The following is a 255,490-nucleotide window of genomic DNA, read 5'->3' on the forward strand; positions in this document are numbered from 1 at the left end:
AACTTACTTTGTGATCAGTTGGTATTCTTTGACTGCAAGCAAGACACACCAACTCTGAAAAACTGAAGAAAAAAAAAAAAAAGAATTTTAATAGGAATCTAGGTATTTTCATAAGCCAAAAATAACAAATTAAACTGGCTCACAATAGGTAGAAATTATTGCTGCTTTAATGATGCCTGTTAGGGAGATGCAAACTTTTTCTTACAAGCCAAAAAAAGAGATATTTTACGTTTGTGAGCCATTTTTAATTGGATGATAATGGCCTTACAATGTTGTGCTGTTTTCTGTCATTATGACTGTTTTGCATTGTTGTTAGCCATTTGATTTCTCTTACAACTGCTTACTTCCATATTTTTCATCTGCTCTTGACAATTCTTACTGCTCTGATTATTTATTGCTGTACAAAAAATTACCCCAAATTTTAGTACTGTAAAACAGCTATTTTATATACTCACAGAATCTGTGGAGCATTAAGATTTAGAAAGGACAAAGGAAGGTCTATTTGTGTTTGTCCAGTGACATTTGGGCATTTAATTAACAGCTGAGGGCTTGAGCTGACAACACACGTAGGGTCTGAACTCATCTGAGGCATTTCATTCACACTACCACGGTGGACAGCTTCCTGATGGTTGATAAGCTGGACCCTTAGTTTGGCTTTCAGTTATCATACAGTGTTTGTGGCCTCTCGGTGGGTCAGAGCTTTCCTACAATATAGTACATAGGTTCCAAGGGACAGAGATTTGTAGAAATTGTATTTTCTGTTCTAACATAGACTCATAGGTTATAGTATTTTATTTCTGCTATATTCTATATGCATGAGGCATTTACAAAGACCCATCCAGTTTTAAGAGAAGAGAAAATATACCCTGTGAGAATAGCAAGTTTCTGAAACAACATGTGAGATTGGAACTGTGCGCTTTGTTGGGAAACATAGTTTACCAAAGTCCACCATCTTGTTACAACAACTCATGTTGGATTGGAGGTTGGTCCCAAAGCAGCATCTAAATCTGAGACATGGTTTTGGAGCATGTGGAACCAGGTTGCACACGCAACCTGCACAGGTTGCATGTGGAAGCTGGAAGAGCCATGAAAAGAGCATTAGTGACAGACTAAGAAGAGACTGCTAGTAAAGGCCTAATTGCTCTCAGAGGCCTATTGATGAGTGCTTAATGAAGGATAAATAAATGTCATTGGAAGCTAGAGAGCCTTGTTAATAGAGTAAAAGAAATCTGGGGACATTATGGACTAAAATAACATGGAAAGAGAAAATTCACTTAAGAAACTGTTGAACTAAGTAAGGAGATTTCTAGGAAGAGAGTTGACGATATGACCTACAGTCTCCTTGCTGTCTATAGTAAAATGTGAGAGAGTAGAAAGGAGCTGAAATAAGAACAATATAATATAAAGTCTCATAGGTTTTCTCAGTTTAAAAATAAAATATTTTTAGACCCAGCTTTCCAGATAGCAAATGTTTCTAAAATTAAGAAATGGCTTGAGACAGTAGTTGAATATGGCAACAAACAAATAGTTCTGTAAATGGAGTTAGAGCCTTGAAAGTAAAACACTTTGTCAAGACTTCTGAAAAACATAGTCAACCTCAGAGACATATTCAAAAACTGGAGCCCCTCTAAGTGTGTTTAGGTCATTTCTCACATACCTTTTCTAAATAACAGAGCTTCCTTGCATCTTAAGAGCCGTGTCTTATAAAAGATTTACAGGGAATCAAAGTATTCAATAGCTTCTTTAGATCAAGTTTGTGGGCCTGTTTCTTATCTACTGGAGTAAATTATAAATTGACTCATAAGAAATTTGAAAAAGTTTACCATTATATGACCCAGCAATTCCGTTTCTAGGCATATACCCTAAGGAAATCAAAATTGAAAAAGGCACAGGTACCCCCAGTGTTCATTGCAGCACTATTTGCAATAGCTAGAACATGGAAGCAACCTAGATGTCCATCAACAGATGAATAGATAAAGAAACTGTGGTACATATACACAATGGACTATTACTCAGCCACAAAAAGGAACACATTTGAGTCAGTTCTAATGAGGTGATGAATTTTAGGGCCTATTATACAGAGCAAAGTAAGTCAGAAAGAGAAAAAGAAGTATCTTATACTATTGCATATATATGGAATCTAGAAAGGTGATACTGATAAAATTATTTGCAGGGCAGCAATGGAAACACAGATAAAAAGAACATACTTAATGACCCAGGGGATGGGAAGAATGAGAGGTTGGGATGTATGGAGAGAGTAATATGGAAATTTACATTACCATATGTAAAATAGAGAGCCAAAGGGCATTTGTTGTATGACTCAGGGAACTCAAACTGGGGCTCTGTAAAATCCTAGAAGGGTGGGATGGGAAGGAAGATGGGAAGGAGGTTCAAGAAGGAGGGGACATATATGTACCTATGGCTGATTCATGTTGATGTTTGGCACAAACCAACACAATTCTGTAAAGCAATTATTCTTCAATTAAAAAATAATTTTAAAAAAAAGGAAGAAACTTGAAAAATTTTAAGTTTAAGAAATTGTATCAGGTAGAACTGAAAGAAGACAGAGTACAACGTGAAAAAGAAGATTTGAATCTCTGACCTTGGGTAGTAAGAATGGTGAGAAAAGTACTGAGCTATAAACACAAGCTTTTTTTTTTTTTTTTTCTTTTCTGAAGAGGGGGAATAATTTAGATGGCAACATCAAATAAGAATGGTGGGGAATCATTCCCAGGTAGGAGAATTGTGAGCTAATTAATGGCTGGTAATTAATTAATGCTCAACCTTCCCCAGTAGCTCAACTGGGAGGTGAAATTTTACCACCATATGACCCAGCAATTTCATTTCTAGCCATATACCCTAAGGAAATCAGGAGGCCCTGGTTTGATTCCTGTTTTGGGATGAGCCCATGGAGAAGGGATAGACTACCCACTTCAGTATTCTTGAGCTTCGCTGGTGGCTCAGATGGTAAAGAATCCTCCTGCAATATGGGAGGCCTGGGTTCAGTCCCTGGGTTGGAAAGATCCCCAGGCTGAGGGCATGGCAGCCCACTCCAGTATTCTTTTCTAGAGAATCCCTGTGGACAGAGAAACCTGGTGGGCTACAGCTCATGGGGTCACAGAGCTGGACATGACTGAGTGACTAAGTACTACACAGCAAAGCACATTATATTCTCATCTGAATTTCAGAATTGCTATGTACAGTGGCTCAGCTGGTAAAGGATCTTCCTGCCAATGCAGGAGACACAAGGGGTGGGTTCAGTTCCTGGGTCGGGAAGATCCCGGAGAAAGAAATGACAACCCACTCCAGCATTCTTGCCTAGAAAATGCCAGGCACAGAGGAGCCTGGTGGGCTACAGTCCATGGGATCCCAAAGAGTTAGGCATGACTGACTGCACATGCACACAATCATTAATATTTCTGGATAAGTACTGCTTTTCTTCTTCTGGGACAGGACTATCTAGAGCAATTATACAGTTTGTCTCCCTCATTATATATTGAGTGTATAAGAGTCATTTAATTTGTCTCTAATTAACAAGTGTATTAGTATTTCCTAAAGAAAGAAAACCAATTTATTGAGAGAAAATAAGTGAGAGAAGGAGAAAAAGAGAGTTAAGGCACTCAGATATCAATAATAATAGCAACAACACACGGAAAGCTATACCCAAATGAATGCAGAGTCCCAGAGAAGACCAAGGAGAGATAAGAAAGTTTTAAGTGAACAATACAAAGAAATAGAGAAAACACTAGAATGGGAAAGACTAGAGATCTCTTCAAGAAAATTAGAGTTACCAAGGGAACATTTTTGGCAAAGATGGTTACAACAAAGGAGAAAAACAGCAGGGACCCAACAGAAGCATAGGAGATTAAGAAGAGATGGCAAGAATACATAGAAGAACTATGTAAGAAAGGTCCTAACGACCCAGATAACCACAATGGTGTGGTCACTCACATGAAGCCAGACATCTTGGAATGTGAAGTCAAGTGGGCATGAGGAAGCATTACTACAAAGCTAGTGTAGGTGACAAAATTCCACTTGAGCTATTTCAAATCCTAAAAGATGATGCTGTTAAAGTGCTGAACTCAATATGCCAGCAAATGTGGAAAACTCAGCAGTGGCCACAGGACTGGAAAAGGTCAGTTTTCATTTCAATCCCAAAGAAAGGCAATGCCAAAGAATGCTCAAACTACTGCACAATTGTGCTCATTTGGTATGCTAGCAAGGTAACGCTCAAATCCTTCAAGCTAGGCTTCAACAGTATGTGAACTAAAAACTTCCAGATGTACAAGCTGGATTTAGAAAAGGCATAGGAACCAGAGATGAAAACGCCAACATCTGCTGGATCATAGAAAAAGAAATGGAATTAAAACAAAAATCTGCTTCTGCTCCATTGACTACATTAAAGCCTTTGACTGTGTGGATCACAACAAACTGGAAAATTCTTAAAGAGATGAGAATACCTGACCACCTTATCTGCCTCATAAAAAATCTGTATGCAGGTCAAGAAGCAACAGTTAGAGCCGGACATGGAAAGACGGACTGGTTCCAAATTGGGAAAGGAGTACGTCAAGCCTGTATATTGTCACCCTGCTTAGTTAACTTATATGCAGAGCACATCATGCAAAATGCTGGACTGGATGAAGCACAAGCTAGAATCAAGATTGCAAGTAGAAATAGAACAACCTCAGATATGCAGACGATACCACACTAAAGGCAGAAAGTGAAGAGGAAATAAAGAGCATTTTGATGAAGGTGAAAGAGGAGAGTGAAAAAGCTGACTTAAAACTCAACATTCAAAAAACAAAGATCATGGGGTCTGGTCCCATCACTTCATAGCAAAAAAATGGGGGAAAAGTGGAAACAGTAACATTTCATTTCCTTGGGCTCTAAAATCCTTGTGGACAGAGACTGCAGTCATGAAGTTAAAAGACACTTGCTCCTTGGAAGAAAAGCTATGACAAAGCAGAGGCATCTCTTTGCCAACAAAGGTCCAAATAGTCGAAGTTGTGGTTTTTCCAGTAGTCATGACGGATGTGAGAGTTGGACCATATGTAAGGCTGAGCACTGAAGAATTGATGCTTTCGAACTGTGGTACTGGAGAAGACTCTTGAGAGTCCCTTGGATGGCAAGGAGATCAACTTTAAATACTCATTGGAGGGATTGATGCTGAAGCTGAAACTCCAATACTTTGGCCACCTGATGCAAACAGCTGATTCATTGGGAAAGACCCTGATCCTGGGAAAGATTGAGGGCAAGAGGAGAAGGGAGCAACAGAGGATGGGATTGTTGGATGGCATCACTGACTCAGTGGAGATGAATTTGAGCAAACTCAGGGAAATAGCGAAGGGCAGTGAAGCCTGGTGTGCTGCAGTTTATGGGATCTCAAAGAATTGGACATGATTTAGCTACTGAACAATAAAAGGCAACAATAATAAAAAATGTTGAAGAAGATACAGTGAAACTGGCACCCTTATATGTGAGTGGTGGGAGTGAAAGATGGTTCAGTACTATGGAGAGTAGTTTGATGAGCCCTCAAAAGTTAAACATAAAATTACCATAAGATCCACCAATTCCACACCTACATGTATATTAAGAAGAATTCAAAACCGGTATTCAAACAGGTACCTGTGCATGTATGTTCATTGTAGAATTATTTATGATGGTCACAAGGTGAATATACTACAAGCTGTGGTATATTTACATACAACGGAGTATTACTCAGGTATTGAAAACAAAAAATGAACTGTTAGAGGTTACAACTCTAGATGATGAACCTAGAAAACATTAAGTGAAAGAAGCCACCTACAAAATGACAGAGAATGTATGGCTTATTTTGTCAGGAATACTCAGAAGAAGTAAATCCACAAAGACAGAATGCACTTTGCAAATTGCGAGGGGCAGGGGAAGTAGGGACCAGAGAATAACTACTTAACAAGTAAGAAATTTCCTTTTGAAATGATGAAAATATTTTGCAACTAGATGGAATTAGAGTTTGTGTAACAGTGTTCACACACTAAATGTCACTGACATCAACTTTAAAATAGTTTATTTTATATGATGTGAACTTCACCTCTACTTAATTTCAAGATAACTAAAAGCACTAAATATATTAAGTATTCAGTTACATGGAAAACTATTCCAGCATAAACTATGTATACAAAGTCAAGGAACTAAGGGCAAAAGGGAAAATTTATTGAAATTCATTTACAGAAATGGAGAAATATGTCTAAAAATATTATACATGCCTAAATATTAATTTAAATAAGTGAAAACTTCCAATTAAAAATGGGCAAAACATAAGAACTGAGAGAGAATAAGAAAGGATATAATGATCATTTTGAATTTTGCAAAAAATGATTAAACTCAAGATTTAAAGGGGGAATATAAATAAAATCTTTGACAATATGTTGCTTTTTAAACTTTTCAGAAATGCAAAGATAAAACTTGATGTTACACAGACTCAGCAAGAGTATGGAGAATAGGAACTTTCTCCTTTTTGGTGAACCTCTATGTCCTTACCTTTTCTCTGTATTCTACTGCCACTGAAGTCAGTTTGCCAGTGATAGAGAAGAAACAGTAGCATCCCATATCTAGAATTGAAGATTTTAATTTTCCCCCAACATATAGTTCTCCACAGTATAGACATTCTCTATAGAATGTGATACTCTCTAGATTTTACCTTCAGGTGCCTGGCAACTAATAAAACTATCTTTGATGTTTACCACTCTTTCTGGATACTGGTATTTTTTATCCTTTCTTTTCATAGTTGTAGTTATATTAAAAAACTAAAAATTCTTGATATAATCAGTTGTAAATTTTTATATAATAATTTCTTATTAATATATATTGCAAATATTTAGTTCCCTTGCTTTATTACCTTATATTTTATAAATAATTTTAATATTTTAATTTAAAATTTATATATAATATTTAATTTGTACTTAAATTTTTTCTTAGGAATCTTCTGTGTAATAACCACAAAATAAAACTCCTTCACAATAATTTATGCATGGGAAGGACAGAGGTTGAATAAACTATTAGAGTGTGTAAATATCTTGAAAATGTAAGACAAATATAAAGTCTTTGTGAGAATTCATTGTTTACATGAGACAATAATGCATATAATTTATAATATAAAGATATGCATCATAAATATAATACAATAATTATGTATTACTACTATATCTGTCATGTATGTGCATTATTAATGCATGCAATCATTATATATATATAATTTGTAACCTGTAAATATACATTTATTTATTTGTTTATTATGTTTAAATTTAGAAATATAATTCATCTTAACTAGAAGGTTTATCTACTTCTACCTTAAAAATTAAAAATTTTTCAAAATATGCTATATAAAATGGGTATTTTGTTAATAGCTAATTTTCTGTCAAAATGAACTTTTAAGGTTTATATTAACTTAATAAAATAATAACATTGAGACAGCTGTAATAAGGCTAAATAAATTAAATAGTACCACTATCAAATATTTATAGTAATGTTAAATTAGTGAATAAAGAAATTATATATTATCATTTTAGAAAATGTAGAGAATCTAAAGAATCCTTCCATCCAGAAGTAATCATCATTTATGTAGTGGCATAAATAATTTCTTCTATTCAGTTAAAAACACATAGTTTAATCTGAATAAAATCTGAAATATAATTTTTCACATCCAATAACTATATCTTGATATGAATTTGAGCATAAATATTTGTCTGAAGTTGTCAAACTAAGATCAGTCATATCAAACAACACAGAGTTTATATGTTTAAAACTTTTTTCTAGCAAGATAAGAATATATAAATACATTCATGATAACACCTAAATATAATATACACAACATTTCCTGATAATATTAAATTTTTCATGTTCATCACTATTTTTATAATGAAATAGTTGAATGGAGGAAATTGCCTTTTAGCTGTAATAGCATAATTGACTTTCTGTAGGCTTTCAATATTTATTCATGAGGTATCTGAGAACAGCTGGTGGGAGGGGAAAGAGTTTTTAAATACAAGTTGCATATTTTACTTTAGAAGAATTAGCTATCCATATGCATGCACATTTCTTATTCAAATGTTTACTTGTATAGACAAAATATTGTCAGGGTAAGCAGAAATATGAAAACATTGATTTAAAAGTATTTTTATTTTTCTGGAAAAAATAGCAAGTAACAGGTTTTTTTTTTAATTTCAGATAAATAATAATGGCAATAGTATATAATGCTATATATGTATCTCTTACTTCCAAAATGCTCTGAATTTGAAAGCTGCAAAATGCTTATTCAGAAGTAAATATGTAAGGTAAGCATAGCTATTGATTTTATCCTTCCAGAAAGAACATTAGTGTCTGAAAGTTTGGGCTTGATGTGTTAGGGAACAGAGTACTGCGTAGATCTGTCTCTTTCCTCACGAGTCCCCCTTTTTCTCCTTCTGCTCATCTTTATCTCCCTCCTCCCTCTCCTCTTCCTCATGTAACTCTGTGAACCTCTCTGGGTGTCCCTTACTGTGGAGAATCTTTTCACCATTAACCTAGAAGTTTTATTATCAGTGCTGTATGGTAGAAGTCTCAAGGCTACTGGAAGAATAAGACTGAAATCCAGAGGCAGGAGACTTAAGCCCAAAACCTGAGAACACCAGAGAACTCCTGACTACAGGGAACATTAAGTAATAAGAGATCATCCAAAAGCCTCCACACCTACACTGAAACCAACCACCACCCAAGAGCCAATAAGTTCCAGAGCAAGACATACCATGCAAATTCTCCAGCAACGCAGGAACATAGCCCTGAGCATCAACATACAGGCTGCCCAAAGTCACACCAAATACATAAACCCATCTCAAAACTCACTACTGGACACTCCATTGCACGCCAGAGAAAAGAAATCCAGCTCCATGCACCAGAACACCGACACAAGCTTCCCTAACCAGGAAATCTTGACAAGCCAATCGTCCAACCCCACCCACTGGGAGAAACCTCCACAATAAAAAGGAACCACAGACCATCAGAATACAGAAAGGCCACCCCAAACAAAGTAATCTAAATAAGATGAAAAGGCAGAGAAATACCCAGCAGGTAAAGGAAAATGAAAAATGCCCACCAAGCCAAACAAAAGAGGAGGGGATAGGGAATCTACCTGAAAAAGAATTTAGAATAATGATAATAAAAATGATCCAAAATCTTGAAAACAAAATGGAGTTACAGATAAATAGCCTGGAGACAAGGATTGAGAAGACACAAGAAATGTTTAACAAGGACTTAGAAGAAATAAAAAAGAGTCAATTAAAAATGAATAATACAATAAATGAGATCAAAAACACTCTGGAGGGAACCAACAGTAGAATAGAGGAGGCAGAAGATAGGATAAGTGAGGTAGAAGATAAAATGGTGGAAACAAATGAAGCAGAGAGGAAAAAAGAATCAAAAGAAATGAGGACAACCTCAGGGACCTCTGGGACAATGTGAAATGTCCCAACATTCAAATCATAGGAGTCCCAGAAGAAGACAAAAAGAAAGGCCATGAGAAAATACTCGAGGAGATAATAGCTGAAAACGTCCCTAAAATGGGGAAGGAAATAGTCACACAGGTCCAAGAAACCCAGAGAGTCCCAAACAGGATAAACCCAAAGCGAAACACCCCAAGACACATGTTAATCAAATTAACAAAGGTCAAACACAAAGAACAAATATTAAAAGCAGCAAGGGAGAAACAACAAATAACACACAAGGGGATTCGCATAAGGATAACAGCTAATCTATCAATAGAAACTCTTCAGGTCAGAAGGGAATGGCAGGACATACTTAAAGTAATGAAAGAGAATAACCTACAACCCAGATTACTGTACCCAGGAAGGATCTCGTTCAGATATGAAGGAGAATTCAAAAGCTTTACAGACAAGCAAAAGCTGAGAGAATTCAGCACCACCAAACCAGCTCTTCAATAAATGCTAAAGGGTCTTCTCCTTGGCTGATTAAAGTCCTATTAATAAGAAGGGTGTGGTACATGAAAAGATGCTCAACCTCAACATCACTCATTATCAGAGAAATGCAAATCAAAACCACAATGAGGTACCATTACATGCCAGTCAGGATGGCTGCTATCCAAAAGTCTACAAGCAGCAAATGCTGGAGAGGGTGTGGAGAAAAGGGAACCCGCGTACACTGTTGGTGGGAATGCAAACTAGTATAGCCGCTATGGAGAACAGTGTGGAGATTCCTTAAAAAACTGAAAAGAGAACTGCCATATGACCCAGCAATACCACTTCTGGGCATACACACCGAGGAAACCAGATCTGAAAGAGACACGTGCACCCCAATGTTCATTGCAGCACTGTTTATAATAGCCAGGACATGGAAGCAACCTAGATGCCCATCAGCAGATAAATGGACAAAAAAGCTGTGGTACATATACACCATGGAATATTACTCAGCCATTAAAAAGAATACATTTGTATCAGTTCTAATGAAATGGATGAAACTGGAGCCCATTATACAGAGTGAAGTAAGCCAGAAAGATAAACACCAATACAGTATACTAACGCATATATATGGAACTTAAAAATATGGTAACGATAGCCCTATATGCAAGACAGAAAAAGAGACACAGAGGTATAGAACAGACTTTTGGACTCTATGGGAGAAAGTGACGGTGGGATGATCTGAGAGAACAGCATCAAAACATATTATCAAGTGTGAAACACATCGCCAGTCCAGGTTGGATGCATGAGACAAGTGCTCAGGGCTGGTGCACTGGGAAGACCCAGAGGGATGGGATGGGGAGGGAGGTGGGAGGGGGGATCGGGATGGGGAACACATGTAAATCCATGGCTGATTCATGTCAATGTATGGCAAAAACCACTACAGTATTGTAAAATAATTAGCCTCCAACTAATAAATGAAAAAAAAAAAAAAGAAAACTGGATATTCTAAATACATGGAAACTTTTAATTTGGATTAAAATGTTCTTAAAGCTTACATTAAATAAAGAACATGGTGTATCAGTTCAAAAAATTAAAAAAAAATAAAAAATAAAACATTTTTATGATGTTCTTGTGCAAGTTACTTTTCATTAAACACTTATGTTCCTCCATGTGTAAAAGAGTATACCATTATTACCACCTTATCTCATAGTTGTGTGATGTCAGTGAACTGATGTGAATTCAGGCCAAATTGATGCTGGTTTTATATAGACTTATTTTCCTTTTATGGTCTCCTACAATCTGAGATTGATATTATACATTATATATGAACTTAATAATTCTTTCTTAATCAGTTGTAATTAATCATTTAACAATAAGCATTAATTATTCTTTAAGATATTAATAAGTTAACTAATTTAATTATTGAATAATTGCTATTATTATTAAATATTAATATTTTAAATTTGAACAATAATTGATTGTTAATTATTACTTATTAATAACTGTTTAAATTAGTTTATAATATACATAAAATGCTATTATTACTAATTATTATCCTTAAATATTTATTTCTTTAATTAATTAGTAAAACACCTGATTAATAATTTGATTAATTTTTGTTTATCCAGTTAATTACTTGATTAACAGATTAAAATTTCAATAAACTCAGTAATTAGTAGATTATCCCATTATTTGGTCAATAATTTCATTAATAATTTGATTACACAGTTAATTATCTTATTGATAATGTTATGATTTATTTCATTATTAATTTAATTGTTTTATTAACAATTTGATTAATAATTTAATCAAATGATTTGATTGATAATTGATTACCAGGTTAGTTATTTAATTAATAATTAATAAATAAATTTATTTACAATTTTATTATTTTATTACCAGTTAATTACTTGATTAAAAATTGTATTGAAATTTTTATTAATTATTTGATTATGCAGCTAATTATATGATTGATAATTTGATTAAGAATTTAATTAATTATTTGATTATCAACCTAATTATTTGATTAATAACTTAATAATTTGATGATTCAGATATTAACTTGAAAAAGTTTGATTAATAATGTAATTAGTAATCTGATCATTTGAGTATCCAGTTCACTATTTTATTAATAATTTGGTTAATATTTTAATTAATAATTTTATTAATTATTTGTGTATTCAGTTAATTAATTAATAACTCAATGATTTATTATTGAGTTAATTATTGAAATAATAAGATGATTGATAATTTGATTATATATTAATCATTGATTAGCTAATTATTTGAATAATCATTAATTAATAATTAATTTTATTTGTTGACTATTACTTATGTATTATTTTCCACTAAAACCCATCTATCATTAATCAATAATTAATTATATTCAATTATTTATTAATTATTAATGACCTATTATCAATATCATTAATTATTGGACATAATCATTATTATCAAATACTACTTTTAAATTATTACTTATTAAGAATAATTATATAATGAAAAGTTTTATTGCATTTTTAAATTATTAAGATAATTAGTTAATTTAATTATCAGTTAATTATTTATTCAATTATTTATTTTGTTAATGATTCATTTATTAAAGGAATTTTAATTATTTATTAATGAGTTAAATTAATGATTAAAATTAATAGTAAATATTTAAGTAAATTTAATTAACCATTTAATTAACACTTTAAAATATTATTTAATAGTTTAATAAATTTTATTATTTTAACCAATAATTTTAAAATCTAATTATTTTATTATAATTAATAATATTAATAAATATTATTATAGCTAATAATATTAATAATATTTCTGATAATTATATAATTATTGCTTATTATATACAATATATATTATATGTATTTCATGTGTATTAATTATTATGTGTCATTATTTATTATATTATATAAATATATCAATTAATACTTAATTAAAATTATAAGTTATAACATAATTATTTGGTGAAAATATTATAATATATCATTTTATATTATTATGTATATTATTATATCTCATTATATATATTAAGCAATATATAAAATTTTATAAGCAAATACAAGTATAAGCTTATTCTTATAAGTATATATATATACTATAATACTATAATAATTTTACCTGTATAATTATTACTATAACTATTATACATTATATATATAATGTAATATATTTATTATTTTATATAAGTATAAATTGATATTATATAAAGATAAAAAAATATATTTTATAAATATGTATTTTAAATACTTATAAATATTGATATATTTATAAATTATATGTATATTATTAATGTAAATATATTATAAATATATATTTATATATTATATTTACATATATATTGATTTATAATATTGTTATTATAAGTATATTATTATAAATAAAGTATTAATATATCATACTATATAAATATAAACTTATTTTACAAATTATTTAAATTTTAAAGATTTGTATAATATAAATGTATGTTATATATAAATATATAAATTTATTTTATATAAAATATAAATGTTTTATGAATATATATTATTCATAAATATTATTTATTATAATTTATTGTATTACTTATTTATAAATTCAAATATATTAAATTTATATTGTATAAATGTATATTATATCAATATAGAAATTTCAATTATATAATATATAAATCTCAATGATATAGATATATCAATACATAGTATACATATATTATATATATGTATATATATACGTATATATGTGTGTATTTGTATAATAATATATAATATAATATATGTATATTATATAATGTATAGCTATAATGTAATATATATAATATTATCTGTTATATTTTATTATTATATGATTGCTTCTGTATGGTAGGATTCTTTAGATTTTCTACATTTTCTAAAATAACAATATATCTTTTCTTTATTCACTAATGTATCATTACTATAAATATTTGTTGGTGGTATTATTTATCTTATTTAGCCTTATTACAGCTGTCTCAGTGTTATTATTTTATTAAGTTAGTATAAACCTTAAAAGTTCATTTTGACAGAAAGTTAGCTATTAATTAAATACCCATTTTATATAGCATATTTTGAAAATTTTTTTCATTTTTAATATAGAAGTAGATGAACCTTCTAGTTATGATGAATTATATATCTAAATTTAAACATAATCAATAAATAAATGTATATTTACAAGTTACAAACTACATATACATAATGATTTCATGCATTAATAATGCACATACATGATACATATAGTAGCAATACATAATTATGGTATTATATTTATGATGCATATCTTTACATTATAAATTATATGCATTATTGTCTCATGTTAACAATGAATTGTCACAAAGACTTTATATTTGTCTTACATTTTCAAGTATTTTCACACCCTAATAGTTTATTCAATCTCTGTCCTTCTCATGCATAAATTATGATGGAGTTTTATTGAAATTCATTTACAGAAAGGGAGAAATATGTCTAAAATATTATACATGCCTAAACATTAATTTAAATAAGAGAAAACTTCCAATTAAAAATGGGCAAAACACAAGAACAGAGAATAGAAAAGGATATAATGATCATTTTGAATTTTGCAAAAATGATTAAACTCAAGATTTAAATGGGGAATATAAATAGAATCTTTGATAATATGTTACTTTTTAAACTTTAGACAGGTATTCTTGCCTGGAGAATACCAGGACGAAGGAGCTTGATGGGCTGCCGTCTGTGGGGTCGCACAGAGTCAGACATGACTTAAGCGACTTAGTAGCAGCATGTACAGATGTGAGCTGTTTTTGTTCAGCCACTCAATTGTATCCAACTCTGTGACCCCATGAACAGCAGCATACCAGGTTTCTCTGTCCTTCACTATCTCCCAGATTTGCCCGAACTCATGTCCATTGAGTCGGTGTTGCCGTCCAACCATCTCCTTCTCTGTCACCCGCTTCTCCTCCTGCCCTCAATCTTTCTGAGCATCAGGGTCTTTTCTAATGAGTCAGTTCTTCGCATCGGGTGGCCAAAGTATTGGAGCTTCAGCTTGAGCATCAGTCCTTCCAATGAATATTTAGGGTTGATTTGTTTTAGGACTGACTGGTTTGATCTCCTTGCTGTCCAAGGGACTCTCAAGAGTCTTCTCCAGCACCAGTTTGAAAACATTACAGCCCAACTCACATCTGTACATGATTACTGGAAAAACCATAGCTTTGACTATAGGGACCAAGAGAAAGGAGCAGGGACCCCACAAGAGACTGAGCCAGACTTGCCTGTGAGTGGGAGTCTCTGGCAGAGACACGGGTCAACAGTGGCCTGTTGTGGGACCAGGGTCGCTAGGAGCAGCAGTCCTGGGAGTCATGGCCTGCTGGCCTAAGTCCTTTTGGAGGAGAGCCTATAGCCTTCCAAAGACTGCAAACTGTAGGACTGGCCTCCCTGAGGCCAAACCACAGGGAGGGAGCACAGCCTCACACACCAGTAGAAAATTGCATTAAACATCTGCTGAGCATAGCCCTGCCCTCCAGAACAAGACTTAGTTTTCCCCACAGAGAATTCCTCCCATTAGGAAGCTTGCACAAGCCTCTTATCCTCATCCATCAGAAGGCTGCTGCTGCTGCTAAGTTGCTTCAGTCGTGTCCAACTCTGTGCGACCCCATAGTCGGAGCCCACCAGGCTCCCCCGTCCCTGGGATTCTCCAGGCAAGAACACTGGAGTGGGTTGCCATTTCCTTCTCCAATTCATGAAAGTGAAAAGTGAAAGTGAAGTCGCTCAGTCGTGTCTGACTCGTAGCGACCACATGGACTGCAGCCTGCCAGGCTCCTCTGTCCATGGGATTTTCCAGGCAAGAGCACTGGAGTGGGTTGCCATTGCCTTCTTCATCAGAGGGCAGACAGAATGAAAACCACAACCATGGATATGAGAATTGGACCAGAAAGAAGGCTGAACGCTGAAGAATTGATTCTTTTGAATTGTGGAGTTGGAGAAAACTCTTGGGATTCCCTTGGACTGCATGGAGATCAAACCAGTCAGTCCTAAAAGAGATCAACACTGAAGATTCATTGGAAGAACTGATGCTGAAGTTGAAGCTCCAATACTTTGGCCATCTGATGCAAACAATCAACTCATTGGAAAAAAGCCCTGATTCTGGGAAAGACTGAGGGCAGGGGGAGAAGGGGGTGACAGAGAATGAGATGGTTGGATGGCATCATTGACTAAACGGACATGAGTCTGAGCAAACCTAGGAGATAGCAAAGGATAGGGAAGCCTGATGTAAATGAAACCTTTGAGTGATTGTCTTTTTTTTTTTTTTTGTAAATATCATTAAAATGTTCACAATTTCTTCTACTGAGAAATTTTATTACATCTGAATTTTCTTACTCTTCCAACTCACTTCTTTGTTTACCTCTTTGCTTGAAGTTACTTGAAGGATTTTTCTTTTCTATTCCTTTCCTGTAACAACCAAATTTTACTAGAATATTTCTTAATGTTAGACATTTTATGTAGACTTTCCAGGTATGTGTCATTGTACTTATTCAATATGGGGTTTCAAACCTTTAATTTTTATTTCATAAACATTTGGGAAGTTTTAGCCCTGATCTGATTATTTGCTTCCCCTCCTCTTTGCTCTGCTGTTCCTAAAATATGGAAGTTGGATATATACTTTGCTTGTCTTCAATGTTTTCATCTTTATTTAATTTCTTTCTTTAATTCTTTATTATACAGTAAATGTATCATTTTTTTCTATTTTTTAATGCATAATCTATGTGTGTACTTATTTTTATGTCGTCTCTAGTATACACTTATTTTTTATTTTGAACATTCTATGGTATTCAGCTTCATTGCTGTTCCTTTTCTTATTTGTGTGCATAATTACTTTTCTGAACTTTTAGATAGAAGGCATAAGAATCTTTTTTCTAATTTCATAATTTTAGAACTTCCTCTTCTTAAAAAGTTTTAAATATATGTGGCTAGGTTTCTTGGGTCTTCCTTGCCCTGTTCCCTTCCCCACTTTATCTGGATCTTCTTTTTCCTTTGTTTCTATTGTCCCATTGTGTTAGACATTTGGGACCTATGTTTAACAATTTTTTCCTCAAAGATGCTTTCTCCTGAAAACCAGGAGAAATCTTATTTTCTAACTTACAGCCTGGTTAGTTCTGAGAATTCATAAGGCACAAACTACTTTTTTCTGCTTCAAATCTCATCACAGCACTTTATTCCTACTTGCTGTTGGAATGTTAACTGCTTCCAGTTTTCAAGTCAGCTCACTGAGATTTTGAGGGAATGGTGATTATCCTGAAAACAATAGGTCTCTTGGATATTACAACAGTTCCTGCCACTTCCTGGTGTACAAACACTGATTTCATGTAGATTCTGTAGTTGGTGGTGACTTATCTCCTTCCACTCATGCTTTTTGTGTTACATGAGAATGTTTTCTACCTAATATTATCATATGCATTTTCCATGAGTTTTCAGTTTTATTCTGGCTTGTCTGTCCTACTTTCTTGTTTGATTTTATTGGAGGGAGGATTTAAACAATTTCAGAAACTATGCTGCCACTCACACTTTCTAGCTTTAAATTCTATTTCCAAGATACTGTTAAAGGACCTCCATCTTTGCTCTTGATGTACCTATAGTCCAAATAAGTTCTTGCATCAAGGTCACTATGTTATCTTTTTTGTGTATATTCATTGCTTGTGCTTGTTTTTAATCGTTCAGTCATGTCTGACTCTTTGCGACCCTGTGAACTGTTGCCCACCAGGCTCCTCTGTCCATGGGATTCTCCAGGTCAGAATACTGGAGTGGGTTGTTGTGCCCTTCTCCAGGGGATATTCTCAACCCAGGGATCAAACTCAGGTCTCCCTCATTGCAGGCGGATTCCTTACCATCCGAGCCACCAGGGAAGCCCTTACTTAGTGATAATTTGTTGAATAACATCTGAAACTCGGGTTTTTTCCTAAGTGCTAGTGGAATAAAGAAATAATTTATCATACCTATCCTTGCTCTCAAGTTTAGGGTATGGAATATGGATTAGAAATATTAACAAAGATTTTTAATTCAACATGTTAAATACACCTAGGTTCTTTACACCTTGCCTGACAAGTAACTCCTTTTCTTTTTTCAGAACTTGTGGCAGACACCTTCTCCTTCATGAAAAAATCTTTGCAATCCTTTCTTCTCACACCTCATCACCACCAACTCAAAAGGCACACTCTCCCATTGAGGTCTCTATTCACTATTTCTTTTCTTTAGAGAGAGAAAACGACCTGTGTAAATGCAATATACCTGTCTTTCCTCCCTTTTAGATTTTAGATTTCCTAAAAACAGTGCTTATGAATATCTCCAACACAATAAAATGGGTGACACATAGCTGTTGATAATATCCACTGGATGAATGATTTTAATAGATAAAAGTATTTTAATGAAAAAAAAAGTTTTACAGAGAAAGTACATTTGATCTGGGTCTTGAAATCTTGTTTAATCAATAGGTGTTTGGCAGTGGGGGATTTTTTTCCTTATAACCATTATCTTTCTTCAGAGGTAGGTTGTTTTATTTATTAACTCAAGCTAAAATTCATTACAAATGAATCTTTTCTATGGACTGTTTTCCCAGTAAATTAAATAACGTTCTAAAGCAACTGTTAAGTGATACACCCATGCTAACTTTTAAAGTTCAAAATTCAGTGAAGCTATGAATATAGTATTAACAGAAGTTTAACATATTTGTGGGAATATGCAGTTGATTCTATTACTGAGATAATGTCACAATGAGCAGCTACAGTAATTTCACACTAACACAAAAACTCCCTTTTAAGCTCTCAATTTCCTGAGTCCTTTTTGGTTTTTAAAGACTAAGACCATTTTTTTCCACAAGTGGCTCAAATTCATTATGTTTTTTCTTCACAAAATCTCTAAAGGGCTGCTCTTCTTCCCTTTAGATTTTCTCTTAATATTGACCAGTAGCTTCTCATTCTTTCTTTTTAAACATGAAAAATCATTTTTAAAATCTTTTGCCTTGGCACCCAACTAGCTCAGTCAGCAGAGCATGAGACTCAAAGTCTTGTGCCTTATACTTTCATATATTGAATATATTGAATCATTTTCTGCAAAGATCACTCCATAAGAACATTTTCCTTTTCACTCAAAAGCTTGCCTAAATAGCTATTTTTCTTTATAAACTGTTACTAATTCAATATGTCTACTGTGTTTTACACAAAGGTGAGTCATAACTTTTGAGTATTAAAAAGCCTATAATGATTAATTTAGAATGGATTTGTAAGTCCGTGGCTCTATAATTCTATAACCTTTTACTGAACTTGGAAAGCTTATCAGAATCAGATATAAAGTCTTTTTAAACTATACTCACATCATTATCACTTAATCCTCCTTCACCAACCCACACATATTCAAAATTATGCTCTTCTGTATAGAATCAAAAGCCAAAAATATTGCTAAAAGTTGTTTTTATCCCTCATCAAACCCGGACACAAAAACACTGAGGACTGTGGTATAGGGTAGACTTCCAAGAGTTGGAGGTTTCCACTTTGACTTACACATAATCTTTGAATTATGTAAGCATTTCTTGTGTACATGTATTTTCTTGCATTTGCATAGCAATCATGGGATCCCTTCTGTCCCCTAAAATTAAACTCACTACAAAGCATAACAAGAAAGAAAAGCCCATAAGGTATTTTGGAAATACCTTTTTATATGTTTATCCAAATATGTTTAAATAAATGTTTTATATGTCTATCTAAAGAGTCATAAACATAAAAATAAGGTAAATAATAGCTATGATGAACTTTTTATGCATAGTTTATTAAAAATTATTCTTAGTCATTGAATGCATTATCTAACTTAAAGTTATATAAACTATATCAGTTGAATTTTTAAAAGTTTTCTTTTTTTACCAAAGATATTGCTAAAATTCATAAAATTTAATTAAGCAGCTAAATGTCATAAAACTAGTAAATGACAGTAAAATATTTGAATTCTTTCTAGTTTATTACACAGCTCTTTCCACAATAACACACTATTTGCATAATTCTATGAGCAATTCAATCACTGAAGAAATTTAAACTTTTCAAGTCCCAAATTCCTAAAATGAAGTAAAACCTGCTTCATTTTGATTGGTTCAACATTTGTCCAAGATGTTCATTAGTGCATTCTTATTTTAAGAGATTTAGTTGAAAATAAGACCTTAATTTTTTCCTTGGGGATGATATTATTACCATTAAAGTTTCAGGTGTACAACATTATAATTTGACACCTGTATGCACTACAAACTGATCACCCCACAAGTTGAGTTACCATCCATTATCATGCAGTTGGCTCTCTTTACTCATTTTTCTGGACCCCCAACTTTCTCTTCCTCTGATAAACACTAGTCTGATATCTGTTTCTATGCATCTGTTTTTGTTTTACCTTTTTTTTTAAATTTTATATATGAATAAAATCAGGCATATTTGTTTTTCTCTGACATATCACATAGCATAATATTGGATTGGCAAAAAAGTTCATTTGGGTTTTTCTCTAAGATACTACAGAAATCCAAATGAACTGTTTGGCAAATCCAATACTTTCAAGAGATATCCATGTTCCAAATGGAAGAATCTCAGGGATTTTTTAATGACTGAGTAGTATCCCATTGTGTATATACACCTCATCTTATTTATTCATTCGTCCTTCAGTGTATAGGCTGTTTACTTCCATATATTGGCAATTGTAAATAATGCAGCAATAAATACAAGGGTGCATATATATTTTCAAATTGGTGTTTTCATATTCTTCAGATAAATGCCTAGGATAGAGTAACTAGGTCATATGATAGTTCTTAATTTTTTAAGCAATCTCCATACTGTTTTCCATAGTGACATCATCAGGTTTTAGTAGCAAATGGATAAGGGTGCCCTTTTCTCCACATTTTATCCAACATTTGTTATTTATTGTCTTTTTAATAACAACCATTCTGAGCTCCTGAACTGATTCTATCACATGTGAGGTGATATTTCATGGTGCTTTCGATTTGCATTTCCCTAGTAATTAGGGATGTTGAACATTCTTTCATGTGCCTCTTGGCTACCCATATGTCCTTTCTTGGAAAAATAACTCTTTAGGACCTCAGCCCACTTTTAAGTGGGTTGTGTCTTTTTTCTGGTGTCATATGAGTTCTTTTTATATTTTAGATATTAACCCTGTATTGAATATATGATCTGTAAATATCTTCTCACATTCTGTAAAATACCTTTTGTTTTGAGATGTTTTCCTTCACTATTCAGAATTTTTTAGCTTGATGTAGTCCCATTTGTTTATTATTGCTTTGTTTCCATTGTCTTTGGAGTCAGATCCACATAAGCATCACTAACAATGAATATCAGTGAAATCAAAACATGTTTTCTTTTAGGAATTTAATGGTTTCAGGTCTTACATGCAAGTCTTTGTTTGTTTGTTTTTAATTTTTTGGAAGCACCACATGCCATGTGGGATCTTAGTTTGCTGACTGGGGATCAAACATAAGTCTCCTGAAGTGGAAGCATGGAGTCATAATCACTGGACTGCCAGGGAAAATCCCCACATTCAAGTCTTTATCTCTTTTTGAGTTAATTTTCGTGTGTGGCATAAGAGAGTTGTCTAGGTTCATTATTTTGCATGTGACTATCCAGTTTTTCCAACATCATTTACTGAAAAGACTCTTGTTTTTCCACTGTATGAGCTTTACTTATTTGTCATAAATTCAGTTCAGTTGCTCAGTTGTGTCCGACTCTTTGAGACCCCATGGACTGCAGTACACCAGGCTTCCCTGTCCATCACCAACTCCCTAAGCTTGCTCAAATTCATGTCCATCAAATCAGTGATGCCATCCAACCATCTCATCCTCTGTCATCCTCTTCTCCTCCTGCATTCAATCTTTCCCTGCTTCAGGGTCTTTTCCAACCAGTTGACTCTTTCCATCAGGTGGCCAAAATATTGGAGTTTCAGCTTCAACATCAGTTCTTCCAGTAAACATTCAGGACTGATTTTCCTTAGGATTGACAGGTTTGTCATAAATTAATCAACCAAATACATGTAGACTTATTTCTGAACTCTCTATTTTGTCCCATTCATCCGTGTATCTGTGTATATGTCAATTTTTGATTGCTATAGATTTGTAGTATAGTTGAAAATTAGGGAGCTTAATGGCCCCAGCTTTGTACTTATTTCTCAAGAATGTTTTGACTATTTGTGATCTTTTGTGATTCCATAAACAATTTAGAATCATCTGTTCAATTTTTGTGAAATATGTCCTCGAAATATTTATAGTGACTGCATTGAATCTTCAAATTGCTTTGGAAGGTATGGACATTTTAACAATAATGAATTATTTCATTTCATGAACACAGAATATCTTTTAATTTATTTGTGTCTTATTCAATTTTTTTCACTAGTGTTTGAAAAATTTTTGGTATCAGATCTTTCACTACCTTGATTACATTTGACACAATTGTAAATGTATTATTTTCTTAATTTCTCTTTATGGTAGTTTGTTATAGGTACAGAGAAAAACAAAACAGATTCTGTATATTTAATTTTGTGAGTTTTAATTAATCTTTTCCTATTTTAATGCTTTTTAATTCCCTTTTCTTATCCAATTGATGTAATAGGACTTCCAATACTATTAGCAAACTGAGTCCAACAATTGCATATGGATGAAATACATCTCATAGCATTGCATATGGAATGAAAATGATTACAGTGGACATCCTTATCTTGTTCCTGACTTTAGAGAAAAATCTTTTAGCTTTTAACTGTTGAAGATGGTGGTAGCTATGGAATTGTCATATATGGCCTTTATTTTATTGAAGCATATTCCTTCAAAGGAATATGGTTTTTGAAGTTTTTATCATAAATGGTTGTTTGATCTTGTCAAATGCTTTTCCCACACCTATTGAGATGACCATATGATTTTTATCTTTTATTTTGTTGCTGTGTTGTTTCACTTTGATTGATTTGCAGATGTAGAACCATCTTTGCATCCCAAAACAAATTGCACTTTAAAATGGTGCATGATTCATTTATGTATTGTTGGATTCAGTTTGCTAATTCTTCATTGAATATTTTTGCAAATGTTTATCAGGTTTCTTTTCTTGAGATATCATTGTCTGGTTTTGAGACCAGCATAATGTTTTCTTCATAAATTGAGTTTGGAAGATTTTCCTCCTCTTCGGTTTTTTTGAAAAGCTCAAGAAAATACATACAAAATCTTTTTTTTTTTTTTTTGGTATATTTTATAGAATTTGCCAGTGAGGTCTTCTGGTCCTGAAGTTTTTCTTGTTGGGAAATTTTAGATTACTTTTTCAATCTCTTTTTGAGTAAGTGGCCTATATAAATTTTCCTTTTCTTCATGAGTTAGTTTTGAAAGAGTGTATATTTGTAGGAATTTAGAATTCCATTTAGTCTAGGTTGTACAATTTCCATAGTGCATAATTATTTTAATAATTTCTCATTATCCTTTGCACTTCTGTGGTATCAATTGTAACTTCTTTTTTATTTCTGATTTTATTTATTTGAATTTCCTTTTTTCTTTAGTTAGTCTGGCTAAAGGTTTGTTGATTTTTGATTATATTTTTAAAGAACCAAATCTCAGTTACATCAAACCTTTCTATTTTCTTTTTTCAGTCTTTATTTCCACTCTCATTTTTACTCTCATTTTATTCCTCTTTCCTACTTTTTTTTATTTAAACTAATTCTGAACTTTGTTTGTCTTCTTTCTAGTTTCTTTAGGTGTAAGATTACTTTATTTACTTGGAATCTTTTTATTTCTTTCTTGAAGCAGGCCTGCATTACTAACGACTTCCCTCCTAGAACTACTTTTGCTGTGTTACATAAAATTTGGTATGCCATATTTCTGTTTTAATTCATCTGTAGGAAAGTTTTGATTTCTCCTTTGATTTCTTTGATGACCCCTTTGTTGTGCAGTCACATCTTGTTTAATTTCCACATACTTGTGAATTTTCCTATTTTTTTCCTTTGATTGTTTTCTAGTTTCATACTATTTTGGTCAGAGAAGACACTTGATATTATTTTAAAATTCTTGAATTTTTTTGAGATTTGTTTTGTTAACTAATATGTATTCTTCTTGGAGAATTTTCTATATGCCCTTGAAAAGAACGTGTATTCTGCTACTTTTAAATAAAATGTTCTGTAGTTTCCTGGTGGCTCAGATGGTAAAGAATCTGCCCACAATGTGGGAGGCACAGGTTTGGTCCCTGGGTCAGGAAGATCCCCCTGGAGAAGGGAAGAGCAACCCATTCCAGGATTCTTACTGGAGAATTCCATGGACAGAGGAGCCTGGCAGGCTACAGCCCACTGGGTTGCAAAAAGTTGGACATAGCTGAGTGACTAACACTTTGCTACATCTATTAGTCAGGGTGATTTAGCATATTATTTAACCTAATGACTGCTTATTCATTATCTGTCTGGATGATACATCCAGTAATGTAGGTGCTCTTTACTATTATTGTATTGTTTTCAATTTCTTGCATTAAATCCATTAATATTTGCATTAAATCCATTAATATCTTGGCATTCCTCTGTTGGATGCATAAATGTTTATAAATGTCATATCTTCTTGCTGGATTGAGCCCCTTATCATATTTTTAATATCTTTTTTCCTATTGTTATAGCTTTTGTTTTAAAGTCTGTTTTGTCTGACTACTTCAGCTTTCTTTTCATTTCCATTTACTTAATTTTTTTCCATTATTTCACCTTCAGTGTGTGTGTATCCTTTCTTCTGAAGTGAGTTCTTGTGGGCAATATATTGACAGAATTGTTTATCCATTCAACCACTCTATGCTTTTTGGTTGGCAAATTTTGTACATCTATATTTATAGTAATTTTTACCAGGTATAAATATAAATGTACAAAATTTGTCAACACCTATCACCATTTTTATTTCTTTTTCCATTTATTTTTATTAGTTGGAGGCTAATTACAATATTGTAGTGGTTTTTGTCATACACTGACATGAATCAGCCATGGGTTTACATGTATTCCACATCCCGATCCCCCCTCCCACCTCCCTCTCCACCCGATCCCTCTGGGTCTTCCCAGTGCACCAGGCCCGAGCACTTGTCTCATGCATCCAACCTGGGCTGGTGATCTGTTTCACCCTAGATAATATACATGTTTCAATGCTGTTCTCTCTAAACATCCCACCCTCGCCTTCTCCCACAGAGTCCAAAAGTCTGTTCTGTACATCTGTGTCTCTTTTTCTGTTTTACATATAGGGTTATAATGAGATGGATGAAACTGGAGCCCATTATACAGAGTGAGGTAAGCCAGAAAGATAAAGACCAATACAGTATACTATTACCATTTTTAAATTGTCTTCTGCCTATTTTTGTTATTCCTCTCTGTTCCTTTCCTCTATTTCTCTCTTCTCTTGTGTTTTTTAATGCCAAGTTTAGATTCCTTTCACTTTTTTTTTTTTGGTATTTACTATAAGATTTTTTTATTGTGGTTTCTGTGAGATTCACATTTAATATTCTATATTAGTAGTAGTTTAAGTTGGTAGCACATTCCAAAGCTATATTTTTTATTCATCCTCCATCATGTTTTATGTTTGCAAAGGCATACTTCAACATCTTTTTATTTTACACATCTTTGTAATTTAACTTTACTACTGTTTTCTTATAATCTTCATGCTTACTTTATAAGTGATCTAATCCACTATCTTTATTATATATTTGCCTTTTCCAGTGAGATTTTTACTTTTGTATTTTTTTTATTAGAAATTAGTTCAGCTTAAAGAACTCCCTTTAACATATCTTGTAGGGTTAGTTTAGTGATTACACACTTCTTTAGGTTTTGTACATCTGGGAACCTCTTTACAGCCCATTCAATTCTGAATGATAACTTTGTTAAGTAAAGAATTCTTGGCTGATTCTTTTTTCTTTCAGCTTTTTTAATAAATCATGTTGCTCCCTTCTGGCCTGTAAATTTTCTGCTGAAAAGTTTTCTGAAAACTTTATGGGGTTTTCCTTATACATAACAATTTATTCTTCACTTACTGCTGTTCAGAGTCCCTCTTAATTACTACTTTAATTATAATATGTCTTGGAGTATATCTCTTTGGCTTCATCTTACTTGGAATTCTCTGGGTTTCCTCAACCTGGATTCCTATGTCTTTCTCAAGATTAGGAAAGGTTTCCATCATGAATTCTTGAAATAATTTTTTTAGTTCTTTATTTCTCTCTTATTCTCTGGGACCCCTACAATATGAATGTTATTAGTATTTTGGTTGATGTCCCAAAGGTCTGTTAAGTTGTTTTGCTTTTTAAATTTAAAAAAAAAATTATTACTCTGTCTGAGTTATTTCCATTGTTTTGTCTTCCAGATCATGATTTGTTTTTCTCCCTCATCCAGTCTGATGTTGAACCCATGTAATGTATTTCTTAGTTGAGTTAAAACTTTGTTTGGTGCTTTCTTTAAAAAAAAAAATTAATTTAATTATTTTAATTGTAGGCTAATTACTTTATAATATTGTGCTGGTTTTTGCCATACATTGACATGAATCAGCCACGGGTGTACATGTGTTCCCCCCATCCTGAACACCACTCCCACCTCCCTTCCCAGCCCATCCCTCTGGGTTGTCCCAGTGCACTGGCTTTGAGTACTCTGTTTCATGCATCACACATGGACTGGTCATCTATTTCACATATGGTATATACATTTTTCAATGTTATTCTTCCAAATCATCCCACCCTCTCCTTCTCCCACAGAGTCCAAAAGTCTGTTCTTTATATCTGTGTCTCTTTTGCTGTCTTGCATATAGGGTCATTGTTACCATCTTTCTAAATTCCATATATATGTGTTAATATACTGTATTGGTGTTTTTCTTTCTGACTTACTTCACTCTGTATAATAGGCTCCAGTTTCATCCACCTCATTAGAACTGACTCAGATGCATGCCTTTTTATAGCTGAGTAATATTCCATTGTGTATATATACCACAGCTTCCTTATCCGTTTGTCTGTCGATGGACATCTAGGTTGCTTCCATGTTCTATCTATTGTAAACAGTGCTATAACGAACAATGGGGTACACATATCTCTTTCAAATTCTGGTTTCCTTAGCATATATGCCCAGCAATGGGATTGCTGGGTGGTATGGCAGTTCTATTTCCAGTTTTTTAAGTAATCTCCACACTGTTCTCCATAGTGGCTGTACTAGTTTGCATTCCTACCAACAGTGTAAGAGGTTTTCCTTTTCTCCACACCCTCTCCAGCATTTATTGTTTGTACACTTTTTGATGGCAGCTATTCTGACCAGCATGAGATGGTACCTCATTGTGGTTTCCATTTGTATTTCTCTGATAATGAGTGAGGTTGAGCATCTTTTCATGTGTTTGTTAGCCATCTGTATGTCTTCTTTGGAGAAATGACTGTTTAGTTCTTTGGCCCATTTTTTTATTGGGTTGTTTATTTTTTTGGTATTGAGTTGCATGAGCTACTTGTAGCTGGAGATTAATTCTTTTTTTTTTTTTTTGGAGATTAATTCTTTGTAAGTTGTTTCATTTGCTATTATTTTCTCCCATTATGAAGGCTGCCTTCTCACCTTGCTTACAGTTTGTTTCATTGTGCAAAAGCTTTTAAGTTTATTTAGGTCCCATTTGTTTATTTTTGCTTTTATTTACATTATTCTGGGAGGTGAGTCATAGAGGATCTTGCTGTGATTTATGAAAAGAGTGTTTTGCCTATGTTTTCCTCTAGGAGTTTTATAGTCTCTGGTCTTACATTTAGATATTTAATTCATTTTGAGTTTATTTTTGTGTATGGTGTTAGAAAGTGTTCTATTTTCATTCTTTTACAGGTGATTGACCAGTTTTCCCAACACCACTTGTTAAAGAGTTTGTTTTTTCTCCATTGTATATTTTTGTCTCTTTTGTCAAAGATAAGGTGTCCATTGGTGCGTGGATTTATCTCTGGGCCTTCTATTTTGTTCCATTGATCTATATTTCTGTCTTTGTTCCAGTACCATACTGTCTTGATGACTGTAGCTTTGTAGTATCGCCTGAAGTCAGTTAGGTTGATTCCTCCAGTTCTGTTCTTCTTTCTCAAGATTCATTTGGCTATTCGAGGTTTTTTGTGTTTCCATACAAATTGTGAAATTATTTGTTCTAGTTCTGTGAAGAATACCGTTGGTAGCTTGATAGGGATTGCATTGAATCTATAGATTGTTTGGGGTAGTATTCTCATTTTCACTATATTGATTCTTCTGATCCATAAGCATAGCATATTTCTCTATCTATTTGTGTCATCATTGATTTGTTTCATCAGTGTTTTATAGTTTTCTATATATAGGTCTTTTGCCTCTTTATGTAAATTTATTCCTAAGTATTTTATTCTTTTCATTGCAGTGGTGAATAGTGTTGGGGTCCTTTAATGGACCGGAACCTTGTGGTGCGGCGTCGACGATAAGAAAGTGAAAGAGAGAAAGAGAGAGAGAGAGAGACAAAAAAGACCCGGGGACCTAAGCTCTGATGGAGCAAAGGTGCTTTAATGATTTTTCTATGAGTATATATAGGCTGCAGTACAAGAAACTTCTTTCAGGAATGATAGAGATCAGAAAACCAAATGTACAGCAACCGTTACCAAGGGAACAAGGGGTAACGTTAGTCACAAGGTCAGGAGACAATCTATATCTCAAGTAAGGGGAAGGAGATTAAGCTGTTTTGTCCTAAGGAGAATGTTTACTAAAGGAGACTCATGCTTGCCTCACACAATGACCTCAGTCCCTGGGAGCAGCGTGCTGTTCCGCTTGAAGAGGGACAAAGGACTCATGAGAGACAGCACGTAGGAATCCTCCCGTCAAACATTCCCTGACAAATAGGATTGTTCTTTAATTTCTCTTTCTGTTTTCTCATTGCTAGTGTATAGAAATGCAGGGGATTTCTGTGTATTAATTTGATATCCTGCAACTTTACCATATTCATTGATTAGCTCTAGTAATTTTCTGGTGGTGTGTTTAAGGTTTTCTATATAGTGGATCATGCCATCTGCAAACAGTGAGAGTTCTATTTCTTCTTTTCCAATCGGGATTCCCTTTATTTCTTCTTATTCTTTGATTGTTGTGGCTAAAAATTCCAAAACTATGTTGAATAGTAGTGGTAAGAGTGGGCACCCTTGTCTTGTTCCTGACTTTAGAGGAAATTCTTTCAATTTTTTGCCATTGAGGATAATGTTTGCTGTGGGCTTATCATATATGACTTTTATTATGTTGAGGTATGTTCCTTCTTTGCCTGCTTTCTGGAGAGTTTTTATTGTAAATGGTTGTTGAATTTTTTCAAAGGCTTTCTCTGCATCTATTGAGATAATCTTATGGTTTTTATCTTTCAATTTGTTAATGTGGTGTATCACATTGATTGATTTGTGAAAATTGAAGACTCCTTGCATCCCTGGCACAAAGCCCACTTGGTCATGATGTATGATCTTTTCAATATGTTGTTGGATTCTGTTTGCTAGAATTTTGTTGAGGATTTCTGCATCTATGTTAATCAGTGATATTGGCCTGTAGTTTTTGTTTTTTGTGGCATCTTTGTCTGGTTTTGGTATTAGGGTGATGGTGACCTCATAGAATGGGTTTGGGAGTTTACCTTCCTCTGCAATTTTATGGCAGAGTTTGAGTAGGATAGGTCTTAGCTGTTCTCTAAATTTTTGGTAGATTTCACCTATGAAGTCATCTGGTCCTTGACTGTTGTTTGCTGGAAGATTTTTTATTACAATTTCTATTTCTATCCTTGTGATGGGTCTGTTAAGATTTTCTACTTTTTCCTGGCTCAATTTTGGAAGGTTATACTTTTCCATGAATTTCATCCATTTCTTCCAATTGCCCATTTTATTAGCATATAGTTGCCGATACCACTCTCATATAATCCTTTGTACTTCTGTGCTGTCTGTTGTGATTTCTCCATTTTCATTTCTAATTTTGCTGGTTGGATTCTTCTCCCTCTTTTTCTTGATGAGTCTGGCTAATGGTTTGTCAATTTCATTTATCTTCTCAAAGAACTACCTTTTAGTTTTGCTGATATTTGCTATAGTCCCCTTTGTTTCTGTTTCACTTATTTCACTCTGATTTTCATGATGTCTTTCCTTCTACTAACTTTGGGGTTCTTCATTTCTCCTTTTTCTAGTTGACGTGGATGTAAAGTTAGGCTATTTATTTGATTTTTCTCTTGCTTCTTGAGAAAAGCTTGTATTCCTATGAACCATCCTCTTAGCACTGCTTTTACTGAATCCCATACATTTGGGTTGTCATGTTTATATTTTCATTTGATTCTATGCATATTTTTATTTCCTTTTTTAATGCTTCCATGATCTGTTGATTATTCAGAAGCATGTTGTTTAGGCTCCTTCAGTTCAGTTTAGTCATTCAGTCGCGTCTGATTCTTTATGACCCCATGTACTGCAGCACGACAGGCTTCCCTGTCCAGCACAAACCCCCAGAGCTTACTCAAACTCATGTCCAGACTCGGTGATGCCAAACAACCATCTCATCCTCTGTCATCCCCTTCTCCTCCTCCCTTCAATCTTTCCCAGCATCAGGGTCTTATCAATGGGTCAGCTCTTCACATCAGGTGGCCAAAGTATTGGAGTCTCAGATTCACCATCAGTCCTTCCAATAAATATTCAGGACTGATATCCTTTAGGATGGACTGGATGGATCTTCTTTCAGTCCAAGAGACTCTCAAGAGTCTTCTCCAACACCACAGTTCGAAAGCATTGATTCTTCCATACACAGTTTTCATTATACTCCAACTTTCACATCCATAAGTGACTACTGGAAAAAAAGCCACAGCTTTGACTAGACAGACCTTTGTTGGAAAAGAAATGTCTCTGCTTTTTAATATGATGTCTAGGTTATTCAAAAATTTTCTTTCAAGGAGCAAGCATCTTTTAATTTCATGACTACAGTCAATATCTGCAGTGATTTTGGAGCCCCCCAAAATAAAGTATGTCACTGTTTCCATTGTTTCCTGCATCTATTTGCCATGAAGTGAGGGGACCAGATATCATGATCTTAGTTTTCTGAATGTTGAGTTTTAAGCCAGTTTTTTTCACTCTCCACTTTTACTTTCATAAAGATGCTCTATAGTTCTTCTTTGCTTTCTGCCATAAGGGTGGTGTCATCTTCCTATGTGAGGTTATTGATATTTCTCCCAGCAATCTTGAGTCCAGCTTGTGCTTCATCCAGCCCAGTATTTTGAATTATGTACTCTGCATGTAAGTTAAATAAGCAGGGTGACATTACACAGTCTTGACACACTCTTTTCCTGATTTGGAAACTGTCTGTTGTTCCATAGCCAGTTCTAACTGTTGCTTCTTGACCTGCACACAGATTTCTCAGGAGGCAGGTCAGGTGACCTGGTATTTCATCTCTTTAAAAATTTTCCACAGTTTCCTGTGATCATCCAGTCAAAGGCTTTGGCATAGTCACTAAAGCAGAAGTAGTTGTTTTTCTGGAAATCTTTTGCTTTTTTGATGATCCAATGGATATTGGCAATTTGATCTCTGGTTTCTCTGCATTTTCTAAACCAGCTTTAACATTTGGAAGCTCATGATTCATGTACTATTAAAGCCTGGCTTGGAGAATTTTGAGCATTACTTTGCTAGCGTATGAGATGAGTGCAATTGTGTGGTAGTTTGAGCCTTCTCTGGCATTGCCTCTCTTTGGGATTGGAATGAAAATTGACTTTTTCCAGTCCTGTGGCCATTGCTGAGTTTTCCATATTTGCTGGCATCTTGAGTACAGCACTTAACAGCATCATCTTTTAGGATTTGAAATAGCTCAGCTGGAACTCCATCGCCTCGACTACCTTTGTTCATAGTGAAGCTTTCTAAGGCCCACTTGACTTCAGATTCCAGAATATCTGGCTCTAGGTGAGTGATCACAGCATCGTGGTTATCTGGATCATTAAGCTTTCTTTCTTTCTTTTTTTTGTATAGTTCTGTGTATTCTTGCCCCCGCTTCTTACTGTCTTCTCATTCTGTTGCTGCTACTGCTGCTGCCGCTAAGTCGCTTCAGTCGTATCTGACTCTGTGCAACCCCACAGATGGCAGCCCACCAGGCTCCACTGTCCCTGGGATTCTCCAGGCAAGAACACTGGAGTGGGTTGCCATTTCCTTCTCCAATGCATGAAAGTGAAAAGTGAAAATGAAGTCCCTCACAGTCGTGTCCGACTCTTCACAACCCCATGAACTGCAGCCTACCAGGCTCCTCCGTCCTTCGGATTTTCCAGGCAAGAGTACTGGAGTGGGGTGCCAGTGCCTTCTCCCTCCCATTCTGTTAGGTCCATAAAATTCCTGTCCTTTATTGTGCCCATCTTTTAATGAAATGTTCCCTTGGTATATCTAGTTTTCTTGAAGAGATCTCTAGTCTTTCCAATAATATTGTTTTCCTCTATTTCTTTGCATTGATCACTGAGGATGGCTTTCTTATCTCTCCTTGCTATTCTTTGGAACTCTGCATTCAGATGGATATATTTTTCTTTTTCTCCCTTGCCTCTCACTTCTCTTCTTTTCTCAGCTATTTGTAAGGCCTCCTCAGACAACCATTTTGCTTTTTTGCATTTCTTTTTCTTGGGCTGGCCTTGATCACTGCCTCCTCCTATACAACGAAATTGAGTTCTGTACATAGTTCTCCAGGCACTTGCTCTATCAGATCTAATCCCTTGAATATATTTGTCATTCCACTGTCAGGGATTTGATTTAGGTCATACCTGGATAGTTTAGTGGTTTTCCCTACTTTCTTCAATTTAAGTCTGAATTTTATAATAAGGAGCTCACAATATGAGTCACAGTCAGCTCCTGGTCTTGATTTAGCTGACCGTATAGAGCTCCTTCTTCAGCTGCAAAAAATATAATCAATTGATTTTGGTATTGACTATCTGGTGATGTCCATGTGTAGAGTTGTCTCTTGTGTTGTTGGAAGATGGTGTTTGTTATGACTGGTGCATTTTCATGCCAGAACTCTGTTAGCCTTTGGCCTGCTTCATTTTGCACTCTAAGGACAATCATGCCTGTTACTCTGGCTATCTCTTGACTTCCTACTTTTGCATTCCAGTCCCCTATCATGAAAAGGACATCTTCTTTTGGTGTTAGTTCTAGGAGGTCTTGTAGGTCATCATAGAACCTTTCAACTTCAGTTCTTCAGGATTACTCTTCAGGGCATAGACTTGGATTACTGTGATATTGAATGATTTGCCTTGGAAATGAACAGAAATCATTTTTGAGATTGCACCCAAGTACTGCATTTCAGGCTCTTTTGTTGACTGTGTGGGTTACTCCATTTCTTCTAAGGGGTTCTTGCCCACAGTACTAGATATAATGGTCATCTGAATTATATGCAGAGTACATCATGAGAAATGCTGGACTGGATGAAGCACAAGCTGAAACCAAGATTGCTGGGAAAAATTAATAACCTCAGATATGCAGACAACACCACACTCATGGCAGAAAGAGAACTAAAGAGCCTCTTGATGAAAGTGAAAGAGGAAAAAGGAAAAGGTGGCTTAAAGCTCAACATTCAGAAAACTAAGATCATGGCTTCTGGTCCCATCACTTCATGGCAAATAGATGGGGAAACAGTGGAAACAGTGACAGACTTTATTTTGGGGGGCTTCAAAATCACTGCAGACGGTAATTGCAGCCATGAAATTAAAAGACGCTTACTCCTTGCAAGGAAAGTTATGACCAACTTAGACAGCATATTAAAAAACAGAGACATTACTTTGCCAACAAATGTCTATCTAGTCAAGGCTATGATTTTTCCAGTAGTCATGTATGGATGTGAGAGTTAGACTATAAAGAAAGCTGAGTGCCAAAGAATTGATGCTTTTGAACTGTGGTGTTGGAGAAGACTCTTGAGAGTCCCTTGGACTGCAAGGAGATCCAACCAGTCCATCCTAAAGGAGATCAATCTTGGATGTTCATTGGAAGGACTGATGTTGAAGCTGAAACTCCAATACTTTGGTCACCTGATGCGAAGAGCTGACTCATTTGAAAAGAACCTGATGCTGGCAAAGATTGAAGGTGGGAACAGGGGATGATAGAGGATGAAATGGATGGCATCACCAACACAATGGACATGAGTTTGAGTAGACTCCTGGAGTTGGTGATGGACAGGGAGGTCTGGAATGCTGCAGTCCATGGATCACAAAGAGTTGGACACGCCTGAGCAACTGAACTGAACTGAATTCCAGTCCATTTTAGTTCACTGATTCCTAAAATGTTGATGTTTGCTCTTGCCATCTTCTGTTTGACCACTTCCAATATACCTTGATTCATGGACTAGGTTCCTATGCAATTTGTTCTTTTCAGCATTGGGCTTTACTTCCATCTCAGTCACATCCACAGTTGAGTGTTGTTTTCACTTTGGCTCTGTCTCTTCATTCTTTCTGGATTTATTTCTCCACTCCTCTCCAGTAGCATATTGGGCAGCTACCGACCTGGGGAGTTCATCTTTCAGTGTCATATCTTTTTGCCTTTTTATGCTATTCATGGGGTTCTCAAGTGAAGAATACTGAAGCGGTTTGCCATTCCTTTCTCCAGTGGACCACGTTTTGTCAGAACTCTCTACTATGACCCGTCCATCTTGGGTGGCCCTACATGGCATGGCTCATAGTTTCATTAAGATAGACAAGGCTGTGGTCCGTGTGGTCAGACTGGTTAGTTTTCTGTGATTGGTGTTTTCATTCTGTCTGCCGTCTGATGAATAAGGATAAGAGGCTTCTGGAAACTTCCTGATGGGAGAGACTGTTGGGGAAACTGGGTCTTACTCTGAAGGGGGGGGGGCATACTCAGTAAATATTTAGTCCAATTTTTTTTTTGATGGGTGGGGCTGTGTTCCCTCCTTCTTGTTTGGCCTGAGGCTGAACTGTTGACCCATACCTCCACAGGAGACTCGTGGACACTCACAGGCAAGTTTGACTCAGTCTCTTGTGGGGACACTGCTCCTTTCTCCTGGCTCCTGGTACATGCAAGGTTTTGTTTGTGCTCACCAAGAGTCTGTTTCCCCAGTCCTGTGAAAGATCTGCAGTCAAATCCCACTGGCGCCCTAAGTCAAATTTCCTGGGGGTTCTCAGTCCCTTTATTGGATCCCCAGGTTGGGAAATCTGTTGTGGGTCCTAGAGCTTTCTTAACAGTGTGAGATTTCTTTAGTATAATTGTTCCACAGTTTGTGGGTTGTCTGCTTTGCAGCTCTATGTTGGGTAACGCTGTGTGACCCAGGTCTGCTGCAGCCAGAGTCCCTGTCCCCCCGGCAGGCCACTGATAACCCAAGCCTTTGCAGGAGACAAACACTCAAAGGTAGTTCTGGCTCAGGTGTCTTGGGGGCTGGCCCTTCCCATACAGGATTAGGGGTTGGGATTCCTGATGTGGAGCCTGAATATTTTGGTGGTTAGGAGAAAGATCTAACCCTTGGTGATCCCACTCAGTTGTGGTTCACTGATTGGGCTGTTGCATTTTTCTTGGCAAGAATGTCTCTCTGCCTCTTCTACCCAACTTAATGCTATACTTTCCCCCTTTTGTTGTGGATGCCTTGTTCATTCAGTTTTCAGGTCCCTTTCTGCGTGAATTATTCCATATACCATTGTAGATTTGTTGCATCCATGAGAGGAGGTGAGTTCAGCTTCAACACTGCCATCTTGAACTCTCAAGACTGGGATATTTTTAATGTGGATTGTGCTTTGCTTTCAGAAGTATCTATACTATCAGATGCTCTCAAAACTTTAATATGATTTTGTCATTTAATTTTTTAAGCATTAGAACTTCTTTCATAAGTCATCTAATCATATTGTCACCATTTTTTAATTTAGTAGTTAATGAAAATTGGAAACAGTTTTACTTGGAGAGAGTGATAAAATGCTACAGAAACACATTTGAAGATGAACATTTCTTCTGAAAATAAAACTAGAGATCACTTTTATGCTACTTTTGACTGCCAACCTAAATTTCAAATAGCTTCACAATGTGGAATAATTAGATTACTTAAGGAGAGCAAACACACTAACTTCAGAATTAAGAAGAAATCAGTATATATCCCCATTCTACTGTTGCAGAAGAATGCTTTTTTAAAATTCACATTAGATGTTTGTGAGGCTCTGTGCTATTTTCAGTAAAATGAGGAACCTTCCAGGATTAATAAGGCAATTACCATATCAGACTGTTATATTGCTTTCTTAAAATTATTTAAATTCCCCAAAGTGTTTACATCACAAACCAGGAACTAATACCTTTTTTTGGAATTATCTGTCTTCCTGGAAGTTTAATTGAGCATCAGCTTGAGACCAAATGAGTTACTCAGCAACACATAATTGTCAAGCAGTTAATATATGCCACAACTTTGCCAAACCTCATGGAAGAAGATAATAAATGACATCATAATTCCTGAGCAGGCTGAAGGATGCATTTGGAATTAAATATGATCCTTTTAACACCATGAAACCTATCGAAGGCTCATTTCATATAATATATGGTAGCATGTGAAACAGAGCTTTTAGAAATTTAGAATATATTTTTTAAACACCCTTAGAATTTATAGCATAATTTCTGTAAGATTTCATATCATAGGATCTATGCATGATTTGTGTGGGACCTTTAATTTCACAAGGTCTCTTTTCCACACACAGATTTTTGCCACCATGTTCCAAAGCTGTGATCTACTTAGTGTCTAAAAAAAAAAAAAAGCAACAGTAAGTAGTGATGCTTTCATTATATGGGCAAGTTTGTCCAAAAGTTCTTTCTCTTCCTTTCTTTGGTATCACTTTCCAAAATTATACATATATTTTTTTTTTTTTTTTTGTAAAATTACCTTATTAAAATATTTACCTCTAAGTAGACAGAAAATTTCAGGAAGGCCGGGCCATGTTAAGATCAGCTCAAACTGCACTCTTGTTGTCCTAGCACACTGTCTGGTACATAGTAGAAATTTGGTAAGCAATCTATGAATTGAAATCTGTTTGTTTTGTGAATTCACCTATTAGTCCTAGTTTTACTTTTGAAAACTTTCAAAACAAGTCTCTCTATTGTGGCAACAATTTGAATGAAGGTATTGTGAAAGAAACAGGTGATTTTTTCTCTATATCATGTAGGACTAGGTTTGCCTTTGTCAGAAAAAATAGCAATAGCATACAAGAGACAGAAGGTAATTTCTGTCTCAAGAAGCACCCTGGAAGAGCTCAGTTATGGACTGACAACTGATATCTCATTATTGCATTCTGTGACTCATAAAAACCATCGTGGGAGGTTCTCTTCCTAAATTCTCTTTGTGAACACATTTATTGATACACTTGAGCTAACTTATTTATGTTGTAGACATCAAAAAAGAAGAAAAATGTTCTTTCCTCTTTAGCAGTGCTATACTCACCAAACTTTAAGCAGACATATGGATGACAAGAGCACAATAATATCACCAGGTACCTTGGAGCTGAGTGTGTCCACATGACTAGGTTTTGGCCTCTGAGATATCCATGAAGACGACAGGTGCCGATTCTGTGGATTTTCATAAAAAGTAACTTTCTTCTAATTTTCTTTCCTTCTTCTTGCTAGCTAGAATGACAACATGAAGGTTGGAGTTGAAGCAGCTTTTGGGGCATCTATGGTCACTTAACAAAAGAGGTCTGAATGTCTGATTAATAAGAAAGAAGATGCTTGGTTCCACAGAGCACACCAGCCCTGGGACCAACATCTCCAGGATCTGCCATGAGAAAAAATAATAATGATAATAATTTGTGTTTGATTTACAGAACTATTCTCTTGCAACCAAAATCTAATCCAAACCAATAAATTACCTTGTTTCTTCATATCTCATCCCAGGATGGTTAAGCCTTTACCATTTCTGTAAGTGTCTCATTTCCTTTGAATATGTATGTTCATACCAAAACCTGAAGACAGATGTTAATTCTAGCATTCTTTGTAGCCAGTAAAATGTACTTATAACTTTGGAAAATGGTGCACTGACTGGAAACTGTCAGGCTAAAGACTAAAGGAACTGTACGTAAACACTGTACTCAAACCGAGAAACTTGTTTCTCATGGTGGTACAGGTTAACAATTCAATAACTGCTTTACATGTAAATGGGAATTGAACAAGTAAGCAAATTGATATGGATGATGGGAGTCAGAGAGGAAAATTATAGATGAGAAAATTTCTCTAAGATTAGAGTAAACCCTGTTTTTTCCATTTACATGGTACATGATCCATCCCTAATGTGGTTTATATAATGATGTATTTGATATTGTTCTCATTGAGATTTTAACCCCTTCGCCATGCTTTTTACAGCAAGCTGTAGGTATTTATCAGAAGCACTAGTTTAAATATCTTGTAGTTTCTACTTCCTTTCCTGCCTTAAAAACAAAATTTCTCCAAAGAAAAACTCTCACTAAGAAATCTCTAATCACATCCCTTCTCTGTTCAAATGGTCTTTTGTTGTCATTTAGTCAGAGTTGTGTCTGACTCTTTTGCGACACCATGGACTGTAGCCCGCCAGGCTCCTCTGTCCATGGGATTTTCCAGGTAAGAATACTGGAGTGGGTTGCCATTTCCTTCTCTAGGGAATCTTCCCTGCCAAGTTATCAAACTTGTGCCTCTTGCTTTGGCAGGCAGATTCCTTACCATTGAACCACTAGGGAAGCCCTCAAATATTCTTATGGGATGCAAAATCCTTACTCTTCAGAACTGTCCCTGTTTCAAATCAAATGTGTACTTATGGTTTGTCATATTTCTGCATGACCCCTGCATCTTTCAAAATTCCCAAATACATCTTTAACCTTCCCCCTTTTCCCACCATCATAATCTCTATTTTAGCTACATTTTTCACAGACTAGTCACCTATTGTTCCGTCATCACTCCTATTTAAGGCTAAAACTAAATGCCACACATTCCATGAAGATGCATCTATTCTGTTCTTTCCAGCGAGAACTGATCATCCTGTTCTCTGAATTCATAAAGTCATTTAGCTGTTTCTTAAGAAATGCATTTCATTCTACTTGGCAGCATAAATGTGTGTATACAAATATGTCTGGACATGTATTTGCTGTATTCAGTTGCCATTTATCCTGATAATTCATTTCAAGTTTCATCACTTTCGTTACATAAGCAAGAACTGTGCTTCCCCTACCAACTAATAAGAGGTACTTATGAAAAGAAGAAAGATTATGCTTTTATGATTATATAATTGTACTACAAACACCAGTTGTATATATTACCCTAAGAAAAATTTCCTGAACTTTGTGAAAATTCAAGCTGAAATGATAAAAAATTTTTACCACATTATCAAAAACAATTTTCCAAATTTTTAAACTACTGTGTGTATATACTAGAATTTGTCACCCTATAAACTTATGTGTCTATTTCCCTTTTGTCCCCAATTTAAGGCTTTCAAGGTGGCACTGGTGATAAAGAATCTTGCTGCCAATGCAGGAGACACAAGAGATGCAAGTTCAATCCCTGGGTCGAGAAGATCCAGTACAGTAGGCAATGGCAACCCACTCCAGTACTCTTGCCTGGAAAATCCCATGGGCAGAGGAGCCTGGCAGGCTACAGTCCACAGGGCTACAAAGAGTCAGACATGACTGGGTGACTGAGCACACACATACCCAAATTCATATTATATTTGTTGAGCCAGATACAGGTGTTTTACCTGTGAATAGCACAGCTATGGTCCTTGGCCTTCTAGAGTTTGCTGTCTTTGAGGGTGTAAAGGGTGTACTAAATAAGCAATTACAATATCCTAAATTTTTGGTTAAGGAAGTCCTGAAGGTTGGTTCTATGAGACTGGGTATGGAAGGCACATAACCCAAGCTCCAGAGGTCAAGAAAAGCTTCCTGGAGAATGTGTTTAAGATATGATCCCAGAACATTCCCATACACTGATGCAAATGAGAATGATCTATCAAGGTACTAGAAAGAAGTTCAAAGTAATAACTTAATGTGTAATGAGAGGAAATAGAAATGAAAGTAGTGGGAAATGTAACCAGGGGTCAATGAACAATTTCAAGAAGACTAACACAAAGTTCCAACAAATTAAAACCCTATCATGTGATTTTTGTTGTTTGCTTTTATAAAAACATTGTGTTTGTTAATATATTTTTCTACAAATTTTCTTAGGTTAACTGTTTACTTAATTACTAAACCTTTAATAGAATGACATTTTCTTCCTTTAAAAGAGGAAGGAAGGGAGTCATTATTTTCCTAGTATTATGATTATTCATATCATCTCAAGTATAGATTGATTCATAATAATTATAAAAGTACTTCATCATAATTTATTGTTGTTTTTGTTCAGTCATCCAGTCATGTCCAACTCTTTGCAACCCCATGGGCTGCAGCACACCAGGCCTTCCTGTCCCTCACCATCTCCCAAAGTTTGCCCAGGCTCATGTCCATTTCATCGATGATGTCATCCAGCCATTTTTATCCTCTGATGCCCTCTTCTCCTTCTGTCCTCAACCTTTCCCAGCATCAGGGACTTTTCCAATAAATTGGTTGTTCGTATCATATGACCAAAATACTGTCACTTCAGCTTTAGCATCGGTCCTCCCAGCTAGTATTCAGGTTTGATTTCCCTTAAGATTGACTAGTTTGATCTCCTTGCTGTCCAAGGGACCCTCAGGAGTCTTCTCCAGCACCACAGTTCAAAGGCGTCAGTTCTTTGGCATTCTGCCTTCTTTATGGTCCAGCTCTCACAACTGTATATGACCACTGGGAAGACCATTACCATGAAGTAATGGGGCCGGATACCATGTTCTTAGTTTATTTAATATTTAGACTGAAGCCAACTCTTTCACTCTCCTCCTTCACCTCACCAAGAGGCTCTTTAGTTCCAGCAAGTGTTCAGGTTTGATTTCCCTTAATATTGACTGATTTGATCTCCTTGCTGTCCAAGGGACCCTCAGGAGTCTTCTCCAGCACCACAGTTCAAAGCCATCAGTTCTTTGGTGTTCTCCCTTCTTTATGGCCCAGCTCTCACAACTGTACATGACCACTAGGAAGACCATAGCCTTGACTACATAGACCCTTGTCAGCAGAGCAGTGTCTCTGAAAAGCAGAGCTTTTCAGCACACTGTCTAGGTTTGTCAGAGTTTTCCTGCCAAGAAGCAATCATTTTGTGATTTCATGGCTACAGTCACCATCCACTGTGATTTTAGAGCCCAAGAAGAGGAAATCTGTCACTACTTTCACTTTTTCCTCTTCCATTTGCCATGAAGTAATGGGGCCAGATACCATGTTCTTAGTTTATTTAATATAAAGAGGCTCTTTAGTTCGTCTTCATTTTCTGCCATTAGAGTGGTATCATCCACATAGCTGAGGTAGTTGATGTTTCTCTGCCTATCTTGATTCTGGCTTGTAACTCATCCAGCTCAGCATTTCTCATGATATACTCAGCATATAGGTTAAACAAACAGGGTGACAGCAGACAGCCCTGTCATACTCCTTTCTCAATCTTGAACCAAGGTTGTTGGTTGTCCCACACAGGATTCTAACTATTGCTTCTCAACCTGCATACAGGTTTCTCAGGAGCCAGGGAATAGTCTGGTATTCCCATATCTTTAAGAGTTTTCCACAGTTTATTATGAGTCACACCGTCAAAGGCTTTAGCATAGCTGATGAAAGAGCAGTAGATGTTTTTTTGGAATTCATTTTCTCTATGATCCAGCGAATGTTGGCAATTTGATCTCTGGTTCCTTCTCCTTTTCTAAACCCAGCTTGGACATCTGGAAGTTCTAGGTTTGCCTAATGCTGAAGCCTAGCATGCAAGATTTTAAGCATGACCTTACTAGCAGGGGAGATGAGTGCGATTGTCCAATGGTTGGCACATTCTTTAGTACTAACCTTCCTGGGAATTGGGATAAAGATTGACCTTTTCCAGTACTGTGGCCACTACTGGGTCTTTCAGATTTGCTGACATATGGAATGCAACACCTTGATGGCATCATCCTTTAGGGTTTTGAATAGTTCTACTGAAATTCCATCACATCCACTAGCTTTATTAACAGCAGTGCTTCCTAAGGCCCACTTGCCCTCACACTCCAGAACATCTGGGTCTGGGTGACTGACAACACCATCATAGTAGTCCAGCTCATTAAGATCTTTTTGCACAGTTCTGTGTATTCTTTCAGTCTCTTCTTGATCTCTTCAGCATCTCCTAGGCCTCCACAGTTTCTGTACTTTATTGTGCCCATCTTTTGGTGAAATATTCCCTTGACATCTCCAATTTTCCTGAAGAGATCTCAAGTTTTTCCCCTTCAGTTTTTTCTTCTAGTTTTATGCACTGTTCATTGAAGAAGCCCTGCTTGTCTCTATGCTGTTGTTTGGAACTCTGCATTTAGCTGAATATGCCTTTTCCTTTCTCCCTTGCTTTTCACTTCTTTCTTTACTTATTTGTAAAGCCTCCTCAGCTAGCCCCTTTGCCTTCTTGCTTTACTTTTACTTTTACTTTTACTTTGTTTGCTGTCTCCTGTACAACAATACAGACCTCTGTCCGTAGTTCAGGCACTCTGCTTACTAGATTTAATCCCTTGAATCTATGCACTGCCTCCACTGCATATTCATAGGGGATTTGATTTAAGTCACATCCAGCTGGCCCAGTGGTTTTCCCTGCTTTCTTTAGTTTAAGACTGCATTTTGCTACAAGAAGCTGATGATTTGAGCCACAGTCATCTCCGGGTCTTGTTTTTGCTGACTGTATACAGCTTCTCCATCTTCAACTACAAAGAATGCAATTAATTTGATTTCAGTGTTGACCATTTGGTGATGTTCATATGTAAAGTTGTCTCTTGTGTTGTTGAAAAAGGGTATTTTCTATGACCAGGGTATTGTCTATGCATTCTCTTGGAAGAATTTAGTTAGGCTTTGCCCTGCTTCATTTTGTTCTCCAAGGCCAAACTTGCCTGTTACTCCAGGTATCTCCTGACTTCCTACTTTTACATTCCAATCTTCAGTGACGAATAGAACATCTTTTTGGGTGTTAGTTTTAGGTCTTTGAGGTCTTCTAGGTCTTCACAGAACTCATCAACTTCAGCTTCTTCGGCATTGGTGATAGGGACATAGACTTGAATAACTGTGATATTGAATGGTTTGCCTTGGAAATGAACCCAGATCATTTCTGTCATTTTTGAGGTTGCACTCAAGTACTGCATTTTGGACCCTTTTGTTGATTATAAGGGCTACTCCAATTCTATAGGATCCTTGCTCACAGTAGTAGATATAAGGGTCATCTGAATTAAATTCGCCAATTCCTGTCCATTTTAGTTCACTGATTCCTAAGATGTCAGTGTTTACGCTTATCATCTCCTGCTTGACCATGTCCAATTTCCCTTGATTCATGGGTCTAACATTCAAGGTTCTTATGCAATGCTGTTTTTTTGCAGTATCAGATTTTACTTTCATCACCAGACATATCCACAGCAATAATTGATAATAATCCATAATAATGACTGACTCATGATCATGTGTTCAATGATTTCTAAAACTGAATCTGTGAATTTAATTATGTGCCTAGCAATAATGTCCCTATATGCTCTAATCCACTAAAAGTTGCTAATAATATCACATAGAATATTTTAATTCTTGAGTTGGAGAATGCAAGAGTTTTAATATACTTTGTAACATAGATAATTCAGTGGCTTCCTGATCCCATTCTCCTGCTCATGGCTGTCTTCTGTGTATGTAAATTTGCCTTCTCCTTTTCTTTTATTTTGGGATCTTTTCTTTTTCTTCTTTCTTTTTCTATCATTCTTGCTTTTTTGCATCTTCTTTTCTCTTCATTTTCACAGCACTTGCTAACCTTACTATTTAGGCTAATACTCAATTAATAGGCAACAGTTATTGGGTATCAGCTATGTTCCAGGTATTTTGTATATATTATACCACATAATTATTGCAAATTTCCTATAAAATAATGGTGTGACTAGAATTCCTCAGATGAAGAAAACCATTTCAGGGACACTAAATTGTTTTCTTAAAATTCTCTTGTCTAGTAGGAGAATCAGGAATCACATTCATGGTTCCATTATTCAAAATTTTCTTTTCTCCATCCTTTGATACACAGATCTCTAAAGTACCTTAAAGTCAATGTCAACTGTTAGTTCTAATATTCTAGTTATCAAGGGGAAAACAAACAAAAAAAACTCACACAAGATGGTATGGAAGACTAGAGATAGGGTAATAGATTGCCAAAAGCCATTCAGCGCAAACCCATAAAACTTTCTTCCTTAATCCATGTCCCCAAACACCCCACATACCAGGGAAAGAACCTGTTCAATATTTGGAAAATACAGCAAGAGATGTAACATTTGAGTAGAAACCCTGTAGTAGATTGTTAGTGTCTGCAGGCAAGAGAGTTATCTATCAGTGGAAGCTAACAGTGAGAAACAGTTTTGAAAATAAAGTTGATCTAAATTTAGAAAAGAAAAAGATGGCGTATTCTTTTCATTGCAGCCTAAAACCTCTATTAACATAGGTGAACTTCAGCATGTCTTATAGGACAACACCTGGAGTCTGAGCTCTTCATTAAATTGGACCCAATTCCAAAAGTAGAGATGATCAAAGGACACATTGAAGTGGGAGAAAACTATCTAAGCAGAATATTTCATTTTTAAAGATCTTAAGAGAGTCAGCTAGCACCTTGGCTATTAAGTCTAAAAAGTGGCTTATCTCAGAACTGCAGCATGTTTGAGTAGACTGCCATTGAAGCTACACTCATTTATTTATCCAAGTGTAATTATGAGAGCAGCTGCTACTCATCAGGGACTATTCTAGGTGTTGTGGATATGCAGTGGAGCTTATATTCTACAGGAAAAAATAGTCAGAAATAAATTAGTACATAATATAAGACATTGATTGGCTTCCCAGGTGGCACTAGTGGTAAAGAACCTGCCTACCAATTTGGGAGATGTAAGAGATGTTGGTTCGATCCCTGGGTGGACAAGACCCCTTGGAGAAGGAAAAGGCAGCCCACTCCAGTATTCTTGCCTGGAGATTCCCATGGACAGAGGAGCCTGATCCATAGAGCCACAAATCAGACTAGAATCATCAGACGTGATTGAAGCGACTTAGCAGGCATGCATGTGACATTGATAGGATAGCAAAATCAAACCAGGAGATATAAAGTGAGAGACATAAAGTGCTCCTTGACATACGGTTGTAGGTGAAACCTTTAATAACAAGGTGATATTTGACGATCAACTGGGATTACACAGGGCAGTAAGTTATGAAGATAAGTGACTCAATACCATTCTCACCAGACAACAAAGATGAAAACACTTTAAGGTGAAAGTGTGATATCCAAGAGCACCAAGAAAGCCAGGCTGGCTGGAGAGAGAGAAGGTGGGAGAGGAAATTGGAGGGATGGATGGGGCCAGAATAAGTAGGGGGGTGACCCCTATCGTCAGGAGACAATGATGCTATTGGAGAAATTTCCACCAAAGAGTTGAGACATCCATATTTCTCTTGTTACCCAGTCTCAATCTTCCACCTTCTAGACCCCAAAATGACCCATCAAAATGGATGTATTTCCCTCCTTTCCTGTTATCAGTAGTTCCAACATACAAAATTTGTTATGTGCTTCATATACATTTGTAGGTATGTTACCATTTTTAATTTCAAACATGAGATTTTAAAAAAAAAGTTTGGTGCACTTTATCATGAAACACCTGCTATTAATAATGGAATTCCTAGAGATAAAAATTTTTAAGTACAAAAGATTAGCAAATTTAGTTCCCTTCCACTATAGAAACAAATAACTTAAGTCTGGATCATCTAAAATTAATATCAAATTATATTTCAATAGCAGTTGATATCCCCTATAATGATGGGAGAATGCAGCATATAGTAGTTTCCTTTTATGTTTATTTCACTAAATTTCAATACAAGGCAGCATTGTTTCACTATGTGAATTTTTTTATAATCAATGCCTAACTTGAGAGAGCTCAACATTCAGAAAACAAAGATCATGGCATCCGATCCCATCATTTCATGGCAAATAGATGGAGAAACAGTGAAAACAGTGTCAGACTTTATTTTCCTGGGCTCCAAAATCACTGCAGATGGTGACTGCAGCCATGAAATTAAAAGATGCTTACTCCTTGGAAGGAAAGTTATGACCAACCTAGACAGCATATTAAAAAGCAGAGATGTTGCTTTGCCAACAGAGGTCCCTATAGTCAAGGCTATGGTTTATCCAGTAATCATGTACAGATGTGAGAGTTGGACTATAAAGAAAGCTGAAAAAAAAAAAGAAAGCTGAGCACCAAAGAATTGATGCTTTTGAACTGTGGTGTTGGAGAAGACTTTTGAGAGTCCCTTGAACTGCAAAGAGATCCAAGCAGTCCATCCTAAAGGAAATAAGTCCTGAATATTCATTGGAAGGACTGTTGTTGAAGCTGAAACTCCAATACTTTGGCCACCTGATTCGAAGAGCTGACTCATTTGAAAAGACCCTGATGCTGGGCAAGATTGAAGGCAGGAGGAGAAGGGGACAAGAGAGGATGAGATGTTTGGATGGCATCACTGACTCAATGGACATGAGTTTGGGTAGACTCCAGGAGTTGGTGATGGCCAGGGAGGCCTGCTGTGCTGCGGTCCATGGGGTCGCAAAGAGTTGGACACGACTGAGCGACTGAACTGAACTGAATTTGAGAGAAAGCCTTGCAATCTGTATCTTACTTCTCCGCCCTCTTTGCTCACTGTAGTGGTAAAACTGTATTGCATCTCAGCAATATACCTTCATTATGTTTACTTCCTTCCTGATAAATTATCAGCAGCCAGCAGCCTGATAGCAATGCTGCCCCTCCTTTGACAGACACTGGGAAGCCTGATCCAGGTCTTCCTCATACTCTCCTATTCAAGCGCATGTGTCTGAGCCGAATCCTTGATGTGTCAAAGTGATAGTGTCACTCTCTCGGTCATACTTGACTCTTAGTGACCCCATGGACTGTACCCTCCAGGCTCCTCTGTCCATGGGATTCTCCATTCAAGAATGCTGGGGTGGGTTGCCATGCCCACCTCCAGGAGATCTTCCCAACCCAGGGATCAAACTCAGGTCTCTTATGTCTCCTGGATTGGCAGTCAGGCTCTTTACTACTAGGGCCACTTGTCTGTGAAAACTTAGCAAAAGAAGAAAGTACAATTTATGCATTTAATATTTATGCATCTTAAAATTTGTTATGACACTGAATTCACACCAGGTCATGGTAACTTGAGCAAAAATCAGAAAACATATTTGATATATTCTTAAAACATATATTTTATGTTTCATAGGAAGACAGACTTTCTGCTTAGCAATATAAATGGGTTGTTAGCTTTTAAATTTGGAAATTATATACTCCAAATACAGCCAGTTTTCTTCTAAAGAGCCAATGCTAAGAACTAAGCCATTTTTGTTAAGTTCAATTAAAACACTATTTATTGAGGGTCTACTCTGTGCCAGTGTCCTAGGGGTTTAGGATGGAGAAAAAGAGATGGATCCACTTGCCCTTTGAAGTACACTTTTCAGCAAGGCAATTGCCCCCTCATAAGGCAATGGCATGAATGTTCTAGAATGGTATACAGATAGAAAGGCAACTTCTAGAGTGATTCAGAGCCTTTGCTTTATAAAATGTTTCTAATTATATTTTCTCAGTTCTGCTTCAATTTGGCAAATACTGCCCCATCAATCTTCCACTCTCATCAACAAAGACATTTCTCCAGGTCAGTCTGACCATGTACTAGAAATAGATGTAGCAAATAGAGTCTAATCTGCCAGGAATAGTTTAGAAAATCATCAATAAAAGACAGCAGGTGTCATTAGAGAGTGTCACAATAGCTTTCTAATTTGGTGAATAAAGCATATTAAATATCTGACCCACAGCCTTCACACTGTGTTTTGTGGGGCAAAGGGGTAGTCTTAATCATCTAATCTAAAGTTGGCAGTGCATGTGTGCTAAAAGACTTCAGTCCTGTCTGACTCTTTTTGACCCTATGGACTGTAGCCGCCAAGCTCCTCTGTTCATAGGATTCTCCAGGAAAGAATACTGGAGTGGGTTGCCATGTCCTCCTCCAGGGGATCTTCCTAATCCACAGATTAAACCCACATCTCTTATTTCTCCAGCAGTGGCAGGCAGGTTCTTTAACTCTAGCACCACCTCGGAAACCCTAAAGTTGGCTACTCTGAGCTAATTTGACTGAAGCATTTCTGTTAATGTAGACCTTTACAGTAATCATCCATGTCACACCCCAGAAACAGCCTAGCAGTATTACAAGCAGAAGAGATTTCAGAGGATTTTAAATTCAATCTCATAATCAAAAAGAGGAGACTGAGACCTAGAATGATTATACGATCATCCTGAAGTCCCATACTACTCACTAGCAAGTTCAAATTCTAATCTTTGTGTCTTGCTCTTTTCAGGAACTTATACAATTTTCCTACAGATCTGTTAAAAACTTATCCTAAAATAAAACCCATACTACTGTGAGATATATTTTATATGTAAGCTTGATGCCTAAATTATAATTCTAGAGTGCAACTCTCAGGAAGAGGGACATTTGAAATGCAGAAATAAGGTAGAACTTTATGAGATATTTTTAGGTTTGCATTGGCCAGGATTTGTTTTTGACCACCTATAATAGAGAACTGAAAGGTTTCCCAGGTGGTACAGTGATAAAGAACCTGCCTGTCAATGCTAGGAGACACAAAGAGATGCAAGTTTGATCCCTGGGCCAGGAAGATACCCTGGAAGAGGAAATAGCAACTTGCTCCAGTATTCTAGCCTGGAAAATTCCATGGTAGGTTACAGTCCCTGGGGTCACAAAGAGTTAAACTGAGTGACTGAGCACACAAGTGATTACACTTTGTAAGAGACATCATTTTCCCTACAAAGGTCCATATAGTCAAAGCTACGGATTCTCCAGTGCTCGGGTACTTAGTCTCTCAGTTGTGTCCAACTCTTTCTGACCCCACGGACTGCAGCCCACCAGTCTCCTCTGTCCTTAGGAATTCTCCAAGCAAGAATACTTGAGTGGGTTGCCATGTCTTCCTCCAAGGGATCTTTCCAACCCAGGGATCGAACTCAGGTCTCCTGCATTGCAGGCAGATTCTTTATTCATATACAGATATGAGAGTTGGACAATAAAGAAGGCTGAGTGCCAAAGAACTGATGCTTTTGAATTGTGGGATTGGAGAAGACTGTTGAGAATCCTTTGGACTGCAAGGGGATCCAATCTGTCAATCATAAAGGAAATCAACCTTGAATATTCACTGGAAGGACTGATGCTGAAGCTGAAGCTCCAAAGCCTTGGCCTCCTGATGTAGAGAGCCACAGAGAGCTGACTCATTAGAAAAGATCCTGGTGCTAGGAAACATTGAAGGCAAAAGAAGAAGAGGTTGGCAGAGGATGAGATGGTTAGATAGCATCACTGACTCAGTGGACATGAATTTGAGCAAACTCCGAGAGATAGTGGAGGACAGAGGAGCCTGCTGTACTGTTGTCCATGGAGTTGAAAAGAGTCAGATACAACTTAGGCAGCTGAACAACAATAGAGAACCCAAATAACAATACCTTGATCAGGTGAGGGCCTGTTATTTTCACATAACCAGGGAGTCCAGAAACAGGAAATCTAGTGGCAATCTCATCAGTGTTTTAGATTCAATATTTCTTCCCAAACTTTCTTAGCATGTGGTTTAGTCCTCATAATTATCATCTAATGGCTACAAATTCGTTGTTCCATTGCCAGCACTGAACACTCATTTCCGGCAAGATAAAGTAGAAAATAAAGAGCAAAACTGATCCTACCCTGTCTAAAAGAGACTTCTTAGGAGTTCTGTCTTGACTTTATGTTCTGTTGGTCAGTATTTGATCACTTGAGCATCTTCATCCACAAAAGTCATTGGAAATAACTTTCTCACAGGCTGTTTTGTTTAGGGATATGTAAAAATTTCTAGTGATATGCTGTTGCTAAAGAGAATGATTTATATTTTCATACCTTATGGAATATTTTCCATGGGCTACACTTTTAGTGACAGGTTAATAAATAAATGAAACATACATCACTGTCATGTATGACAATTGGAACAAATTTAAAACATAGGAAAAATAAAGAGGATAATTGAGAAATAAAGTTTCAATTTAAAATAGACTCATAGTAATTGTGAGGGAACACCTCGTTGAAAAGTATGTGAAGGAGTGACCCCAGAAAACCTTTGGGGAGGACAATTCTGTGTAAATTCAGCAAGTGCTACAGTGCATCATGCTTGAGGACTTCAGATGACCAAGGGAAGAACAGAAAATTAAATTTTCTGTTTTATTAGAGCAAAACATAATTTGCTCTACCATAATATGATATATTTATTTCTTAAAAGTCATCTATCTCTTTAAATTATAATTATATATTATAAAGTACACATTTTAAAATGTATGTTTAGTTGGAGAAAAGGAATGATGGATAAAATTTTAAACAGGTAAAAACATTTTATTTCCTTCACTAGGAATTTCAATAATAATTTGTGGCACAAACAATTTGGAGAGTGAAATTGGATTATAGAACACTGCTAAGGTAAGTATAATAGATACAAACTAAAACAATTAGTACTATTAAAGCCATTTGCTGTATTTTTATTAAAATGGAAAATAATATTTGTGAGGTCATTTGAGAGAGAAATTTTAATCCAGATCAATGTACTCATGCAAACCTGATCAGTCTGGTACTCTGAAGACTACAGGGAAGTAAACACTTGTGAAAAATGTCAGGCATTTGCTTGAAGGGCAAGTCCACTGGCATAGGATAATATAATTGTGATTCATGAACAGCTGATAGAAGTGACTGAAATGTTTTAGTTAATCCTAGAGTTTAGAATCTTTTATATTTCTGGAATGCGAAAGTAGGAAGTCAAGAAACACCTGGAGTAACAGGCAAATTTGGCCTTGGAGTACGGAATGAAGCAGGGCAAAGGCTAATAGAGTTTTGCCAAGAGAACGCACTGGTCATAGCAAACACCCTCTTCCAACAACACAAGACAAGACTCTACATATGGACATCACCAGATGGTCAACACCAAAATGACATTGATTATATTCTTTGCAGCCAAAGATGGAGAGCTCTATACAGTCAGCAAAAACAAGACTGGGAGTTGACTGTGGCTCAGATCATGAACTCCTTATTGCCAAATTCAGACTTAAACTGAAGAAAGTAGGGATAACCACTAGACCATTCAGGTATGACCTAAATCAAATCCCTTATGACTATACAGTGGAAGTGAGAAATAGATTTAAGGGACTAGGTCTGATAGAGAGCCTGATGAACTATGGACAGAGGTTCGTGACATTGTACAGGAGACAGGGATCAAGACCATCCCCATGGAGAAGAAATGCAAAAAGGCAAAATGGTTATATGAGGAGGCCTTACAAATAGCTGTGAAAAGAAGAGAAGCGAAAAGCAAAGGAGAAAAGGAAAGATATTCCCATTTGAATGCAGAGTTCCCAAGAATAGCAAGGAGAGATAAGAAAGCCTTCCTCAGTGATCAATGCAAAGAAGTAGAGGAAAACAACAGAATGGGAAAGACTAGAGATCTCTTCAAGAAAATTAGTGATACCAAGGGAATATTTCATGCAAAAATGGGCTCAATAAAGGACAGAAATGGTATGGACCTAACAGAAGCAGAAGATATTAGGAAGAGGTGGCAAAAATACACAGAAGAACTGTACAAAAAAGATCTTCATGACCCGGACAATCACAATGGTGTGATCACTCACCTAGAGACAGACATCCTGGAATGTGAAGTCAAGTAGGCCTTAGAGAGCATCACTATGAACAAAGCTAGTGGATGTGATGGAATTCAAGTTGAGCTATTTCAAATCCTAAAAGATGATGCTGTGAAAGTGCTGCACTCAATATGCCAGCAAATGTGGAAGACTCAGCAGTGGCCACAGGACTGGAAAAGGTCTGTTTTCATTCCAATCCCTAAGAAAGACAATCCCAAATGCTCAAACTACCACACAATTGCACTCATCTCACATGCTAGTAAGATAATGCTCAAAATTCTCCAAGCCAGGCTTCAGCAATACGTGAACCGAGAACTTCCAGATGTTCAAGCTGGTTTTAGAAAAGGCAGAGGAACCAGAGATCAAATTGCCAATATCCGTTAGGTCATCAAAAAAGCAAGAGAGTTCCAGAAAAACATCTATTTCTGCTTTATTGACTACGCCAAAGCCTTTGACAGTGTGGATCAGAATAAACTGTGGAAAATTCTGAAAGAGATGGGAATACCAGACCAGCTGACCTGCCTCTTGAGAAACCTGTATGCAGGTCAGGAAGCAACAGTTAGAACTGGACATGGAACAACAGACTGGTTCCAAATAGGAAAAGGAGTATGTCAAGGCTGTATGTTGTCACCCTGATTATTTAACTTATATGCAGAGTACATCATGAGAAATGCTGGGCTGGAAGAAGCACAAGCTGGAATCAAGATTGCCGGGAGAAATATCAATAACCTCAGATATGCAGATGACACCACCTTTATGGCAGAAAGTGAAGATGAACTAAAGAGCCTCTTGATGAAAGTGAAAGAGGAGAGTGAAAAAGTTGGCTTAAAGCTCAACATTCAGAAAACTAAGATCATGGCATCTGGCCCCATCACCTCATGGGAAATAGATGGGGAGACAGTGGAAACAGTGTCAGACTTTATTTTGGGGGGCTCCAAAATCACTGAAGATGGCGACTGCAGCCATGAAATTAAAAGACGCTTGCTCCTTGGAAGGAAAGTTATGACCAACCTAGATAGCATATTAAGAAGCAGAGACATTACTTTGCCAACAAAGGTCCGTCTAGTCAAGGCTATGGTTTTTCCAGTGGTCATGTATGGATGTGAGAGTTGGACTGTGAAGAAAGCTGAGCACTGAAAAATTGATGCTTTTGAACTGTGGTATTGGAGAAAACTCTTGAGAGTCCCTTGGACTGCAAGGAGATCCAACCAGTCAATCCTAAAGGAGATCAGTCCTGGGTGTTCATTGGAAGGACTGATGTTGAAGCTGAAACTCCAATACTTTGGCCACCTGATGCGAAGAGCTGACTCACTGGAAAATACCCTGATGCTGGGAGGGATTGGGGGCAGGAGAAGGGGACGACAGAGGATGAGATGGCTGGATGGCATCACCGACTCGATGGGCATGGGTTTAAATAAACTCAGTGAGTTTGTGATGGACAGAGAGGCCTGGCATGCTGCGATTCATGGGGTCACAAAGAGTCTTACACGACTGAGCGACTGAACTGAACTGAGGGCTTAGAATAGACTTCCCTGGTGGCTCAGATGGTAAAGTGTCTGCCTACTATGCGGGCAACCTGGGTTCGATCCCTGGGTGGGGAAGATCCTCTGGAGAAGGAAATGGCAACCCACTCCAGTATTCATTCTTGCCTGGAAAATCCCATTGGATGCAAGTCTGAATTAACTAGTGGAAGAAGGAAGTGCTCTTGGGTTAATGTGCAGACTTGTACAGTTCACATAGATAAAAACATTCTGTCAGGATCCCAGGAAAAATCAGTTCACAATTTGACTGTACAGAGGGCAAAAATCATAAGGCTAGAATTAAAGAAAAAAAGCAGTTGGATGTCACTTAGGAGACACTCAATTTACAGATTAAGGCAGACAGAGACCTACTTCTGAAGCATATTTATACAAAGCACATTTAAAATGAGGGCTTCCCAGGTGGCACAGTGGTAAAGAATTGCCCTGCCAATGCAGAAGATGCAAGAGACACAGGTTCGATTCCTGGGTAGGGAAGATCCCCTGACATAGGAAATGGAAACTGACTCCTGTATTCTTTCCTAGAAAATCCCATGGACAGAGGAGCCTGGCTGGCTACACAAAAGGGTTGGATACAAATGAGCACACACACACACGTTTAAAACCAAACCAGACCTTTCTGAGCTGTGCTTGGCACAAGCTTGCCTCTCTCTGGTGTAGAATCTCTTGTAGAAGCAGGAAGAGGCCAGCTTGGACCCAGAATCACAGTCACAGCTGCATGAGGGTGCACAGTGTCCTGAGTTAGTTAATAACAACATCACTAGAGTCTTCTGGAAGAGCTCAATAGGGAGGAACAACCCTCCAAAAATATGGGGCAGGGAGACATGCTCCACTCCCCTGAGATGAGTTTTCCTTTTGTTGACAAAAAAAAGTAATCAGTTTATCTAAGAAAGAAATATAAAATGTTATTCAAGTCAAATTTGAGGACTATGACCTGGGAACAGCATCTCAGAAAGCTCCAAGAATGGTTTTGCCTCTTAGGATTCAAGTCACAGTTACATATGTTTTTTGAGACAGAGGGTTGTATATTTGTGTAACTGACAATTTACACAAACTGGATCTATTAAGATGGAATGTTATCTTTAAAGAATTGTCTTGTTGGTGCTAGAATTTTGCTCTTTATGGTTGAGCAGGTATTTCTACTGATGTGGAAGTTTTGGTCAATGTATAATGCAGAAACATAATGCACAGTGAAGGGAGAGAAGAGGCTAAATGTCAGAGAAAATTTTATGGGTTTTTTTTTTTTTTTGTCTTACCATAGAATATGAATTTTAGTTCACACTTTACTGACAAGCAAACTCATATTCAGGAATGTTGTTCTGGAGTTGTTGCTGTAGTTAACCAAGGGATTCACACTCACTAAAGAACTCTCATCCAAGAGAGAGTGTTTCTGGGACCGCAGGGGATCCTGACACTTTAGGGACAGCGTCTCTCCCCTTCCCCAGCCCCAAGAGATAAAGGAGAGCTAGTTACAACTTTCAGTACAGGCATTTGGGAACAGAATGCCAAAAATATATATTTCAGTTTACTTGACTAGAGGGACAAACCAAGTATAAAAGTGATGAATAAATTAAAATCGACACAAACCCAGAAGAATTCTGAGTTCTTAGAATCTAAAAGATGCTTCTTTTGGCACCGACTCTGGTTTCTTCCCTTTCTGTGATCCTGCTTGGTGTACCAGCAAGGTGATAATCTGGAGACAAGATCTGCGGTGCCTTTCGGTTTCCATCAGTGATTCTCCATGCACCCACATAGTCACACATGTCACAGGCCTGAAACCAGGCAATTTTGTGAACACCTTGGAAGATGTCACATACCTAACTACTGGAATTTCAGCTTTAGTGAAAAAATTAAATGATTTTTTTCCAGTTTAAAATCCTTCAAAAAGTTGAGATGATTGAAAGACTTCTCACATGGTAATTTAGGGAGTAAAGACTATAATCTCTATCTTGTCTATTAAAATGGGAATGACTATCTCTCTTTAAAGGATTTCTATCTCAAAGAAATTATATGTAGTTTTGGTAAGACTGATGCCCAGACCAAATGCCAAAAAAGAAAATGTAAGCAGACCCGAGATAGTATCTCATACTGTTCATACTTAGGAATAGGTTCCATCCAGTGGTTTGCAGCAGGATTCATAGCAAATAATACCAATTCTTCTGGCAATTAAAAGCCTGAACATGATTAACTCATTGAGGATGTACAAAAATGCTGAAATTATGAATAAGGATGAGACACAAAGGTTATATACTTTTACTAAAACTGTGTATGTACATGTATTTTAAACCTGTCTCTTTTTGAAGAAGTTCCTTGAATTCTAATAGTTATGTAGATCATTCTGCCAAACAAGAGCAGAGCTCAATAATACAATTAATCTGTAGATATATGCACACACATACATATAAAAATGTGGGTATGGAAAATTAAAATTAGTCTATGCATTTAGAGTGCAGTTATTCATTTGAATCTGCATTGTGTATTGCAAATAAACAGCAGCAGAAACTAGAATTTAAATGTTATTTATCAGACTATCATTTTTCAACATTATAGGGTTACAATGTAATTACACATTATCCCTAAGTGATCAATGAAATGGAGGAAATGGAGGAAAATGAAAGAATGTGAAAGACTAGAGATCTCTTCCAGAAAATTAGAGATACCAAGGGAATATTTCAAGCAAAGATGGTCACAATAAAGGAAATGTCAATAACCTCAGATATGCAGATAACACCACCCTTATGGATGAAAGCAAAGAAGAACTAAAGAGTCTCTTCATGAAAGTGAAAGAGGAGAATGAAATGGTATGGACCTAATAGAATTAGAAGATATTAAGAAGAGGTGGCAAGAATACACAGAAGAGCTATACAAAAAGGATCTTCATGACCCAGATAACCACAATGGTGTGATCACTCACCTAGAGCCAGATATCCTGGAGTGTGAAGTCACGTGGGCCTTAGGAAGCATCACTATGAACTAGGCTAGAGGAGGGGATGGAATTCCAGCTGAGCTATTTCAAATCCTAAAAGATGATGCTGTGAAAGTGCTGCACTCAATATGCCAGCAAATTTGGAAAACTCAGCAGTGGCCATGGGACTGGAAAAGGTCAGTTTTCATTCCAGTCCCAAAGAATGTTCAAACTACCGCACAATTGCACTCATCTCACATGCTAGCAAAGTAGTGCTCAAAATTCTCCAAGCTAGGCTTCAAATGTACGTGAACCGTGAACTTCCAGATGTTAAAGTTGGATTTAGAAAAGGCAGAGAAACCAGAGATCAAATTGCCAACATCCATTGATCATTGTAAAAATAAGAGAATTCCAGAGAAACATCTAATTCTGCTTCATTGACTATGCCAAAGCCTTTGACTGTGTGGATCATAATAAACTGTGGAAAGTTCAAGAGATGGGAATACCAGACCACCTGACCTGCCTACTGAAAAAAACTGTATGCAGGTCAAGAAGCATCTGTTAGAACTGGACACGGAACAACAGACTGGTTCCAAATATGAAAAGGAGTAGGTCAAGGCTGTATATTGTCACCCTGCTTATTTAACTTATATGCAGAGTACATCATGTGAAATGCTGGGCTGGATGAAGCACCAGCTGGAATCAAGATTGCTGGGAGAAATATCAATAAGCTCAGATATGCAGATGACACCACCTTTATGGCAGAAAGTGAAGAAGAACTAAAGAGCCACTTGATGAAAGTGAAAGAGGAGAGTGGAAAAGCTGGCTTAAAACTCAACTTTCAAAAAATGAAGATCATGGCATACAGTCCCATCACTTCATGACAAATGGGTGGGGAAACAATGGAAACAGTGACAGACTTTATTTTCTTGGGCTCCAAAATCACTGCAGATGGTGACTGCAGCCATGAAATTAAAGACACTTGCTCCTTGGAAGAAAAGTTATGAGAAACCTAGACAGCATATTAAAACACATAGACATTACTTTGCTGACAAATTTGCAAATAATCAAAGCTATGGTTTTTCCAGTGGTCATGTATGGATGTGAGAGTTGAACCATAAAGAACGCTGAGCACTGAAGAATTGATGCTTTTGAACTGTGGTGTTGGAGAAGACTCTTGAGAGCCCCTTGGACTGAAAGGAGATCCAATCAGTCAATCCTAAAGGAAATCAGTCCTGAATATTCATTGGAAGAACTGATGTTGAAGCCGAGACTCCAGTACTTTGGCCACCTGATGTGAAAACCTGACTCATTGGAAAGGACCCTGATGCTGGGAAAGATTGAAGCCAGGAGGAGAAGGGGACAACAGAGGATGAGATGGTCGAATGGCTTTACTGACTCGATGGACATGAGTCTGAGCAAGCTTCAGGGGTTGGTGATGGACAGGGAAGCCTGGCGTGCTGTAGTCCATAGGGTGGCAAAGAGTTGGACACAATTGAATGAACTGACCAAATGCAATTATTATAATTTGAATTTATACAAGTTATACAAATTCTAATTTGTAAAAATTATAATTATTATAAGTTTGGCAGAATGATCTGCATAACTCTTACTATTCAAGGACCTTCAAAAAGAGGCAGATTTAAAATACTTGTACATACACAGTTTTAGTAAAAGTATATAGTGTTTGTGTCTCTTATCCTTATTCACAATTTCAGCATTTTTGTACATCCTCAATAACTTAATTATGTTCCAGGTTTTTAATTGCCAGAAGAATTGCTGCTGTTTGCTATGTATCCTGCTGCAATGTAATCCTAGAAAGATTATGGGCTTCCCTGTTGACCCAGTTGGTAAAGAATCTGCCTGCAACGCAGGAGACCCGGGTTCCATCCCTGGTTCAGGAAGGTCCCCTGAAGAAGGTAATGGCTACCCACTCCAGTATTCTTGCATGAAAAGTTCCATGGACAGAGAAGCCTGGCGGGCTACAGTCCATGGGGTCACAAAGAGTCGGACACGACTGAGCAACTAACACTTTCACTTTCAGAATGATTATAAAAATAATAATAAATTAAAAAGTAGCTTATTTTTATTTTGGTCCTAGAGCTGTATCAGTGGAACTTGCACCGTAGCTTTTAGTTCAAAGCCCTGGAGCCTTGGACATGTTCCTTTTTCCACTATCTTCCCACATGGCTTTCTGGGCTTCCGGTAAAGGTGGTGATGGTACCTTCTCTTCACAGATTCCAGGACTGGGTCAACCAGTCCTGCCAAGGATCCACTTGCTGGGGTTGCTGCCAGGTCTGTTCACCACAGGGGAGACTGTTGCCCTTTGCCCTCAGGTGTCCCTGGCTGAGATCTTTGATGGAAACTGAGTGACTTCCTGATTGACTCTGTCCACTATGCTTCACATACAAATTAGTTTTGACTTCATTTTTGTTTTATTTGTTGCTAATTTCTCTCAATAAGACTTCAGCAGCTTCCTGAAGTGAGCAAATACAGAAGCTTTTCTGGGTTTTTCTCAACCAGTTCAGTTCAGTTGCTCAGCCGTGTCTGACTCTGCGACCCCATGAACCACAACACGCCAGGCCTCCCTGTCCATCACCAACTCCTGGAGTTCACCCAAACCCATGTCCATTGAGTCGATGATGCCATCCAACCATGTCATCCTCTGTCATCCCCTTCTCCTCCTGCCCTCAATCTTTCCCAGCATCAGGGTCTTTTCTAATGAGTCAGCTCTTTGCATCAGGTGGCCAGAGTATTGGAGTTAGTCCTCAATATTTGCATTTCCATCCCATATTCCCTCACCTGGTACATTTCTTTCCCCACACAACTGTGCACCCTATGCTTTCTTTTAGAGCAAGTATCTATTTCAATTGCTTTATTACAATCATGACAGTATAAAATTAATACATTACTTCTAATTGTCCATGATCACGCTTTTATATAAGGTCTATATACATATATCTACAGACTAATGGTATTATTCAGTTCTTCTCAAGAAGGTTAAAATTTTCACCTTTCATGAAAAGGTGCTGGAGATATAAAATATGCCATAAGAACCATGGTTAACACCGCTGTATGGTACATTTGAAAGTTGCTAAGAGAGTTAAGTCCTAGAAGTTCTCATACATGGAAAAAACACATTTCTCCTTTCTTTTTCCTGCTTGTTATCTCTATGAGACTATGGGTGTTGACTAACATTACTATGGTTATCATTTTGCAATATATATAAGTCAAATCATTTTCTGTACACTTTAAATTTATATATAGTGTGTGTGTGTGCTCTGCCTTGTCCAACTTTTTGCATCCAACCCCATGGACTGAAGCCCACCAGACTCCTGCCCACGGAATTTTCCAGGCTAGAATATGGGGGTAGTGGCCATTTCCTTCTCCAAAATTTATGCAATGTTTTTTGTCAATTGTTTCTCAGTGAAACTGAAAGAAAAGAAAATATCCCCATTCCCACCAATAACTGAAGGGTTTATTCTATGTGTTGGCCTTTACAAAATCCCAGATTGCCTAAAATGACCCTAAGGGGCCAAGTGAGAGCCCTTATACTTAAGTATAAAGACTCTGTCAGATATTACAGATACTTTCACAGCTGGTCTCTATATCTTACCATATACTCTATCTTAGAGCAGATGATAATGGTATGAAAAAAAATTATGGAGTGGTAATTATTTCATCAGCACAAAAATGACCGCCTAAACTGAAATTTAACTTTTTTCTAATAGCTTTACTTACTGGTCAATTTGAATCTCGGGTGAATGTTCCTCATCTAGATTGCATATTCTTGAATTGAAGTCATATTAGATGAGCTGAAGGGCAGTTGGATCATTATCATCAAATGGTCTCTTTCTTGGAATAACATGAATATCTAAGTAAAAACTTTACTAATGCTCTTATTTAAAGTTTGTAGTTACAATAGTGTGTGAAAGTGAAAAAGTGACAATAGCTTAACTAAAAAAACAACTGTGTCATCTTGTAAAAAAAGAAGTTTTAAGAAAGTATAATACATTTAGATCTCAGTGCAAAATAAAAATATGTAAGATATATAAATCACATATTATAGAAGGCAATAAAAGTGATTCTACAGGCTTATAACATAATTGTTTAATGGGTCCTTGAACACAATACTATGCTGGTAGCATAAGCCACTTTTTGTAAAAAGCACATATTTAATTTTTTTGATGTTTTATCTATAGAGTATTGTTATAAAAGTTTGCATTGTTTTGAAATTTTGAGAAACCTTGAAAGAAATGACAGTTTCAATAGCTACTCTCAACTGCTCTTAAATTGTGGGATTGGTTAAATCAAGTGAAGTGAACACCATTGAAATGAAGTGAAGTGAAACGAATCATCTTTCCTCAAATAGAGTAGCTGTTCTATGCAAGGTCACTTTTACAAATCTCTGAAAATAGTTGTGTCTCTGACAACAGAGTTTAGATTTCTTTCTTTTATTGCTATCAGGAAGTTTGGTTAATATGCATGAAATAAGGAAGGAGATATTTCAGAATTTCTTTTTCCTTCTGTTTGGACTAGCCATTTAGTATAGGTCTGAGACAGTCTGAAGAATTTAACTGGATCCAGCAGAGAATAGTCTGTCCATCCATCCCTTCATGCTTTTAACACTCACACTGTTCTTTGGAATGATTTGTTACCATGTTTTGCAAATATACTTCTGTATATATCTTGTGTTTGATGGAAAGATGATATTAATACACATAAGGAATTAAAAATAAAGCATAATTTTAAGTATTAGTTCACAGGGTGCAGTCATCTATATTTGTAGTGAAATATTAGAACTATCAAGAGAAACTCAAGGCTGTTCCTTTCCGCTTATGTTTTCCAAAATAGAGAATGCTGAGATAATATACAGAAGCATACTAGGTACAGACTCATCAGTGATAGTGTGGACTCAGCATAGTGTTTCCAGCTCTGAAAGAAAGCATTAAAAATAAATGTGCCAAGGAAAACTGCCTCACCTCTTTGTATTCTTCCTATTTTATTAATATGATAAGACTCGGCCGAAGAATCTGACTCTGGTTTGTAAGAACAAATAAGAACAAGAAAGGAGATCAAAAGTGTCTGACTCAAATAGAATCTCTTTATTTTAAATAGTCAAAATGAGCTTGTGCCCAATAGATGAGAGAAACTATGTGAATTTTGAGCCAAAATATATAATATATACAAAGATGAAGAATCTAAAAAAAGAGTGGATATATGTATACATATAACTGATTCACTTTTCTGTACAGCAGAAACTAACAAAACTTTTAAATCAACTATACTCCAATAAAAAGTTTTATAAGATGATGTTTCAATATTGATTTATTCATTGTAACAGATAATAGAGAAAACTGGGTGAAGGATATATAGGAACTCTGAACCATATACACATCTCTGTAAAACTAAAATTCTTCTGTATTTTAAAAATTTCTTAAAAAGAAATTTGGATCACCATGCTAAAAGAAAGACTGAACTGTCCATTCCCTCTATAAAAAATGTCATAAATTACATTTAATAATCATATTCTTACATAATTCAAAATGAAATGGCAATTATATGTGAAGAGTGTCAGGCAAATAAGTAAGTTATTATGAATATTTCTAGGTTTTGTGATGTTTATGGTACTTATCAGCTTTTTAAATATTTAATTTCTTGTGATTTTTTTTTTTTCTCTCACTTTGAATATTTTGTACCTATATAAGGCCCAGTGGTAAAGAATCCACCTGCAATGCAGGAGATGAGGGTTCAATCCCTGGGTTAGGAAGATCTCCTGGAGAAGGAAACAACAGCCCACTCCAGTATTCTCGCCTCAGTAATCCCGTGAGCGGAAGACCCTGGAAGGTTACAGTCCATGGGTCGCAGTCAGATATGACTTAGTGAGTAAACCACTACTTCTCTTTCTCTTTATGTATGTATATTTGTGAAAATGTCTTCTGTGTAAATGCATAATTTCATGGTGCTTTTATTTGTGAACACATGGAATTAAGCAGTGGTGTCACCAGTAACCAGCTATTTGGATTAAATATAATTCTCAATTCAAAATTGTTCTGAATTTGAATACTGCTTTCATTTTTAATATACTAAAATTTTATGTCTTATAGACATTGTATACATTCTAGTGAGTAGAGAAATGCTGGATAGCTTTTGATCCTTACCTAGGAATCATCATGAATAAATGTATGTAAAAGTAAATTAATTGTTGCCAAGGTTAAACACAAAACTACAATATATATTATCATAATTTAGATAAAACCTTTCCACTACTGTATAAAGCATTCATTTAAATTAGATTTATGTAGACAATGATGAATCTATTTCTTTTCTGTAATCAATTTGGAACTTTTTTTCAGAATCTACTATTTAAATTAAGACTGTCAGGAAATGTTGCCATAGTTACTCTGCATCATATTAGCATAAAATGAAAGAATTTTTGAAAATTTCCCTTCCTATTGCTATTATCACTGCATTATGTGGAAGGCAATTATATCCTTTAGGGTTAATATGCATTTTACTATATCTGTATGGTGCTCATTTATAACCCACTTGTGATGGAACTCAGTATACATTTTACCCTGATGGGAGATGGGATAGGAAAAGAGCGCTACAGAAACTCAGAGGAGAATTTGAACTTGGCCTTCTCTTGTAAAATGGGTATACACTGCTCATTATTCCCCTCTCTGTTGTCTTTAGTTATTTCTGTCCTACCTAGGATTTTCTGTTACTCTAAAGTCATGCATCCAAGAACATTAAATGTACATGCTTCCTGACCAACCCAAAGAGTTCTGTCCTTTGAATTATGTGTAAGTCTTTAATCAATGTTTCAACCCCAGGGATAGATAATATCTGAAAGATCACTGTATACAGCAAATAGCCACGGGTATTTTATGGCTAATACCCACAAATAAAGATGATGACTGGTAGATTCTGTTTTGCTGAGCTTCAGTATAAATTCTGGTCATTTGTGCATTTTGAATACTTACTCTGAAATCACTGAATTTTCATACTTTTTTAACCATATTTATCCATTTACTAAAATGGAGACTTGTAATGAAGACATTGTGCTTTATCCAAACTAAAAACATGATACTTCTCACAAGACTAATGTTATAGATTCACTTGTGCTTGCTTTTTCAAGCTCACGACCAGTCTCCTGCTTTTTACGTGTCGCCCTAACCGGACAGAATGGTTCTCAGAGGTGTGACCCAGAGGTGGAGGTTGGCTTCTGGGAGGAACAGTCCCCTGCAGCCAGAATTGCCATCAGGGGCAGTTCTGACCAGGGCCCTGCTGGTGACATGTGCCCTGTGTTTCTCTATTTTCTCCTCCATGAGAACAGTGTTCCTACATCTCTGTGGCATCAGCTTTTGTGGAGACATGAAGGAACTCACTCAATCCTCTGTGTGTGTGTGTGTGTGTGTGTGTGTGTGTGTGTCGTTGTGTCCACCTCTTTGCAACCTCATACACTGTAGCTCGCCAGGCTCCTCTGTCCATGGAATTTCCCAGGCAAGAATACTGGAGTGGGTTGCCATTTCCTTCTCCAGGGGATCTTCCTGACCCAAGCATCGAACCCATGTCTCCTGCATTGCAGGCAGATGCTTTACTGTCTGAGCTAGGAGGGAAGCCACATGCAATCCCAGAACAATGATAATATAATGTTAACTTGCATGGCAATTTATAATTTCCACGTGCCTGAACACACTGTCCCACTTTACCCTGGAAGCATAGGGAACACATGTTTTCATTATTTCCACTTTTCATGTAGGGGAAACAAAGAAATAGAAGTGAATGACCTGAGAGTATACAGTTGGTAAGTATCTGACCCCAAGGTGATGAAAGATAAAGCCCAAGCTTCCTCTGTAATACATTATGATTCTTGTCCTCAGTCTTCACAGTCAAGTCTAGAAAAATAAATGCTTGTACTATAGGATTCAAAGTAGAATCAAAAAAGTCAGGTCTGTTTTCCTTCTTTCCCCCTGCCTCCCTGACTTTACCTGTTTTTCCCCCATTTAAAAAGGACTATACTTTTATCAGTCATTTTTCTGGGTGAATATTAAGATGCAATATGTATATTCATTCTAGTTTTCTAATTTTGTTTGTTTCAGGTCTTAATCTAACCCTTTGTTATTTTAGGAAAACAATCTATTTGATATTTTAGTTAAAACATCATTTTTTCTTTAAGACAAAAATCTGCTTGCTGACTTCACCTAATATAGGAAAAAGCCAGATTGCCCCCAGAACAGTAGATGTTCAGAAGTCTGACAGGCAATTTCCTGGAATGGCCATCTCTGAGCGGGTGAGCACATGGGATCTGCCAGAGGAAAGCAGCTGAACGGTGGCCGGGAGCAACTGCATTAGAGCAAGCGGCTGAGTTAGTCACCGCCAACGGAAGTTCCCAGAAAATAGGTCTAGGCTTTTAGTGAGTGTTTGTGGTCCATTAATAATTCTACTCAACGCAAACAATTCAGTTTCCAGAAACTAATTTGAAGTTTCTCCACCCAAAACTCACCCACAAAAATATTTACTCTAAGCATTTTGGTGAATTTTGAAATCAGTCTAACTATGATCTGAGTTGCCTTAATATAGCATAATAGTGCAGTTTCTGAGTGTGCGTGTTACCACTAAAACACACCACTGAATTAGTGGTTCTTATCTACCTGTTTATCCATCTTTTTTTTCCCAGTGGCATATAACAGAATTTCACTTTCATTAGTACTAAGTTATTACCAAATTTGCTTCATGGTGTTCCTGGGTCTTATGTGCTTTTTTTACTCAATGGTGTATCAAACCTGAATTGAGGATTATATATGCTCTCATCAACTGTGCAAGAACTCATATTTTTCCATATCCTCCCTAAAATGGGATGATTTGACATTTTAGATTTTTTGAAATATGGAGCATGATCTTCATTATTTAATGTGCATTTCTGAATTCAAGAGGCAGGGAGATTGGGATTGTGATAGTTTGGAAAATTAGGGAAGATGTTCCAAGAAAAGACTAACTGAGCTGACCTCTGAAGGAAGAAAGGGGCTAATTTTTAAAGAGTGAGAATCCTAAGAGTGCATTACAGACTGAGTACACAGTAAAGCCAAGAAGAGTCACTTTGTTAAGATGAGGCTGACAAGATAGGTAGAGACTGGGCAATACGGAAATATTTAGACTTGTGCTCTTTACCCAAGAGCAATGAGAAACAAGGACGAGTTGTAAGCTGAGGGTGTATGTAAGCTGAGCAGTTTGTTTGTTGAATGCCTCATTCTCCTTGTAATGACTAATTAGAACTAGTTTTAGAGGGAGAGGGTAACAGGTCTAAAGCACATCCTAAAGTTATTTTTAAAAACTTTTAATTTTATATTGGAGTATAGCCAATTATCAATGTTGTGATAGCTTTGGGTGGACAGCAAAGGGACTCGGCTACACATATGCATGTATCAATTCTCCCCCAGACTCCCCTTTCCTCCAGGCTGCCGCATAATACTCAGCAGAGGTCTCTGCACTGCGCAGCAGGTCCACGTTGGCTATCCATTCTAAATACAGCAGTGTGTCCTGTTCATCCCAGACTCCCTAACTGTCCCTTCCCCTCATCCTTCTCCCCTGGCAACCACAAGTTCTTTCTCTGAGTCTGAGTCTGCTTCTGTTCTATAAATAAGTTCATTTATGTCATTTTTTTAGATTCCACATATAAGGGATATCATGATATTTCCCCTTCTCCGTCTGACTTACTGAAATCATTTGTGATGAATCAGCATGGCCTCTCCAGGTTCCACTATCACCAAAGCTGCTACAGCTGTGTACTGACACACTCATGTCCCAGACACTGACATGACCTTACACCTTGATCCATGATCACAATTCCATGAATTCCAATCATATTGCTTCCTATTCTACTTACACTTTTGACCCCAATCCAAAGCTCTTTGATCTCATTAAGACTCTCAATTCAATGAATACACTGTTTTTCCCTATTTTTCAAAACTTTTTATCCCCCGTAGGACTTCATATCCCCCACCCAGCAAAGATTCCATGGCCCACCTCTTTAACAGTTCATTGCAAATATCCTTACTTCCCTCATTCCTCTTTCCCTCTCTCATTCAAATCTGGCAACACTAAACTTTGTTAAACCCAACCATCTACATTGTAATTCAGTTAGAGCAGTCCAGTATTGACAGAAACATACCACAAAACTCAGTAGACTCACTTAAAATTTATAAGCAAAAATTAAAAGTGGATGTTCAATAAGCAGAATAATTTACTTTCCTTGTAAATTCATTTTCCTTTCCCTAAAATGATTATTTCACACCATGTCTTAGTTCTCTGCAGTCACTATAGCAAAGCATTGCATACTGTATGGCTTACAAACAACAGGAATGTATTTCTCACCATCCTGGAGGCTGGGAGTTCAAGATGAGCATGGTCAAGTGACAGCCTTCTTGTAGATTCCTGGCTATAGACTCCTTGCTGTAACTCATATGTGGAAGGGGCCAGATTCCCCCTCCCACCTCAGTCTAACTGAAGCCTCAGTACTCATGAGGACACCAGCTTGCTGTCATCTCAATTGAGTGTTCTCTCCCTTGACAGGAAACCTTAGTAAATACATATAATCCTTGTCACTTCAAAACTAGCAAAAACGTGGTCACTTAGGACCTGAGGTGGGAGGCAAATAGAAAGAGTTGAAGAGTGTTACCGATTACAAAGAGTTCTAAAGGATCAAGAGAAAGAGAAGTGAAGAGGAATGCTCAAGAAAATTCAGATGCTCCTGGGATGCTGGTATGATGGAAGATCAGCAGAAAGGAGAGCTTTATGGGAGAAGAGACTTGTGAAGGTACTTTAGAAATCTCTTTAAGAAATGTGGGCACATTGCCTAATATCCGGAAGGAATATTGGCTGAAGGGGTGGCTGACTCAGAAGCTGCAGGATCTACAGCCTACAGGTGCCTCCTACTCTGACCATGTGGAAATGTCAAGATCTATTATCTTACACTAATTTTAGCCACACCACCTTTAAAGTAAAATTAAGTAAACAGTATGATACGAAAAAGGCTGCATTTTATTTGGTACTATAGTATTCTTTTAAGAATATTATTTTAGGTAAAGCAATCTATAAACACATCTCAAAATATTTTTCTAATAGTTATATCTGTGACATCGGCAAATTGTTCCAACATAGTTGATCTGTTGATCTTTTTTTTTTGAAATAAAATGATTTGGATGGCATGTGATTTGCTGGGTAGGGAAGGGAAAGTAATATACAGATTCTCAGTCCCAAAAAAAGAAAAAATTGACACAGCTTTTTGAAATCTGACAGATATTCTAAACTATACTCAAAATGACCAAATAAGCCAGTTTTCATGATCTCTATTATATAGTTGAAGGAATTAGGCTTACAATAGTTAAGGATGAATCAAACTCATAATTACTAAGTGATGAAGACCAATTTTAAGCTCATTTTTATGAGTTTTTTCTCAATGTTCTTTTCTTCTATAATATATTGCTTCTTCATTGAGGCTTATATTATGAACTTGATTATAACCTTTGCTAAGGACCAAATTGCAGCCATCTGAACATCTGGTACTTCTTTTCTCTGGCACTATGGTTTCCTTAAAGAGTTGGTAGCTGGAATACTAATTTCAACTCTGACAATAATTAACCACCAGCAGTGATTTTCATAGTCACATTTTATGAGAGGTTGCTACCAAAATAAAGATATTTGGATTTAAGATTAGTCAGAGCAGCCATTTCACTGTGATATACAAAAAAAGTAAAATATTTTTTATAAGAATAAAAATTTTATTTTCAATTTACTTTTCTTTTTGTGTCTAAAATCATGTTGACATGTATTTGACCTTTTTTTTTTTTTTTTTGAGTTACTTTAGATCAGGATAAGAAATAGATTGTATACTATATAAGTATTTTAGAAACATTAGATAATATAAAAATGTAAAAGAAAACTCTTTTTTCAAAAATTATCTGTCATCTATTTTTCCACCACCCAAAGTCAACATTAATGTGTACAGCATTTTAGTATATTTCCTTGAGTCTCAATGTGTTAATCTTTGCATGCATAAATTCTTTTGACAAATAGATATCGATGTCTCCTCTGTGCCAGACTTTGACCCAGACCCAAGCATTGAGCCTACACAATACACCAGATAAATGAGGTTCCTGTCTTCATTAGGCCAGTCTCCTGCTACCTCTCTTTGTCTCTGCCTCTCTCTCTTCAGTACACACTGACATGAATATGAGCATAGTAATATACCAGAGTATCTTTTTATTTCCTAGAATTATACTTTGGGTATTTCCCTATTTGAGGGCTTGTCTGGTGACTCGGTGGTAAAGAATTTGCCTGCCAGTGCAGGAGATGTGAATTCAGTCCCTGGGTCAGGAATATCCTTTGGAGAAGGAAATGGTGAACTACTCTAGTACGCTTGTCTGGGAAATCCCATGGACAGAAGAGACCGATGGGCTTCGTTCTATGGGTTGCAAAGAGTTGGACACAGCTTAGTGACTAAATGACATTTTCCTATTTTTAAATAATTCTTATGATGTAATCCTAACAGTGGACTGTTCAAACCATAATGGGCCACTCCCCTATCATCACAACTCATAATATTATATTATCAATGTAATGACTAAATTTTTATATCTTTTATTAATTACTTTCTGATCACTAAAGATGCTAACTTTATAAAATCTGAAAAATTCACAAACTGGAACAAAAGTAGTCACCCATTCTACCATCTTTAAATAATCATTGCTTATAATTCAATAAGATTCTATATCTACTGTTAACAGATTTGTCATAGAGCCTTGCGCTATGTTTTTAACCTATGTGCATTGTGCTATGTTTTTAGTTTTAATTGAAATTGTACCAACACTTTTCAAATTTATTCCCTAATTAAAATTCTTTTTAAAAATTCCAGTGGTTTTGAATACACTTCTTAATTAATAATGCCTGAAACTGTGAGTTAAATTTTGCCTATTGAGTCATTTTTTGCATTTTGTTTATTTACAATCTTTTAGCTATTGTGACGGTGAATTTTTTTTCATGATTTTATTAACCAAGGTCAGTTTCTTTTCTCTTCATGTGTATATGCAAATATATATATGTATAATATCTTTTAGAGCTAAATTTTTCAAAAGTTGTATAGACTTCTTAAATGTTGAGCTATGATGTAATACTGAATGTCTTCACTGATGCTTTTTTTTTAATTAACTTTTAATGGAATATGGTTATTTTCCAGGGCGACACTAGTTTACACTGTACAGCTTCATGCACACACACCCCCTCGTTTTTGGATTTCCTTCACATTCGGGTCACCACAGAGCCCTGAGAGGGGGTCCTTGAGTGCGGACAGCTTACATATTGCAGTTGTAAACTCACACATGCAAGCAGAGGTATTGTATAACTTCATTGTCAGCATAAAATATAATTTAGATTTACTTTTAGGTATCTTTATGAAATGAAATTAGTACTATGTGTACAAAATCCTTCATTCAATGTATTCACATAGACCATAACCAACATCAACAACTTACTGTACCAACCTCTGTTCTGCCTTAATGGCTGTTATGTGAATTTGTGTTGGTGCTCCCCTGTTGCCAACCAGCAATAATAATGCACTTGATCCAACCGCTTCTCAATTTTCAAAGGTCTTCCTCCATAAATACCCCATTTTTCTCTTGCATGATCATAGTACTATATTATTTCCATCAACAAATATAAATTATCTTTCTTTAAAAATAATCAACCTACCTCACATGTCTACTTCTCTTTATAACAAAACTTTCTTGAAGAGTTGCTAATGCAAACTGTACTCATTTTGTATATTTTTGTTTTTTCTTGGGCCCTCTTCAAACAGGCAATTTATTTTCCCTATTGTCCTATTAGTACAACTGATGATATCCAAGTTGCCAAATCAACTGCAGTTTCTCAAAGTCTCTATAACTGAGTTATCAGCTGCACTAGATGTAGTTGGTTACCTTATTTTTTATTGAAACAATAATTTCACTACTTCTAAGGGCCATACTCTCTTTTGGTGTTTCACTTTACATATTTGGAAACTCTTTCAGCTGGTTTCTTCTCATTTTCTAGACCTTTGACCTGTTTCAGATCTCAGTCCAAGAAATAATCTTTTTTATAACTGCCTTTATTACCTAAATTTTTTCATTTAAATCTTTAGTCTAAGATTATGTACACATGATAATTAACACCAGATGTGTTTCTCCCAAGTCAAATTTCTTTCATGAACCACAAATCTGTGTATTCAACTGGCCACCCATCTTCTCCACTTGATGAATAATGGGTAACTCAATATTGAATTTCTAAAATCAAACTCCCTTAGCTTCTCATCTGGCTCTGTTTTGATTATGCTAATCATCAAATGCATTTGCCTAGATAAAAAGCTTTGATTCTTTCTCTTACAACAACCAATTCAGTGGCAAATTATATAATCTCTACCTTGAACACCTGTACTGTGAACTAATAAGCAAATATATCAAAGTCACAAGACAAAGGTCCATAATATTGTACAGGAGGCAGCTAATAAATCCATCCCAGAGAAAAAGAGGAGCAAGAAGGTTAAGTAGTTATCTGAGGAGGCTTTACAAATAGCTGAAGAAAGAAGAGAAGTGAAAAGAAAGGAAGAAAGAGAAAGTACACCTAACTAAATGCAGAGTTCCAGAGAACAGTAAGGAGAGACAAGAAGGCCTCCTTCAATGAAATATGCTAAGAAACAGAGGAAAACAACAGAAGCAGAAAGAATACAGATCTCATCAAGAAAACTGGAAATATCGATGGAATATTCATCCAAACATGGGCACAATAAGGGACAGAAACCTTAAAGACCTAATAGAAGCAGAAGAGATCAAGAAGAAATGGAAAGAATACACAGAAGAACTGTACAAAAGAGATCTTAATGACCCAGGTAATCACGATGGTGTGATCATTCACCCAGAGCCAGGCATTCTGGAGTGTGAAGTCAAGTGGGCCTTAGGAAGTACTGCTATCAATAAAGCTCATGGAGGTTATGGAATTCCAGCAGAGCTATTTAAGATCCTAAAAGATGATGCTGTCAAAGTACTGTACTCAATATGTCAGACGATCTGGAAAACTCAGCAGTGGCCAGAGGACAGGAAAACGTCAGTGCTCAAGGTCAATTCCCAAGAAGTGCAGTGCAAAGAAGGTTCAAACCCCCGGACAACTGTACTCATCTCTCAAGCTAACAAAGTTATGCTCAAAATCCTGCATGCTGGCTTCAATATTGTAAATATCTTTGTTACAATTAAATTAAAAAAAAAAAAAAACAGAATCTTGGACATGGAGTTGTTAAACCTTCACTGAGAAGCGTAGATCAGGACTTGTTCACTAGGTTGGCAGCAGAGGGCAGAAAGAAGTATAAAGGGAGGGCTATATATGGATGTGTTCACCTTCATACTTTGATGATAACCATGGATGTGTGTGCATCTCTTGGCTGTGCTATAGGGGTGCACTGTTAAGTAATTCAGTGGAAACATACCTCTTTGCTAATACTTTAATAGTTTAGATCAGATAATGAATCCTCTTAGAAGCACTGTTTTTTGTACTCTGATGCTTTATGTCTCATTTTTAATTGAACATTAAGGGATTATAATATTTTAATCATAACTCTGTCAGTATCTTTATCTAGAGGACTATTGCCATTTTTGTGCTTTTCTGAAATTTTTGTTGCCAAGAAAGGCAGTATTACATATTTTTCCTTCCAGATTGAATTGGTGTAGTGTATTCTTAGTTATCAAAATATTCATAATTTTGGGACTTTGAAATGGTAAATACTCATGATGTGTGAAACAGCATGATACATAACTGTGTGATCTGACTTACATAAAATGGACGCTTAGTTGTCAAAATACACGAATGAGACATAGAAAGATACATCAATGGTAAACTGCTTGTGATTATGAATGGCTGTTTTTTGCCTCTTGTGTTTTTTGGTTTCCTTCTATACACATGTTAACTTTTAAGAAATAAATGTTATTTAAAAACCCTTAAAAAAGAAGATGTGGTGTATACATATAATATTTCATTCGTTTCACGAAGTATTTCCCTTTGCAGCAACATGGATAGACCTAGACAATAAACTTAGTGAAGTAAGTCAGATAGAGAAAGACAAATGCTACATGATATAACTTCCATGTAGAACTTGCTTCCCTGCAGTTCAGCTGGTAAAGAATCTGCCTGCAATGCAAGAGATCCTGGTTCGATTTCCAGGTTGGGAAGATCTGCTGGAGAAGGGACACCCACTCCAGTATTCTTGGGCTTCTCTGGTGCCTCAGCTGGTAAAGAATCTGCTTGCAATGCGGGAGACCTGGGTTCAATTCCTGGGTTGGGAAGTTCCCCTGGAGAAGGGAAAGGCTACCCATTCCAGTATTCTGACCTGGAGAATTCCATGGACTGTACAGTCCATGGGGTTGCAAAGAGTCAGACACAACTGAGCAACTTTCACTTTCACTTTTCATACATAGAACTTAAAACATAAAACAAATACACACACACACACACACACACAAACATATATATATATAAAACAAACTCACAGACAGAAAACAAGCTGATGATTACCAAAGAGGAAAAGTAGGAGGATAAATTAGTGATGTATGATTAACAGGTACAAACCACTATACATACAATAGATAAGTAACAAGGATTTATTGTATAGAAAAGTAAATTATATTTGATGTGTTGTATTGACCTATAATGAAATCCAATCAAGAAAAAAAAAATAATTGAATCACTATGCTAGGCACCTGAAACTAATACTGTAAATCAGCTATTCTTCAATTAAAAAAAAAAAAACTCATATTTATGAATTTCAATAGTTAATGTCTTGTAAAACACATATAATCTACATCATTTTATGCTATAGGACTATTTTTAATTAGAAGCTTGTTTTACAGAACTTTTTAGTGGTTTCAAGTTTTCCTTTACATAGAGTGCAGTGGCTCTATGCAAGTGCTCTTATCCTTTGCTGCCACCTGGTGGTTATAGAAAAAAATGAAGTGAAGTGAAGCTCAGTCGTGTCCACTCTTTGCGACCCCATGAACTGTAGCCTACCAAGATCCTCCGTCCATGGGATTTTCCAGGAAGAGTACTGGAGTGGGTTGCCATTTCCTTCTCCAGGGGATCTTCCCGACCCAGGGATCGAACCCCGGGATTCCTGAATTGTAGGCAGACGCTTTACCATCTGAGCCACCAGGGAAGTCCATAGAAAAAATAATCTAGACAATTTCACTTCCCTAATTTTTTTTAGGTTAACCATCTAGGGGAATTTAGAAAATCAGACTTCTTTTTAAAATTAAATATTAGATCACAATCTTAAGAAATAATTTTTAGAGCAAATAAAATAGTGAGACATACTTTCTTGTGCTAAAATATACATACACACAGATATGTATACATTGTGGACACATACACAAATAATATAGCCCTGTCTATATATAATATATATATACAACCTATATATATATATGATATAACTTATATGTAGAACTTACTACATATAATACACAAACTATCCAAAGCTATACATATCTACAAGGTACATATAAAATCTATATATTTATTTGTAATAGAAATATAGATGTGATATATGGATATATAATATCTTTTTATATATAGCTGTATATATAGGGGCTTCCCGGATGACTCAGCAGGTAAAGAATCCACCTGCAATGCAGGAGATGCAGGAGACACAGGTTTGATCCCTGGGTCAGGAATATTCCCTGGAGGAGGGCGTGGCAACCTGCTCCAGTATTCTTGCAGGAAAAATCCCATGGATAGAGGATCCTGGTGGGCTAGGGTGTATGGCGTCACAAAGAGCTGGACACGACTATAGCCACTGAGCACACCTATATAGAGAGAGACAAAGCTATTTTCTATTCACAATTTACCGAAATTTTCAGTCTCTCTCGGTTTATGAGAAAAAAATTAGGAGCAGGAAAATGAAGAGGGCATTACAGTCTTTACCATGGGATCACTGATGCTCCTGTTCCCATCCTCCAGGGTGAGCTACTGCTGTAACCCAGGAGTTCTTCCGACGCTCTGCTCCCTCTCTTCCTCCCCAGCTGTATTCCTATATATAAGACTCACTGAGAGAGCAAAAAGTTCTTACCATTCCGTATTGTTGTTGATTACTGGCTATGTCGTGTCTGACTCTTTTGAGGCCCCATGGGCTGCAGCCCGCCATGCTCTTCTGTCCATGGGATTTTCCCTGTAAGAATACTGGAGTGTGTTACTATTTCCTTCTCAGGGGATCCTCCCAACCCAGGGATCAAACCTGTGTTTCCTGCATTGGCAGGCGATTCCTTTTCCACTGAGCCACCTGGGAAGTCTATTATTCTGTATAAGAATATACAGAATACTGATGAACCATCAATATCAATACTGGTTATTTTAAAAATTATAAACCAATTTTTCAAGAGAGTGTTGGCTTTAGACAACTTATAATCAGAGTGACTACAGAATTTAGAATCTAAATTGGACAGCTTTGAGTCTGAAAAGTTGAAGTATAAATAATCACACCAAAATAATCAGTTTACTTTGGGGTGTCCAGCTAACTAAAATATACCAACATGCTACCTAACAATATGCTAATTTAAATTGTTACATGCAAAGTGGGCTTCCTGGGCATGTAATCTGTAGTCTCACAGGTCACCATACTCAGAAGGAGCATATTTTTTTTAATTCTTTTCTGTTGCTATTTTGAAATTCTTAATAACTTTTGAACATAGGGCCCAAACTTTCATTTTGTACTGCATCTTGCCAATTATGAAGACAATCTTGGATACAGAATTTTAAAATTACCTCACTCTATCTCATAAGAAAATTTGGCTATCTATATCATATTTCCTCCCTCATCAAAAAAAGTCACACCATTCCAAAATAAAACTTCTACAGACACTTTGTCTAATTCATAAACACACATTAAAAACAAGTTGTGATTTCCTCCACAAGTAAATTACATAGAATAAATATTCCCTTCTTTTGTTCTATATAGTCTTGTTCTATGTACTATGTTTTTTACTCTATATTTCCCCATTATTAACTTAAAACAAATTTTAAAAATATTCTTTAAGTTTAAAAACTTTTAATATACTACCACTTCTCATGCTGTATCATTCTGATAAGCACAGATTTGAGTTACTGTGGTTTAGTTAAATAATGCCAGTTCCCCAATAATGCTGTTCAAATTTAACTTACCATGCTCTGTTCACTGTGAAAAGTAACACAGATTCCTATGCAAAGATCAGATATGCCTAGGCAGGATCAAGATGGTGGAGAGGAAAACCCTTAGCTCATTACCTTTCATGAACACACCAAAACTACACATAGAACAGTTCCCTTTAAGAATGACCTAAAAACTAGCAGAGGACTCTTCCACAACCAAAGATATAAAGCAAAAGACACGTTGACCGTAGCAAAGGGGGAAGAGACTGATCTAATCAGGACCCACACATGCCCCATCCCCCTCAGGAAGCCACTCAGAGGAAGGAGGCTCAGGGATTTTCCCTAAGGAGCAAAGATGCAAGCCCCACATTGGGTACCCAGCCCTGGAGCCTGGCACCAGGAAGGTGACTCCATTACCTGGCTTGTAAGTCAGTAGAGCTTACAGAAGGGATGTGGGAAACCGAGACCCTTCTCTTAAAGCATGCATGCTCTTGCTCCCCAGTCCCAGTGCGAAGGCAGCAGACTATAACGTACCTGCTGTTCTGGCCAGCCTGCCGAGAGACCAGCTGAATGCACTCCCCGGACTACACCAGGCTATGGCTCCTGCCTTCTGCTAATGCGGTAACTGTCAGCACCTGGGAGAAACTGCAGCTGAAGTCATGCTCTCTCTACCCTTCCTGGGCCCAGTCCACTTCTACCAAGGCAGTGGCCCCACTAACACCCTGGAAGAAATCCTGGCCTGTGCAGGGCTCCAGTTCCTATTCCCACCCCCAACCCTGCCAGCTCTTTCCAAAACAAAAAAGCCCCAGCTTGCACTTACTTCAGAGCCAACCCTCTCACCGTGGCCCCTATCACATAAAGCTATGCCTTCAGGACCAAGATAGATCATTGGTTTGCCTCATTTCATAGAGACAGATAAACATTCAAACATAATAAGACAAGAAATAAGTTCTAAATGAAATAACAAGATTAAATTTCAGAAAATAAAAACCTTAATAAAGCAAACATAAACCATCGACCTGAAAAAAAGTTCAAAGAAATGGCCATAAAAACATTGAGTGAATTTGGGAAAAGCATAAAGGAATACAGAGCTGTAATAAAGAATTTTAAAATATATAGATATAGATAGAAAAGCAATCAGAGCTGAAAATAGAATAAACAAAGTGAAAATACACTAGAAGGAATCAACAGAAGTTTAGTGATACAGAAGAAAAATAAATAACCTTGAAGACAGAAGGGGAAAAGTCACCCTATAAAAACAACAAAAACAAACAAAAAAGCTAACAGTATAGTTTAAGGGACCTGTGGAACATCAGACATACTAACACTCACATTATAGTGGGCCTAAATGGAGGAGAGAGAAAGGGCCAGAAAACATATTTGGTGGAAATAATGGCAGAAAACTCCCCTAACTTAAAGAAGGAAACAGGTATCCTGGTCAGGAAGCACAGAGTCCCAAACAAGATGAACCCAATGAGACCTGCACCAATATATATCAGAATTTAAATGATGAAAGTTAAAGATATGGAATTTTAAAGATAGCAAGATGAAAAATGAAAACAGAGAGTCATATACAACAGAATCCTCATAAGACAGGATTCTTAAGCTGATATTTCAGCAGAAGCTTTTCAGGCCCAAAGGGAGTGGCATGATAATATTAACAGTACTGAAAGTTAAAATAAAAGAAAAAAGACAACTCAGCAGGGAATTATTCACAATTGAAGGAGAGATGAAGACTTTTTCAGACAAACAGAAACTAAGATTTCATCACCACTGAACTAGCCTACAAGATATATTAAAATATCTTTAAAGAAAATTTTTAAAAGGCCATAAAAATAAGAAAATATGTTAAGGAAAAAATTTCACTGGTAAAGGCAAATACATAGTATAGATAGTGGACAAACCACTGCAAAAAGCTAGTACAAAGGATGAAACACAAAAATTATAAAAATAAACTATTACTACAATAAATAGTTAAGAGTTACAGATAAAGATTCAATACATTACATCAAAAACATAAAAGTGGGGTGGTTTATATTATGACAAACATGTAGAGCTCTTAGAATGTGTTTGAACTGAATTTCAATCACTGTAAAACAAATATAGTTAAAGATTAGATGTATCTGTATGGAGCTTCCCAGGTGGCTCAAGTGGTAAAGAATCTGCCTGCAATGCAGAAGACCCAGGTTCCATCCCTGGGTCAGGAAGATCCCCTGGAGAAGGAAATGGAGCCCACTCCAGTGTTCTTCCCTGGAGAATCCCAGGGACAGAGGAGGCTGGCAGGCTACAGTCCATGCGGGTCACAAAGAATCAGACAGGACTAAGTGACTAATACACACACACACACACACACGCACACACACACACACACATAAACACAATGATAACTTTAAAAAAAAAAATGATGTACTATAGAACCAAAAAAAAAAAAAATAGAAGCACAAATATACCACCAAAAAATCATCAAGCCACAGTGGAAGAGACTCAGAAGAAAAAGAATAGAAAACAACTATAGTAAAAAGCAGAAAGCAAGTAACAAAATAGCAATAAGTGCATAACTATCAATAATCACTTTAAATGTAGATGGACTAAATACTCAAGTCAAAAGACTTATAGTGGCTGATTGGATAAAAATCAAGACCCACCCATATGCTGCCTATGAGAGACTCACTTAACTAAAGAAACACACAAGCTGAAAATGAAGGGATACAAAAAGATATTCTATGCAAATGAAAATAAAGTTGGGGTAGCAATGTTCATATCAGATAAAATGGACTTTAAGGCAAAGTCCATACCAAAAGACAAGAAGGGCATTATATAATGAAAATAGGTTCAATCCGAGAGGAATGGGTTCAATTCAATTGGAATGGAAGGGCAGCTCAAGGATGGAGAGAAAGGGAAGAAAGAAAAAAGTAGGCAGACCTTCACACAGCCCTGGGATACGGCTACCTCCTATGGGTGAGGCGTAAATGAAGTGGTATGGGGACCCAGGTAAACGCCGAGGAGGTGAAAGCTGATCAAGTAGAAGCAGCAGCAAACCTGTTCTCCGTTTCTCCAAAGAACAAAACTTGGACCAGTAGCCAAGAAAGCAGACTTTGGGCTCAATACAAAGGGATTTTTTAACAGCTATGGTTGTCCCAAAATAGACTAAACCAGCTGTCTGGGAAAAGTAACAGGGTCTGAATCACAGACCCTGTGATTTATTCAGAGGCTGCACAGTGGAGATCTGCCAGAATAAGTCACAATAAGTGGTATGAAAAATGAAAAACACATGATTTCCAAGGTCTCTTCCCTCCCCCAAATTCTGCTCTCTACTTCTAAGTCCTTTGTGCTTGTCCAAATCTGTCTTGTTACTTTATATTCATACTTTATGGATGGCTAAAATTCAGAGTATAGAACCCGCTGATGTCGATAAATGTTGGCTTCTCTGTAGAAGTAAATGAGAAGATGAATGTGAAAATGTCTGATAGAGCACTCAGCAATTGCTGGTTGAGTTTTGCAGTGCTCATTTATTTACTTGGCTGCATCAGGTCAGTCTCAGCATGCGGGCTCTTTCGCTGCGGCGCACGGACTCTCTTGCTGCGGTGCCCAGGCTCGGGAGCCGCAGCACGTGGACTTAGTTGCTCTGAGGCTGGAGCCTGTGGGATCTTAGTTCCCCAACCAGGGATCAGACCCATGTCCCGGTACTGCAAGATGAATTCTTAAACACTGGACCAACAAGGAAGTCCCACCAATTGTTAGTTGAACTTGAATCAGTAAAAAATAAGCAAGTTTAAAAAAAACACTCTGATGCCTTTTGGAAAGGCAGGGCATAGCAAATATCCAACCATCCAAATCTCAATTCTGTTTCCAGCCTTAATGGAGGGTTGAGAAATGAACTTAGATTTGTTTGCAAGAGATAATGTTTGAGGTAACTACCACCAAGCTTTTCCATACCCTGGACAGAGAAAATCCATAGTCCACTCAATAAAGTTACGATGTCTCCCTTAAAGAGTGATCACAGGCTCATTCAGAGAAATGTGGGTAATTCAAGGAGGCCTGTGGAATGTAAGTTAATTTATAGTCTTCCCTTGCATTAGTTTGACCCAGAGGGAAAGAAGATGATTTTGTTATTGACCAATTTAATTTTTGATACTGGCTGTGATTAAAGAATCCACTGGAAATCTAGGTAGAGATATTATTTTAAATGATACTTTTACTTATTACTCAGAAGTTTCATGATCCTTGCCTGCAGTCCCAGCATTATTTATTGGTTAATAAAGACTTTGCTTTATAAAAGAAGCATAAGTGCTAATAAGGAATAATAGTTATATTAATTAAGCACCTTCTATGTAATTTACTTATATTGTCTTTTACAAGATAGATTCTAACATTTCCACTACACAGATTATCACTAAGATTCCATAACTTGTAAATAACTCAAAGCACATTTAAATCCAGGCAAGTTGGTAGGTTCAGAACTGGTCTAGAGATTCCCAGTGAGCTCTTATGGGAGGTGGCTGGCTCCGACTGCAGGCGGCAACATGGTCTTAGACCATGGGGGTAGTTATCATCCTTTGTCATCAGTTTTGGGTTTATCAATAATTCTAGGACAAAAGGAAAAATCCTGTTTGACATAAGATTACATGTTGTCTGGCATCCTTCCTTATATGAAAGTTTTAAACTGTCTTAATATGGTTAGCGTCATCAACCTTTTCCTTATGGCTTATCCTGTCAGCTTCCGTGTAAGGATGATCCATTGTCCCAGAGCTATTTGTTGAGTAGTCTTTTCTTTCCCACTGATTTGTATTACTGCCTTTCAAGCTGCTTTTAACTGATAAACATTTGTTTTTTCTTTTTATAAGAATATGCCTACATTGTCCCCTAAACTTAATTACATACCTGATATGTGGACGTGTCATAGTAAATTGTTCTGGTGAAGTTTCACTGGAGCAGTGACTGTCTTCAGTGTTGCATCCGCAGTGTCTAGTATGGTACCTGGCACAGAGCTAAATATTTGGTGAATGAATGAATGAGTCCTGTTAAATCTACCCAGCTGTGAGTCTGTTCTAAGGTTCCGATTCCACACAACTCAACACGTTTTTTTATATATTTTATTATGACTGATAATATGGCCTTTTCTTTCTTGATAGCTTGGGCTCCCTCTCAACTTATCTGAGACAGACATTTCGAATTATCCCGCATCTCTCCTTTTTACTTGACCTTGACATCTAGTGGGTCACTTCAGTTCATAAATTTTATTTTCTTAAAACTGAAGTATATTTTCCACCCTCACTATATCTGCATTTCAGTTCAGACTTTTTTACTTCATTATCTTTTGAATGTGATGTATGGTATATGCACAAGAATGTGTACAACACATGATCAATTATGACATGATCAATTACACACACACCTAGGAATCCCCCACCTCCCCACGAGAGAAAACCGAGTCTATCTGTTGCCTCTGCTTGGCTGCTGCTCCCGAGGCCACACCCTTGCTGCCACCTAAGGGGTAATCACTGTCCTGAAATTTGGGCTTCTCACCCTCTTGCTTTGGTTTTCTTTTCAAATATAGGCTTATTGCATATATGTTGTTTAGTTACTAAGTTGTGTCTGACTCTTTGCGACCCCATGGACTGCAGCCTGCCAGGCTCCTCTGTCCTTGGGATTCTCCAGGCAAGAACACTGGCGTGGGTTGCCATTTCCTTCTCCAGGGGATCTTCGCAACCCAGGGATCGAACCCTAGCCTCTGGCATTAGCAGGTGGATTCTTTACCTCTTTAACACTGAGCTGCCAGGGAAACCCTAATACATACATATATACAGTCTGAAAAATGCACTATGTAGATTTACTTATTATTGAGTAAGCTTTATGAGAATATAATTTCATATTTAATGAAGTCTGCAACTTGAATTTTTTTAATTCAACATTTATGCTTCTAAGATTCATCCATACCGTTGCGTGTGGCTCTGGTTCATTAAGTTCACTAATTTCACTGGTGAGCACAATGACATTACATTGTGTAATATACCATGATTTGTCTATTTGGCTTTGTTTGGATTGTTTCCAGGTTCTTTGTGTCTCAGACAAGGTTTCTATAAACCTCGTCTATGTCTGTCTCTTGGTCCACACGTGGCCTTTCTCTAGGCCTTGTACCAAAGAGTGGACTTTCTGGGTGAAAGGATATGCAAGTGTTTCACTTTAAAAGATAATGAATTTGATAAGGGATTAAGAGGTACAAACTACCATGTATAAAATAAGCTGCAGAGATATATTGTATGGCACAGGGAAAGATAGCCATTTCTTAATAACCAATATTAAATCACTGTATTGTATACCTGAAGCTAGTAGAATATTGTAAATCAACTGTATTTTAGGAAAAAAGATAATGCCAAATTGCTCTTCAAAGTGATCTTATACCCATGCCAGTAAAGTACAAAAGTTCCATTGATCCACATCCTTTCCTCCACTTGGCATTGTAAGATCTATTAATTTTTCCCTTTTTAGATATAAAATTGTATCACTTTTTGTCTTTTTTCCAGTTTTATTCAGATATAATTGACATACAGCACTGTATAAAGTTAAGGCATACAGCATAATGATTTATGTACATCATAAAATGATTATCATAGTAAGTTCAGTGAACATCCATGATCTCATATAGATTTAAAATTAAAGAAATAGAAACAATTTTTTTTCTTTGGATGAGAACTCTTCAGATTTACTCCCTTACCAACTTTCATATATAACGTACTAGAGCATTAGTCATATTTTTTATGTTGTATATCATGTCCCTAGTACTTACTTACCTTATAACTGGAAGTGTGTAGCATTTGACTACCTTCATCCAAGTCTCCTTTCAACCACCCCCCTGTATCTCTTTTAATTGTAGTTTGAAGTTCCCCAAGAAAGTATTTTGAGATTGTTTCATATGCTTGTTGACCATTCACAATTCCATTTCAGCCAAGTGCCTATTTGTTTTTCGCCCATTTTCCTGTTGGATTATTTGAATTTTCCTCAATAAATCTCTTCACATATCTTTGATCCAAAGTCTTTACAGGTTGTAAGTGTCATCAATATTTTCTCCTAGTGTGTAGCTTGCTTTCTTTCTGGTATCTTTATAAACAGAAGTTTTAATTGTAACGAAGTTGTGTTTATCAATCTTTTCTACTATATTAGAATTTTTAATATTGTTTGAAAAACATCCAGTTGTATACTAACTTTATATTATTATATACTTTCTTTAAATGATTTAAAAGCTCGGACTTTCATATTTAAGATGCACATGGGATTCACTTTTGGGTGCTTCTGTGAAGTAGGGCTCAAATGTAATATTTTCTGTATGGATAAACAATTATCTTGTAACAGCATTTATTTAATTTGAAATATATTCATAGTATATATTTCTGTGGGGGGAAAACATAACAATGTGTGGTATTTAGAAAACATAATACCTAAAGTAATTAGTATATATACAAAATTTTTAAAAGATGTTGGAAAAACATACACTAAAATAACAACAATGATTATCTTTGGCTGGTGGAATAATTGATGAGTTTTGTTTATTTTTTGTTCTATTTACTCTCCAAATTCTCTGTATTTAGCATAAGTTCACAGATTTTTTAAACAGTGAGAAATATAGTAGTGTCAATAGATGATAAGTGTCTATAGATGACCTAACAGAAGCAGAAGATATTAAGAAGAGGTGGCAAGAATACACAGAGGAACTGTACAAGGAAGATCTTCACAGCCTAGATAATCCCGATAATCCTGGTGATCACTCACCTAGAGATAGACATCCTAGAGTGTGAAGTCAAGTGGGCCTTAGGAAGCATCACTAAGAACAAAGCTAGTGGAGGTGATGGGATTCCAGTTGAGCTATTTCACATCCTAAAAGATGATGCTGTGAAAGTGCTGCACTCAATATGCCAGCAAATTTGAAAAACTCAGCAGTGGCCAGTTTCCAGTTGAAAAGGTCAGTTTTCATTCCAATCCCAAAGAAAGGCAATTCCAAAGAATATTCAAACTATCACACAGTTGCACTCATCTCACATGCTAACAAAGTAATGCTCAACATTCTCCAAGCCAGGCTTTGGTAATATGTGAACTCTAAACTTCCAGATGTTCAAGCTGGTTTTAGAAAAGGCAGAGGAACCAGAGATCAAATTGCCAACAATCACTGGATCATCATAAATACAAGTGAGTGCCAGAAAAACATCTATTTCTGCATTATTGGCTACGCCAAAGCCTTTGACTCTGTGGACCACATAAACTGGAAAATTCTGAAAGAGATGGGAATACCAGACCACCTGACCTGCCTCTTGAGAAATCTGTATGCAGGAAGCAACAGTTAGAATTGGGCATGGAACAACAGACCGGTTCCAAATAGGAAAAGGAGTACATGAAGGCTGTATTTTGTCACCCTGCATATTTAACTTATATGCAGAGTACATCATGAGAAACGCTGGGCTGGAAGAAGCACAAGCTGGAATCAAGATTGCTGGGAGAAATATCAATAACCTCAGATATGCAGATACCACCCTTATGGCAGAAAGTGAAGAGGAACTAAAAAGCCTCTTGATGAAAGTGAAAGAGGAGGATGAAAAAGTTGGCTTAACGCTCATCATTCAGAAAACTGAGATCATGGCATCTGGTCCCATCATTTCATGGCAAACAGATGGGGAAACAGTGGAAACAGTGACAGACTTTACTTTTTGGGCTCCAAAATCACTGCAGATGGTGATTGCAGCCTTGAAATTTAAAAGGCACTTACTCCTTGGAAGGAAAGTTATGACCAACCTAGACAGCATGTTAAAAAGCAGAGATATTACTTTGTCAACAAATATCAGTCTAGTCAAGGCTATGGTTTTTCGAGTAGTCATGTATGGATGTGGGAGTTGGACTATAAAGAAAGCTGAGTGCCGAAGAATTGATGCTTTTGAACTGTGGTGTTGGAGAAGACTCTTGAGAGTCCCTTGGACTGCAAGGAGATCCAACCAGTCCATCCTAAAAGAGATCAGTCCTGGGTGTTCATTGGAAGGACTGATGCTGAAACTGAAACACCAATACTTTGGCCACCTCATGCAAAGAGCTGACTCAATTGAAAAGACCCTGATGCTGGGAAAGACTGAGGGCAGGAGCAGAAGGGGACGACAGAGGATGAGATGGCTGGATGGCATCGTGGGCTCAATGGACATGAGTTTGGGTAAACTCCGGGAGTTGGTGATGGACAGGGAGGCCTGGTGCGCTGCAGTCCATGGGGTCGCAAAGAGTTGGACACAACTGAGCACTGAACTGAACTGAACTGAAAAATGACAACTGCAGGGGAATCCCTGTCAGTTCAGTGGTTGGGACTTCTTGCTTCCACTGCACGGGGCAAGGGTTCCAATCCTAGTTGAGAAACTAAAATCCTGCATGCCTTGCAGCACAGCCAAATTTTTTTTTAATTGTTTTTAATGAAAACTACAGCTTTCAACACTGATGAGTTGCTATTAGATCTATCTACACAGATAAGAAAGGGCTAAACTAAACTGTTGATGACCTCTGAAGCCATTACTTGATTAATGCATGGAATCCCAAATCTGAGTCATAACAAAGGTATGTGTTTGTAGCACCAAAATCTAACAATGTGTGTTTGGGAACCAGCAAGAAAATCCAGTCATGGTGATTTAGAAACAGTCTCAGAGATAGGACTGTAATTAAGTTTTAGTTTAGAAAGCAGAAACCTTATCAGTTGTGCCATAACCTCCCTGAAAACAAAAAAATTAAGTGGGGAACTAGGCCACCATGACAGCTTCAGAAAAAAGGAGCTGTTTTCTAAGTCCTTTTACACAAAAGAGGAAAACGAATTAATGAGAATTAATGAATTAAAGAGAATTTACAGTTTTGGACAAAGTTCTAACTAAAAGAGTGTATCATATATAATGTAACCCCCTCATTTAATAAATATGTTTCCCATATTGATAAATACAACACTTGGTGTGGAGGTTTTCCATAACTCAGAAACAAGGAAGAAGCATATGGTAGTAGGGACGCAAGAGGAAGCTCACTGGCTTATATAAGGTCCAAATATGATACGAAATGGTGTGAGAATCCATTTCTTCCACGGAAGCCTTGTGATTTATAATTTGATCAGTTTATTTCCTATTGCCATATGTGAAAGGAAAATCACCTCCACTTTTTTGCCATGAAAAGATGAAAAGAATCAATAAGTGTTTTGTATGTATTCTTGAAGAAGAGTTAGGATTCCTTAAAATAAAAGGTTCTGTCTTTTATATAATAAAAGAGCATGGATTATACTTTAAAACATCATAAAGATACCAGGAAGTATCATAAAAGATATGTTTTACATGTGATTCTATTACAAAATGCTGTTAAAATGTCAGTGATTTGAAGAATCATTTCTTGGATTCAAGATAAGTTCATACCCCAAAAGTTACCTTTCAAGGTCAGTGACATCTACATTTTAGTTCTTTGCAAGAGAATCCAGTTTTTAATTGAAATCTACACATTCTCAAAATTAAATTCTCAAGCTAAATTATGGGAATAGTTGCATTTTAATAGCCAGAAGTTTCCTATAGCCTTCTGTGTGTGTAAATCTTGCACGGTATCACATCTAAGCATCTTAATTTCACCATTGCTGCTTGCCTCCTTCTATTAAATACATCATTGCCTGTGCCACACAAACTGATTTGTTTGTTCCCTGACTCCATAGTCATCACCATTGGCTTCCCTAAGAAAAACCTGTACTCTTTTTCCTTCCTTTTCCTTCCTTCAACCTTAACCTCAAATATACTGCTTCCATGTGAGCATTTGCCTATTAAATAGATTGATTCCTTTTTAGTAATATTTCCCTTGACTAGGATTCCCTTCTAGCCTAGCAGTGGGAGATGATCTATATAGGTGTCTAACCCTTATGGCTCAAGGAGCCAGAAGAACTCCCTGAAAACAGAAAGGAGTTGCCCTGATTATAGATTACATCCTGATTATAGATTACTAGTTAAATCTGCCATCTGGGAAGCCCCAACAGATAAATCACCCAGTGTTAAAAATTGGTTGAGCCAGGACAATAGTTTACGTTTACTTTTAAAACACAGCTGGCCTACTGTTATAGCTTTTTCCAAAGTCAGTGCATTTTTAAAAGCTAAGCATTTCTTAAGCATTTTAAATGAAAAAATCCAAAATAATTATGTTGGAGACATTATGCTGCTGCTAAGTCACGTCAGTCGTGTCCGACTCTGTGCGACCCCATAGATGGCAGCCCACCAGGCTCCCCATCCCTAGGATTCTCCAGGCAAGAATACTGGAGGGGGTTGCCATTTCCTTCTCCAATGCATGAAGGTGAAAAGTGAAAGTGAAGTCATTCAGTCGTGTCCAACTCTTTGCAACCCTATGGACTGCAGCCCACCAGGCTCCTCCGTCCATGGGATTTTCCAGGCAAGAATACTGGAGTGGGTCGCCAGTGCCTTTTCCGGAGACATCATGAGACGAATGTATTCATGTTGTATGAATTTCATTCTTTGTCTTTGTTTTTTTTTTAATCCAAAGAGCAAATTACCGACTATATGTTTTTAATACAAACACTACAGATGAATTTAAAAAAATCAAGCAAGACATCTCCAGCCTTCGTTATGAACTTTTGGAGGACAAGAGACAGGCAACTGAGGAATTAGCCATTCTAATTCATATGCTCAGTGGGAAACTGAACCCCAGCATGCTGAGATGTGAATGACTCAGTAACCTGGAATTACAGCTTTGACTATAGCACCACAGTGGGCAATAATATTTCTAAGTATAAAGTATTTGAAAAACTATGGTGTAAATTTTTAGTATTAACTACCTTTATCATCTTTAAAAGTTAGGTTTTAATTATCTTACTATTTTATCACATGCAATGGTCTTCATTTTAATGGCTTGCTTTGACACTACAAATAATGACATGCCATTGCATTTAAAGGCCCAGTATTAGCTACATTACTGACACTTTTTGTCCATTTTAGAATAAACACTATGTCTTTGCACTACCTGATTGCCTACAAGCGACTGTAAGCTCCTTGGGGACAGGAACCATGTCTTATTCATCTTTATGTCTCCAGGACCTAGTACAGTGCCTGGCACACAGTAGGTGCTCAATAAATGTTGTCAAAACCAACCAAACTGCCAACAAAATACAAATAAAACTTCAAAGGCCATCACTATGTAGCATACCTTCCCTTGTGCAAATGCTGAAGAGGTGTCTTTGTTTTTTTTTTCAATAGAAACTGAAAAAATTTATGAATAGCTATGACTTGGTCAGATTTTCTTAGATTTTTGGCATCACTGATATGCTTAGAACCTTTGAACCCTGAATGAAGAATTTCACAATGAAATGGGTTAACAGAAAATATAATTACATTACATATTTGTTTCATAGAATTGTTCAAAGCAACACATTAAAGGTTTTTCTAAAGCATATGCTGTTTGCTTACTGTCTTAGATTTTCATTTGTTGTTTTTCAGTAATGTGAATTTAGTCAGCAGGGTGGTGAAGTTTCTTTTAAGTTAGGGGGTATGCAGGGTTGTTAGTTATAACCTCCTAATTTCTGCATCTGATGATTTAATGCTAATAAGTCATCAACAACTGACTTCTTATCTTGGCTGTGAGTGCCACTCCGAGTTTTGGAGCAAAGGCCGCGTACCTGGAGAGGCGCGGCCAAGCATCACCAGGGTGCTTCCCTTCCCTTAGAGGCATCTCTTGTCATCATTGCTTTTGCTGAGTAACATCTTTTTTTTTTTTAAACAAGGCATTTCAGTTACACTTGTTACACAGAATAGATTGTGATATGTCTGTATCTGACTTACTATGTAAGTGGGCTGAGCACTGGAAATACTGAGGCTTCTTGACTACTAGGAAAGGGGATACAGGCTGGTAAGCTCCCTCATCTCTTCATAGACAATAAAATATGCAAAGTATTTTTTTTTTAACCAGCTAGGTTTAAATCTTTCATTACCATCCTGATTCTCTTCCATCTGTTCCTCTCAAATCTATGCCAGAATACAAATTATGGTCGTAGCTCAAAGATCATTTTATAGGTTCTAAAAGTCAATTAAATATATAATATTTTAACAGTCACTACATCACACAGAAAGGCTTTCTAGACATGAAGACAAAAATGAACATTAAAGGAACTACATTATTTCTTAATTTCTACTTTTGGAGACTTAATTAAATTAAGAAAAGAACTTTATACATTTTTGCTACCATTGTAGGATATTTCATTAACTTTTGTGCTATGCTAATAGTATTTTGTCTTAAACATTTTTAAAACTTTATGTATTTTATGTTATGCCTCAGAACTGAATAAAATACTGAATTTTTTCATCGCTATATGTTACCATATTTTATATGAAAACAGTAAAGATACGAAGTTTCCATGATAGACAACACTTTGTCTTACATATAGTATTGTTTAGGATTCCAAGTGTGAATATTTTTTATTACAGTTATGGAGCAGAATATTAAGTAATAGTTTGGGGTGTAAAGATGTTGAACGTAAAAGTGTCAAATTCAGCTAGTTTAGGACTCTTAGAGTCTTGAGTGAAGATAAAATTCATGTGAGTCCATACATCTTATATTTTAGTCCTTTTGCAATTCTAGAACTCTCAACATAGGTTGTTTTTCCATTATGTTTGTGTAAAATTAGCATTTTTTTCAGTGTTTATGAATTAATTTATTCAATCAATATTTATTGCATGTTAATAGGTGTTTAATAATGTTCAAGGGAAAAAATCAGTGTAAAAAGCAGACAAAAATCTCCAGTCTCCTGGAGCTTATATTGTAGATTAATCACAGTCTAACATGAAAATAATATATAACAAACATTTATGTCACACAGAAGCAAAAGTTTCCTGCTGGTGGTCTGTTACCTTTGAGTCTCTTCTTGGGTCATCTCCCCAGGGGCTCCGATCTCAGCATCGTGTGTAAAATTAGTATGTTACTGATACTTCACATTTTTCCTCTCTTTATACTTTCTGGGTGAGCTTCAAGAGAAGGATGTGATGCCAAGGCGTGGTAGATGCTATTGCTACTACAGATGCCCCCCTGCCCAGATCCCTTTTAACGGACCAGTGCATGTGTCTCTGAGATCCTGAGTCTTTGCTCCTTAATAGTTCCCAACTATCCTGTTCCCCAGGGAATTGCCATCAGCTGAAAGAAAGCAGCCTCGTCCTGATCTGGTAGTAAACAACCAATTTCCATGAAAGCATGAAGCGCTGTTTTCTTGTGTCAAGGTAGGGCTAACTCTTTTGGTCCGAGTCATGCTTCAGAACTCTGGAAAGGATGTAGGCTTCGGCTAGATTCCAGCTGGGCTTCCCTGGTGGCCCAGATGGTCAAGAATCCACCTGCAATGCGGGAGACCTGGGTTTGATCCCTGGGTTGGGAAGATCCTCTGAAGGAGAGCATGGCACCCCATTTCAGTTTTCTTGCCTGGAGAATCACATGGACAGAGGATCCTGGAGGACTACAGTCCATGGGGTCGCAAAGAACACAGCAGAGACTCCAGCTGAGACCAGGTCTGTTTAGCTTCTTCCCTGTCACCACTTTCAATGGCTGCATAACAGCCCACAAAGTGGATGCACTATTTCCCTTTTTAGTGGATAGTTAGGTCTCTGTTTTAAATAATATCTTGAGTGTGGCTTCTAACCTATTTTTTGTGGTTTTCATAGACTAAATATCCAAAATTGGAATTATGAGTTAAAACTATAGCCACATAATTTGTAGATTTGGATACATATTACTAAGTTGCTTTTGAAAATGGTTTTATTAGTAGTTTAAAGCATCATGGTTGAGCTCATGTTCTCTCTACAGCAAATATAGTGGTATCATTTAAATGTTTTTCTCATTCGAAAGGCAAAAAACTGTATCTCACTTTAATATTAGTGATTACAAGTGAAGGTAACACGCACGGTTGTGTAGCAGCCATCTTTTTTGTGAATTGTCTGTTCATGTTTTTCTTATTGGAATAATTGTATTTCTTTTTAAAATATTTGTAAGAATTGTTTATAAGGATACTAATTACACACATTTATCCCATTTATTTTTATATTTTCAAATTTTGTGATATATGAATTGTCTAATCTTTATTTTTCATATCTGTTTTCTCCTTTGTGGCTTCTCCTATTCCTTTTGTTGTTGTTGATATAAACTTTTTTCTTTGACATCCAGTGGTCGCCCTCCAGCTGCCAGAGTCCCTGCTTCCCTCCCAACCCCTTCTGACACATGTCCTCTGAGAAACAGCCACTGAACTCCCACAGACCAACCCCCCGCCCTGCTCCTCTCCTCATCTCCAAATTCATCTGTTGAAGTCCTAACCCCTAGTACTTCAGAATGTGACTTTTTGGAGAAAGGACCTTTAAAGAGATAATTAAGTTAAAATTAGGTCACTAGGGTAATCCTTTATCCTTCACGACTGGTGTCCTTACTAGAGGAGATTAGAACACAGAGGGAAGATCGAGTGATGACACACAGAAGGTGCAGTGTATGCACCAAGAAGAAAAGTGCCTTGAGGACTGGTTTGGCTCCCTACTGACACCTTGAGTTTGTACTCCTAGCCTGTGAGGTCGTACGGGAAAATAAGTTTCTGTTCTGTAAGCCACTCAGTTTGTGGTACTTTATTATGGTGGCCCTATTTAAGTAATGTACCTTCCAACCCCCTACATTCCATAAAATTCTATACATTTTCTATTTCATCTTCTTCATGGCTTTATTTTTCTATTTACTTCTATAATGTATATGTATTTTTATTGAGTCTAAATTGATATTTTCTCCAAATTGCCACACAGCTAAACCATCTTCAAGCATCGTCATATATTTCCAAACAGAGTTATTTTAGCCTCAGAAAAAAATTGTCCGCAATACCCCGGGACCGAGGTAGAACCGTCTCTGATCTTTCTGTAGGAAATCATTTTTTTTTTTTAAGAAACTCTTCTCAAGGCATTAATTCTTGTTTCACAAACATTTCTGAACTCTCCTTTAGTAGACCACAGAAATCGTTTGTGAACCCTCTCCTCATAGACCATAGAGACCACTTATTCATTTGCAGTATTTCTGCAGGCAGAGTATGATAGGCACAAAGGACGGACTGATGAAAGTCAGTCAAGGAATGTCAGTGCCCAGACCTGGGTCACCACTACAGGCCAGCAGTAGTGTGAGGATCCCTTAGGCCTTTTTGGAGATCTGTGATTTTGAAGGTATTTTCATAATACTAAGATCCTATTTGCCCTTTTCACTGTGTTTACATTTGTACTGATGGTACAAAAGCAAGGGTTAATACTGGTGGTGCTTAAGCCTGGATCAAGGCAAGGGCTTTAAACTGCTGTTGTAGTCATTTTGTCCTTCTTTCCTTTGTTACCGACAGGAAACAAATGCTTCACGTATTAATAAAAATGTCCTTTTGTGAAGCAGTGGAAATAGTTAATTTTAAGTCTCTATGCTGGATTATCTTTTTCAATATTCTGTGGGGTGACATGTGAAGTATGCACAAAGAATTTCTAGTGAATACAGAAGTACATTAGTTGTTTCAAGGAAAAGCACTTGGAAGATTATTTGAGTTGCTGGCTGAATTCACTGATTTTTTTCATGGTACATTTTTTTTTTAAAGCATGACTGACAGGCAAATTATGATTATTTAGACTTGGCTACTTGGCATGCACTTCCTTGTTAATTCAAGAAGGGAAACTATCATTTAAAGGAAAATAATTGACATTTGTTGCCAACGCTTAAAATTCAAACTTTTAAGCACAAATTAGAATTTGTGTCCATCATCTGAGGCTGAAAACTTTCCAACACTTCAAAATTTTTCTGATGGAATCTTTGATGACATATACAACATCCTCAAAAAGTCTGTTTGTTAAATGAAGCCACATTCCACACTGCAACTAACTTTTCAAAAACTACCAGTTGTTGAGTTTGGATCTCATTTTCTTCATATACTTACAGTAACAACAACAAAAACTACATATACCAATAGATGGTATGCAGAAGTAGATCTGGGACTCCCTTGCTTACTCTTCAGGTGGGCAGTCAATAGATTTGCAAACAAAGCCAGTCTTTTTACTTTTATTTTAGAAAAGAATGATTTTTCATTAAAATATATACATGAGTTCATTATTTTTTCAATATTATTTTTAGAAATTTAGTTCTACTTGGTATCAACAGATAATTCATATAAACAAACGTCTTTGGAGTCCTCAACAGTTTATAAGAGCTTTGTAAAGGGGTCCTAGGGCCAAAAGTTCGAGAACTGCTGCTTGTAAACTAACTCCTACGGCGGTGAAACATATTTCTGTGAGGGATCCGTTCCAGGGGCGGTGAAAGAGGTCAGAATCTACCCTTGCTTCAAGTCAGGGCTCCACATACAAAGACTTAGACGAGGCTCAGGGCAGCAGCGGCGTCGTAGCTCTTCAGCGTCTCGGTCTCCCTGGAAACCACTCTTCTGAGGTCTCCTGAACCCCGCCCTCCTTTCCTCTCCGCCTCTCATTGGAGCGGATTCAGTCAGTGGGCGGTCTGGCGGGAGGTGAGCGGGGCTTAATCCCTCCAGAACCCACTCGCAGGAACGTCCTGACGTCACGCAGGACGCCGCTGCCCCGACGCTCCGCCTTTGCATCCCCCACTGAACCCGCAGTAGCTGGCGTTACCCCTCAACGGAGTCGCGAGCATTTTCCCCTGAGGCTTGGGAAACCGCGCTCTTTGACCCACCTTGCCTGGCCCGGCGCTGTCCGCCGCGTCCGTGCCGCCGTCATGGATCTGAATCTAAACCGAGCGGATTATTTGCAGGTAAACCTGAGGGGTTGGGGCCGACGCTGCGCGAGGTGAGCCCCGCTCTAAGAGAGGATTCGATCCTTCCACTGCCGTTTGTTGCGGTCTGTGGGAGCCGAACGGCGAAGGAGCGGGTGTGAGTGGAGCCCTCCAGACGCCGTCCGCACTGGCTTGTCCGCGGGGCAGGTCCACCGCCACTTGGGAAGGAGAACCGCCGCCCCGCCCCGTGTGCCGGCGTCCTCCAGATGCTCCGAGTGTCCTGACGCGATCCCGGATTCCTCCCCAAGGCCCTTCTCCGCCCTTCTGGCTGCAGCTCCCTGTGGGGTTCAAACTCCTGACTCTCCTTCTCTACCCAGTCTCTTGTCCCCAGGGCCAGACACGTATTTCTTACTGTGAGCTGGACCTGGCGACCCGGATCGTAATAAAAGCAATGGTAGCCGTTTACGAGGGTCTAGTTTATTCTCAGAGCTTACCTTTTGTACATATATTTTATTGTTGTTCGTCACTCAGTCGTGTCAGACGTTTTGGGACCCCGTGGACTGCATGCAACACGCCAGGCTTCCCTGTCCTTCACTGTCTCCTGGAGCTTGCTCAAACCCATGTCTGTTGAGTAGGAGATGCCATCCAACCATCTCATCCTCAGTCATCCCCTTCTCCTGCCCTCAGTTTTTCCCAGCATCAGGGTCTTTTCCAGTGAGTAAGCTCTTAGCATCAGGTGGCCAAAGTATTGGAACTTCAGATATATTTTCCTTCACAAAAATTCTCAAAGTCGGTACGTGACGATCAAAGGGATTCAGAGAAGGTAATTTGCATAATAGCCAAACGGATGCGGTTCCTCTGTGAAACAAAGTCTCTGTTACACCACCCTGCCTCTCAGTATTTCAGCCCTAGACTTTCCCTCTTCTCCATCCCCTTTCCCAGTAATCCTCTTTTGGCTAATGGTACAAATGTTTGTCCTGCCACTTGAGACTTATACGGGGTACTTCCCACCTTAATATCTTCCATATACATCTGGTCACCACATTTTGCTGTTTCTATCTCGAAAGTATCTGCTGAATCTGTCACGTTTTCTCCCTCCATCTCTGTTATCCCCAGTTCAGTCCTCATCTCTTGGATAATGGAAATAGCCTCCATCCTCACCTCCCTCCAACCCATCCTTCACAACACTGGCTAGACTGATGTTTCAAAAACACAAATCTAAGTAGACTAGTTTAAACTTTAACACTATTCCATAAAATACAGGATAACAGGATAGATCTGTATGTACAATATGTAAATTCTTTCATGGTCTGTTGTCTCAATTTCTCTCCCTTTGGTCCCATTCTCCTCCCCTAACCATGCCCAACTAGTGACATTTCTCTGCTGAGCAAACCATGCTGTTTTCATCTTCTGTACCTTTTGTAAAATGATCTTCATCATCAGTTAGATTGGATGTCATTGTCATCAGCATGTTGGTGTCTTAGCAGAAATCTTCTCTGTTCCATTTTCAATAATCTATTTCTAAAGATTTTTCATTACAAACTCTTCTTTAACAGCTGTATGAAGTTGTAAAAAAAGGCTTCTAGATATAATTTTTGTGTGTGAAGTACCTTACCAGTAATGTCACATAATTATGTTTGACTCGACAACTTTATAGCGTGAATTTTACTGCTTTTGATTGTTTCCTATATTCTGACTTTTGTGGTATATTTCATTAGAAAATAAGTTCACTGCTGATAACAGTTATTTCATATCACTAATTGCAATTAAAAAACTAACGCTTACTATGATTAGAATCTGCTGGTCCTTTTACTCTTTGAGGTATGACTTTAAATTAGTGTCTCAGAAAACATTCACTAGGCAGTTGATGTGTTTCCTTAGGTGGGGGTGACCTCTCAGAAGACTATGAAGCTACTTCCTGCCTCAAAACATACAGCCACACAAAAGGTAATGTAGAGACACTGATTCCGACATATCTCTCTAGCTCTTGCAGAGGAGAGGTTTATATGCCCTTCTTTATTGGTAAGTTTTTTTTTTTAATTTCAAAGCTAAAGTGGAAATGGATTTCTGTTAATTTGAACAGAGGTTGGAATACCAAGGGACACTTATATACAGTAATTTTCTTGTACATTATAAGTATCATGTACAATCAGTAAGTAGTATTAGCAAACTAGTTGAAAACTATGTTCCATTTTTCTGGGAATAATTTTCCCTGAGTGTACTTGTGCATACCAGATTGTATATATGAAAAAAGAAATATAAAACACAATATGCTGTAGAGAAAATACTTTTAAAAAACTTTGTCATATTTTTAAGAGTAATTTTTTTAAACTTCATATTTAACTAACAATATTGATTATTTTTATAGAAATATTAATCCTGTAATTTCTGTAAGACAATATAATTTCTTAGTAGACTAATGGCATTCTTTAATAGCTGCAAAATAAATGCAGTATTACCATATAATACATTTTATCAAGATAAATCAACAGATTTTTGATTATCATTTCTTGTATTCAGTCTACTAAAGCAACACTTTTCAAACTTTTTGGTCTTAGGACTCATTTATAGTATTTTTAAGATCACTTTATTATTTTGTTTATTTTTTATTGAAATATAGTTGGTGTACAATATTATGTAAGTCACAGGTGTGCAATAAAGTGATTCATAATTTTTAAGCATTATATTCTATCTATAGTTATTATAAAATATTGGCTCTGTTTTCTGTGTTACACTGTATATCCTTGTGCCTAATTTTATACATACTGGTTTGTGTCTCTCAATCCCGACTCCTGTGTTGCCCTTGCTCCTTTCCTGTCCCCACTGGTAACCCCTGGTAGTTTGTTTTCTATATTTGTGACTCTGCTACTTTTTGTTATATTCACTAGTTTGCTGAGTTTTCCAAATTCCACATACAAATGATATATGGTTTGTTTTTCTCTGTCTGACTTATTTCACTTAGCATAATGCCCTTTAAGTCCATCCATGTTGTTGCAAATGGGAAAATTTCATTCTTTTTTATAACTGAGTAGTATTCTTTATCCATTCATCTGTTAATGGGCACTTATGTTGTTTCTATATCTTGGCAATGATAAACAGTGCCATGAACATTGGGGTGCATATATCTTTTTGAATTCATGTTTTTGGTTTTTTTTCAGATATATGCCTAGGAGTGGCATTTCTGGGTCATATAGTAGTTCTGTTTTTAGTTTTTTGAGAAAATTCAATATTGTTTTCTACAGTGACTGCACCAATTTATATTCCCACCAACAGAGTACAAGAGTTCCTTTTCTCCACATCTTTGTCAGCATTTGTTATTTATGTTATTTTTCATGATAGCCATTCTGACAGGTGTGAGGTGATATCTCATTGTGGTTTTGATTTGTATTTCTCTGATGATTAGTGATGTTAAGCATCTTTTCATGTCCCTGTTGGCTATTTGCATTTCCTCTTTGGAAAAATGTTTATTCAGGTCTTCTGCCCATTTTTTAATCAGGTTGTGTTTCTAATATTAAGTTTTATGAGCTGTTTATATATTTTGGATATTAACCCCTTATTACTCATATTATTTGCAAATACTTTCTCCCTTTCGATAGCTGATTTTCTTTTTTTTTCTATGGTTCCCTTTGCTGTGCAAAAGCTTTTATTTAGGTAAATCAACTATATTCAATAAAAATTAAAAAAACTAAAAAAGCTTTCAAAAATATCAAGTAGGTCTGTCACAAACTTATTTTGATAATGTTTTAAAAATTAATCTTACAACATTCTTATGCCCTGGTGATGGGGAAAAAGTCACCTCCTTGCCAAATCCATCTGTATTCTCTCGTTCTCTTTACCTTGTAGGAAACCAGCTACTTCTGTAACTCCCATGGGCTTCTCTTTGGCCCTTTCTTATAATTCTTTAGTGAATATTTTTTTGTAGGGCTGTCTTTACTAGGTTTTCTGATCTCTATTTTTTAAAATTATAATTTATATATTGTGGATCTTGTTTTCCCCATATAAGTTAATAAGGCATAATAACAGTAATTTTAAGATTCTCTTTAATCTGTTACAGGTGGTTGTTGGGGATCATGATGGAGTACTTATGTGCTTTGGCATGAAGAAGGGAGAAGCAGTGGTATGTGTATGTTTTGAATACTCCCAGGTTGAGCTTTTTCTAAAGCACAATGAAAAATGGGTTAAAGGAAGTAGTGATATGAAGTATGAGACTTCAGGCAACATAAGAGTCATTTGCTAGCTGTTTGTAGAACATCTTTGACATTCTAAGGTGATATATTAGTTTTTTTCTGCTGTGTAACAAATTACCTCAAATTTAGGGGCTAACAATGAAACACATTTATTATCTCTCAGAGACAGGAATCCAGTCTCGAGGCCTCATGTGGCTGCAACATACATGTTAGCCAGGCTCAATTTCTTTCTGCAGCTCAGGGTCCTATTCCATGCCCACATGGTTGTTTAAAGAATTGAGTTGTTTATTTCTATTGAACTGAGATCCCCACTTTATTGCTGTCTATAGGCCCAGGCCTGCTTTCATCATGTGAGGCCCCCACACTTCCTGGCCATATGGTCTTCTCACAGGCCCTCTCACAACATGGCAACCTGCTTCTTCAGGCCAATGGGAAAGTCTGTCCAGTCTGCTAAGATAGAGTCTTACATAACAGAGCGCCACCTGGACGTGACCATCGCATCATCTTTACCACTTAATACAGCCTCGTCAAGGAGTGATTATTACATTATCATGTATACAGACTGTAGTTTTAAAGTGATAGGTCTGAGATGTGAACGCTTACCTTCATTATACCTTATATGGAATTTGCAAAAAGATGAAGCTGGTAAAAACTATCAGAAATTCAGTGTTTCCATTATCCATATATTCTTCCAGATACTTTATTCTCTGTGTATAAAGGCATTGAGGGTGAAGGAAGAAACCGATGCCAATAATAAAATAGAAATTAATAATGCAAGTACTTCCAATTAGAGAGATATGAAGTTATACACTCGGGTTTTCAGTAAATTCTGTATTCCTTTGTTTATACTACCAAAATTTGTAAAATTGTAAGGGAACCATGAGAAATTAGTTTTAAAAAGATGATTAAAATACTGGAGGAGGTAGCCATTTCCTTCTCCAGGGGATCTTCCCAACCCAGGAATCAAACCCAGGTCTCCTGCGTTGCAGACAGATTCTTAGCCAGCTGAGTCACCAGGGAAGCCCATAAAAAGATGATTAAAGTGTAAAAACATGTCCATTGGAACCAGATGGGGAATCTCGGTAAAATGCAGATTCTCATTCAGCAGATCTGCAGTTGAGCCTGCATGCTGTGCTGCTGCTTAGTGAGCCCTACTTTGAGTTGCAAGAAGAATTTAGATTTTAATGATGTTATTGAAATATGTGTGGGAATAAACATTATAATGTGTGAAGATATTTAGCCAAAAAATCCACAGGACGATTGAAGTAAGCACATTTGTATCTACAAGTTTTCCTATATAGTAAAACTATAAACTTTTGTAAGTTTAAAATCACCACATTTTTTATGGTAAAGGAAAATATTTACAATAAGTTTGTTTACTTAATTTTTCCCTTAACAATTTTTGCAGACAGTGTTCAAGACTTTACCTGGGCAGAAGATTGCAAGATTGGAACTAGGAGGGGTTCTTAATACACCCCAGGAGAAAATTTTTATTGCTGCAGGATCTGAAATTAGAGGCTTTACAAAGAGAGGAAAACAGTTCCTCTCTTTTGAAACAAACCTCACTGAAAGCATTAAAGCTATGTATGTTTATTCTCTCTTTATTTTTACATGTCCATTTACAATATTTTGGATAGGTGACAAACATCTGATTAAGTATCATATCTTAATATGTTATCTAGGAAATAACTAAAAATACTTTATGAGTCAGAAACTGAATTTGACCTGGAATCAATATATAATCAATTGGTTATGGAAATCTTTTCAAGACATTTATAGTATTTATATTCATTTATGATTCATAACCAAAGTATAAAAGAAGTGAAAAAACTCTCCAGATATTTACATTCAAATAAATATCCTCTTTATGATCACAGGTGATGATAGCTATCTAATGAAAATATATACTAGTATATAATTTTTGTCAAATATTTTACCTCCCCCAATGAAAACTTGATTCATTCTGAGAATTAGAATATAGTTCTGATTATATAAATTTTATTAAATATAATTTTAAATGAACTTATTTCTTTTTTCAAGTTAAAATTCTAATGAAATCATTTTTTTCCACCGTTTATTATTTAGTTTCAGGTAGATTCAGTTTAGATAGCCTCATTCTATTTAGTGTGGTAGTAAGAAAGATATAGAGTAGGAAATGGCAACTCACTCACTCATTCCAGTATTCTTGCCTGGAAAGTTCCATGGACAGAGTAGCCTAGTGGGCTACAGTCCATGGGATTGCAAAGAGTCGGACAGGACTGAATGACTGAGCATGCAAGAAAGGTAACTGTCGAGTTAAAGCTACCTGAGTTGCAATCCAATCTACTGTCTACTGTGCGTTTAGGCAAGTTACTTCACATTTTATTAATATTATTCCTCTTAAAAAGGGATAATTGTATAAACTAGGAATCATTGTTCCTAGTTTATAGAGTTATGAGGATTGAGCTAATATATTTAAGTCACTTAGGACAGTGCTTGGCACATAGCACACATTAAAAAGAAACCTACTTTTTGATATATTAATTGTCTTCAGGTATAGACAGGTAAATTACCGTTATCACGTCTTTGTTTACAGTTTTTCTGAACTCAATTTTTGAGAAGCTCGAGGCCTTAAGAACCTCATTTTCAGCTTTCAAAATCATGGCTATACCAAAAGGCTAGAAATTAAGTATGGGAAATGAAAACAGTGTTCTCTGAGTCTATGATAAAATGATAGTAAACTGTAAATAAATAAACTTTTGTTTTCATCTCTCAGAATAATTCAGGAGTCTCTTATGCTTATTTTTTAAAATGTGGATGTCTTAAATTACTTTTCATACTCTCAGGCACATATCTGGCTCAGACCTTTTTCTCTGTGCAAGTTACATCTATAACCATTATTGTGACTGCAAAGACCAACATTATTACCTTTCTGGGGACAAAATCAATGATGTCATCTGCCTTCCAGTGGAAAGACTCCTTCGTGAAGTACCGGTGTTGGCCTGCCAGGACAGAGTACTCCGAGTTCTACAGGTTACTATTGTTTGCATTTTTATAGTTTTTCATAATTTAGGCATGTAAATATTGATGAACATGTATAATTGAGATAAATTACTTTAGTGACCACTACCACTTTAAATATCTTAAAATTATATCTGAAAATTTTTTTAATGTTTTGACTAACTTTTTTTTTTTTACTTGAAGCAAGTGTGTTGAAATCTTTAGCAAGTTTTTAGAGAGGCATATATGGAAAAAAGGACACTTTTGTCCCCTTCACCCCATACATGATATCTGAGTTAGTTCAATTAGAATGTAGTACCTTTGCTACATTTACTTCCCCGCTTTTATTTTTTTTTTCATCTATCACCCTCAGTTCAGGTCAGTCTCTCAGTCGTGTATGATTCTTTGTGACCCCATGGACTGCAGCACGCCAGGCTTCCCTGTCCATCACCAACTCCCGGAGCTTGCTCAAACTCATGTCCATCAAATCTGATGCCATCCAACCATCTCATCCTCTGGTGTCCCCTTCTCCTCCTGCCTTCAATCTTGCCCAGTGTCAAGGTTTTTTCTAATGAGTCATTTCTTTACATCAGGTGGTCAAAGTACTGGAGTTTCAGTTTTTTGCATCAGTCCTTCCAATGAATATTCAGGACTAATTTCCTTTAGGATAGACTGGTTGGATCTCCTTGCAGTCCAAGGGACTCTCAAGCATCTTCTCCAACACCACAGTTCAAAAGCATCAATTCTTTGGCACTCAGCTTTTTTATAGTCCGACTCTCACATCCATACATGACTACTAGAAAAACCATAGCTTTGACTATACGGACCTTTGTCGACAAAGTAATGTCTTTGCTTTTTAATACACTGTCTAGATTGGTCATAGCTGCAGTCACCATCTGCAGTGATTTTGGAGCCCAAAAAAATAAAGTCAGCGACTGTTTCCACTGTTTCCCCATCTATTTGCCGTGAAGTGATGGGACCGGATGCCATGATATTAGTTTTCTGAATGTTTCTATCACCCTCTCCTTTCCCCGAAAATCAAACTAAAAGAGGAAGTTTGAATGTGCCCCAAGTTAGGGCAGAAGAAAAAGCTTGTTCCTAGAAAGTTTTGATAGGGAAATATACCAGTGTCAAGTTTTCATGCAAAGTACCTAAAGTGAAAATTATTCAAAGTGGAGAATACTTGAAATACTTATTTCCTTGCTCTTTATATATATATATATATATATATATATATATAAAACAAGTCAACATGCAAAGTTGTTAACAAATAAAAGTTAATATTCACAATCTAGTTTTTTTCAATAGTTTTATTCTAGAGTTCTTTATATGAATATTGATATTATCTATGAATCCTTTTATTATCATTATTTTCAATTTGTATTCTGTTTTAGTTTTAAAATACTTGTTCTCCAGACTTTTGAACTCTGTGGGAGAAGGTGAGGGTGGGATGTTTCGAAAGAACAGCATGTATATTATCTGTGGTGAAACAGATCACCAGCCCAGGTGGGATGCATGAGACAAGTGCTTGGGCCTGGTGCACTGGGAAGACCCAGAGGGATCTGGTGGAGAGGGAGGTGGGAGGGGGGATCGGGATGGGGAATACGTGTAAATCTATGGCTGATTCATATCAATGTATGACAAAACCCACTGAAAAAATAAATTAAAAAAAAAAGGAAAAAATAAAATAAAATAAAATACTTGTTCTCCTTCAGGGATCTGATGTGATGTATGAAATTGAAGTTCCTGGCCCACCTACTGTTTTAGCCCTACACAATGGAAATGGCGGTAATCAGGGTTTGATTTTTGACAATCAAATGAGGGAGTGAGTTATGTTATTTAAGTTTAGATGTTTCAGGGTTTTAATCATTTAACTATATATTAAGTGAAAACGGGAAACTGTAAAAAGAACTTGAAATGAAATAGAGAAAGTTGTCTTCTAACTTGCCAGTAGCTAACCGTAATGAGTCACTGAACTTTACTTTTCAGTTTCCTCATCTTAAAATTAGTTAATGAGGAAACCATCTCTTATGGTTATAAAATTCTGTGAATGTATAACTATCTTTCTAAAATAAGTAAATTAATTAAAATCTGTCTTTTCATAATATTTTAAATGAGATTTTTATATGGAATCCAATATATATGAAAGTATTTTAATTTTAAAGGAATAGTGTGAGCTGTGAGACAACCGTAATATGTTGACTTTAATTGTAACTAGGTGACTCTGGAGAAGACCTTTTGTTTGGAACGTCAGATGGAAAACTTGGGCTTATTCAGATCACTACAACCAAACCAATCCACAAGTGGGAAATTCGAAATGAGAAAAAGAGGGGAGGTATGTTTTTTATGTAACTCAGATTCTGAATTTTAGTGATTATTGAATAGAATATCCTGGGAATTCCCTGGCAGTCCAGTGGTTAGGACTTCACGCTTTCACTTCCAAGAGCATGAGTTTGATCCCGGTCGGAGAACTAAGACCCTGCCTGCTGCATGGTGCTCGGCCCCAAACAGGTAGATAACTAGATCAACCTGCATTGCATAGTTCATCCTGCTTTCTTTATTCGTAGGGTAGAGCAGACCTAGCAATTTACAGAGCCACCACATGTTTATTTACTATTTGTGTATTTAGCAGGTCTATCAGTTCTGCTGTAATTTTTAAAGTAAGATGTACTAATGGGGCTTCCCAGGTGGCTCAGTGGTAAAGGTTCTACCTGCCAGCACAGGAAACATGAGAGATACTGATTCAGTCTGCGGATCAGGATGATCCCCTGGAGTAGGATGTGGCGACCCACTCCAGTATTCTTGCCTGGACAGTCCCATGGACAGAGGAGCCTGGTGGGCCACAGTCCAAGGGGTTGGAAAGAGTCAGGCATAAGTCAACTCCTGAGCACACACAGGATATACTAACAGTGATTTGGGATGGGTAGGCTTTTATGGGCTAATGTTTATCTATAACATTAATCTCTGCTCAAATCCAGTTTTCATTGTTTGCTGTAGGGAATTAATTGGAATTTGGGAGTACTTGGTATGAGTCAAAGAAGTACAATGAGATCAGAGAATATTCCTTTTTTTCTAAGGAATTTATACCTTTCTAAGGGGAATTTTTATCTGACTTGGTAAATTTGGATGGCTATTTATAAATACAGCATGAAATCTGATTGATGAGAAAATGTGTTAACAATGCAAAACATTTAAGGGAAAAAGAATGTCTGGGAAGAGGAAAAAATAAAGGCAGAGAACTTGAGGCAGAGGTAAATTCAATTCATTTGAGGAGCAGAAGGAAGACCAGTGTGGCTAAATATGGCATGAAATGAAGTCAGAGGTAGGCTAAGGCCAAGTCATGTAGGTCCTTGGGAGCCTTGTTAAAGGGTTTGAATTTTAGTCTAGGTGCAGTGGGAAGTCATTGGAAAACTGTAAGTGGGAATATGATGTGATCTAATTTACCAAAACTCAAACAAAAACACTCCATAGAGAGTGGATTTGCCTGGAAGCAGGTCGAAATTAGACACAGGGAATTGAATTAGGAAGTTATTGCTATAGTTGTAATTTACTGGTTTTTTTTTCCCCTACTCTGATATATAGATTTTTTTCATTCATAGTTAGTATATTTGACAGCAATATCAGTATTATTACTAATTTATCACTTACCTTTTTTTAAAGGTATTTTGTGTGTTGACAGCTTTGACATTGTGGGTGATGGGGTTAAAGATTTACTTGTTGGAAGAGATGATGGAATGGTGGAAGTATATAGTTTTGATAATGCCAATGAGCCTGTTCTACGATTTGATCATGTAAGTTCATTTTTAAGAAGACTATCTATGTTTATCATTCATCAAACAATTATAGAAATGACTGACATTTTGTGTTTTATTAAACGATTATGTTAAAGTCTTGTGTTTGGCTTAAAATATTGCTGCTTTGATATTATCAAAATCTTGTCTAGACTGCTCTTATGTTTAAATAATAGATATTGCCCTCAAGCTGAACAATAAATTACTTTTTCATTTGATTTCTAAATATTCTATATCTAAAGTATTAAATATTTTACCTTAGTTTCTTTCATGCATAATGTATTATGGTAGTAACATTTATATGTTTGGGTAACATAAATGAGATTGTGTTGTTTTAAAGTAATAAGGTTTGGAGAGTAAACTTTATATTGTTAAGATGATATAAAAAATATCCTTAAACAGAGAGGGTGAAGTAGCAATTTCACTTTTAGTCACCCAAGGTCCACTGTATAAGAAGAAATACTAGATAAGAGTAATTTTTAGCTTACAAATTTTAAGCATAATTAGGCTTCTTTATCCCAAGGTATGGAGTCACATGGAGATGCATTCTCGAATAAACTGAATCTTTCATGTTCATAAAGTGGTGTTCTCCTGTCTGTTCTCCTGTCCAGGGTTTCCCTCTTCTGCCTCACATGTGATGTGTTGTTTAAGAACAACAAAAAGCCACAACTCAGTATCAACTTTTCTTTCTTTGTCTAGTTTCTCTAGTTGTGATAGAAGTTCTCCCAGGACCTCCTTTAATTGCTTGTCAGTAAATATAGATGTTTTGGTGCACAGATAAAGTATAGTATTATATAGATAACATGGGGATAAAAACATTATACAACATATTTTCTAGATATATTTCATATTCATCTTACTTTGGTATAAAAAGTCACCTTGATAATGATGCAAATAATAGTTTAGGCTTAAAAGTACATAATAATCCTGTGTTGGGGATCTCTTGGTTTTTCTCATTAACCCCTGGGAAACTTTCCTATTTAGACCCCAAGTCTCCTCTTTGACTTCTTTTCCAAATGCCAGTAATGACATAGCATATGTCCCCTCTGCCAGGTGTGGCACTAAAAGACAGGAATGTCTTTCAAGTCTTTCTTCTGTTTGATGATAGAGGTACTGCTTTCACATTATGTTAAGGCTGCAAATTTGTTGTCTCATCTTCATTCATGATGTCACTCACTTTGTTGTCTTTCTAATCAGGAGAAGTCCTCTTTTCTGACACAGTCTGGATTGACAGTTGGTTAATCAAAAAAGTTAAGGAGCAGATCATAAAAAGATAATATACGCATACCTTAAACACTGCATTTAAAAATATATTTTTTAATTAATTTATTTTTGGCTGCACTGAGTCTTCGTCGCCATGTGCAGGCTTTCTCCAGTTGCAGTGAGTAGGGCTGCTCTCTAGTTGGGGCGCGTGGGCTTCTCCCTGTGGTGGCTTCCCTGGTTGCAAAGCATGGGCTCTAAGTGTGCAGGCTTCAGTAGTTGTGGCGTGTGGGCTCAGGGATTGTGGCGCAAGGGCTTAGTTGCGCCCGCCACACCATGTGGAGTCCTCCTGGGGCAGGGATCGAACCTGTGTCCCCTGCATTGTCAGGTAGACTCACAGCCACCGGACCACCTGGGGAATCCTAAACATCACATTTTAACTTAAACTTATATATTTACTCACCAATATTTTGCACCATGACCATGGTCTTTTTTTGTGAATTCCCCTAATTAGCATTCTATGTTGTTACTTAGATAAGCCATGTCTATACTGTGTTGCCTAGGATCTCTTGTTTTATGATGTGTGACTGGTTTTACAAAATATAAGTTGAATTAACTAATTCTGCAACTCTAGTCCTTTTATAAAAAGATACTTGAAGTACATAAAGTAAATGAATTTCATTAAAATGTTGTATTGGCAAAAAAATGTAGAAATTACAGTTTTTTAACTTTTTTAACTTTTTCTGAGTACATTAGGTTAAATAAGGTACTTCTAAGTGAGGAGAGAGTAAGTTATAATTAATAGTCACTTGAGGGGGTTTCCCTGTTGCTCCAGTGGTTAAGAATCCGCCTGCTAATGCAGGGGACATGTGTTCAATCCCTGCTCCCGGAAGATGTCACATGCCTCGGAGCAGCTAAGCCCGTGAGCCGCAGCAGCTGAAGCCCGTGTGCCTCCAGCCTGTGCTCCGCAACAAGGGAAGCCACCGCAGGGAGAAGCCCCCGCACGCCTGCAAAGGGTGGCCCCCACTCTCCGCAATTAGAGAAAGCCCACAAGCAGCAATAAAGACCCAGCGCAACCAAAAATAAATAGATAAAAGAAGAGAAGAAAGGGAGGGAGGGAGGATGGGAGGCAGAGAAGAAAGGAAGATGGCTAAAAACAGTAACATAATGAAATAATAAGAACATAGTTCTTATAATATTGGTGATAAGAGAATTTCCTGAACAAGATTAAAAAAAACTTCAGAAGTCAGAAAGCAAAAACTAAAAGTTAAATAATTTAAATATGGTAGTGATGAAAATCTGAAAGTTTAAAAATGTACACAGAATGGATAGTTTTGTATTTTTCAGAATTAACTTTAGCAGGAACATGAACAAACAAGTTCAAAGAATTCTAGTGTATATTAAGTACACTGGGATGCTCATTAAAAATGCACTTACACCAAAGACTTCCCTGGCAGTCCAGTGGTTAGGACTCTATGCTTCTATTGTAGGGGGCATGGGTTCAATCTCTGGTAGGGGAACTAAGGTCCTGCAAGCCATGCAGCCTGGCCAAAGGAAAAAAATGCACTTATGAACCTAACTTTATGCAAATATTTAATCAAGCCTCTGTTACTTGAATCCCTCAGGTAGTTAGCTCAGGAACAGCTAAGATAGTCTGATTTGCGGAATAGCTCAGTGGTTTGCCTTCTACATTTTTGCTGCTAGTGTCCATTCCCTCTACCTTCTCCTTTAGAACAATGGTTTTGGGCTTTGCCTAGTAAGAGTTACCTAGCAGAGCTGCTGGTCAAACCCATTAAAGGGTTGCCAGCCCATTTTTTTTCTTAATGAAAGAGAATAGATTAGAATATATCAGAGTACAATACTTAAGCCTTTTAAGTTATTTCTGTTGTTGTGCAGTATAAAACTTATTGATTACTTTTCAAATAACTTGAAAGCCACTGACCTAGAGTGTTTGTTAAAAACATAGATTCCTGGTTGACTCATCCAAGTAATTATTGTCAGACAAGTTTGGGAAGTATTGCTTTAAAGAGATATAAACTCCTGAAAAACATGGTTTCTATCCATAATAGCAAATTCCCTAAAGGTCCCATGTTAGCTATCATTTTCTTTATTCTAAAAAGCTACTTGGAGAAAACACATGAGAGGTGGTCTGTAGAATTCAGATAATAAACTAAATGTGTTAAGAGTTTTGCTTATGTAATGTTTTTTTAAAAAGAACTTCCTCTTATAAATAAATGATCTTTGCTTATTGATGACTACTGTAGTGGGGTGGTACACACAGGTAGATGAGTCATTCTTAGTCTCCTTTCCTCATATTAAAAACACTGGAATTTCTGGCCACTTGTGCAGGATTTTCACCTTTCAATCTCAGTGTCTTAATAAGTATTCAGTAAAATTATATTGAATGTTGGGAGATAGGAAAATAAGTTTTGTAGCTTATTTAACTTTGTGAAATTTTATTGATGATGTGCTTGATCTTAAATTCATTGTAGGCATTGTCTGAGAGTGTCACATCAATCCAGGGTGGTTGTGTAGGGAAAGACGGCTATGACGAAATCGTGGTATCCACATACTCAGGTAAAGCAAATGGAAATGGTAATAGCTCATTGATTGAATCAATCATAAAAAATATAAATTTGATAAATTGCTTTTAACAAAAATATAAATTTGATAAATTTCTTTTGATTATTTTTTTAAAAAGTTTATTAGTAAGTAACTCTTACCTCTAGCATTAAAAGTTTTATTGGTTAAAAATAAGAAAGAAAGGAGTGTTATTGATTTATAAAATAATTTCTTTATTAATGCTTTTTAAAAGTGTTTAGTATATCTCTAGTATCTTTGAAAATTAAATGATATCCTTTGACTTAAAAATTATTATTTACTGAAATTTAGTTTGTTTTGTTACTATGTACATTTCTTATAAAACTTACTGTCTTCTGAGTTGGTCATTTTTGTATTTTCACAATAGTTATATGAGATTTTAACTTTCCATGAAAGTAATTTTTGAAAGGCAACTCATACCCATCAGCTCCTTTTTGCATCTGCTAGACTATGTTGACTTATTTCATCCTTGAAAACTAAAGTTATAAATTAAGAAAGGATTTCTTTAATTGCAGTATTACAGCATTTCAAGCAAAGCAAAAATGGTATCTGAAATAATTTCTTTATAGTTTGAATATCTTCCAGCTTGATTTCTTTGGTATTTTGTTTTGTTTTGCGTATGCTTTTTTGAAAAAGAATAAGTCCAAAACTAAATGAGGTTGATGTTGGTGGACAAAGGAGCATGTATTTTGTGTTTAACACTGGCAGCACTTAATGGTACATGATTTAATTCATCTCTGCAGGGTGGGTTACAGGTCTGACAACACAGCCTGTTCATAAGGAAAGTGGACCAGGAGAAGAATTAAAAATTAATCAGGAGATGCAGAATAAAATTTCTTCTTTACGGTAATTTTGGACTTTGGTTTGCCTTTTTTTTTTTCATTTCATGAAGTATGTGATTATTGTTTTTTTCTTACTTATTGGTACCATATATTTTACTGGAAGAAATTATATAATTAATTAGTTTATCACCTTTTTAAGTGAAAGTTTATCAGTTTGAGAACATTAGCAATAAGTGCTGACTAATATTTGGAGTTAGAAATACACTTTTTATGTGTTTTTTTCTATGTTGATGTTTTCTTAGATTCTTGATCTAAGAGAAAACAAAACAAAATACAATCTAGATTCTTAGATCAAGAATCTAAGAAAAATCTAAGAATATGTTTTTGCATTTGTCTACTGTAGAGTGTTTTTTTTATAGACATTAGAAAGTAGCCAATATAGATGGCTCTATTCCTCATTAATTCTAATATTCACTGCTATTGTGGACCTTTCTAAATCTATAGCTTTGGCTTATAAGTTTTCTTACTGGAAATGAGTAATGTTGACTCCTTTAGACACAAGGATCACTTTCACGGCCTGTTCAGTTTGACAAGTCCTATGACAAGGGGCTCAAGGAAAATTGCTTCATACAGTGAAGAAGTAGGAGTTGCTGAAACTTTTAATGATTATTCTCCTTACTTCAGCCCTTGCCAACTTCTTGGGGGAGTGAAAACCAATCTTTTTTTGGTGGTAGTTGCTACAGAAGTTTTTGAGGCAACAAATTGCCACAAGTACTAGTTCACTAAAGCCACACCACCAGTTCACCACAAACCTGTTCACCAGAGTCACTAGGAGAGAAAGCTCTAATGTTCTGCAGTAAGGATACCAAGTAGAGTTAATGAATTGCTATCTTATGCCCTCAGTACTATACCTTATATTTATAACTGAGTCAACCCCTTCCTGATTTCATTGGAATGTATGCTTATGAGAAGGTTATGTCTATTTTGTTCATAGAGTCACTCAGTAAATATTTCTTGAGTGAATTAATCTTTTCCTTGGTTAATTGCACAGATCTCTTCCAAGATCCTTCCCAGACTTTCCCCCTAAACTTGGGGTAGCTAAACCTCATATTGTTCTCTCCCAGTTACTATTTGCTTCGTTTGCATTTGGCCTTTCCGTTTAACTGGAGCAACTCAAAGCAGTCACAGTTCAGTCTCCAAGACTTGGTAGAACTTCAGCTGGCTCTTGATTATCGTTGATACTCTGCAGTCTATGTTGTCTGTCTACTCTAATGTTTTTCTGAAAGGTACATGTTTATTGATTTCACACATTTTGTTTCTTCTCATTAAATCTAAGGTATTCTACCCCAGAACAATTAGTTTGTCTTCTGATTAGTACTACATGTAACTGAAACCAGACTCGTGTATATTTACAGCTTGCCTTGATTCTTACAACTCTTTATTAATATTGCTGGTATGGGGCTGAGAAGATATTTTAGTTTTTAGATTATAGATAAATAATATGGAACCAGTTGGTCAGTGATAGGCAAAAATTTTGTTTCTATTTGTGTTATAGTTCAAATGCAACCAATTAAAAAATCCATTTTGCAGAAGTAAATGTCTGTCAAATTTTTGTGAACATTCTAAAGACCTCAAATAGTATATAGGTGACAAAGTTCTATATTTTCCTCTAGGACTGAATTGGAACAGCTGCAGTATAAAGTGCTACAGGAGAGAGAGAAATATCAACAGTCTTCTCAGTCAAGCGAAGCAAAATCAGCAGTACCTTCATTTAGTGTAAATGACAAGTTTACATTAAATAAAGATGATGCCAGCTACAGCCTTATCTTAGAGGTGCAGACAGCGATAGATAATGTCTTAATACAGGTAAGTAAAATGCATAATTACTTTGTTTTATGACTGGATCTATTTTAGTGTCCACTAATTATTTTGGACACTTTTAGTTTTAGACAGTGATTTTAAACGTTTATCTTAATCTTCCATTAGATAATTAAATTATATCTTTACTTTCACCCTATACATATTAAACAAAAGGCCAGTGAACTTAAGTTTCAGAAAGATTCAGGAAGGACATTTAGGATTTTTTTCTTTGGATAGCCTTTAGGAAAATTTTAACAAAGATGTGATTTGTAAAACTTCAGTATTTAATATCCTGAATAGGATCTTTAAGTTCCAAATACTAAAATAAGAGTTTACAGTACAGACTGCTCATTAACTTTCAGTTTCCAGATGGGTCAATAGGCAAAGCAGATGATTTCGAAGGGTGAAACCTAGAGATAATAATCTATGGCACCATTTTTCAATATATTTAATTATTTTTTTTCTTATACTAGAAGATAGAGAGTGGAAAGGGATGATAGTAGGATGAAGGGAAAATAAGAGTAAAGAGGAAGAAGAAGACAAAGTTTGAAAAGATATGGGGGAGAGGGAGGATTGTTAATTAAAACTTACAGGCAGAAATTTCTCTTAAGTAATGTTAGCTCAGGGACTGCTACGCTGAGAAACTCTAGGTGCATCATTTATACAGAGCACAGTGCAAACTCATTGTCCTGGAAGCTACCTCTCCAGAGTAGATTAAAAATCACCCTCTTTCTGTGTTACAGGTGAAATAAAAAATTATAAAAATGGACTGATATAAATAAGCATTGGCTTCCCAGGTGGCACTAGTGGTAAAGAACCCGCCTGCCGGTGCAAGAGATATAAGAGACTCGGGTTCAATCCCTGGGTCGGGAAGATCCTCTGTAGAAGGGCATGGCAACCCACTCCAGGATTCTTGCTTGGAGAATCCCAGGGACAGAGGAGCCTGGCTGGATACAGTCCATGGGGCCGCAAAGAGTCAGACATGACTGAAGCGACTTATCATGCAAGCATGCATAATAAACATGACCATATGTAGCCCATGGTAGCATTTTTAGCACTGACAGAAAGGTCTAAGAAGACTATACTTGAAAAAGAGCAGTGAGAGATTAAATTCTGTAACCTCTGATTAGTCCAAATTAAAAAAATAAGTCATAATATGACATTTATTCATATTATATTTATTTTCTAGAAGTACATATTGTCAAATATAAGTTAAGAGAGTTCATACTCTCATATTTAGAGATTAACATAAACTAGAACCAAAGAGAACTGTAAGAGAAAATATGCATTGGAAAATTTCTAGTTTTCTGCCTGAACCTTTCTTTTTCTTTTAATATTGATTGTAGAGTGATGTTCCAATAGATTTACTTGATGTGGATAAAAATTCTGCTGTTGTCAGCTTTAGCAGCTGTGATTCTGAGGTGAGTAAAAAATATAAAGAATTCTTTAGATGCTTTCATTTTCATTATGCCATTTTGTATAAAACCTGTAAATGGTATTAGGGTCAATGTTCCTTCAATATTTCCTTCCATGACCTTTCCCTCAAAATCTGTTTGTATTCTCTTTCTCTGTATTCAGATAATCCAGAAACTGGAGTGTTCTTTTAAATTCTTTCCTTTTTCTGATCTATTTAATCCAAGTATAGTGGATCCCTCCCTCTTTTCTGCTGGAGATACTGTGCATTCTAAAAGCCCCAGTGGATGCCTGAAATTACAAATAGTACAGAACCCTTGAATGCTGCTGCTGCTGCTGCTAAGTCGCTTCAGTCGTTTCTGACTCTCTGCGACCCCATAGATGGCAGCCTACCAGGCTCCTCTGTCCCTGGGATTCTCCAGGCAAGAATACTGGAGTGGGGTGCCATTGCCTTCTCCGACCCTAGAATAATACTGTGTTTCTTTCAGTATCACTACTTTTGCACTTTGGAGCTATCAAGTAAAACATGGGTTACTTGAACACAACATGTCATCTGATAACAGAGATGGTTACTAAGTGACTAACGGGCAGGTAGCATACACAACATGAATATGCAGGATAAAGGACTGATTCATGTCCCAGATGAGATGGAGTGGGATATTACAAGTTCTCATCACACTACTCAGAATGGTGTGTGATTCTGTAAGCAACACTTACGAGTTGCTTATTTCTGGCATTTTCTGTTTAATATCTTCAGACCGCAGTTGACCATGGGTAACTGAAGCCCCAAAAAGCAAAACCACAGATAAGGGGGAGACTACTGTAGTCACTGATTTCCGTCAGGTCCCCCTCCTGCTCTTCGCTGTCTGCTTTGTTCAATTCCCCTTCCTGTTAACCTTCCAGCTCTCACCACGCTTGCCTGAACTATTCATCCTCCAGTTTCTCTGCCTTCAGTACTGCCTCTCAATCACAGGAGGTGCTGTGCGCCGCCATCCGAGAGGCCTTCCTAAAGCACAAGCATCACTGTGTCATTTCTTTTCTCAAAACCTTTTAAAACCTTTCCTGAGCTGCATGTAAGTCTAGATCTCTCACTGTAGCATAAAAAACTTTCCATAATTCAGCTCTTGATTACAACTCCAACTTAATCTCTCACCAGCTGCTACCTTCCCTCCCATGCACATGATTTCTGCCAAACTGAAGTTCCTAAAATTTCTTCAAAATGCTATATAGTTTCACACATTCCTACAGTTAAACACGATCTGTTCCATCTGCCTGCCTTTCTGCACTTTTTCTTGCTGACTCTTGCTTACCCTTCATTCAGCAGACATTTGTTGAACACTGACTCTGTGCAGAGTGCCTGGGATGAGCCCATATCCAAGCTTTCGGATGCGTTTGCTGCATCATTCCCTTTGCATGGTACTAGCCGACTAGCCGTCTCTGCGCTAGGTGTAGCTTCTGAGGAGTTAGGGTACAGAGAAGGTCTGGAGAAGGCAAGCCAGAGAAGAAAGTGTGACTGGAACTGGCATTAAAAAGAGAAGGGTAAAAAGAATAAAGAACAAAGTTGACAGTTATATTAGGGAATAATTTTCAAAATAATGGCAGAGTAAAACTTTTTTTTGACAAGAGATTTAATAGCAGTTGTCTTGTTATCATATATGCTTTGCCATCCCTGTTTGAGAATAAAATACAAAAGATTAAGACCTCCGTTTTTATGATCATTTAAAAAATCAAGTTAGTATGAACTTCAGATATTTAATTCCTAAGTTACAGTGAAAGATTAGCCTGTTTATATCAGTGCAGGATTCTTTGAGTGTTTTATACTAATTTAAAACCTGTTTTCTAGAATGGTGACTTAAAAAACAAATCTTATAGAGATTTCCAACATATACAAAAGGAGAAAGAATAGCACAACCTCCATGAACTCATCGCTAACTTTAACATACGGCCAGCCTTGTTTTGTGCTCTTTACCCTCTGTCTCCCCGTCCCAAACCTAACTCCAGGCATTTTATCTCTTTTAATTAGTCATTTTATCTGTAAACACTGAAATACATAACATTTGTTTTTAATTACACAAAAGTATATTTATTTTTAAGTTGACTTATCCTCTGTGCTTGCTGAGTTTAAAACATTTGAATTTTCTTTTAAATATTAGCATTCTTTTTATTTCTTCAGGTATTTATTAAAAATAGGGAAATAGTACATGAAAATTGCATACCAAATAGTTCATGTTGTTTTGTCTGATTTTGCAATTTATGTACCCAGATATACTTTTTTTTTTGTTTTTAGTAGCTTATTATTCTATTTCAAGAAGTTATATTACATGGGGTAACCTCTCCAATTTTATTCAGCAAACATTTATTGAATGCCTATGGTCTACTTGACACTGTGCTATTTGCTGGAAATACATAGATGAGATATTTCTAAGTTGTCTGTAAGTATGTGTGAAAATCAAATACGTTCAACACTGAACATTTATGTTTTTTGCCTTTATAACATAAACATTAGGAATTTGCATTATCAGTTAAGTTTTTGGAAGGACAATTAATATTTTAAAATGCTGTGGGAGAGACTCAAGATGGAGAGAGCACTGAGCTATAGATTTGAGTTTGAAGTCCAGTTATTACTCACTGGCTTCAGGAAAGTTACCTAACCCTTCATGCCCGGTTTTCTTCATCTGTTAAAACTTAGCACACAGGGTTGTTGATAGGAATAAGCGTAAAACTCACAGCACAGTGCCACCCAATGACAGGTGCTCAGTAACATGGTAACAGTCATTGTTGTTGATGCTATTGTTATTCTTAGAGACATGGATTCATTCTTCTCACCTTTTGAATTATTCCTAGTCAAATGACAATTTTCTCCTCGCCACTTACCGGTGCCAGGCAAACACCACAAGGCTAGAGCTCAAGGTAAAAATGTTTGAAATTACCTTTACTTGAATGTTCGAACTTTCTTTTTCCTTGGTAAATCTTGCAGCATGTGATATCATGTCTTTGCATTAAATTTCCCCCTGAAACAAGCATTCTGAATAATGTCTATTGAATGACCTGTTTTGGAGAATCTGAAGTTGCTGTGTTGTGCTCTGCTGTGCTTATTTGCTCAGATGTATCCAACTCCTTGCAACCTCATGAACCATGGCCCGCCACGCTCCTCTGACCATGGAATTCTCCAGGCAAGAATCTTGGAGTGGGTTGCCATTCCCTTCTCCAGGGGAATCTTTCCAACCCAGGGACTGAATCCAGGTCTCCTGCATTGCAGGTGGATTCTTTACCTATTTGATTTTAATTCAGCCCAAACCACTGTCACTTCTATTAACACTCAACTAATCACATTCAATAAAATTTTTACCAATCCTAAATTTCCTCTAGTTGGAAATATTTTTTCTAATTTTCTATTATGGAAAGTTTCAAACATACATAAGAGTAATGATTCCTGCTTAAGCAATGATCAGTTCATAACAATCTTATTTATGCTGTCACTATCTGTTCCAAATTATTTTGAAGCAGATACAGGATGTAATTTTTTGGTAAGTATTTCAGTATATATGTTTAAAAGATAAGAACTCTTTTTAAACATAATCACAACAGTGTTATCACACCAAAGAAAAATTAATAATTCCTCAGTGTCATCAAATGTTAAGTGTAGTGGTTTTTGCTTTTAATTTAACATTTGATTCAGTCATAGTCCAAATAAGGTAATTTGGTTACTGAAGTATCTGAGCATTTCCCCTGTATTTTCCTATTTGGATTTTTCTGATTGCATTCTAGTGATGGCATTACTATCTATTCCAGGTAAAATCTTTGAAGTTTCCTTTTGCAATGTACTAGGATAATCACTTTTATAATTAAATACTGTTTGTAGCACACAAATATATTTTATTTATTTAATTTTTAGTGTGAGATTAAAAAATTTTTTTGGTACATTTGTGATCCAAAAATTAAGGACTATATAACTTTTTCCTGGTATTGCTGATGTTCTGAGACTCAAAATAAGATTTTCTTCAAGAGAGATGCTGTTACACAATAACTCTTTCACATCTGGTTAAGGAACTTCCAGTTTCTGCTTGTCTAACAGATTGGCACAGATTTAGAGAAAGCAGTATCATTAGTGATAGGATGAGGAAAAGGACACTGTCAGTCATAGCTGAGAGAAATAATTGTTATAGCCACTTTGGTAAAACAGGCTATAGTCCTACTTGTTGGAATCTATTTCATAGCAATAAAGTCATAGTATTGTATCCACAGATATGTGTATAATTATCTGAAGCATTGTTTGTAGAAGCAGAAAGGTGGAACCAAAGTGAACACTCAGTATTTAATGTTTGAATAAGTAGCTGTTTATCCATTCCATAGAATATTGCACAGCTGCAATAAAGAATCAGTTGATCTATTCCTTTTGTGAGTGATAGTTGCTCAGTCATGCCTGACTCTTTGCAACCCCATGGACTGTAGCCTGCCAGGCTCCTCTGTTCATGGAATTCTCCAGACAAGATTAGTGGAGTGGGTTGCCATTTCCTTCTCCAATTCCTTTTAACATAGAGCAAATTCCATGAAAAACACAAAATACAGATAAAACTTCTCTCTATATATATATACATATTATCTAAATATGAAGAAATATATAAAAAGAATCATAGCTGTCTGATATGATAGGTCATACGATAGGGGGAAGGTTTGGGTGGGATGGGAGGGGGAGGGAGTATTAGGAGAGGCAGAGATAAAGGAAGATGTAGTTATTAGAAATAAAAAAGATGTCTATGATATAAATAGAATTTATTCATGTGAAATTATACATTTATTTTTGTACATCTTCATAGAGAGATATATGAAAAGTTGACTTCATCAAAATAGCAATAATGATCATCTCTAGGTGGTAGGATTTCAGATGACTCATATGTTAATCCTAATTTTTCTTCATTGTTTGGATTTTTAAAATAATGAATATGAAGTATATAATCAGAGAAAACATTATGACTTTTTAAAAATATTATGAACAATTGTGTTCTTTTTTAAAAATTATACTCTGTTTATAGTTATTATAAAATATTGGCTATATTTCCTGTGTTATACTAATTACAACATTCAGAAAACTAAGATCATGGCATCCAGTTCTGTCACTTCATGGCAAATAGATGGGGAAACAGTGGAAACAGTGGCTGACTTTATTTTTTGGGGCTCCACAATCACTGCAGATGGTGAGTGTGGCCATGAAATTAAGACACTTACTCCTTGGAAGGAAAGTTATGACCAACCTAGACAGCATATTAAAAAGCAGAGACATTACTTTGCCAACAAAGGTTCATCTAGTCAAGGCTGTGGTTTCTCCATTAGTCATGTGTGGATGTGAGAGTTGGACTATAAAGAAAGCTGAGCACAGAAGAATTGATGCTTTTGAACTGTGGTGTTGAAGGAGATTCTTGAGAGTCCCTTGGACTGCAAGGAGATCCAGCCAGTCCATCCTAAAGGAGATCAGTCCTGGGTGTTCATTGGAGGGACTGATGTTGAAGCTGAAACTCCAGTACTTTGGACACATGATGCAAAGAGCTGACTCATTTGAAAAGACCCTGATGCTGAGAAAGATTGAGGGCAGGAGGAGAAGGGGACGACAAAGGATGAGTTGGTTGGATGGTATCACCAACTCAGTGGACATGAGTTTGGGTAAACTCCGGGAGTTGATGATGGACAGGGAAGCCTGGCGTGCTGCGGTTCATGGGGTCACAAAGAGTCAGACACGACTGAACCACTGAACTGAACTGAACTGATACTAATTATGAATTTATTGTGGAAAAATTTATGTGCCAGTGTAAGCTTACCCCTTAAAAAGAAGCTCTAAAGATACAGCTTTATCAGATGGATTTTTTATTTTCCTCCTGTATTTTTCTTCTTTAGCCTTTCCTTATGTTTTCTCTCTTTGCATTCAGAGAAATATTTTCAGTGTAACATTTGCAAAAAATTCTTGTTTTAAACTTTTGTTTATATTTTCCATTTAGGTAAAACATTGATTTTTTTTTCCCCCTCACATGCCAGGGAAAGCATGAGTTGATATGTCAATTTGATTAGAGAAGCTGCCTTTGTAATATAAGAGGTTCTACAGTCCGTTTCATGAACTGGAGCAGGGAGGAGCTGAAAGGGGGGGCAGGAGAGAGAAGCTGGACTGCTTTCTAATTCCTCTAAAATTAGGTCTTCACAGTTACATGAATTAGAGTTTTCTATAAGTGTTTTAAATTTTCAGGATATCCAACTAAAAGGTACAATGAGTTTCCTAATCCAAATATGTCATAATTAGATTATGAGTATGCTTCTTTGTTTTCATAGAAAGTCAAGAATTAAGTTATTGGAAACATTTTCTTTTTTTTTTCTGGCAGTAGATTTTTAAAAAAAAATTTTGGCTGCACAGGCTCCTTATTGCAGCATGGTTTCTCTAGTTGCAGAGTGAGGATTTCTCTTGTTGTGGCACACAGGCTCTAGAGAGCTTGGAGTCAGTAGCTGCAGCTCACAGGCTTAGGTCCTCTGTGGCAGGTGGTAGCTTAGTTCCCTGACTAGGGATTGAACCCGTATCTCCTTCATTGGAAGGCAGCTTCTTAACCACTGGACCACTAGGGAAGGTCCCTTTCAATAGATTTTTACAAGAATAGCCATATGCTGTAATACCCCCATTTCTAAGAGAATGAAGTGTTAGTTATTGACTCACTTATCCTCTCAACAAAAATGTCTAAATTTTTACCATTTTTTAATGTGAATCTTATACAGTATACTATACACCTATGTTTTTAGATGTTATAAGGTGGTGTATGAGAATGTTTATCTTTCAGAATGACAAATCTATAAATACTGTGGTAGGGATGACTTCAGCTCCATTCAGTTCAGCCACTCAGTCATGTCTGACTCTTTGTGACCCCATGGACTGCAGCACACCAGGCCTCCATGTCCATCACCAACTCCCAGAGCTTACTCAAACTCACATCCATCTAGTCGGTGATGCCATCCAACCATCTCATCCTCTGTCATCCCCTTCTCCTCCTGCCCTCAATCTTTCCCAGCATCAGGGTCTTTTCTAAGGAGTCAGCTCTTTGCATCATGTGTCCAAAGTATTGGAGTTTCAGGCTTCAGCATCAGTCCTTCCAGTAAACACCCAGGACTGATCTCCTTTAGGATGGACTGGTTGGATCTCCTTGCAGTCCAAGGGACTCTCAAGAGTCTTCTCCAACACCACAGTTCAAAAGCATCAGTTCTTCGGCACTCAACTTTCTTTATAGACCAACTCTCACATCCATACATAACTACTGGAAAAACAACAGCTTGGGCTATATGAACCTTTGTTGACAAAGTAATGTCTCTGCTTTTTAATATTCTGTCTAGGTTGGGCATAGCTTTTCTTCCAAGGAGCAAGCATACCTCCTTTGAGTGTTTAAGTGTCTCCTGTGGAGGTCCAGGTCAGAGGGATGACTTACAGATGGATTAATTTTGCTTTGGATTGCTAAAATCTTTTAAAATTTTCTTTTACTATAGTGGTAAAAAGTTCCTGTTGAATAGAATGTCATTATTTCCATCAGCATGTTACAGAAGAGATTAAGACCTAAGTACTTGATTACTTGTGTTCAACATTTTAAAGATAGCCATTATGTTTCTAGATTGTTCTTATTTTCTTTCCTCTTTTGTGTTGAATCAGATTCGCTCAATTGAAGGCCAGTATGGCACACTTCAAGCATATGTGACTCCGAGAATTCAACCCAAAACATGTCAGGTCCGCCAGTACCATATCAAACCCCTTTCACTCCATCAAAGAACTCACTTTATTGATCATGACAGGTAGGACAAAGGGAAAGTTTATTTTCAGGATATTACCTGATGCATATAAACTTTCTTGTTATTTTAGTAGTATAAATTTTGGTAGCAAATTTGTACTTAAAAAAAAAAATGCTATGTACAGGTTTCCCCCGCTATCTGAAAGTAGGGCATTTTAATGAAACCCTTCATAAGCCAAAATAGCATAAAGCAGAGAAGCTGTTACCTTAGGACAAATCTTGCTAATGGATGCTCTGAATCAATTGCGATAAAGCACAGATGCTCAGAGTTCAGAGCTGTGCCGCCTGGTGCTCAGAAGCTGAGTGTAGGTCCTGGAGGAGGGGCTTGGTGGGGCCTTTCTCGGTGCTGCTGGGGTGCAGGCTACTTCTCTAACAGCTTGCTGCAGAACAGACACTGAGGCTATTTTTGCTTTGTACCTTTTTTTGTAAAGGCAAAAATCCTCTTCAGATTTTTTTTGGTGACTGAAAATAGGTACTCATGTAGGCCTTTCATAAAGTCAAAGTGGCATAAAGTGAGCTTTCAAAGAGTGGGGGATACCTGTATTAATATTTCTAATAGAGATGAGTCTTTGTCTTCTTTTATTGGCTGATTTGAGCTGGGCTCTCCTTGGATAATAGTCTTATATATGTTCCTACATGACATTATGGAAATAATTTAACTCTCTGGGTTTTGGTTTTTTTATATCTGAAAATAAAGTTGGTGTGGAGATCTCAAGAGTTTCTTCTATTCTGTATTCTCTTAAAATTCTTTCTGTACCTTTAATTCGATAAACTTGTGTTTTCTTAACTATCCATTTGATTCATTTTACATTTATTTAATTTACTTTACAACCTTTTATGTGTATGTGTGATTTGCAGGATTAATTCCATATCCTTTCAAAATAGAAGGTGTCATTCCTTAACTTTTCTAGTGGCATGCAGCTAGTGTTTCAAACCCACGTCTGTCTGTCTTTAAAAAGCCCAGTCCTTTGCTTTCACATTATGCTGATTTTTTTTCCTTAAATGTGTAAGTATCTTTGTAGTTTGTATAATAAAAATACTAGATGAACTTATGAAAAATGGAATTGACCTAAGTAAACTGAATTTTTATTTGTAAAGGCACGTTATAATGAAAACAAGCTATTTATGTCATTTAACTGTTAAAGTAGAGGTATAGCAATATGTTTATCTGATGGGTAAGGTTAACCTGAGAAAAATTAAATGGCTGCTTTTATGTTTGTAACTACTATTGAAAAATTCTGTTTTTTAATGTATTAAGTATATATAATACCTTCATGTATTCCCACACAAATATGTGTACTTCTATTACATTGCAGACCCATGAATACGCTGACTTTGACAGGCCAGTTCAGTTTTTCTGAACTTCACTCTTGGGTGGTTTTTTGCATGCCTGAAGTTCCTGAAAAACCTCCAGCAGGAGAATGTGTGACATTTTATTTTCAGAACACCTTCCTGGATACACAACTTGAAAGTACCTACAGGTGAATAAAACTTATTTGTGGTTCACATGTGTTTTTACATAAATGGAACTTCTAAATTTTCATATGTTTTAAGACAGTAATTTGCAAATAATGTAATTTGAAAACTATACTGTTCAAGAGAATCTATTGAAAAGCAAGTGGGATTAATGATTGACTAGCAATAAATATGAAAGATCAATACGTTTTCCATTCTTAACCATGACCAGTTAAAAAATAAATTATTTTTAAAAAATGTTTCAGAGCAACAATAATAAAATATTCATAAAAATCTGTGGGAATGCTCTTTTTTAGAAATATGTAGAACTTCATGAAGAAAATGTTAACATTTTATTGACATAAAAGACTTGATTAAATGGAGTAATATATTCCATGGTTATTAATGTGAAGACATTGTAAACATTCAAGTCCTTCCCAAATTGACTTGAACATTTGTCCTAATTCCATTTTGAATTACAAGAAGAATGACCATTGAGTTTCTTTATGCAAAAATAAGAAATGGCTCAGAATTTGAAATCTTAGAACATGCAGGCTTTTGAAGCTACCACGTTATGATATGAAGGCCATCATCCTCTCATACTCTTCCTCAAACTCACAGTTGCCCTCCTGCCCTCTTCACTGTCCCTCCCTCGCATAGGCTTCCCTACTTTCTATTTCTGGATATAGTGGAGGCCAAAGTTTTCTTCTCCTGTGTTCTTTTTCTGAATGTGTTGGGTAAGGCTGGTTTCTCTGTAATCTGCTTTGACCTTGTACCCTTAAACTTTTTCTTATTCTCTCACAGCTGTAGGTTGGTACTGTCTGTTTGATCTTTTATTTTAATTTTGTTGTTTGGAAGGGAGAGGGCTTCTTATCTTCCCTCTGTCTCTGTCTCTTAAGATTGTTTCCCTGAGCAGTTTACTGAGGTATTGTACTTCCTGCTTTCTAGCTGAGATTTTACCACGCTAAGTTTAGCAAACAGCAGTGAACACATAATTTTACCTTTGGGACCAAGAACACTCCAGAAATCTAATTGGTTTTATTTTTTTATATATTTATTTCCCCAAATCTTGCTTATATAATTGGTTTTAGCATCAGTTCTGAGGGGCTATTTCACTGTACCCTCCAGGGGATCTTATCTGTGTCTTAGCCTGGAATCATGACTCGTGTTTTGGAGTATGACAGCGAACCTCACACTTTAATCATAGTAGACAATTTGACAGGCCCCTGGCATTTTATATATTTTTATAGTAGCACATCTTTGCTTTTTATCGTTCTGTATCCTTAAATATTCTTATCAGTCAAAACTCTGCTTATCTTTGAAGGTCCAACTCAGTAGCTACATTTTTGAAGTTTTCCTGGATGCTCTTCTCTGCTCCCATAGCATTTTATTCTTACCTGTCTTAGATTTTTATTGTTACTTGTTTGAAGTATGTAATAATTTTTATGCAAGCTAGTCTCTAAACCAGATTGTAAGCTTCTGGGCAGAGTTTATTTCTTTATTATTTTTGTTCGTATCCTTACGTGTCTAATACGTGGCTTTGAACATAGTGTTGTTTAGTTGCTAAGTCGTGTTCAATTCCTTTGCAACCCCATGGATTGCACCTGGTCAGTCTCCTCTGTCCATGGGGATTCTCCAGGCAAGAATACTGGAGTGGGTAGCCGTGTCCTCCAGGGAATCTTCCCAACCCAAGGATCTAACCCAGGTCTTCTGCATCGCGGGCGGATTCTTTACCACTGAGCCAGCTGGGAAGCCCCTTGGACATAGTGGTACACTCAATAAGTGTTTTTTGGCTACCTGCTTAAGAAATATATATTAAAGAACTATAGGAGTATATACTTTGGAGACAGACATGCTTAGGTTTGCATCTGGTCTGTGACTCACCAGCTATTCGACCTCAGCTAGGTTACTTTCTGAGTTTCAGTTTCTTTTCTGAGGAATGGAAATAATTGCACTTACTTCACTGAATTGTAATGCTTAAAGGAAGATAAACTGTGTAAGTCATTCTACAGTGCCAGGTACTGTATATGTATTTAATGTGAAATTTCATTAAAGTTGAAGACTAATGGGAAAAATCTCATGATATCTAAAATGTAATTGGGATCAAAATAAGTGTGTATTATTAATCTTTCTAGAAAAAAAGAACTAGCATTTGTCTACAGCTAGCCAGGGGCAACGGAGCCTGGTGGGCTACCACCTATGGGGCTGCACAGTCGGACACGACTAAAGTGACTTAGCAGCAGCAGCAGTCAGTATAGAAAGGCCACATTGAATATGTAAAGATAGTATATATTAATTAGGTCATCATAAAAAGGAACCAAATGTAAGCAGGCTTAACCAAACAAAAGGAATTTATCAGCTTGTATAACTAAGTAGTCTGCTTCAGACACAACTGGATCAGAAGCTTAACTGATCCCTTTACCCCTCTCCATCCTAAGACTTCATCGCTTGTCACTGCTGAACTCTGATTCTGTCTGCTCTTGGTTTTCCTGTGTGGTGCCACGGAGGCCACCAACAACTCCATCCAGCTTTATGTCTTTTCAGCTACCATAACCTTGCTTTTCCACTAGTTCCAATAAAAGCCCCACGATTATCATCATTAAACCATGAACCACTGTGGTCATGAAGCACATGTAAAAGCTTCTTCCCGAAGTCCCAGAAATAGGGTTGAGGCTAATGAAACTATAAGGATTGAGAAGGAGGGGAGAGAGAGGACAAAGGAGTTCCCTAAAGAAAAAGAAGGGTCCTGTGATTATAGATGTTACTCTTAGGTTTGATATTTAAGGATGAAGCATGGAGTCATGCTGTTCATCTATGTGTTACATAAGAACTGATATGAAAGTAAGCAATTCTAAATGTATTTTATATATATAAAGTATTAGCTATTGGAAATTTTATTAGTGAAAATGAATAAAAAAGTTTTAAATGAAGACTTAAATTGTCATATCTTTAGGAGGCATATGTCTAACATCTTTTACTCAGTTTTACAACTATGTTTAGAACTTGAATTACTACAACAGTAATAGGTTACCTGTTTAAATATGCTTTACATTAATAGTGAGATGTGTATATAAAGAAATTTAAAATTAAATGAAGTCTAAACACAAGGTTTTTAGTCACAAAATATGTGTTTACGGGACATATTTATTGGATGTACTTCTTTCTAAAACTATTTCTTTAAAAATATTAATTTTATAGAAAAGGCGAAGGAGTTTTTAAGTCTGACAACATTTCTACTATATCCATCCTAAAAGATGTGCTCTCTAAAGAAGCTACAAAAAGGAAAATTAACCTCAACATATCTTATGGTAAAAGAAAAGCATAAAAAGAATCATTCTTTCTGTTTTGGGGGGGTTGTTGTTAGAATAAGAATGTTCCTGATCAAAGTGACTTATCTCATTGTGCCTGCCTCAACTTCTTCTAGAGATAAATGAAGTATCAGTCAAACACACATTAAAGCTAATCCACCCAAAGCTGGAGTACCAGTTGCTTTTGGCTAAGAAAGTGCAGTTAATTGATGCTTTAAAAGTAAGTATGCCTGCCACGGATTCATGATTATTATTTTATTGTGATCGGATTTCTAAAATGGTAAAGAACTGAAATTTTTATACTTTAAGTCCACTTTACACTGGACTGAATTTTGAAATTAAGGTGCTTTTATTTTTAATTTTAAATAAGGAATTGCAGGTTCATGAGGGAAACACAAACTTTCTGATACCAGAATATCGCTGCATTCTAGAAGAGGCAGATCACCTACAGGAAGAATACAAAAAGCAACCTGCACATCTTGAAAGACTCTATGGTTAGTTGACTATTCTAGCATATCTTGTCATATTCTTTTCTATTGGCTGTTTGCAAAGGATCATATGAGGGAAGCTGGGCGGAAGGAGACAGGGGAAGATCACAGCAGTCATGACTGAGACAGGAACAGCAGTGTACTGCAAAGTATATTTTGTCAAGCTGGTTTTAATGTTTAATATTTTTACTTTAGAATATACAAGTAAACATTAACAAATGAAGTAAATGTAATGCAATTAATTTATATATATGAAGAAACCTGGTTTGATACCTTATGAAACATAATTTAGGCTATATTTCATACAAATAATATTCAGTTTTCATTGCTATTTTGAAATATCAAAATACAGCATTTAATATTTTTATGCAAAACTGAATAAGGGCTATATATGTGTTGTGTCAGTTTATAGTTTAGAACTCATTTTGCTTTGGTGGAAAGAAGTTGAGTGTTTCACAATATATTGAAAAAGCAAGAGCAAGAGGGAGATGTGAGGAGGCAGAGAGAGAGGAAGGAAAGAACAGCTTAAGGAAATTTTTTTCTTCAATCTTTACATAAGACCTGATATGCATAGTATACCTATTTATTTATGCATCTTTATAATCAGGTGGGATATTTAATCCTTACAACAGCGCTGCAAGATAGATGGTACTGTCTCTGTTTTTTTCACATTTTTTAAAACTGAAATCTGAACTTAAGAATTTGCCATATAAGTAGCTAGTGGCAAAGCCTTCATTAGGACCGCCTTGCCCCAAGATGCATGCTTTTTGCACTGTGCCAAGTCATCTATGGAGTCAATTGGTATCATCTGTCCATATTGATCCTTAAGATCTTCCTAATAATTTATTTTATGCCCAAAGACTTGCTCACAAGCTATAACAATAATATCTGATATATTAATATTTGCCATATGGCAAGCACATGATCTTTTATCCTCAAAATAACCTAGAATATGGGTGTTACAGAGCTGCCATCTCTTATCACCAATTTTGCAGTCCAGAAAGTTTTAAAATCAAAAGCATGTAACCAGTTGTTAGGAGAGTTATTAGGCAAATGATTTATATTTTGAAATTTGCCATAAAATCCCCCCCAAATAAATATTTTTTAATGCACCAATCCTTTTAGGTGTGTATGTTAATACAAATTACAGGTGTTGAGAAATTCTCAAGCAATCACTTTCATTAAATAATGTGTGGTTAATCGATTCAATCAATGACAGAAAATTATCTTTTTTCTTTGTAGGCATGATCACTGATCTTTTCATAGATAAGTTCAAGTTTAAAGGCACTAATGTAAAAACCAAAGTGCCTCTTTTACTGGAAATTCTGGACAGTTATGACCAAAATGCACTGATTGCTTTCTTTGATGCTGCATGAAATATAAACAAGGTAAAGTTCCAAAGAATTTGTCTGTTTAAATGAAAATTGTTAAAATAGAATTACAAGCTAACTGTACATACTTTTATTTCAAGTGCTTTTTAATACCATCTAAATATAAATGAAGTATAACTTGTTTTTTGTAGTGCTTTTTTTTTTGACAAATGTAATTTTTTAAGAGAATTTTTATTTTTTTTTTAAATGGAATGATTATAACAGATTTTAATGAATTTTTTTTCAAGTGGCTGTTTTAACTTTCAAATCAAAAAATATTGTTTGGAAAATAGACACATTTAAATTTTTAACAAGCTAACACATATGTATAAACTGCTTTACAGTTTTCAAAATGTATATACATATGTGACCTCGATTGATCTTCACAGTATGTTGATTATTTTGTCAAATCATATAAGAAAACTGATTCTCAGTGAGACTTTGTTTAAGAGGACATGCTGCTATTTCATAAATGTGGGACCCAAGTTCTGGTGCCTCAATTATGTTTTGGTTACTATGTGTGTTGTCAACTAGGTGATATAACCTATAAATTTTTTAATTGAGATTGATTTACAACTGATTTTGCTGTTGCTTGGTAATGTTTTGTGACTCGTATTCAGTTTGTTAAATACTTGGGTTGGCTCAGTGCTTTAAATTGTGGCCAGGGAAATCAGACCTTGCACAGACTGGGGGGGTTTTAATTTGATGTGCTGTAACCAGTAGGGCCATACAAATGTACTGCATATGAATAGTGCAGAAATAGTGCTGGCTTCTTAGATTTTCCCACACTAGTAAATACTAATTTCCTTTTTTATCATATATGGAGGGAAATATAACTTGAGGACTATGGAAGTCATCAATCTTAATTCCTATTTATTCATATTCAGGTGAATATTATACTTAAGATTGTGCTATTTTAAAGTGGCATAAGGATTATAATAGAAAATAAACTATTCTGTGTTTTCAAGAAGGGCACACTTATGAATTTGTTGGAAAACAACAATGCTCCTCAATTATATACCATTATATTTATTAGTTATGTGTAAGCCTTGTATATTAAATGTGAAAATTTGTTAAAGGCACATATTTCTATCAGTTTTATTTTAATAAGGCCATATTGTTTTTCTATATTTAAACAACCTTCATTTCTAAATGGAACACAATTATATCTAGGTCACTGGAATTTCACTCCGTGCTTTTTGTTGGCTGCCATACCTTGGGGGGGAAAAAAAGAGATAAAAATTAATGGCTGTCTAGTTGAATTTCTTGTATATTAGTTTGTCACGTATATCAACAGTAATTCAAGATGGCAGTTTAATTGAATCTTCATGAAGAAAAATAAAAAGGATAAGACTGTGAAGAAGCACGAAAATGGTAAGATGACACTATAGTCATCCACTTGAGTGTCAATTACATAAGCAGCGTGTGAAATGATTTATGCACGTTATTTAATACTAATGATAAGTTATAACATGTAGATATTATCACCCCAGTTAACAGATAGGAAAACTGAGAATCAGAACATTGAGTAACTTGAACAAGACCACCAGGCCAGTATGGCCGAATCCGATTTTATACCTTGAGAAAACAGTCAAGCTAACTGGAGGTCCTAAGGCTAAAGGCCGGGTGGTGGTGGTGTGGTCTTTAAAGTCATGTTTGACTCTGCGACCCCATGGACTAACCCGTCAGGCTCCATGCAAGGCCCACTAATAATCGCTAAACGGCACCCCACTTTGTGCTAGCGGCAGCCCCTACCCTAAGGCAGGAGCCGCTTAGCTGCGGTATTTAAAGCCACCATCAGCATAGGCCCCGCCTCTCCGCCCTGCGCAGGCGTCGTTCCTTCTGCCGCCGTTCGCTGTTTCTTCGCCCCGCTCCGCCCCTGCTCGGCTGCCTTCGCAGCCGCCTTCATTCGCCTGCGACCGCGGCGCCCCGAGTGACGTCACAGGGACCGGCACCTTTCATTGGCCCATTTCAATAGTCGCGGGATACTTGAACTGCAGGAACAGCCGCAGCTCCGGCGGGCTGCTCGCTTCATTTCGGGGGCGTCCTCGTCCCTCCACGCCCGGCAGTTTCTGCGTCCGCCTTTCTCAGTCTCCTCGGTCCTACAAGGTCCCGAGCGGACGGGCAGGCTGGCTCGGGCTGCGGCGGGCGGGTACGGCTGGAGTGTTCCTCGGCTGGCCGGCGGGACGCAGTGCACGCTGCTTGGCGCCGGGCTGATCCCGCTGCGCCCCCGGGAGCAGTGATGTTGGGTAGCTCCGCGCACGGGCCTGCGGCCCGCGAGGCGGGTTCGGCGCTAACATTGCAGCAGACGGCGTTCCAGGAGGACCAGGAGAACGTCAACCCCGAGAAGGCGGCGCCCGCCCAGCAGCCCCGGACCCGGGCTGGGCTGGCGGTACTGAAGGCGGGGAACTCGCGGGGTCCAGCGCCCCAAAGGCCTAAGACGCGACGGGTAAAGCAATGAACGATATCCTCAGGAGGGAGGGCCTAGCGGGGGTTTTGCACGGGTCTAGTCGGCAGAGGAGTGTGGCGAGAAAGCATTCCCTGGGATTTTCGCGGGAGGCCAGGATCTGGAGTCCTTTGATCCCTGGGTTTCTGTAGTGTAGGACGCCACATTACTCCCATTAGTTTCTCTCCCATACTGTCCCTGACAGCGCTATGCGTTCATGCTGCCTCTCCTCTCCATTGGGAGTATTTTTCCATCGATAATGGGATCAAACCGAGCCCCACAACGTTGCGTGTGGTCTTTGCCCGCCTCCGCGCCTTTCTCCTTTAAACCCCAGGCACTATTCCGACCTTCTTCATCTTCCCCATATGGGTAAAGAAACTACCTCTACTTTGGGCAAAGGTATAAAAAATACTTTGCTTTTGGTCAATTCCGCCATCTTACTGATTTGCTCTGTTGCTCCACCCTGGGGTGAAAGAGGAAAACCACTTTTGTTTTTTGCCATCTCTGTTAAATTTGGCATCTTTCGGCCTGCCACTCCAGCCATCTCGTGGCCTAGTTTTGCGTAATTCCATTTGGTGTGACTCTGAAATCTTTGGTGTCACAGGAATGCCTATGACAAATTGAAGCATCTCTTCTTTCTCCAGCTACTCAAATTTCCTTGCCTGAACTTTGCCCCCCAAAGTTTTAATTTTCCTGATAGAGGATTTGGGATTAAACTCAGCAGTATAAGGGGGTGAAAGTAAAATTCCACTTAATAGGCTCAAAGCAGTTAATTATTTCATTTTAGGTTGCACCTCTTAAGGATCTTCCTATAAATGATGAGCATGTCACTGTTCCTCCCTGGAAAGCAAACAGTAAACAGCCTGCATTTACCATTCATGTGGATGAAGCAGAAGAGACTCAAAAAAGGCCAACTGAATCTAAAAAATCAGAAAGTGAAGATGTCTTGGCTTTTAATTCAGCTGTTACTTTACCAGGACCAAGAAAGCCACTGGCACCTCTTGATTACCCAATGGATGGTAGTTTTGGTAAGTTTTAAAGAAAACGTGAATAAATGTAATTATTAAATAGGTTGGATTAATATTTTCCTTTTAAGACGTTTTACCTGAGCCTTACTACATTATGAGTTAGGCGTAATGTAACGAGTTTAGAAAGGGTGTGACTTACCTCAGGCCTCACAGCTAATCTGTGACCTGGTGACCTCCAAGAAGATTCTAATCCTGCGCCCCTTCTGGTACACTGCTAGTCACATCAATTTCATTAGATCCCAAAGACTTAACTGACCCTCGACACATTTGCTTGGTTGGGAGAATATATTTCAGTTAACTTTTTTCGTACCATTTCAGAGAATGCCGTCTGAGGATGCAGCTTTAAATACTGAGATAGCCAGCATCCCTTCCAACTCTAAAACTTTGTTTCTGTGAAACCCGTCTGAGTGATTGTCTGATATCAGAGAAGGACAATTGTCTTCCTGTGAGTCAGAGTAACTGCTATGGACAGCTCTGTCTACAGTTTGTGCTGCTTTACCATCAGGCTATGGGTTCACTGGACAGCTCACTGAATTCACTATCAGTTTTAGTTGTACAAATGAGAGGTATAGCAGAGAACTTTGGAAATACAGTAATTTGTGTATTCTTATTTAAAATTTGCAGCAAATTTTAACCTCAAAGTAAACTTTGAGCTGAAATAATAATGGACGACATTTGTTGCCTCCAAAGATGAATTTACCAATCACCCATAAATTGTACCGTTAATATGTCTGAACTGCCCATGACAAATCTGATTTCCTCTTTAGCACACTTGTTAGCCCTGCTTCCAATAGTTGCCTGGATTATGCTTTGCCATGTTAGACTTTGGGGTCTGCACACTCTCTTATGACAAATCCTAGATATTATCTCACAGTTTGGGTTTTAACCTTGTTCTAACAGAGCCGCTGTCCTCCTGTCATGTGAGATGAATGATGGTTTAACTTAATAACCTGCTCCCCGAATTCCTTTTCCTGTTAATGGTCTATCGATATTTTAATTAAAATCATTCCAAAACTAAGTGGACAGAGGTACTAAAATGAGAGTTAAATCTTATATGTATTTTGTCATAAAAAGCTCTTTTAGTTGGATGAAATAAGCTTATTGGTAGTATGGGACTCCTTACAAGGACAATCATTTTTAGCTCTTAAGTCAAAAACTAAGTGAACTTAACTGTATTTTTGAACAGTCCCAGAGTCTCCACATACTATGGAAATGTCAGTTGTATTGGAAGATGAAAAGCCAGTGAGTGTTAATGAAGTACCAGACTACCATGAGGACATTCACACATACCTTAGGGAAATGGAGGTAACTGCTCCCTGAATCTACTCTTGATACTGCTGTTTATTTACTGTGGGGAGATGAAATTAAGATGATGTTTTTAAATTTTTTAACTGCCAGTTAATTACTCTAATACTATATTTAAGTTTCTGGCATGTAGCTAGTATCTGTTAATGATAGAAGATCTAACTGCAATTTTAACACTCAACAGGTTAAATGTAAGCCTAAAGTGGGTTACATGAAGAAACAGCCAGACATTACTAACAGTATGAGGGCTATCCTCGTGGATTGGTTAGTTGAAGTAGGAGAAGAATATAAACTGCAGAACGAGACCCTGCACTTGGCTGTGAACTACATTGATAGGTTTCTTTCATCCATGTCTGTGTTGAGAGGAAAACTTCAACTTGTGGGCACTGCTGCTATGCTTTTAGCCTCGTAAGTCCAACTTGGTTCATTGGGTTAAAAGTGATAAGTAATATTTTTCTGTGTAGGGAAGAAATGGTGATTTAAAATACATGTATTTGGCAAGTGTGATGTTTTAACATATAACACAAAGCAGGACTCAAAACCACTTGAGGGGTGGTAGTGTAGATGAAACCACAAATTTAGGACATTAATTTTCCTAGATCTGTCTTTCAGGGCACTTGAACCTACAGACTGGCAAGATTTTAATACACTAGGACCAGGTTACAAAGTGTGGTTCCTTCCACAGAAAAGTACCTTCTGTTAAATAAGCAAAATCTTACCTTTTCCCCATTAAGACATGAAAACTAAAATATAAAGCATTTCTTTTTCTAAGGAAATTTCCTACATTTTCAGTTACTTGATGACCTTGCTCCAATCTTGGGAAGTCAGTCTCTCATTTCCTTGGACTTCAGTAGATTATATATCTGGGGCTTTTAATTAGCATTTACCCAATTTCAGCTAAAAATGGTCAAGTATCAGTGGAAACAGCCAATTGGTTTCAGATTCATTCCATTTATTCTGCTTAAGGGATTTCAAGTTGGGATAAACAAGCTTGCTTTTCTTTTAGAAGGACTAATTACTTCTTTCATTGTAGAAAGTTTGAAGAAATATACCCGCCAGAAGTAGCAGAGTTTGTATACATTACAGATGACACTTATACCAAGAAACAAGTTCTGAGGATGGAGCACCTAGTCTTGAAAGTCCTTGCTTTTGACTTAGCTGCACCAACAATAAATCAGTTTCTTACCCAGTACTTTCTGCATCAGCAGCCTGCAAACTGCAAAGTTGAAAGTTTAGCAATGGTAAGTTCTTTTAATTCTGTTGAATGAAGATTCTAAGGTCACAATTGGGCAAGCTCTAGTTTCATTACACAGCCTTGGTCAAGGAATGTAGTGTTCTCGGACAGATTAGTGCTGCAGCACAGGAAAGAAAGCCTATCACTCGCAAAAGATAATATAAATTGAGAAGGCACTGGGAATATGAGAATGGAAAATGAATGGTAGCCAGAAGGGTTGTTCTTAAGGCCAGAGGGAAAACACAGGATGAGAATGAAGCAAAACAATGCAGTAGTGGATATATTTACAGATGTGACTGTGAAAATGTTTTATATGGTTGCTATACAGCCAGTCTTGAAAGACAGGAAAAAATTAGGTCAGAAAGGGAGGATTTGAGGTTTGAATTCCAGAGCTCTTATGATCATAAAGTTATTTACTTTTTCATTCCAGTTTTTGGGAGAGTTAAGTTTGATAGATGCTGACCCATATCTAAAGTATTTGCCATCAGTTATTGCTGCAGCGGCCTTTCATTTAGCCCTCTACACAGTCACAGGACAAAGCTGGGTATGTATTACAACATCTTCACACATCTACCTTGTGATTTTAAATGCCTGTGCCAGATAAGTAACTGTACTAGACAATTGATAGTTGTCTAAATGTACTGAACGAGAAGAGTTGTTCAACCATCTACCCTGTTTAAAGCGTCCTGTCTTACCTTTGTTAGGTAGAAAGCTTAGTTACTACTTGGATTTGAAAGATTACTTAAAGAATTTGGGTGACAGGGCCTGCCACTGGCAGGGAAAATCGTTATTGAAGTCAGCAAAAAGGAGCCTAAGAAAACTGGAAAATGTTCAGTTCAGTCGCTCAGTCATGTCCAACTCCTTGTGACCCCATGGACTGCAGCATGCCAGGCTTCCCTGTCCACCATTGGAGGTGTTAAATACTAAAGTTTAACAAAACTCAAGCTTAATGCCAACTACTAACTTGTGTTTAATGTGTTACAAAAACAAAGTAAAATGGTTTTCTCCTCCGTCCTGCAGCCTGAATCATTAGTACAAAAGACTGGATATACTCTGGAAACTCTAAAGCCTTGTCTCCTGGACCTTCACCAGACCTACCTCAGAGCACCACAGCACGCACAACAGTCAATAAGAGAGAAGTACAAAAATTCAAAGTAAGAATCAACAGCAGTAGATATTACACAAGTTTGCTTTTCCAGGCTATCCTACAGTTCAGAGCTCCTTAATATTTTAACTTTATTATTTAAACAACTGCTCTCTTAGCAGCCATGTGTTCTGAGCTTTCTGTCCTATATTTGAGGGAGAAGAGGGGAGAGGAAGAGGGCATGCATGCATGTTGGGGGACCAGACTGGCTTTGTAAATATTAAATCAAGTAGGCGGAAATTTGTGAGTTCCTGGTATGTGTATAATCCCATGATCTGCTTCACCCAATGAATGTTTACTAAAAATGGATTTTTTTTTCCCTACTTACAGGTATCATGGTGTTTCCCTCCTAAACCCACCAGAGACACTAAAGGTGTATCAGTGAAAAGACTGCCTTTGTTTTCTAAGATGTAAATCACTCAAAGTATATGGTGTACAGATTTTATCTTAGGTTTTAATTTTACAATCATTTCTGAATACAGAAGTTATGGTCCAGTACAAATTATGGCATCTATTACTTTTTAAATGGTTTTAATTTGTATATCTTTTGTACATGTAACTATCTTAGATATTTGGCTAATTTTAAGTGGTTTCTGTTAAAGTATTAATGATGTCAGCTGTCAGGATAATAATTAATAAATTGATTTGGAAAATTTGGTTTGTAAGTCAAATTTAATCTGAAGTAAAAATCTGACTTCAGGATTTCACTCATAAAAATTCATATCGGGACTGGGAAGGCTTCTCCTTCCGACACACAGGTGCTGACATTCACTTCCTTAAAGAACTGGGCCAGCTGTGACTTGGGAATAATCTGAGACTCTTTTAGGCCTGTGTACACACTATGAAAATACTTTTTCATTCGTCAGCTTTTTCATTTGTACACCTGACCTACCAATATGTTATTTAAAACCTGTAGAGTTCTCCAAACATTTAAAGCGTAATGTAAAAAACTGTATAAAGTAGATTTTATGATGGATTTGTGAATAAAATACTCAAGGTTGTTAGCACTGAATAAATACCTTTTTAATAGTTATATACACAAATACACAACTATGTGAGCTTTAATTGGCCGCTCTCTTCTTTTTTCTCTTCTTCACTGGCTTTTTACTTGCTGCTTTCACTTGTGTTGCACTGATGGCCTGTGTTCTGTGAACAAAGTAAATTAATGTCTCAACAGTATTAGTACTATGAGCTGATTCCAAAAATGGTTTGCCAACTTTACTTCCTACACTGCCCCCTACTTTGGTGATCCAAACTTCACTTTTTCCAGTAGGTTGGATGTTTGCCAACTATGGCAGAATACTGTAACCTTAAGGCACCCATGCAGTTGTATAGAGAAACCATAGAAAGAACATCTGAATTGCTAATGAAAAAGGTGTCTGTTTAGAGGTGGGTAAGATGACAATAAAGCCTCTAAAGAGTCTTGAGTACATATTTGAAATAAATCAGAAAATTGTTACCTTATTTTCTTTGGATTCTTATCTGGTTCTAAAATGATCATTTCTTCTTCTTCACTGTCCGAGAGCACTATAGGGGCATCTTTAAGAAAATGTTAGAAGAATCAGATTTCAGATAGAAGAGGCCCAGGTGGCATTTGGCTGAAGGCTCACAGATCTGTTTGGTTCTTCCCTTCCCTGAGTCCCTTCCTTGGAGCTCTGAAAAACCATGTGTGCTGCTTTCACAGAAAAGTTAGGGGGGGAAATCTATATATTTTATAGATACAGTCCATCTTTTATAGAACTAATCTGGAAACAAGTTAATATGCCAACTGAAGTCCTTGTGCTTTCTAAAAGATTTTTCCCAAACTCCTCCAGAAACTGTCAATTTAAATTTCAAAAAACAGCCAGGACATGGAAGCAACCTAGATGCCCATCAGCAGACGAATGGATAAGGAAGCTGTGGTACACAGAAACCATGGAATATTACTCAGCCATTAAAAAGAATTCATTTGAATCAGTTCTAATGAGATGGATGAAACTGGAGCCCATTATACAGAGTGAAGTAAGCCAGAAAGATAAACACCAATACAGTATACTAACGCATATATATGGAATTTAGAAAGACGGTAATGATAACCCAATATGCAAAACAGAAAAAGAGACACAGATGTACAGAACAGACTCTTGGACTCTAGGGGAGAAGGCAAGGGTGGGATGATCTGAGAGAACAGCATTGAAACATGTATATTATCTAGGGTGAAACAGATCGCCAGCCCAGGTTGGATGCATGAGACAAGTGCTTGGGGCTGGTGCACAGGGAAGACCCAGAGAGATGGGATGGGGAGGGAGGCGGGAGGGGGTATCGGGATGGGGAACACATGTGGATCCATGGCTGATTCATGTCAATGTATGGCAAAAACCACTATAATATTGTAAAGTAATTAGCCTCCAACTAATAAAAATAAATGGAAAATAAAATTAAAAATAAATAAATTCCAAAAAACAACATATGAAGAATCCATTTCCGATAAATCCATTTCCGATCCACATAAGAGTTTTCCATTCCTTCCTTTGTTTGTATGTGTGTGCTAAGTTGTGTCGGTCGTGTCTGACTCTTTGCGACCCTACAGACTTGTAGGCTCCTCTGCCCGTGGGATTCTCCAAGCAAGAAAACGAGTGGGTTGCTACTTCCTCCTCCAGCGGATCTTCCCCACCCAGGGATCAAACCCACGTCTCTTAGGTCTCCTGCTTTGGCAGGCAGGCCACCTATATATATAGAGAGAGGCATATATAGTTTACAAAAAAAAAAAAAGTATCAAGCTGAGTAAGGGTCTCAATCAATGGGGAATTTTTTTTTTTTTTGCCTTACAAAAAAAACCCCAGTAGGTTCTCAGTAATATTTATAGGCAATAATCTTCCTTAAAGGCAGGCAGGTATGTGCAACTGTTTTCTCAGTCAGTAACTGAGATTTAGTAACTATCCTTTAGTTTTCTATCAACCTACTTTATGTCTACATAAATAATTCATGATAGAATTTAACTGTCCTTAAAATATCCACAAGTGAGAACCATTTCTATAGTTGTGTTGCTTGCAGGATGTCAGGAACATCTAGGACTACTACTGTTCATGCACATTTAGGATGCTGTGGGTTCTCATACAGCTTGACTGAGCTGTATGCGGCTACTTAACTACATCAATTAAAATCCAGCATTCAGTTACACAAGCCGCATTTCACTGCTCAACACTGGCTTAGGGGCTACTGTGCCGGACAGCGTAGACGGAACATTCCTAACACTGTATTCCTAAGGCTGTATGGACAGCACTCTTCTAATACATGTTATGATACTTCCTTTTTATATTTGAGGCTTCCCAAGTGGCTCAGTGGTGTAAAGAATCTGCCTGCCAATGCAGGAGACGGGTTTGATCCCTGGGATGGGAAAACTGCCTGAAAGAGGAAATGGCAACCCGCTGCAGTATTCTTGCCTGGGAAATCCCACAGACAGAGCCTGGCGGGCTATCGTCCATGGGGTCGTTAAGAGTCAGAGACAACTTGGCAACTGAGCATGCACTAAAAACTATACAAAGGAAAAACAGCATGCACGAATGAGGTTTAAGAAATTTATCCTTTTAAAACTGGCCTGGATATATAATAATAATAAAAAAAAACTTATGCCACTCTCCTCACATATCAAAGAATACCACCATTCTACAAAGATAAGTAAATTCTCAGAAAAGAACTGGAAGTTAATATTGCAGTAAGCCTCAACAGTTTAAATTAACATTTAATCCCTCTAAATAAGTAACTGCTGACGTAAGATTCCTAAGAGAGAAATATATATACACACACACATTACATATAGCCATAAAGTGTCACATACCTTGGCTTCCAATATTAGAGACTTCTACACCTGGGTCCATCTTTACACCATCAAGAATGACAGCTTCATCACTGCCACCTTCATCCTCGTCTTCCTTCTCAGAGTCTTCAAGATGACCCCAGGAGTTTTCAATTCCCTCTCCAATTTGGGCGGTTCCAGGAGTCCACAGCACAGGTTTAGAAACACTTAGCAAGTTAAGAAAACTGAATAACAAATATACTGCTATTTGATGCAGTTTTGAAAACAATTAGAATGAAAGTTCTCTTCTGTTAAGTCTGAAGTTCACCTCAAATTCTTAGAAAAAAAAAATTAACGACTACACTATGGATGGCTGAATAATGAAGAAAAAAATGTGTAACTCAGGTGAAGATTTTATGGATAGAATGGGTGACAAATATTAAGACACACACTGGCTTGGAACATTTCAGTTGTAGTAATAAATTTGGTGAATGAGTCAATTTTAAGAACAATGTAAAATGTTTGACTATGTCACTGAGATTCAAGAATTTTTCCAAAGGAAAATGAAACACTGTAAGTTGTTAAAATATAAAATTTTCTGATTTCTGAGGATAGTTGAAGAGAAGGCAGATGTTACACCATCAATTTACCTCATCACTATCTTGTTTTATAAATGGTTTTTTCTAACTGTTTTCAGAAAACAAATTTCAGTATGCACGCACTTCACACAGCCCTAATCATGCCACAAGTATTATAAACCGTTTTTACTGGGAAAAAAAAAAAAATTCACCCAGTAAAGATACACTTCTGAAGGAGGTTCAGCTTCAGAAATGATTTCTTCTGCTTTCTCTTCTACATCGGAGGTATCAATAGGGGCCTTTTCCATTTTAAATGCTGTAATCCTTTGATTTGCCATAGACTCTGCAAAGCCAAACTTTCCACCTTCTTTCCTATGTGGATTTTTTTAGGGAGTGGGGAGGGAAAGGGAGAATGAGATGGAAGAGAAGACAGGAAGGAAAAAAAAGTTAACTATTTTATCCTTTTGATAGATGAGACATTGGATGAGAAATTATTTGACTAACTTAATCTCACCCATTTATTTGGCCTATCAAGTGAGATAACAGAAAGCTACTATAATTAACCATTTATTAAACCACGTATCAAGCACGTGCTATGTGCTTGAGGTATACTATTCTCCAATCCTCAAACCAGCCCCACCAGGTAGGCAGTAACCTCGCAGGCCACAGCAGACACTGAAGTGCCAAGACATAGCCATCACTTAATGTCACAGAGTAAGAAGAGATGGGGATCAACCCCAGCTTGTGTTCTGTTAATATAAGTTACCAGATTCTCTTTTTTCTAAGAAAATGTTAATTTTTTTTAAAAGAAAATCACTGTGTGGCTTTTCAGTACAGATTACGCTTAAATGGAATGCAATACAATAAACAGTTTGATCAACTTTCAAAAACATTAGTATATTCAACTGCGATTATTACATAAGGAAAGATTTGAGTGTAAAAATTATATGGTTATGCTTGTGTGAGAAAAGTCATTAACAGAAAAATTTATAACAAGACCATTCAATTCTAAAAAAAATTAAACTTACCTAACTTTCTGGTCATTCTCCAAAGCTTTTTGTATTAGCTCTGTAATTTCCGCTACTTTCACACCAGCTATTTTACTACATCTCAAAACCTCAAAAAAAAGACAACAAATCAAAGAGTTTTCTTTAGCAAAACTAAAAACATAAGATTAGTGTTTCTACCTTTGCAATTTAAGCCTTACTTTTTTAAAATTAGAAAATAATAAAATATAAAAATACAAATTAAGACAAGATATAAGAGACTTTTAATTAAGGTAATTGACCCGAAAATTTTTTATGACAAGATAAGATACCGCTGAAAAGGCCACAGATACACTCACTTCCTTTCTGTGAGTGATCACTATCTCTGCTCAAGACAGAGCTGCAAAGTGTCCCCTCAGAAGTTTTTATAAAGCAGATTCCCAGGCCTCAGGAACCAGTGGATCAGGATCTCTGGAAATAACACTTACTGTATACTTAATTTATGCCATACAGTCCAAAGTATCCATATTGATCCTTACATTCTCCTAACAAGAAGGTGCTGACATTAAGATTACTTCCTATTTTACAGATAGAGACTGAAGCACAAAAAGATGAAATAATCTGCTGAAGGTCAGTTAGTATAAGGCAGAGCTGGAATTCCAACCAAGTAGCCTTTGTTCTCCTAACCAGCTGCATCATGCTCTGTGTGGCAATCTATTTTCTAAAAGCCCTGACATGAACCTTATGTGCAGCTGGATTTGAGAATTTCTGCCCACTGTACCCAAATCTCAAAAGTAAAATTTTTACCTAAATCTACTTTACGGCACTTTATAAAAATATAAACCCCTTTCCTCACTGGGAGGAAGAGTATTCCTCTATGTAGAGGGATTAGACTGTGGAGCGCCACCCAGGGGAGGAAGGGAGGAAGAACCCCGTGTAGCCACACGTCAACAGACCATCAGGACAGTCATGAAACCAGAGTCTAACAGTCTAGAATCACAGAAAATACCTGTTGGATTTTAGGCAAAAATCAAGAAAAAGCTTCTAAAAATAATAGACCTATTCTTAATGGAACATTAATCAAAATACTGACTTGATCTTTTAGCAGCATTATCCCACCACTGGACTGGATGGTACAAATCTCTCGATGCTTATTCATGGCAATCACCAGCAAGCCATCCATTACACGTTCTTCTCGTTCACTGGGATCCACCAATAAATATGTTCTGAAATGAATGTTAAGTGTACCTGAACAAATGTGATACTGAGTGCCTGTCAATTTTTTTAAATTGGATAACTGCTTTATAATACTGTGTTGGTTTCTACCATGTATCACCATGTATCACCCATCAGTTCAGTTCAGTTCAGTTGCTCAGCTGTGTCCGACTCTTTGTGACCCCATGAATCGAAGCACGCCAGGCCTCCCTGTCCATCACCAACTCCCAGAGTCTACCCAAACCCATGCCCATCGAGTCAGTGATGCCATCCAGCCACCTCATCCTCCGTCGCCCCCTTCTCCTCCTGCCCCCAATCCCTCCCAGCATAAGGGTCTTTTCCAATGAGTCAGCTCTTCACATGAGGTGGCCAAAGTACTGGAGTTTCAGCTTCAGCATCAGTCCTTCCAATGAACACCCAGGACTGATCTCCTTTAGGATGGACTGGTTGGGTCTCCTTGCAGTCCAAGGGACTCTCAAGAGTCTTCAATACCACAGTTCAAAAGCATCAATTCTTCGGCACAGGTATACCTCTGTCCCCTCCCTCCCACCTCCCACCCCTCCCCTCCCCTCAAGACTGTCACGGAGCACCAGGTCTGAGCTCCCGGGTCCTACAGCAAGTGCCCACTGGCATTCTAGTTTTACATATGGTTATGTATGTGTTTCAAAGCCACTCTCAACTTGTTCCCCCCCTCCTTCCCTGTGTCCACAAGCCTGCTCTCTGTGTCTGCATCTCCACTGCTGCCCTGCAGACAGGTTCATCAGTGCCACCTTTCTAGATCCCATATGTATGTGTTAGTATATGACATTTGTCTTTCTCCTTCTGACTTAGTTCACCCTGTGTAGGCTCTAGGTTCATCCACCTCTTTAGAACTGAGTTAAATGCTTTTCCTTCTTATGACTAATATTCCATTGTGTATATGTACCACAGCCTCTCTATCCGTTCATCTGTCAATAACCGTCCACGCTGCTTCCCTGTCCCAGCGACTGCAAACAGTGCTCTGGTGACACAAGAATATATACCGTCTTTTTCAGTTAAGAGTTTTCTTAGGGTATACATATATATATATATACACGCCCAGTAGTGGGACTGCTGGGTTATGTGGTGGTTTTAGTTCTCATTTTTTAAGGAAATTCCATACTACAGTAGTTGTATCAATTTGCATTCCCACCAACAGTGCAAAAGGGTTCCCTTTTCTCCATACCTTTTCCAGTATTTATTATCTTTAGATTTTTTGATGATGGCCATTCTGACTGGTGTGAGGTGATACCTCATTGTAGCTCTAATTTGCATTTCTCGAGTAATGAGCGATGCTGAGCATCCTTCCATGGGTTTATACACTGTGTGTACAGTAATGAGCGATGCTGAGCATCCTTCCATGGGTTTATACACTGTGTGTACAGTAATGAGCGATGCTGAGCATCCTTCCATGGGTTTATACACTGTGTGTACAGTAATGAGCGATGCTGAGCATCCTTCCATGGGTTCATACACTGTGTGTAATGAGCGATGCTGAGCATCCTTCCATGGGTTTATACACTGTGTGTACAGTAATGAGCGATGCTGAGCATCCTTCCATGGGTTTATACACTGTGTGTACAATAATGAGCAATGCTGAGCATCTTTTTATGTGTTTACATGCCATGTGTATGTCTTCTTTGGAGAAACGTCTGGTTAGATTTTCTGCTGATGTTTTGATTGGGTTGTTTGTTTTTCTGGTATTTAGCTGAATGCTGCTGCTGCTGCTAAGTCACTTCAGTTGTATCCGACTCTGTGCGACCCCATAGACGGCAGCCCACCAGGCTCCTCCGTCCCTGGGATTCTCCAGGCAAGAACACTGGAGTGGGTTGCCATTTCCTTCTCCAATGCATGCAAGTGAAAAGTGAAAGTGAAGTCGCTCAGTCGTGTCTGACTCTTCGAGACCCCGTGGACTGCAGCCCACCAGGCTCCTCCGTCCATGGGATTTTCCAGGCAAGAATACTGGAGTGGGGAGACATTGCCTTCTCCACTGAGCTGAATGAGCCACTTGTAAATTCTGGAAATTAATCATTTGTCAGGTTTGCTACTATTTCTCCCATTCTGTGTCAATTTTAAGATAACGGACATTTTAAAAAGATTTGTTATTGTTCACCCAAGTCATGTCTGACATGAGCTGTAGCCCACCCAGCTCCTCTGTTCATGGGATTTCCCAGGCAAGAGTACTGGAGTGGGTTGCCATTTCCTACTTCAGGGGAATCTTCTCGACCCAGGGACTGAACCCACATCTCCTGCACTGCAGGCACATTCTTTACCACTAATCCACTCCTCCTGCCAATGCAGGGGGCACGGGTTCAATCCCTGGGTCAGGAAGATCACCTGGAGAAGGAAATGGCAACTCACTTCAGTATTGATGCCTGGAAAATCCGATGGACAGAGAAGTACCAATCTAATCACACCATTTTTAAAAGACAGCATTATAATAAAGTGAAGAGAGTGTATGCAGGTCTGAGCCTATGAATTTGGGTCACTTTAACGTGAAGAGACAACAGAATTATTAAAACACTGATTTGGTTAATTTTAAAGCTTCCTTAATATTCTGTACTTTGAAATTCTTCCAGGTTCTGCTTATGGCTCATTAAAAAAATGCAAAATATCTCAGGAATAATTTTTAAGATACTGATTACATATTAAAATAATATGTTAGATATACTATGTAAAATAAACTATATCAAAATTAATTTTACCTGTTTCTTTTTACCCTTTTAATGTGGCTACTAAAATTACACATATGGCTTATGTAGTAATTCTACTGGACAGTGCTATTTCCCTCTAATAAAATTCAATGACTGAAAGATGAAAGCTTTTCTCCAATTTTCAGTTATAAAATTGCTAAAATATTTATACTTTTGTTTCTAAATTAAGTTTTCATTTAAAGGCACCTAAGCACCACTTAAAGGACCTAAGATTTCAGGTTTTCTGTTGTAGGAGGAATTAGCAGTGAGTTGTGAAGAAACTGCTGGAGAGCTGAAGGAACCTAGATTTTTACCCATCTGTGAACCATTTCCCCTCGTGACCTGTTCTTATCCTATAATTATTGCATCTAATATGCTCCTCAAATATACTCCAAAGTCTTCTTCCATTAATCCACAGTAAGTCTCACCCACACTCCAAAATTAGAGCCTAATATCTGTATCTAGGGAAGATACACTAACATGGTGTAGTAAACCCATAAATTTCTAAGTATGCCATGAAAAGAAAAATGTGAAGTCTCTTCGTTAGAGGAGAGTTTATCACTTCTATTGAGGAAACTCTCAGTAATGAGCATTCGTCAACTAACACTCTTACAAAGAAAGAAAAGAACTATAAAGTACTTTAGTATTAAAGGAAGGATTTGTTCATTTGCCTATGGCACATCTGAGTGGAACAAAAAATTTCTAGCTTCATTAATAATTTTGGCCATGACGAGGATGAGACTTACCCTTGCTGGAAGAAGGCAAAACTGACACAAATGGGCATGTGATGGATGCTTAATGGTACAGGATCACGTTCTTCAAGTGTATACTGTTTGAAAATAAGTTTCAATAATTACAGTCACTAAGTTATATACATACAAAAAAATCATCTTGTACATCAAATATTAATGTAAAAGATGAAATCCCTTTAATCCTGAGTATCTAAATAACTTCTTTTGCAATTACCTGTTTGACTTTGCCATTCACCTTCCTTATAACTTTATGTATTTGTCCAAGAGGTTTATTGAGGTATAATTTACACACCATAAAGTCCACTAATTGTTTGTAAATAATCCACTTTCTAGTAAATATATCAGTTCAGTTGCTCATTTGTGTCCGACTCTTTGTGACCCCAGAGACTGCAGCATGCCAGGCCTCCCTGTCCATCACCAACTCACAGAGTTTACCCAAACTCATGTCCATTGAGTCGGTGATGCCATCCAACCATCTCATCCTCTGTCATCCCCTTCCCCTCTCGCCTTCAATCTTTCCCAGCATCAGGGTCTTTTCCAATGAGTCAGTTCTAGCATCAGGTGGCCAAAGTATTGGAGCTTCAGCTTCGACATCATAGTTGTGTAATTATCACCACAATCCAGTGTTTTTTTTAAACATTCTCATTACTCACCTCAAATCCCTTTAACATGTCTGAGGTTGATCACTGTCACTCCCAGCTCAAAGCAACCACTGATTTACTTTGTCTCTAGAAATCTGCCTTTTCTGTGCATTTCATGTAAGTGGAATCAATTTTCCATCTCCTGCATCTACCTCCTTTCAACTGAACCTGTTTCATCTACCTTGAAGTATACATGACTTCAGCAGCTTGGTCCTTTTTGCTGTGAGATAATATTCCACTGTGTAGATATACCACACTTTGCTTTTCCATTCACTAGTTGATGGAACATTTGGAGAGTTTCCAGTTTTTGGCATAGCAAACAATGCTGCTATGAACATTCACATAGAAGTCTTTGAGTGAATGTATACTTTCATTCTCTTTGAGTACACTCTTAGGGATAGAATTGGTGGACTGTATTAAGTTTACACTTAACTTTTTAAGAAACTGCCAAAGTCTTCCAACATGGCTGTACCACCATCAATATCTGTTGAGTATCTTTTTTTAATGAATAATTAATTTACTTAGTTGTGGCTGTGCTGGGTCTTTGTTGCCGCGTGGGCTTTTCAGGGGTTACTCTCTAGTTGCACGGGCTTCTTGCTGTGGCGGCTTCTCTTGCTGCACAGCACAGGTTCCAGGCAAGCAAGCTTCAGCAGCTGCAGCATGTGGGCTCAATAGCTGCAGCTTATCGGCTCCAGAGTGCTGGCTCAGTATTTGTGGCATGGTGGCTCAGGTGCTCCATGGCCTGTTGAGATCTTCCTGGATCAGGGATCGAACCCTGTGTCTCCTGCATCGGCAGGCAGATTCTTTACCACCCAGCCACCAGGGAAGTCCTGTACAGTATTTTTTAATCGGTGTCTTTTTTGCCTACTAATCATACTATACTTTCTTTTTTACTTCCTTATACCAACTCCCTTCCCTAAAGGAACATCTCCATTGTTAACAAAACTTTGTCTACATCTCTGTCCTTCAAGAGTCTGTTCCAACTTAATTCCTAAAAATAGCATCATGAATGACAGCTTAAGAGAATCTGGGCATCTGATGTTTCCTTTTGTAACTTCAAAAATCAAACTATCACCACAGTGCACTTTCAGTATCCTAGCACGTAATTTATATAAACTGAAATTGAGATACTCTGTACACACAAAAAAGGACAATGTAAATAGTCAAAGTCCATGGTTTTCGAAATGTGATCCTTATACCAGCACTATCAGTATCACCTGGGAACGCTGTTAGAAGTACAAAGTCATACATCCTATCCCCATCCTACTCTGAGGATGGAGACTAGCAATACGTTTCAACAATCTTTCCAGGCTTTTCTGATGGCTTCTGCCACAGAATAAGAAAAAGCATCTCCCTGTGAAAATACCGAGAACTGTTTATTTTTCACACACCCCCTAAGGATAAGCCAGCCACTCTATCAAATGCTCAATCCAATCTAGTTCTATTCTAGAACATCAAGATAGCGTGTACTTCCATTGACAAAACTTCTGCATAGGAGATTTAAGAGATTTCAAGGGCGATTATGAGCACATGTAGTTTTTGCCTTGTGAGCAAATTTTAGAACATACCTAATTGCCATTTACAACAAAACTTCATTAAAAACAAGTCGTCCTGCACATCATTCGTTCTTAAGAAGGAAACTGGCTCACACCATGGGAGCTTACCAATGTGACTTCATCTCCTTGGACAGAGACATCAGGCCTTCGGAAGTGACATAAGGCTACAATTGCAGCAATGCTGGCAGCATCGATAATATTTCCATCATGATTTAATAAATGCAGGTCCACGCGTATTTGCCAAACCTGAATGTGAATTTAAAACAAAAATAAATCCTAAATGGTCACAGGCACAGATTTACAAAGAAAGATAACATTGTGTGCAAATTTTTCTCTTGCTGTTAAAACATGCCTTTATTCGTTCCAGTGTACCAGTAAAAATATATTTAGAAAAATCTTAATCCAGACCAACACCTGAAATATCAATAGTTCACCTTTCTATGAGTCATTTGACAACAGTAAAATATATACTCCAACTGAACAGAACCACTCTTATGTTTAGTACTAAGATTTCCCTAACTCCCAAGACTAACGTATTATTCTTTCCTAACAAAAAACTCCAACACTTAGGTTCCTGGACAATATTTATGATAACCTTACAAGTAAAGGAAGTATAATATTCAAGTATGAAATGTGGAAAGATTAAGTGACTTCTCTGAAGCCAAAAAGATGGTTAAAATACCCTAATCAAGAATAAAGTTTTAATACTATTAAGCAGCACAGTATGTTGACAGTAATATTTCCAATGTCAGACTACCAGTGACTCACTATGAAGCCCGTGTAGGTCAATGAACTTATCCAAATGAAGGACTTAATCAGTTCTTTAGTTCTTCATCCATACAGAAGGATAGCATTAACTGCTTCCATCAACTCATAAGAGATATAAGAATATGTAAAAACCACAAGTTCTTTGAATAAGGAATCTGTATACAAATCTAAGCTGTTATTTTCACCAATGTTTTCTGTCCCTCCAAAGAGAGATTCTATAGAAAGTTCTATAGACAGCACTCCGTAACATCTGAAGTGAACCAGAATAAAACTGAATTAACTGAAGCTCTGAGAATGAAACTACTGGTACAGAGATCCACGAATCAGCAGTATTTATCCCAAGATTAAGAACTTGGGGTATATTCCCCACCTTTTCACCAGCAACAACACAGAGAGATTCAGTGTCTATACACTTCGAGTTTCTTAGACATCTTTCCAAGAGGCGATTCAACTTCACCAAGAGATCTGACTGCCTGTGAAAACAGGAATGGGCTAATGTCATGAAATGTAACACCAGGCATTAAATCAATAGCTCATCCCTGTTAGGCTTTCCTCTGGTTAAAGCAGTTTTTTAAAAAAAGATTTAAATACCTGCCAGGTTCAAAAGCTGGGGCAGCCATCTGAGAGAGTTCAAGGTTAAAAAAAAGAATACCTTCTGTTGCCCTATTGAGTTTTGGAGAAACAAGTTCACAGGAAACCTGTCCAAGAACTCTGCAAAAATAAAGTACAAATCTGTTAATTAAAATGTTCAGTACAATATATCCCTATGGTTGAAGTTACATACAAAGTACAGTAGTAGAATATATACAGAAATAAAACATATTGGCATACCCCAAAACATCTCTTATTACAATATTTACTATTCCACAGATTTCTAAGCATCAAGGACAATTACTCCTCTTTTCACAAATATTTAGTGATACAATCGGACATGCAACCTTGGGACACCTTAAGTTTTCATATGGCATAGTTCACCAACATTACTGACCAACATCTCCACAATTTCCAAATGAACATTAAAAATCAAATTCTCATGTCACTCAGTAAAAGGAGGAAAGCAGGTTCTTCTCAATGACAACAAATGTAAGGAACAAATTCAGTGCAATCACTGCTGGCTGTATATATGATTCACAGAGCTCAGAACCGTGTGTGGCTCGTGTTGACAGAAAATATATTCATGATTAAAAATGTAAACTGTAGTTATAAAACTAAAGTCCTACATTAAAGAAAATATACTTGTTTGGGGCAGCTAAACAAAGTACTGTTCAGACTTCTTATCTGCTTTGTAAACTGAGTCAATAAAGTTCTTTTAAATTTCTCCCTATTGAGCTTATGCCTAATTTGAATTCAGTTACCTTGTTTTCCCAAGCTCCACAATGCAGCACCCATAATCTGTTCCAAATGAAATCTTGATGTTCCTATAATCATAGGTTTGTCTGCCATCCAGCCGCTGTAAGTAGAACATTCATTCGTTTATTCCTAATACAAATATCTATTACTCTTTGCTAGGCGGGCCCCACGGAGAAGGCAATGGAGACCCACTCCAGTACTCTTGCCTGGAAAATCTCATGGACGGAGGAGCCTGGTGGGCTGCGGTCCACGGGGTCGCACAGAGTCGGACACGACTGAAGCGACTTAGCAGCAGCAGCAGCAGGCAGGCCCCGGGCTAAGGACTTAGAGGTTAAGTGTGATACTAACTACTCCACATGGGAGAGTGGAAACTAGGTGCCCGGGCACTGACAGTCGCTGGCATGACCCGAGCCTTGAAAAGACCCCACCTGAGCCAAATAATTACTGGGGGTTTGGGGGAGCACCAGCGGCTCCTCCTGGGGTTCCCCGGGCCTACGAGAGCTAAGTCCAAGCATCCAGGCCGGAAGGCTGCGAGCCGCCTGCAACCCAACCGCTGACGCAGCGCTAAATTCCCAGTTTACCTTTTTCTCTTCAATGGCTCGGAGCAGAAAGCGGCGCTCGCAGTTCGATAGCGGCGTCTCCTTCATGCCGTCGAATCAGGAGACCAACAAGTACTGGAATCCGCGGGGAAAACAGAACTCGAACCTCTTCACGCGCGCCCAGCTCGCACCGCGGCGCAGAGGATTGACGTCATCAAAGCGCGGTGCCTGAAGCTGGGAAAGCCGAGGCTTGCGGGGCGTCGCTAGTGCGCAGGCTCAAAGCGAAGTTACGCCGTCCTGACTGAACTCTTCCTGCTAACTGGAGAAGCAAAAGGAGGCGAAATTCAGAGAAAAACGGAAAGACCTTTTTTTTTTTTTTTTTTCATTACAAAGTAAGAGAGAAAAGGACCCTGACAAAACCACCAGTGATAGAAATTAATATCAGTAGAGCACTCTCACACTTTTACACTTCGGTCTTCAGTTCTAGCGGAGTAGACTAGAAGGTATTATTGCTACTTTACAGATGAGGAGGTTGAGATTTGGCTACTAAAAAGCTGCAGAGGCAGAGTTTGCTGCACATTCATTGGAGAAACACTGGAATTGGGGAAACGCCGTAAGTGAAGAGTAGGGGAAGGAAGAAAGTTGAGATGGTGATTAGGGTATTACCGGCTGACGGTGTAACCTCGTAAGCCTTGAAAAGCTGACAAGAATTGAGAATATTCGCAGTTTGTAACTAATCGTGTTATACCTACCAGTGACTGAAACAAAATTTGCTGCTTGTTTTCTTACAGTCTCCCCAGTTATTTTAAGGTCTTCACCTCCTTTTGTAGCAGGCGTAGAGGACTTTTAGTGTGTCCGTCTGCCAACCACTTGCCTTTTGGGGAGAGACAGAGTCAAAAAGTACAGATCTTCCTCCACTTAGAGTAGAGTTATGTGCAGATAAAGTCATGTTAACTCAAAAATATTTTAATACACCTAACCTAAGAATGTCATGGCTTAGCCCAGCCTACCTTAAACTTGCTCAGAACACCTACATTAGCCTACAGTTGTGCAAAGTCATCCAACACAAAGACTACTTTATAATAAGGTGTTAAATATTACGTGTAATTTACTGATATTGTCCTGAATATGAAAAGCAGAATAGATGTATGGGTACAGAACGGTTGTATCAGTTGTTTGGTGGTGGTGTAGTCACTAAGTCGTGTCCAAGTCTTGTGACCCCATGGATAGTAGCCAGCCAAACTCCTCTGTCTGTGAGATTTCCCAGGCAGGAATACTGGAGTGGGTTGCCATTTCCTTTTCCAGGGGATTTTCCTGACCCAGGAATCAAACCCAGGTTTTCCTGCATTGCAGTGGACTCCTGGATGGCTAACGGAGCTGTGGTTGCTACCAGTGTCCAACATAACCATAAAGTATCGGACTGCATATCCATTGCCTGGGAAAAGATCAAAACTCAAAACTCGGAAGTATGGTTTCTACATATTGCTTTCAAACCATGGAAGAATTGAAAGTGGAACCATTGTAGTCCAGGACTGTCTGTAGTTAAAAGCAGGAATTAATTCCACACTGAGCCCAGATTCTGACTCTGCCTTTTAATTGTTCTGTGACGTTCGCCAATGTAGCCTATATATTTCACTTTTACTCATCTGCAAAATAGCAATGATAAACTTATTGATTATGAGAAAAACAGGTTAGCACATGTCAAATGCTTAGAACAGGGCCTGGCTTGGTGTTGGGCACTAGTATTCACATATTATTGTTTTATTTGCTTTAGTAATAGGCAATGTAACTCCTACACAGGCTCCATTCCACTTTTGTCTCCTCTCAAGTGTGTTTTCCTAACAGTGATACATTATAGTCTCAATTTATACCTCTTGTAATAGGTGTACTCAATAATTACTTCTATTACTTGTGGAGCTTCTTATGTCCTAAGAATGATTCAAGAGCTGGCATAAGCAGGGTGGACAAACTCCTGACCCTTAAAAAACTGTATATTCTCTTTGGAGGAGATTAACAATTAAAACATACACAAATAAAACAGTTTCACATACTAAATGTTATCTGAGGAGTCTATTTAATAGGGCTAGCTGCTGGAAGAGGTCACTATGTAGAGGTGACATCTGAGTTAAGTAAATCATTCATGATTAGAAGGATCAGCCAGAATATCATCTGCAGGAGAGGAAAAGTCTTTCAAGAAGAAGGACCCATGTGAACCAAGACTGAGGTAAGCAAGATCTTGACACTGTCCGGAGACAGAAATTGTGAAGAAGGGAATTGAACAGATCTTATATCTACACATTCAGACAGCTGACTGATTTTTTAAAAGGGGCAAGGCAATTGCAGGATATAGGTCACTTAAGTTCTTTAACAACACAATTCATGTTTATAGCTTTGCAACAGAACTCCTAGCTACTAAGTTTATCATTTAAATCTTTGGGTTCTTTTAGTGGGCATTTGTTAATTTCTCTTTCCTGTCAGAAAGAATATAGGCCTTTATTGAAATAGTCTGTCCTTTCCTGGAAAACAGCTTGGTGGTAGAAAAAGAATGGACTTTGACTTCAGATAAACTTGAGATCAAAGGGACTCTAGGTGAATTAAATAATACTTCTGAGCTTCAGCCTCTGTGTCTTTAGGTTGGAAATAATTGCTTTGTGTTAAGTGGTCTGAATAAAAGCCTCTGACATGTTTTTTGATGTAATAGCTATTCAAATTGTTAGTTTTCTTCCTTTTTTGATTTGTCAAGGCTTTGCATGAACCTGCCCCAATGCACCATGTCTGATCGCTATTCTGAGATTGCTGCTTGATTGCTTTGCCTGTGCTCGCCTACCTCTCCCCTTTGCACCTTCCACTTTTATATCATTTCCATCATTCCTTCCTTCTTTACTATCTCAGGATTGTAATTTTAGCACTTCAGCATTTGCCTTTTATTGGGGTTAATCCAAAGGTGCATAATCCATTTCCACTCCCATCTACATACCATCATAAAATATATTTACTTCATAACCTTGTTTTTAGTAAGAAATTTTTGAACTGCCCAAGGAATATTTGTTTGCTTTCAGGGGGGAAATTTTTTTGTAATTTGAGAAGAGATTCAGATAATGTTGTACATTCTGCTCCTTAAAAAGAATCAGTTTGAGTCAGTATTTTGACCTAGATGATCCGTCTAAATATAACCTGGTTTTCAACAAAATCTTTCAGTATAGAACTTCTCTCCTCTTTATTGGACATCTGTTGCTTTGTCTGATCAGCATTCTTCTGTTTCTTGGTAAAATGCCTTTTCCTGACCCTACATGATTCTGGTGTTATTGTTAATAGCAGGCATGGGTGTGATTAGGCCCTGCTAATTGTGGAGCCCCATCCCTCTCTCCTCATTGACTATACACCCAGGCTGGGCCAAAAAAGTTCCTCCATCAGTCTTGAGCATGTGAACTCTGAGAGAGGGTAGGTCTTTCCTTCTCTAGGATTATAAACACTAAGGATCATGAAGGTCTAGAACTGTGAGGGGCCATCTTGCCATCCCATGGAGAGAACCTGTTTGAAGATGTTCTCTAGAAGAGAGAGAGATCCTTTACATAGAAGTAGCTTGTACCAATTTTTGGACTTCCCAGTTGGTGAGTCAATACATTTGAGTTGGTCTTTTGTTAAATGTGTCCAAAAGAATACTGACCATATATGCTTCTATTAGAAGTGTATAAAGATAACCATGTTGTATTAACCTTTATAGCACCCACTGAGATTGGTGGAGTACCTTGTGAAGAAGTGAATGAAAGGCCTATTTCATAGCACATCTGGTGAAAGAAATCAATGGGCAGATCACAAAATAAATGAAAACTTATACTTTATTTACTGTATAATATAATACATCTGCTATGCAATTTGTCTATATAGAAATTGGTTTTCTATAACTTATCATGGAAAGAAATAATGCAAAATTTTAAGATGATTATTTCTACATACTGGGATTTGGGGAAAATTTTTTTTTCCTTTTGAATTTTTTTCTTTATGAATATCCCACATCTTCTGTAAGGCATGTGAGTAGCTTTTATGATCAGAAAGAGTTAAAGGCAGTATCTTTTCTTGTTCTGACACATTTTACTATTTCTTTATTTAAAGAAATTTTGGTGTTCAAACATTTTATCAGAGATACTTGTTTTGCTGTTTTTCAAGATTCAAACAGGAAGCTACATGATCAATATCTGAAAAGATTTTATGCCTTGTCAGCTCCTATAGTGTGAATGTTTGTGTCTTGCCAAATTCATATGTTGAAATCCTAATCCCCAAAGTTGATGGTGGTTGAAGGTGGGGCCTTTGGGAGATGAGGTGAGGGTGGAGCCCTCCTGAATGAAGTTAGTGCCCTCATTAGAGAGGCCCCACAAAGCTCCACCATGTGAGGACACTACAAGAAGTCTGCAACTTGAAGGAGATGATGGCATAACCATCAGGGTGGCATACTGATCTCAGGCTTCCAGTCTCCTGAACTATGAGAAATAAATTCCTGTCGTTTATAAGCCACCCATGGATTAAGCTTGAATGGATTAAGACAACAGCAGTTGAACACTAATAAGTCAGATGTAGTATATACTTTCCTTCCATATTTTTTTACTTCATGTAATAAATAAAAACCTTGAGCTTATCAAGTTTGGTTCTGGTTTCTATTGAATAATTGAAAGAGTTTCTGCTTTCATTCTTATCATTCACAATGCTAGGAATCTATCTCTCCTGTTATTATTAAGCTCTTCTATATGTTCAGAGGAATTAAGTCTTCAGCTTGTCATAAATACAACAAAATGAGGGGGAAGAGATGCAGGGGACCTTTTGATTTTCAGGGCACTCAGACTACTGTAATACGTGGGTGATCCTAGGCCAAAGCAAATTAGGCATATGGCTCTGTCTCAGGCATGTGACTGAAGTCCTTTGACTTACTCTCTTCTACAAAAAGAAGATTCATACTCATTGATAAAAATCTGTAAGAAAATACTTCTGTCTTTAAAGACTGAGGAGGGTGTGCAAACCAAGGAATGTGGGTAAGCCAGTAGAAGCTGGAATAGGCAAGAAAATGGATTTTCTTCTAGAGCCTCCTTTCCAAAATGAAAGTGGCCTTGGGGACATATTTTAGATTTCTTACCTCCAAAACTGTAAGATAATAAATTTTATGTTGCTTTGAGCCATTACGTTTGTAATAATTTGTTAACAGCAGCAATAGAAAACTAACATAGATTGCCAGATAAAATACAAAATGGTAAGTTACAATTGAATTTCAAATAAACAGTAGTTTTTTTGGTTTTTGTTTGTTTAGTATGAAAAGGGAAAAGTGAAAGTTTAGTTTCTCAGTCATGTCTGACTCTTTGCAACCCCATGGACTGTACAGCCTGCCAGGCTCCTCTGTCCATGGAATTCTCCAGGCAAGAATACTGGAGTGGGTGGCCATTCCATTCTCCATGGGATCATCCCGACCCAGGGATCGAACCTGGATTTTCCACATTACAGGCAGATTTTTTACCATCTGAACCACCAGGGAAGCCCATGTCCAATTTGTTTTCCAAATATTTGCATAGGGCATACTTATACTGAAAAATAAAAATTCTTTGTTGTGTATCTGAAATTCAAATGTAACTGGGCATCTTATATTTTTAAACAAAATCTAGCCACCCTAAACTATTATAGTTTGCCTTATTTATTCACATATGTATTAATTTCTGTTTCTAGTTTTATATACCAAGTTTTCTTAAAGGACGATGCTTATGTTCATCATAAGCTATATTGTTATGGGAAGTCATAGTATTCACAAAGCAATTTTTACCTGGATATTTCTCATTGCAATGTGAAGATACATAGTTGAAAGTTGCTGTTGTTGAACAGCATGACTTGAAAGTCTCCAAGTCATGTCCAACTCTTTGCAGTCCCATGGACTGCAGCACACCAGGCTCCTCTGTCCTCTACTGTCTCCTGGAGTTTGCTCAAATTCATGTTCATTGAGTCAATGATGCTATCTAACAATCTCATCCAAGCACATAGTTAAAAGTATTGGATGGCAAAGGCTCTTTTTGTATGTTTGTAGGAACTTCTTCTCTGGGTACAGGAGGAAAGCCTACAGATAATATCTCATAATTTTAAAACTATAATGGGTCTGATAGATCATTAAGTATAGGACTTGGAAAGTCAAATGATTCGCAGGTTATAAATGAGTGAAGCTGGTCAGTTTGGGACTTAGGAAGTGATGGGGACTGTGGTGACCTACATAGCACATGCCCTGTCTTAATGGATCAAAAAATCATTGAAACTTTCTGAGAGCAAAACAAAACACGGGCTTTTAGTTTGCTTAGTCTCCCTCTCATAGTCTCCATCACCCCAGTCTATCCAAATAAGCTCTTATTCTAAGTAAATGTAGTGTATTTGCCAAGTAGATGCAGCCTTCTGAGCAGTTCCTTATTCCCTTTCAGCCAGATTGCTGGTCCCAAGCTCATCCTATATAAATTCCAGAACTTCTACTGAGGAGATTTCATCTTTAAAAGCCATCAAGATTCTTGTAACTTCTGAATGTGACCCACTGACCACTAGCATCAGTATCACCAGGGTGCCAGTTGACAATCCAGATTCTCAGGCCCCACTGCAGACATTGAATCAGAGTTTTTGCAGAAGAGGCCCTGCAGTCTGTTTTAACAACTTCTCTAAGTGATTCCTACACGAACTCAAGTCAGAGAAGTCCTGATCTAAATGTCTTAGGGAAAAAAGGTACATCCGATTCTGGCGCATAGCCCTGGGATTCCCAGTCTGTTTTGTGCAAAATGTGCCTGCAGGCATCATCCACTCCCCTCTCCCCAGAGGACACTGCTAGTGGAGGGTTTACAGATTTCTGGAGTGAGGTAGAGACAGCGGAGGTTTTTTGGACCTCGTACTATTGGTGCCAGCAAAGTTGTGACTTCCTTAGGATAATTTCCAACTTGCTCTTTACTCAGGAGAACTTTAAACCACAATCTAAACCTGAGCTATGTTTTAACATCATGAAGTTTTAAAAACTTACTAGACATTGCTAAGAGCACAGCAAGACTGAGAGGAAAATACAGAGTTCCTATATACCTCCCCTCCGAGTATACAGACAACTTCCCTCACTGTTAACATCCCCTATCAGTGTGCTATATTTATTACAGATGAGGAATCTACATCAGTATCACCAAAAGTTCATAGTTTATTTTACAGTTCACTTTTAATGTGCATTTTGTGGGTTTTGACAAATGTATAATGACATGTTTGGGCTTCCCTGGTAGCTCAGCTGTCAAAGAATCTGCCTGCAATGCAGGAGACCCCGGTTCGATTCCTCGGTCAGGAAGATCCTCTGGAGAAAGGATAGGCTACCCACTCCAGTATTCTTGGGTTTCCCTGGTGGCTCAGCTGATAGAGAATCCACCTGCAATGCAGGAGACCTGGGTTCGATCCCTGGGTTGGGAAGATCCCCTGGAGAAGGGAACAGCTACTCACTGCAGTATTCTGGCCTGGAGAATTCCATGGAATATAGTCCATGGGGTCAGAAAGAGTCAGATAATGACATGTATCCACTATTACCATATCATACAAAATAATTTTATTGCCCTAAAAGTTATTTGTGCTTTGCTAGTCATCTAGTCATCCTTCCTTCTCCCCTAGCCCCTGGCAACAACTGATCTTCTTACTGACTCTTTTTTTGCCTTTTCCAGAATATCATGTGATTGGAATTACACAGAGTTTAGCCTTTCCAGGTTGACTTCTTTCACTTTGCAATATGCATTTCAGGTTCTTCCTTGTCTTTTTGTGGCTTGATAGTTCATTTCTTTTCATTACTGATTAATCTGTTGTAAGGATGTTCCACATTTTGTCTATCCATCCACCTATTGAAGGACATCTGCATTGCTTATACTTCCTTATTGTTGAGTTCTTTGCATATTTTGGATAACAGAACTTCAGCATATTTGTCTTTTGCATTATTTTCTCTCAGTCTGGCTTGTCTTCTCATTGATAATGTCTTTCACAGAGAAATTTTTAATTCTAACAAAATGCAATTTATCAGAATTTATTTTGTGAATTGTTTCTGTAGTGTTGTAGCTAAAAATTCACATCCAATCCCAAGATTATCTAGATTGTCTCCTGTGTTCTGTGTGTTGTGTACTTTTTCTGCTTGAGCCCTAGAGTATAAATGATAGTTATTTTAAATTCCTAGATTGATCATTTCTGATATCCTTGCTATAATTGAGATCAGTTTGCTCTGTCTCTTCAAACTGTGCTTTTTGTCTTTCAGTATGCCTTGTAATTTTTTGTTGAAAATTAGACATCATGTGTAGGATAAAAGGAACTGAGGTATATAAGTGCTTTGTGATGTGTTGGTAAGGTGTGTGGGAGAGGAGCATTCTATAATCTCACATTTTGGTCTCAGATTTTTAGCGAGCCAGCGTGACCTTTGCAAGTCCTTAGGTGATACTATAAGGCTGGGAGGGATGAAGTTGGGTCCTTCTCTTTCCCAAGATTAGTGAGGCTATGGTAAAATCCCAATCTGTTGGGCTCTGCTTGCATGCTTGCTCGGTTGCATCAGTCGTATCTGACTCTTTGTGACCCTATGGACTATAGCCCACCAGACTCCTCTGTCCATGGGATTCTCCAGACAAGAATACTGTAGTGGGTTGGCATTTCCTTCTGCAGGTGATCTACCCAACTCAGGAATCGAACCCATGTCTCCTGTAGTTTCTATTAATTTGTGTGAATTTCTGCTCTAGTAAATTATGGTTTTCTGTATCTGCCTGGCTGCCTGGCCAAATTCTGTGGCAGTGGCTTATCCTGTGACCTCACTTCTATGATAAATCTAAGAAAAGTTATTGACTTAGTTTGTTCAGCTTTCTTCTCATTGTGTGAGCAGGGATGACATTTCTAAGCTGACTTTGTGTTGGACCAGAAACTGGAAGTTGTACAACATAAAAACTTAAAATAGATTTTTAAAATTTGAGAAACATGAATATAACACTTACTATATCCCCGGCCCTGGTTTAATGTGTTATAAATATTAATTCTAATAATTAACCTGTGTTGTTGTTCAGCCACGTCCAACTCTTTGCGACCCCAAGGACTGCAGCACGCCAGGCTTCCCTGTCCCTCACCATCTCCCAGAGCTTGCTCAAACTTATATCCATGGAGTTGGTGATGCCATCCAACCATCTCTTCCTTTGTCATCCCCTTCTCCTCCTGCCTTCAGTCTTTCCCAGCATCAGAGTCTTTTCTAATGAGTCAGCTTTTCACATCAGGTGGCCAAAGTATTGGAGTTTCAGCTTCAGCATCAATCCCTCCAATGAATATTCAAGATTGATTTCCTTTAGGATGGACTGGTTGGATCTCCTTGCAGTCCAAGAGACTCTCAAGCGTCTTCTCCAACACCACAGTTCAGAAGCATCAATTCTTTGGCACTCAGCCTTCTTTATGGTCCAACTCTCACATTCATACGTGACTACTGATAAAACCATAGCTTTGACTATATGGATCTTTGTCGGCAAAGTAATGTTTCTGCTTTTTAATATACTGTCTAGGTTGGTCATAGCTTTTCTTCCAAGGACTAAGTGTCTTTTAATTTCATGGCTGCAGTCACCATCTGCAGTGATTTTGAAGCCCCCCAAAATAAAGTCAGCCACTGTTTCCACTGTTACCCCAACTATTTGTCATGAAGTGATGGGATTGGATGCCGTGATCTTGGTTTTTTGAATGTTGAGTTTTAAGCCAACTTTCTCACGCTTTCCTCTTTCACCTTCATCAAGATGCTCTTTAGTTCCTCTTGGCTTTCTACCATAAGGGTGGTGTCATCTGCATATCTGAAATTATTGATATTTCTCCCGGCAATCTTGATTCCAGCTTGTGCTTCATCCAGCCTGGCATTTGACATGATGTACTCTGCATATAAGTTAAATAAGCAGGGTGACAATATATAACCTTGATATACTTCTTTCCCAGTTTTAACCAGTTCATTGTTCCATGTCTGGTTCTAACTGTTGCTTCTTGACCTGCATAAACATTTCTCAAAAGGCTGGTAATGTGGTCTGGTATTCTCACCTCTTTATGAATTTTCCACAGTTTGTTGTGATCCACACAATCAAAGGCTTTAATGTAGTCAATGAAGCAGAAGTAGGTGTTTTTCTGGAATTCTGTTGCTTTTTCTGTGATCCAACGCATGTTGGCAATTTGGTCTCTGATCCCTCTGCCTTTTCTAAAACCAACTTGAACATCTGGAAGTTCTTGGTTCACATACTGTTGAAGCCTGGCTTGTAGCATTTTGAGCATTACTTTGCTAGCATATGAGATGAATGCAATTTTGTGGTAGTTTGAACATTCTTTGGCAGTGCCTTTCTTTGGGAATGGAATGAAAACTGACCTTTTCCAGTCCTGTGGCCACTGATGAATTTTCCGAATTGCTGGCATATTGAGTGCAGCACTTTAACATGAGGTAGGTAAAATTATCTGTTTTACAGATGGCAAAATCCAGGGCACAGAGAAACTGAGTGATTTTCTCTTAAGGTCACACAACTAGCAAATCATACAACCAGCATTCATACCCAAACAGTCTGTCTCAGGAGACTGTGTTCATAACTACTATTCCATTGTGCTTCTTGTAAATGGGAATCCATGTCTATGCTAAGTGTGTGAACTTCACCTTAACACTGAACCTGCTTATTTTTTCTCTCTGTGAGGATCTTAAATTTCCTCACTTGATTACTTTGCCTTTGATATCTGTATAGATAAGAAAGCTGCTACCATGGGCAGAGGAGCCTGGTGAGCTACAGTCCATGAGGTCTCAAAAGAGTCCAATGCGAATGAGTGACTAAATACCAACCAAATTATTAGATTATCAAACTCAATTTTTTATGCTTAGATTTGACACATAGTTAGAAGTACAACCAAGAAGTAGGGCTCATTAATGCAAAGAGACATGCACTCCAGCTGTAATCCCAAAGCTTGTATACAGGCAAGAGTGAGATGGGTATTGAGTGTTTATTAACAAGCAGTGGAAGACGCTGCATGTGCAGAAGGAGTGTCCGTCCTTGACTGAGAGCCTCTTACAGATTATATCATTTGTATGACATTCCCCTCTCTCCTTTAGCCCAAAGCTCAAGGATGCTTCACCTACATCATGACCAATTCTTCATTCAAATTTATAACTTCAAGGGAAAAGTTTCTACCTTTTCTTGTTTTCACCCTGTTTTCCTCTTTTTAAAGTTGCCCAGGAAGAAAGGCTTAGGTTGTTTCAGAAGCAGCAGTGTCAATAAAAGTGGGAATATACCAGACGATGCCAACTCTCCAGTGAGGTAGCAGTGGACAACCAAAGCCAAAAGGTGGTATCAGGTGGCCTCGTGTCTTTCACATGAAGTATGGTTTTATCTTGAGATAGTACTTCAGTGGTAGACAGCCTTTAAGATGACCCCCAGTGATCCCCACCTGCTTGCATTCAGGGCCTGTGTAATCCTCTCCCTTTGAGTGACTTGCATCTGGCCAACAGAAAATCTCCACACCAAGGGGATGACACTTCTGTGATTAGATGGACTGCAATTTCCATCCTGCAAGTAGGTTCTCTCCCATGTTGGTTTTGATGATGCAAATTTCTATGATAATGCAAAGTTCCATGTGGCAAGGAACTAAAGGTGTCCTCCAGCCAAGAGCCTAGTAGATATTGAGACCCATAATCCACAGCACAAGTGGAATTGAATACTGCCAACAATCACCTCAATGATTGTGGAAACATGCATCTCAGATTAAGCTTTCAGATGAGATCCCAGCCCTGGATGACTTTTTTTTTTTTTGGCCGCACTGAGTCTTTGTTGCTGCACTTAGGCTTTCCCTAGTTGCAGCAAGTGCGACCTGCTCTCTAGCTGTGGTGTGCAGGCTTCTCTTCTTATCACAGAGCTCAGGCTGTGAGGTGTGCGGGCTTCACTAGCTTTGGCATGCAGCTTAGCTGCCCTGTGGCATGTGAGATCTTATCAGACCAGGGGTTGAACCGATGGCCTCTGAATTGCAAGGTTGATTCTTAACCACTGGACCACCAGGGAATTGCTCTGGCCAATATCTTGACTGCAGCCTTCAGCGAGAATTGTAAGCAGGCCCAGCTGAGCTCTGTCTGTATTCTTGACTTCACAGAAACTGTGAGATAATAAATGTGTGTTGTTTAAGCTGCTAAGAAAGAATAAACAGCTAGTGCCATTTCTACCATAAATTCTTCTCAGTAAGCTTTACTTTTGGATTTCAAATTCCATTGTCCTAGTCTCATCTTTTAGAAAGAAATGCAGAGAAAACTGTATTTGATATTTTTTTTGCAACCTTCAAATCCATCAAAATGTTGCTAGAATATTTTATGAAGAAGTTTGTAAAACATAAAATGTCAGATCTATATCATTGAAATGTGCTTTCTTTAGTGATTAGGAAAATTTTTAATGATCTCTAAGAGGTGGCCTGAAAGGAAAGCATAGTAAGCATTTCAGGAATCTTGTTTTAGCTAAGTACTATTGGATTAGAACTATAATTTCTACCTCTGAAAATATAAAAGGCAGGGAAAAGTGATTTCTAATGTGCAAATGGAAAATCTTTGACCAACTTTGCTTTTACTTAAGAAAACAAAAGTAAAACAAAACTGAGCCTAAAAGGGTGACTTATTGAAGGTCACTGACTGAGAATCCATTCAGAATTGATTTTTTATTTGATCTGGTAATGTTATCTGAAAAAGTAAAATCATATTGGAAGCTCTGTTATGAGACTGTGCGCATGTATGTGTGTGTGCACAGTCAGTCGTGCCTGACTCTGCGACCCCATGAACAGTAGCCCACCAGGCTCCTGTGTTCATGGGATTTTCAAGGCAAGAATACTGGAGTGGGTTGTGAAAGAAATAATATCTGCTTATACATAGGGTCTGGAAGGAAAGACTGAAATTAGTAGAGGTTATATATTATAGCTGATCATGGTACTTTTTTTTTTCAATCTTTGTTTCTGATACTACTGATAAGTTAGATTGTATAACAAGCATATGTAAGAATTCAATCATTTATAGAAATATTTTTTGTGAGCATACGATGTACCAGTGTTTATTCTAAATACTGGGATAATGTAGTAAAACAAAATACACAAAGTCCCTAGGAGCGTTTGTTATAGAGACTGGTGGACACTAAAGATATCAACAAATAAGCAAATGTTTAAAACTGCCTGGCAGGGGTGAGTGATAGAAAGAAAAGTAAAGCCAAAGTCAGGCATGCATGAGGGAGAGTGGCTAGGAGGTTGCTGTGAAGTCAGCGTCATCAGGAAGTTGGCCTCCCCAGTGATGAGGCATTTGAGGACACCTGGAATGGGGGCGATGAGTGATTAAGTCAGTGGACTTTAGCGATCAAAATAACCAAATGGCTATGAAAAGGCTTGCTGGAAACAAGCAGGGTAACTTCCTGGAGTTTGTTCAGCAAGTACTTAGTACCCTTGGATGTGGTTTCTTGAGATAGAGTTTAATGAATAAAGAGCTCCAACTACCTGGTTTGAATTCCAGATCTTCAGCTTGCTTGCTGGGTGACCCTGGGCAGGTTGTAAACCTCTCTGAAAACAAAAATGGGGCTCATAATACCCTAATAAAGTGGTCATGAGGACTGAATAATATGTGAAAAGCATTTAGGACAGGCTTCAGTTCATGTTTAACAGTAATAAACATTGCCTACAGCTCTTACTAAACTTCCTCTGTGACAATATTCTTTTTTTTAAATTTTATTGAAGTGTCATTGATTTACAATGTTGTGTTAATTTCTGCTGTACAGTAAAGTAAATCAATTGTATATATTCTTTTTCATTTTCACAGGCTATTGAATATAGTTCCCTGAGCTATAGTGTAGGAGTTTGTTTTTTATCAATCTTATGTATAATAGTTTACATCTACTAACCCCAAACTTTCAGTCCTTCTTTCCCCCACCCCTCCTTTGCAACCACAAGTATGTTCTCTATATCCATGAGTCTGTTTCTGTTTCATAGATATTTTCATTTTTGTCATATTTTAGATTCCACATATAAATGATATCATATGGCATTTGTCTCTTTCTGACTTGCCTCTCTTAGTATGATAATCTCTAGTTCTATCTATGAGAGTGGCATTATTTCATTCTTTTTAATGTCCAAGTAATATTCCATACTGGAATAGGAAATCGCAACTCACTCCAGTATTCTTGCCTGGAGAATTCCATGGACAGAGGAGCCTAGAAGGCTAAAATACATGAGGTCAAAAGAGTCAGACATGACTGAGCACACACACAATTTTCCATACAGTATTTATTTTTTATTAAATTAGGTTAACACATGTGACTCTCCAGACGTATTACCATATGCCTTTGATATATGACGGCTGTAGCCTTCAAATTTTCGAACCTGATTTCCTCAATAGCTTTTCTGGCATCTAGGAACGTTTTGGCACAAGATCCCAGAAATAGCTTCCCAAACAACTTAGGTATAAAGTACATTGTTAGAACAAAGGTATAAAGAAGTGTGTGGATATCAAGGGTTCTTCAAAATCATTTAAGAATCCCACACATTTTTTAAAATGTAAATTTTCTGGTGGTTCAGGGCATGGGCTTTGATCTCAGTGTTGGATTTAGGTCCTGGCTAGAGGAACTGTAGCATTTTGGATATGTCATCTTACTTCTCCAAAATGGAGTTGTGACAGCTGACATTCATAGAATTTATTATGCACCAGATGCTTTTTAAAGACGTGTACATACATTAGCTCATTTAATCTTCACAGCCCCTTTTGAAGGGAGTTACTATTATTATCATCATGTTACACATGTTCAACACAAGGCAGAGATCAAGTGACTTTTCAAGGTCACACAGCCATTTAAGTGATAGAGTCAGGATTTGAAAGGATGCTATCTGGCTTCAAGTCTGTGCACTTAAGCCATACACTCCACTGCCTCTTGGTAACAAGAGTTTCTACCTCATAGGTTCAGTTCAGTTCAGTCGCTCAGTCATATCTGACTCTTTGCAACACCGTTGACTGCAGCACACCAGGCTTCCCTGCCCATCACCAACTCCAGAGCTTGCTCAAACTCATGTCCATCAAGTTGGTGATGCCATCCAACCATCTCATCCTCTGTCACCTCCTTCTCCTCCTGCCTTCAATCCTTCCTGGTCTTTTCCAATGAGAGCTTTCCTTGGTCTTTTCTAATGAGTCAGTTCTTTGCATCAAGTGGCCAAAGGATTGGAGTTTCAGCTTCAGCATCAGGTGAGTGAGTGAGTGAGTGAGTGAGTAAGTCATTCAGTTGTGTCCAACTCTTTGCAACCCCAGGGACTGTAGCCTACCATGCTCCTCTGTCCATGGGATTTTCCTGGCAAGAGTACTGGAGTGGGTTGCCATTTCCTTCTCCAGAGGATCTTCCTGACCCAGGGATCGAACTGTGTTAAAACATGTGGTGTATAAGCACTTAGCATGGTGCAAGACACAGAGTAAATATTTGTTACAATCATAGTAAATCATATCATGGCGAGTAGAACACCTGCATGCTCTGTTATAGGTAGCTTCCCTGGTGGCTCTAGTGGTAAAGAACCCACCTGCCATTGTAGGAGATGTACGAGACATGAGTTCAATCCCTGGGTTGGGAAAGTCCCCTGGAGAGGGAATGGCAACCCACTGCAGTATGTTTGCCTGGAAAATCCCGTGGACAGAGGAGGCTGGCAGGCTACAGTCCACAGGGTTGCAAAAAGTCAGACAGGACTGAAGTGACTTAGCAAGCACACATGCTCTATTATGGCTGAATAGTTAAATTATTTTTACTTTTTAAGGTTCCTTTGTTTGTGTTCCATCAGCTTTGCAAATCCATTAGTCTAGTAACCCTATTTTCTTAGAACATTGACTTAGCTAGTGAAATTTGTTTGTACTGAGCCCATGGTGGTTCCTGATGATCACCTCTTATATTTCTAAATGCTCACAGACCATCTGTTTGAGACTCTATTTTAGAATTTTGCTTGCAATCAATGTCAAGCTCATAATTTACATATTTGCCTTTTTGCATTCTTTTAGAATTTGGGGGACCTCTAGCTCTCTTCAGGGTAAAAATCTGGTTTATGTCATTGGTATACTTCATTAGTGATGAAAACTGTTAGAAATTTTCTCCATAATTTCAATTTTTTTGTTAAAGTAATGAGATATCTGTGTTGTTCTCAAAGAGCATTTGAATCATACAACTAGCAACTCTCCTATTTCAAACCCATGGCTGTATCAAACTGTGGGGCTGATCCAGCATAAAATAAGATTACTCATCTGTTAGAGGAAATTTTCCAGCAGGAACAGAAAAATTTAGGTAGGATGTGAGTCATATGATCTGACATTCATCTGCTATCTAAATAAATCCTATTTCTTTTGACTAAACCATATGCTTTAAAGGAGTAAAAAAAAAAAAAGAAAATGTAAAATTTTTATACATTGAATCCTTTGACCAATTAGAACTTTTAGATATTTGAATTTCTAAGTTATAGTTGGACTTTAAAAATTCATCATTTGTCTTCTTTGTAGTAAACCTTTTCAACTGCATGTTTTCCTTAATTTCTGATCATCTAATTATGGCAAAGAAATTAAGGTATGCATGTTTGTGTTTGTGTCTATAAATGGTATTGTTTAGATCAAAAGCTAGCAGTAAAAGTTCTTAAATGTTAAAATGTATACTCCAGGGTCTCCCTTCTTAAATTTTCCAAAGGTCAATTGATTTATTAGAGACAAAAATGAAAAGTCCTAACTTCAGTTGGTCAGGCCAGCATTTTATTAACACAATGTACATTTAAAATGATAAGTGGCATCCGTTTCCATACCATAGCTGGAATCCAGGTACCACTGAAATGGATTTTGCCATGATCACCAAACTTTAAGTTGCCCACAACCCCTGTTTTATCTTTTGGTCTGATAAAGGCTATAGGTAAGCTGCAGTGCAACTACAAAGGATAGGGGTGGGAAGAGAAAAAAACAAGACAGACCAGAGATGGTGGATCATAGAAGAACCCTAACATATTATTTGAGGATTTAAAGTCTGTGTGAGTATATGTATATGCATGTAAGTGTGTGTGTGAAATTTAGATTGACTTACACCTCCTTGCTGTTAAAACCAATGGAATCTGAAGCCTCTTACTCGGTTTTTCGATAGCATTTGATGTCATTTGTCTTCTTGAGATAATTCTTTCCCATGACTTTTGTGACCTTCTTGAGATACTTTTTTCTCTTTGTTGTTGTTTGAGTTGCCCAGTCATGTCCTACTCTGTGACCCCATAGTCTGCAGCATTCCAGGCCTCCCTGTCCCTCACCATCTCCCGAAGTTTGCCCAAGTTCACGACCATTGCGTTGGTGATACCATCCAGCCGTCTCATCCTCTGATGCCCTCTTCTCCTTCTGTGCTCGTTATTTCCCAGCATCAGGGACTTTTCCAATGAGTCAGCTGTTGTCATAATACTGGAGTTCCAGCTTTAGCATCAGTCCATCCAATGAGTATCCAGGGTTTATTTTCCTCAAGATTAACTGGTTGAATCTCCTTGCAGTCCAAGGGACTCTCAGGAGTCTTCTCCAATACCACAGTTCAAAGGCATCAATTCTTTGGTGCTCTGCCTTCTTTACAGTCAAGCTCTCACAACCATAGTGACTTCTAATTCATCTGATGTTTCTACCTGTTTGGCCATTCCTTTTCAATCCCTTGTGGGGATTCCTCTTCCTCAGTTTATTTGTTAAGTGTCTATGTGTCATGGGATTCTGTCCCAGAGAATGTCTCCATTTCTATACTCTCAGTTTTCCACTTCCATGGTTTCATTGACCAGTTATCTGCTGATTACTCCCAAATATACTATGCTACCTCTAACCTCTTCTGGACTCTGAAGGTCTCTAAATGTTCTGTGGACATTTGAAATTTTTTTTGTCCACAACTGAACTCATTATCCTTCTTCCCAACCTTGTTCTTCCTTATAGTCTCTCTAGCATGTGCCAACACCCCAGTTGCTGATAAGCCAGAGTGGTGTTCTCATATCCATTCTCACTACACCCACCTCTCTCATAAATCACCAATTCCAGTTGATGACATCTACTTGAACACCTAACCCATTTATTTTCTCTGATGCTATCATCATGACCAAAGTTCAGGTTGCTGTTTTCTTTTGCATAAATTATTGTACCAGCCACAAACATGGCCTCCTGGTCTCCAGTCTTTCTTCTTCAAGTTCACTTTCCACATTATGATGCTTCCCAAACACAAAGCTAACCATGCTGTTTTACATAACAACCAATGACTTCCCATTGGTTTTAAGATAAATTCCAAACTCTACACCGTGGTTTACAGTGCCTTTTATAATTTTTGTTTGTTTGTTTGTTCAGTCGCTCAGTCACATCTGACTCTTTGCAACCCCAAGGACTGCAGCACGCCAGGCTTCTCTGTCCCTCACCATCTCCTGGAGCTTGCTCAAACTCATGTCCATTGGGTCAGTGATGCCATCCAACCATCTCATCCTCTGTCGTCCCCTTCTCCTCCTGCCTTCAATCTTCCCAGCATCACGGTTCTTTTCCAGTAAGTTGACTCTTTGCATCATGTAGCCAAAGTATTGGAGCTTCAACCTCAGCATCAGTCCCTCCAATGAATATTCAGGATTGATTTCCTTTAGGATGGACTGGTTTGATCTCCTTGCAGTCCAGGGCATGCTCAAGAGTCTTCTCCAACACCACAGTTCAAAAGTATCAATTCTTCAACCCTCAGCCTTCTTTATCGTCCAACTCTCACATCCATACATGACTACTGGAAAAACCAGAGCTTTGAGTATACAGACCTTTGTCAACAAAGTAGTGTCTCTGCTTTTTAATATGCTGTCTATGTTGGTCATAGCTTTTCTTCCAACGAGCAAGCATCTTTTAATTTCATGGCTGCAGTCACCATCTGCAGTGATTTTGGAGCCCCAGAAGATAAAGTCTGTCACTGTTTTGTTTCCGCATCTATGTGCCATGAAATGATGGGACCAAATGCCATGATCTTGGTTTATTGAATGTTGAGTTTTAAGCCAGCTTTTTCACTCTCCTCTTTCACCTTTATCAAGAGGCTCTTCAGTTCCTCTTAGCTTTCTGTCATAAGGGTGGTGTCATCTGCGTGTCTGAGGTTATTGATATTTCTCCCCACAGTCTTGATTCTAACTTGTGCTTCATCCAGCCTTTCATTTTGCATGATGTACTCTGCATATAAGTTAAATAAGCAGGGTGACAATATACAGCCTTTTATAATTTGGTTCCTATTTATTGCCCCGGTTTCTTCTGTGAACTCTTCTGTCTTTATCTAGTCCTCAGCTATATTGAATTATTTTCAGTTACTCAAAGGCACCAAATTCTCTCTCACCTCTAAGCAGTTGCATTGGAGTTCCCTCTGCATAAATACTTTGCCTCACTTTTTTTTGTTTTTTGGTCAACTTGTAACCATTCTTCACTTCTCAACTCAGAGAAAGGAAATATTATTTCATGAAAACCCAGACTGGATAAGCCCCTTCTCTGTGTTCCTAGAGCATTCAAGGCATATATTTTAAGCCGTCTGTTTGTCTCGCTGTGTCTCTCACTTATCATCATCTGGAGGGCCTGTTTCATTCACTTTTCTATCATTAGCACCTGAGCCTGACACATGGCAGGTACTTACTAAATACTGAGTAAGTGAGAGAAGAGCAAGAATAGGACGGAGATGGGAACATATTTACTGGGATCCACAAGGCCTGCACTGCGCTCCCAGCAAAAGCAATCTTCAGTTACTTTTGCCTTTCTACTGTGGTGCAGGCACTATTCAGAGCAACTGCCTTACATTTAATTTTCCCAACGATCCTGAGTAGAAGAGGATTTTGATGCTTAGATAAATAAGGTAGCTTACCAAAAGTCAGACATCTTTAATTTGAGGCTTTCTCCTCTTTGGTAGAGGAGCTGTGTGTTCACCAAGTCTAACAAGGCAGATTACTAACAGTATTTTGCTTGAAAGTACCACCAACGTGATTATGATAGACTTAATAAACACATATATTCTTCAAATTAGAAAATGTCATTTCATTTTAAATAGCCATACATCCTTGTTATGAGAAAACTCTTAAGACTATTATTAAGAACCTTTACCAACACTGTATAAATTAAGTACAATTTCAATGAAACTACCCTCTTTCAAAATAGTTTTGAAACCTTCTCAAGAAGGATGGATGGTGTTTTCATCATAAGCAATAGTATGGACTATACCAAAGCCAGTGAGGTGAGCCAAAGCACCACGTACCTTTCAACCAGCCTATCGATTTAAGATGCATAAATAAATTGGTTCAGTATTGGGAAACTTTACAGAATTAAAAAAAAAACACATATTTAGCCATCTAAAATGTATTTCACCAGCTGCTTAGTGCATTCTATTTTCCTGTAAGAGATTAGTCAATATTTTGGTAATCAAGACTTGGAAGGCAGTTTGAAATTCTGCTTTTCACAGAGAAAGTGATCAGTATATATTTTCCTGAAATGATTTTAAATGGCAATACTCTCAATTTTATCACGAAGGAACTACAAGCTAGTTAATTAACTTTGTGTGAAAATAAATCCATAGCAATAAGCACTGGAAAGAATTATAGAAGACTTAAACTAGTGAATGTGTTAGAGTGCTGGGATGTTTTCTCCCGTAATTTGACAGATGATGCTGTGTTTGCCATTGGTAAAAGTCAGGGACAAGTACAAGGTCTACCAGCAGTGTGTGCCTGGGCAGCCTCTAATATCCGGCCCACATCTACCTAAACTCTTGTTAAGCAGCCCTGTGGACTGGAAGTAGGTGGCTTCAACCTGCAATCACTCTGCTCAGGCTATGATGTCTATTTTGGCTCAAGACTTATGACACCAAGTAACAAGATTCATTCTGTTCCAAAGTGCAAAGCAAATTGTGCTGATTAGCCCAAACTCTGTAAACGCCCTATGCTCAGTAATTCACGGTTGTGTCGGGTACTTAAGAGCTTTCAATGGAGCCGAAGGATAGAAACAGGGATGCTGGGGGTTGACTTCTCCCCTGATCCTTACTGTAGGCGTCACATGGGTGGCTGGGGAAAAAATAGGGGAACAGCTGGAGCAAAGCAGGGCCCTTGGCAGCAGAGCAGGGTGTCAGAACCCGATTTGGCTAAGCAGAGTGCCGTTGGTAGTTGTATCAGGAGTGCCAGATCCTTTCAGGCTGCCAAGAGAGAGCAACTGTTGGTGAGTGGGTAGAACAAAGAGGCAAAGGGAAGAACGTGAGCGTGTTTCCAAGGAGGGGTGGGAAATAAGCAATGGAGAAGATGTCTTCAGAGATGCGACATGTTAGAGGCTATTTTCTGTGTGTATGTCGGGAGGTCAGGGGTCATAATCTATATTAAGTGAATTACATATAAGGTAAGGTCGGTGTGTGTAAGGAGATGATACATAGTGAGGAACTTCCAGTGAAGCCAAGATGGACTTTGTTCATGGGCTCACTCTGACTCTACACAAGAGATTTAGAGACAAGTACAGGGCTCTGATCATCTCTATGACAGGGTGGGCTTGGCACAAGAAGTAACCCATTGGAACTATGAAGCTCCCTTGTGACTCCTGATCCAGAAGAGGGCTTCTTGCATTTCAAGGAGACCTGATATTAGAACCCCAGGAATCCACCAGGCTTGCCAAAGCAGACTAAGTAGTCCAGTTTACCAGGTAAGATCCCTTGAAAATAATGTGTCTAACTATGGATGAGTGACCTCCGGGTAGGATTAATGAAATATTAATATTCAGCCTATTGATTGCTTATCTGTAGTTCATTTAATGCAAATTTTGACCTTTTATGAAGAAACACCTCCCATCTCTGTGGGCATCTACCCCATTGCTAATTACCCACCACTCCTTGATAATTTGACCTATCTGCCTTTTTGTTCTGCACCCTCCCCTTCCCCCACCCTGCAGACCTTCTTTCTTGGCAGCTCAATAAATAAGCAATGGGTCCAAAGGAAATCAACTAGAAAATCTTGAAATAAAAGTTTATCTCAGTTTTATCTTACTATTTCCACCTCAGTCTGCTTGTTTTCATCACTTTGATACACACTATATTAAATTATAATGCTCTTTTCCATATTCTGCCCTGTAATTGTTTTCTACTTTTTAAAATCTCTGAATATAGTTTCTTCTTATGCAGAAAGTAACAATTCCTGAAAGTTGGGGATGCATTTTTGTTGTTTGGTGTTCTATCTAATGCATAAGGATTGAAGTGTGGATGATGCAGATATAACGTTAATACCAAGTGTTTTTAATTCTTTACTTAGTACCTGAAACAGGACATGTGCAATTAGACCTTTAAAACCCATTTGTCAATTAACTCGATGGCTCTTATGTGTTTTTAACTGTAAATCTCTTTTGGATAAACTGTTTGACCACTTTCAGCATAGTTTTATTAATATGCTTCCCAGATCTACGTTTTAATGGTATAATAATAAAACCAACCCACTCCAAATCACTACTTTATTATGTATGTTTCTAAAATGTTCTGAAATATAACAACAAAGTATATTTGGCTGAAGAATATTGACATTATTAAATTTGAAGATAATTATAAATGACTCTCTGGACTTAAAGTGTGTTCATCTTTGAAAACAATTCAGGAAACTCTACTCATCTCTTCACATTGTTGGAATTGAATTTGTGCACTTTGAAGAAAGTACTTTGTTCTAAATTGGAGAAGGTAGTTGGGATCAAATTAGATAATGTATATAAAAGTGCCCTGTTAATTCCTTGGTAGATGTCATCAGTATCATTAATGATGATGATAGTTATGGAACAGCCGAGAATACGTTTAGGCACATTTGGAACTAGAACCTCGCTGGGTGGGGCTGTCACCCATGAGACAATTAGAGGCTGCCAAGCTAATGCTTCTCAAATTGAATGTGCCTAGGGATCATTTGGTGCTATTGCTGAACTACTGTTTCTGATTCAAAATCTGGAGTCTGGCCTGGGTGTCTTCATTTCCAAAAAGCTTCCAGGTGATGCCAACTCTGCTGATCCAAAGAAAACACTTCATTCAGCAAGGGTTTACACCTTCATAAAGTTTGCCAAATAGGGAAAAAAAAGAATATTTGGCAGAATGAAGCCAAGCCTATGTTCTCTGGAGTGCAGACCACATGTAATCCATTCTCACAGCAAATTTATGAAAACAGGCAGAGAAAGAATCTTTATATCCTATTTTGCCTTTGTTTTAAATTGTAAATATTTTATTTTCAATTCAATTGATCTCAAAAACATCTACTGAGCAACTATTGGGAGAGTGGGCTCAAATTACATAACTTTTGTACCTGGCACACTTAAACACAAACACAAACACACACACCCTCAAAGTGCCTGAATAATTCCAGCTGAGTATGAGAATGGAGGAGGTGGTGGTGGTGGTGAAAAAAAAATTGCATTCTAGGATTCTTTTTTTTTCCTTTTTTGGTCACACCACACACCAAAAAAGAAAACAGGAAACATGTGCGATTTCAGTTCCCTGACCAGGGGTTGAACCTATGTTCCCTGTAGTAAAAGCATGGGTTCTTAACCACTAGACTGCCAGGGAAGTCCCTGACAGTCCTAAGATTCTTTTTAGGATATTTTTTATCACAGTCCCTCTAAAAGCTACTTGAAAAACACTACTTCCCGAAAACATTTAAAATTGACATCTAAAAAGTTTCATTATAAGTGTATAGTACTAAAGTTTATGTTGTTTATGACACATTGGAAATATCCATTTTTTTTAAAGCAAACTATCACTCTTCAGTGGAAATAAAAGTACCACAGTGATTTGAACTCGACACCATCCGTTTAAAACACTAAAACGAGCTCCTCTCAGTCAAAAATTTCATATTGCCTCTTTTTCTCCCTCAGCTTCCATTTCTATTACATTTCTCCCATAGATTTTAATCCTAATGTAATAGGCTTTTACATGCCATGTAGGGCCACCCAAGACAGACGGATCATGGTGGAGATTTCTGACAAAACATGGTCCACTGAAGAAGGGAATGGCAAGCCACTTCAGTATTCTTGCCCTGAGAACCCCATGAACAGTATGAAAAGGCAAAGAGATATAACACTGAAACATGAACTGCCCAGGTTGGTAGGTAGGTTTCCAGTATGCTACTGGAGAAAATTGGAGAAATAACTCCAGAAAGAATGAAGAGATGGAGCCAAAGCTAAAACAACGCCCAGTTGTGGATGTGACTGGTGATGGAAGTAGTCCAATGCTGTAAAGAGCAATATTGCATAGGAACCTGGAATGTTAGGTCCATAAATCAAGGTAAATTAGAAGTAGTAAAACAAGAGATGGGAAGAGTGAACATCAACATTTTAGGAATCAGTGAACTAAAATGGACTGGAATGGGTGAATTTAATTCAGATAACCATTATATATACTACTGTGGGCAAGAATACTTTAGAAGAAATGGAGTATCCCTCATAGTCTACAAAAGAGTCCAAAATGCAATACTTGGGTGCAATCTCAAAAATGACAGAATGATCTCTATTTGTTTCCAAGGCAAAACATTCAATATCACAGTAATTCAAGTCTATGCCCCAACCAGTAATGCTGAAGAAGCCAAAGTTGAGCAATTCTATGAATACCTACAAGACCTTCTAGAACTAACACACAAAAAAGATGTCCTTTTCATCACAGGAGACTGGAATACAAAAGTAGGAAGCCAAGTAATACCTGGAGTAACAGGCAAATTTGACCTTGGAGTACAGAATGAAGCAGGGAAAAAGCTAACAGTTTTGCCAAGAGAATGCACTGGTCATAGCAAACACCCTCTTCCAATAATACAAGAGAAAGCTCTATACATGGACATCACTAGATGGTCAATACCTTAATCAGATTGATTATATTCTTTGCAGCCAAAGATGGAGAAACTCTATACAATCAGCAAAAATGAGACCAGGAGATAACTGTGGATCAGATCGTGAACTCCTTATTGTCAAATTCAGACTTAAATTGAAGAAAGTAGGGAAAACCACTAGACCATTCAGGTATGACCTAAATCAAATCCCTTATGACTATACAGTGGAAGTGATAAATAGGTTCAAGGGATTAGATTTCATAGACAGAGTGCCTGAAATGGATGGGGGTTCATGACACTATACAGGAGGCAATAATCAGGACCATTCTAAAGAAAAAAGAAATGCAAAAAGGCAAAATGGTTGCCTGAGGAGGCCTTAGAAATATCTGAGAAAAAAAGATAAGCTAAAGGCAAAGGGGAAAAGGAAAGATATACCCATTTGAATGAAGAGTTCCAAAGAATAGCAGGGAGAGATAAGAAAGCCTTCCTCAGTGATCAGTACAAATAAATAGAGGAAAACAACAGAATGGGAAAGATTAGAGATCTCTTCAAAAAAAATTAGAGAAACCAAGAAACAGTTCATGCAAGGATGGGCACAATAAAGGACAGAAATGGCATGGGCCTAACAGAAGCAGAAGATATTAAGAAGAGGTGGCAAGAATACACAGAACTATACAAAAAAAGATCTTCATGACACAGATAACCATGATGGTGTGATCACTCACCTAGAGCCAGACATCCTAGAATGCGAAGTCAAGTGGGCCTTAGGAAGCATCACTGCGAACAAAGCTAGTGGAGGTGATGGAATTCCAGTTGAGCTATTTCAAATCCCAAAAGATGATGCTGTGAAAGTGCTACATTCAATATGCCAGAAAATTTGGAAAATTTAGCAGTGGCCACAGGGCTGGAAAAGGTCAATTTTCATTCCAATCCCAAAGAATGTTCAAACTACCGCACAATTGCACTCATCTCTCATGCTAGCAAAGTAATTCTCAAAATTCTCCAAGCGAGGCTTCAACAGAACATGAACCATGACCTTCCAGATGTTCAAGCTGGGTTTAGAAAAGGCAGAGGAACCAGAGATCAAATTGTCAACATCCGTTGCATCATTGAAAAAGCAAGAGAATTCCAGAAACACATCTACTTCTGCTTTGTTGACTTTGCCAAAGCCTTTGACTGTGTAGATCACAACAAACTGGAAAATTCTTCAAGAGATGACAATACCAGACCACCTTACATGCCTCTTGAGAAATCTGTATGCAGGTCAAGAAGCAACAGTTAGTACCAGACATGAAGCAACAGACTGGTTCCAAATTGGGAAAGAGTATGTCAAGGCTGTATATTGTCACCCTGCTTATTTAACTTATATGCAGGGTACATATGCGGAATGCTGGGCTTGATGAAGCACAAGCTGGGATCAGGATTGCTGGGAGAAGTATCAATAACCTCAAATATGCAGATGACACCACCCTTATGGCAGAAAGTGAAGAGGTACTCAGGAACCTCTTGATGAAAGTGAAAGGAGAATGAAAAAGTTTACTTAAAGCTCATCATTCAGAAAACTAAGATCATGACATCTGGTCCCATCACTTCATGGCAAATAGATGGGGTTGGAACAATGAGATACTTTATTTTCTTAGGCTCCAAAATCACTGCAGATGGTGACTGCAGCCATGAAATTAAAAGACACTTGCTCCTTAGAAGAAAAGCTATGACCAACCTAGACAGCATAATAAAAAGCAGAGACAGAAGCAGGTGCCACCTTCACCCTGAATCCTCATGGGGAAGAGCTGCCACAGGGGGGGAAAAAAAAAAATCTTGCTTCTATGCACTCAGGGTCGCTTTTGTTGTGTCCAATTCTTTGCGACCCTTTGGACTGGCTTGCCAGTCCTCTCTGTCAGGGGGGTTCTCCAGGCAAAAATACTGGAGTATATTGGCCAATAGGTTGCCATACCCTTCTAGAGCACTATATTTCCTGCTGCCCTAGCTACCAACTCCCCTGAGTACCTGGTGGCTGCCAGAACCCCTGTGACCCAAGCAGCTACACCACCTCCACACCTCGCCCTCACTTGGGCAGACCAAAGGCCTCCAGGCAGCCTCAGGAGCAAACCCAAGTATATGGGATGACTCACATGCAGAGGTGGAAATAAAACCACAATTGAAACCTAGGGGCAGTGTGGCTAAGGAAGACCCAAAACCTTCCCACCAGCTGCACAAGCTGCAGATTATATCCACATGATCAACTAGGCAGACTCTATGTCTATGGAATATATGAAAGGACATTGACAGCTCCCTCATAAGAAAACGTACTAGTTCTGATAGCTGTGGACATTGGAAGCAAGAACACACAGGAGCAGGACCAGTTTAGTATTTGAGCTGCCCCCACAGCAGTTTCAGGGACCAGCACCGTGTTGGAGGGCATCCTAGGGAGAGATCAATTTCTGAGCCTTTGGAGTGGGATCACTAACTCCAAGACCCTAGACTACCAGAGAACTAACCCTAGGAAGTATCAGATAGTGAGGACTCATACAAAGGGAACAACTTGAATACAAGACCCGGCATCACCCAACCATCAGTAGCAGCCTGTGCAGGACGCCTCATCTAAATAACAAACAAAACAAAGATACAAACCAAATCATCAGCAGACAGGATTACCACCTCATTTAGCCTTGCCCATCAGAGGAAAAACAACAACAACAAAAAACTCAGCACAAATCTCAGCCTATATGTAGTTTACACAAACCACTGTACCAACTTTCAGAGAACAGAAACCAAAAGGAAGAAAGAATTCAACCTTGAAGCCTGGGGAAAGGAGACCTCAAACACAATAAGTTTAAAATATATATATAATGAAAAGGCAGAGAAATACTACACAAATGAAAGAACAAACTAGAAGCACAGAAGTTCAAATAAATGAAGAAGAAATAGGGAAACTATCTGAAAAATAATTCAGAATAGTGATAGTAAAGATGATCAAAAACCTTAAAAACAGAATGGAGAAAATGCAAGAATTATATAACAAAGACCTACAAGAATTAAAGAGTAAAGCATACACAAACAGCACAATTACTGAAATTAAAAATACTCTAGAAGGACTCAATCCCAGAATATCTGAAGCAGAAGAACGAATCGGTGAGCTGGAAGATAAAATGATGGAAATAACGTCTGAAGAACAGAAAAAGGAAATAGAATGAAAAGAACTGAGGATAGTCTCAGAGACATCTGGGACAATAGCAAATGCACCAACATTCGAATTATAGGGGTCCCAGAAGAAGAGAAAAAGAAAGGATACAAGAACATTTTTGAAGAGATGAAAATTTCCCCAGTGTGGAAAAGGAAATAGTCAATCAAATCAAAGAGGTGCAAAGAGTCCCATACAGGATAAACCCAAGGAGAAACACACCAAGACACATACTAGTCAAACTAACAAAGATTAGACACAAAGAAAGAATATTACAAGCAGCAAGGGAGAAGCAACAAGTAACATACAAGGGAAACCCCATACATTTAACAGCTGATCTTTCAGCCAGAAACTCTGCAGGCCAGAAGGAGATGACAGGATATAAAGTATTGAAAGCAAAAAAATAAACAACCAAGATTACTATACCCAGCAATGGTCTCATTCAAAATTAATGGAGGAACCAAAAGCTTTTCAGACAAGCAAAAGTTAAGAAAATTAAGTACCACTAAACCAGCTTTACAACAAATGTTAAAGGGACTTACATAGTCAAGAAATACAAAAGAAAAGAAAAAAAAAGATCTCCAAAATCAAACCCCAAGCAGTTAAGAAAATGGCAATAGGAACACACATATCAATAATTATTTTAAATATAAACAGATTAAAGGCTCCAACCAAAAGACACAGACTGGCTGAATGGATACAAAAGCAAGAAATGCACTTCAGACCTAAAGACACATATAGACTTAAAGTGAGAGGATGGAAAAATATATTCCATGCAAATGGGAAGCAAAAGAAAGCTGGAGTAGCAATCTTCATATCAGACAAAATAGACCTTAAAATATAGAATATTGCAAGAGATAAGGAAGGACACTACATAATGATCAAAGGATCAATCCAAGAGGAAGACACAACAATTGTAAGTATCTATGCACCCAAATAGGAGCACCTTGATACATAAGACAAGCACTAACAGACATAAAAGGAGAAACTGACAGTAACACAATAATAGGAGGAGACTTTAACACCCCCCTTACACCTATGGACACATCATCAAAACAGCAAATTAATAAGGAAACACAAGTCTTAAATAATACATTAAATGAGATGGATCTCATTGATATCTTCAGGACATTCCATCCAAATGCAGAAGAAACCTTCTCCTCGAGTGCACATGAAACATTCTCAAGGATAGACCACATCTTGGGTCACAAATTAAACCTCATTAAACTTAAGAAAATTGAAATTGTATCAAGTATCTTCTCCAACCACAATGCTGTGAGACTAGATATCATTTACAAGACAAAAAGCTGTAAGAAACACAAGCACATGGAGATTAACTAATACATTTCTAAATAACCAACAGGTTACTGAAGAAATCAAAAGGTAAATCAAAAAATTTCTATAAATAAATGACAATGAAAACATGACAACACAAAACCTATGGGATGCAGCAAAAGCAGTTCTAAGAGGGAAGTTTATAGCAATACAATTCTACCTCAAGAAACAAGAAAAACATCGATTAGACAAGCTAACTTTACACTTAAAACAACTGGAAAAAGAAGAACAAAAACACCCCAAAATTAGTAGAAGGAAAGAAATCATAAAGATCTGAGCAGAAATAAGTGTAAAAGAAATGATAGAAACAATAGTAAAGGTTAATAAAACTAAAAGTTGGTTTTTGGAGAAGATAAAACAAAATGGACAAACCTTTAGCCAAACTCATCAAGAAAAAGAGAGAAGCATCAAATCAACAAAATTAGAAATGAAAAAGGAGAGGTTACAACAGACAATGCAGAAATACAAAGGATTATGAGACTATTCTGAACAACTATATGGCAATAAAATGGATAACCTGGAATAAATGGACAGATTCTTAGTAAAGTTCAATCTTACAAGACTGAACCAGGAAGTAATAGAAATTTGAACAACCCAGTTACAAGCACTGAAATTGAAGCTGTGATCAAAAATTTCCCCAAAAAACAAGAGGCCAGGGCCAGATGGCTTCACAGGAGAATTCTATCAAGCATTCAGAGAAGAGCTAATGCCTATCCTTCTAAAACTCTTTCAGAAAATTGCAGAGGAAGGAACATTTCCAAACTCATTCTACAAGGCCACCATCACCCTGATACCAAAACCAGACAAAGACAACACACAAAAAGAAAACTACAGGCCAATATCACTGATGAACATACATTCAAAAACCCTCAAAAACTTTTAGCAAAGAGAATTCAGCAACCCATCAAAAAGCTCATACACCATGATCAAGTTAGGTTTATTCCAGGAATGCAAGGATGCCTCAATATATGCAAATCAATTAATGTGATACACCATATTAACAAATTAAAAAATAATGATCATATAGTCATCTCAGTAGATGCAGAAAAAACCTTTGACAAAATTCAGCACCCATTTATGATTAAAGCTCTTCAAAAAATGGGCATAGAAGGAACCTACCTCAATGTGGTAAAGGCCATATATGATAAGCCTACAGCAAACATTGTTCTCAATGGTGAAAAATTGAAAGCATCAAAGATGGTAATGATAACCCTATATGTGAGACAGAAAAAGAGACACAGATGTATAAAACAGTCTTTTGGACTCTGCGGGAGAAGGTGAGGGTTAGATGATCTGAGAGAATAGCATTGAAACCTGTATATTGTCATATGTGAAACAGATCGCCGGACCAGGTTTGATGCATGAGACAAGGTGCTCAGGGCTGATGCACTGGGATGACGCAGAGGGATGGGATGGGGAGGGAGGTGGGAGTGGGATTCAGGATGGGGAACACATGTAAACCCATGGCTGATCCATATCAATGTATGGCAAAAACCACCACAATATTGTAAAATAATTAGCCTCCAACTAAAATAAATAAAAGAAAATAAAAAAAGGAAAGATATTCCCATTTGAATGCAGAGTTCCAAAGAATAGCCAGAAGAGATAAGAAAGCCTCTCTCAGTGATCAATGCAAAGAAATAGAGGAAAACAACAGAATGGGAAAGACTAGAGATCTCTTGAAGAAAATTAGAGATCTCAAGGGAACATTTCAGGCAAAGGTGGGTTCGATAAAGGACAGAAATGGTATGGACCTAACAGAAGCAGAAGACATTAAGAAGAGGTGGCAAAAATACACAGAAGACCTGTACAAAAAAGATCTTCACGAGCCAGATATTCACAATGGTTTGATCACTCACCTAGAGCCAGACATCCTGGAATGCGAAGTCAAGTGGGCCTTAGAAAGCATCACTATGAACAAAGCTAGTGGATGAGATGGAATTCCAGTTGAGCTATTTCAAATACTGAAAGATGATGCTGTGAAAGTGCTGCACTCAATGTGCCAGCAAATTTGGAAAACTCAGCAGTGGCCACAGGTCTGGAAAGGGTCAGTTTTCATTCCAATCCCTAAGAAAGGCAATCCCAAAGAATGCTCAAACTACCACACAATTGCACTCATCTCACACGCTACTAAAGTAATGCTCAAAATTCTCCAAGCCAGGCTTCAGTAATACATGAACTAAGAACTTCCAGACGTTCAAGCTGGTTTTAGAAAAGGCAGAGGAACCAGAGATCAAATTGCCAATATCCGCTGGGTCGTTGAAAAAGCAAGAGAGTTCCAGAAAAACATCTATTTCTGCTTTATTGACTACGCCAAAGCCTTCGGCTGTGTGAATCACAATAAACTGTGGAAAATTCCGAAAGAGATGGGAATACCAGACCACCTGACCTGCCTCTTCAGAAACCTGTATGCAGGTCAGGAAGCAACAGTTAGAACTGGACACGGAACAACAGACTGGTTCCAAATAGGAAAAGGAGTACGTCAAGGCTGTGTATTGTCACCCTGCTTATTTAACTTATATGCAGAATACATCATGAGAAACTCTGGGCTGGAAGAAGCACAAGCTGGAATCCAGATTGCTGGGAGAAATATCAATAACCTCAGATATGCAGATGACACCACCCTTATGGCAGAGAGTGAAGAGGAACTGAAAAGCCTCTTGATGAAAGTGAAAGAGGAGAGTGAAAAAGTTGGCTTAAAACTTACCATTCAGAAAACTAAGATCATGGCATCTGGTCCCATCACCTCATGGGAAATAGATGGGAGACAGTAGAAACAGTGTCAGACTTTATTTTTTGGGTCTCCAAAATCACTGCAGATGGTGACTGCAACCATGAAATTAAAAGACGCTTACTCCTTGGAAGGAAAGTTATGACCAACCTAGATAGCATATTAAAAAGCAGAGACATTACTTTGCCAACAAAGGTCCATCTGGTCAAGGCTATGGTTTTTCCAGTGGTCATGTATGGATGTGAGAGTTGGATGGTAAAGAAAGCTGAGCACCGAAAAATTGATGCATTAGAACTATGGTGTTGGAGAAGACTCTTGAGAGTCCCTTGGACTGCAAGGAGATCCAAACAGTCCATCCTAAAGGAGATCAGTCCTGGGTGTTCATTGGAAGGACTGATGCTGAAGCTGAAACTCCAATACTTTGGCCACCTCATGTGAAGAGTTGACTCATTGGAAAAGACCCTGATGCTGGGAGGGATTGGGGGCAGGAGGAGAAGGCGATGACAGAGGATGAGATGGCTGGATGGCATCACCGACTCTATGGACATGGATTTGGGTAAACTCCAGGAGTTGGTGATGGACAGGGAGGCCTGGTGTGCTGCGATTCATGGGGTTGCAAAGAGTCGGACACAACTGAGCGACTGAACTGAACTGAACTGAACTGAAAATAAATAAATTGAAGAAAGAAAAATGAGTCTTTAAAAAAAAACTGAAAGCATCACCCCTAAGATCAAGAATAAGACAAGGGTGCACTTTCACCACTATCATTCAACATAGTTCTGGAAGTCCTAGCTATAGCAATCAGAGAAGAAAAAGATATAAAAGGAATCCAGATTGGAAAAGAAGAGGTAAAGCTCTCACTGTTTGCAAATGACATGATACTGTACATAGAAAACCCTAAAGATAGTATCAAAACATTACTAGAGCTAATCAGTGACTTTAAGAAAGTCACAGGATACAAAATCAATACACAGAGATCACTTGCATTTGCATATACTAACAATGAAAAAGCAGAAAGAGAAATTAAGGAATCAATCCCACTCACCATTGCAACAAAAAGAATAAAATATCTAGGAATAAACTTACCTAAGGAGACAAAAGAACTGTACACAGAAAATTGTAAGACACTGATGAAAGAAATCAAAGACGATATAAACAGATGGAGAGATGTTCCATGTTCCTGGGTAGCAAGAAACAATATTATGAAAATGATTATACTACCAAATGCAATCTACAGATTCAGTGTGATCCATATCAAATTATCAATGTCATTTTTCACAGAACTAGAACAAAAAATTTCATAATTCATATGGAAACACGGAAAACCCCAAATAGCCAAAGCAATCTTGAGAAAGAAGAGTGGAGCTGGAGGAATCAACCTTCCCGACTTCAGATTATACTACAAAGCTACAGTCATCAAGACAGTGTGGTACTGGCACAAAAACAGAAATATATACTAATGGAGCAAGATAGAAAGCCCAGAAATAAACCCATGCACCTATGGGTACCTTGTTTTTGACAAAGAAGGCAAGAATATACAATGGGACAAAGGCAGCCTCTTCAATAAATGGTGTTGGGCAAACTGAACAGTTACATGTAAAAGAATGAAATTAGAACACTTCCTAACACCATACATAAACTCAAAATGGATTAAAGGCCTAAATGTTAAGATCAGAAACTATAAAACTCTTAGAGGAATAGGCAGAACACTCAATGACATAAATCAAAGCAAGATCCTCTATGACCTACCTCCTAGAGTAATGGATATAAAAACAAAAGTAAACAGGTGGGACCTGATTAAGCTTAAAAACTTTCTCACAGCAAAGGAAACTATAAGTGAGGTGAAATGACAACCCGCAGAATGGGAGAAAATAATAGCAAATGAAGCAGCTGAAAGGATTAATTTCTAAAATATATAAGCAGCTCATACAACTCAATACCAGAAAAACAACCCAATCAAAAAGTGGGAAAAAAACCTAAACAGACATTTCTCCAAAGAAGACATACAGATGCCTAACAAAAACATGAAAGATGCTCAACATTGCTTATTATTCAGTTCAGTTCAGTTGCTCACTTGTGTCTGACTCTTTGTGACACCATGAACCGCAGGCCTCTCTGTCCATCACCAACTCCTGGAGTTTACCCAAACCCGTGTCCATCGAGTCGGTGATGCCATCCAGCCATCTCATCCTCTGTCATCCCCTTCTCCTGCCCCCAGTCCCTCCCAGCATCAGGGTCTTTTCCAATGAGTCAACTCTTCACATGAGGTGGCCAAAGTATTGGAGTTTCAGCTTCAGCATCAGTCCTTCCAATGAACACCCAGGACTGATCTCCTTTAGGATGGACTGGTTGGATCTTCTTGCAGCCCAAGGGACTCTCAAGAGTCTTCTCCAACACCACAGTTAAAAAACATCAATTCTTCAGCACTTAGCTTTCTTTACCATCCAACTCTCACATCCATACATGACTACTGGGAAAACCATAGCCTTGACTAGATGGACCCTTGTTGGCAAAGTAATGTCTCTGCTTTTGACTATGCTACCTAGGTTGGTCATAACTTTCCTCCCAAGGAGTAAGTGTCTTTTAATTTCATGGCTGCAGTCACCATCTGCAGTGATTTTGGAGCCAAAAAAAATAAAGTCTGACACTGTTTCCATCGTTTCCCCATCTATTTCCCATGAAGTGATGGGACCAGATGCCATGATCTTAGTTTTCTGAATGTTGAGCTTTAAGCCAACTTTTTCACCCTCCTCCTTATTATTAGAGAAATGCAAATCAAAACTACAATGAGATATCACCTCACACCAGTCAGAATTGCCACCATCAAAAAGTCTACAAACAATAAATGCTAGAGAGGGTGTGGAGAAAAGGGGACACTCTTGCACTGTTGGTGGGAATGTAAATATACATTTACAGCCACTATGGAAGACGATATGGAGATTCCTTAAAAAACTAGGAATAAAACCACACCATATGACCCAGGAACCCCACTCCTAGGCATATACCCTGAGGAAATCAAAATGGAAAAAGACACATGTATCCCATAGTTCATTGCAGCACTATTTACAATAGCTAGAACATGGAAGTGACCTGGATGTCCATCAACAGATGAATGGATAAAGAAATTGTGGTACATATACAGAATGGAATATTAGTCATAAAAGGGAATACATTTGAGTCAGTTCTAATGAGGTGGATGAACCTAGAACCTATTATAAAGAGTGAAGTAAGTCAGAAAGAGAAAGAGAAATATATTCTAATGCATATATATGGAATCTAGAAAAATGGTACTGAAGAATTTATTTGCAGGGCAGCAATGGAGAAACAAGCATAGAGGATAGACTTATGGACTTGGGGAGAAAGGAGGAGAGGGTGAGGTGTGTGGAGAGAGTGACATAGAAACTTACATTACCATGTGTAATATAGATAGCCAACGGGAATTTGCTCTATGTCTCAGGAGACTCAAACAGGAGCTCTGTATCAACCTAGAGGAGTGGGGTGGGGAGGGAGATGGGAGGGAGGTTCAAAAGGTAAGTGATATACGTATACCTATGGCTGATTCATGTTGGTGTTTGACAAAGAACAACAAAATTCTGTAAAGCAAAGTATTACTTTGCCAACAAAGGTCTGTCTCGTCAAAGCTATGGTTTTTCCAGTAGCCATGTATGGGGGTGAGAGTTGGACTATAAAGAAAGTTGAGTGCCGAAGAATTGATGCTTTTGAACTGTGGAGTTGGAGAAAACTCTTGAGAGCCCCTTGGTCTGAAAGGAGATCAAAGCAGTCAATTCTAAAGGTAATCAGTCCTGAGTATTTATTGGAAGGGCTGATGCTGAAGATGGAACTCCAATACTTTGGCCACCTGATACAAAGAACTGAATCATTGGAAAAGACCCTGATGCTGGGCAAAATTGAAGGCAGGAGGAGAAGGGAACAACAGATGATGACATGGTTGGATGGCATCACTGAGCTGACAGAGATGAGTTTGAGCAGGCTCTGGGAGTTGTTGATGGACAGGGAAGCCTGGCGTGCTGCGGTCCATAGGGTTGCAAAGAGTCAAACACAAATGAGCGACTGAACTGAACTGAATTGAATAGGCTTTTCTATTGAATTTGCTTTACTGGCATTCATATCATGCTGCTTTCACCTCATATATGTATTCTATGATACACATAGTAATACACATTTGATTAGAATGTCATAAATTATGAATTCTGATAAACAATTATTTGATGAATTTTAGTTGGCACTAATGTCCCCAAACAACACACACAGGAGATATGCAGCAAGGCTTAATGGGAAGTCTTACATCTAAGACACAGCAGAAGAGCACACAGGATTTCTCCATCTCTCATCTTGCCATTAGAGGCATTTAGACCTAGGACCCCATTTATGTAAAATTATGGCACTGAGAATGGACAGAAGTCATTTGTTTAACTATGTAGCAACAGGGGCTTCCTAGAGGTGAGATGACTTTCTTGGAAGAGAGAACTAGTTGGAGCTTAGTGAGGTTGACCTCAGCTAGAAGCTACTTCCCAATATTTTTAACTGAATCATTGCTAGGCTGTCTAGTGGGGCAGGGAGATAGAGCTACTGAAGCCTTTCAGCAGACAAAGGGTATGTTCCTTGTCACCTAAATAGTAAAATTTACTAGAAATGTATTTGTTGATGAGATTTGCAGGGGAGAATGCGTTATGGTTTCCTCATTAAAGGAGTTGTTTAAAGGATTATTCATTTGGCAAAGTACAGTATTAAGATTAGGACTAGGTAAGAGATACGGCTTTCTTGTTGAAATGGGAGGAAATTTGGAAAGAGGAATATGAGAAGAGACCCTTGACATTGGAAGGTGAAAGATACCAATCTGAAAAAAGCTACATGCTGTATGTTTCCAACTATGACATTCTGGAGAAGACAAAACTGTGGAGACTAAAAAGATCAGTGATTGCCAGGGTAAAGATGGGAGAGAGAGGAGTGAACAGGCAGAAGACAGGATTTTTAGGGCAGGGAAACTATCCTGTATGATAGTGTCATGGTGAATACATGTCATTATTTTTGTCAAAATCCACTGAATGTCCAATGTGAAGAGTGAACTTTAATGTGAACTGTGGACCACGGGTGGTAGTGCGTCCCTGCGTATTCAGCACTTGTAACAAAGCGGGCCCTCTGGTGGCGGGCACTGAGGGTGGGGCTTGCTGTGCCTGTGTTGGGGCCAGGGGTGCATGGAACTGTACTTTTCTAGTCAGGTTTACTTTGTATCTGAAACTGCTATTAAAAACAGTCTATTTTTTAAAAGAGAGAAAGAGAGAGATCCTTGGTGACTGGCATCTTCCTAGGCAAACGATTTTAGGAAAATGTAAGTGGAAGTTGAAGATCTGTACATGACCACCAAAACCATCCATGCCCGTGTGCCATTTAGAAAGTCTTCATGTATCCTCAAGCGTAACTGAAACCTAGTTTGAAGATTTGGTTTAAGGTTATGGGAGATGAATAGACACAGAAATGTAGTATGAAAAATGAGTTATTCATTGAACAAAGGTTCGGGGAAAACAGGGTAGTCATATGGAAAAAATATGGGTGGATCTCTACCTTACACTTCACCAAAAATTAAATTCTGGATGTATCAACAGTTTAAACATCAGGAGAAAAAGCTATAAATGTAATAGCAGAAACATGACCTGGAGACACTGCCAGATGTGATCAGTGAGGTAGGCAGTGAATCACACAGTGGTTTATGTAATCACAGATCAGCACTGCCGCTGCTGTTACCATCCTGACGTGTGAAATAGTAATGAGAATAATAGTTAGCTTTTATTGGCACTTACCACTTTTTTGGAAGTGTTCTGAGCTCTTAATAGGTATTAATCCATTTAATCTTCACCACAACCCGAAGTTGAGGGTATCATTCCTACCTCCATTTTACAGACGAGGCAACTAAGTCACAGAGTTGAAGTCACATACTGGTCAGGGAAGCCAAGACTTATTAATTCAAGCAGCCTGGCTTTAGAACCCAGGCACTTAATCACCATACTCGATTATGAAGCAATGCTTAATTCTATGTCCTTTTAAAACATGCTAGATGCATAGATTAATATTAAATTTTGAGAAACTTGTATCCACAGCAGTAAGTTTAAACAATTTGTGCATTTATTTTCTTTAGGAAAGCTTTAGGAAAAGAGTGTTTTTCATTAAAAAGAGAATTATTTTATCCCTTATGTATTTCAGTAACTGGAGAGTATAATTTTGACATCTTTGCAAGGTTTATTTCACAATTTAATTTCATGGTATTTATTTTTAAAAAATCACAGTGTAGACTTGTTTTAGAAACGCACTGCCATTAAGCATGAACTGTTTAACAAACATGATTATCAATAGTTTGATGAGCAAACTGTTGTTCTTTAAATTAATATTCTGCTTGTGTTGAGGTGGAGTGCAAATGTTGTCCCATTATTTCCTTGGTAGGGTAAACCTCACTGGAAAAGCATGAATATCAAATAGCACCCCAAATACACTAGCTTTATAATGTGATGTGATGTGATGTGAAGTCGCTCAGTCGTGTCCGACTCTCTGCGACCCCACGGACTGTAGCCTACCAGGCTTCTCCACCCATGGGATTTTCCAGGCAAGAATACCAGAGTGGGTTGCCATTGCCTTCTCCAAGCTTTATAATACTGTCATTAAATGGTTATTGTAATGTTAAAGACAATATATTGATATAATAATGGACTGTCAACTGCTTAATAACAAAAGCACTCAACACTCTTTAGTATTAAATAATCTTTATGATGAGATCAATTTTGGTTCAAAATTAGATAAAAACTAATAAAACCTTTTTCTTGGGGTGCTGGGTATTTAGAAGGCTTCATGTTTAAGCCTGTACAGTGGCGTTTCACTCATTCTAATCTGAAGGAGAAGATACACAGTGCCTGCGGTTGCGCTGACATGACGTCCATCCTCAGCACCTTACCTGGGAGGTCTTCTTAATATAATAATCCTTCTCACACATACTTTCTTATTTGGAAATTATTTGGGCTTGATCAGAGAGGTTCAAGAGTTACATGTAATACTCATGGGAAAAAATATCTTCTTGGCAGCTGATAGAATTCCTGTGGGCAGGAACTTTAAAAGAGAATTTGATAAACTTACAGTTAGAAGCTAGCTCAGATTGGTGCTCAGGTTTCCTGCCTAACAAAGAAAGCAAGTAGGAAAAATAATGACTCTGGGGAAGAAAGGGTTAATAGGAGTGTACAGCTGAAGTTGTCCCAACAGCCCATCAGGGCCTTTGGGAGCAGCAGAAATGTCCAGTGCATGTTTGTTGGCTCCGCAGTCTAAATTCTTCCTTGGGTAAGTTCTGCGTTGTTCAGTGATGCTTTGTAGCATGATTTTCCGTTTAGAAGGAACCCCGGTTGTGCTGAGTCCTGCACATAGTGAAAAAAGTGGCTGCTTTGGGGAGCCACTGATCTGTTGGTTACATGTGAGAAGCTTTGCTTCCTTAAAGTTAAAAGGAAAAATGTCATGGTGGGGGTTGAGCAATGAGCAGTGGTTCGCTAACCTCTCCTGTTAATGTGTCAGAAGCCCTTCCCAGAGCAAATTGCTTTCCTGAAAGAAGGCGCCCTGGGTTCCAAGTCTACTCCATCATCATGACAACTGGGAGCATAATTTCACTCTTCCACCACCCCTGGTTTGGGCAGTAAAAATGATAAGTCATTTGCATTTGGGGACCAGAAGGGACATGGCTATCGTTATGTTCAAGTCCCCTAATTTAGAAAGCAGAAGCATAGAGAAGTTAAAGACATGCCCAGAGTTAACATGGCTCTGCAAGCATGGGATGGTTAGCCAGGCCTTTGTTTCCCACCAGTGTTCTTTCCACAACAACAGAAAAGTTGAAGAAATGTGGAAAAGGAGGAGGAAAATCAAACTGGCAAGTATAGCTAAGGTATCAGCAAAAACGACAAAGCTGATAAATGGCTGTTTTCTTCTAGGAACAGACTTTTTCATCCGAAGAAATACACAAGGTAGAAGAAAACATGAAGAACCAAAAAATATGTCGGTAGCAGGTGCTGAGTTTTGTATAATGAGTTGTGTGTTCTTCCTTCTCATAGGTGAGAAGAGGGTGGGTGGAGAAGTGCAATTCTTGGCGGTGTCTAGTGACAGTCAGAGCCCGCCTGCGCAGCCATACAGCACATGAAGAGACCATGATTAGGAAGGGCACACGGAAGGGACAGGTGCGCAACAGCCAACAAGGAGTATACGTTTTTTCCAGATGCCGCAGAGCTTCGTTTTCATTATTGAGTAATCACGGTAATCACATCACTCAGTTCAAGCAACAGTATCCGCAAGAGCAGAAGAAAATCTCATGACGGTATTAGTAGTCGAGTGCCGCCAGTTTCACACACATCCTGAGCTTTCTCTGTTTACAGTGTTCCACAGGGCATAGGAAATGATGGGATGATCTCTATACTGCTGAAGTTATAATCTGTAACATTTAAATTCTTCAAAATGTGCCTTCAAGGTTGCTGTCTCCAGGATGCTGCCCTCCTGGTGTTTAGATGCTCAGTTCCTTAAGTTAAAAGAAAGTGAATGAAGCAGTACAGAGGCTTTGCCTGTCCCAAGCCAGCAGTCTCCAGTCGGAAGTAACAATTTCTACGGGGGGGGGGGGCGGGGGGGGGTTGCATAGGAGGTTAGGAGAGTCCTCGGATTGGTTCACAGATGATGCAAAAGCCAGAGGGAAGCTTGGGTAAGCAGTCATTTGTTGGCTGGTTTATGATGATGATTACAAAAGGAATATCCAGGTATATTTCCTAGTGAAGGCCTTAGTCTCTCACCAAGAGTTTCTGTTGTAGATTCCAACCAGCATTTACGATAGCAGGCCTTCTAATATGACATATCACAGAGGCAATAATACTAGGCCTACACCTTAACCACTGTGGAACTGGCCTCTCTAACTACAGAAAACCCCAAGGAAAATTATTTTTCACATATACGAAATAGCAGTGTGATTTTCTGCATTAAGAATATTCAACTCTTCAGGAAATAGTTCTTTAGGAAGGATATGTACATGCCTTCTTATAGCATACAGTCAAAGTAGATTATTTAAATACTTTAGATCATGTGGTAATGCTCTTATTTTACTCAAAATAAAACATATTTATATGGATGGTAAACATATAGAATGGAATATGTATTAGTCAAAGATCTCCAGAAAAACAGCAGAAAATAGGAAATCTAGTGAGATAGAGACAGATAGATATGGTTTATTATAACGAATTGGCTCATGTCATTATGGAGGCCGAGAAGGTCCACAGTCAGTGAGCTAGAGACCCAGAAGAGCTGAAGGTGTAGTTCCAGTTTGAAAAACAGCAGGATTCTATTAGTAAGAAAGAGATATGAGGTGCTTGGTAGGCAACCAGGGATGTCCAAGGTCACCCAGCTAGCAAGAATCGAGGCCAGGATGCGTGTCCAAGCCCATCAGGCTGGGAACACCGTACAGTGTATAGCACAGGGACGGGTATACTGGGCTGGGGCCCAGGTCTGCCACCGCCAGTGTGCACCCCTGTGTCTGTGTGTGCCTGGAGGACGGCTTGGACCCCAGGTCTGGGAATGCAGGCCCTGCTTGTTGGGTTGTCAGAGCTCACAAGGTGGCCTTTCACTAGGGGAGTATGCATGACAACAAATTCTACTTTTTCCTAATTCTTTTTTCCCCTGGGGCAATCCAGTTTTAGCCCTGTGTATGTACATTATTCTGCAAGCCCACAGCTCTGATCATTATCAGCTCACATAGAAGCTTGCGGACCTTCCATTAGTGGTGACAGTTTCACCACTGTCATTATTAAAGTTGTGCTGAACAAAGGGCATATTGCTTTCTATAATGCTCAGGCGTTTCATTTTGCCGCATGACATGGTAATGATCAAGTCGAGGGTCAGTCACAGTCACATCAGCTTTCTCCAATGTTCCAACTTGCTGGAAAGAGTCTGAATTAAAGAAATAGCATTTGGATGTTACCACATCTGTCACTTAATATTTTCTTTTTTAATATTAGACAGACTTGGGTATCTTCCTTTGTGTTTGGAGACATTTGAAGCTAAGGACGAGATCTAGAGTTGCTGTTGTGATTGTTTCCATAGAATTATTCTTAGTGGTGAATCCTGGATTCATGGTGTACCACATAGCATGATCTCCACCATGCCCCTCAAATAAATTTCGCCCATAGATTTCCTTCCTTCTAAACTTCTAAATTTCCTTCTAAACTTCCTTCCTTCCCTCCTTCCCACTCACTGGAATTTCTAAATGTTTATATCAGATTTAAGCAGCCCATCATGCACATTTTATGTATTTCCTTATAGCTCATTTTGTAAGCATTGCAAAACTGCCCAGCTCATTCTTTTTGGGATGGAATGGGGGAAGAGATGAGGGTGTTGGAATGTTACAGTTACTGTTGATTAACTTTAGATGACTCGCCATGATAGAACAACTCACTTTTCTCTCCTACAGTAGTGAACATTCTCATAGATTTTCTAATTCTGATCTTGAGGGTTTAGGGATGATAAAGTATATAAAAGGCAATTCCAGGGAGGCCCAGATGAATATGGTGTTATATCTGTATGTGAGGCAGGGGCAAGGGAGATAAGGCGTTGAAGGAATGTGGATAGTTTTGAGCCATTCAGAGTTGCCAGGATCACTAGGACAGATTCAGGCCCTGACTAGCTAGGACAGAGCTGCTTAGGGCCTGGAAACTTCCCTAGAGCATGGACCTCATTCCCAGCACACAGACGGGCACTTTAAAAGACATTCCATCTAAGCAGAAACCAATGACCCAATTTGTATGGTCCACAGTATCTGTTACTTAAAGACCCAGTGTTACTAATCATGATCAATAATACATTTTGAGGCCGTGGTGCACAATATTTTTTTCATTTCCTTTGGATTTATTTCAGGCCAAATTGAGTCGGCCTTGTGAAGCTACCTGCAAATGTCTTTTTCTCTATCTCCTACTCTTACCCTGCCTTTGTATTAGGGAAGTTGCTTCTAACTAGCAGGTGCCCCCAGTAGGTAGGTTCCATCCTGGGATCTTGACAGATTTTACAGCCCTTTCTGAGTGTCTTCTTAGGGCTCCAGGCTCTTTAGAGACACATAGTTACAGGGCAGCCTCTTCTGTTACTGTTAATCACTTCCCATAAACACCTTTGATGCTCCTTATGATAAAAGACCCCCCTTGCTTTCAGAGGTGAGGGTAAGGAAGAACAAAGGAGGCAAAGGGTTGGAGAGCCCCATCCTGCTACACACCATGGATGTCCATGGGCAGGGACTTGGAGCAGTTGTTTTGAGACTCCTGAAGAGGGGATGGAGGAGTTGAAATTGTGCCTCTGAGTGGTGGATGAGGCTTGCTGTGTTATTAAAGGATATGCAGGGTCCCCTCTGTGGGCAGTGCAATTCCACCTTACCAGTGTGTGCACCAGGACTTTCTCTTTAAATGATGGAACTGGTCAAGCTCTTATCTACAGCGAGTGTCCTTCTGGTTTTTTAAATTCATGGATTTGCTTTCTAAGGATTTCTATTCAATGCATATTTAGGTGGAGAAAGATGGTATCTTATTCCTATGGAGTCACTTGTAATAATGTGAACTGAAATTGAGACCATCTTATGAGATATATAAATATGACCAGAGGCTAAAAAACATTGGGAGCATCTAATAAATGTAATATGTTATTTTTGTGGCAGCAATATTATTTTAAATACAAATTTTATTGAGAGTGAATATGAGGATTTATTAGTCAATATTTATAAATTCATTTAAGCTGCTGAGATAAATGGATAATCTAAATAGTTACAGTTAGGAAGGCTGAAGTGGATTTGAGTTTGGTGACATAAAATCCTCATTTCTTGGCCTCTTTCCTCGGCATTCTGTAGGGAAACACGGGTTCATTTGAAGCTTCAACCTTCAAGATTTCAAAGGAAGGAGATGAGATATATGTAAGCAGAAGGTATGTGTCTCTTTGTTTCTTTCAAGTTTGACACTCAAAAAGAAAACAACACTCATTGATTTGACAGTCAAAGACAAGAATAGAGCACTTTCCCCCATGAAATAAATAAGGGTTGAGAATGCAGCCTGCCGCTTAGCAGCTGTGTGGTCTTGGGCAGGTCACTGCACCTCTGTGTGCCTCAATGTCCATCCTTTAACAGCGTGACTATCCAGTGGCAATGTGCCAAGTGGCATATGCCTTTTCTGCCAGACACCTTGTTGGTTATGAGTGCTTGACATATGCAAAGTGTGTACGTCATACTTCCTTTTTCAGTCAGTATTCTCGTCTGCAAGCTGTCATTAACCACTAATGCTTTTCTGCAATAAAGAGATTTACTGGAGAGCCAGTGGGGGTTCAGAGAATAGGAAAGAGGCAGTTTAGAAAAAGGGCAGGAGCCAAGGATGCCGCAGACGCAGCAGCAAGAGCCGTGCCTGTCCCCCAGGGGCTGGGCTGGCCTGGGAGCCCCTCTGCCCTTAATGCATCTGACCTCCAAACTTTTGTCCTGGCCCATCTGCTCCCAAGCTTCGGAGTCCTGGAACCAAGGAAACGTGGGTGAGACCTGGCAAGGCTCTTCCTGCCCTCCCTTCACTGTATCAGGAGTGGGTAGAAGATGTATCTGACCTACTTGATTTCCACAGTGGGAGGTGGCAATGGAGAGCAGTCACTGGGGTCTGTCCTTTTGCCAACAGTACATAAAATAGAGAATTCTACCGGTCGGAATATGTGGTGCCTAGAGCAGAGGTGTGTGGATTCTGGGTAGTAAAAAAAAAAATCACAGCTATCTGCTTTACTCATGTAAGACTTCAGATTTTCCTCAGTAACTCTATGAGGAGTGATATGCTGGTAAATGTTTAACAACTGGTTCTCTGGCCCTGATTTGTAGCACTTATACATTTCCACAGGGCAGATGCTCCTACTGTGGCCAATTTCAAGCTACCTCCATGACATCAGAGCGGCTGGAGATACACAATAGTGTACCACTATGTAACATTTCAGGTATATAGCTCGGACAGATATATAACCTCCAATGCATAGATGATAGTAAAGTCTGGTGAAGTAATTAGGAAGTGATGAGTTTTGAGTATTCCTTACCTTTGTTAACATAATTTATTTAATTGTAAGTTTATACAATAAGGGAATGACCAGGTGGCTCAAGTGGTAAAGAATCTGCCTGCCAGTGCAGGAGCCACAGGAGACATGGGTTCCATTCCTGGGTTGGGAAGATCCCCTGGAGGAGGAAATGGCAACCCACTCCAGGATTCTTGCCTGGGAAGTCCCATGGACAGAGGAGCCTGGTGGGCTACAGTCCATGGGGTCACAAAGAGTAGGACATGATTGAGCACTCATGCGTGCACTTGAACAATTTCATTTTTAATGATAGCTGTATTTTAGCACATGGCTTGCAAAATTTTTGAAAAAAGCTTTGAGCCAGTTCCAGCATTTTATTGCCCATGAAGTGGATCAGTAATGTTATTGAGAGAAACAGAGAGACTTGAGAGATTCCTTACACAGTAAGATGCTTGGTGGAGAGGCCTAGGGCCTGGGGATTTTGCAAAGCAGTAAAATGGGGACTCTCAGCAACAGAATAATAATAGTGTCTGTCATTTATTTAGCAAAACACATTCTTACTCAACATCCCAATCATTTTTGATCCTCACAACAAACTCAAGAAAAAGGGAAGCAAGATATGTAACAGTTGAGGGGATGGAGAGTCCAAGAGCTGAAGTGACCCCTGCCATGTGGAGCTGAGACTAGAATTGGGACTTTGAGATTTCCAGTTCACAGCTTTTCCCATGCCATCCTATTTCTTTGAACCCCCTGCCTTTACTGAGAGAGCCACTTATTGCAGACAGCCCATTAAATAATCTGGGATGTTGTACATCAGCCCTTATTCCCCAAATTCATTTCAGGGGCCTCTCTTGTGTCTTCACAAATAAGGAATGGAATAAAGTCGGAGGCTCACAGAGTGGGCAGTGATGACCAATTGTGTTAGCAGCTTTGATAGCTGTACCCCACGTTGGCCACCAATGTCCCCTACATCGAAGAGGGCTGACCTGTGCGACCGATTCCGTACTGCAGGAGTGACAGCGTCTGCCTTCTGAAGCCAACTGTTAACGGCGGCGCTACAGCTTCTGCCTCCTTTCGGACCCCTGGGGGAAGTGCCCTCAGCTCTGGGATCCTGTGCTTTGCAGGTTGCAGGCAGAGGGCTGTGCAAACACCCAAGCAGCCCTGTGGGGAAGCCCACACTGGAAGGAACTGAGACCCCCGACAGCCAGCACCACTTGCCAGCCATGCAAGTCAGCTACCCCGGAAGTGGATTCTCCAGCTCCCGACAAGCCTTCAGAGGACTGCCTCTTGGGCTAACATCTGATGGTGGGCTCATAAGAAACCCCAAGTCAGAATCACCCAGCAAAGTGCTCCCAAATTATTGACCCACAGAAACTGTGAGCTATGAACAACGTTTATGTTGTTTTGAGCCGCTTAGTTCTTGGGTAATTTGTTACACAGTGGTAGATAAACTGGATTTTTTTTCAGAGCTGTACCATATGGGCTGTGGGTAATCTTAATTACAGAGAGGTGGTAGGGGCTTAAGGAAGCATTTTAAGTAAATTGTTTTTTGTGTTGTTTTTGTTTTCCACCAAAGAAATTGGATTCTCAGTCGACCTCAGAGGGCTTTGTACAGTTTAACTAGAAATACATTTTTCTCTTTAATGCTTTTCTAAATGAGTGCCGCTCTATACTGAGGACATTTGCAAGTCTGAAGAGCAAGGCAGCTTGAATTGGCATTCACTCAGGCACCCTTAAGTCATCTCACAGCCCTTTGGACCCCGCCTTCGCTGTCGCTTTTGGGTCTCTGGGCCATGGCTTTGCCTGCCCTTTGGGAAACCCTGGACAAGGGAAAATAACGAAACAAATCTACTAGAAAGGGGAAAGGGTAGAGACCCCACTAGATGTTGGAAGTGGAAATCTTAAAATCATTTGCAAAACATCAGCCCCAACACCCGCTGGTGTCTCCACCCACTGAAGTTCGAACCTAGAAAAATCTGCTCATGTCCCCAAGAGCTCTGGAGAGGATCTTGGCGTAGAGAGGCTGTTGTGCCTACTGGGAGGGTGGGAGCCAGGGTTACACTGGCTCCTTGGCGCGTTTCCTCTGAGCTGGACGAGGCTGCGTGTGGACCTCCGAACCGTGGCCCAAGACGAGGCGCCCTTGCGCGGGCGGGAGGAGCCTGGAGGTGGGACCCTGCAGGCGCGCCTCACCGGCAAAGGCAACCGGCGCCGAGCGCGCACGGCTGCTGAGCGCCGGCGCCTCCAGCATGGAGTGGGAGCTCAACTTTCTGCTCTACCTGGCCCTCTTCTTCTTTCTGCTCTTCTTACTTTTCCTCCTGCTCTTCGTGGTCATCAAGCAGCTGAAGAACTCGGTGGCCAATACGGCCGGGGCGCTCCAGCCCGGGCGTCTCTCCCTGCACCGGGAGCCTTGGGGCTTCTCCCGCGAGCAAGCGGTGTGACGGGCGCCGCGCGCACACTGGCGGGAGGGCATGGAACCGTGTGGGCACCGGGCCGGGGCTCGCCTCCATTCTCTGGCCGCACGGCCGCCCGGGTTCTAGGGCCAGGCTCGGCTGCCTCGCTGGCAGGTCCGTTTGGGCATGGGAGCTGTTGGCAAATGGGCGAGTTTCTCTGTTCCTCCGGGAAGCTGAGGGCTCACGGCGCGCTGGGATGTCAGGGATGATGGGTGCCTGGGGTCTGGGCTGGTGGTGTGCTTTTAGGGAGGGACCCTAAGCTTTTCCGGGGCGGGTAGAGATACGGAAAAGAGAGAAGTTCAGCTTTTGAAGCTAGAATGGCTTTGAGCACCCGCTAGCTCTTCTTTCCAGTCCAACTGCATTTTTATCTTGTACCCCAGGGATCCAAAACTAAATTATTCAGATGATTCAGTCCAGGCACTTTCAAACAAAACCGAACGTCAACCTAACCTTTGGGATAAGAGACAGGAGAAAACAGGCCACACTGGGAGTATTCCACATACTGTTTGAATGTTTGTGCTGTGGTAGACCCTACGTGGGGTTCAAGCAGCGGTGCGCGGGAGAGAGGATTCAGTGGCCCATTTGTTATGGGGTATCTCCCCTTCCTCCTGATCCCTGCTCCTATTCTAGACTCCGACCCTGTAGGTGCCTGCAGATTGCTGTGGCGGGTGGGTTTAGAATCAGCAGGAGGGTGAGCGTTAGAGTGGGAGTCACTGGGAGGTTTCTTGGGGTTGCCATGGAGGGCTGAAGAAATGAGGCTATTTACGCGTGGTAGGGCAACAGGGATGGATAACACGGGAAGATCGAGGCTGACGGTTCTGCCAGGCTGTCCTAGGGGATTAGAATGATGGGCTTAGGCTGTCCTAGGTGATTAGAATGGTTAGACTGATGGGCTGAAGTAACTTCTCACGCGGGTGCCCTAAGTACCCTCGGGCAATGTCAGTTTGGGAATGACCCCATCTTCCAGGCTCTCTTTCCTCAGCCTCGGCCATCTCAGGTTCTGGAGCGGAGCTGCTGCCCTGCGCTGGTGTGTGGAGGACGCTGGAGGTCCAGGCCGGTAGCCAGGCGGGCGTCACTGGAGACAGGCGGCTTCTGCCATGGTAAGCAGGGACCACCCTTGGTTTTGCTTTGTCCCTGGGTAAACTTCTAAAGACACAGGCCCTTACAAAAGTGAGGATTTAGGATGAAGGAAATGGGTGCAGTGACATAAAGGGCTCTCTCCTTCCCAGAGCCAGTGAGCTTCTATAGAAACCAAGGAGCCAAGCCCATTCCCAACCTAGTACAGCATCTAGGTAGAGGATCATAAAAATTAGAATGGGATGTGAGAAATGATTGCGATTGATAAATATGCCCTTTTGGAAAATAGAACAGGGGTTCTTGAAGTTGAAATATGTAATGCAGATATAGTTTGTCTTTTCAATAAGGGAAGATTTTTGGTTCAGCCATGTTTAGGGTAAGATAAGCCATCCATATCATGACTGTAACACTGAAAACACTTATTAATTTTAAGCACAAAGACAGACCATGTAAAAAGGCTAAAAACAACAAAATGCTAAGTAGTAACCTAAATTGAGAATATGAAAGTGAAGTGGAAGACAATTATTTTAATAATTCGGTAGAAGGGAAAATAATCTCACTACTTATGGGGAAAGTTTTGGTATGAAACATTCAGATAACTTCCTACATTTTCTATTTCACTTTACTGGAATGGAGCTATTGTGAATAAAGTAAGCAGTTTATTTTAAGTATAAGGTCATAAGTAAATTCATATATATGTATATATATGAATTCATATATATATGAATTTTAAATGTCATAAGTAAATTCATACATATATATGCATGTATATATATGTATATATACACACACACATACCTCTCTTTATGGGAGGTATAATAAGACTTTATTTGAATTCCCAGTTTGAATCCCAGAATCAACTACAGTGATTCTAAATTACACTTTGAACAGTAGTTCTCTAATTTGTTGACACCTCAATAATGACATTTAATTATACAGTTGTGTGGTTATTACAGACTTTGAAGATGAGTGTAGGAATAGTTAATAAGCAGTAATAGCTTATAAGGATGAAAACAATCACTTCAACTTTATAAATAATCAGAATGCAAATTATTTTAACCACATGTTTGACTTGATTTTATAATCCTTTATTCTTCCTAGTAATGCCACTGGTGTCCAAAAGTTTAAACCGCCCCTGACTCTTCTAGACAGGAGACTAGAGAACTCAGGGTGAGTAGTTTGCTGCTATCCCAGTTTTAAGTCAATTTCTTTGCTGGTTCTATTAACTCAACTTCCTACGAAAGGAGTGGTTGCCTTTCTCTTTTGTGGCCAGCGCCATTTTACGACCTACTCAGAATCTAATTCATGAGTTACTGAGTTCCCATTTCTACAGGCAAAAATGAACACTTACTTCTTTTGTCCAATCTCTGCCTTGAGCCTGCCCTAAACCCTAGGAATTAAAGATTCTCATACTGCCTTGTTCTATTCATTTATTCAGTCGCTGGTTTTCAGAACCCAACATAGACTGATCTCACCTTAGAACTACTTTTTAACTCAAATTTTTTGCTACCTGTATACATTCTTTTTTCAAAAAAGATTATTTATTTACTTGGCTGTGCCCATATTGGCATGTGAGTTGCAGCAATATCTTAGCTGTGGCATGTAGTATATAGTTCCCTGACCAGGGATTGAACCCAAGCCCCCTGCATTGGGAGCTCAGAGTCTTAGTCACTGGACCACCAGGGAAGTCCCAACCTGTATACATCCTTGATCTAGTGCTCCAGCATCCACAATGGTTTAGGTGATAGGCTTGTAGATATTTATTGCTCCATCCGCTGACCACACCCTGGTCCTGACAATCACTACACTAAGTCTGTTTTTGAAGACAGTGTACATATGAGCTAGACATTAAAGCATTTGAAAAGTCAGGAACATTTAAAATAACTGCTCATTATATAAGTATAACTTGATTATAGAAAATTGCTATATTTTATTTTCAGTAAGCAGTTTTTAGTGATTCTTCAGCAATGTTAGAAGCTGAGTTGAATTTCTTACATTATAAGGAAATGGGCCATAATTCAGTTGTTATATTAGTATTCTATTTCAACTGTTCTTATTTCACTGTTGTTTCTAAATTTCAGCTATTTTAAATGACTCAAATTTTATTAGGATGATCTTGATTGTTTCACTGATTTCCATACTTGAAAATACAATTAATCTGCAGTTCTACTTGAAAAGATAAACATTTTATGTTGGCTAAGAATGCCATCACAGTCACACCTGAAATCTAAAATATCTAATAAAGTCAATTCCTGTGTCTGAACTTCAGTTTTAAGCACAGCTGTAGATGCAGGACTGATGCCATCTGGTGTGATTCCACAGAATAAGAGAAAGTTTTCCCAGAGTGTGCCATGCACTGGCTTTTCTGGGAATGACAAGGTGCCAGGATTTGTTTTTGGTTCACTTGCAGGGGTGGAAACTTGGAACTAGGTGAGTTAAAAAAAAAAAAAAAGCAATATCCCATTTTTAGCTTGACATTTCATGTTTCCAATTTTGCCTATAGTTTCAAAATAAGTGCAATAGAGTCGAACATTTTTAATGGCCAAAATTCTGAACATTGTCAATGGTAAAACCATTTAGGATAGTGGTAAAGCTTTTTTATTCTCCATATCTACTAATATAGGGACTTGCAGAATACTAAGGGTATACTGATGTAATGCAAAGAAAGTACTTGCAGAATACTGTACTCTGTTTTTAATTTTTATAACTCCTCTAAGGTACTTGTGCTTATTTAAGCTAAATCCACAATTAATTAAAATTCTGAGACCATTAGGAAATTGCTGTCAGATGTCTCTGTTACATACAAGGGAGAATTAAAAGTTGAGTTGTAGGTTGTTGATGTTATTTCTTTTGGGGGGGTTTGAATTAAGGAAATCAATGATAAATTCTTCATTTTTTACTTTGTCTATACAAAATAAAGTTATAGATGAAATGATATGATTAAGTATCTGAGTAGTTAGCATCTTACCATATGAGAATTTGGATAAGCAGAAGGGTAGACCTGTGTTCAGAAGAGTAATCAGAACATAATAGACACTCAAAGAAAAACTTCCTGATGGATTAATCTAAACATCCTCTTATTTGCCTTAATAGCAGCTATTTTACACAATAAACCTGCTCATTTCCTCCACCTCTGGTCTGTTGAGGCTTTGGTGGGTTCAAATAAACTTTTGTTCTATTAATATGATTCTGCTGCTGCTAAGTCACGTCAGTCATGTCCAACTCTGTGCGACCCCATAGACGGCAGCCCACCAGGCTCTCCTGTCCCTGGGATTCTCCAGGCAAGAACACTGGAGTGGGTTGCCATTTCCTTCTCCAATGCATGAAAGTGAAAAGTGAAAGTGAAGTCAGTCAGTCATGTCTGAATCTCAGCAACCCCATGGACTGCAGCCCACCAGGCTCCCCTGTCCATGGGATTCTCCAGGCAAGAGTACTGGAGTGGGTTACCATTGCCCTCTCCTAATATAATTCTATGAAGTTACTTAAACTTACTGAATATGCACATATTCTTCAGGCACGATATTTTTTCCTTGCAGAGGAAAATTTTCTTTTTGGTGGTCTGCTTTGTTCTCGGGTAACGTGGAGGCTGGGGGGTCAGCTCCTGCTGGTACTGGCTGGTTCAGCAGCTCACAGGCATCCGGGTCAGAGTGGCCCTTGAGACTCCTGCGGCTTTTCCCTTAGGTTCCAAGATGGTGGTTTCGGTTCCCAGCAAGAAGACGGAGGAAGCCCGAGGGGAAAACAGGGCATGCCAGTGTGAGGCTACCTCTTTTTAAAGAGCTTTCTCCGCAGTCCAACAACTTTTGCTCACATCTCATTGGCCAGATGGTGTCCTTGGCCCCTGCTATCTCTAAAGATGCCTGAGAAATGTAGTTTTTGTAGGTGGACATGTAACCACCTTCAACAAAAATCTGAGTTCTCTTCATAAGGAAGAAGGTAACGGTGTATCTTGGGTGAACAACTTGTAGTCTGTGCCCTGAATACAAAATACAGTGGTAAAGAGGCATAATGTCTGAGATGGTTCAAAACGGCAGCTCCTTCACAACTGGCAGCACACCAAGCAGACTGCTGTGTCCGAGAGTGACCAGAGTGAAGACAGGCCAGGTTTTCTCGTGAAACACTCACAGCACTGACTGCTGTCTCAGCCGGTGTACCTGTCCCCACCAGGCGTCTCCAGACAGGACCCTGGGAACCAACTCTTGGACTTTCTCGGAGGACGTGCTTGCTTCTTGTAGGCTTGAAATGAGATGAGGAATGTTGTACCTTGCTGCTTCCACATCTGCGTTGTTTATCTTTTCTCTAATCTTCCTAAAACATTTTTGGTGCAGTCTAGTTGTGTATTTGATCCCCATAAAAGGATCACTCTTTTCATGTACAGGCGAGGGTAATCTATGTAAAGAAAGGCTACTTTACTCCCTGCTGTGTCTCCACCACCTCATCTAGGAATATCATAGAAGAATTGCTTCTCGGAGCTGCCTCCATAAACAGCCTACATCCTGACTGAGCAAAGAGAGAAGAAACACTTCCCACATCCAGGGCTGTGCAAAAGAACTTTCTGTGATGACAGAAATGTTCTGTATCTGCAGTGTCTAATACAGTAGCCACCAGCCACCTGTGGCTAGTGAACGACTGAAATGTCACTACTGTGATTGAGGAAGTAAATTTTAATGTTATTTAATTTTAAATACCTTAAATGTAAATAGCCACATGTGGCTAGTGACTAGTGTTGTAGACAAACCTTTCTTGTGTTTTAGAACTTGCTGGGTGTGTGTGTGGGTGGGTGGGGGGGGGGGGGTGGTTGAATAAGTTGTATGCTTGGCATTCCATGGTCTTCACTATTCCACCTTGCCATCAAACTTGTCTCCCAGACACAGAGGAAAACTGGTATTTTGGAACTAAATTCAGATGTTACTTGACATTTACACATTGAACATATGTATTTGTATGTGTTCCTGTGTGAATAGAATGGTCTTCTGGGAATAGGTCCTGTGATTGATTTTCGTGATAACTGATGATGGGAAAGTGGTGGTGCTGGTCACTTTACTTTCCTAGTGAACATTATGTGTTCCTTGTCATAGTCAGTAGAGATTCTGTTGCGCAGTTCATTCTGTTACTTTATTTTTGTAATACTGTGGCTGCTAAATGATTATTCCATGTCGTTTCCCAAAATACTTTGTGGTTTATATTTTTTAAAAGGCTATGAAATAAAAAATAGTAGATCAGCCTTATGTGTGAGTGAATTATTATTACCCACACCCTTTGAAGAGTTAATTAGGATGAGATAAATGGATGGAAGGAAATATTTATTTTTATATCAGATTTTCTTTATAATGGGTGTGCCTATATGCCAGTTAATGTTACCTTTTAAAAATATTTAACGATTCTTTCATAGTATACAGAGTTTGGGTAAACTATGGGGAGGCAGCGGTATCCAGTCAACTCTCTCCAAGCCTCTAGATGTTTTTCTACACTGAGCGTCTCTTGACTCTTGCTTTAGTGTCCTGAGTTGTTTGGGTTTGTTTGTCTTTTATTATTGGGTTATTCTTAAAAATATCCTGGACACTGTTTCTTAATCTAGTGTGTGCCTTTTTTCTCTAGTTTGTGGATAGCCTATTCATTTTCTTAACATGTCTTTAAAAGAGAAATTTTTATATGGTTGATTGATGTTGATATATGGCAGAAACCAACACAATATTGTAAAGCAATTATCCTTCAATTAAAAATAAATAAATTTTTTTAAAAAGAGGGATTTTTAAATTTAAATTTCTCTACTTTTTTTGTGTTATTTCTTTCTATGTACTCTTTAATGGAATTCTTCCTTTCTTTTGAGTCACAGAAATATACTCCAGTGCTTTCTTCTAGACTGGAAGTTTTATAGTTTTAACTTTTACTGTGTCTGTTATCCACCTCAGTGTAAATTTTTGTGTATGCTGTGAGGTAAGAATTGGGTTCTTTCTCCCCTTGCCTCATATTTTTCCCCCTTTCCTTTCCCTATTGGATTACTTTGGCCTCCATCACAAATCAAAGACCATATAAATGTGGGACTATCTCTGGGCTCTCATTTCTGTTCCATAGAGTCATCCTGAACTACTACCTCACTGTCTTCCTTACTGCATTTTCACAATAAGTCTTGGTATTCACCACAATGTTATCAATCCTAACTTTTGTAATAAACTTCTACTGAAGACTTAGTCTGTGTGCATAAAGACACTTGAATAATTTCAGTTGAAAATATTTAAATTCGATAAGAACCCCCCACCTGTTACCATGCTTCCTTTATTCTAGCTTATAGCTCCACCTGTAATGTAAATCTAGATCTGGAGTAGAACTTGGTCCAAAAAATTGTCATAGGTAGAAAATATCCCTTTTCTCCCCCTGTTACTAGAATTGAGAGAAAACTGTACTTTAAAGTGATACAAAAAAAAAAAAAAAAAAACAAACCAGGAAGCACAGCAGCTTTTGAGTTGTTAGGGTCCCTGCTTCTTTACCAACAGAAGTCGGGCCACAGATGGATTGCCTAGCTCAGGTATCAGGACATTCATTTGGATGTTTTCCACTTGTCTGCGTGGTGTCTTGACCTTTGAGTAATTGGATCGTGCTTCTTAGAAATTTGGCTGAGGTGGTTTTTATTGGCACCAGATCACGTCTCATGCCCTATTTTATTTGCATGCAGTTTCCCAGACTTCCAGTTTTCATGTGTTCTTGTCCTTTACATGTCTCAACTGGGGCCTCATTGGGAAGTGTCTTCTCATTATAGGAAGAGTAAAGGGTCTCATCCATCTCCTACAACTATAATCTCACTCTGTTCCTTGGAGCTAACAGTTCTTAACAGTTTGCTACATATCTTTTGAGATCATTTCCTGTGTATTTTCATGGTCTTACCATGTGATTTTGACATTGAGAGACAAGGTCTGTGTCCCTTCCCCTTGAATCTGGGCAGACTTGTGACAGTAGAAATTTTCAGAAGCAACACTGTCTTGTCAAGCTCGATCAGGAGAGGCAATGCAGTCTCTCCATTGTTTGAGGAAATATCTACTTTTGGAGCCCTGAGTCAGCATGTAATATGGGAATATTCTGAGTCTATCATTTTTCTGAAGAACCCCAGGTCCAGGTCCCATGTAGGTGCCGTAGTTGAATGTTCCCACAGACAAATACCTCAACGAATGACGAGTCCTGCCAGCTGAGCTTTCAGGCTTCCTGGAGCAGAGACCAGACCATCTCACTGTGTCTTGTCTGACTTTTGGTGGTTGCCTTAAGTCACTAGGTTTGGGAGAGTTTGTTATAGCAATAGTAACTGGATAATATGTCTCACAAAGTTGTACAGAGTACTCAGCAATGTAACAGTACATGCTCTTTGAACATTAAATTTGTTGCCAATTTTCTACAGATTATATTTATACAAGTGTGATTGCTGGGTCAGTTGGCTTAGAAACCTCAAGAGTCGGTAGATACTGACGATCTCCACCCTAGATGACTATGCCAGTATACACCTACCCATGTTCCTACACTATTTGACATCATGGATCTCTTAAAAAGTTTGTGTTGTAGTGAAAAAAAAGCAATAAAACCTCATTGGTTTGATTTGAAAGATTATGAGGGACCTTATCCCTCTTGTTTTATATTTATTGGTAATTTTAATTTCCTCAAACCTAAGTGCCTATTCATGTATTTTACCTATTTTTCTAATAGGTTATCTTTTAATAAGTAATTTATATATAGAGAGATATATAATGACTATGTATATAATATATTCATATACATAAGACGATACATATATAATGATCGTATGTTGTCATTGTTGTTTCATTGCTAAGTTGTGTTCGACTCTTTGTGACTCTATGGACTGTAGCCCGCTAGGCCCCTCTGTCCATGGAATTCTCCAGGCAAGAATACTGGAGTGGGTTGCCATTTCCTTCTCCAGGGGATCTTCCCGACCCAGGAACTGAACCTGCATCTCCTGCATTACAGGCAGATTCTTTACCACTGAGCCACCAGGGAAGACTGTTATAATGATCATATACAGTATATAAAATCACTAAATGCATATGCATATATACATACAATCATTAATCATTCATCAGCTGGAAGTTGAAAATATTTTCTCCTGGTCAGTTGTTTGTGTTCCCTTTACTCTTGTTAATTCTGCATTTTGAAGATCTTTTTAATTTATAAATTTGATAGGTAAAAAAAGTGATTATTTGTTGTTTTTATTAGAATTCATTCTATTATTAGTTTGAGTATTGATCATTTCTCTTTCTTCTTTTGTGAGTTTCTTACTCATGTCTTGCCCATTTTTTCTACGGGTGCATTTTTTAGTTTCTTACTAAATTTTTTGTTGATATTTATTTTTCTTTTCTTTTCTTAAAGAATTTTATTTATAAATGTGAACACAATGAGGTTAAGGCTTCTGCCTCTCCATAACTACCAGTTTCCATTTCTTCTTCTTGGATACCAGATTCTTATGTATTTTTGTAGACTGATAAAATATATTATATTCATTCATATGTATTTATATATTTTAAATTTACATAAATGAAGTCACACTTATATGCACATTGTTATATTTCTTGCTTTAAAAAAAGTGTAACAATTATTCCTTACTTATTTATCCAGCAAATATTTATTGTGCACTCATCATGTGTTAGGCACCATCCAAGTTATTTGGGATTTGAAAGTGAAAGTGAAAGTCGCTCATTCGTGTCTGACTCTTTGTGACCCCATGGACTAAACTGTCTGTGGAATTCTCCAGGCCAGACTACTGGAGTGGGTAGCTTTTCCCTTCTCCAAGGGATCTTCCCAACCCAGGGATCAAACTGGGGTCTCCTGTGTTGCAGGTGAATTTTTTGATTTACTAGTGAAAAAAAAAAAAAGACAATGGACTCCTTCCATCATGAAGCTTATGTATACTCTACAAATGAGGCTGCTTCTTTTTAACTATAGTATTCCATGCACTGTAGTATTCCATGAGTAAAGGAAGCACCATTAACTTATCTATTTCTTTTGTAATGGGTATTTAGTTGTTCCCAGGCACTTGTTATTTCTAAAAATACTACATAATCCTTTGACATAAATCTTTAACAAATGTTTCCATATATTTATAAATATAAAATCCTAGATGTGGAATCTCTAGACATGTACATTGTATAAATTTTTTGTTAATAGAAATTTGAAAGATATATAAATGAGGGAATATTGCTATAAATTTTTATTCTTATTGATTATTTAAACATTTTATTAATTTTTATTTATTTGTTTTTAATAATATTCCATTATCTCAGTGTACCACAAATTGTTTATCCACTTACCTATTGAAGGATGTCTACTTTTGCATTTGGGTAATAATGAATGATTATTAAAGAAATAATAATAATATAAAAATAAATAATAATGAAGCCTGAAACAAGCTTCTGTATGCAGGTTTTTGTGTGGACATGGTGTTCAGTCCATCTGGGTTGAAAGAAGCGCAGTTGCGGGTCACATGGTCAGAATGTGTTTAATTTTGTAAGAAACAGCCCGAGAGGGTTCATAGGTGAGGTCAGAGGTTTCGTGGAGGTGTCTGTGTAGATCTTTTGCTCATTTTTAAGTTGGGTTGTTTTCTTACTGATGAGTTTTAAGGATTCTGTATGTATTTTGGATATCAGACCTTTATTTGCAGAAATGTCTTTGTAAATATTTTCTCCCAGTTTTTGGCTTGTCTTTTTGTTCTCTTAACAGTGTTTTTTGCAGAGCAGATGTTTTTAATTTTAATACAGTCTATCGTATCAACTTTTTTCTTTTATGGGTCATGATTTTGGTGTTGTATCTAGATTTTCTCCTATGTTACCATCTAGGAGCTTTATAATTTTGCAGTTTATGTTTAGGCCTGTGATCCATTTTGAGGTGATTTTTGTGAAAGGAATATGATCTGTGTCTAGATTCATTTTTTTTTTTTTGCATGTGGATGTCTAGCACAATTTGCTGAAAAGACTCACGATTTTTTAAAAAGCAAAGTATGTCAGTGGAAGATGAATCCTCATCTCTTCATGCTCCAAAGTTTTACTCATTAAATTGCCTGCCTGGTGTTATCTGTTTTACCAAATAGAAATGACTGACATATTCTGAATTTAATGGATTATCAAGCCCTTACTGGATTAGACTACTGGTCCTCCCTATTTTCCTATTGCCTTTGGTTGCAAGTGAGAGAAATCCAAACTCAAACTGGTATAAAAAAACAAAAGAAAATTTATTGTCTTAGTAACTGAATGACCTCGGGGTAGATTTCACTGAGGTACAGATATTCAAACAATGTCCAATCCAATGTCCAATTAATAAATCCAATTTTCCCTTCAACTTTTAGCTCTATTTTCAGATAGTTACCATTCAGTCATGTCTATTAACTAATTCTGAGAGATAGTGAAGGACAAGGAAGTCTGGTGTGCTGCAGTCCATGGGGTTGCAAAGAGTTGGACATAACTGAATGACTGAGCAGCAACAACAACATACCTATTAAGTATCTACTCTGCAGCACTGCTTTAGATGCTGTGGAAGCAGTGGAAATAAGATAAGAAAGGAAGGTCCCTACTTTTATTGGGTTTGAAAGTGAAAGTGAAGTCGCTCAGTCGTGTCCGACTCTTTGCAGCCCTATGGATGTCCATAGGATTTTCCAGGCAAGAATATTGGAGTGGTTTGCCATTTCCTTCTCCAGGGGATCTTCCCAACCCAGGGATCGAACCTGGGTCTCCTGCATTGCAGACAGATGCTTTACCGTCTGAGCCACCAGGGAAGCAGTAAAAGTTTCAAGACTCAGTCTGATTGGACTAGCTCAGATCATGCACTCACCTTATGAACCAGTCACTTGGCCAGCTGTGGGCTGATCTGACCTAAACCTGGGTAATATGTTCCATCCCTAGAACTAGGGATGGGCCTGGACCACATGGACTAAGAGTGGGATGGGGCTAGGTACCCAAATGAAGACCAGAGATGATGTTGAGAAAAGGCAGAATGGTTGCTGGGAGACAAGTGATAAATGTCTTTTTTAATTATGTTTTCGGAAGATTGACTAAGAAAATTCTCCAAGAAGATATTTTTTTAACCATAATTCTTTAGGATTTAGGATGTATTAGGACAAACTAGCAAGCTTTTACAACATTCATGTTTCTTGGGCCTCTGAGAACCTGATTCTATCCAGAGTTGTACGTTTGAGACTCCCTTGCCAAAGAATTAAAGGCTCACATTGCTGGACGGTGTTCTCTCTTTAAAAGGAGAAAGTGCTTGGGCGGACCCTGTGGCCCTCTCTGCCTTTCTTTTTCCTGCTGCTTGAAGTGTGGCCGTGGCGGCTCCCTCTCCAGTAGGGCCCTGTAACATGAGCACACCGTTGTGATGGAGGCCTGTGCTGAGAATGGCAGGCGTCTAGAGTGCATATAGGATAGGCACAGGAAGAGTGCTCCTCGTGGTCACCTGTGCGTGTATGATCTCATGTGGACAAAGTCTGCTTGCCTCAAATTTCTTAGGTAACAAATGCCTAAGTTACTCAACATACTTATTCCTCCCACACACTATCAATGTATTGGTGTTTCTGACTTCTTCTGAGATTTAGAAAAGATGAATTTCTAATCAACATAGATGCTAATTGGATATGAATTTTTGCTCACATTAGATTATCACAGTGCTAATTTTTATGTGGGGCATGAAGTATGTATAGACTTTTTATTGGACCACTTGTAATTATTCATAAAACCATGATAAACTTTTCTAAGAATCACCTGAAATCACATTGTAATGGCGAAAATGGTTTTCTTAGTCATGATGTTTACTGAGTTTCAAACCATGCATAGTAAACATGATAAGGATTCAGGACACCTTGAGGGGACTCACTATGTCCTGAGGCTTCTGGAAAATGTATTTATTCCTCAACAACATCCCAGGAGAATGAAGATTAAGCAGTGAAATTCTTTGAAATTAGAGAATATAATGGAGAGGTCTGGGAATGTAAAGAAGGCAATATAATGAGATTTCCTTTTTAAAGTGTTTTTCTTTTGATGTTTCAATATGAGTTTTAAAATATGTTTTTTTGATTATATGGCCATTTCAGTTTTTGTCAGCTTTATACATCATATTAATTGCTTTTGTTTCTGTCCTAGAGCCTTGTACCCACATGTGAAAATACTTGAAAAGTTAAAATTGCGCTCATAAGTGTGAGTTACTGATCATGACCATATCATTATCCTGCCAGCTTTTGGTCTGAAACAATATTGAAAAAGGCATAATCTTTGAAGAAGAACAAATAAAAATGGGAATTTTACATATCCCCAATACATATATGTTTGGGTAATTTAATAATTCCAGTATTCCCCTCTCTACAACTCTGTATGACATTATCTCCTAAATTTACTAATTTTGTGTGGATTGTAGATTTTCTTCAGCTGCTTTGCAGTTTCTTAACAGTTGTTTGATGTCCCTTCTGTTTGGTTGAAATTCTAACAAAGGGACATAAACTCAAATTCTTTCAAAAGTCAGGTAGGTAGCATAAAGACAAAAGTGTGGGTGTCTGTGTGATATACATATGTCTGTATGTGTGTATGCATGCAGTTGTACCTGTATGTGTCTGTGTGATTGAATGTGTTTGTTGGTTGTATGTTCAGTTTTGTGTGTGTGGTTGTGTGTGTTTATGGTTACATGTTTTTGTAGTTGATGCAGTTGTGTGTATTTCTGGCTGTGTCTTTATGTGTATGTTTTAGTTGTGTGTATTTCTGGCTGTGTCTTTATGTGTATGTTTTAGTTGTGTGTATTTGTAGCTGTATGTGTATGGTTTAGTTGTGTGTATATTTGCAGTTGTGTGTGTTTATGGTTACATGTTTTCATAGTTGATGTAGTTGTCTGTATTTCTGGCTGTGTCTTTATGTGTATGTTTTATGTGTGTGTCTTTATGTGTGTATATTTGCAGTTGTGTGTGTGTGTGGTTGTCTGTGTTTGTGCATTGTACTGTAGTTATGTGTGTTTATATGGTTGTGTCTGTAGTTGTGTGTGTTTGTGGATTACATGTCCAGTTGTGCGACTGTGATTATATGTAGAGTTTCCATGATTGTGTGTGTTTATAGGTGTGTGTGTGTCTGTAGAGGTGTGTGTATACACAGTCACACACACACACAGGCGTGCCCATACCCGTGAGGTGAGAGGTAAGCACTATGGCTGGCTGCATGGTACCTGCTCTTTTTAGATGTGCTAGTTCAGAAGTTTGTAAAATATTGTGCTAGTCAAACAAAACATAATAAAAAACAAGTCTTTATGCTCAGACTTAAAATGCCTTAGTTTTAGTGTAAGGCTGTTAAAGCTGTCCTTTATTTGTTTATAGAAAATGTTAGACAGTTTTAAAGGTTGTACTGCATCTTCAGCTATTACAAAATACGGGCTATACTCCTCATGTTGTGTGACGCCTCCCTGAGCTCAGCTTACAGTAGTGTTTCCTTCCCACTTCCCCACCCTTACATCGTTCCCTGCCCCCTGCTGCTTGGTGACCATTTTCTGCTCTCTATATCTGTTGAGTCTTCTTCTTCTTTGTTATATTTATAGTTTGTTGTATTTTCTAGATTCCACATATAAGTGATAGTATACAGTAAGCTGGATGGCATCACTGACTCAATGGACATGGGTTTGGGTAGACTCTGGGAGTTGGTGATGGACAGGGAGGCCTAGCGTGCTGCAGTTCATGGGGTCGCAAAGAGTCAGACATGACTGAACGACTGAATTGATACAGTATTTGTCTTTCTCTGACTCACTTCACTTAGCGTTATCGCCTCCAAAACCATGCATGGTGCAGCAAATGATGCAATTCCATAATTTCTTTTATCACTGAATAGTATTCCATTTCATATATGTGTATATACACACCACATCTTCTTTATCCATTCCTCAATCGATGGGGACACCTAGGTTGCTTCTGTATCCTGGTAATTGTAAATAATGCTGCTATGAACATTGGGGTGCATGTATCTTTTTAAATTAGTCAGGTTTTTTTTTTTTTTTTTGGTTTTTTTGGATATATACCCAGGAGTGAAATTGCTGAGTCATATGGTAGTTCTATTTTTAAATTTTCTGAAGAATCACCATACTGTTTTCCTTAGTGGCTATACTAATTAACATTGCCAGTGTTCCTTTTTTTCCTCTCCAACATTTGTTATCTTTCTTATTTTGATAATAGTCATCCTAGAAGCTTCCCTGGCAGTCCAGTAGTTGAGACTCTGTGCTTCCACTGTAGGAAGCACAGCTTTGATCCCTGGTCAGTGACTAAGATCTCACTCTCAGCATGGGCAAAAGAGAAAAGAAAAAACATAGCTGTCCTAGAAGATGTGAGGTGATATCACATGGGTTTAGTTTGTATTTCCTTGACAATTAGTGATGGGCTTCCGAGGTAGTGCAGTGGTAAATTTGTAATCTGCCTGCCAATGCAAGTGATGCAGGTTCAACCCCTGGGGTGAGAAGATCCCCTAGAGAAGGACATGGCAACCCACTCCAATATTCTTGCCTGGAAAATTCCATGGACAGAAGAGCCTGGCGGAATACAGTCCATGCGATTGCAAAGAGACAACACGACTGAGTGGCTGATCACGTAAGATAATTAGTGATGTTGCATACATTTCCACATACCTGTTGGTGATTTGTATGTTATTTTTTTAACCATAAATTGGAACCTATTCTGTATGTTGTTTTCTTATTTACTTGTCTTATATAACAATGTTCTGACAATTTTTATTCACTTACTTTTTAATTTGAACCATGTTATTTGTAATCACACCAGAGGTTTCTTGAAAATAACTGAATAAATAGCCTGCCATGGAGAACTATCAGAAAAGATAAGTTACTAATTATCCAATATAGCTATTCATCTGCTTCACTCTGCTTCAAAAGTTATAGTAATGGCAATCAAATAACATGGCTTCTATCCATGTGAAGATTCTTTTTAGGATAATAACACTAAAATGTTCTCTATTCTAACACACTTGCTATAAATTTGTTTTGCTTTGATCTTCACCTTTCCTTCTGTCTGCTGCTTTTATTAACCTTACTATACAGCCTTGGTTGAAAGCAGTAAAATTATTGTCAGAGGTTATCTTAGACCAAAATAGACACTTTCAAACAGTTTTGACCAAGATTCATAGTAAAAAAATGCATTTTGTCTTGTTATCCAATACATAGACATGTACATGAAAATAAATTAAATGTATTTCATTATCTAGTATACTTATATGAAATACATTTAAATATTTTTATTTAATATAATTCTAGTCTATTTTATGTCATCAAAAAAAAAATACAGCTTGCCCCCTCCCACTCCATCCACTAAATTGATTTCAGGACCTACTTCTGGGCCTTTGTCTGCATTTTATAAAACAGATTTAGAAGGAACTTCTGCCTTGTTGCTAAAGGAAATCCATACTACCTATGAAAATAAAATCCAAAGCTGCTTAGAAATTGTTCCTATCCCAGCTGCAATCTAAATTATTAATTAAAAGTTAACCTTGATAAGGTCTTATATATTTAGAAAAAAACTTGAAACATAATATATATGAAATATGTCTTGATATTGAGAAAAACAGTATTCTCATTTAAAAATCTTCCTGAAGTTTTAAAATTAAGGCTGATCACCTTATATGTGGGGCTTCCCAGGTGATGCTAGTGGTAAAGAACTCGCCTGCCAATGCAGGAGATGTAAGAGACATGGGTTTGATTCCTGGGTCGGGAAGGTCCCCTGGAGGAGGGCATGGCAACCCACTCCAGTATTCCTGCCTAGAGAATCCCATGGACAGAGGAGCCTGAAAATCTACAGTCCGTAGGGTTGCACAGAGTCAGACATGACTAAAGCAACTTAGCACACCTTATAGATTTTTATTTTAAACGTGTGTTGGAGGAGGTAATCATATGACTGTTTAGATACCTGACCTTTCTCCCCTCAATGGGGCTCTTACTGCTTTATTTAAATCCATGCTTGTTGGTGGGTCCTTACTGTAATGTGACATGCCAGGACATGTTCCCACTTGATTATAAAAGGGTTTTGTAACATTACTTTTCCTTCTTTAACTCTCAGCTTGATACTTTCCTCTTTAAGTTAGTATAAAAAGCTGCAAATTTTTGTGCATTTTAAACTCTGTATGCATCCAAATTTTGTTGTGTCCCATAAGCAGCGACATGTTTTGATATACAATTTTGGACTAGTTAAGATGAAATTCTCTGCATTTCTTTACTCTGTTGTCTTTGAACTGTCAATAGTAGATGGCAGAAGCTAAACCTGTATTATAGGATTTAGGGAAACAACAAAGGCTGGTGAAGCCCCCTGCCCTGAGCACAGTGACAGTGGTGAACTGAAGCTATGACCACCATAGGTCTAACGGGTAAGGAGAAGTGTGGTTACTAGGACCCAGCAGGGTCGTGGCAGGAGACGGTCTCTTGACAGACGCCAAGGGCTTCCGAAGAGGGCCAGCACCACCCAGGGTGACTCAGCAAGGAGGAAACAGGAATGGAATACTCGGATTGCACAATCTGCCCAGTGGTTCATTTTCTGCCAGTTCCTCCCAACGACCAAACCCAGCCAGAAGTCAGAGACAAGGATGTAGATCTGGTGGGTCAAATGGGAACTAATCCAGCACATAGATCTACTTCAACATTTTAAAGGCCACATGTATTCCATTATTAAGAGTCGTGTTCGACTCTTTGCAACCCCATGCACTGCAGCACACCAGGCTTCCCTGTCCATCACCAACTCCTGGAGCTTGCTCAAATTCATGGCCATCGAGTCGGTGATGCCATCCAGCCATCTCACCCTCTGTCGTCCCCTTCTCCTCCTGCCTTCAATCTTTCCCAGCATCAGGGTCTTTTCCAATGAATCGGTTCTTCACATCAGGTGACCAAAGTATAGGAGTTTCAGCTTCAGCATCAGTCCTTCCAATGAATAGTCAGGACTGATTTCCTTTAGGATTGGTTGGTTTGATCTCCTTGCAGTCCAAGTCCATTATACCTAATACATAATTTACATAACAAGTCTTGCACAGATGTATCTTTAGATTGTTTTCAATTATTCATTAGTATAAATGAATGACTGTCCATGTTAACAGTCATTGTGCATATCCATAATTATTTTCTTAGGATGAATTCCTAGAAATAGCATTGTTGAGTTAAAGCATTTGCACATTTTGTATTGTCATAAATTTAATGATTTATTTTCAGAAGGGTTATATCCACTTATATTCTACTCAGTAGTACACCAAATTGTTCATTTCCTTACACCTTTGCAAAAAGCTTCTGTCAGTCTTTTATATCTTTTCCAATCTAATAGATTGAAAGCAAGCTCTTGTAGTTTAAAAATTATTGGTAACATTGAACAAATTTTCACAGGTTAATTGGATGACTTTTATCTAGGACATGTCATCTTAATATCAGGGTGCAAATAAAAAATGAAATGTTATTACATTGTTACAATTACCATATAAGATGGAGTCAGCTCCTTAACAAACATGATACCAAAAAAGATAGGTTATTCCATTGATATTTGGCCCTATGGTCATTATTACAAAGACCATGGTCATTATAAGGTCATTATTTGAATAAAATGCAGTATTTAAATAAATGATTTGAGTCATTAGCATATTTAGGAACGAGTCACACCATGGAATTTAGAACCAGGTGTGAGTGGACTTACTTGCCTTGTACATGTATGTGGGGAAGCAGAACTTTACCCTCATTAGAGGTGATAAAGAATAATTTGAGTTCTTTCACATGAGAGCTCTTTAAAATTCCACTCTTCTAGGTTAAACATCTGAAGCTTCTTTGGGAATATGCCACACTGTACCATTCTGTTTGCTCTTCTCTGGAAGGCCTTCAGTTTGATCATATTCCCCTTAAAAAGTGGTGCTGTTGGCATGGGTATGGGTGATCAAGTCCTCTCACACACTCTGACAGGTGTGTGAGTCTGAGCGGATACACTGGAGGGCAGCTTGGTAGTATCTACTAATACTGAAATTGCACATGAGGAGCAATTCTACTAATTCCTGTCTGTTATAGAGAAACACATAAATGTAAAATAGATAACACTGTGCGTCTGTCCCATTTACAGTGGATCAGAGACTGAAATGAAAGAAAGCTGGACCAGAGGGTGAGAGCAAAGGGTAAGCCTCCAGGACACTCTAGAATTAGAGAGGAAGCAACAGGACTTGAAGCCTCGTCGTAGATCTAGGCTTATCCCATGATGAGTATAATTAGGCAGCCAACCAGAACTTCAGGCTCATTGGATACCCAGTTGGTGACAGAAGGACTGATTCCAGATTCCCATCGCCAGCACACCCAGCCTCTGAGATGGCTGGTGTCCTGTCTCACCTGGGCACAGTAGATTCCAGCCAGGAAAGGCTGAAGTTGAAAGAACTGGAAACCATTGACCTACATCTAGAATATTATCTTCACCCTGCAAAATAAGTATAATTCAGTAGCTTTCAGATGGCTTCATTTCTAATGCACACAAACTATATTTTTAAATATGGAATTTTGATGTGGGTTGACATTAAGCCTTCCTTCATAATTTGCAGACTCTTCACCCCCACCCACTCTGCCTGCTTTTTGAAAACAGGACCATTTGCCTGCCTCCAAACTCAGTTTCTACCCTGTTCCTGTGACTCCTCTGCATCCCTTGCAGTTTTGGTGTGAAACCGCCTCTGCCAGCCTTGGTTTCTCAGAACTCAAGCAGAGGAAGGGAGGGCATTTGGACAACAGCTTTTCCCACAGCCAAAATTGCCAATCACTCTACTACATTCGTTTCTCTGCCAGTTTTCCCTCTGAGTTAAACTGCGTTATTATATCGGGTGTCTGGCCAGGATGCCAATCTTATAAGAATTTCACTTCTCTCTTTCTCGTTTTACTTCCAACTGAGATCATCTCCATGATTCCACTCTGTTAGCTTATGGATTTCTCTCAGCCCACATTGGTCACTCTAATCTTAGGGAAAAAGTGCTTAAAAACTCAGACACTGATTCCAGACTGTTGCATTCAAATCCTCCTTGTATCACCTTTCTGTGCCTCAGTCTACCGTCTGCAAAATACAGATGTGATGTAATAGAGCAGGGCAGAGTGGAGCCCTTGGCACGTTGCCACTGCTGCTGGCCATCACTCCGCATCCCCTGAGCAGGCAACAGTTGGCGAGGGACCGATCGTGGTCCTCCTCCGCCACTGGTCAGGGCTGCCGTGGGCCCACCCCCCAAGTGACTGTCCATGAGTGAGGCTGTTAGTGATCCTGCTCAGCCACTGGTCAGTGCTACAGTGAGCCTCTCCCCAGATGACCAACTGTCAGTGAGCACATGTAAGTGGCTCATTCAGCCAATGGGCATCAGAGTGGTGGCTGTCGCGTGAGGAGGGAGAGAAATGGTGGATCCTGTCCTGCTCACCCAGGCCTCCAGCTCACTCTGCCTCAGGCTGGGGAACAGGCCAGCAGCTGTGTCCTGCGGGGCTCCAGAGCCCTTGCCAGGAATGCCCACCGGTCGGGCCCAGGCCTTCAGGTGGCAGTGACCCTCTCCCCATCCCAGCCTCTGTGACCTGATGGCAGTGGCCGTCTGCAGCGTGCAGGACCTGACCTCTCCCCATCCCGGCCTCTGTGCCCTGATGGCAGAGGCTGTCCACAGCATGCAGGACGTGACCTCTCCCCATCCCGGCCTCTGTGCCCTGATGGCAGTGGCCGTCTGCAGCGTGCAGGATGTGACCTCTCCCCATCCCGGCCTCTGTGCCCTGATGGCAGCAGCCATCTGCAACGTGCAGGACCTGACCTCTCCCCATCCCAGCCTCTGTGCCCTGATGGCAGAGGCTGTCCGCAGTGTGCAGGACGTGACCTCTCCTCATCCCGGCCTCTGTGACCTGATGGCAGTGGCCGTCTGCAGCGTGCAGGACCTGACCTCTCCCCATCCCGGCCTCTGTGCCCTGATGGCAGCGGCCGTCTGCAGCGTGCAGGACCTGACCTCTCCCCATCCCAGCCTCTGTGACCTGATGGCAGAGGCTGTCTGCAGCGTGCAGGACCTGACCTCTCCCCATCCCGGCCTCTGTGCCCTGATGGCAGTGGCCGTCTGCAGCGTGCAGGACCTGACCTCTCCCCATCCCGGCCTCTGTGCCCTGATGGCAGTGGCCGTCTGCAGCGTGCAGGACCTGACCTCTCCCCATCCCGGCCTCTGTGACCTGATGGCAGAGGCTGTCCGCAGCGTGCAGGACCTGACCTCTCCCCATCCCGGCCTCTGTGACCTGATGGCAGTGGCCGTCTGCAGCGTGCAGGATGTGACCTCTCCCCATCCCGGCCTCTGGGCCCTGATGGCAGTGGCCGTCTGCAGCGTGCAGGATGTGACCTCTCCCCATCCCGGCCTCTGTGCCCTGATGGCAGAGGCCATCTGCAGCGTGCAGGACCTGACCTCTCCCCATCCCGGCCTCTGTGCCCTGATGGCAGAGGCTGTCCGCAGCGTGCAGGATGTGACCTCTCCCCATCCCGGCCTCTGTGACCTGATGGCAGTGGCCGTCTGCAGCGTGCAGGATGTGACCTCTCCCCATCCCGGCCTCTGTGCCCTGATGGCAGTGGCCGTCTGCAGCGTGCAGGATGTGACCTCTCCCCATCCCGGCCTCTGGGCCCTGATGGCAGCGGCCGTCTGCAGCGTGCAGGACCTGACCTCTCCCCATCCCGGCCTCTGTGCCCTGATGGCAGCAGCCGTCTGCAGCGTGCAGGACCTGACCTCCACCTTGTTGGCGGCCTGAGGAGCCTGCGGGCCAGCTGGGGTCTGGGCACCTGGCTGCCTCAGCAATGACTGCCAGGCAGGTCTGGGAGCCTGGCCCTACGGGAGCTGCCAGCTGAGACCTGCATCCTCTTAGTTGGGACCTGGGCCTCAGAGGGGGACACTTATGCCTTGGGACATGGCTCTTTCTTGTCAGAATAGAGAATGCCGTTTGTTTGGTAGACATTTATAGGAATTTGGTTAGCTGCCCATGGCTTGACCTCTGGAACAAAGAATCTGACAAGTTTCCACAAATAACCACATCCCTCCCTCACCTTTCCTAGCAAAGGGCTTTGCTGAAAGCTTTCCAAAGTGCGGGATTTTTAGAGCATGAGCCACCCATCTCCTTGCATGGCCCTGCAGGAAACCTTTCTCTGTTCCAAACACCAACGTTTTGGTATCGTTTGGTCTCACTGTGCATTCGGTACATGAACTTGCACTTTGGTAACAATATTATCTGTAAAATACCTCGAATATATATGACAGGATCAGATGTGACATATAGTAAGTGCTCCATAAGTGATAGCTAGTGTTTCTATCAGACAAGATACTCTTCCATTACTGATTCTAGCTGTTCCTCCCTTTTCGCCATAGCTTCTTTCTCTAACACAGCATTCCTTTCCTTTGGCTAAAATTCCAAGTTAACTTGATTCATAACCTATACTTTGTTAATTTATATATACACATGTGAGATAATAGTATCGTTCCCATTCAATTCCTTGTTTTCTGCCAAAACTTATCAGTCTTCTCTGATGTTATTGTTCTCATGTCCTACCTGACATTTTCTGTATGAATATGGTTTATCTGGGCATCTTTCCTCTCCTGAAAACTTCAGATTTCAGGTTGACACTGTGCTATCAAATGTATTTCTTCCAGCCCGTGTAAAAATATCTGGCCTCCGCAGGAGACCACTGTCCTAGAAATCTGAGCTCATTCCTACTTCTCACTTCTCACATGCTCCTTTATCTTGCAGAGTCAGTCTTTTCCTGGAAGGAGAGACACAAACACATCTTATGCCTGATGTCCTTCAGCTTCCTGCCTAGAACGTAAAAATTGCACAGAGAGACATTTTGGGCAGTTCTGACAATGGTCTGTAAATGGCAGGTAAGCCATTAGAAGTTAGTCCTGAAAGGATTTGATCAAGAGCAGACTGTTTGTCCTAACTCAGATATAATCAAGAGCCAAAAATATGTGGGCACACAGCTAATGAGGATCTGAGTGGTCAGGGAGAGAGATGCAAAGTCGGACTCTGAACACTTGTAGTGTGAGCTCTCTTATAAGTGTCTAGGAGAGTCTGAAGGGTCATACATTCATTATGCTTGTGAGGTTTCTGCCCAGCAAGGCGCTGGAGATGCACAGAGCATGGGTTGTGTGATGAAGGATACGGGGAACAAGGACTGAAGTATTCCCACATTCATTATATCTGGAGGTTTTATTCCATGTAAAGAATCTCTGAATTATAATAAAAGCCTTTACCACGTGTTTAATCTTAACTGGATCCTTTCTCCTGTGGGAATTTATGATGTATAATGAGATGTAAGCTCAGGCCTGCCTCTGATGAGAGCTTCTCTCCACATTCGTTAAATTTCATTAAATTCATAGTCTCACTCTCTTATTTTCTCATGTGAAACTTCTGTGCTGGGAGAGGGAGTCTGCCTTTTGTATTTCATCTTACTTATCCGACCTGCCCTCGAAAACTGCAGTTCCCTTTAAAAGTGGAGTTTGGGATCGTCTTTTATTTCCATGGGCATCTACCACATATCTTCTTAAACTAATGACAATAACAGCATCTACTAATTAATATTAAGGACTTATTGTTTCAGGCTCTGCTGCGCAGTGACGCGGTTCTGACATCACCGCAGGAGGGCGCTGTTCTCACGCCTGTGTTGTTCCCCTGTGCCGTCTTTCCTCGTATCGTTTTGCACCCATAACATGGGGCACCCCCAGTTTGCCCTTCCCCTGGGGCCCAGGGTCCCCCATTGTGACCAGAAGACTCGGTACCCCAAATGTGTTTTGGGGAACACATTGCCACCCTGACTAACCTTAACTCTTTCTGGTCCCAGGTGGGAGTATTGAAACTGTAAGGAACTCTCCAGAAAATAGACTCACTGTGATTGTGAGGTGAACCACCCTAAACAGGTTGCTTATGATTTCAATGGGTGAAAATGCTTATCAAAATCAAAGCCAAACCTTTTTTATGAAAGCACATTTTAGCTATTTCAATAATACCAGAGAGTAGAATATATCAGAAATACTGCACTGTTTTGAAGATTTTCTAGAATATAACACCTCCATAACACATCTGCCCATAAGCACAAGCATTCTTCAATTTACAGTTCTTGTTACTAATTCCATGAACACTGGGATTATTATTTCCTGGGCTGATGCTTCTCCAACTTGCTCCCAGCAGCAGAGGAGAGAGAGTAAACGTGCATCCCAAGAACTACTAGATTCTAGCCTAAAGTGACCCTTTGGAAAGAGCAATGTCTTTGAAGTCCCAAGTTTCACTTCACAAGTTGTATGGGTTTTGCTTTCTATTCCTTAGGATATGTAAGTGTTTTTAATTTCACAAATAGCATTGAGTAACATGGCTGGGAAACGTGGCATGTTTAACTTCTGGTCAAGGAGTTATAACTTCTGGAAAGGCAGGAAGGGACTGGACGTGCAGTGTCCTTCAGTAGGAGAGCGCTTCAGTCTGTGTCTCCATCAGGATGTCCTTTGCTTATCTTCTCCGTGTTTGACCCCTCTTTGCTGCTTAGATCATCTTTCATTTTGCATCTTGGCCTTTCATATTTGTTTTGATTAATATTTTGATTATTTTTTGAATAAATGGAGTCTTGAAAAAAACAAGGCTTTCTTTCTGGCCTTCAGCAGTGCCCTTTCTTCCATTCCTGAGGCTACCTTAACTCAAGATAACTCCCAAACTCCTCTCTGAATGAAACCCATCTGAATAAACTTGGTCTTGTCTTCATTCTTCCACTCTATCATTTTAGTACTGTTCACATTGTCAGATCTTGTTTTAAAAATAACTAAATAATGTATGTATAGTAGCCTTACACATTTTTCCAGTACAAATTTAAAATGATTCCTATAAATACACATAAGATCATCACAAATGGGAGAAAGAGAAAAGCATGAAGTGACTAATAAAAGTATGCTGTTTATGATATCTATAATGATGATGATGGTAAATAAGACTGGTAAACATAAGAAGCAGCTAGGGAAAACATGAGTTTACATGGGCTCACTTAGGGGCCCAGTCTTTATCTTCAGACATCCTTCCTGGATTTTTGCCAAACTCGGAGTAGAAATGCCACTGATGACTATAACCACATTTGGGTGAATTTAGAAGTGTGTTGCTGTTTCACTGTTTCAATTATAGCTCTTTTTTTACTGCCCTCATTTACCCCCACCCCCATCATCCTTTATTAAAGTTGAAATGTTGGAATTCATTAATGACTACAGGAAGAGTGCTGCAGAATATTTTGTTGCTTTAATTGACACAGGAACTTTCATGTGATTTCGACCTGGAACTACTCAAGGAGGTGAAACATTTATTAAAGATGCCAGGTTCTAGACACTCATGTTACCAGTTGTGGTAGATTGTATCGTTTCTTCAAAACATTGCCTGCCCCTCTTTAGTGGATTTATTCCTGCAAAATCCCTTCCTGGGGAAGGATTTTATTGGTCAGGCTTAGCCACATAACTTACTTTAGCCAAACAGCTGTGAGCTGCAGTAGCACATGCCTTATTCAAGAAGATGCTGTAGGAGTCAGCCTGTGGTTTTCCCACTGTCCTTTCCCTCTACCATGAGAACAAGATGCCCGAGTTAAGGGCATCTCCTTTAGTCAGGATCCTGGAGTGAGAAAATCATGTGAAACAGGCCCTATGAGTGAGAAACAAATCTGTTTTGTTAGCCACTGAGATTTTGAGGTTGTTTATCACAGCAACATTGGAGAAGGCAATGGCAACCCACTCCAGTACTCTTGCCTGGAAAATCCCATGGACCGAGGAGCCTGGTAGGCTGCAGTCCCTGGGGTCGCTAGAAGTCGGACACGACTGAGCGACATCACTTTCACTTTTCACTTTGGAAAAGGAAATGGTGACCCACTCCAGTGTTCTTGCCTGGAGAATCCCAGGGATGGCAGAGCCTGGTGGGCTGCCGTCTATGGGGTCGCACAGAGTCGGACACGGCTGAAGCGACTTGGCAGCATCACAGCAACATAACCTAGCAATGGCCATGTGACACACCAGTGAAATCTTATCAGGAAATTTCACCTATCCATGAGCAATGGTAGATGGTCTTTGATATAGTGTATCTATTATATCTTTAATATATTAGTCATGCAAGAGAAGTGCAGCTGGAGACTATAGTCCTTGATTATTTTCAGCAAAATCCTTTCTTAAATTTTACTTTTTGATAAATAAGGACATATAGGGTCTAACATTGTGGTATTTTTCCTTCTCCTCTTTGTATTTTAAAGACAATCCATAAGTGAACACCCTGTACAGGCCTATAGTACTTTGTCAACTCAACTGGTTTTCTAGGTACAGTTATGAGGTATTATGCAACAGTCAAGATTCCTGGGTTTCAAGGTCTGGTTCCCCTGGAAGAAGAATCTGAGATGGAAACTGCTTAGGGTACAAGCAGTTTAAGGATAACTCCTGGAGTCAGTACCTGTGGAAGGGAAGGGAAGAAAGCATGACTGGGCAGAGAGGAAAGCTGGACTGTCACAGAGTCTGGAGAGAGGACTCAGCCAGCCTCACAGGGAGCTCTGAAGTGGTGTGAAGAACCAGGCTTCAACGTTCGTGGCCTGACACCTTGGCACGTTGGCATTAACCAACACCTGGCAACGGGGTTGCCATCCACTGAGATGGAGCAGCCAGGGCAAGGAGCCGCTGCAGAGGTGGGGGCAAGAGAGGGAACTCAGCTGTGGACACATTAAGCTTGCGATGCCTGCTGGACGTCCCATCAGCACCCAGATATGTGAGCCTGGAAATCACGGAAGGGTTCAGAGTTATGCATTTGGGAATCTCTACCACAGAGATGGCGTTTTAAGCTGTAAGAATGAATGAGATGGCTCACTAAGCGTGGTAAGAATGAGTGAGAATGCTCAGGAGTGAGAGTGGGTAGGAAAGAAAAAAGGGAACCAACCAAAGACCGGACCTAGTGCACTTCATGGTCCGAGTGAGCGGGAAGGAGGCGGCTCCAGCAAGAGATGGAGCAGGAGCAGTCGGAGAGGTGGCAGGGGCCCCGGCCAGACAGCTATCCCAGAAGCCAAGCGGAGAAAGTGCCTCAACAGGGCGCACGGAAGAATGAAGGCACCAGGCACACGGTCTCAGGGATGTTTCACCAGAGTCGGCTCCCTGGGCTGCTTGAACCTGATCCACATCAGGCTTAGGTGAAGGGTTACAGAACGTGCGTGCATGCTTGTATCCCTTTGGAGCATTGACAATAAAAGTCCAGCTCATCATTTCCAAAACAAGCCTGATATTCTAGAGGGGCGACTCAAGGGTATAGAAGACGTTTCAAAGCATTCGATCAGGACTATAGTTCTTTCATTTCTATTTTTCTGAAAGCACCTATTTTAACAAGTTGTTTTTGGACTCTTGCCTGGAAAGCTAAAAAAAGCCAGAAGCTGTCTGTTGTCTTGAGCCCGCAGCCTAGCACAGTACATGAGAAGAATGTGTGAATATCCATTGGGGCACTGGTACAGCCATGCCCAGAAGCAGCAGTACCAAGTAAAAACAACCTGGAAATTTCATTTGCTGCCAGCTGACTTTGAGAATGCTTTTCTCTTTTCTTAAATAAGACTTTTGAAGAGAGGAAAGCAGCAATAGGAATTTTAAAACAAATATTTTCAGAAGACAAAAAGATTGACTTATTTTCTTATTAGTAACTTCAAGCAGAAATGTGAATGCACATTTAAAAACTGTAATGAAGACGACTTTTTTCTTGATAAGAATACAATATTTGGGGAGAGTATGGATCAAATATTTCCTCCTGAATCACTGTGTCATACTACATTCGGTATGATTTCATGAAATTCAAATATATTTTAAGACACAGAAATGGAAGGAAGTAGTTAAATAAATCAATATTCAAAGCAATTTAAAGTAATGAAGTTTCCTTTCCATAGGAAGTAATAATTTTTAATGTTTAATTATTTTTAATGTTGTTCATTTCAAATTTAAATGTTATTCATAGGACAGCTATTGGAAAGTTTGTACCTTTGAGCAAATTTTCTTTTTTAAAGGAAATTTTTTTTTTTTTTTTTTTTTTTGCTTTTGAGTAGCTTATTAAGAATAAGCAAATTCGTTAAGCAACGGTCATTTATTTCTAGCAAACTTTGGTTGGGTATTTATGAAAATTAATGGTAACTGATTTCTTCACACCCTGGGTTTAAACATTAGTATGTTACTGGATTATTGCCCCAACCTGCATCCTTTAGGCCCCACGTCCCTTCAGGAGCTTTCTCCAGTTCTCAGTGAGTCTCTGGGTCCAAGCAATTATTCCTTTTGCCGCGTGAGAAACCACTTGGGGGCGACATCTCACTGCAGGCGCGGCTGCCTGAGCCCTGCAAAAGGGAGGGCTCCCTAAATCTCCAAACCTTGGTTTCAAATTGGGAGAAGGCAGCCCCTTGCTAAACTGCTTCATTTTTTTTTTTTGGCCATTCTCTGCCCCAAGGCAGCTCTTTCTCTCTGTGAAAACAGGTCCTTCACCTGCTGTTTGAGGCTTCTTTTTCCATAGCAGGATTTTTCCAAACGTGAGCTGATAAGTTATGAAACCAATTTAGTGAGTAAGGAGGGAATTATTAATAACTATACAGGTTGCAGGCATAAATTGGGACTGTCCTGGATGAGCCATTCATATGCTCACCTGCTAGCTCAGAATCACAGTTAAAGAAAATGAAGCGAAATCAGAACAGAAAATATCAGAGTGTCACATGTGTAAAGTGTGAAAGTGAAAGTATTAGTCACTAAGTCATGTCTTTGTGGCCCTATGGGGTGTAGTCTGGCAGGCTCCTTTGTCCGTGGGGTTCTCCAGGCAAGACCACTGAAGTGGGTGCCATTTCCTCCTCCAGGGGATCCTCCTGACCCGGGGATCCAACCCACGTCTCCTACATGGCAAGCAGATTTTTTACGCTTTGAACCACCAGGGAAGCCCATAGAAAGTGTAAGCAGTGTTTAACGACATGTGTTGGAAGTAGGTAAGACGGATTTCTTACTGGAGTCAAGGACGAAAACATTTGAAAGTCATGCTCTACAGGGCTGAGACTAGCCTGCAGAGGGGACTTTGGGAAAGGCCATTATGCTTTCCTTGTAGGTTATTCTCTACTCCAGCCTCCTTTCACCCTAAGGCTCTCAAAAATCACAAGTCTTATGATTAAACTCATCCCACTTGAACACTAGCACTGGGCCTGGACTAAAGCAAAGTTCCCTGAAACATCTTGCTTATAGGATAACACTTCTCTGAAATCATTGAGGAATATAAGTGGTTTGTCTATCATTTGTTGTTGTTTAGTTGTTAAGTTGTGTCTGATGCTTTGAGACCCCATGGACTGTAGCCTGCCAGGCTCCTCAGTCCATGGGACTTCCCAGGCTCCAGAAGATCTTCCCGATCTAGGGATCAAACCTGCATTTCCTGCATTGGCAGGTGGATTCTTTACTGCTGAGCTACCAGGGAAGCCCTCATCTATCATAAGTGTATCTAGATGTGAACTTTCATGGAATAGAAGCTGATGCACACACACACACACACGCATATATATGTATATATACATATATATATATATATATATTTTTTTTTTTTTTCCCTCTCTCTGCAAGCTCCTTGAGGGTAAGGGCCTTCTAAGAAAATAGCAGCAAGCTGACAGGTAGACGTCCTCGGTAACTGCTCATGAACTCCACTGGTCTGATGACTGGGTTTTCCCTCCTGCTCAGTCCTGTGAAAACTGATACCCACCTGCTGTTTCTTGTGGTGTAACTGCCCTCTTTGTGGAACGGCTTCAGTGTGTTTTCTCACAGCAAGGGTACTTCTCCAGCAGGAGAAAGCGTGCACTCTGGGAGTGACGCTGCACTGAAGGAGGGCTCAGTTAGGACTCACGGAAGGCAGGTGGCAGGGCGCTGGGTGCGGGTGAGTGCTCAGGAGAGCCCGCTGTGGCTGTTATTAAGTGAGCAGAGGAAAGACAGAACAGAACGGGAACGAACCATGGCTTTTGTGTCTCTTCACAGGAGGAGGGAGGGCCTTTAGTAGAGTCTTCTCTTGTGCTGTTGGAAGAGGGTGTTTGCTATGACCAGTGTGTTCTCTTGGCAAAACTCTATTAGCCTTTGCCCTGCTTCGTTCTGTACTCCAAGGCCAAATGCAAAGAAATAGAGGAAAACAACAGAATGGGAAAGTCTAGAGATCTCTTCAAGAAAATTAGAGATACCAAGGGAACATTTCATGCAAAGGTGGGCTCGATAAAGGACAGAAATGGTATGAACCTAACAGAAGCAGAAGATATTAAGAAGAGGTGGCAAGAATACACAGGAGAACTGTACAAAAAAGATCTTCACAACCCAGATAATCACGATGGTGTGATCACTCACCTACAGCCAGACATCCTGGAATGTGAAGTCAAGTGGGCCTTAGAAAGCATCATTATGAACAAAGCTAGTGGATGTGATAGAATTCCAGCTGAGCTATTTCAAATCCTGAAAGATGATGCTGTGAAAGTGATGCACTCAATATGCCAGCAAATTTGGAAAACTCAGCAGTGACCAGTTTCCAGTTGAAAAGGTCAGTTTTCATTCCAATCCCAAAGAAAGGCAATGCCAAAGAATGCTCAAACTACCGCACAATTGCACTCATCTCACATGCTAGAGAAATAATGCTCAACATTCTCCAAGCCAGGCTTCAGCAGTATGTGAAGCGTGAACTTCCAGCTGTTCAAGCTGGTTTTAGAAAAGGCAGAGGAACCAAAGATCAAATTGCCAACATCCACTGGATCATCAAAAAAGCAAGAGAGTTCCAGAAAAAAACATCTATTTCTGCTTTATTGACTATGCCAAAGCCTTTGACTGTGTGAATCACAATAAACTGTGAAAACTTTTAAAGAGATGGGAATACCAGACCACCTGACCTGCCTCTTGAGAAACCTATATGCATGTCAGGAAGCAACAGTTAGAACTGGACATGGAACAACAGACTGGTTCCAAATAGGAAAAGGAGTACATCAGGGCTGTATATTGTCACCCTGTTTATTTAACTTATATGCAGAGTACATCATGAGAAATGCTGGGCTGGAAGAAGCACAAGCTGGAATCAAGATTGCCGGGAGAAATATCAATAACCTCAGATATCCAGACGACACCACCCTTATGGCAGAAAGTGAAGAGGAACTAAAAAGCCTCTTGATGAAAGTGAAGGAGGAGAGTGAAAAAGTTGACTTAAAGCTCAACATTCAGAAAACTAAGATCATGGCATCTGGTCCCATCACTTCATGGCAAATAGATGGGGAAACAGTGGAAACAGTGGCTAACTTTATTTTTCTGGGCTCCAAAATCACTGCAGATGGTGATTGCAGTCATGAAATTAAAAGACGCTTGCTCCTTGGAAGGAAAGTTATGACCAACCTAGATGGCATGTTGAAAAGCAGAGACATTACTTGATCAACAAAGGTCCGTCTAGTCAAGGCTATGGTTTTTCCAGTGGTCATGTATGGATGTGAGAGTTGGACTATACAGAAAGCTGAGCACTAAAAAATTGATGCTTTTTTTTTTAATTACTTAAATTTTTATTTCACAAAAAAATGTACATAGGTTTTTATATATTGATGAATCTGTTTCTGTGGAGTGTATCCCCAGGACTATTATTGCTTGTTTAAAAAGTATTTGTTTTTGTTTTGTTTTTGAAGGTTGTTTTTGTTTTGTTTTAATTAAAATTCACCAGTCTTAAATGACTTTTAATTAGTTATATATACACATATACACACACACACACACACACACATATACATCAGGTCTTGCTGAGTAGACATGTTTAAAGGATACTTTTGCAAGGTTTATTAGTCCTGTGTCATGAATAGCATAATTTAAAATGTCTCGCCTTTTAAAATGCAGCATGGAGCAAGAAATCACTCCCCATATTCTCTGAACACTCCGCGCACAAGCCTTGCCTGCTGCTGTTTACAGTGTGCTTCCCTTTCTGGGCAAACTCCTGCTCACCCTCCAACACCCAGCTCAAATGTCACGTTCTTTAAGAGAATTCCGTGTGTTCCAGTGGTATCTTATGTATATATTCTACCACTATTCTTACATATTATTTTCACTGTTTATAGGTCTGCCTCCCCAAAAGGGAGGAGCTTTGTCTTCTTCACTTTTCCACCTCCAACCCTCAGCACAATGCCTGTCACAGAGTTTTTCCACAGTAAATGGCTAAGAGCTGATTGTCAGAGACACAGTGTGGAAGCTACAAATCTGAGCTTCGATTCTACTCTGCTTCTTTTTAACTGTAGAACTTTAGACAAGGCAGTTAACTCAAAAAGGCAGCTTCTTCATGGATAAAATGAAGATAATAGTGTTTACAACTTAATAATTTCGTGATTTAAAAACACTCAGTTACATCAGTGCCTCTTTGAGAAATGAACTGTGGCTGGTAATGGGCTAGAGTACATGAAGTCCATCCTTAGAGCTGGGCAGAGCATAGTTCAGACTGAGGACTCCTTGGGGAAATTTTATGCATTATTATTTGATTTTTGACTATGTAATAATTTAATAACCATTTGCATTAAATGTTTTTTAAAAAGAATTGTGTGTAAGAATTGTGTACTGCAACTCCCAGAAGTATATCCAGGAGGCTTCATTCAGGGCCGGAAGGAGGCCTAGAACCACCATTATTTGAATATGGGACCTCATTAGCACCACAGGCTGAAGCTACCTGGTAACACTGGCTTACATCCTCATAAATGGGTTACTCCTGTAGGGAATATTATCATACTCCTGTGATTCATTTTCTCTCTGCATGGTCCATTGGGAGGCAACCAGGAACAGAAAGATCATGGACTCTGGGGCCAGATGATCCACTTGTTAAAGTATAATCTTTAGTAAATTGTTCAACCCCTCCAAGCCTTGTTTTTCTCATCTTTTAAACATGGGAATAGTAATGATAAAAACTCATAGTTGTTTTGAAAATGAAAAGAGGTCACATACAATGGATTTTTCAGACAGTGAGAGTACTCTGTGTAATGTATACATGTCATTATACATTTGTCCAAACTCACAGGAGGTACACCACCAAGAGTGAACCCAAGGGCAAGCTATAGTTTTGGGTGATTGCTATGTGTCAGTGTTGGGTCACCAATTATAGCAAATGTACCTGTTTGGTTGGGGTGTTGATAACCGGAGAAGCCATGCATGTGTGGGGTCAGGGAATAAATGAGAACCCTTTGTACCTTCCTCTCAATTGTGTTGTGAACCTAAAACTGCTATAAAAAGTAAACTCTATTAAAAATAAGAGGTCACATATATAAAACATCTAATCTATGCCTAGCTCATGGGAAGTACTTGCCCAGTATTAGCTACATTTTTTTCACAGATGACAGAGTGTGTTTCAAACATCACTCATCACTGTGTCCACTATGTGGAAAACATCTGACTTGCCTCCTTACTATCAAAGGCTCTGCTGCAAAGAACCATGAACCCATGTCAGGAGTTAATCCAGTATTAATAGGGGTTTATTATTGCCTATATATAATCATAATCATATTAATGACAATATCAACCACAGTAAATAGGTGTTAAACATTGATGTGCCTGCATTTTTCTACATGCTTCATATACACTAATTCAACAACCCTATGCACGAAGTTCAAATAACCCACAGATGGGTTAATTATGCCATTTCATACACTTCAAAGTGCGGGAGCCAGAACTCAAAACCACAGACATCAGTCACTAGAGTACAGATGGATTATCTGTGTCTGCAGAAAGAATGATAATCAATTATCATGTGACTCAGAGCTAGGTAGTTCCTTCCATTGTTTTCATAATCAGTAAAACTGATAAATTGTGAAGCAGGTACTCAACTTGTTCTATAGCAATAAAGTGCTATCCTTTGATGTTTATGTTCTGTGATGACACTGTTTTTTCCATGTTAGGCTGCAAAATGCTGGTCTTGAGGTTTGTTCTGAGCAGGAGATTAGTAGGAAACGTTTCAGATTATGTCCTCCCTCTGCCAGGGTTTGTCTTCTGAGTTGTTAGGGAAAATGTGAAAAGGCAGGACTCCTCAAAAAAACTGCCCACTGAGCATATATTTGTGCTCTTCTCATTTTTACTGATGTTCTCCAAGAGAACTACCGTCTTGGAGAAAAAGCCATCATTGTGGCTTTCAACCAATGCATCACTTAAAGGATGGAAAACCGGTCCGTGCACTCAGGGCCTGTGGGTTTCCAAATGAGCAGAGAAATGAGCTTGCCTCGGTTCCAATGTTAGTGTTTGGTAGCACAGACTTTTCCCTGCAGGAAAAACAACAACAACAACAACAAAACTTGTGAATTTAAGGGAGACTTCTTACATAGATCTCCTAGGTAGCTGGGTTAAAATCTGTGGGAATTTTAAGCATTTAAAAACACCAATAGAAACTAATTCTAAGCACGGTGAAATTGCCTTCATTATGATACGACGCCTTGTGCTGTGAAAGGAGATTTGCACGGGGATGTGATGGGGAATTGGAAAGGAAGGGGCTGCTGAGGGAACAAGAGGCCTGCTGAGGCGGGGAAGGCGCGCAGAGCAGGGGCTTTCTGTGGTGACTGCAGACTCAGCGTGGCACGGGGCTTTTACATGTCTGGGTCAGTGCCTTTCCTCACCTTTTATTATTTCTCTGCCCCTAAACGCTTGTCAGACACAAACATTTGTAGGAGACACTGTTGCAGGGCTGGGCATCAGAAACTGGTGGAAGGGGGACGCTGGCAGGAAAAGGGATGAGGTGGGGAAGGGAAGAAAGACAATCTTAAAAACCCAACCCGGTGAGCGGGAACCAGCCTCCTCAGCCTCCCGGGCGCCATCAGTGCTCCAGGGAGCCCTCTCCTGTGGGCGTCTGTGGCCGATGCCACCACCCCTCAGGTTACGCTGGTTCACATGGAGACCACTTCTATGCATCTGTTCGTCCTAAGTTCTCTGGAATTTCCCCAAACACATCTGCTACCCCTTCCCACATGGCCCTTCTTCAAATACCAGGAGTCAGACTTCTCTTTTTCACATTAAACTTGTGTTATTAAAAAAATTTTTTTTCAATTATTTTGCCAATTATCTTCTTAAAAAAATTTATTTTTTACTTTTAACCATGCCATGTGGCATTCAGGATCTTAGTTCCCTGACCAGGGATCAAATCTGTGTCCCCCGAGTTGGCAGATCAGAGTCTTAACAACTAGACCACCAAGGAAATCCTTGCTATTTGTTTTCCCACCCATCCTACACTCTCATCCCTCAGAATGCCACTCTGTGTTGGGTGAGGCCAGGTAATCTGAAAAGCAAATCCATGATGCTGTGTCAGTGACTGGTAGTAAGTTACGCTTATGTCTGAGTGTGTGCTAAGTCACTTCAGTCGTGTCTGACTCTTTGGGACCCTATGGACTATAGCCCTCCAGGTTCCTCTGTTCATGGGCATTCTCCAGGCAAGAATACTGGAGTGGGTTGCTGTGCCTTCCTCTAGGGGATCTTCCTGACCCAGGGATTGAACCTGGGTCTCTTATGTCTCCTTTATTACCACTAGGCCACCTAAGTCTATAATCACAAAACAGGAAGAGACCTTCGAGATCAGCTCAACCCAACCTTCATTCCACATGAAGATTCAGGGTCACTTAAGTTGTTGGTGGGTGAATTAGGACCACGACACAAATTTCTGAATCCTCAGCATGGCCATGTGCCAGACCACAGTCCTGGGAAACACTTTGACAGGCAGAAAATCAAAGAATACGGTGGGGTTAACTAACAGTGCTGTATAGAAGCCAGCCTGCTGCAGTCTTTTGCCTATGTTGGCATACTACATATATTTCTATTTTACAAGATAAGATCATCCTCAAACCACTGGGGCTCCTAAGGATGCTTGTTTCTTATTATGAAGCTGATAGTTTGTGGTTGTTACTGTTTTGTTGATAAGATCCTCACAAAGTGAGTTGCTCTCCCCCTTATTTTCAGTTGGTGGTATTTTACCTTGAAAGATACAGTTCTCCGGATGCAAATTATTTTCAAAATTGAAAGCTCATTAAGGGACCAAATAGTCGGACAGGGTGGGATTGTGTTACATAGCAGCTGTATCATTTACTCTGAAGGAAACAGAGAGAAAAAATTTCACAGCGATATTATTACTGTAAACATTTTGCTGAAAACACACAAGAAGTTCATGTAATTTTCTAAAATAAAGTTTAAATTTTAAAATAGTATAAGATTTACAAAAAATTGCAAAGATACTACAGAAATTTCCATATACCCCCCATCCAATTTCTATTATTAACAGTTTGCAATGGTATTAGTATTATGCATATAATGGAATTAATATTGACACATTATTATCAATCAAAATCCTTTCTTCATTCAGATTTCCTTTGTTTTCATCTAACGTCCTTTTTCTGTTACAAGATCCCACCCAGGATATAACATTACATTTAGTCATCGTGTCTTGGCTATGACAGTTTCTCATACTGGCCAAATTTTTTTCCAGGCTTTTTTTTGGCTGTGTCACACAGCTTGCGGGGTCCCAGTGCTTGGACCATGGACTGAGCCTCTGCCACAGCAATGACAGCCAGGAATCCTGACCACTAGGCACCAGGGGACGCCCACTGGCCAAGTATTTTGTAAGTCTCTCAATTGGAAATTGTCTGACTTTTCCTTATAATTAGACTGGGATTGGGGGTTTTATTGAAGATGAAGGTGATCAAAGAGGTAAAGCACAGTTCAGTTCAGTCACTCAGTTGTGTCCAACTCTTTGTGACCCCATGGACTGCAGCATGCCAGGCCTCCCTGTCCATCACCAACTCCCAGAGCTTACTCAGACTCATGTCCATAGACTCTGTGATGCCATCCAAACATCTCATCCTTGGTTGTCCCCTTTTCCTCCTGCCTTCAATCTTTCCCAGTAGCAAGGTCTTTTCAAATGAGTCAGCTCTTCACATCAGGTGGCCAAAGTATTGGAATTTCAGCTTCAACATCAGTCTTTCCAATGAATACCCAGGACTGATTTCCTTTAGGATGCACTGGTTGGATCTCCTTGCAGTCAAATGGACTCTCAAGAGTCTTCTCCAACACCACAGTTCAAAAGCATCAATTCTTCAGTGCTCAGCTTTCTTTATAGTCCAATTCTCACATCCATACATGACCACTGGAAAAATCATAGCCTTGACTAGACGGACCTTTGTTGGCAAAGTAATGTCTCTACTTTTTAATATGCTGTCTAGGTTGGTCGTAACTTTTCTTCCAAGGAGCAAGTGTCTTTTAGTTTCATGGCTGCAAGCACCATCTGCAGTGATTTTGGAGCCCCCAAAATAAAGTCTGTCACTGTTTCCATTGTTTCCCCATCTCTTTGCCATGAAGTGATGGGACCAGATGCCATGATCTTAGTTTTCTGAATGTTGAGGTTTAAGTCAACTTTTTCACTCTTCTCTTTCACTTTCATCAAGATGCTCTTCAGTTCTTATTCACTCTCTGCCATAAGGGTGGTATCATCTGCATATTTGAGGTTGTTGATATTTCTCCTGGCAATCTTGATTCCAGCTTGTGCATCATCCAGCCCAGCATTTCTCATGATGTACTCTGTATATAAGTTAAATAAGCAGGGTGACAATATACAGCCTTGACATACTCCTTTTCCTATTTGGAACCAGTCTGTTGTTCCATGTCCAGTTCTAACTGTTGCTTCCTGACATGCATATAGGTTTCTCAAGAGGCAGGTCAGGTGGCCTGGTATTCCCATCTCTTTGGGAATTTTCCACAGTTTATTGTGATTCACACAGTCAAAGGCTTTGGCATAGTCAATAAAGCAGAAATAGATGTTTTTCTGGAACTCTCTTACTTTTTCTATGATTCAGTGGATGTTGGCAATTTGATCTCTGGTTCCTCTGCCTTTTCTAAAACCAGCTTGAACAGCTGGAAATTCACGGTTCATGTCCTGTTGAAGCCTGGCTTGGAGAATTTTGAGCATTACTTTGCTAGTGTGTGAGATGAGTGCAATTGTGCGGTAGTTTGAGCATTCTTTGGCATTTTCTTTCGTTGGGATTGGAATGAAAACTGACCTTTTCCAGTCCTGTGGCCACTGCTGAGTTTTCCAAATTTGCTGGCATATTGAGTGTAGCACTTTCACAGCATCATCTTTTAGAATTTGAAATAGCGCAACTGAATTCTGTCACCTCCAGTAGCTTTGTTCATAGTGATGCTTTCTAAGGCCCACTTGACTTCACATTCCAGGATGTCTGGCTCTAGGTGAGTGATCATACCACCGTGATTATCTGGGTCATGAAGATCTTTTTTGTAAAGTTCTTCTGTGTATTCTTGCCACGTCTTCTTAATATCTTCTGCTTCTGTTAGGTCCATACCATTTCCATCCTTTATTGAGCCCATCTTTGCATGAAATATTCCCTTTGTATCTCTAATTTTCTTGAAGAGATCTCTAGTCTTTCCCATTCTGTTGTTTTCCTCTATTTCTTTGCATTGATCACTAGGGAGGGTTTTCTTATCTCTCCTTTCTATTTTTTAGAACTCTGCATTCAAATGGGAATATCTTTCCTTTTCTCCTTTGCCTTTCACTTCTCTTCTTTTCACAGCTATTTGTAAGGTCTCCTCAGACAACCATTTTGCTTTTTGGTATTTTTTTTTCCTTAGGGATGGTCTTGATCCCTGTCTCCTGTACAATGACATGAACCTCCATCCATAGTTCATCAGGCACTCTGTCTATCAGATCTAGTCCCTTAAATCTATTTCTCACTTCCACTGTATAGTAATAGGGGATTTGATTTAGATGATACCTGAATGGTTTTCCCCACTTTCTTCAATTTAAGTCTGAATTTGGCAATGAGTTCATGATCTGAGCCACAGTCTGCTCCCAGTCTTGTTTTTGCTGACTGTATAGAGCTTCTCCATCTTTGGCTGCAAAGAATATAATCAGTCTGATTTTGGTATTGACCATCTGGTGATGTCCATGTGTAGAGGCTTCTGTTGTGTTGTTGGAAGAGGGTGTTTGCCATGAGGTAAAGCACAATTCTCAACAATTGTATCAGGAGCATATGTGGTCAGTGTGACTTATAGCTGTTAATATTAATCCTGATCACTCAGCTGAGACAGTATTTGTTAGGTTTCTCTGCCATAAAATTATTCTTTTTTTCCCCCTTTCCATTTTGTACTCTGTGGAATGAAGTGGCTATTTGTAGCCCACTCATAAAGAATAAGGAATTATGTTCTACCTCCTATACCTAACTCCTATTCTGAGCTGATTTTTGTGGAATGTGTAAGGTTTGTGTCTAGTTTTATTTATTTTTGCATGTGAATGTTCAGTAGTTGCAGCACTATTTATACACTACCCTTCAGATTGCCTTGTAAAGATTAGTTGACAATATTTTTGTGGGTAATTTTCATTTAACTGAAGGTACACTTGAGAATGATTCTTAAAATTAATTGATTCTGATTTTATTTCTACTGGTTTGTGTAATTTAATTTTATCATAAACATTTATTGCCGCATAGGTAGCTATCATCTCAGACTTTGAAAGAGGCATCTCTAAATAAGAAATAAAAATCTTCAATTTCAATTTTCCCTCACTTAAATAAGATTAATAGAGAATTTAGAAACCTTCCAGGCTAACAGTATTTTTTATTTTGTGAGAAAAGGGAAGATGCCTGTGAATGACTTACTCAAGATCAAACAGCAGATAAGTGGTAGGACCACTAACCAATGATCAATGATTCACTCAGGACTCCAGCCAAGCCTGTCACCCCGCATGGTCTCCTAGTTTAAAAAGAAGCTTCCACCTCTTTCCATCATTTTCTCCAATCATACTAATTCATAAACACATACTTCTCAGGTGACTGAGTAAACATATCCTCCACAACGCTAACCAGAAATCCATCCCACAGGAAATCATTCTGAGAATGTCAGTTAGAGTAAGACATTAATGAGGCAACTCCTGAGTTCTTGCAGCCTGGGAGACAGTTGGCTTGTTTTTGATCTGAATCCAAGTGGCACCAATAGAACCTCTTAATGACTTTCTGGTCGCAAAAGGACTCTGTGAGAAAATTCTGGAGTTTACATGTACAATCCACTAGTATTATTGAAAAATATATTTCAGTGGGCACATCATGTTGGTAATGAGTTAGGAGATAATTTTCACATGACAAAAACAATGCACCTAACCTTGTGTGGGTGGGCATTATGTTAGGTGAGTATTTTGCTCACAAGTAAATAGACAAGTGGAGAGATGATGAATCACTCAATAAATGGAGAGAGGATATTCAACATTTTGGAGAAATAAACAACATTTTGATTACATAAAGAATTTCTTAAATATGTTAGATTTGTAAATCTATGACTATTAGGGTCTGTATGCTAAACAGTTAGCCCCCAAGATACTTCCAAGTCTTTCATACATCATCCTAAGTAGTAAAAATGTTCTTGCACAGTGGCTGGAGGGGTTAATTTTATTCTTACTTTAAACTTTATTCAGACCTACTGTCATCACCATCTTGCCAATTCTTTTAAAATACATTTGATGTTTAACAATTTCTCCATCATTGCCATAGTCATTATAGTTAATTATAAAAGTCATCATTTATTCACCACCTACTGTGTGGCTAATATTATCTTAAGCACATTTATGCTCATTATTCTCATGCAATCTCCATTTTAATTTTGTGAGGTAGATTGCATTATAGTTTTCATTTTGAGGGATTAAGAAAACAACCTGTAGTTTATGTTCACAATTGTCATGACTTGTGCTTGCTGCATCCCAGTCAAAACTAACTCCTTTATGCTTCCGATCACAGCTAGCTGCCCATGAGATCAAGTCACTAATATGAACATGATGATGAATGTTTGATTCATCTGTATAGAAGATTTGGAGAAATCAAACCTAATGGTAGTTTTTTCTGGCAGTGAAAAGACATTGTTGGGAATGGGAGTGCAGGAGATAGGGTGGGCTTTCCTTCTGTGTAGTCCACCTTCCTTTCAAAAACATTTCTTAAATGTTCACCAGGTATGTGTGTTTGTCAACGAGATTGGCATGTGTTAGAGAATGTACTTCAGGAAGGACTGCTGAAAGAGCAGAGGTTTAATGTATGTGGGGGAGCCTTCTGTCGTGGTTACCTACCCACAGGGGGATAAGTGAATTAACTGTAGTTCTGCAGCTAAGAATTCATAGGTGGCACTTACAATAATTAGAGGGTGTCCAGGCAAGAGTTTACAAAAATAACTTAAGTAGTGGTTAGTACTGAGTATTATTTTGGGTCAGATTTCACATACTTGTTTTTATTTCCTATTTTTTGTCTACTTAAAAGTAGACATTTCTCCTTGGCCTTCTGTCCTTTCAGATAAACATGACTGGGCTGCTTGGGTTCGAGAATACATCACTACGCAATTTAGGCTAAGATGGAACTCTCACCTTCTCGTGTTTTGGGGTCTTGAGAAAACAAAACAGCATTTTGCTGCCCTGAATAATTTGAATCGCCAGAATTCTATATCTGTTTAACCCAAACATATACTGTCCTACGGCCACTGTAGTGGTACAAAGTGTGAGCTCTACACAGCATTGTGATTAAAAGTGAGGGCTCTGGGACTGCACCGGGCTCAAATCCCAGCTCTGCCGTTTACTAGTTCTGTGACCACAAACACTTATGTAACCATTTTGACCTCAGTTTCCTCATTTGTAAAGTGGGGGCAATAATACTACTTCATGGAATTGTGAGAAATCAAAGAATCACTTAAAATGATGCCTGATATAAAGTAGTCATTTGGTAAATGTAAAATACTGTTATTATTACTTTTTGGACATATGTTTCACTCCACAGTTCATAGCTATAGTTTTAACTAATGACATACATTCTTTTCATCTGTTTTTCCTGAGCATATTAATCATACTTATTTTAAGTATTTTCTGACAGCTAAAATATCTGGATCAATGTGTCTATTTCCATCTTTTTCTTTATGATTTTTAGTAACTCTTTCTGTATCCTGGAATGCCTGGTAAGTATTGATCCAATTTGATCCAGACGTATTTCAAAAATTAGAGAGCTTTGAGGTGAAATCTTCCACAAAGAGAGGCCTTACCTTTTCTACTAGAGAACTGATCACTTTAATCCATTCAAAGGTAGAACCTACTACAGGCTGCATTACAGGTTTTATTTTTAAAGCTGTTTTTAGTTCACAGAAAAACTGAGAATAAAGTACTAAGTTCCCATTTGCTTCTTGCCCTTACCCTTGCATAGCCCCCTCCATTATCAACATCCCTCACCAGAATGGTACATTTTAAAAATAATTTTTTTACTTAAGTACAGTTGACTTATAGTATTGTATTAATTTCTACTGTAGAGCAAAGTGATTTAGTTTTATATATATATGCATATATACATTCTTTTTCAAGTTTTTTTCCATTATGATTTATCCCACGATATTGAAAATAGTTTCCTGTGCTATATAGTATGACCTTGTTGTTTATCCATTTGATATATAATAGTTTGTATCTGCTAATCCCAGACTCCCAATCTATCCCTCCCCTAGCTTGCCCCCTTCTCTGTGAGTCTGTTTCATAGATAAGTTCATTTTTGCCATATTTTAGACTCCATATAGAAGTTATATCATATGGTATTTGACTTTCTTTTTCATACTTCACTTAGTATGATCATCTCTAGGTCCACTCTTGTTGCTGCAAATGCCATTATTTCATCTCTTTTCTTATGATTGAGTACATTCCATTGTATGTATGTACCACATCTTCTTTATCTCAGAATGGGACTTTGTTTTTAACCAAGGATGACTCTCCATTGACACAGTTTTAATCACAAAGTCCACAGTTTGCATTAGGGTTCACTCTTGGTGTTGTACATTCTACAGGCTTTAACAAATGTATAACAACATATATTCATCATCATAGTATCATACAGAGTAGTTTCACTGCCCTAGAAATCCCTTTTGCTCCATCTATTCTTTCCTCCCTATCCCTAACCCATGGAAACTACTGATTTTTTTTTTTTTTTAGCTTTGTCTTTTCCAGAATGCCATATAATGCATCATAGTTTTGTGAGGCTTTGTCCCATCTCTATAGTCCATGGGGTCTCAAAGGGTCGGACACAACTGAGCTGCTACGCACAGTGATCCCTTCGGAGCACCACGATTCCATCCCTGATCAGTCGCTGTTCCTAGACAGTAGCCCTCTGCTGTGGACTGGGTGTTTATGTTCCCCTCAAAATTCACACGTTAAGACATATTTTGTGTGTGTGTGTTAGTTGCTCATTCATGTCCAACTCTTTGCGACCCCATGGACTGTAGCCTGCCCGGCTCCTCTGTCCCTGGTATTCTCAGGTAAGAATACTTGAAGCAGGTTGCCAAATTCCCTTCTCCAGGGGATCTTCCCTACCCAAGAATTGAACCCAGGTCTCCTGCCTGCAGGTGAATTCTTTACTGTCTGAGCCGCCAGGAAAGCCCATTATGTTGAAATCCTAACCCCCAAATGTGGTGGTTTCAGGAGGTGCAGCCTCGAGAGGTGATTTGGTCATGGCAGAGGAGCCCTCGTGAATGGGATTAGTGCCCGTATAAAAGAGGCCCTGTAGAGCTCGTCTGCTCTAACATGTGAGGAAACAGCAAGAAGATGGTCATCTGTGAACCAAGAAGTTGGCCCTAACCAGACACTGAATCTGCCAGACTCTTGATCTTGGACTTTCCACCCTCCAGAACTGCAAGACATAAATGTTTAAATCACACAGCCATGGTGTTTTTGGTATAGCAATCCCACCCAACTAAAACACCTCCTGGGGTTCCACCTGAGCACTTGGTTCTCACTTTGGCCCTCCTCCTGGTGAGTCTTTTGAGTTTTCCAAATCTCTGCTCTACTTTACAGAGACCTTCTGCTTAGTGTAGCCTGATCCATGTAGCATTGGAACCTGGGAAAGCAGGGTAAGTGTTAGACTCTTTTTTCTATCCTCCCTTCTCACTGGCATCCCAGCTTCAGAGAATTCCAATTTTTCTCTCAAGCTCCCCAGACTGCTAAGAATTCTGCTGCCTTCTCTGCCCTTGGTGACCTCCTGCCCAAATCTCTTGCCTAGATTCCTGGCCTCTTGCCAGGTCCTCAGAATTGGCAAGTGCCCCAAAAGAAAAATCAGTTGAAGAATGTCAGCACTCCCCTCCAAGTCTCATCCTTCTCCAGAATATGATTGCTCAAGTCTGAGTTTCCCCTGCAGTTCTTCTTTGCCTTCAAACAGGTACTGTTTGTGTATTTTATCCAGCTTCTCTGGTCATTCTCAGTGAGAGCATTGGCCTTCATCTCAGCTGAAAGCAGAAGTCCTGACATACATTCCTGACATGCGTACCCTTATTTTCCCATTTATTCTACTATTAACAAATATATTATTTAAGAATTATAACTTGCTTTTTAATCATATATATTATTATGTAAATTATATAAATATATATAATTTGTTTCATAATTATAATGTATTCTACTATTTGTTATTATTAACAAATAGTAGAGCTTAGCCAAGCAGTCTACCTACGTGCTTGATTTTATGGATGATTTGTCTTTCACAAGTATAAATCTGTACTTTAATTTAGAATGTCACTATATTAACATATTTGATCATCTGTTATGTAAATGCTTATGGATTTTTTCATGAATTTATGAATATTTAATGAATAAAAATGAATATTTAATAGCCATAATCACCATATTTTATGTACTGTACACAAATTTTAACTGAGCAACAGAATATATTGGGGAAATATAATTTTTTAAACTGAAGTATAGTTGATTTACAATTTTGTGTTAGTTTATGGTGTACAGATAGTTTTTTTTTTATAACTCAAGTTAATTTCAATCTTGAGCTTCCATTTTACTTGGGTGGCATAAACTTAATCTCAGTCACTTTGAGGGTCTCCCTAGGGTTGTGTTTAAATAATGAGAGGCTTACATAGCATCAAAGCCGCAGGGGTGGGAAGGATCTCAGTGTCATCTGTCCATGAAGCATCTGCCCACATGGGCATCCCCTGTCCATGATGCCCTGATCCCAGAGTCCCTGATCTCTGACATGACACCATCCTGTCTTCCCATTCAGGGGTCCAGCCTGGCACTTCTTGACCTTCATTCTTACCTGTGAAACACCCGTTAGGTCCACCGGCTTTCTCTGTTTACTTTGTTTTCACCGTTGAATGCAAAGGAAACTTTCTGGGTCTCCCAAGCCAACCCAGTGGGAAGAAATGATTCTCACTGCCTGAGCATACTATTTATTTTTTCTGTAAGGCTTTGGTGCCTCCCTAGAACTGGGTTCTGACTACCTTTTGGATCAGTCTTTCAGTTTTAAAGGAGAAATAGAGGTATACTTCACAACTTTCTGTCCCAATATTTTGTTTATGCCGTAAGCGCTTTGAATTTTCCTAAAGACATAAATATTTGAAATTCAAAATCCGGGCAGAATTTTCTTTCTGTTGTCCTATGCATTCCCTGAAGCCTAGATAACATATTGACCTAGCTGAAAAGGGGAAAATGAAATACTAGAGGGAAAAACAAAGTAAACATTGGTTACTATTTCAAGAAAGTTACTGTGCTACATGTGTATTCACTCAATAGACCCTTACTTTCTTACTGAACTCCTAATTTATGCCAGGCAATAGGCTAGACTCCAGACTGTCAAGATAAATGAGCTGCAGTCCTCAGCACATGAGAAAGAAGCAATTTCAAGATTTCTGGTTAAAATATGGCAGAGGAAACATGTTTTCTCCCTCCCCAAATTACATAAAAGTAACAGTAATTTTCTTTATTAATAGAAGCCATGAACTTATAAAGGCAAAAAATGAAATAGTTGTAAATAGAGGATATGACAGCAATGGAATGTTGGAAACTAAAGTAGGTGGACCAGTGGCAAAACTGACTTAACAATTGAAACAAAGCTTGCAGTAAGGAAAGCTAAGAAGAAGGCTGACTTGAACTACAGAACCTCAGAAATACTCAGGACTATTAGAATAAGGGAGCAGAAGGTGGTGACAATGGGAGGGCTAGTTGCAGGCAGGTCTGTAAAAGAAATTAATTGGCAGCTAAACTTTTGCTTTCGTGGTGAGAGTGTGGTTGAGTCCTCTGTGGGAAGCCAGATGAAAATAAAAACAATGAAAGGGTGGAAGGTGGGAAGGAGGTTCAAGAGGGAGGGGACATATATAGACACCTATGACTGATTCATGTTGTTGTATGTCAGAAACCAACGTAACATTGTAAAAAAATTATCCTGCAACTAAAAATAAATAATTTTTTTAAAAATTAAAAAATAAATTAATTAAAAGAAACAATGAAAAACCAAATCAGATTGCCCTACAGGTATGGATACCAGTCTATTCCAGGCAGTTTTTAAAAACTGCTTTATTTTTAAATATAAGCAGACAGCAGTGTTGCTCAAAATTCTCCAAGCCAGGCTTCAGTAGTACATGAACCGTGAACTTCCAGCTGTTCAAGCTGGTTTTAGGAAAGGCAGAGGAACCAGAGATCAAATTGCCCACATCTGCTAGATTATCAAAAAAGCAAGAGAGTTCCAGAAAAACATCTACTTCTGCTTTATTGACGATGCCAAAGCCTTTGACTGTGTGGATCACAACAAACTGCGGAAAATTCCTAAAGAGATGGGAATACCAGACCACCTGACCTGCCTCTTGAGAAATCTGTATGCAGCTCAGGAAGCAACAGTTAGAACTGGACATGGAACAACAGACTGGTTCCAAATAGGGAAAGGAGTACGTCAAGGCTGTATATTGTCACCATGCTTATTTAACTTATATGCAGAGTACATCATGAGAAACGCTGGGCTGGATGAAGCACAAGCTGGAATCAAGATTGCTGGGAGAAATATCAATAACCTCAGATATGCAGATGACACCACCCTTATGGCAGAAAGTGAAGAAGAACTAAAGAGCCTCTTGATGAAAGTGAAAGAGGAGAGTGAAAAAGTTGGCTTAAACCTTAACATTCAGAAAACTAAGATCATGGCATCTGGTCCCATCACTTCATGGCAAATAGGTGAAACAAATAGTGGAAACAGTAACAGACTTTATTTTGGGGGTTCCAAAATCACTGCAGATGGTGATTGCAGCCATGAAATTAAGACACTTACTCCTTGGATGGAAAGTTATGACCAACCTAGACAGCATATTAAAAAGTAGAGACATTACTTTGCCAACAAAGGTCTGTCTAGTCAAGGCTATGGTTTTTCCAGTGGTCATGTATGGATGTGAGAGTTGGACTATAAAGAAAGCTGAGCACTGAAGAATTGATGCCTTTGAACTGTGGTGTTGGAGAAGAGTCTTGAGAGTCCATTGGACTGCAGGGAGATCCAACCAGTGCATCCTAAAGGAGATCAGTCCTGGGTGTTCATTGGAAGGAATGATGTTGGAGCTGAATCTCCAACACTTTGGCCACCTGATGTGAAGAACTGACTCATTGGAAAAGTGGGGGCAGGAGGAGAAGGGGAAGACAGAGGATGAGATGGTTGGACGGCATCACCGACTCTATGGACATGAGTTTGAGTAAGCTCCGGGAGTTGGTGATGGACAGGGAAGCCTGGCATGCTGCGATTCATGGGGTCCCAAAGAGTCAGACACGACTGAGCAACTGAACTGAACTGAAGCAACTTAGGGACATTTGTAGTATATGTGAAGGCTTCCCAGGTGGTGCTAATGGCAAAGAATCTGCCTGCCAATGCAGGAGAAATAAGAGACACCAGTTCAATCTGTGGGTGGGGAAGATCTCCTGGAGGAAGGCATGGCAAACCACCAGTATTCTTGCCTGGAAAATACCATGGACAGAGGAGCCTGGTGGATGACAATTCTCGGGGTTGCAAGAGTGCAGACAGCCTTAGGGAGGAAACCACCACCACGACCACCTGCAGATTCTTCACACAGCGGTTTTCCCCAGTGTGGTCCTTTGCTGCCTTGGCAAGCTTCCTGTTCTTGCCTTTTCCTGCCTTCCACCACAGAGGGGAGCGAGGGGCCCTTGTTCCTAATTGCTCCCCCGGCCCCTCACCCCTCACTCTGTGTCCCCCGAGGCCCAGCTTTCCCCACTCTGGGTTCAGCATCCAGTGCTCAGCTCCTTTTCCATTAGCCATCCCACCTGTCTCTCAGGCAGCCCCAGTCCACAATTGTGAAGCCCTTGTCAATATATTTTCCTCCTTTGTCTGTTTTATGTGCCCAAAGCCCTCCTCCTCCGCCCTTGTGGGATTCCTGCATGCTGAGTCACACATGGCGCCCTGCCCTCGACCCTAACTACTTTGCTCTGCCTCCAGCTTGTTTTCCGGGGTTTTGTGCTGCGTGGAGGGTCCCCTTCTTGCAGAGTGCTATTAATATCTGGACAGAGCCTGTCCAAAGTGAGGCGAGTTGAATGTTGATTTCCCTACCCAACTCAGCTGAGAATCAGTGGGTATTTATCGTGGCTCAGGGGCTGGGGTTTCCTTTTCTCAAGGTAGTGTTTGGGAAAATATTTGGAAATATTTACTTTGTTCCACTTGTGTGATATGAAAGCTCTTTCTATTTGGTGTTCTGAATTCCCAGTTTTCTCCTTCTGAAAGAGAGGTTATCCTTTCAAAAGGGAAACATGATTTGGTTTTGGTGTTATGCACTATTTTTTTTTTAATGTTGTCTTTTTAAGATTGAGCTAAAAACATAAGTAAACATAAGTAAACTGTGATTTTTGATAAATATTTACACCCATGTAATTATAATCCAAATCAAGATAGAGAAAGTTTCGGTCCTTTCCAGAATTTTTTCCCCCTTTTTTAGTTGTTAATAGCTTCAACCCTACAAAAAACTACTCTTGATTTCTATCACCTTAGCTTAGTTTTCATGTTCCCAAAATTCATATAAGTGAGATCAGATAGAATCTTTCTTTTGTTCTGCCTCTTTTTCTTTTGTTCAACACATATTTGAGACTATTCCCTGTTGTTGTGTTCTTTTTTTACTGCTGAATATCATCCCATTATATGAATATACCACAATTTATTTATCTATTCTCACTTTGATGATCATTTCAGTTGTTCCTACACACTAATTTTTAAAATGCAAACTAATTGCATAGAAAGAGTGTTACAGCAGAGTGTGTTCTTCATGAAATCAAAATTATATCCCTAACTGAGAACAAACCGCTGGTAACCAGTGACGAGAGGAAGTGGGGAGGGGCAAGAAGGTAGGGGATTAAGAGGTACAAACTATTCTGTATAAAATAAGCTATAAGGGTATATTATATAACATGGGGAATATAACCAATATATTATAATGATTGTAAATGGAATATAACCTTTAAAAATTGTGAATCACTATATTATACACCAATATTGTATGCCAGTATTATACTGTACAGCACCTATACATCAATTTTTAAAAATTACATCCCTAGCTGACTATCTAAAATTAGATAATCAGGAATTAGATTCTCTGTATCCTATAGAATCTGATTATTGAAAAAAATAGATGCTTGAATGTCAAACAAGAATGTCCTGGGAATTCCCTGCTGGTCTACTGGATACAACACCGCACTCTCACAGCCAACAGCCTGGTTTCAATCCCTGGTGGAAGAACTAAGATCCTGCAAGCCAAGTGGTGTGGCCAAAAAAGAAAAGAAAAAGAAAATGTGTTAATGTTCTCTCAATTTCCATCCTGAATCTTTAAGGCCATATTAAATAATAATAATGGAATTTTGAACTCTTACTTTGCATATTACTGTTTGAGCATTAAGTAGTTAATCCACTACTAACCCATAATTAGTTTTACTATGTTTCAAAAAGAAATTGGAGAAATAAAAGACAGTTGATTGGTACTGTTTAAAGACCCCCGAGAATCGAGTTAGGAAGACCGAGCCCCTGCACTTGAAACTTGGGTCTAGCATTTCATTCATGTTGACCTCTGCAAGTGAACTGTTTCAGTTGGTTTTCTATTGCTGTGTCACAAATTATCCTGAAACCACCTTGCTGGCTTACAGCCGTAAATTCTTTTTATTTCCTCATTCTGTCGGTCAGGAATTCAGGAGCAGCTTAGCCTGGTGAGGCTCAATGTCTGTGGTGAGGTTGCCATCAAGGTGTTGGGACACAGGGCCAAAGAAGCCTTTCGTTTATTTGTGGCTGTACTGGGTCTTCGTCGCTGTGCTCAGGCTTTCTCTAGCGGAGGCAAGTTGAGGTGCTCTCTGGCCGTGGTGCACGCGCTTCTCACCGCAGCGGCTTCTCTCCTTGTGGAACACAGACTGCAGCTGCGCGGGTTCCAGAGGCCGCAGCACGGGGGTCGGCAGTGGCCGGCCGGGTCTAGAGCACAGGCTCAGTGGCTGTGGTCCACAGGCCTAGTGGCGCGTCCCTGATGGCTCAGTTGGTAAAGAATCCGCCTGCATGCCGGAGATCCTGGTTTGATTCCTGGGTCGGGAAGATCTGCTTGAGACGGGATAGGCTACCCACTCCAGTGTTCTTGGGCTTCCCTTGTGGCTCAGCTGGGTAAAGAATCCGTCTACAATGCGGGAGATCTGGGTTCGATCCCTGGGTTGGGAAAATCCCCTGGAGAAGAGAAAGGCTACCCACTCCAGTATTCTGGCCTGGAGAATTCCATGGACTGTATAGTCCATGGGGTCGCAAAGAGTCAGACTTGACTTTCACTTTCACTTTCACGGGCTTAGTTGCTCCATGACGTGTGGGGTTCGAACCCATGTCTCCTGTATTGACAGATGGATTCTTTACCACTGAGCCACCAGGGAAGCCCCTAAGGAGAGTCTTAGGAGAAAAAATTGAGAAGATGCCTAACAGTGGGCCCTGAGGAGGAATAGGAGCTCACCAGGAGAGCTAGGAGCATATAAGGGAGTGTGTTTGAAGCAGGCAGAGGAGGTAAATGCAAAGATGGAGTTTTAAGTAATTCATTAGCAAAAAAGTAGAGAGTGTCAGTAAAGTTAGAGAAAATTTTCTGGAAGGCCTTTGTACTTCTTGCTAGAGAATTTGGAATATTTCCTACAAGGAATTTGGATTTGCAAAGAATCTATTGATTTTAGGCATGGAGTAACACAATCAGATTTGCATTTAGAAGACAAATTAGAGAGAAGAGAAACTAAGAGGCCAGTAGAAAATGATTGCTGTAGCAAATGAGTAGAAGTGAGCCAGGACGAGACAGGAAGGGCATTATTAGAACCTACCACCTTAAATGTGGTGGTGGCAGGGCTGGTAAGGGAAAGTGAAGAATCCAGAAGCATTGCCTGGATTCATCAGGAGTGACTGGTTAACAGGGATTCTTTAACCAGAACGGGGAGTATGAAAAAATCTGGTCTTGAAGGAAAAATGATGAATTTGGTTTGGATGTGTTGGTTTTATCTGTGGCCCATCCTGGCTGAAACATGAGAAGCAGGCAGGTAGCTATGGGACCCTAGAGCACAGGAGAGAGGTCTGAGCTGCAGATGAAGATGTGGAGTGTACTTTGCTATGGCTAGTACTCCTGACAGAGGAGCCTGGCGGGCTACAATCCACGGGATCGCAGAGTTGCACATAATTGTGCAACTGAGCAGGCTCACACACACACATGCACGTGAGTATGCGCGCACACACACACACGTGTGTACACACGCACACACACACACGGAGCAAGTAAAGACAACACCGGGGATCTCTCCCAAAGCAGTGAAGAAGTGTTTCCTTGAACAGCAAGGGGAAATTTTAAGCTAAGGTTACATACATAGTCATGAAGGTGCTTGAGCAGAGGAGAATTCAGCATAGAATTGGGGCATAGGTCAACAGAGGCCAAGCTTTAGTAGACTGAAGTCAGCAAAGGTCAGGAGCATCAGTCCTTCCTCCTCTTGGGTGGGGCTTATTTCCTGCAGATCTGGAGGATATGTCGAAGATTGTTGTATGTTCCTTGAGAAGGAGCTAGGGCTCTATTTCATGCTGAACTATTATTTCTTGTAGCCATATTTTGCCACAAGAACAAAGCTGGTCTCTGAGACAGGAAAGTGAAACAGAGAGAGAGCTAAGAATATGCGATCCGTCATACTTTCCCTTCATTGACTTTTCTTCTTCATCTTTCTTTTTTTTCTGTTTTAACTTCTATGAAATTGATGTGGGAAGGGAGGAAGGGTCCTGCTTCCATAAACTTGAAACTAGCACTCACTTCCCCAAACCTTGAAGTATGACTGATGACAAATTCTTAGCTCTCTGCCTTTTTACCTAAACTAGCTTGAGTTGGATTTCTGTCAATTGCAGCTAAGAGAGTCCTGATTTGAATAGCTTTGTTAATTTAGCCTGAGAAGAAGCTAGTGAAAGGAAAAGATTTAAATATAGGTGGGAATAAGATCATGATTCTGGAGAATGAACCTTAAATCTTAGAACAATAGGAAGACGGTCCTCTCACCCTCTGAATGAGGAGGTAAGAATAGGTATGGGCCAGGATGAGTTTGTAGGTGTAGGGTGAGAATTCAGGGCAAGTAGACTTGCTGATAGGAATGAAGATCATCTGCTGGGAGAAAGGGTGAGGGCGAGGATCTAAAGGAGAGCAGTGAAGATCAAATACGATGCGGGATGGTAAGAGACCCGAGCAGGGACATGTTAAACGGTCACTAAGGAATGCTGAGGGCCTGGTTGAGACTGATGACTCCAAGCTGGGTTTTCGGCTGATCTATTGTGTGATTTTGTTGTGCCTAACTGTGCTCAGCATGCATATAGTGATACCCTGTGGGGCTCCTGGGCGCAAGGCCTTCGTGTCTCCCATTTCTTTGATTATAGGAAATGGCCTTCATGCAGTCTTCGTGACCTTCCCTGAGTTCCAATGGGCAGATTCAAGCAGTTGTCCATTAGGGGAGGGAGAGAAGGGGAGGGCAAGGAGAAACAGTCAAGAGCAACGGGGGTGAGGTCCTGTTTCCCCATCCATGGACACACACAGTATCTCCGAGCTATTCTGCAGATACTGAAACCCCCTCCAGGCAGGAGAAGTTAATGATTAATGATGCTATGCTGCCACAAGCACGTGAAACCCCAGACTAGCTGGACCTGAAGGCTGCCGAAGTGGACTCCTACTTACCACCTCATTCTTCTGAAGAATGTTCGCATGGGCTTCCCTGGGGGTCTAGTGGTTGAGAATCCACCTGCCAATTCAGGGGACATGGGTTCCATCCCTGACCCTGGAAGATCCCACATGCCACAGAGCGCCTAAGCCCGTACTCTGCAACTACTGAGCCCATGTACCTGGAGCGTACGCCCTGCAACGGGAGGGGCAGCTGTAACGGGAAGACTGCCGTCTGCAACCGGATGGTAGTCCCTGCTCACCGCAACCAGAGAAGGCAGAGCACAGCCAGATATCAGTACAGTAGTAAATGCCACGAGCAATCACACCCTCTAGATGGTAGTCCCTGCTCACCGCAACCAGAGAAGGCAGAGCACAGCCAGATATCAGTACAGTGATAAATGCCACTAGCAATCACACCCTCTAGATGGTAGTCCCTGCTCACCACAACCAGAGAAGGCAGAGCACAGCCAGATATCAGTACAGTAGTAAATGCCACGAGCAATCACACCCTCTAGATGGTAGTCCCTGCTCACCGCAACCAGAGAAGGCCCACAGGGGGCAGTGAAGGCGGAGCACGGCCAGATAGCAATACAGTAAAAAATGCCACGAGCTGATCAGGCCTTCTCTGAACAATTACTATAAAACTTGCCACTATTTTCCCCAAACATATGGGTTTGAGGGCATGAACCTGCTGTGTCCCTCTTTGCCTTGCAAGGCAATAGATCTATCCTTTCCTACTTCACCCAAAGGTCCATCTAGTCAAGGCTATGGTTTTTCCAGTGGTCATGTATGGATGTGAGAGTTGGACTATAAATAAAGTTGATCACCGAAGAATTGATGCTTTTGAACTGTGGTGTTGGAGAAGACTCTTGAGAGTCCCTTGGACAGCAAGGAGATCCAACTAGTCCATCCTAAAGGAGATCAGTCCTGGGTGTTCATTGGAAGGACTGATGCTGAAGCTGAAACTCCAATATTTTGGCCACCTGATGTGAAGAACTGACTCATTGGCAAAGATCCTGATGCTGGGAAAGATTAAAAGTGGGAGGAGAAGGGGACAACAAAGGATGAGATGGTTGGATGGCATCACCAACTCAATGGACATGAATTGGAGTAAGCTCTGGGAGCTGGTGATGGACAGGGAAGCCTGGCGTGCTACACTCCTTTGGGGTCGCAAAGAGTCAGACACGACTACGTGACTAAGCTGAACTGAACTTTACCCTAAACTCTGTCTCTGAGATTTGATTTGGCACTGGTGTACAGAGAAGCTGAGCTTTCAGCATCGATAGGGGCATATGACGGTGGGGTAGTGGTCAGCGGGACATGTGAAGAGAGTAGGCAGACTGAAGGAAAGTGACGGGATGTGGGGAACTTTGCAGGCCATGGGTAGGATGGAGAAGAAACAGCAGGAGAAAGGACGGACGTAGACTGGGTGGGAAGAGAGGCTGGAGGTGGGTAAAGTCTGAGAGTACTGGCAGGTTTATGATTGGAATGGTAAGAAGACGGGGAGGACAGCAGGGGGCCGGTGGGGATGAGAAATAGTAAGTAAGGTATTAGAGGAGCCGAGAGAGAACAGCAGTGCTCGGGGTGTGACACAGGGAGCCCTCACGCCCGTCTCATCCAGTCAGACTGCATGAAGGGAACGAAGGAACGCGGCTTCCATCCGTCACGTGCCTTGATATCTCTGTTAGGCTGACTTCTGGGAAGGACGACCCCCCCTAGGCCCCCAATCACACAAACATACCCGCCTTGCAAAGCTTTCCTAGTTTAAGCCTACGTCCTGCTCTTGTCTCCTACCCTAAAGTTAACAAGATTATGCTGTCATCTTATTTAATCTGTTAGACTGAGCACTATAATTAGATTCTTTTTTCTTAATTACTGTATCCTTAGTGCCAATGACAGGATGTAACACACAATAAGGTCATTGAATGAATGAAGATAAAGTTCAGATAAAGAAACCAGTGCTGAGAGGACTTAACACTGGCCCTAGAAGTGGGGGTGGGCTGGTATAGGGGCCAGTGCCTAGAAGCTGTCTGTTGATGGGCAAAGCCTGCCTCAGTGGAGCAGTGGATTCATAGGAATTTAATTTGGGATTCTGAGGGAAACTGGTAGGGACTGAATCATCAGCATGGAATAGATGAAGGTGGGGTTTAGGAGTAAGAGGTTTTGGAAGGACGAAGAGGAATGAGAAATTGAAACCAGCCCTCCTGTTATTTTTAAACATTAAACAAGTGAGCTCATCTAATCCTGACCACCACTCCAAATTAGGAAAAAATCAAATCATTGTCTGAAGTCACACATGAATAAGATCATGAAACAAAACTTCACCCACCCAGAGATGAGTCCTCTCCAGAATTCAGAATCCCAGTCTGACAATACAGCTATTCCACTGGCAAAATTCTCACTTACAAGGTTACCTTTTAACTTTTTTCCATATCTTCCTCCTCTTTCTGATTATCACCAGTTTTCAGTTAGTAACCAACACCACAAGTGGATTCATTCATCCATTCACTCATCTATTCGAAACAGTCATCAAACTGTTACTCAGTCGGTAGTAAGTGCTACGAAGGGCACTGTGCTAGGCGCTGGGGATTTAGCAACGAGCAAGAGGGGCAGGATGCTTGTCCATTTATAAATATGCTGAGTACTTCTGTGATTCTTTTTTTTTTGTTTTTGGTTTTTTTTTTTTGATTTTTTTTTGTGTTTTTTGTTTGTTTGTTTTTGTTTGTATGTTTGTTTGTTTTTTTGTGATTCTTTTTACTAATTTCTCTGAAGATTTAACCAGGCTTAAACATTCTGCCTGAAAGATTCCTTTAAGAACCCTTTTAACATAATTATTTACCTAAGACCTATATTCCAGTCTCCTGCTAGGGAAATTGACTTAGCTTTTACTGGATAAACACAAATATTGCTTTGAATGAAAGCAGTGGAAGGACTTCTAAAGCTAAAATCTGCCGAGGAGTCTCTGCTTTTAGTTTCTGGTGAGCATGTGGATCTCAATAAGGGGAAAATGAAGTAGTCTCCTAATAATTTCTCACTGTTGGCTCAGGACGAGTTTCTCTGGACCTGTTTCCCCAGGGGACGTTACAACCACTTCAAATACAAAAGGCAAGGTTGGGGAGCCACTAGAATGCTGGCTATGTTCAGTATCACTTCTAGGAGAGAGAAGTGATGGTGAAAATGGAGGGGGCAGAATCTGCAGAACAAGGCGACGTCCCCTCCCCTTTCACCCGGAAGGTTCAGGGATGGACAAGATGAGGCCAGGCAGGGGTTGAATTCAGGTTGACATGCTGCTTCTGATGCCTTTGGCCCCAGCAGATGGGGACCGCAGGGGCCTGCATATTGAGAGGAGTGTGGAGGGTGGGAGTCTTGTTTAGCTATACTTAATGGAGGCCACTGATGGGAGACTCCAGTGTGGAGAGATAGGAGGGAACCAGGAAGCACCAGCTTAGCCCTGGAGAGTTGGGGCCTGTCAGGTCTGAGGGGTCATCTGCTGATAGGACGGGTCATGCTGCAGTGGAGCAGTGGGACCATCAGAGATTCATTTGTTTTAATGTGAAGGGGGGCCTGAATAATCAGGTTAGGGGCTAAGAATTACCCGGTTTCTCAAAGGAGGAACACCAATTCTCTTATCATCTTAGGCACTTTTACAGATTCAGTTCAGTTCAGTTCACTTCAGTGGCTCAGTCGTGTCCGACTCTTTGCAACCCCATGAACTGCAGCACGCCAGGCCTCCCTGTCCATAACCAACTTCCGGAGTCCACCCAAACCTATGTCCATTGAGATGGTGATGGCATCCATCCATCTCATCCTCTGTCGTCCCTTTCTCCTCCGGCCCTCAATCTTTCCCAGCATCAAGGTCTTTTCCATGAGTCAGCTCTTCGCATCAGGTGGCCAAAGTATTGGAGTTTCAGCTTCAACATCAGTCCTTCCAATGAACACGCAGGACTGATTTCCTTTAGGGTGGACTGGTTGGATCTCCTTGCAGTCCAAGGGACTCTCAAGAGTCTTTTCCAACACCACAGTTCAAAAGCATCAATTCTTCAGTGCTCAGCTTTCTTTATAGTCCAACTCTCACATCCATACATGATCACCACAAAAACCATAGCCTTGACTAGACGGACCTTTGTTGGCAAAGTAATGTCTCTGCTTTTCAATATGCTGTCTAGGTTGGTCATAACTTTCCTTCCAAGGAGTAAGTGTCTTTTAATTTCATGGCTGCAATCACCATCTGCGGTGATTTTGGAGCCCTAAAAAATAAAGTCTGTCACTGTTTCCATTATTTCCCCATCTATTTGCCATGAGGTGATGGGACCAGATGCCATGATCTTAGTTTTCTGAATGTTGATCTTTAAGCCACCTTCTTCACTCTCCTCTTTCACTTTCATCAAGAGGCTCTTTAGTTCTTCACTTTCTGCCATAGAGTGGTGTCATCTGCATATCTGAGGTTATTGATATTTCTCCCGGCAATCTTGATTCCAGTTTGTGCTTCTTCCAGCCCAGCGTTTCTCATGATGTACTCTGTATATAAGTTAAATAAGCAGGGTGACAATATACAGCCTTGATGTACTCCTTTCCCTGTTTGGAACCAGTCTGTTGTTCCATGTCCAGTTCTAATTGTTGCTTCCTGACCTGCATACAGGTTTCTTAAGAGGCAGGTCAGGTGGTCTGGTATTCCCATCTCTTTCAGAATTTTCCATAGTTTATTGTGATCCACACAACCAAAGGCTTTGGCATAGTCAATAAAGCAGAAATAGATGTTCTTCTGGAACTCTCTTGCTTTTTTGATGATCCAGCGGATATTGGCAATTTGATCTCTGGTTCTTCTGCCTTTTCTAAAACCAGCTTGAACAGCTGGAACTTCACGGTTCATGTATGCTGAACCCTGGCTTGGAGAATTTGAGCATTATTTTTCTAGCATGTGAGATGAGTGCAATTGTGCGGTAGTTTGAACATTCTTTGGCATTGCCTTTCTTAGGGGTTGGAATGAAAACTGATCTTTTGCAGTCCTGTGGCCACTGCTGAGTTTTCCAAATTTGCTGGCATATTGAGTGCAGCACTTTCACAGCATCATCTTGTAGGATTTGAAATAGCTCAACTGGAATTCGGTCACCTCCACTAGCTTTGTTCATAGTGATGCTTCCTAAAGCCCACTTAAGTTCACATTCCAGGATGTCTGGCTCTAGGAGAGTGATCATACCATCATGATTATCTGGGTCTTGAAGATCTTTTTTGTACGGTTCTGTGTATTCTTGCCACCTCTTCTTATTAGCTTCTGCTTCTTTTAGGTCCATACCATTTCTGTCCTTTATTGAGCCCATTTTTGCATGAAATGTTCCCTTGGTATCTCTAATTTTCTTGAGGAGATCTCTAGTCTTTCCCATTCTATTATTTTCCTCTATTTCTTTGCATTGATCACTGAGGAAGGCTTTCTTATCTCTCCTTGCTATTGTTTGGAACTCTGCATTCAAATGGATACATCTTTCCTTTTCTCCTTTGCTTTTCACTTCTTTTCTTTTCACAGCTATTTGTAAGGCCTCCTCAGACAGCCATTTTGCTTTTTTGCATTTCTTTTCCATGGGGATGGTCTTGATCCCTGTCTCCTGTACAATGTCACAAACCTTCATCCATAGTTCAGCAGGCTCTCTGTCTATCATATCTAGTCCCTTAAATCTATTTCTCACTTCCACTGTATAATCAGAAGGAATTTGATTTAGGTCATACCTGAATGGTCTAGTGGTTTTCCCCATTTTTTTCAAGTTAAGTCTGAATTTGGCAATAAGGAGTTCATGATCTGAGCCACAGTCAGCTCCTGGTCTTGTTTTTGCTGATTGTATAGAGCTTTTCCATCTTTGGCTGCAAAGAATATAGCCAATCTGATTTCAGTATTGACCATTGGTGATGTCCATGTGTAGAGTCTTGTCTTGTGTTGTTGGAAGAGGGTGTTTGCTATGACTAGTGTGTTCTCTTGGCAAAACTCTATTAGATTAGCTTATTTAATTCTTAGCTTAATTAGCTTCTTTAATTCTTCTTGCAATTCACTTTAATATTGCAAGTCTTCTTCTTCATTCATAATTAGTATATAACAAATAAAATTATTAAAGGAAATTAATTTAAAAAGGCTAGTTGAAAATTTTATACTCTGAAAAACAGGACTAACTCTACTAGAATCAGGTTAAGTTGTCTTGAACTTACTTATAGAAAGCCTATTACTCATTTTTTTTTTCTGTTATGGATCAGTTAATTAAGGGAAACAGTAAGTTAATGAATATATGGTGAAAATATTAGTTTTGAAACATGTAGAAATTGCAACACAAAGAAGTTAGTGACCTATTTAGAATAAATTGGCTAGTTCCTGACTGATTGGGGTAAAGAGGGAAATCAGGAAAATCTCGAGTTTACAGATAAACTCGAGGTTCAAAACTGTGTTTGTAAATCAGTTATCTGACATTTGGTCTATTTCCCCAACGAAAAGAAAATTTTAGGTATGGCTGCCACCTGGTTATCTTATCAGA

General features: G+C 38.7%; 4 protein-coding genes, 1 long non-coding RNA gene and 1 other non-coding gene across 6 annotated transcripts; 4 read left to right on the forward strand and 2 right to left on the reverse strand.

Annotated features, from left to right (window-relative positions):
* Nucleotides 1-92,895: 92,895 nt before the first annotated feature.
* Nucleotides 92,896-126,443, forward strand: BBS7 (Bardet-Biedl syndrome 7). The gene is made up of 19 exons (XM_043871024.1): nt 92,896-93,100; nt 94,943-95,008; nt 97,116-97,178; nt 98,657-98,832; nt 100,074-100,260; nt 101,943-102,015; nt 102,446-102,562; nt 103,888-104,018; nt 107,711-107,795; nt 108,563-108,665; nt 110,275-110,467; nt 111,808-111,882; nt 114,719-114,784; nt 119,544-119,683; nt 120,996-121,160; nt 124,333-124,442; nt 124,559-124,662; nt 124,813-124,936; nt 126,173-126,443. Exons 1-19 carry the CDS (start codon nt 93,065-93,067, stop codon nt 126,304-126,306), a joined length of 2,148 nt encoding a protein of 715 aa, XP_043726959.1. The 5' UTR covers nt 92,896-93,064; the 3' UTR covers nt 126,307-126,443.
* A 1,827-nt stretch (nt 126,444-128,270) lies between these two features.
* On the forward strand, nt 128,271-134,110 carry CCNA2 (cyclin A2). The gene is made up of 8 exons (XM_043871026.1): nt 128,271-128,749; nt 129,534-129,774; nt 130,961-131,079; nt 131,264-131,487; nt 132,113-132,320; nt 132,744-132,857; nt 133,334-133,467; nt 133,788-134,110. Exons 1-8 carry the CDS (start codon nt 128,543-128,545, stop codon nt 133,840-133,842), a joined length of 1,302 nt encoding a protein of 433 aa, XP_043726961.1. The 5' UTR covers nt 128,271-128,542; the 3' UTR covers nt 133,843-134,110.
* A 348-nt stretch (nt 134,111-134,458) lies between these two features.
* Nucleotides 134,459-148,541, reverse strand: EXOSC9 (exosome component 9). The gene is made up of 12 exons (XM_043871025.1): nt 148,371-148,541; nt 147,795-147,889; nt 147,031-147,150; nt 146,810-146,912; nt 145,780-145,917; nt 143,469-143,551; nt 139,890-140,022; nt 138,839-138,927; nt 138,036-138,182; nt 137,275-137,459; nt 134,918-134,996; nt 134,459-134,603 (listed from the first exon to the last, which is right to left on the reverse strand). The coding sequence occupies exons 1-12, from the start codon at nt 148,434-148,436 to the stop codon at nt 134,519-134,521; spliced, it is 1,323 nt and encodes a 440-aa protein (XP_043726960.1). The 5' UTR covers nt 148,437-148,541; the 3' UTR covers nt 134,459-134,518.
* A 1,080-nt stretch (nt 148,542-149,621) lies between these two features.
* Nucleotides 149,622-202,226, forward strand: LOC122673583. Its single transcript, XR_006334730.1, has 3 exons — nt 149,622-150,552; nt 196,913-197,030; nt 200,689-202,226. It is a non-coding gene; the product is annotated as an uncharacterized LOC122673583 (long non-coding RNA).
* SMIM43 (small integral membrane protein 43) lies at nt 195,622-196,038 on the forward strand. Its single transcript, XM_043871483.1, has one exon. It carries the CDS (start codon nt 195,727-195,729, stop codon nt 195,916-195,918), a length of 192 nt encoding a protein of 63 aa, XP_043727418.1. The 5' UTR covers nt 195,622-195,726; the 3' UTR covers nt 195,919-196,038.
* A 5,468-nt stretch (nt 202,227-207,694) lies between the features above and the next one.
* On the reverse strand, nt 207,695-207,766 carry TRNAC-GCA. Its single transcript has one exon. It is a non-coding gene; the product is annotated as a tRNA-Cys (tRNA).
* Nucleotides 207,767-255,490: the final 47,724 nt, after the last annotated feature.

The sequence above is a fragment of the Cervus elaphus genome, chromosome 17 (genome assembly GCF_910594005.1).
Source record: "Cervus elaphus chromosome 17, mCerEla1.1, whole genome shotgun sequence".
Lineage (NCBI taxonomy): Eukaryota > Metazoa > Chordata > Mammalia > Artiodactyla > Cervidae > Cervus > Cervus elaphus.

Coding starts and splice junctions, on each gene's coding strand:
- BBS7 (XM_043871024.1), top strand. CDS start 93,065: ATGGATCTGAATCTAAACCGAGCGGATTATTTGCAG. Junction 97,179..98,656: donor TGAAGAAGGGAGAAGCAGTG/GTATGTGTATGT, acceptor CAATTTTTGCAG/ACAGTGTTCAAGACTTTACC. Junction 124,443..124,558: donor TAACCTCAACATATCTTATG/GTAAAAGAAAAG, acceptor AACTTCTTCTAG/AGATAAATGAAGTATCAGTC.
- CCNA2 (XM_043871026.1), top strand. CDS start 128,543: ATGTTGGGTAGCTCCGCGCACGGGCCTGCGGCCCGCGAGGCGGGTTCG. Junction 128,750..129,533: donor AAAGGCCTAAGACGCGACGG/GTAAAGCAATGA, acceptor ATTTCATTTTAG/GTTGCACCTCTTAAGGATCT. Junction 129,775..130,960: donor CCCAATGGATGGTAGTTTTG/GTAAGTTTTAAA, acceptor ATTTTTGAACAG/TCCCAGAGTCTCCACATACT.
- EXOSC9 (XM_043871025.1), bottom strand. CDS start 148,436: ATGAAGGAGACGCCGCTATCGAACTGCGAGCGCCGCTTTCTGCTCCGA. Junction 147,151..147,794: donor GTGGAGCTTGGGAAAACAAG/GTAACTGAATTC, acceptor TTATTTTTGCAG/AGTTCTTGGACAGGTTTCCT. Junction 146,913..147,030: donor CCAGCTTTTGAACCTGGCAG/GTATTTAAATCT, acceptor CTGTTTTCACAG/GCAGTCAGATCTCTTGGTGA.
- SMIM43 (XM_043871483.1), top strand. CDS start 195,727: ATGGAGTGGGAGCTCAACTTTCTGCTCTACCTGGCCCTCTTCTTCTTT.